At 49.2% G+C, this 283,522-nt stretch overlaps 7 protein-coding genes, 4 long non-coding RNA genes and 2 pseudogenes across 22 annotated transcripts in view; 4 read left to right on the top strand and 9 right to left on the bottom strand.

Annotated features, from left to right (window-relative positions):
• LOC116999816 overlaps positions 1 to 5,496 on the top strand; it is a 16,324-nt gene extending 10,828 nt beyond the window's left edge. Inside the window, exons 3-4 of one of the 2 annotated variants that reach the window (XR_004418619.1) lie at positions 1 to 75; positions 5,474 to 5,496. The exon at positions 1 to 75 is cut by the window's left edge and continues 27 nt beyond it. This is a non-coding gene — a long non-coding RNA (uncharacterized LOC116999816). Of the gene's footprint in view, positions 76 to 1,545; positions 1,708 to 5,473 lie in introns of those variants that run through there. The other variant, XR_004418618.1, reaches the window with a different exon arrangement.
• A 13,338-nt stretch (positions 5,497 to 18,834) lies between these two features.
• LOC116999758 lies at positions 18,835 to 30,273 on the bottom strand. Of its 2 annotated transcripts, XM_033066729.1 has the most exons (10): positions 30,209 to 30,273; positions 29,506 to 29,597; positions 28,807 to 28,949; positions 27,890 to 27,994; positions 23,328 to 23,414; positions 22,671 to 22,946; positions 22,010 to 22,134; positions 21,480 to 21,548; positions 20,954 to 21,138; positions 18,835 to 19,804 (listed from the first exon to the last, which is right to left on the bottom strand). In XM_033066729.1, exons 1-9 carry the CDS (start codon positions 30,256 to 30,258, stop codon positions 20,955 to 20,957), a joined length of 1,131 nt encoding a protein of 376 aa, XP_032922620.1. In that variant the 5' UTR covers positions 30,259 to 30,273; the 3' UTR covers positions 18,835 to 19,804; position 20,954. The 2 variants fall into 2 exon arrangements, with proteins under 2 accessions (XP_032922620.1, XP_032922621.1); XM_033066730.1 differs by lacking the exons at positions 18,835 to 19,804; positions 21,480 to 21,548 and having other exon boundaries at positions 20,918 to 21,138.
• Positions 30,274 to 30,636: 363 nt separating this feature from the next.
• On the bottom strand, positions 30,637 to 35,246 carry LOC116999495 (zinc finger protein 239-like). Its single transcript, XM_033066257.1, is given in 3 exon segments — positions 30,637 to 34,632; positions 34,818 to 34,899; positions 35,155 to 35,246. Coding segments are annotated over 2 exon segments (1,122 nt in total). The 5' UTR covers positions 34,873 to 34,899; positions 35,155 to 35,246; the 3' UTR covers positions 30,637 to 33,565.
• Positions 35,247 to 36,222: 976 nt separating this feature from the next.
• Positions 36,223 to 39,922, top strand: LOC116999492 (zinc finger protein 135-like). Its single transcript, XM_033066254.1, has 2 exons — positions 36,223 to 36,259; positions 36,431 to 39,922. Exons 1-2 carry the CDS (start codon positions 36,238 to 36,240, stop codon positions 37,687 to 37,689), a joined length of 1,281 nt encoding a protein of 426 aa, XP_032922145.1. The 5' UTR covers positions 36,223 to 36,237; the 3' UTR covers positions 37,690 to 39,922.
• Positions 39,923 to 66,796: 26,874 nt separating this feature from the next.
• On the bottom strand, positions 66,797 to 75,067 carry LOC116999491 (zinc finger protein 664-like). The gene is given in 5 exon segments (XM_033066253.2): positions 66,797 to 67,595; positions 67,598 to 68,680; positions 68,867 to 68,948; positions 74,203 to 74,280; positions 75,043 to 75,067. Coding segments are annotated over 4 exon segments (1,503 nt in total). The 5' UTR covers positions 74,269 to 74,280; positions 75,043 to 75,067; the 3' UTR covers positions 66,797 to 67,323.
• A 185-nt stretch (positions 75,068 to 75,252) lies between these two features.
• Positions 75,253 to 79,092, top strand: LOC116999498. The gene is made up of 2 exons (XR_004418575.1): positions 75,253 to 75,396; positions 77,811 to 79,092. It is a non-coding gene; the product is annotated as an uncharacterized LOC116999498 (long non-coding RNA).
• A 15,700-nt stretch (positions 79,093 to 94,792) lies between these two features.
• LOC116999497 lies at positions 94,793 to 98,380 on the bottom strand. The gene is made up of 3 exons (XR_004418574.1): positions 98,308 to 98,380; positions 96,024 to 96,143; positions 94,793 to 95,296 (listed from the first exon to the last, which is right to left on the bottom strand). It is a non-coding gene; the product is annotated as an uncharacterized LOC116999497 (long non-coding RNA).
• Positions 98,381 to 101,812: 3,432 nt separating this feature from the next.
• Positions 101,813 to 126,516, bottom strand: LOC116999489 (IgGFc-binding protein-like). 6 transcript variants are annotated; one of them, XM_033066248.1, is made up of 22 exons: positions 124,657 to 125,293; positions 124,062 to 124,125; positions 122,511 to 122,555; positions 118,440 to 119,648; positions 118,020 to 118,354; positions 117,229 to 117,799; positions 116,288 to 116,892; positions 115,354 to 115,924; positions 114,148 to 114,728; positions 113,199 to 113,766; positions 112,792 to 112,985; positions 111,952 to 112,093; positions 111,183 to 111,514; positions 109,949 to 110,528; positions 108,793 to 109,391; positions 107,861 to 108,425; positions 106,769 to 107,361; positions 105,628 to 106,120; positions 104,980 to 105,179; positions 103,642 to 104,016; positions 102,863 to 103,144; positions 101,813 to 102,111 (listed from the first exon to the last, which is right to left on the bottom strand). In XM_033066248.1, the coding sequence occupies exons 1-22, from the start codon at positions 124,720 to 124,722 to the stop codon at positions 102,067 to 102,069; spliced, it is 9,015 nt and encodes a 3,004-aa protein (XP_032922139.1). In that variant the 5' UTR covers positions 124,723 to 125,293; the 3' UTR covers positions 101,813 to 102,066. The 6 variants fall into 6 exon arrangements, with proteins under 6 accessions (XP_032922139.1, XP_032922141.1, XP_032922137.1 ...); XM_033066250.1 differs by lacking the exons at positions 124,062 to 124,125; positions 124,657 to 125,293 and adding an exon at positions 126,445 to 126,516; XM_033066246.2 differs by lacking the exons at positions 124,062 to 124,125; positions 124,657 to 125,293 and adding an exon at positions 125,833 to 126,067.
• Positions 126,517 to 137,795: 11,279 nt separating this feature from the next.
• LOC116999490 lies at positions 137,796 to 146,175 on the bottom strand (annotated as a pseudogene).
• A 2,134-nt stretch (positions 146,176 to 148,309) lies between these two features.
• Positions 148,310 to 164,649, bottom strand: LOC116999499. The gene is made up of 3 exons (XR_004418576.1): positions 163,277 to 164,649; positions 161,494 to 161,571; positions 148,310 to 149,332 (listed from the first exon to the last, which is right to left on the bottom strand). It is a non-coding gene; the product is annotated as an uncharacterized LOC116999499 (long non-coding RNA).
• Positions 164,650 to 166,185: 1,536 nt separating this feature from the next.
• Positions 166,186 to 174,578, bottom strand: LOC116999496. Of its 4 annotated transcripts, XM_033066261.1 has the most exons (8): positions 174,533 to 174,578; positions 174,378 to 174,421; positions 173,217 to 174,010; positions 172,849 to 172,915; positions 171,846 to 172,755; positions 170,223 to 170,373; positions 167,778 to 167,821; positions 166,186 to 166,581 (listed from the first exon to the last, which is right to left on the bottom strand). In XM_033066261.1, the coding sequence occupies exons 1-5, from the start codon at positions 174,539 to 174,541 to the stop codon at positions 172,686 to 172,688; spliced, it is 984 nt and encodes a 327-aa protein (XP_032922152.1). In that variant the 5' UTR covers positions 174,542 to 174,578; the 3' UTR covers positions 166,186 to 166,581; positions 167,778 to 167,821; positions 170,223 to 170,373; positions 171,846 to 172,685. The 4 variants fall into 4 exon arrangements, with proteins under 4 accessions (XP_032922152.1, XP_032922151.1, XP_032922153.1 ...); XM_033066260.1 differs by having other exon boundaries at positions 166,186 to 167,821; XM_033066262.1 differs by lacking the exon at positions 170,223 to 170,373.
• On the top strand, positions 173,478 to 230,261 carry LOC116999493 (zinc finger protein 282-like). 2 transcript variants are annotated; one of them, XM_033066255.1, is made up of 16 exons: positions 173,478 to 173,555; positions 177,444 to 177,488; positions 180,352 to 181,557; positions 181,643 to 181,976; positions 183,579 to 184,043; positions 184,314 to 184,469; positions 188,202 to 188,362; positions 189,394 to 191,822; positions 199,357 to 199,409; positions 202,583 to 202,641; positions 203,549 to 203,617; positions 204,621 to 205,520; positions 208,833 to 208,897; positions 215,211 to 216,072; positions 226,852 to 226,957; positions 229,856 to 230,261. In XM_033066255.1, the coding sequence occupies exons 13-16, from the start codon at positions 208,889 to 208,891 to the stop codon at positions 230,040 to 230,042; spliced, it is 1,164 nt and encodes a 387-aa protein (XP_032922146.1). In that variant the 5' UTR covers positions 173,478 to 173,555; positions 177,444 to 177,488; positions 180,352 to 181,557; positions 181,643 to 181,976; positions 183,579 to 184,043; positions 184,314 to 184,469; positions 188,202 to 188,362; positions 189,394 to 191,822; positions 199,357 to 199,409; positions 202,583 to 202,641; positions 203,549 to 203,617; positions 204,621 to 205,520; positions 208,833 to 208,888; the 3' UTR covers positions 230,043 to 230,261. The 2 variants fall into 2 exon arrangements, with proteins under 2 accessions (XP_032922146.1, XP_032922147.1); XM_033066256.1 differs by lacking the exons at positions 173,478 to 173,555; positions 177,444 to 177,488; positions 180,352 to 181,557; ... (7 more) ...; positions 203,549 to 203,617; positions 204,621 to 205,520 and having other exon boundaries at positions 208,544 to 208,897.
• A 5,205-nt stretch (positions 230,262 to 235,466) lies between these two features.
• LOC116999775 lies at positions 235,467 to 236,444 on the bottom strand (annotated as a pseudogene).
• Positions 236,445 to 283,522: the final 47,078 nt, after the last annotated feature.

Raw genomic sequence — 283,522 nt, 5'->3', positions numbered from 1 at the left:
TCTGGAAGAAGAGACCTGCAAGCAACAGGGAGCAGCAGAAGAGATGACAGCCCTGCCAAAATTCATGCCATATTGGTAAGGCCAGAGAAATGCACACAGATGCTGTTAACCATCAGGGTTTGTATATTTGAATGTGCACAATTCCCTCACACGAGGGACAGCAACTGCTGCAAATCCAGAGCTTTAAGTTGGCATGTGTCTCTAGGCTGCATCTCCACTGAGTTTGGTGGGATTTTAACAGGTCTTGGGCATGTGAATGAGAACAGGGTGTGACCTGCACTTAAACAAACAAAGTTATATATTCATAGTGGAAAGGATGATCTTGACTCAGCTTGGGACGTTGCACGGGTCTGTTCTGTGACTGCTGTTGGGAAGACGCCGGCTTTAGGCAGCTCCCAGCTGACCTGAGGCGCTGTGAGCATCGCAGCCTTGGCCCAGCGCGCTGGCTCAGAGGTGGCTCGGTCCGCACGGCTGTTCCCGAGCCTGTCCCTTGGCTTTTGCTGCTCGTGGGAATCCCGCAGCGGGGCTTGGGGCTGGCGTGTTCAACGCACGGCTCGGTCGGTTCAAAGCACAGCTGCATCCCACCAGACCCCACACTTGTTTATGGCTTGCTGCAGTGGGAGGGTTTTGGGGGGTTTGTAAAGATCTCACTCGTGTGTGGCCGACAGGCAGCGTCACCGCTGCAACACTGTGATGTTTCAGCCGCCGCAGGACAGGGTTCAAATGTGAACCAAACCCTGCTTTTGTTTAAAAAAGGGAGGGAAAAAAAGCCGGAAATAGGTTGACATTTTTGCACAATCCTTTGAAATGGCTTGACTGCTTCAGTGTTTAAAATATACTGTCCTTTTTACAAGGTCAAAATTAGTAAAATAGATGTAAAATTTGAAGGCTGCCCCTCTGCTTTTGGCGCTAGTTTTCCATTGTGGTGGTTGCTGCTATTCCGTATTGCTGGTAGCTGGAAAACCTTTTCTTTTTTTATTTCCCTAAGAAGAAATCCTGTTTATTAAGTATTGAGAGAGAAATTTCTTTAAGCTAGAAGACAGGAGGATGAAATGTAGCTATGTTCACTGAGAAGGTGGGCAGGCCCTAGCACAGGGTGCCCAGAGCAGCTGTGGCTGAATCCCTGGAAGTGTCCGAGGCCAGGCTGGATGGGGCTTGGAGCAGCCTGGGATAGTGGAAGGTGTCCCTGCCCATGGCAGGGAGTGGAACTGGATGAATTTTAAGGTCACTTCCAACACAAACCAGTCTGGGATTCTGTAAAATTCTAGTTGTCTCAAAGAAGCTTGTCAATAGAATCCTTATTTTGATAGGTGTTTATCTGGGTAGTTCTGGTTTTGAGACACTCTTAAGTCATCTTTAGGTAATCCCTATATTTGTTTGACAGACATAAACTAAGTCTCATGAGGTAGAAAGAGGGAGCAGGGGGATTTGTTTGTTTTTGTTGAACGTGTAAATTCCCTAGGAAAGGACGTGGGTCACAGCTGCTTTGCAGGAGGTGTCTGGAAGCACAGGGAGGTTTCCCTAACATCATCTTGTGCTGGACAGGGCTGCCTGCGTTTGAGGCAAAATGGCTTTCAGTGAAGGATGCTGTGTCTGTCACAAGCTGGAGCCGCCCTTCAGCGTGGTGGTGCAAAGCAGGAACAGAGAAGAATGCCTCATGTTTGAGTCTGGAGCTGTGGCTGTCCTCTGTAAGTCGATCTGTTTTGATAACTACTGTGTTAGAAAGGTGCCAGGCTTGTCACAGACATTGTGTGAGCCATTTCTTTGTGGAATGTAAAGGAGCAACGCTTCTGGTTTTCTGTCTGCTGTTGGAGAGGCTTCTGATTTAAATGAGAAAAGAGACATTTACTTATCTTCATCGGTTGAGAGAGAATTTTATGCATTTTATTACATTTGTGCATCTATATTTTCATGTCCACTCAATTTTCTTATAAATGCTTGCGACATCATCTTGTTTCTTGGGTTCTATTTCGAACACTTGAGAACTCATTGATGAGCTAATGCTCTGTGCTCTGTGTTGCATTTCATAGCAATAGATTCTATATTCTTACATGTTTTATCATCATTTATTTTTATATAATTTTGAGTCTTTTTTTGGTAGGTTTTTGATTTCTAGCTTTATTTTGTCCCTGTATTTTTAACCTATCTCGAGACTCTGTATTGATTTGTCTTGTGATAAAGTGAGTAATAGTTGCAGCAAGGTGTCTTGTATTGCAAAGTAATTTTTGCATGTTTTAAGTGAAAAATGCATGAGAGATTTCCCTAAATTTTTGCACCCTTCCCCTTTATTTTTTGGTGGAGGACACTAAACTGAGAAGTGCAGAAGAGAACCCTAAGGCCTATACATAGGGTTTTACAATGTGTAAAATTATAAAATATGTTTGTGTTCTTTGGGAAGTCAAAGCACCTGGTTGTACAGCATTTCTGAGCTTGTTTTTAGCACTTTTATAGAAAACTTTCCTTCCAATGAAGTAGTTTTCTCCGTAGCCAGCACCTGCTAGAGGCCTGGCAGTGACTGACTTGGCTGCTGCAGCTGTATGATGGTCCAGGTGAACAGTGGGAGCTTTTCTGCTATTTTTGAAATTCTTTCTTTTTCTGGTGCAGTTTCTTGTTACTCTGCATTTAAGTAATCTCCTTGACTTTGGTAGCAGTATCCATAAGGCTCTGTAGTGTGGATTGGGAATAACTGTCCAGTCGTAAAGGTAGCGACCAGGTTTGGTGCAAGCCATAAAATGTTCTGAAGGTTTGTGGAACAGGTTGTTTGAGCCTGTGCTTAGTAATTATGGGGCATGCCTGAGCTACTTAAGGGCCAGCAGATGAAAAGTTATTTATTCCTGAAGGTTGTGCTCAGAAAGGGCAGTGAGTCACTTCTCATGCTAGGATACACTGCAGGCACCTGGATAAATGTCCTGCCCTAAAAGTTAAAACCCATGTTTAAGTTCTTGCCCACTTCCCTTCCTTGTTGTTGCCAAGCAGAGGAAGCCAGACCTGAAGGAAGCTTGAAAGCCTCTCTCCTCTTGGATTCTCTACTTAGTGATAGCTCATTTTAATCTGCAAAGCACCGTCCTTGGAATTCTAATTGATAGGTTACATCATAGCAAATGTTCGTACTCAGCTGGGAGTAGTCACTGAGTGTTGTTCCCAGTAACCTGAATCAGGAAACTGCTGCTTCTTTCTCTGTCTGCTACACGGGCATAGCTTTCCATTGAATATTTAGCAGTGGCATTTTTCTTAAATTCCCTCTATTTTATTCCCATGTAATTCCCTAAATTCTTTAGGGACTGATACTTTGCGATCTCCCAACCTTTAAGAAATCTTAAACTGACAGCAGAAAAAGCCCAGGAGTCCCCTAGGTCAGGTTTGTTTCTTCTCTTTTCCTGTTTGCTGTTCCCACCTGGTATCTGTTCTTTTTAATGCATGTTTAAAGGAGTACAATTGTTGGTGCTCAGGGAGGATTTGTGAGGTGCTACTTCTCCATCTCATGTCACAGAATCCAGCCAGAAGATTCCAGTCTGTAGCTGTACGAACTTACAAGTATTTGTACAAATCATACACAAAGCTAATGAAGTACTACTGTCCCTTGGGGAAGATGTCCCATGTTTATAAAATCTGTGTGAATAGATAGAAAAATGGTCAGAACAAGTGTACATCGTATATGCAAGTGTATACTAAATCCAGAACAGCATCACTTTAAACTGTCAAAAACTTCTGGGTTTTGATGACAGTGCTGCCACTTTTTAGATGACAAAAGCTGACAATACTGACCTCAAAACTTAGAGATTGTTCCAAATATTTTAATAAATACTGGAGATTAAGTGACATGTTTAGCCTTGTACCTGATCATAGTTCTTACCTGTATGTAGAGTGGATAGTAGATGCACAGCCTAGTGAAATACATTTTAGCATTATAACTCATTGATGTGGTTCAGTTCTGAAAGCCTCCGTGAACTGCACCTCCTGGAATATCAATGTGTAGAAATTTGGGGTTGAAATGGGTTAAGAGAAAGGAATGGAAGCTTCCTGATCCTTTCAGTGTCACCTCAAAGGAAGCACGTGTGTCATTTTGTTGAGGGCGGGATAACTGCGTTAACCTTCCTGCCCGTGCCCTGGTGAGGCACCACCAGCCGATCCAGAGGCTTCAGTTCAGCCTGGCCAGGAAATGCTGCACAGTTCAGGTGCTGGGTGATGTTCAGTGTGTGCCATGCCCTGTTCCAGGCAGCCAAGGCAGAGAGGAGCAAGGAACAGGGTCGAAGGGATAGTTCAGAGGTGGTGGTGGTTGTGGAGCTGTTCAGTCAGAACGTGGGAGCAGCCAGGCCAGGCTTCTGCTGGAGGTGCTGGGTGTGAATGAAGTCATGTTGCTGTGACTGAAGCACCTGAGCAATACTTTGCTTTCCTTGGAGCATTTAACACCTCTTTGGTCAGCACGGTCCTGGTATTGGGTTAACTCCAGACACTGATTTGTTTAGAATTTAGTGGTTTAAAATTTAGGTGATACATTTGGATGATTCTGTGTCATCTTTCATACAGATTCGAGGATCTGTTCATTATTTTGGGGGCAGCCAGAACTGCAGGTAAGCAGGAGATAGATTGAATGATACAGATAATTCTTATTCCTGTCCTTTTAAACATCATCTACTGGTCTTTGGGCTCTGATTCACAGTTGCCAGTGAGGATGAGGTGATGCTTTGGGAGCACGTTGGTGCTGCTGTGACTCACCAAGCCTGCTCCTCTCAAGTATAGAACTTGCTTTGCACACAACTTGAGCGTCCATTCTTTTTCCATGTCTTCTCTTTGAAGTTCTGACTTTTTCCTCTTTTAAATGGGTTGTCTAAGGGCATCCAAACAGACTGTTTTCTTCTGAATTGTTCTTGAGGAGAAGTCTTTTCAAGAAGTCAGTAAGAACCAAGAGTTACTGTAATAGAATTTCATCACCACTGTCTTGAAAGAGGGATTGATTCAGCACCTACTACTGTGATGCATTTTTTACAGGAAAAGTTAAGAAAAGGTTGTGCTTTACAGGGACTCTAGTTTCTTTAGTCATACCAGCATTTTGCAGTATAACTGCTGAAACGTTCACATGCCTTTTACTCAAAGCAAGACAATTTAATGTAACCTTGGTGTCACAGGTGGAATCTCATCGTGTCAGGATGTCAAGGGGTTTTGAGGCAAATGCAGCAGCTTTTGACAGGTAAAAATCATCTAAAGTTATTGCTAATGCACTGAAAACCTCTGATAACTTCTGTTGCATCACAGAGTTGGGATGCATTATTCCCAATGGGAGGCTTTGTCTGTGCAAATGTGGGATTCAGCAATGCTGGCAACTCCCTTGGGATTGCTTATACCTTTCAACGCTTTGTTGGAAAGTGTGAATAACATTTGCATGGAATACTCTGCATCTTCTCAGTGTTGCAGGTGCTGCTGTTAATTTTCTGTGTGCCAGAAGATGACTGTGGAATTTTTCTTCTGTTAACAGGTGCTTCCAAGCTCTTAAAAATTCACGGTAATTTCATGACCATAAGGCGCACCGGACTATAAGGCGCACTTTTTTTTTGCAGCGAGGCTCCGCCCCCAGCTCACCCCATGCAGTTGCTGGCCAAGTCCCCGCCTCAACCCGGCAGCCATTGGCCCCCAGGCCCGTCTCCACCCGGCAGGGGTGGTGCCGCAAGCCACCGGGCCCCTCTGGACCCGACAGCCATGGGCCCCCGGGACTGCCTGGACCCGGGAAGGCGGGTGCTGTGGGCCCCCTGGGTGGCATTCACCCGGCAGCCATGGGCCCCCGGGACTGCCTGGACCTGGGAAGGCGGGTGCCGTGGGCCCCCTAGCCTGCCTCCACCTGGCAGGGGTGGTGCTGCAGGCCTCTGGGCCCGCCCCCAGCTGGCTGCCATGGCACTTCCAGCTCCCCTCACAGCTCACAGTTCCGGTTTGGCAAATTTCGCAACTTTGTACATCAGATAAGGCGCACCGGACTATAAGGCGCACTTCTGGGTTCGAGGGAAAATTTTAGTGAAAAGGGTGCGCCTTATAGTCATGAAATTACTGTATATGGCAAACAAATGATTGTAAATTCACTTGGGGCAAAAGGAGAACACATGCTCAGCAAAGATTTCCAGGTGAGTATGGCAGTTCTTTCACTGTGCATATCCTTGGAGTTTGCTTGTTTGCTTTCACATAGCCTTTGACAACCAAGCCCCCAGCTATGCTGTGCTCTGGGAGCTAAAATTGGATTTATCATAACAGCACTGCTTAAGATGCATGATGTGAAATGAATTGTTAAAAGCTCTCCACGTAATTAATGTTTGATTCTGTTCAGATTGGTTACGGTACTGGAAAGTCATAACAGCAGTGTAGAAAACATTGAGGATTTTAAGTGGTTTTCCTATTTCATGCTTAGTAGTGTCTTATTGAAAACATAAGTCTTTTTTACACTCTAAAATTGATGAATAAATACATGACAATTTACTGTATTTAATGCTGCAATGTTTCCTTTAAGGCTATTTCTTTTGCAATTAATGGATAAATCCTTTCTGTTTAAAGTACAGTTTATCAAATGTGGAGCTGCTTCATGATGAACAGATTGTTATAGATAATAACCAAATTAAGCCGAATTAAATAGTAAAACAGCAATTTTTATTTTTGCGACTGGAAATACGATCTTGGGAAACCACAAATAAAACAGGACAGCACCGAGCCCAGGAGCGGTGCCGGGTGGACACACACGCTGATCTGACCTCTATCCCATCAGTTTCCCCTGTGTTCACACACTGCCATTTCGGAGAGCCCAGCTTTTATACAGTTTTTGTGGCCTGAGGCGAGAGTTTTCTTTGTTTTTGCTACGGATTCTCATGTTCAGATTAAACCTTTTCTCGGTGCTGCTCTGGACAAAGGGCCTTCCTGCGCATCAGTGAATCCTGATGAGGGCTGTGTCTGCTCCGTCTTGATGTGTAATTTTCCTTGGGAGTGCCGTTTCTCGCTTACAGGAACCGAAGCTTTGGAATGTAATTTTTCCCGGTGGAGGTGATTTGATTTATGGGAACTGGCATTGGTATGGGGGAACTCCCAGGAACCTCCCAGTTGTCTGATATGTGGTACTTGACATGTTCTTTATCGATGATCTTTCCTGTTAGGTTATCGAGGGGTTTCAGGATCGTTGGGCTAGGTTTGTTGATGTGCTAATTAAGGCTTTTGTCTATGGCTCCAGGTGCTGGTGGCAGTGGCTGAAAAGTTCTCTTATTTTATTTTTTTATTTTATACAGCCTTCTTATATCGTATAAACACGAATTATAATAACATATATCACAATCCCTCCCTTTCTATATAACCAAATTAATATGTGTTCTCTTCTTAATTTTCTTCAGATTTATCACTGCTATCCCATCCCTCCATTGGGATCTATGTAAGGGACATTATTTTTCCCCATTTGTTATTCAAATTTTGCAAGTGCCTTTACTGCACTGGTATCCACCTCCCCTTCTCCCAATTTCGGTCATTTGGATGCCTTACCATTCACTCTCCCAGATGCAAGTTCTGGGTCCATGGGCATAGTGGCCATTTGCATGCCCTGCACTGAGTGTATTAATCTGATGAAACAAGGTATCAAGCATGGTAGGAAGATGACTCCAGCTACTGAGCACAGGATAAAGAATACAATCTTTTCCACCATGCTCTCCAGAATAACTGTTCCCACCAAGATGCCTGGAGAATGGAATTCCACTTTTGGACTGGGACATGTGCCATCCTTTTTATTTCTGTAACAAGATCTCTTATAGTTTCTCCATAATTAATTTCAACACAACATTCTGTTCTAAGGCTATTTGTTCTATTTTGCTTTCGGGATCCATGCCTTCCTTGTTTCTGGAGAAACAAAAAGTGTTATCGAATTGGGCACAAACCCGTTCATCATTTTCTTCAAGTAGGTCGATGATGATTGGTTTACCGTCCGAGATCAATCCATTCTCAAACTTAAGATTTTTGCCCACCAAATATGTTTTCCCTTCCATGACACACATACCTAATTGGGTATTGTCATAGCATAACTCATTCACCTGAAAATAAGCCACAAATACCGACTTTTGTTTTCCCCTTACTCACACCGAGCGATTGCATTGTCCACAAGTGGGAAGAGGTGTTTGATTGGCATTTCTCTTCTGGATATTGTGAACAAATGTCTCTGACTGCTCTTTCCCATATCTTGCCTTGAGATCATAGCATATAATTTTCTTTCCCCGTTTACACTTCACATACTGAGTGCTGTTAAAGGTACACTACTCCTCCTTTCCTTTACGGGTGCAGTTGGCCAGGACAGAGTGAGTCAGGGTGCTAATTAGTGGGCATCCCCCACACTCATTGTTACGGCTTTGTGCCACAGGGCTTGCAGAATTCCTTGGGTATGCATTAATCGGTGGGAACATGACTAGGCTCAGGCTCACCAGGATTCCCCACAGGCGTACCTCTCTGCCTCTGCTTGTGCCCACTAGTTTGCTGCTAGCGGCGAGGGAAACCATCTTCTTGGCAGCAGAGGTATTCTTCAGGGGACCAACACAAAGTCCGAGCTGCATATTGCCTCTTAAAGACATCCCACCTTGATAATTTTATCATGTCTGTCCAACAAGGTATTTTATTTGTTCTCTGGCACTCTACTCTTAAAATTTCAGCCCTGCTATTTAGTTTCCCACTAACCCTGTGTTGATATAAGAGAAACCACTCTACAGAATCTAATTCAGCGATATTTAATTCAGTGGCAAGTACTAGAATTCAGTCAGTCAGAGACAGCTCTTTTTCAAAACACTTAGTACAGAGCCCTCTAGGTTGGATCCCCGTACACAATGTGTAACCCAAACCCCACGACAGATCTGGCACCTGAAATGAACAAAAGGAAAACACCTGCACCTGGAAGCTATATCCGATCTAGGTTGCTTATCGGCTTGTTCGGTGCAATTTTATCTTGAGGTCTCCAGGGGAGGAAGCCACTTTCCACTTGGGTGTTTCTGGTTTTCACTCTGGAGGCGTGTGTCCAGCCTTTCTCTGCTGTCCGGACTGCTGTGTCTCTGGTTAGAAGGACAAGAAAAGGACCTTCCCAGTGAAGAGAGAGAGAAACCTCTTTCCAGGTTTTAATGAGGACCCGATCTCCTGGCTGTATTTTGTGTATGGCAAATCCCAAAGGAGCATTTTGTGTGATAATTTCCTGTTTTTGCAATTTCTGTAATTTTTAATTTATTGTTATCAAGTAGGGTTGTATTTGTCCATCTTCTATTTTTGGATGTCCCACTGGCATCCCATGGTCATAAGCATCCCATATAACATTTCAAAAGGAGATAGCCCTGTCTGAGTGAGGCATTGTTCAATATTTAATAATGCTAAGGGGAGGCATTTTGGCCAGGACATTTTTGTTTCTATCATTAATTTTGATAGTTGAGCCTTTAAGGTCTGATTAATTCTCTCAACTTGTCCAGAACTCTGGGGATGCCATGGTGTATGATATTCCCACCAAATTACTAGGGCTTCAGCCAGTTGTTTAATAACCTTTGAGGTGAAATGTGTTCCTTGGTCTGAGTCTATATAGTTGATTATACCATACCAGGGGATGATTTCTTCCAGAAGAAATTTAGATACTGTCTGGGCTGTAGCCCTTGAGCTTGGGTAAGCTTCTAACCAATGAGTTAATTTGTCTACTAGTACTAGCAAGAATTTATACCTCCCAACCTTTGGTAACTCAGTGAAATCCACTTAGATTCTTTCAAATGGACGATACGCTATAGGGCGACTACCCCAAATTACCTGTCGCGTCCTGGCTTTGTTAACCTTTTTGCATATCAGGCACCCCTGCACTTCCTGTTTAGCTAATTCATAGATCCCTTTACACCTGAAGAATCTCAGAAATTGTTCTGCCAGAGCCTGTGATCTCCACTGTGTTTGCAAATGTAGTCTCTTTAGAATTTTCCTGGTATAATCCTTAGATATTAATTCCTTCTCATCTGGTAATTTCCATTTACCTTCTTCTAATGTACCTCCTATCTTTTTTTTATTCTTCAGTCTCTTTTTGGGAGGGACAAGGGGGATATCCCTGAGTCCCGCCTTCCCTGAATTCTGGGGTACTTACCGTTAGTAGTGCTGCACTTTTGGCTTCATTATCTGCTAAATTATTTCCTCTAATCTGAACTTGTATTCCTGTTTGATGTCTTTTCACATGCACGACTGAGATTGCTTCTGGCTCTCAGACAGCCTTAGGATTTGCTTTATTATTTTCCATGGACCAGTCCCCATCCCCGAGTATTTATTAGTCTTTTTTCTTCTCTAATTTTCTCAAAAGTATGAACCACCCCAAAGGCATATTTTGAATCTGTAAATATCGTTTCTCTCTTTCCTTTTAAACTTTTTTAATGTCTGTAAAACTGCATACAATTCACATGCCTGAGCTGACCAACCCGCATTGAGGAGCCTTGATTTAAATACTTCCCCTGTTTTCGCATCTATGATTGCATATCTGATTTTTTCTTCACAAAACTTCTCCTCTACCTCTACACAGACACTCTCTGCTCCCACAGGGACACTCTGCTGCAGCCAGAGTGATCCAAAGGACGCTACATCCTCTTCCAGGCCCAAACATCTCATTTCTGACCTCTGCCCCCCAGATCCTCCTCTGGGCCATTTTCTCTTACCCTACCAAAATGTACATCTCTTCTCAACTTGAACAGGTTAAAGAAAAGGAAAAACCAAAGCACAGGCTTTTGAGGAGGGAAAATCCACACACCAACAGTTCCTGCAAAACCTTCAGCTCTACAACCTGCTTTGCACCTGCCACACATCACATCCAGACAGTTCTGGATTTAAGATGAAATTTCCTTCAGGATGGTGGGAAGAAGGCAGACACACAGCAGGATGCTTTTTTCTACACCCTTTTCACACATATTAAAAACAACTGCAACTTCATTGGTTTAGGGATAGCTACACATGTTAAACACCCCCAAGACCATCCTAATTCAGCTTTTGCCAATGAACAGGGTTAATTCAACTAAACCATATTAGAAATCCAAGTGTTCTACTGGCCCTGACAGTCCTGGGGAGTACAGGGACACTAGTGTCACTACCAGCATTGCACACACAGCTCCAGAGGGCTGGGAAGAGCCATTGGAGCTGGGTCCCTGCACTCACACAGCACCTGGGAATGAGGTTTCATCTCTATACTTGGACATAGTGGAGCAGCACTATCAGTTTTCACTTTAAATACCAGGACATCTCCCAGCAATATCTGTGAGGAAGCCCCTCTCCTCAAAAGGGGCTGAGTTTTTCTGAGAGGAGCAAAATAAAACAGTAACACCCTTTCCAGCTGCTCTGCTCACAACTTTAAATCACTTCAGCGCTGTCCCTGCACATCTTCTAGCAACAGCTAAAGCACCAGCATACATTCCCTGGGAAAGGCCAGGTCTCTCCCTTTTCCCCCAGGCATTTTTCTCTATCGTGCCGGGCAGCAGGATTGATTTACAGAGAACAGCACACATGAGGAGTGTGCATTCCGCATCATCTCCCCAGATTGCCCCGACTGCTCTTTCAAGCACTCAAAATCCCAACTTGGAATAGAGGAAGGGGGCTGTCCAAGCCCTGAATCCTTCTTCCTTAAGGCTTAAACAAGCAGTAACTGCTGCTAAAAAGAAAGAAGCAAAATCTAAAGCAGCTCGTGCTGGTAAGTGGAAGCTTTAATTCACAAACCATTTTTCTCTTTCTTTTTTCTTTTACCTTTTTACTATATTCTTCAATGTACTGTTAAATATCTTCCCAGTAAATTAACAAACACAATCAGAAACTCATGCTTTTCAAACTCATTTCACACATTCAGCAAATCTTCACGGCCTTGTCTGTATTACTTTTATTTTCTAGCAGAATTCGCAAGAAAACAGAAGCTTAATTTTTCTACATACAATTTGCATTTCCCAGATCTTCCTCTATCCTTGTTCTCCCCCTCTCTATCAGACACTGTATCTTAGGGTCAGTCCCTGTCCTGTTACAGTTTAAACGCCGCTCCTTCCCCACCGGTGCTCCCAGCGGCACGGCCGGCAGCAGCACAGGGCCGGGGCATCCCGCAGCCTCACAGAGACCAGCGGCCATGCCGCTCCTGCTCGGACGCTGAGTCTCCACGGTCCTTCAGCCCCCCCCCAGCCCCCACAGGCCACGCTCCCGGACCCGCACCTGCACTCGGTCCGGCTGCTCATTGCCTCACTCATATCTTTGCACACTCTCCCTTTTACTAACTCTGCCGCAACACACAGACACCCCCCTGCCGCCGTCGATACTCCCTCCCTATCGCCTTTACTGCCCTCACCCCTCTCCTCGCTCTGGAAGTGGAGGACACAGGGGACCCACAGCTGGCCCCCTCCTCCCAAATCTTTATGCAATAATGGATCAATTTTTTCTTAGATTTGTTTCTCCTATCGGGACTCCCCTCCTAGTGTTCTGTTATCCAACCCAGCGGGCTGTCCTTTTGGGATCTCAAGCAACTTACCCTTTTTTTCTTTGTTAGTTTCTCCAGGGTCTTTCCCTGGGGTTTGCTCTTTTTCTGTCCCATTTCTTTTTTAAAAATAAAAAATTTCAAGTTACCTTAGTATATCTTCTTACCATGTTTCGCGCCAGGACCTTCCGAATTTGAGAAGTGCTGAACTGCAGTTTAAACTTTATTTATTTCAATTTTTCCAATTATGATATATGTTATAATTCGTGTTTATATAAAAGGATTGTATGAAATAAAATAAAGTAAAAAGAACCTTAAAACACCAAGCACCCGGGGCCACAGACAACGGCCGTAATTAGCATATCAACAGACCTAGCCCGGCGATCTCCACAACGGACTGGAAAAGAACCTGTTAAGTACCACATATCAGACAGCCGATCACCTCCGCTCCTTCCCTTAAGCACTCCCAAAGAAAATTACACATCAATGCAGAGCAGAAACAGCCTTCATCAACATGCAGGAAAGACCTTTGTCCAGGGCAGCACCAGAAAAAAAATCTAATCTAAATATGAGAATCTGCAGCAGAAACAAAAGAAATTCTTGCCTCAGGCCAGGAAAAACTGTATAAAGCTGGACTCTCTGCAATGGCAAAATGTGAACACAGGGGGATCTGATGCGGTAGAGATCAGATCAGCGTGTGTGTCCACCCAGCGCCGACCCCGGGCTCGGCGCTGTCGTGTTTTCACTTGTGGCTTCCCAGGACCGTATTTTCGGTCGCAAAAATAAAAATTGCTGTTTTGCTATTTAATTCGACTTGATTTGGTTATTTTCTATAACAATTTGGTGACCTCGACGTGATCCTGATTTGGGGTTCGGGGGGGACCTGCTTTCTGTCCAGGAGGCGCCTCGCTGAGTTCAGCGACCTGGCGGGAGCGGGAAACTCCCCAGCACCATTCAGGAACCCGAACTAAAACCAGAAGCCACAAACGAAAAGGGGGGAAAGGGCCCAGAGCTCTCGGATAACCACGGCAACTTTTCACTCATAAAACTCGACGTGCACGAAGAATCCACGCAGGAAAAGGAACCGTAAGTATTGCGTGGTTGAGTGAGGTGTGACTGAGCGCATAGGTGAGACGTGATTTATCACGAAGCGAGTGCGGACCCCAAAATCGCAGTTCCACAGTCCCGCGAGGGACGTGGTCGGTTGAGGGGGAAGCGAACGTTACGTGTAAAAACCCTTTCTCGTGTGTCAAGCCTAAAACTAAGGGTGTTTTGGGGGTCGGTCACGGGGGGATCAGGAGGGAGGTACGTTTCCTAGGATTTGGAAAACTGGTAAACCTCTCGATCGGGGGCTAGTTCAAGCCCAGAAAAAGAGAGCTCGTCTCCTTTCGAAAAGCTCCACGAAATGGTTCTCTGTGTGAGGTGAGTAGATTGGAAAAATTGAAATAAATAAAGTTTAAACTGCAGTTCAATACTTCTCAGATTCGGAAGGTCCCAGCGTGAAACACGGTAAGAAGATATACTAAGGTAGCTTGGGATTTTTTTATTTGTAAAAGAAATGGGACAGAAAAAGAGCAAACCCCAGAGAAAAGCCCCGGAGAAACTGAAAAAGAAAAAAAGGTAAGTTGCCCGAAATAACAAGGGACAGCCCACTGGGTTGGATGATAGAACACTGGGAGGGGAATCCCGATAAGAAAAAGTAAGTCTAAAAAAAAAAAATTAATCTATTATTGCATAAAGATTTAGGGAACGGAGAGAGCAGCTGCGGGTCCCCTGTGTCTTCCACTTCCAGAGCGGGAGGGGGGTTGGGGGGCCGGGCAGTAAAGGCGATCGGGAACGTGTATCGACAGCGGCGGTGGGGGGCGAGTGGTGTCTGTGTGTTAAGCAGCCAGACCGAGCACGGAGGTGCGGGTCTGGGAGCGTGGCCTGTGGGGGCTGGGGGGGGGCTGAAAGGCCCCGGGGACTCAGCGTCCGAGCAGGAGCGGCCTGGCCGCTGGTCCCTGCGAGGCTGCGGGATGCCCTGGCCCTGTGCTGCTGCCCGTGCTGCTGCGAGCACCGGTGGGGAAGGAGCGGTGTTTAAACTGTAACAGGACAGACTGGCCCTCGGATACAGTGTCTGATAGAGAGAAAACAAGGGTAGAGAAATATCTGGGAAATGCAAATTGTAAGCTTCTGTTTTCTTGTGAATTCTGCTAGAAAATGAGAGTAATACAGAAAAAGCCGCGAAAGTTTACTGAATGTATGAAATGAGTTTGAAAAGCATGAGTTTCTGATTGTGTTTGTAATTTACCGGGAAAGTATTTACCGGAACATTGAAGAGTGTGGTGAGGAGGTGAAAGAAAGGGGGAAGAGAAAGATTCCTTTGTTCCATGTTGGAATTTTGAGTGCTTGGGAGAGCGGTTGACGCAATCTCGGGAGATGATGTGGAGTTCGCGCTTCTCATGTGTACTGTTCTCTGTGAATCAATCCTGCTCCCCGGCACGCGTAAAGAGAAATACCTGAAAGAACAGAGAGAGACCTGGCCCTTCCCAGGAATGTGTGCTGGTGCTTTATGCTCAGGGAGAGCGCTGAAGTAATTTAAGGTTGTGATCAGAGTAGCTGGAAAAGGTGTTACTGTTTTATTTTGCTCCTCTCAGAAAAACTCAGCCCCTTTTGAGGAGAGGGGCGTCCTCACGGATGGTGCTCGGAAATGTCCTGGTATTTAAAATGAAAACCGATGGTGCTGCTCCACTGTGGCCAAGTGTGGGGATGAAACCTCATTCCCAGGTGCTGTGTGAGTGCAGGGACCCAGCTCCAATGGCTCTTCCCAGCCCTCTGGAGCTGTGTGTGCAATGCTGGTAGTGACACTAGTGTCCCTGTACTCCCCAGGACTGTCAGAGCCAGTGGGACACTTGAATTTCTAATATAGTCTAGTTGAATTAACTTTGTTCATTAACAAAAGCTGAATTAAAATGTTCTTAGGAGTGTTTCACATGTGTAGCTATTCCTAAACCAATGAAGTTGCAGTTGTTTTTAATATGTGTGAAAAGGATGTAGAAAAGAGCATTCTGCTCTGTGTCTACTTCCTCCCACCATCCTGAAAGAATTTCATCTTAAATCCAGAACTGTCTGGATGTGATGTGTGGCAGGTGCAAAGCAAGTTGTAGAGCTAAAGTTTTTACAGGAGCTGTTGGTGTGTGAATTTTCCCTTCTCAAAAGCCTGTGCTTTGGTTTTTCCTTTTCTTTAACCTGTTTAAGTTAAGAAGAGATGTATGTTTTAGTAAAGTAAGATGGCCCAGGAAAAGATCTGGTGGGGCAAAAGTCAGAAATAAGATGTTTGGACCTGAGAGAGAATGTAGTGTCTGTGTAAAAGTAGAGAAGTTTCATCGAAATATGAAGTTTTTATCTCTCTTCTCTGGGAAGATCTTTTCTTGTCCATTTAACCACAGACACAGCAGTCCGGACAGCAGAAAAAGCTGGACACACGCCTCCAGAATGAAGAAGATAGAGACAACTGAGGAAACACCCAAGTGGAAAGTGGCTTCCTCCCCTGGAAACCTCAAGATGAAATTGCGCCGAACAAGCCGATAAGCAATCTAGATCAAATATGGTGTATAGCTTCCGGGTGCAAATGTTTTCCTTTTGTTCATTTCAGGTGCCAGATCTGTCGTGGGGTTTGGGTTACACATTGTGTACGGGGGGGGGGGTCCAACCTGGAGGGCTCTGTACTAAGTGTTTTGAAAAGAGCTGTCTCTGACTGACCGAATTCTAGTACTTGCCACTGAATTGAATATTGTTGAACTAAATTCTGTAGAGCGATTTCTCTTACACCAACACGAGATTAGTAGGAAACTAAATTGCAAAACTGAAATTTTAAGAGTGCCAGAGAACAAATAAAATACCTTGTTGGACAGACACGATAAAATTATTAAAGTGGTATGTTTTTAAGAGGCAACATGCAGCTCAGACTTTGCGTTGGTCCCCTGAAGAATACCTCTGCTGCCAAGAAGATGGTTTCCCTCGCCACTAGCCGCAAACTAGTGGGTGTAGGCAGAGGCAGAGAAGTACACCTGTGGGGAATCCTGGTGAGCCTGAGCCTAGTCATGTTCCCACCGATTAACGCATAGCCAAAGAATTCTGCGAACTCTGCGGCACAAAGCCGTAACAATGAGTGTGGGGGATGCCCACTAATTAGCACCCCGACTCGCTCTGTCCTGGCCAACTGCACCCAAAAAGGAAAGGAGGAGTACTGTACCTTTAACAGCACTCAGTATGTGAAGTGTACATGGGGAAAGAAAATGGTATGCTATGATCTCAAGGCAAGACATGGGAAAGGGCAGTCAGAGACATTTGCTCACAATATCCAGAAAAGAAATGCCAATCAAACACCTCTTCCCACTTGTGGACAATGTAATCGCTCGGTGTGGATAAAGGGAAAACAGGAGTCTGTATTTGTGGCTTATTTTCGGGTAAATAAGTTATGCTATGACAATACCCGATTAGGTATGTGTGTCATGGAAGGGAAAACATATTGGGTGGGCAAAAATCTTAAATTTGAGAATAGATTGATCTCAGATGGTAAACCAATCATCATCGACCTACTTGAAAAAAGATGATAAATGAGTTTGTGCCCAATTCAATAACACTTTTTGTTTCTCCAGAAACAAGGAAAACATAGAGCCTAAAAGCAAAATAGATCAAATAACCTTAGAACAAAATGTTGTATTAAAATTGATTATGGAGAAACTATAAGACATCTTGCTACAAAAATAAAAAGGGTGGCACATGTCCCTGCCCAGAAGTGAAATTTCATTCTCCAGACATATTAGTAGGAACAATTATTCTTGGGAGCATGGTGATCAGTAGCTAGAGTCATCTTCCTACCATGCTTGATACCTTGTTTCATCAGATTAATACACTCAGTGGTGCAGGGCATGCAAATAGCTACTATGCCCATGGACCCAGAAATTGCATCTGGGAGAGCGAATGGCAAGGCATCCAAATTGCTGAAATTGGAAGAACGAGAGGTAGATACTAGTGCAGTAGAGGCACTTGCAAAATTTAAAGAGCAAATAGGGAAAAATAAACGCCCTTACATAGATTATCGAGAAGAGTCAATAGAAGAATGGGATAGCAGTGATGAGTCTGAAGAAAACTGAGAGGGGAACACGAATTAATTTAGTTATATAGAAGGGGAGGGATGGTGATATATGTTATAATTCGTGTTTATATAAAAGGATTGTATGAAATAAAATAAAGTAAAAAGAACCTTAAAACACCAAGCACCCGGGGCCATAGACAATGGCCGTAATTAGCATATCAACAGACCTAGCCCGGCGATCTCCACAACGGACTGGAAAAGAACTTGTTAAGTACCACATATCAGACAGCCAATCACCTCCGCTCCTTCCCTTAAGCACTCCCAAAGAAAATTACACATCAATGCAGAGCAGAAACAGCCTTCATCAACATGCAGGAAAGACCTTTGTCCAGGGCAGCACCAGAAAAAAAATCTAATCTAAATATGAGAATCTGCAGCAGAAACAAAAGAAATTCTTGCCTCAGGCCAGGAAAAACTGTATAAAGCTGGACTCTCTGCGATGGCAAAGTGTGAACACAGGGGGATCTGATGCGGTAGAGATCAGATCAGCGTGTGTGTCCACCCAGCGCCGACCCCGGGCTCGGCGCTGTCGTGTTTTCGCTTGTGGCTTCCCAGGACCGTATTTTCGGTCGCAAAAATAAAAATTGCTGTTTTGCTATTTAATTCGACTTGATTTGGTTATTTTCTATAACACAATCTACTCACCTCACACAGAGAACCATTCCGTGGAGCTTTTCAAAAGGAGATGAGCTCTCTTCTTTTCCTGGGCTTAAACTAGCCCCTGGACCGAGAGGTTTACCAGTTCCCAAATCCTAGGAAACGTACCTCCCTCCCGATCCCCCCGTGACTGACCCCCAAAACACCCTTAGTTTTAGGCTTGACACGCGAGAAAGAGTTTTTACACGTAACGTTCGCTTCCCCCGTGATTGACCACGTCCCTCGCGGGATGGTGGAACTGCGATCTTGGGGTCCAGACTCGCTCTGTGATCAAATCACGTCTCACTCATGCGCTCAGTCACACCTCACTCAACCACACAATACTTATGGTTCCTTTTCCTGTGTGGATTCTTCGTGCACGTCGAGTTTTATGAGTGAAAAGTTGCCGCGGTTATCCAAGAGCTCTGGGCCCATCTTCCCCCTTTTCGATTGTGGCTTCTGGTTTTAGTTCGTATTCCTAAATGGTGCTGGGGAGTTTCCCGATCCCGCCAGGTCGCTGAACTCAGCGAGGCGCCTCCCGGACAGAAAAGGGGGACCCCAAATCAGGATCACGTCAGGGTCACCAGATTGTTATAGATAATAAATGAATTAAGCCGGATTAAAATAGTAAAAGAATAATTTTTATTTTTGTGACTGAAAATACGGTCCTGGGAAGCCACAAATGAAACAGGACAGCACCGAGCCCAGGATTGGTGCCAGATGAACACACATGCTGATCTGACCTGTATCGCATCAGATCCCCCTGCGTTCACGACTGCCATCCTGGAGAGTCCGTTTTTTATATAGTTTTTGTGGGCTGAGGCGAGAGTCTCTTTTGTTTCTGCTGCGGATTCTCATATTTAGATTGAATCCTTTTCTTGGTGCTGCTCTGGACAAAGGTCCTTCCTGTGTGTCGATGAATCCTGATGAAGGTTGTGTCTGCTCCGTATTGATGTGTAATTTTCCTTGGGATGGTTGATTTTTGCTTGCGGGAACCGAGGCTTTGGAATGTAACTTTTCCCGGTGGAGATGACTGGATTTACAGGAACTGGCCTTGATATGTGATGGCCCCCAGGAACCTCCCAGCTGTCTTCAGGTGTGGTACTTGACATGTTTTTATTGATGATCTTCTGTTGAGTGGTTTCTGGATTGCCGAGCTAGGTCTGTTGATATGCTAATGAAGGCCTTTGGCAGTGGCTCCGGGTGCTGGAGTCTGATGAAAACACCCTTTTCCTGGTAGTGGCTAAAAGGTTCTCTTCTTTTATCTCTTTATTTTATACAACCTACTTATACCACATAAACATGAATTATAACAACATATATCACACTTGCAAGGATTTGAGGATCCCCGAGGGGATTTTAGGGATCCCTGAAGGGTTTTTGTAGGAATCTCTGTGGGTTTTTACGGATCCCGCCGGATGTTTGGGCTCTCCCGAAGACACGAGGGGGATTTCGGGGACGATTTTTGGAGGTTCCCAAGTGGGATTTTTCGGGGTTTTTTTGGGTTTTGGGGGAGTGCCGCTCTCACCCCTGCCTGGCCAGGGCCCCCAGCACTCCCGTCACCTCCGGGAGGCAGCTCAGGTCTCGTCCTGAGGAGACACGGGTAGCACCCACTGGTCCTGGCCCTGCTGCCATCGCTGCGCTTCTGTTCCCGCCCCCTCAGTGAGGCAGCAACCAATCAGCACGGAGCCTGCCTCCAGTGTAGCCAATGGAACAAGGTGACAGCACTGTCAACCAAAGTGCCCGCCCACGGGTAGCATGAAGCCAATAGGCGAGCGCTCAGAGATGTCAATCATAGAGGAGACGGGAAAAAAGCCAATGAGAGTGCAGAGCTGGCTGTCAATCAGAGCATTGGCGGGAAGGGTAAACTTGCCCCGCATAGGAGCGTGAACTAATAAGAACGCACTCTCTGGCTGTCAATCAACGCAGAAGTGGCTGGGCACGCCCACACAAGGCTATGAGCTAATCAGAGCGCTGCACGAGCCGTCAGTCACAGCGCAGGGGGCGTGCTCTGCCCATCTACCACACCCCGTGAGCCAATAGGCAAGTAGTTTTTGCTGTCAATTGTCTTTGGCCCTGCCCACAGCTCCATCAAATTTTTTTGGCCCTTTTTGGGTGGTTTTGAGGGGAATTTGGGGGAAAAGTTTTTGGGAGTACCAGGTGAGGTTTGGGGGGAATTTGGGGGAAAAGATGGGGATTTTGGGCGTTCTAGGTGGACTTTGGGATGAATTTGGGGAAATTTGGGGTCCTACCTTGGTGGGGGTGGGGCATTGGAGCCCAGGTGAGCTCCTGCTCCAGGGAAAGGAGCAGCTGGAAAAGGCACTTCTGGGGGAAATTTGAAGGATTTTGCAGAAATTTTGAGAGAGTTTTGGGGTGATTTGGGGGATATTTTTTGTGGGAATTTTTGTGGAATTTTTAAAATTTGAATTTTGGGGTGCTTTTCAGTGAATTTTTGTGGGAATTTTGTGGGAATTTTTGTGGGCAATTTCGGAAAAATTTGAGGGAGTTTCTGAGGGAATTTTGTAGGAATTTTGTGGGGAATTTCAGGATAATTTGAGGGAATTTCTGCGGGAATTTTAGGGGATTTTTTTGTCTTTTCAGGTAGATTTCAGCAAGAATTTGGGATGGATTTTATCACAAACCAGCTCCCCCCACAACCTGTCAATCATCCCCCTCCCCACACCCATATAAGGAGAGAAGTGGGCAGTGCTGGTGGTATTTTAATGAGCTGTGGTTACATCAAGGGGATGGAGGGCAGAGCTCGCTGAAGGCCTGGCGTTTCCGTGCTGATTCCTGGCGGATTTGGCCCAATTCCAGCGCCAGATCCCGGAATTCTGGGCCCAGGGCCCTGTAAGCCTCAAGCTTCGCCCTCAACTCCGTGAGTTTGGCCTCAGCGGTGTGGTGGGACTCGGTGAGCAATGCCCTAAAAGGGAAAAAGGGGCAGAGCTTACAGAAAGGGGCAGGGTTATGGTAATGAAGTGACATCACTGGTGGGGCAGAGTTATGCTAATGAGGGGTGGGGCTCAGGTAACGAGATTACATTATCATTATGAGAGGAATAATTCTGCTCATGAGGGGCTGGGGTACTTTAATGAGGGGTATGACTACGCTAATGATGATTATGCTAATGAGCACAACTGCAGTAATGGGGTGATGTCATGGTAATGAGGGGCTAGGCTATGTTAATGAGGATTATGCTAACGAGGAACAGGACTCTGGCAATGAGGGGCCAAGTTATGCAAATGAGGGGGCATGGTCTCACACCTGATTTGCCGGTGGGCCTCGATGGTGGGGGCGGGGTAAGTGTCCAATAGGAGGTGCAGCTCTTCCAGCCTGATGAATATTAATGAGCATTAATGAGTGGGTGGGGCCTGGGGAGGAACTCCTTGGGGTTACTGGGATGGACTAGGATCAAACTGGGAGAGGATTTGGGGTTTCTGGGATAGACTGGGACAGGATTATGGGTTACTGGGATGGGATTTGGGGTTACTGGGATGGACTGGCATGGACTGGGAGAGGATTTGGGGTTACTGGGATAGACTGGGAGAGGATTTGGGGTTACGGGAATGGACTGGGAGGGGATTTGGGGTTACTGGGATGGACTGGGAGGGAGTTTGGGGTTACTGGGATGGGATTTGGCATTACTGGGATGGACTGGGAGGGGGTTTGGGGTTACTGGGATGAACTGGGACAAACTGGGAGAAGCACTGGGGTGCTCTGTTGGTTAACACCCGTGTGCTAATGAGATGCAAATGAGATGTAAAATGAGATCCTGAAGAGACGCCACCCCTCACCGACTCTTGAGCAGCAAGGCCTCGCCCTTGGCCTGCAGGTACTGGCCCTGCTCCAGGTCCAGGTCAGCCTGGACGTTCCGCAGGGAGCAGAGCTGGGTCAGGAGGGAGCAACAGCGGGACAGAACCTGCAAACAGTACAGACCAGTATGGACCAGTACAGACCAGTACGGACCGGTATGGACCAGTACAGATCAGTATAAACCAGTATGGACCAGTATAAACCAGTACGGATTGGTACGGACCAATACAAACCAGTATGGACCAGTATAAACCAGTAACCCCAAATCACATTTTTTCCCATTTTCCCCATTTTTAACCCTTTAATCCCCTTCCAGTGCATCCCAGTCCCTCTCAGTTTGTCCCAGTCCCTTCCAGTATAAACCAGTCCAAACCAGTAACCCCAAATCTACTTGTAACCCATTTTTAATCCTTTTTTATCCCTTCCTGCTCCATTTTTAACCCATTTTTTACAATTTTTTCACAATTTTTCCCCATTTTACCCCTTCCCAGTCCCTTCTCAGTACAAACCGGTACAAATCAGTCTAAACCAGTAACCCCAAATCCCATTTTAACCCTTTTTAACCCTTTCTCCTCCATTTTTTATGGTTTTTACACCATTTTTCCCCTTCCCAGTTCCCTCCTAATACAAACCAGTACAAACCTCGTGGTATTTCCAGCGCATCTTTTCCAGATTTTTACTCAGCAGCCGTTCCCGGAGCCTCTCTCGGTGCAGCCGGAGCCTCTCGGATCTCAGAAGCCCCGCCAGATTTGGGGCATTTTGGGGCTTTTTGGGTTGAATTTGGGGATTTTGAGGCAGATTTTGGGGGTGAGTTTCAGGGATTTTGGGGCCTCCCAGCAGGAAATTTTGGACCTCTTCTCGTTTTTCTCTCAAGCGTCGCTGGAGCTCCGGGACGAGCCTGGGGAGGATTTGGGGGTGCTGGGGGCGGGGAAATTTGGGGTGAATTTGGGGGGAATGTAAGAGGATTTGGGGGGATTTTGGCTGGGTAAATGAGAATTTTGAGGGGGATTTTGTGGAATTTTGGGGGTCCCAGGTGGATTTTTGGAGTGAGTTTGTGGAATTTTGGGGTTCCCAGGTGGATATTGGGGTTCCCAGCTGACTTTTTAGATGAATTTGGAGGATTTTGGGATGAATTTGGGGGATTTTGGGGTTCCCAGGTGAACTTTGGGGTTCCCAGGTGACTTTTTGGATGAATTTGGAGGATTTTGGGGTGAATTTGGGGGATTTTGGGGTTCTCAGGTGGATTTTGGGGTTCCCAGCTGACTTTTTGGGTGAATTTGGAGGATTTTGGGGTCTTACCTTTGGAGGGGGGACGAGCTCAGAGATTTCGCGGGGCCCCCGGCGCAGCTGAGCCCTGGTGAGCTCCTCCTCCAGGGAACGCAGCACCTGCAACAGGGAATATGAGGGATTTGGGGAAATTTGAGGTGACTTGGTGGGGATTTTGGTGGGAAATTTGGACAGATATTGTGGGAATTTTTGTGGGGATTTTGTGGGAGAATTTAAGAGAATTTTTGTGGAAATTTTGAGGGAATTGTGGGGTGATTTTGTGGGAATTTTGGTGGGAATTTCTGAAGAATTTGGGGGGATTTTTGGGGGAATTTTGAGGGAATTTTGGGGGATTTTGTGGAAATTCTGAGGGGACTTTGCAGTGATTTTGTGGGAATTGTGGGGGGATTTTGGGGAAGTTCTGCAGGGAATTTTCTGGGGATGCTGTGGAATTTCCGAGGGAAATTTGGGGAGATTTTGTGGACATTTTGAGGGAAGTTTGGGGTGATTTGGGGAGATTTTTTGTGGGAATTTCTGCAGAATTTGGGGGGATTTTTGTGTGGGTTTTCAAGGGAATTTTGGGGTGATTTTCTGGGAATTCTAGGGGAATTTTTTTGGGATTTTGTGGAAATTCTGAGGGGATTTGGCACAATTTTGCGGGAATATTGGGGTGATTTGGTGGAAATTCTAAGATAATTTTGGGACAATTTTGTGGGAGTTTTGAGGGAATTTTCACAGATTTTGTGGGAATTTTGGGGGATTTTGTGGGGAATTTGTAGGGATTTTGGGACAGTTCTGTGGGGAATTTTGTGGGGATATTGTGGAATCTCTGAGGGGATTTTGGGACGATTTAAAGGGAATTTTTGTGGGAATTTTGTGGGCACTTGGGGCAGTTCTATGGGGAATTTTGTGATGATTTTGTGGAATCTCTGAGAGGATTTTGGGGCGATTTAGTGGGAAGTTTGTGAGAGTTTTGGGGTGAATATTTGTGGGAATGTTGGGAGAATTGTGGGCATTTTGGGGCAGTTCTTTGGGGAATTTTGGTCTGAGTTTTGTGGGAATTTTGGTGGGAATTTTTGGGGAATTTGGGGCAGTTCTGAGGGGATTTTGGGGAAGTTCTGAGGGGATTTTGGGGTATATTGTGAGTGGATCTTTGGGTGATGTTGAGGGAATTTAGTGGGGAATTTCTGCAGAATTCGGGGGGGATTTTTGTGGCAATTTGGAAGGAATTTTGTGGTGATTTTGTGGGAATTTTTGTGGGAATTTTAGGGGATTTTGTGGAAATATTTGTGGGAATTTTTGTGGGGATTTTGTGGCAGCTCTGTAGGGAATTTTCTGGCGATTCTGAGGGCATTTTGGGGCGATTTAGTGGAAATTTGGAGGGAATTTTGGGGTGATTTTGTGGGATTTTGGGGGGATTCAGTGGCAGTTCTTGGGGAATTTTGTGGTGATTTTGTGGAAATTCTGAGGGAATTTTGGGGTGATTTTGTGGGAATTTTAGTAGGAACTTTTGGGTGATTTTGTGGAAATTTTAGGTTGATTTTGTGGGAATTTTTGGAGAATTTGTGGGGATTTTAGGGGAATTCTTTGGGGAATTTTGTGGGGATTTTGTGGAAATTCTGAGGGAATATTGGGGTGATTTTGTGGGAATTTTAGTGGGAACTTTTGGGTGATTTTGTGGAAATTTTAGGTTGATTTTGTGGGAATTTTTGGAGAATTTGTGGGGATTTTAGGGGAATTCTTTGGGGAATTTTGTGGGGATTTTGTGGAAATTCTGAGAGTTTTTGGGTAAATTTTGGTGGGAATGTTGGGGGCATTATTCTGGGAATTTTGAGGGGGTTTTGTGGGAATTTTTGAGGGAATTTTGGAGTGATTTTTGCAGAAATTTTGGTGGGAATTTTGGGGGATTTTGAGGGAGTTCAGTGGGAAATTTGGGGGGATTTTGGGGCAGTCCTTGGGGAATTTTGTGGTGATTTTGTGGAAATTCTGAGGGAATTTTGGGGTGATTTTGGGGGAATTTTTGTGGATTTTGTGGGATTTTTGAGAGAATTTTGGGGTGATTGTGTAGGAATATTTGTGGGAATGTTGGGAGAATTGTGGGCATTTTGGGCAGTTCTTTGGGGAATTTTGTGGGGGTTTTGTGGGAATTTTGGAGGGAGTTTTTTGGGAATTTGGCGCAGTTCTGAGCGGATTTTGGGCCAGTTCTGTGGGGATTTTGGGGCAGTTCTGAGTGGATCTTGGGGTGATGTTGGGGGAATTTTGTGGGGAATTTCTGCGGAATTTGGGGGGATTTTTGTGGGAATTTTTGTGGGAATTTTGGGGTGATTTTGTGGGATTTATGGTGGGAATCTTAGGGTGATTTTGTGGGGTTTTTGGTGGGAATCTTAGGGGATTTTGTGGAATTTCTGAGGGGATTTTGGGGCCATTTTGTGGGCATTTTAGGGTGATTTTGTGGGAATTTTTGTGGGGATTTTGGGGCAGTTCTTTGGGGAATTTTGTCGGGATATTGTGGAATCTCTGAGGGGATTTTTTGGTGATTTTGTGGAAATTTTGGGAGAATTTGTCGGGATTTTTAGACAGCTCTGTGGGGAATTTTATGGGGATTTTGTGGAAATTGTGAGGGAATTTTGGGGAGATTTTGTGGGACTTTTTGTGGATTTTGTGTGAGTTGCGAGAGAATTTTGGGGTGATTTTGTGGTTTTTTTTGGTGGGAATTTTAGGGAATTTTGGTCTGAGTTTTGTGGGAAATTTTGTGTGAATTTTTGGAGAATTTGTGGGGATTTCTGTGGGGAATTTTATGGGGATTTTGTGGAGATTTTGTGGAAATACTGAGGGGATTTTTGGGGTACTTTTGTGGGAATTTCCGTGATTTTCTGTGAGTTTTGAGGGGATTTCAGGGTGAGTTTGTGGGAATTTTTGGAGAATTTGTGGGATTTTGGGGCAGTTCTTGGGGAATTTTTTGGGGATTTTAGGGGAATCTCTGAGGTAATTTGGGAGTGATTTTGGGGAAATTTTGGTGGGAATGTAGGGGGCATTATTCTGGGAATTTTGATGGGATTTTGTGGAAATTTTTGAGGGAATTTTGGAGTGATTTTTGTGGGAATTTTGGTGGCAATTTTTTGGGAATTTGGGGCAGTTCTGAGTGGATCTTGGGGTGATGTTGGGGGAATTTTGTGGGGAATTTCTGTGGAATTTGGAAGGATTTTTGTGGGAATTTCGAGGGAATTTTGGGGTGATTTTGAGGGATTTTTTGGTGGGAATTTTAGGGGATTTTGTGGAAATTGTTGTGAGAATTTTTGTGGGGATTTTGGGAAAATTCAGTGGGGAATTTGGGGGGATTCTAGGGTAGTTCTGTGGGGAATTTTGTGGGGATTTTGTGGAAATTCTGAGAGAATTTTGGGGTCATTTTGTGGAAATTTTTGCGGAATTTCTGGGGATTTTTGTGGGAACTTTGGGTTGATTTTGTGGGACTTTTGTGGAAATTTTGAGGGAAGTTTGTGGGGATTTTGTAGTAATTTTTGTAGGAGCTTTTGGGTGATTTTGAGAGAATTTTAGGTTGATTTTGTGGGAATTTTTGGAGAATTTGTGGGGATTTTGGGGGAATTCTTTGGGGAATTTTGTGGGGATTTAATGGAAATTCTGAGGGGATTTTGCGGAGTTTTTGTGGGACTTTTTGTGGATTTTATGGGAGTTTTGAGAGAATTTTGGGGTGATTGTGTAGGAATATTTGCGGGAATGTTGGGAGAATTGCGGGCATTTTGGGGCTGTTCTTTGGGGAATTTTGGTCTGAGTTTTGTGGGAATTTTGGTGGGAATTTTTGGGGAATTTGGGGCAGTTCTGAGGGGATTTTGGGCCAGTTCTGAGTGGATCTTGGGGTTATGTTGGGGGAATTTTGTGGGGAATTTCTGCGGAATTTGGGGGGAATTTTGTGGGAATTTCAAGGGAATTTTGGGGTGATTTTGTGGGATTTTGGTGGGAATTTCAGGGGATTTTGTGGAATTTCAGAGGGGATTTTGTGGGAATTTTAGGGTGATTTTGTGGGAATTTTTGTGGGGATTTTGGGGCAGTTGTGTAGGGAATTTTGTGGGGATTCCGAGGAAATTTTGGGGGCCTTTTCTGGAAATTTTGGGGTACTTTGGGGCAATGCTGTGGGGAATTTTGTGGGGATTTTGTGGAAATTCTGAGGGAATTTTAGGGAGATTTTGTGGGACTTTTTGTGGATTTTGTGTGTGTTGTTAGAGAATTTTTGGGTGAGTTTGTGGGAATTTTTGTGAGAACTTTTGTAGAATTTGCGGGGATTTTGGGGCAGTTCTTTGAGGAATTTTGTGGGGGTTTTGTGGAAATTCTGAGGGGATTTTGGGGGGATTTTGTGGACATTCTGAGGGAATGTTGGGGGAATGTTTGTGTGAATTTGTGGTGATTTTGGGGCAGTTCTGAGGGGATTTTGGTTGGATTTGGGGGGAATTCTAAGGGTATTATGGGGCTGTTCTTTGGGGAATTTTGGGGGATTTTTGGAGAATTTGGGGGGATTTTTTTGAGAATTTTGGCAGATTTTTTTGCATTTTGGGGGCATTTTGCGGGGCTTTGGGACTCACGGATCGGTCCAGGTTTTGGGGGTCCCGGATCAGCTCTTCCAGAAGGCGCCAGAGCAGCTCCTGATGCAGCCACCGCTCCTTAGCCCTGGCCAGGGTCCCTTCGGCCTGAGGGGACCCCAAAACCACAGAAAACAAATCAAAACCCAAAAAAATACAAATAAATCAGGAGCCCAAAACCCCAAATAAAAAAAACCAAAAAACACATCAGGAACCCAAAACCACAAAAAACCCCCACAAACAAACAAAAAAACAAAACCAAAGCAGGAACCCAAAAAACAAATTAGGAACCCAAAAAACCCCAAAGTCAGGAATCCCAAAAACACACACACACACACACACAAAAAAAAAAATCAGGAACCCCAAAATACAAAACAAACCCAAAAAAACCAAAAAAAAAAGTCAGGAACCGCCAAAACACAAAAAAACTCATAAATCCCAAAACCCTCCTCAGGAACCCCAAAAAACCAAGTCAGAACCCAAAAAAATCCAACCCAGGACTCCCAAAAACCCCCAAAACAGGAAATTTTGAGGAATTTTCAGCAGAAATTTGGGAGAAACGGGGAAATATTGGGGGAATTTAGGAAGAATTTGGGGCTAAAATCCAGGAAAAACTGGGAATTTTGGAAGGATTTGGGGCTAAAATTCAGGAAAATGGGAGAAATTTGGGGAATTTTGGGGAATTCAGGGTTAAAAATCAAGAATTTGGGGCTAAAAATCAGGAAAATAGGAGAATTTTGGGGAATTTGGGGCTAAAATTCAGGAAAATGGGAGAATTTTGGGCAACTTTGCTTCAATTTTGGGGCAAAAAGAGGAACGTTTGCTAAGAATGGAGGATATAAAAAAGGAATTCCTGCAATGTCCCCAAAAACCCCCAAATTTGGGTAATTTCCCCCAGTTTTGGGGGGTTTCTGCCTCACCTGGTGCAGCTCCTGCTGCAGGGGGAGGCTGAGCCCATCTTCCCCCAGGAACCCCCCCAAACTTTGGAGCAGCTTAGCCAGGCCTGGATGGGCCTCCAACTCCTGGGGGGTGCTGGAATTTCGGGGTCCTGTGGAGTCTTGGTCTGTTTTTGGGGAGAAAAAAGGAAAAAAATAAATTTTAGGGATTTGGGGCAGGGATTGGGGCTTGGGATTTTTGAGAGGATTTTGGGGGTTTGGGGGAGGATTTTGCTGGTTTTGGGAGGATTTTGGAAAGAAATCTGGGGTTGAGGGGGGGATTTTGGGGGTTTTTGGGAGGATTTGAAGAGTTTTGGGAGGATTTGGGGGAAATTTGGGGGTCCCGGGGGGTTTTTGTCTGTTTTCTGGGGAGATAAAAGCAAAAAAAAATAAATTTAAGGGAATTCTGGATGTTTTTGGAGGATTTTGGGGGATTTGGGGCGATTGTGAGCGCATTTTGGGTTTTGGGGGGGGGTTTGGGGGGATTTTAGGGCTTTTGGGGGATTTCAGAGGGAACTGGGGGTTTTGGAAAAGATTTTTGGGATTTTGGGGGAGATTTGGGGGGGGATTCAGAGGAATTTGGGGTTTTGGGGGGAATTTGGGGGTTTTTCGGGGGATTTGGGGGGGGAATTTTTGGGAGGATTTTGGGGGATTTCGAGGGGATTTTGGGGGTGATTTTCTCACCTGGCAGCAGCAGCAGGTCCTGGGTTGGGAGCTCCTCCAAATCCATTTTGGGGGTTTTGAGGTGGGTACCCCCCAAAAAAAACCACCTGGGGCTGGTAAAATTCAGTCAGAAAAGGCAAAATTCCATCAGGGAACCCCAAAATTAAATCAGAGAAACCAAAATTAAATCAGGGAAGCCAAAAATTCAATCAGGAAACCCCAAAATTTAATCAAGGACCCCCAGATTTCAACAGGGAACCCCAAGTCTCTATCAGAGATACGCAAAATTAAATCATCCTAAACTCTCTCAGGGACCCCAAAACTTCAATCAGGAAATCGAAAATTAAATCAGGGAATCCCAAACCCACGCAAAGACCCCCACAATCTCCTCAGGACCCCCGAATTTCCCCCAAGAACCCCCTCGAAACCCCTCAGGGAACCCTAATAAATCCCTCAAGGGTGCTCCCAGACGCCACAGGACCCTCCAGGACCCCACAAAACCCCTCGAGGACCTCGCAAAACCCGTCAAGGATCCCCCTCAGGACCCTCCGAAACCCCTCAGAAACAGTGGGGGCCCCCACACCTCCCGGCCTTCCCTTAGAACCGCCCCCCAGAATCCGCCCGGAGCCCTCGGTCGCCTTTCTTGATTCCTTTCCGCCATTCCCAGCCCCGTTTTTGCCAAATTTTCCCCCAAAATTCCTCCCCCGCCGCCGCTTCTCCTCACGGGCTTCCCGCCGCGCCTCCCTGGCCACGCCTCCCCCGCCACCCAATCATAGCGCGGAGAGGCGGGGATAAGTTTGAGCGACAGCTCCACTGTCTAATAGGAGCTCGGGAATGCAAAACAACGGCCAATGGGAAGCAAGAGGCGGGGCAAAGCCAGCCCAGTGTTTCTCAGCGACCCTGACTTCCCTCCAGTCCCTCCCAGTATGGCACAGCGCCCTCCCCGTTGAAACCAGTGACTCCCAGTTTCCCCCAAAACGGCCCAGTAACTGCACCAGATCAAACCGGTGATGCCCGAGTAGAAATCAGGACAAGAAAAACCAAAACATGGGAGACAAAATCAAAAAGATGGGAGACAAGAAAAACAGTGGCTATAAACAAGTTCTTCAAAGAAAACACTGAAATTGTGTGTGAGAAAGTTTAGTAGAAATGTTAAGGCAGAGTGGACTGTGTTTATTTATGGCATTTAAGGTACTTACAAAGCAAGAGGAATTTCATATGAAAATCAAATGCCATGAGATTAATAAAATGAATATTGACCAGAGTTTCTGACAGCTCTTCAAGGTGCACTTCTTTGTCACATTTTACTTTATTCATCTCTTCTACAGCACATGTAATGTAAAATTAATGTAACATAAATAATTTTTCATATTTAGCAGGCAGTATAAAACATTTACCCTTTTGCAATACCCATTTCCCAAAACTTACTGGATTAAGTTAAGAAACTGTAAAGCTAATTTATGACTTAATCTAAATGTAGACTTGAAAAAATGATTAAGACATTAGCAAATCTATATCTGAAGAGATACTAATTATTTATCTTAAATAAAATTCAGAGCCTATTATGTTTTCCACAACTATGGCTTCAAATACACCATGGACAGTAAGACTAGAGTATTCTCCCAAGTATTGATGCATCTCCATTTTTCCAGGAAAAAAAAAAACGGAACTGCTGAAAGTATCGCAAAGGAAACCAGTTATTACTAACTTCCAAATGTTTTCTAGGTGCACATTCACAATACTGGTATTTTTTGCAAGTACCTGACACCAAGGTTATGTTTGGCATGGAATTCTCACAGGTCTCATCTTGCCTTGCCCTAGACAAGCATTAGCAGCTCACTTTTGAACACTTCTCCATAGATGCCCTCAATGCATACAGGGACATCCAATTCTATTTCTCATCTATCAGATGAGATCTAGCACCATGTGCTGCACAGCAGGGAAACAGTGCTGAAGGCAGATCTCTTACTCTGGGGGCTAAGGAGCACATCCCTAGAAACCACATGATAACAAGCATAATTTAAAGATAACCCACATCCAGCATGGAGAGGGTCTACAAAAACCTTAATTGGGAGGGTTTTATCCCTGCTACAAGCTACAGAAGTCCTGTCTGCTGGTCCTGATAGCTGCAGTGCTAGTGGCCTTAGCTGGAAACCAAAATTACTTTCTGAGAATTCATGCATGGATGGTCTTACCATTGGAGCTCTGCATAGCACTGCCCTCCACTGTTGCAATTACCAATGACCACCAAAGGAAAGGGAGTCAGATGAGTAAAAACAAATTTAGGAATTCCTGACACGTACAGGTACTGTAAAATCATTTCTCTGAGTACTAGAAGCTATCTATTTCCAGAAAACATTAGAAAATATTTTTATTACTGCCTAGCTCATTTTCTGCCTTTCTACAAGCCTTACCCAGTTCAGCAGACTTATTTTGGAGCTCCAAGGTACGCAGCACTAATTAATCTTCATATTTCTTTGATCTAAGAAAATGATAATTTCGATACCGCAAATGCATAGTACAAAGCACTGCATTCGAAACTTAAAGGACAACAGGACATTGTCTTACTACAAGCCCTTTAAGAACATTTACCTTTCAACAGGCAGATAACATACCAGCCTGCAACACATAGCAAATTTCACTTTTACAACTTTGGAACAGTAGGCATTAAAGTAAACAAATATATACTTACAGAAATTTGCATTTCTTAAAGACAGAATTATGGAAGTTGGAGGGGGCAAAAATTTACTTTTCATAGACCAGTATCAACCAGCACAAATAAAAAAATTACATTACATTATTTGCGTTTAGACCACTGTATCACAAATGCTCCAAATTTCAGCTTCATTTCCAATTGTTCTTGATTTTGTCATAGACTGCAACCTGTAAGATGACTCTGAATTGAAACTCTTTAATTAACCTATTTTGCTCATTTTGCAGCAGGCTTTTCAAATTGGCAGTAGAAATCTCAAACTCCTCTGTCATGGCTGCAAGCAAAGCCTTCACTTTTTTACATTCTTCCTCCTGTGCTTCCTTTTCTCTGGTGACCTCAATTAATGTTTTCACTGTAGTCTGGAATTCATTTTCTAAGTTCTTCTGAGTAGCCTTCAAAACATGATATAACTTCTAAACATGTCTTGGAACAAACAGCTACAGCTGTTTCATATCTAAAGTATCCACAATTATTTATGCAAATACTCATTTAGTCTATTTATACTGTAAAACCGTAAGCAAGGTGTACCTCTACCTTTTGCAATGAAATTTTAGCCTCTTCCAGCTCTGCCTTCAAATACCCTTGACTGACATGGGATTCCTTTAACATTTCTTCTTTATGTACTAAGCAAAAAAGACCAGTATCTGGCTGGAATCCATGGCTCTGCTGTCCATCGGGACCAGCGTCCATCCAGAGTGGGATTCATGACTCTGCTGTCCATCCAGACCAGTGTCCATCCAGAGTGGGATCCATGGCTCTGGTGTCCATCTGCACCAGTGTCCAACCTCTCCTGCACCTGTTCATCCCAGGCTCCCTGGCCAGGGCTGCTCCTCACTGCAGAGAGGACAAGACCCATGGTAAGTCCCAAGATGACCCCAAACCCACCTCTCACCAGGAACTGCATTGGTCAGCGCTTTGCCATGGCCAAGATGAAGCTGCTGGTGGCACTGTTGTGCACTGATGCCATCCCAGTTCATGTCCCCATCCATGTCCATGTCCCCCCATGTCTACATCCATATTCCCCATGTTGCTACTCATGTCCATGTCCCCTCATGTCCCGCCCCAGGGCTGTGTCCTTACATGTCTCCAGATGTCCTCACCCATGTCTGTGTTCTGCCACATCTCCATCCATGACTGTGTACCAATCCATGTCCATGTCCCCACCCATGTCATTGTCCACCACATGTGGTGCCTTAGTTGAATGACTTTGTCCTTCCAAAACACCCAAAACAGGGGTAAAGAGAAATTTAAAAAAATCTAGGTCATGGGGAGCCAAGAGGATGTGGAGCCCCCAGCCAGGTGTGTTCCCAACACGGATCAGCAGCACCAGGGCTCAGCGGGGCTCTGCCCACCGGGGCTCACTGGGGATCATCCAGCGCGGATCCTGCCATGGGGGATGGAGCTGGAGCAGCACACAAAGCTCTTCCTGCACTCGGGGCACTTGTGGGGCTACTCTTAGTGGAGACTCTGTTGGTGTCTGATCAAGTTAGAGCGCTGTGAGAAGCTCTTCCCACACTCCCAACACTCACAGGGTCTCTCCCTGGTGTGGATGCACCGATGCCTCATAAGGGTGCAGTTTTGCTTGAAGCTCATCCCACAGTCAGAGCAGCGGAAGGGCCTCTCCGTTACGTGAATGCAATAGTGCTTGAGGAGATCAGAGCTGCTCTGAAATCTCTTCCTGCACTTATCACACTCGTAGGGCCTCTCCCCAGTGTGGATGACTTGGTGTCTGACGAGGGTGCAGTTGCGCTTGAAGCCCTTCCCGCAGTCGGGGCAGGGGAAGGGCCTCTCATCTGTGTGAATCCGCTGGTGCAGGAGGAGAGAGGAGCTGGTCTGAAACCTCTTCCTGCAGTTATCACACTCATAGGGCCTCTCCCCTGTGTGGCTCCTTTGGTGGACAATCAATTCCGAGCTAATCCTGAAGCTCTTTCCACATTCCCCACACGTGTAGGGCCGTTCCCCTGTGTGGCTCCTCAGATGGGCAATCAGGTTAGACTTCTGGTTGAAGCTCTTCCCACACTCCCCACACTCATAGCACCTCTCCCCGGTGTGGCTCCTCAGGTGGCGGATAAGATTGCAGCTCTGGCTGAATCTCTTCCCACACTCCTCACATTCATAGGGCCGTTCCTCCGTGTGGATTCTCCAGTGGCAAAGCAGGTTGGATCTCTGGCTGAAGCTCTTCCCACATTTTGAGCACTTGTGGGGCTTCTCCCCATTGTGAAGTTGCTCCAAGCTCCATCCGCTTCTCCGGCCCGGGCTGGCTCTTTCCTGCTGGGATCCCCGGGCTGTGCCTTTGCAGCCCCTCCTGGTGCGGGATCTCCGCGGCTTTTCCTCCCCGTTGCGTTCCTGTGGCGTGGAACCGCTACAAACGGCCTCTTGCACGAGGTTCTGCTGCGGGGATTTGTCCTCGCTGCTGTCCGTGCTCAGCTCCTGCTCTGGGGCATGAAGGACAAGCACAGGATGGGATTTGCCTCCGGGCCAGAGGCAAGGGCAAGGAGATCCCCCCAGCGCGTCCCCGGCAGGAGGGCGACGACAACGGAGTTGTCCTGCAGCCGGGGCTGTGCTGGGCTGGGACATGGAGCAGGACACAGGGGGAAAGGGGCACTGACTTCCTCCTCACCTGCCTGCGCCTCCAGAGCCATCCTCCTCTTCCTCACGGCCTCCTCCCCCTCCATGAGGCCAAGGTTTGGGAACGGGATATCCTGGTTTGGGGGAAAACAAGGTGTGAGAGCGTTGGGTTTGGTGTTCCCGCTGGCCAAGGGCAGCTGGAGAAGTCAGCGCCCCTTTCAGCCTCGGGGGACCCGGAGCCCACCCATCACCAACCTCCCGCAGCCCTCCAGGCTGCCGGGGGTGCCCCAGCTCTGGGTCCTGCAAAATCCAAACACACCCCACCCGCATAAAAACCCTCCCGGAGACCCCCGCGATGGATTTGGGGCGAGCTCCCCCTCCCATGTCACCTGCGGGGTCCGAGGGTGGGCGATGCTGCCGCAACCGCGGGAGCTGCTGCCTGAGGGGAAAACTGCGTGGTTCTGCAGCTGCTACTCTCCCTCCCGCTCCTCCTCCGCTCCCAGCCGGGGCCGGCCCGATCCCGACACCCAAAAGCAGCCGCGCTCTGCCCTGGGGGTTTCAAAGAGGCTGCGGCCCGCGCGGCGCTGGGAGCGATCCTGAGAGCACCGGGAAGCAATTTGGAGCGCTTTCCCTCCCAGTACGGCACTTAGCGGGAGCACAGGGTTGCTGCTTCCGCCCACCAATCACAGGGCGCGATCGCTCCGTATTTATATAACCACGCCCTCGGCCCTGGCCCCGCCGACCGTAACCGCTTCCGGGCGCTCTTTGCTCCCAGTGCTCCCAGTAAGAGCGGCGCTGGGAGGGAAAGTGCTCCCAGTTTCACTCCTAGTGGCGCGTGGGTGCTTTTGGGTGTCGGCACCTGGCCGGGCCGGGCTGGGAGCGGAGGAAGAGCGGGAGGAAGAGGAGGAACACAGGAGCAAGAGGAGGCGGTGTCGCTTGGGAGCCAACAGCTTCCCCCATCCGCAGAGCGGCAGCTCTCCCCGGGAACCCTCAGGTGGGCGAGGAGGGGGAGCTCGTCCCAAATCCATCATGGGGGGCTCCGGGAGGGATTTTTTTTCTGGGCAGGGGATGTTTGGATCTGGCAGGAGCCCACAAGCGAGCCCGAAATGGCCCTGGAGGGATCTTGGCGGGTCCCGCGTAGCGATGGCCCGGGAGCGACGGGGAGGGGGCGATCTCGGCTCTGGGCGTCGCCGGCAGAGCCGGAGGGGAAGGCGGGAGCCCCGGACCGGGGAGAGCGCCCAGGGCCAATCCTGGAGCCGGGGCACCCCCGGCAGCCTGGAGGGCTACGGGAGCTTGGTGATGAGCGGGCTCCGAGCCCCCCGAGGCTGAAAGGGGCGCTGACTTCTCCAGCTGCCCTTGGGCAGTGGCACCATCAAACCCAGCGCGCTCAGCCCTTGTTTTCCTCACCAAAGCAGCATTTCCCAAACCTCGGCACTGAGGAGGAGGAGGAGGAGACCGTGAGGAAGAGGAGGATGGCTCTGGAGGCGCAGGCAGGTGAGGAGGAAGTCAGTGCCCCTTTCCCCATATGACCTGCTCTGTGTCCCAGCCCAGCGCGGCCCCCGGCTGAAGAACAACCCCACTGCTGGGAATGCGCTGCGGGGATCTCTTTCCCTTCTCTCTGGCATGGAGGCAAATCCCATCCTGTCCTTGTCCTTCCTCCCCCAGAGCAGCAGCTGAGGACAGAGACCAGGGAGGACAAATCCCCGCGGCAGAACCTCATGCAAGAGGCCGTTTGCAGTGGTTCCATGGGGCAGGAATCCAACGAGAAGGTAGAGCACCGGAGATCCCGCACCAGGAGGGGCTTCAGACACAGATCCCAGGGATCCCAGGAGGAACTACCCAGCCTGGGCCAGGGAGGCAGCTGGAGGTGCAGCCAGAGCTTGGAGCTGAGGGTTCATGAGCAGCTTCACGATGGAGAGAAGCGTCACAAGTGCTCAAAATGTGGAAAGAACTTTAGGTGGAGATCCAATCTGAGTGTTCACCAGAAAATCCACACAGGGGAACGGCCCTGCGAGTGTCAGGAGTGTGGGAAGAGCTTCAGGACAAGCTTTCACCTGATTGTCCACCAGAGGAGTCACACTGGGGAGAGACCCTATGAGTGTAATAAATGCAGGAAGAGGTTTAGAAGCAGCTCTGATCTTTTCAGACACTATCACATCCACACAGATGAAAGGCCCTTCCACTGCCCCGACTGTGGGAAGGACTTCAAGCAAAACTCCACCCTCATCAGGCACCGGCGCATCCACACTGGAGAGAAGCCCTACGAGTGTGATAAATGCAGGAAGAGGTTTCAGACCAGTTCCAGTCTCCTCAAGCACCAGCGCATCCACACTACAGAGAGGCCTTATGAGTGTGATAAATGCTGGAAGAGATTTCAGACGAGCTCCAGTCTCCTCCTGCACTATCGCACTCACACAGAGGAGAGGCCCTTCCGCTGCCCTGACTGTGGGAAAGACTTAAAGCAAAACTCCACCCTCATTAGGCACCAGCGCATCCACACTGGGGAGAGGCCCTACAAGTGTGATAAATGTGGTAAGACGTTTCACACCAGCTCCAATCTCCTCCTGCACTATCGCATTCACACAGATGAGAGGCCGTTCCGCTGCCCCAACTGTGGGAAGGGCTTCAGGCACAACTCCAGCCTCGTCATCCACCGGCGCATCCACACCAGGGAGAGGCCCTATGAGTGTGATAAATGCAGGAAGAGGTTTCAGACCAGCTCCAATCTCGTCACACACTATCGAATTCACACAAAGGAGAGGCCTTATGAGTGTTCTGACTGCGGGAAGGGCTTCAACCGCAACTTCACCCTCATCAGGCACCGGCGCATCCACACCGGGGAGAGACCCTACGAGTGCCCTGAGTGTGGGCAGAGCTTCTCACAGAGCTCTCACTTGACCCAACACCAACGGAGTCTCCACTGAGGCAATCCTTGCGGGTACCCCGAGTGCGGGAAGAGCTTTGTGCACTGCTCCAGCTCCATCCCACACGGCAGGATCCTCGCTGGATGATCCCCAGTGAGCTCCGGTGGGCAGAGCCCCGCTGAGCCCTGGTGCTGCTGATCTGTGTTGGGAACACACCTGACTGGGGGCTCCACATCCTCTTGGCTCCCTGTGGGCACTGAGACACATTCTCAGATCAACATCAGAAATCCATTGTGGAGAGTGGAGTTTTCAACTTCAGACCCCAGGAAACCTCACTTTGGTGGCATCAAGCAACACTGGATGGCCTATGAGGTCATCTCCAACATAGATCCATAGTCTTGAATTCTCTCTGGCCCATGGGCATCTTCCACAACCAATTGGGAATGGATTGGGGCAAAACCCAGAATTTTGGAGACAGTGGGGTGGAAACCCCACCAAAAGTTTCTTCCCACCCGCCTTTGGGGAGCACATGGATGCTCTGTTGGCAGGTACACGTAAATCCTTTTGTTTTGGCCTTGAACTGAAAAGGTTTTTGTTCATCCCTTTAAACCCCCTGAAACTGGGGTAAAAATTAAGACATTGAACTAAGGCATGGATGGGGACATGTGGGAGACAATGAAATGGATGGGGACATGGGGGGACACAACCCTGGGTGGGGATATGGGGAGCATGGATGGGGACATGAACTGGGACAGCATCAGTGCCACCACCTGTGCCACCACAGTGCCACCAGCACCTTTACCTCAGTCATGGCAAAGTGCTGCCCGGTGCAGTTCCTGCCACCACATCCCCACTGTCACCACCGCAGTATCCCAGCAGAATGTCACCACCCACCAGGATGGGACCAGCATGGGGAGCTTGTTCAGCTGGTGACAAGTGACCTGGAAGCAAGTGACAGCTACCAGGGTGTCCCAGGGCCATCACACTCAGGGGACCCCAACTGTCCCCTGAGGGGCAAGGGTCAGTGTCACCCAGGGAGTCACGTGGCCTGGTGGCAGCATCCCCTGACATGTCCTGGTGGCTTCATGTGCTGACATGTCCTGGTGGCAGTGTCCCCACAGGTGTTGTGACATTGTCCCCTGATGTGTGACATGATGTTCCTTCCCCATGTCTCCCTGTCCCCCGTCTCTGTGTCCCACTCGCCCCTGTGTGGCACTGTCCTTGTCTCCTCCTTGTGTCCCTGCCCCCCACCCGGGCGTGGCAAATTCTCCAAGGTCCTGGGTCCGGGTCCTGCAGGGTGTCCCTGTGTCCCTCACGGTGTCTTCTTGTCCCTCAGGATGTTCGTGTGGCTGCACCTGATGCTTGAGCATCTGTACCCGCCCCAGCATAGGTAGGGACACACCACAACACCCTGGGACACCCCATGACATCCCATGATACCCTTTGTCCTCTGATTTTGGGTCCTTTCCCCCTCTTTAGGGTCCCTTCTCTCTACAGTGTGTGTTTTCCTTCCTATTTTGGATCCTTTCACCCCTGATTTTGCATCCTTTCCCCCAGTTTTTGATCTTTCCCCCCTATTCTGGATCCCCTGTTTTGTGTCTTTTCCCCCTCTTGGGTCTTTCCCCATTTTTTTGGATTCTTTCCCCCTATTTTGTGTCGTTTCCCCCGTCTTTTGTATCCTTTCCCTCTTTTCAATCCTTTTCCCCAATTTTAAGTGTTCTCCCCTTGAATTTCGTATGTTTTTGGGTGCCTCCCCCTCCTTCAACCCACTTCCCACCCCTTAGTCCCCTCACCTCTCACTCCCTTTCCTGCAGGCGTGTCCCCAGCTGTGTCCCCAGCTGTCCCCCCCAAGCCACATGGACTTGGTGATCACCACCCCAAACATGAATTGTCACTGCTCAAATGGACATTGTCACCCCCTAAACAGTGGTTGTTACCTCCCAGACAGGGATTGTCACCCCCTGTGTCCCTGTAGAAACACAGCTGCAGAGCAGGGCTCAGAGCACTGCTCAACTCATGACTGCAGTGGATGTACTGAGTTTGGTAGGACACAAGCCCTGGCCAGCGAAGGCAGAGCCCTGAATGGAGAAGCAAAAGCTGTGCTCGGTGTGCTTTGTTTAGGATAAATCATGCTAGACTGTACGTGCCCATGCTGGTCTGTACATGTCTGTGCAGAGCTCTGATTAAGTAATGTTACTTAGAAACACCAATCAGGTGATTGTGCTATTTTTAGCTAGAGTTGAAAAGGTATATAAATTGTTGTGTGAAATCAATAAATCAGCTTCATGCTTGCATCAAATGGGGGTCCCGTCTCTTTGTTGGTAGCTGTCATGTCCCCACAAGGCCTCTATTGTGTCCCCGTCAAGCCCCATGTCCCCGCATGGCCTCTGCCATGTCCCCAATGGCTCAGGGGACAGAGCCAGCCCCTTGTACCCACGTGGACACCACCACATCCCCATGGAACCCCTTGTCCCCTGGTGGACTCTGCTGTTCCTCCTCAAGCCTCTTGTCCCCACGTGGCCTTTGCTGTGTCCCCAGGGACCTGTCAAGTCCCTCGTCCCCTAGTGGATTCTACCATGTCCCCAAGGAGCTCCTTGTCCCCATATGGCCTCTGCCATGTCCCTAAGGGCCCACAGAACCCCTTGTCCCCATGCAGACTCTACTGTGTCCCCATCAAGCCCTGTTGTCCTCATGTGCACTCTACCCTATCCCCAAAAACCCCATGTCCCCACAAGGCCTTTACTTTATCCCCAAGATCTCAGGTGACACCTCCACCCTCTTGTCCCCGGCCATCATGCCCTGCTGCCTGTGGGGTGCTTATCCCTGCCGGGACACTCCAGCCCCACTGTGGCCCCCACTGGGTTCAGTGTTCCTGCACCACACCCTGGAGCTGGCATGGCCCTGCTGGACCTTCGGCACCTGCGCCATGAGGGACATGAAGCTCTTCCACCAGTGCCATCAGCTACAGGTCACTGTCACGTCTCCAGCCACAGGCCCATGCACCCCCTGTGGGGTGGTCATTGTACCCCTGTGGGGACTGTCACCCCCAAAATCCTCCCCAAAGGAACCTCTTGCAATGCCCGCTTGCGGCTCCTCCGTGCCCCGAAGATCCCGGCAGCTGCCCTGCGCTCGCAGGAGGGGCTTTGGAGCAGGGAGGCTGTGCGGGCACCCCCAGGCTGTGCCCCCTCCCAGGCCGTGCCCATCCCGGTGCTGATGTTTTACCCGGGCTCTCTCGCTGTTCCCGGCTCCTGCAGAGTCCTGGCGTGCCCAGGCATCGACTGCCAGGCGCTGCAGGGCCCTGAGCCCCTGCTCCGCAAAGGGTCAGTGTCCATAGCCGGCAAGGCCATTCCCCATCCCCGGCACAACCTGCATCTCCCACTGCAGCTCCCTGGAGCCGGGCACTGCGGGATCTGCTACGAGGCACAATATTCATTTCATGCCATCTTTGTTCTCTCTGCTTAGATATGCAAAACCAGCTGCTGCTCAGACAATCCTACCTCACACTGAAGGGCTCCCACCCAAAATGCTGCATTCACTTCTGACACACCATTTAAAAATCCAAGAGCAAAACAGACAGATGATTACAGAATCTTGCAAAATCACATTGAAAAATATTTTTGGTGTGAAATCACAGTAATGAACAGAAGCTGACAATGACAACGTTAGAAAACAAACTTTGAGCACTGGGACTAGAAAAGCTCAGGCGATGCATTGGATTGGAATGAACCCTCTCTTTCTGGCATTAGAGCAATGCTATTGAATTTCCCAAACCATGGAAGTGGGGAGCCATGGCAGCAGCAGCTTCAGACAGAGCAATGATACACGGCAGGGCAAGAGGCTGCCAGAATTCTAACTTCTACTTGCAATTAGCAACTTCTGTTTTGAGTTCTACTAGAGGCACAAATATAGTGTCAAAAAGATAAAAATACTAGTAATAATAATGAATACAACTGCAATATTCATAGCAGTAACAAAAATAATAGCCAAAATAAGAATTAATAATGGTAATAAAATGCTATCATACTTAATACTAGGTTTGCATGGCCAGGTTTTGGTAAGGGGGCGCTCTAGGAGCACCTTCTGTGAGAGGCTGCTGAAAGCAGCTGCTCCTCTATGTCCTGCAGAGTCAGCGCCAGCCGGCTCCAGGATGGACTGGCCACTGGACAAGGCTGGGCCAGTTTGAAATGATGGTAACACCTTTGGGATAACAGATTTAGGAAAAAGAAAATCAATTACTGTGTAGTTGTAACTGTGGCCATGGAAGAGCAGGGTGAGAACATGAGAGAGGAACAACTGTGCACACAGCCAGGGCAGGGCAGCAGGAGGAGCAGGAGCTGCTCCAGGGGCTGGAGCTGATGGCCCTGAAATTCTGTGGTGCAGTTTGTGCTGAGGCAGCTGGGCCCCTGCAGCCCATGGAGAGCACGGAGTGCAGAGATGAACCTGCAGTGCCTGGAAGTGCCTGTGCCGGGGCAGGGGGATGCCTGAGTGGAGGATGTGACCCCATGAGAAACCTGTGCTGGAGCAGGGTCCTGGCAGGGACCTGCAAACCCGTGGAGAGAGGAGCCCACGCTGGAGCAGGGTCCTGGGAGGACTTGTGAGCCCATGCAAGTGTGACCCACTGTAAGGGTCGGTCCAAAGATTGCCTGATTCTGCCTCACAATCATTGTCAGAGACTGAGACCTTGAGACCCCTGGATCCCACCTCTCACTTTGGGCAGGAGTTCTGGTCTGGCCAAGGTGGATGCTTGCCAAGGGACTGTGTAGAGGTGTGTGTGCTGTACTGTCATGGTACAATGGACTCGGGCAGGTACAGGGCTAGAACAGCTGTACTTTCTGCACCTGATTCTTGAAGCCATGGTCCTCTGAACACAATAGTCCATAAATCTCCCCAGCTTTTGGCCAGCGGCCACTCGCCTTGGAAAGTGACTATAAAATTATTACTCTCCAAAGAGACCTTTGAGACTTCTTTCTCCCCACGGATGGAAGACATCGCCAGATGATCCAAGGATGTCCTATCTGTTGGTAGCTATTCCCCTATTCTCTCTCTCTTTCTGTCTCTCTCTCTGTCTCCCTGTCTCTTTCTCTCTCTCTCTCTCTCTCTCTCTCTCCCTCTCTCTCTCTCCCTCACCCTTTTATCTCTCTCCTTCTCACCATTACCCCAAAACTGAATTGTTGTCCCTCAGTAAACGGCTTTGCTGCTTGCTGCTGAACAAAACCTTAGTCTCTTGCTGTTGTCCTTTGCATCCGGCGGTCGAACGAACCATCACGACCCCTGCTCAGGTTGTGTGGACTGTGACACCTGCATTGCAGCAGTTTGTGAAGAACTGCTGTCTGTGAGATTAACTCACCTTGGAGAAGTTCATGGAGAAGTGTCTCCAAGAGGGACCCCATGGTGCAGCAGGGGAATGACTCCTGTCCCCGAGCAGCAGGAGAAAGAACACGTGAGGAACTGAGCAGAACCCCCATTCCCTGTCTGCCTGCACCCACTGGGACAGAGCTGGGAAGGAGGGGGGATGGGCAGAAGGTGTTTTTAAAGCTTTCTTTTACTTGTCACTATCCTGCTCTGATTTGGAGAGCAATAAATTCAATTAAGGTCTCTAATTTCAAACCTGTTTTTCCATGATGGCATTTGCTGAGTGATCTGACCCAGTCCTTATCTCAACCCATGAAGCTTTCATTCTGTTTTCTGTCTCCTGTCCATCTCTGGAGGGGAGTGAGAGCAGCTTTGGTGGGTGCCTGGCATCCAGCCAGGGTCAACTGACAACACTTCCTTTCTCTCCTTCTTTCTTCCTTTCCAGAGGTCACTGTGAGGAGGTTGAGTGGGGCTTTGATGGAGGGAGTGAAGGTGGTGGGGAGTAGCAGGGACAGGAGCCCCAGGGATGTGGGACAGGCACGAGAGGGGCCCAGGCAGCTGGCAGGGGACAAGGCCTGTCCCCCTGGGCCAGCAGCAGCCCCGTGCCCTGCCCAAGGCGCTCCCACCAGGGGCTGGGCCCAGAGGCAGGGGGAGAGCCCAGTCCCGGGGGCGGCGTTTCTGCCCCGACCCCCGTCCAGCCCAGCCTCCCCCGAGTGCGCAGTGACCGCTGGCACGGCTGCACTGGACAGCGGGACCTGCTGGGGACACTGAGAGCTGCCCCACTGTGACACTGCCCGTGGGATTTCACAGGCACCAAATGACAGCCAGCCCCGCTCCTTGGGATGTCTCAGGCCCCAGGAGTGTCCCAAGTGTGGGGGAGCTTCTCACAGAGCTCTCATTTGACCAGATACCAACGGAGGCACCACTGAGGGAAGCCCTGCGAGTGCCCCGAGTGCAGGAAGAGCTTTGTGCCTGTCTTAGGCTGCAATGCCAGATGTAACCAGAAGTATATATTCTATCCCCATCTGCTAAAACCAGGTGGAGCAGTGTTCCTTATCCCTTCCATGACCCATCCCTCATAACTCCAGGGGGGATATCCTCTGTGAATAGGCCAGCTGTTAAAGCCAGGAGGGGCAGTTTTCTTTATCTCTTCCAGGACCCATCCTTTGTCCAGGAAGATATTTTCTGTTAATAAGCCATAAAGTCTCACTGCATGACTGATCAAATCACATCATCCCATTGTGAGATGCCCCACTCAAAGGGAAGAGCCAATCATTTCCTACCTAATAAAAATCTGAAATTTGAAACATCAGAGAAGGCCTTTTTCCACTAAATTCCCAGAGGAAGAGCAAGCTCACCTTCATCACCAGCAGACCTTCAAAAAAACTACACCCTTTTCCAAAATCATTGCTTTAAGAAAAACACATCTGTCACTCCAAGAAAACTATAGCCAGACTAATAACAGACATAAAACTACTATCAGACTGCTACCAATGGGGTGTCAGATTGTATGCTGACTGTGTCAATGTTCTGGTTTTTATATTACTATATGTTTATACTATTTTTCCTAGTAAAACACTATTATTCCTATTCCCATAAGTTGAAGGAATGCAGTGGCCCAGCTGGTGGGAAACCCTCCCCCTGCCTCAAAGAGGGACAGTCTGATGGTGCAGCAGTGGAACCCACAGATGTTAAAACTCTCCAGGGTCCTGCTGAACCACATGGGCAGTCACACGCAGCAGCAATTGCCCCCTTGGAAACGAAAAAGTCTAAGATGAAATCAGAGCACCCAGTTAATTAAGATAAGAAAGGAGGGCCCTTACAACCGCAGGGGAGTCAGAGCTTGAGATGACCACCAACTCGCTGTCATATAAAAGTCTCTGTAATCTGCAAAAAGACATTGTATGAGGCATTGCATGAGGCTTACACAACCTGCTTACTTCAGGTCTGGAAGCTTATGGAGATAGGTGTGAAACTGGATAGTACTGAGGCAAGGAATTTGGGACCTTTGACCCAGGACTCCGGTTTGGATCAGGTATTCCTAAGGGAGCCAAGGACCCTTTCCCTCTGGGAGCAGCTTTTAATGAGTGTGAGAGAGAGGTTTGTCTACAGAGAGAGGATGCAGGAACACCATCATAGAATGCATTGAAAAACCCTTGAGGAAGGGATCCAACAGCTGAGGGAAGTGGCAGTACTGGAGGTACTCTTTGGGAGGGATGGACAGCATGACAATGACCCTGACAAGGTCAGGTGCACAGGGCAGATGCTGTGGAATCTGGCAAACCTGGGGCCATCTCGGTACACCACTTTCATTGTGATAATTAATGCTGATAACAACCCAGAGACAGTGGGTTCTGTCACCAAGCTTAGAAATTTTGGGAGCATGATCAATGGCCCGATGCAGGCTCATGTCTCTGCTGTGGTTAAGGAACTCAAAGAGGAGTTTAAGGAGGAGATGAGGGAGATAAGGGAAGAGGTGAGGAAGATCAGTGCAGCAACAGTGCGAGTCACAGGCCCCAAAATCAGAGCCCAACATCTCCCAGCTAGGGAGAGAGGGTACGCCCCATGAGCTGACCTGTGCTTCTTTTTCCACGACCATGGGGAAGACATGAAAAGGTGAGATGAGAAACTCACTTCTGTCCTGGCAGCACGGGTGCAGGGAGGGAAACACTAACAGAGAGAGCTCCACTAAAGTGAAGATAGCCTCAACCTTCCATGACCAAGCTGCCAGGTATTACAGAAAGGAGGATGACCTGTCTGATCCCCTTAAAAGAACCTCTAGTACATATGCCCAGCAATGAAATCATAATCAGGGCTTCAGGGGCACTGCCTCTAGCCAGGAAGAGGCATGGGAAAAACAGGTCTTTTGGATGGATTAGATCCGACAGCTGGCACATCAGAGCCACAGAAATATGAGGCATTAGTTGATACTGGTGCACAGTATCAATGCCATCAGGTCATGTGGGGGCAGAACCTGTTCCCATTGCTGGGGTGACAGGGGGTTGCAGGAATTGACTCTGCTGGAAGCTGAGGTGAGCCTGACTGGGAAGGTGTGGCAGAAACATCCAATTGTGACCAGGCCAGAGGCTCCGTGTACTCTAGGCATAGACTTCCTCAGGAATGGCTATTACAAAAACCCAAAAGGACTCAGGTGGGCTTTTGGAATAGCTCATGTAGGGGCAGAGGGCACTGAGAAACACCTTGCCTGGACTATCAGAAAACCCATCTACAGTAGGTCTCATGAAGGTGAAAGAGCAACAAATGCCAATTACCACCTCAACAGTGTCCTGCCAGCAGTATTGGATAAACTGAGATGCCGTGATCCACAACCATAAAATTTTGGTAAGAAAGCCAAAGGGTGCTCAGTAAAGCACACTCACACTTCAACAACCCCAATTAGCTTGTGAACAAGTCTGACAGAAAACAGAAATGGACTGTTGACTATTGTGCCTTGAATGAAATTACTCCCCTGTGGGAACTAAGACAGAGTACTGTGGATTTAATTAGAATAAGGAGTTTAATAACTATGCAAGATGTAACCAGAAGTATATATTCTATCACCATCTGTTAAAATCAGGTGGAGCAGTGTTCCTTATCTCTTCCATAACCCATCCCTCATAATTCACCCAAGGAGTTATGCCTTATGGGAGATGTCCCACACACGGAGAGTAGCCAAGCTTTTCCTACCTAAATAAAATCTGAAATTTGAAACATCAGAGCAATCTTTTCCCACTAAACTCCCAGAGGAAGACCAAGACCATCTTCATCACTAATAGACATTAAAAAAGAAACTACACCCTTGTCCAAAATAATTGCCTCAACAAAACCACATCTGTCACTCCAAGAAAATTATAGCCACCATTTAATCAGACTGCTACCAACACCCTGACCAACAGGGTGTCAGGTTGTATTCTGACTCTGTCAGTGTTCTGGTTTTTATATTACTATAATTTTATTTTAATTTTCCTCATAAAACACTGTTATTCCTATTCCCATATCTTTGCCTGAGAGCTCTTTAATTTCAAAGTTAGATTTATTTAGAGGAAGGGAGTTTACATTTTCCATTTCAAGAGAGGCTCCTGCCTTCCTTAGCAGACATCTGTTTTTCAAACCAAGACAGTGCACTGCTCCAGCTCCATCCCCCATGGCAGGATCCGCGCTGGATGATCCCCAGTGACCCCCAGTGAGCAGAGCCCTGCTGAGCCCTGGTGCTGCTGATCCGTGTTGGGAACACACCTGGCTGGGGGCTCCACGTCCTCCTGGCTCCCCGTGGCCTGGATTTTCTTTGCATTTCTCTTTGTCCTTCCTGAACAAGCAAATCCAGGTAAAAATAAACACGTTGAATTATGACATGGATGGGGACATAGGGGGATCTTCCAGGGAATGTGGGGGACGCTGGGTTCCAGGGACTTGAGGGTTTATGGGAGGGGCTTGGGAGTTACTCAGGGCTTTGGGTGCCCCAGACCCAGCACATCCAGCTGCACTGGAAAACCCTGGTGGAGGTTCTGGTGCAGCTGATCAAGGACCCCATGCCCTGACACTGTCCCCATGTCCCTCTGTCCCAGCTCCCGCTGTACCCTGTCCAGGATCCTCATCGTCTCGCTGTCACTCGCTTGCTTCTACCTGGTCCCGTGTCACCCTAATCTCACTCCTGTCCTGCTCCCATCCCCGTCCAGATCCCATTCCCAGTCTCATTCCCTGTCCCTGTCCTGTGTTCTCTGCCCAGTTGCAATTCCCTTATTCCCTGTCCCATATTCCCTGTCCTGTTTCCATTCTTGTACTCCCAGACTTACTCCCATACCCACTTCCATTTCTATATTCCTAGTCCTGTCCCCATATTCCCATTCCGAATCCTGTTCCCATATTCCCATTTATGATCCCAATCCCATCTTAATTCCCATTCCATACTCTCTCTCCAATTGCTATTTCCATATTCCCTGTCCTGTTCCCATATTCTCCCTCCCAGTCCCTGTTTCCATTCCTTGTCCCTGTCCCTGATCCCAGTCTCTGTTCCCATTCTCAGTCACTGTAACCTATTCCCACTCCCTTTCCCCATTCGCAGTCCCTGTCCCCATTCCCGGGCCCATTCCTGAGGGCCATGGGGGCCTGAGGGCTCCCCAGCTGGGGCTGCCTGTGCCACACGAAGCCTTGAGCCCTGCTGCTGCCCTTGGCCAGCTGCAGAGAGCACAAGGCTTTGGCCATTGCTCAGAGGCCCCCAGCTGGCCACAGCAACCCATGCTGCCAGCAGCCCTGGGCCTCAGAGCCCTCCCTCCTGCTGGGGCTGTGCAGGGGCCATGGGCCTGCACCAGGCTCCTGTTGTTGCCACAGGAGCAAGGCTGCAGCTCCAGCCTTTGGGCCCTGGGCCGCAGCAGCCCAGGGCAGGCCCAGATGCAGAGCTCCCAGCCCCGCTGGCTTTCACTGGAGCTCTGCTGAGCACTGATCCCCCATCCCATATTCTCTGTCCTGTTCCATTATTCCCATCCCCGGTCCCATTCTCAGTCCCTGTCCTGCATTCCCCAGTCCCTGTCTCCATTCCTGGTCTCAGTTCCGGTCCCTGTCCCCATTCCTGGTCCCTGTCCCATCTCACCAGATGCCACTGCCATCGCTGAACCCACCCCCTCTTGGCCCTCTAGTGACCTGGGAAACTCTGCACTGCAGATCCTCTGTGGTCTGCCACTGGAGAAGCTACACCAGGGAGCGACCATACAAGTGCGGGGAGTGTGGGAAGAGCTTCAGGGTAAGCTCCAACCTAACTGTCCATCAGAGGAGCCACACAGGTGAATGGCCCTACGAGTGTGTTAAATGCAGGAAGAGGTTTCAGACCAGCTTCACTCTTCTCACGCAGTATTGCATTCACACAGACGAGAGGCCGTTCCCGACTACGGGAAGGGCTTCAGGCGCAACTCCACCCTCGTCACCCACCAGTGCATCCACACCAGGGAGAGGCTTTACGAGTGTCCTGAGTGTGGGAAGAGCTTCTCACAGAGCTCTAACCTGACTCAACACCAATGGAGTCTCCACTGAGGGAAACCCTGCGAGTGCCCCAGGTGCGGGAAGAACTTTGTGCACTGCTTCAGCTCCATCCTCCATGGCAGGATCCGCGCTGGATGATCCCCAGTGAGCCCCGGTGGGCAGAGCCCTGCTGAGCCTTGGTGCTGCTGATCCATGTTGGGAACACACCTGTCTGGGGGCTCCACATCCTCTTGGCTCCCTGTGGGCACCGGGACGCATCCTCAGACCAACATCAGAAATCCATTGTGGAGAGTGGAGTTTTCAACTTCAGACCCCAAAAAACCTCACTTTGGTAGCATCAAGCAACACTGGATGTCCTTGGAGTTCTCCAACACAGATCCATTGTTTTTAATTCTCTCTGGCCCAGGGGCATATTCCACAGCCAAATGGGGACAGATTGGGGCAAACCCCACAATTTTGGAGACAGTGGGTTGGACACCCCTTCAAAAAAGGTTCTTCCCTACCACCCAAGCATGTGGATGCTCTGGCGGCAGGGACACGTAAATCCTTTTGTTTTGACCTTGAAAGGAAAAGATTTCTATTCATCCCTTGGAAAGCCCTGACACCAGGGTAAAAATAAAGACGTTTAACTGAGGTGCGGATGGGGATATGAGGGGACATAGACATGGGTGACATGGGGAACATGAATGGGGACATGGAGGGACACAGACTTGTAGAGTGAAATGAGGGGAAATGGATGGGGGCATGAACTGGAACAGCATCAATGCCACCAACTGTGCCACCACAGTGCCACCAGCACCTTCATCTCGGTCATGGTGAAGTGCTGCCTGATGCAGTTCCTGCTACCACATCTCCACTGTCACTACCGCAGTGTCCCAGACGAATGTCACCACCCACCAGTGGGAACATTGGGCACTTGTTCAACTGGTGACAAATGGCATGAAAGTGAGTGACAGTCATCAAGCTGTCCCAGGACCATTGAGCTCAGTGGACCCCAACCACCCCTGGGGACAGGCTGAGGTCAGGGCAAAGGTCAGTGCCACCCATGATATGGCTCCACACTGGGTGTCACCAGAGGTGTTCTGATGTCAGAGTCCCACAGCTGTGGTGACACTGTCCCCTGATGTGTGTCCTGATGACATCGTGTCTCCTCCCGTCATGTGTGTCCTGATGACATCGTGTCTCCTCCCGTCCATATGTCCTCATCCCCCACCGTGGCTCCCTGTCACCCCTTTGTGTGTTCCTGTCCTGCCCTGTGTGTGTCTGTCCCCCTTGAAAGTCCTCGTCCCCATCTCCCCTATGTGTCTTTGTCCCCTTCCATGTGTCCTTGTTCCTCCTCCTATGTCCCTGTCCCCTGACTCTGTGGGGGCCAAAGTCCCTGAGGTCCCAGGTCCATGTCCTGCAGGGTGTCCCTGTGTCCATCAAGGTCTTCCCCTGTCCCTCAAGTTGTCTCCTCATGCCTCATGATGTTCCCGTGGCTGCTCCTGGCACTGAGCGTCTGCGCTCACCCTGGCACAGCTAGGGACATGCCACGACACCCTGGGACACCCTGGGGCATCCCACAACACCCTCTGTCCTCTGATTTTGGGTCCTTCCCCCTCCCATTTTGGCTTCTTCCCCCCTCCCATTTAAAGTACACAATTTAAGTTTTAATTGGTTATTAAGAGTAGTCATTGCAGTTATATAATTCCATAAAGAAAAGGGAAAAAGTAATTTCACGATTATAAGCCGCACCTGATTATAAGCCACACATCCGGGTGTCAGCAGCTGTCTTGGGTTACAATACAGAGTGTGATAAAAGGTGTCTATTCTATCACCATCTGTTGAGGGTAAGGGCACTGATCCTTATCTCTGCGGGAGATATTCTGCTAATGGGCCACCTGTTGAAACCAGGCGGGGCATTGTTCTTTATCTTTTCACAGCCTATCCTTCCTCCAGCAAGTCATTTTCTGCTAATGGCCCATTGAGTCCCACTGTGTGACTGATAAAATTACTTCATCCCATTGGAAGTTGCTCCAGCCAGGGGGAAGAGCCCAACATTTCTTACCAAAATAAAAACAGAGGTTTTGGGACACTAAGGTAGTCCCTTTCCTCCAGAGGAAAACTGGATTTCTTCACATCACCACTGGACCTCTGGAGGGAAACTGCACCTTCCACAAGACCACTGCTTCAACTGAATCACATCTGTCACTGCAAGGGGACTGCAAACAGCATTTAATTGAACTACTACCAACACCCTACCTGACGGGTGTCAGGTTGTACTCTGACTTTGTCAGGGTTTGGAGTTTGTTTCTTTGCAATACTGTATTTCTATTTGAATTTCCCTAGTAAAGAACTGTTATTCCTATTCCCATATCTTTGCCTGAAAGCCCCTTGATTTCAAAATTATAAAAATTTGGAGGGAGGGGGTTTACATTCTCCATTTCAAAGAGAAGTTCCTGCCTTTCTCAGCAGACAGCTGTCCTCCAAACTAAAACAGCAACTTTTTGTTCTTTGTCTATATATAAGCCACACCTGATTATAAGCCGCACTTTCAGGTTCGGACCCTTCTTTTGGATCCCTTCTCCCAATTTTGTGTCTTTTCTTCTTCATTTTGGATGCTTTCCCCATATTTTGAGTTCTTTCCCCTTATTTGTAGTCCTTTCCTCTGTTTTGAGTCCTTTCTTCTGTATTTTGGGTTCCTTCTCCCTAGTTTGGATCCTTTCTCTCTTTTCCATCCTTTCCCCCAATTTTTGTCACCTTCCCCTTGACTTTGGCACAATTTTGGTTGAATCCCCCCTCCAGCCCTTAAGACCCCTCACCCTTACCCCCATCCACCAGACATGTCCTTGTGTCCCCAGCTGTCCCTAGTGCCACATGGACTCGGTGCTTGCCATCCTGGATGCCCTCGAGTCCCTGGCCCAGGACTGTGGATCTCCTCTTCCAATGGATGCCAGGGGACATCGATGGCCCCAGGGCTTGGAGTGGGTGGCCTGGTGAGATTGGTGGGAGGGGATTTGGGGTCATCTTGGGACTGACCATGGGTCTTGTCCACTCTGCAGTGAGGAGCAACCCTGGCCGGGGAGTCTGGGATGAACAGGGGCAGGAGAGGTTGGACACTGGTCTGGATGGACACCAGAGACATGGATCCCAGCTGGACACTGGTCTGGATGGACACCAGAGACATGGATGTCAGCTGGACACTCATCTGGACGGTTCCTAGTCCTGCAACCCCCAGTGTGGCCAGCTCCCAACCCTGATGACCACCAGCCTGGCCACACCCTGGCCCACCTCACTGGCCCACCAGCCCATTCCAGGAGTCCCAACCCCAAAAACCCCCCAAAATAAACCCAGTTCCAGAATGTCTCCAGGTGTTCTTTGCAGAGTGAGGAGGAAACTGAGGCACAGGCTGGGGGGATGACTTTGCGGTGATGGGAGGGGACTTCTGGACCCATCGTGGAGATTCCAAAACGAGAACTCAGACCCCAAATTGTCACTGCAGCATCTCTGCCCCCCCCAGCTGTCAGATCGGGGGGACTCTAGGAGCAAACAAGACCCCTCAGTCCCCTGGAGGGGTGACCCGCGGTGTTGTCACCGGTGCATCCCCAACGTGAGAGGAGATGTCACCTCCTCAGCGGGAGGAAGAGAAGCAGGAGGAGGTTAGAGTGTGACTGAAACTCCTGCCTGGTCACATGTGGAGGCCGTGACAGGAACCGGGGCTAAGTGTGGACGCAGCAGTGGAGGGGACAGGGGAAGGGGGACATGGGGACAGTCCCCGAAGTCCCTAAAGTCCCCCTGGGGGATGCTGCGGCAGGGGCAGTGTAGGGGATGTGGGGGGATGGAAGTGGCCGACGATGACCCCAAAAATGCTGTCACCACCCCCCCTCCTGTAGGATGTAGGCCACCCCCCACTTTGGGGCGCTGGTGACAAATTGGTGGGTGGCGATGACAAAAAGCGCAGGTGTCACCTCGGGGATTTCCCAGAGAAGCGGTCCTGCGGTGTCCAAGCCCCTTCCCTGACTGAGGGGAACCCTAGGGTGACACATGGGGGTGAGGAGTGTCCCCAAGGCTCAGACGGAGTAGTGGGGGGACGAGGGAGGGGAAACGCCTCCGGTCCTGCCTGTGCCTGGGGCACAGAGTGAGGGGGCCCCCGTCACCCTGTCACACTGTCCCTAGCAGGGGTGGGGGCTGCAGAAGGCCGGTGTGGGCACCCACGTGGTAGGGACTCCCTGGCTGGGAGTGCACCCCCACCACCCCCAAATCCACCCCTTGGACCTCCCCAGATTATTCTCCCCATCCCATCACTCCCAAATTCAGCCCCCAAAATGCCTCTCCCCATCACCCGCCACCCCCGGAGGGGATCCCAAAAGAGGGTAGGTGGTCTCTGGGGAGCCGGCACTGGGCATGGCTGCAGGCCTGGAAATGCTCCTAGAGCCACCCGACCCGACACCTTGGGGTGTCCCCAAGGCCAGCGTATGCCAATCCCTGTTCCAGAAGGTGTTTCTGCCCCTTCCAAAGCCCCCAAGGACCTGTGGGGACCGGAAGAGATGAGGCCACCCCTGCAGCGGTACCGTGGTACCTGCGCTCCATGAACAGGAGGAGGGGACATGGAGACAGCTGCGCCAGGGCAGAGCTGGGGGTGCAGGATGGGGCAGGTGAGGGAGTACGAGAGTGGGAGAGTGGGGGGAGTTTTGGGGTCCTGTAAGGGTTGGTCCAAAGATTGCCTGATTCTGCCTCACAATCACTGTCAGAGACTGAGACCCCCACCACTCACTCTGGGCAGGAGCCACCGAGTCTGGCCAAGGCAGATGCTCTAATGGACTGTGTTCAGGTGTGTGCTGAACTGTCACGGTGCACTGCACTCTAGCAGGTGCAGGCTGGACCGTACTTTCTGCAGCTGAACAACAGGCCTCACACACAATAGTCCATAAATCTCCCCACCTTTTGGCCAGCGGCCCCTCACCTTGAAATGGACTATAAAATTATCACTCTCAGAAGAGACTTTCGATACTTCTTTCTCCCCACGGACGGAAGACATCGACAGATGATCCGAGGATAGCTATTCCCCCTATTCTCTCTTTCTCTCTGTCTGTCTCTGCCTCTCTGTCTCTCTGTCTCTGTCTCTCTCTCTCTCTCCCTCTCTACTTCGTCATCATTTTATCTCTCTCCTTCTCATCGTTACCCCAAAACTGAATTGTTGGCCCTCAATAAACTGCTTTGCTGCTTGCTGCTGAACAAAACCTTAGTCTCTTGCTGTTGTCTTTTGCAACCTGCGGTCGAAGGAACCATCATGACCTCCACTCAGGTTGTGCGGATTGTGACAGGGTGATGGGTGGGGTGTTATGACTTTTGGGGTGATTATGGGTGGGGGGTGATGGGGATGATTGTGGGGGTGGTGGGTTATGGGGTGGTGATGATGGGTGGGGGATGATGAATTTAGAGGTGATGATGAATGGGGGGTGATGGGTGGAGGATGATGGTGATGGTGGGTGTGGGGTGATGAATTTCGGGGTGATAATGATGGGTGGAGGGTGGTGGGGATGGTTTGGGTGTCATGGTTTGAGAGGGTGAGGATGAAAAGTCGGGTTTAGGTGGGAAAAGCCGGGTTTAAGTGCTGCCTTGGAGTAGTGGGTGAAACATTGGGAATTTCGGTGCTGACAAGGGTTCTGCAGCTTCCCCGGAAATTAACTCTAGTTTAAGCTTCCAATAATCATTAACCTATCATTTGTTTATCTAACTTATGCCCTGATCAATATGGATTGTTTCTAATCTTTAGCTAAAATTGTAACTCTTTAAAATCATGGTTCAATAGGGACAGGGAACGGGGACAGGGAAGAGGGACAGAGACCAAGAATGGGATTGGGAATGGGGACCGGGAACGGTAATGGAACCAGGAATGGGGACAGGGAATTGGGACAGGGAGTAGGAATGGTGAAACGGGGAAAAACTCTTTATAAGCCACAAAATAAGTTCTAAGAGTAGGTAGGTATTTATTCAGCGCTGAGGTGCATGGGAGACAGCTTCTCCAAAAATGTGCACCCTCTCAGAGATTTGCACCTCTCTTTTTATTCTCTACAAACTAGCACTACACAATACACCTAATACATATTTATTTCCTACCCCTGCCTGTCCCTGCTTCATATTAAAATTAGCTCCATGCCTCTTAGCAACTGCACAGTGCTTGTTGTTGGTTGTCTGGTGGTCATCTGGGGATCTTTGGGATGAAGTAAATAGTCTTCCTCTCAGTCAAACTTTTCACCTTGTCTCCTTGTGCATGCTCTTTCTTAGTCCTTTGGCCATCTTCCAGACTTTGATACCACTTTTCCTGGCTTTGGGATCTGAAGAATCCCCCTTATCCTGTGGTGCCCTTGTCTTTGTATCCTATTTGCACATTCTAGATCTTTCTCTGATCTTGTAGCCTTGATCTCGATGTTCTTGTAAGCACAGTAAATGTTCAGGCATTCCATATGGTTCAGTCAGCCCCTTTTTAGTCAAAGCATTTCTTGGTGCTTTATTCTTAATTCTTAATTTCTCTGTTGCAGCAGGGACGGGGAATGAGGAAAGGGACTAGGGATGGGAACATGGGAACAGGACAGGGAATATGGAAATTGGAGAGAGAATAGGGGATTTGGCTTAAGAAGACTGGACAGGGATCAGAAATGGGAATATGGGAACAGGATTGAGAATGGGAATATGGGAACGTGACTGGGAATGTAGAAATGGAAAAAGGGTATGGGAATGGGATTGGGAATACAAAAAGGGGAACGGGACAGGGAATATGGGACTGGGAATATGGAAACAGCAAATGGCCAGAGAATACGGGACAGAGAATGAGACTGGGAATGGGATCTGGACTGGGATGGCAGAACAATGGAAGCAAGGGTGGGGTGACACGGGAATGGGCTGGGGACAAGGGGAGTGACAGTGTAGAGGTTGGGATCCTGGACAGAGGACGCTGGGACTGGAGACACAGGGACATGGAGACAGTTCCTGGGCAGGGGGTCCTTGATCAGTTGCCCCAGAACCTCCCCCAGGGTCTCCCAGCACAGCTGGAGCCACTGGGCCTGGGCTGCCCAAAGCCCTGAGCAACCCCCAAGTCCCTCCCAGGGGCCCAAGAAGTTCCTCGAACTCAGCAACCCCCACATTCCCTAGAAGATCCCCCCATGTCCCCATCATTGTGTTAATTCAATGTTTTTATTTTCACCCCAGTTTTGGGTGTTTGGGAAGCATAAAGAGAAATGCAAGGAAAATCCAGGCCATGGGGAGTCAAGAGGACATGGAGCCCCCAGCCAGGTCTCTTCCCAACACGGATCAGCAGCACCAGGGCTCAGCAGGGCTCTGCCCACCGGGGCTCACTGGGGATCATCCAGCGCGGATCCTGCCATGGGGGATGGAGCTGGAGCAGCGCACAAAGCTCTTCCTACACTGGGGGCACTCGCAGGGCCTCCCTCAGTGGAGACTCTGTTGGTGTCTGATCAGGTTAGAGCTCTGTGAGAAGCTCTTCCCACACTCAGGACAGTTGTAGGGCCTCTCCCCAGTGTGGATGTGCAGATGCCTAATGCGATTGCAGTTTTGCTTGAAGCCCTTCCCACAGTCCGGGCAGAAGAAGGGCCACTCTGTGTGACTGTGATAGTGCCTAAGGACACAGGAGCTTCTCTGAAACCTCTTCCTGCATTTATCACACTTATAGGGCCTCTCTCCACTGTGGCTCCTCTGGTGGACAATTAGGTGTGATCTCCACCAGAATCCCTTCCCACATTCTGAGCACTTGTGGGGCTTCTCCCCATCGTGAAACTGCTCCTGGAGCCCCAGCTCCGAGCTGCGGCTGCCTCCCTGGACCGGGCTGGCTCTTTCCTACTGGGATCCCTGGACTGTGCCTTTGCAGCTCCTCCTGGTGCGGGATCTGCGGGGCTTTTCCTCCCTGTTGCGTTCCTGTGGCGTGGAGCCGCTGTCAACGGCCTCTTGCACAAGATTCTGCCTCGGGGATTTGTCCTCGCTACTGTCCGTGCTCAGCTCCTGCTCTGGGGCATAAAGGACAAGCACAGGATGGGATTTGCCCCCGGGCCAGAGTCAAGGGCAAGGAGATCCCCCCAGCGCGTCCCTGGCAGGAGGGCGTCAGCAGTGGAGTTGTCCTGCAGCCGGGGCTGTGCTGGGCTGGGACATGGAGCAGGACACAGGGGGAGAGGGGCACTGACTTCCTCCTCACCTGCCTGCGCCTCCTGGGTCATCTTCCTCTTCCTTAGAGCCTCTTTCTCCACCTGGTCAAGGTTTGGGAATAAGAAATTATGGTTTGGAGGAAAACAAGGGATGAGCACATTCACTTCGAAGATCACTCTGCCTACGTCCATGTCTTGGTTTGAAAGACAGGTGTCTGCTAAGAAAGGCAGGAGCCAGTCTTTGAAGTGGAGAATGTGAACCCCCTCCCTCCAAATTATTATAATTTTGAAATCAAGGGGCTCTCAGGTGTTGGTAGCAGTCCAATTAAATGGTGACTGCAGTCCTCCTGGAGGGACAGATGTGGTTCAGTTGAAGCAGTGGTCCTGTAGAAGGGTGCAGTTTTTTGTCCGAAGATCCAATGATGATGTGGAAAGGTCCAGTTTTCCTCTGCAATCCAGTAGAAAAAAGGCTCCTGTTTGGTTTCTCCCAAAGCCTGGCCAGGGCTCAAGGAGGAGGCAAGTGAGTTGACTTTGATTTAACAGCCCCAAACAAAGCCAGATGGAACCTTGTTTGGTTTCTAAACACAGAAAGGTAAATCCATGTTTCACCAATGCAGAGATACAGAGATCATATTGCTAAAAATGCCTCATTAACAAGCAGATAAAAATATAACATATGGTTGGAAGGTTCATCTAGAGATCAGCTTTGGCTCATGACCTGGTATTCGGGCCTTGTTACTTCAATCGGTGCTTTGACCAAGAAATGAACTACAAACTTCATCACAATTCTTTCAATAACTCAATCTTGCATTTAGGTAGGAGGCATAAAGGCATCACCTCCTGTTCTTCAATTAAGTGCTGTTCAAGTTCCTTACGCAGAACTATAAGTCACATTCCTTTTAAAACATGCCTAATTAGTTGCTATTCTCTGTTGTTTATCAAATCCCCACTTTTTCCCGAGACTGTGTCTCTTTTTAGACAAGTATCAATCCTCCATTTCCCAGCACAAAGTGCCACAACAACTCTAACATGGAATCATAACACACCAAGTGCTCACACTGCAATGATTGCAGTGACTGCCACAAACGTATTTCACAGCAGCCTCCAATTTGGCAACCATGAAACCAATCTCACCAAGAAGAATTTTCTTCTTTCTGCCACTCTTATACTGCTCTTTCTATTGAGGTGATTCCTAATTGTTGGATTTCAAACGCATGACTGACAGAAGTGCAACATTCCTGTCCCACGATAGCCCAGGTTCCTTGGCCAGCAAGCAGATAATCCAAGGGCACGAGGTTCTGTGGAGCCCCATTTGTGTTTGTTGGGGTCATAGGATGTGCTATTGGATATTTTCACTGTATCATTTCCTACTTCTTCTAACAATCAGTGTAGCTCATGAATGTAAACTCCACAGGACGAGGCAGTGCACTTGGGGCACAGGGTGAACCAGAGTCTTTGGCTTCCTGAGACCAAAGGCACTCTTTGGGGGGAAAATGTTCTCTGGGCCCTAACTCTTCCTGATGGTTGTTGCTGAAGTGCCCTCAAGGGAGGCACCAACACTGCCTGGAGACAGGACCCAAACCATCCTTTAGGAAGCCATTTACAGGCATTGTCTCTGCACATCCAGCAGCTCCCATTCCCAGTACCAAAGGTTTGATTTCCCATTCCCACTGTGGGCTGCTGATGGATCCAGGGCTCCTCCCTGTGCTCCTGTAGTGTCCCTGGTGCCTTTGGGCCAGAGGAGTTTCCCAGTGGTCCTGCAACTGGGAGTGCTGTAACACTGACCCTGAGCAGCTCCAGCACCCTGAGTTCTACTGACACTGGGAGTGATGGTGAAGCACAGAAATCCTTTCACATTGGGGCCTTGAACTCTAACAGGGTTCTGTTTCTACTGAAGGGAAATCTTTGTGAATCCTGTCAAACTGATAATTGTATTCCTTTTTTGCACAGCACTGTTTTTTTTACCTGTCCCTACACTGACTCTGTAATGAGTCAGAGCCCATTGACAGAGCTCTGGCCACCCCACAGGGTGGGCCCTCCAGGGGAACCCCATTCCTCCCAGCATTAGTGGAGAACATCCCCAGCAATTAGTTACATTGAGTATTTTGTCTACTTTGAGCTTTAAGTTTTCATCATAATTTCATGACTAATCCTTGGTGAAACTCTCGAGATGTTTCTGGCAAACAAAGATTCTGGCTGACTCTCAAGACACAACTTACAGACATGAGCAGTACTTTAGTGACAAGGTTAATCATTCTTTTTTCTCAATGTCATCCAGGTTAGGAACAATAATTCTATTGTCCATGGAGCTGGCACCTTTTTAATTGCAGAATAATGTCCCCCAGGTCCTTTGCTGTTCAGCTTTACCGCGCTGTCTGTGGCTGACAAGGCTTGGTGGGGTCCTTTCCCCTCTGGCTGGAGAGATGCCTGGTCCCTGTCTCTGAGGGGGTCCCAGGCTCCTGGTTGGAATTCCTGAGGAAGCCCCTCAGTGTCACATCAGCGTTCACATGGAGCCCCGTGGATCAGAGCATTTTCCAAAGGGGGCCTTGGGGCAAACAGGGAGATTTGGTCTGGCAGGATCTGTAAAACAACATCCCATAACATCTACTTGTTCTCACACAGAGCACTTGGCTGCAGGGACATATTCCCATCGCTCCTGCCCATCTCTCAGGATTCAAACAGTGCTGTCTTTCCCCAAGATTGCCTGATTCTGCCTCACAATCATCGTCAGAGACTGAGACCCTGAGACCCTGAGACCCTGAGATCCCCACCACTCACTCTGGGCAGGAGCCATCGAGTCTGGCCAATGCGGATGCTCTAATGGACTGTGTCAGATGTGTGCTGAACTGTCACGGTGCACTGCGCTCTAGTAGGTGCAGGCTGAACTGTACTTTCTGCAGCTGAACAACAGGTCTCACACACAATAGCCCATAAATCTCCCCACCTTTTGGCCAGTGGCCTCTCGCCTTGAAATGGACTGTAAAACTATTACTCTCAGATGCGACCTTTGAGACTTCTTTCTCCCCATGGACAGAAGACATTGCCGGATGATCCGAGGACATCCCATCTGTTAGTAGTTGTTCCCTCTATTCTCTCTCTCTCTCTCTCTCTCTACTTCATCATCTTTGTCTCTCTCCCTCTCACCCTTACCCCAAAACTGAGTGGTTGGCCCTCAATAAACTGCTTTTCAGCTTGCTGCTGAATAAAACCTTAGTCTCTTGCTGTTGTCTTTTGCACCCTGTGGTCAAACGAACCATCACGACCCCCGCTCAGGTTGTGCGCACCGTGACATTAAATGGCGTAGTTGGACAGGTTTTCTGACAGACAGAAGGGATGCTGGTTGTGTGTAGTCTGTAACACACGCCTAGGTGAAAAAGCATCCGTACACTCGTTTGATGGTTCTGTCTTCAGAAATTCATAAAAGACCTCTTGGTGCAAAAGGCACGATTGTGTTGTTCTCATTCTTTACTCTTGTTTGTGTGTTATATTGATCTTCCTTGAAGTCAGGAAGGCGCTGTGCAGTCATGGTATTCCCCTCAGAGCGAGGGGTGACTGTGCAAGTTTTGTTGTTATTGTTGTTGTTTGACTGCTTGGGGCCGTGAAGAGACACACTGCTGTTGTAACTAAGGTGGTACCTCCCAAGCAGGGTGGTCTCTTCACCCACTCAGGGAAGAGAGCGGGCTGAACACAGCGAAGGTTGTGTGTGTAACTAAGTGTTAGCCTCCCTGGGTGGTTTTACATTCCTCCTCGTAAAATGACTGAAAGTCATAGTACAAAAGATAAAGCTGCATTTTACACTCTGTTATCTAAATATATTGCCTGACCCCCCAAGGGGACGAAGAGTGGGCACACAATAACTGGTTTAATCTAGATAATTTGATTGATAGAATATGTTCTTTGCAACGTGAAAGAGAATTCAAATCTGGCCGAAATAAGACCACTCTCTGCTCAGTTTTAGGAGCCTGCCTTACAGCAGCTATAGAAACTCGCTCTAGGTGAAGAAGTGAGGAAAAAACAATTATTGACTCTCTACAAAATTTAGTGGAAATTTTGTAAAAACAATTAGATGAAGAAAGGAATAAGATTCATGTTTTAAGGGATGAAAATATTTTTTTTAAAGCCTCCCTAAGACTAGAACATACCCAAACATTAAAACACACTAACTCACTAATAGAAACAGAGGAGAAGGAAATTAATCAAATAAATCCTCAAAAAGAACTAATTCTGATGAGAAATCGTGGGGAACATTGCTGCCCTAGCTTGAAACCCGTAATTAAACCAGAATTCAATTGTATCAATGATGAAGATTTTGACCCAAAAGTAACCACTGCTACTGAATTGTCAGAACAAGTAACTAGTGGGTACTGGGGACATGGGGTTTTCATAACAGCAGGAGACAAACATATCTCATGCTCTGCTTTGGTCCTGGGGCTCTTGTGGCTTCCCCAAGGACACAAGCAGTGGATCAAGCTCCCCCTCAGCATGTCCCCTCAGCCGGGGCCATGCACAGGGCAAACCTGAGAAGTGGCACCACGAGAACCTCATGAGGTCCCACAAGGCCAAGTGCCAGATGCTGCACCTGGCCCAGGGCAATTCCTGAGTCCTGGATTCATCCAGGCTGGAAGAGGCCTTAAGACCTGCCCGTTTGGTGCCACCTGCCTGGTTGCTGCCACACCTCCAGAACAGCATTTGGCTGGGTCTTGGGCCTTTCCTGTGCCCGTGCCCATGCAAAGCGCTGGGACATGCCCCCTCCACCCCGCCTTCCCTTCTGGAACTGTTTTCTGCATTATCAGAAAGATTTGGGGAGGAAGAAAAAGTGTTTCAAGGCAGAGGTTGATGCCTAAATCTGCAGGGATTTGGGGTGTCTCATGTGGATTTCAAAGCCTCCTCAGAGGGGAAGGGGGAGCAGGACAGGGCTCAGGCAGGACTGAAGGATGTCCTAGCTTGGCTCCGGAGGATGGCTCGTTCCATTCTCACTTCCAGGAAGGTTTCTTGGCTGCTGAGGAGCGGGGAAAAGTAGGATGTGTTTCCAAGACAGAGGTGTTTCAAGTGCAAATTCAGAGTGTCTCTCTGGCACAGCACTGTGCTGTAGCTGTAGGAACCCATTGGGAGATGGAAGGAAAATTTGGAATTGCCTTTGGCACTGGACACAGCTGGGCTGTTGTTCCTGGGCACATTGTGGGGAGGGATGCTGTGGGGTTGGATCACAGCCATAGGAGCATGGCTTGCTGTAGCTGGGGGCCTGGGACTGCCAGGCTCAGGGAGGTGACAGCCCCACGCTAACGTGGCTCTGCTGACACCAGTGCCACGACCCAGAGGTGGGCAGGAACACTGTGTCTTCCAGCAAGGACCTGACTGATGTGAAAGGGCCCATCTGTTGAGACCAGGTGGGGCAGTGATCCTTATCTCCGTGGGAGATATTCTGCTAATGGGCAATCCAGATGGGGCATTGCTCTTTATCTTCTTTATCTTTTCACAACCCATCCTTCCTCCAGCAAGTCATTTTCTGCTAATGGCCCATTGAGTCCCACTGTGTGACTGATAAAATTACTGCATCCCATTGGGAGATACTCCAGCCAGGGGAGGAGCCAAGTCTTTCCTACCAAGATAAAAACTGAGATTTGGGACGCTAAGGGAGCCTTTTTTCTGCTGGATTCCAGAGGAAAATCGGACCTTTCCACATCACCACTGGACCTTCAGAAGAAAACTGCACCCTTCTACAGGAGCACTGCTGCAACTGAACCACATCTGTCACTGCAAGAGGACTGCAGCCACCATTTAATTGGACTGCTACCAACACCTGAGAGCCCCTTGATTTCAAAATTCTAACTATTTGGAAGGAGGGGGTTTGCATTCTCCATTTCAAAGAGAGGCTCCTGCCTATCTTAGCAGACACCTGTCCTCCAAACCAGGACACCTGTCAATTCCTTTCCATGCCCAAGTCCCCAAAACCATTGCTGGAGAGGGACTTGCTAGAAAAATTGGAAGCTTATAACCAGACTGTGTTTAGTGTGTCAAATACATGTATTTGCAACATAGCTATAATTAAAGGATGTTATTTTGTGTATAAAGCACCTGTGTTTGCTAGTCAGTTGCTAATCAGAAACCATACGTTGTATTGTAGTGTAACCTCAACCTCTATCGATATGGATTTATCACTTGTAAAAGGAATGTTAGAGCATGTGAATTTGCAGCAGCTGCTAGAAAAATGCCATGGTTGAAGCTAAGAAGATCCTCATAACGATTCACTATGATGGTAAAGTTATGAAACAGGTAATGGAACAAATTAAGAGGGCGGGAGAACACCAGTGGTGAGAAGTTTTTTGGTTGGTCCCCCACGGTCACTGGCATTTTCAGCACCTGGCTGCACCCCGTTGTAGTTGTGCTGCCAGTGCAGATCTGTGTGTGCTTTGTTATGGTAGCCACTTGTTGTCAGATGGGGCAGGTGAAACTGTGCTTTGGTGGCCAGGTGAAGGGAGCGGGGCTGGCCAAGACCCTCATGAGGTAGTCAAGGGCAGGACTGGGCTGGCCTCTGTGTTTGCCACCAAGATCTTTTGGCTCCGCTGTTGGGTGCCCCTCAGCAGGTGTTGAGCGGTGGGGGCACGCGCCATGGCAGACCTTGATGAGGGATGGTCTTCTCTGTTCCCAGAGGCCAGCCAGGAGGGGGGACAGGCCGGGCAGCCTACGGATGGCATGGGCCACACAGTGGGTGGGGCTGGAAGGGACCTCCTGAGAGGTTTCCTTTGGTCTGAACCCACCTGCTCAAGCTGGGTCACTGAGGGCAGATTTCCCAGGACTGCGTTCAGTTGGGCTTTGACCATCCCCACAGATGGAGACTCCACAACCTCTCTGGGCAAACCTGTTTCATTGTTTGATCATGCTCATGGTAAAGAAGCAAAAGTTCGCCTGCAACCCAGATGAAGGGGAAATATGATTTGCAGTATTATTATTTAATGGCTTTATGCAAATGCTAATATATGTTAAGTGGTTCCTCTTCTGTGTTTAAGTACTATTCTTCTTTATATAATATTTGATTGTGTAAGATACTATTCTTATTAGATGTTTATTGTTATTAGGTTTATGTTTATTATTAAGATTGTATTTAATATTAGATATTTATCTAATGTTAGATATTTATTATTATTAGACACTTATCTATCATTAAATACTTGTTGTCTGTAAAATTTAGAATAGAGACTCAACAAGGTAGAGGCCTTGTTGAGCCTCTGAAGGGGGGAAATTGATGCCTTAAGTTCTAAGTTTTTCTGTTCTGCTTGGGTGTGCTTTTCCGTTGTGCCTGGGCGATGAAGACAAAACAGTCCTCTTCCAGCTGGGGACTCAAGGACAGTTTCTTCAAACTTCAGGCCCTAAGCATAAACAACGTGACAAGAGGAGGGTGGGCCAGCAAGCAAGCCACAAGGATGAAACTTCACCATTTGAGACTATGAATTGGACAGTTGATGCTGGCATGCAAATGGACTAAAATGTATAAAGATGTGAGATCTTGTGACCAAGCCCTCTTTTGCTTCCATCCTGGAGCCATCCAGGCAGGGGCCACGACTGTGGCACTGGTGCTGCCAAGGTGTGGCCTTTGAAGGCCTCTCGAGAAATACCCGTTTTATTCCCCTGAACTCTATGTAGCCTCTGCTCCAGCTCCTCTAGGAATCACCGGAACCAGCACCAAGACTGGCACTGGCACCAGAACTGAGACTGGCCCTGAACCGAGACTGAGATCGGCACTGGGAGCACTTCAAGACCATCACCGGCACTGGGAGCACTTCAAGACCATCACCAGCACTGGAACCAGCACTGGGACTGGGATCACTCCAAAACCAAGTCCAAGACCGACACTGAGTCCAAGACTGAAAATGGAACCAGCACCGGCACTGAGAGTGGCACTGCTATCGGACCCAGACTGAGACCAACACTGTGGAAGGTGAGACAGAGAGTGCTGTGGATTTAATTAACATTTGCAGTTTGACAACCAGGACGCCTTGGCAAGAACAGAGCTTTGAAGATTCCAAGAAGATTGGATCAAGATGGGTGACAGGAAAGAAGATTGAACTAAATTAGTAGAAATGGAAAGTTTGTCTGGATGATGTTTAACCCAATGAATGCAGTAAAAAATTACTGCCTTCCTAAAAATGGTGAATAAGCAAATGTAGCTCCCAATAAATTTGGATTCTTATCACGAGTCAGTAGTCCCTGTCTCTTTCTCAATTGTTTATAAAATCCCTTGGGACCAGCACCAAGACCTGCATCAGAACCAGGATCGAGACCAAGACTGGGAACAGAACCAACAGCAGAACCAAGAGTGGCACTTCTTCAATATCGGCACTGGGATTCGGACCGAGACCGAAACCGGCTGCAGAACTGGCACTGGTACCAAGACTGAGACCAAGACAGACACTGGGACTGGCACTTGGAGCCCTTCAGAAATCCTCTGGGACCAGGACTAACCCTGGCACCAGGAGAAATCCAGGATTGAGACTGAGAGTGGCACCAGAACCAGCACAAAGGCTGGTACCGGCACCAGAACTGAGACTGGCACCACTCCAGGATCAGGTCTGAGTCTGAGATTGGCACTGGGAGCACTCCAGGATCAACACCAGCACTAGTACCATCACTGGGACCAGAACCACTCCGAGGTTGAGACCAAGACCAAAATTGAGGCCAAGACTGAGACTGAAACCAGAACCAGCACTGGCACCAGAACCGAGACTGGCACTGCTATAGCACTGAGAACGAGACTGAGACCAGAACGGCTCCAGGATCGAGATTCAGACAGGACAGGAATCAGCACCAGTTTGCACATTCCCAGTCTGCATGGCCCTGATCCATCTGCTCCCAGTCTGTGCAGTCCCAGTCTGGAGGATCCCAGTCCAGGTGATCCCAGCCCCCACGATCCCAGTCTGGATGGTCCTGCAGGGCTCACACTGCCAGGCTCTGGAATTCCAGTTCCCAGCCAGGAAAAGATGTTCCTGCCCTTGAAGGCAAAGCTCTTCAGAAGGGGGCAAAAGCCAAGTGCAGCAAGATCTTACAGGGACATTTCACTGCCAGCCTTTGGAACTTCTCCCATGGCTGCTGGAGCTCCTGCATTGGGAATTAAATCAGAGCAGGGTCTTGGGTGGGAGCTGCCCTGGGTCAAGGGAGACCCTGAGAGAGAAACAGAGCAGGCAGACAGAGGCAGGAGAGAAAGGAAGACACCAACACAATCAGCTGAGAAGGTGTCACTGAAAACACAATGGGAGCTGACTGAAAGTGAATGGGACAGAAAGCAGGAATTGTCAAAGTTTTATTTACTAGCAAATCCATCCCAGCCAGCCAGCCCCACACAATCCCGATCCCACTGCTCCAAATTTGGATCCCACTTCTCCCAATCTCCTTCCAACCCCTTCTCACCCTGGTGGCTCTGGAGTCCTGTAAGGTTTGTGTGGGATTGAATTGTTTTGAGGAGGGAACAAGGCACTTTGAGGTTTGATTGACCCCTTCTGAGTTAAAATTGAGGTGTTTTCAGTGGGATTTGAGAGGTTTGAGATGACAGATCGATCCCTCTTGGCTTTGGTGCACAAGGAGATGGAGAAGAGACAGAAACTAAGGCTTTGGGGCAAATTTGGGAGAAAACCTCTGAATGGGGGCCCTCTAGGAAACAGATTCAAGCAGTCCCTCCTCCAGCTGGTTCAGGGAAAAATTTCCTCAGACAGAAGTGGAAAAAACCATGTTTATTTAACAGGGAAATGCCTACCTAGGACAAAATGAATAATCCTACACTGCAAAACCTCTCGCTGCTCTGAGGAGATGACAAATTCAGAAGAGTCCCTTCCGTGGGTCGCAGCCCAGCTCACCCAGGCTGTTCTCAGTCCCTCTGGCGCTGGGAAATGCCGCGGCCCAGGCCAGGTTCCAGTGGGCTCTGGCTGTGAGTTCCCGCTGCTCCTCTGGCTTTTCAGTCCAGAGTGGAACAGTTCAGAGCAAGAACAAAGGAAAAAACCACAATCCAGGGAGCTTCTGTGCCTCAGCTAGCCAGGAACTAACCAAGAGCAAAGGAGAGCTCTCTCCTGCTGCCCAGTGCAGACAGCACCGTCTGTGTGCAGGATGTGGGGGAGCAAACGCAGTCTCTGACAACAAACTGTGCACCTCTTCTTTCCCCATTCACTCCTGCAACCAGTCTTAAACCTGCAGAACTCAATATTCAACATGAACAGAACAGACAGCTGGGGATACAAGCATCATAAAGTCACCCCAAGACAGGGCCGTACCCGGTGTGGAGGCGCCGGTGTTTGATGAGGTTGGAGTTTTTCCTGAAGCCCTTCCTGTAGTCGGGGCAGAGGAAGGGCCTCTCCTCTGTGTGCATGCAATGGTGCAGGAGAGAGAAGCTGGTGGGAAACCTCTTCCCACACTTAGAACACCCTGAGGGCCTCTGCCCAGTGTGGATCCTTTGGTGGCAGATCAGGTTGGCACGGTGCTTGGAGCACTGCCCACACTCCCCCGACTCATAGGGCCGTTTTCAGCGTGGATCTGCTGGTGGTGGATCAGGTGTGAGCTCTGGCTGAAGCTCTTCCCACACTCCCCACATTCATGGGGTCTCTCCCCAGTGTGGGTTCTCTGGTGTCTGTTCAGGTGGGAGCTGCAGGTGAAGCTCTTCCCACACTCCTCACACTCGTAGGGTCTCTCCCCGGTGTGGATGCGCTGGTGTTTGGTGAGTTCAGAGTTTCGCCTGAAGCCCTTCCCGCAGTTAGGACACTCATAGGGCCTCTCCTCCGTGTGTGTCTGGTAGTGCTGGATGAGTAAAGAGCTGGTAGGAAACCTCTTCCCACACTTAGAACACTCATAGGGCCTCTCCCCAGTGTGGATCCTTTGGTGGCGGATTAGGTTGGAATGGTACCTGAAGCCCTTCCCACAGTTCCCACACTCGTATGGCCTTTCCCCAGTGTGGATGTTCTGGTGGTGGATCAGTGTGGAGCGCTCAATGAAGCTCTTTCCACATTGCTCACACCTGTAGGGCCTCTCCCCAGTGTGGGTCCTCTGGTGGCAGATCAGGTGGGAGCGATGCCTGAAACTCTTCCCACACTCCTCACACTCGTGGGGCTTTTCCCCAGTGTGGATTCGCCGGTGTTTGATGAGGTCAGAGTTTCGCCTGAAGCCCTTATTGCAGTCAGGGCAGCGGAAGGGCCTCTCATCTGTGTGCGTGCGCTGGTGCAGGAGGAGAGAGGAGCTGGTCTGAAACCTCTTACCACACTCCCCACACTCATAGGGCCTCTCCCCAGTGTGGATCCTTTGGTGGTAGATCAGGCTGGATCTCCATCTGAAGCTCATCCCACACTCCGAGCACTTGTGGGGCTTCTCCTCATCACGAAGCTGCTCATGACCCAGGTCTGAGCTCTGGCTCCATCTCCGGCTTCCTGCCTGGCCCAGGCTGGGTCTTTCCTCCTCAGATCCCTGTGATCTGCGTTTGCAGCCCCTCCTCGTGCGGGATCTCAACGGCTTTTCCTCCCCATTAGATTCCTGCCCCGTGGAGCCACTGCAAACGGCCTCTTCCATGAGGTTCTGCCACGGGGATTTGTCCTCCCTGGTCTCCGTGCTCAGCTTCATGTCTGGGGGAGGAAGGACAAGGAGAGGATGGAATTTGCCTCTGGGCCAGAGGCAAGGGCAAGGAGATCCCCCCAGCGCATCCTCGGCAGGATGGGTTCGGCAGCGGAGTTGTCCTTCAGCCGGGGGCCGTGCTGGGCTGGGACATGGAGCAGGACAGAGGGGGAAAGGGGCAGGGACTTCCTCCTCACCTGTCTGTAGCTCCCAGGCCATCTTCCTCTTCCTCACGGCCTCCTCCTCCTCCATCAGGCCAAGGCTTGGCAATGGGAAATCCTGGTTTGGGGAAAAACAAGGGATGAGCGCCTTGTGTCGGGGGTTCCTCCTGCCCAAGTCCCTCTCTAGAAGTCCCTGGGCATCTGGGGTCCATCCAAACCTCCCAAACACCAACATTCAGCCCTGAAAATGCCTCCCAGCAGTTCCTGGGAATGGTCCCTCCCCTATGGTGTTCAGGGGAGTCCCCCCTGCCCCTCTCCAGGCTGTCGAGGGTCCTGCCAATGGCAGTGCTCCCCCATCTCTGGGCTCCCCACTTTGGGGTCCTGGGGGACACAGGGCTCTGCTCCTCCAGGCTGCCTCTGCCGGCAGCCGCCACCGGGATCCTCCAGTGTCCCCCCAAGGGCCATTTTCTGCTCAGCTTTGGAATTCTGCATTCTCCAAACATTCCCCTCCCCACCCAAAAAAACCCAAAACAATGCTGAGAGGCACTGGGACTGTTGTAGGCACAACTGAGATAAAACTGGGGGCAAGGGAACCATGCTGAGGCAAATGGGATTGCCTGGGAATGATTACGAGATTGTTCAGGGCACCTGGGATATACTGGGAGTGTCTGGGACCATAGGGGTGGTGACTGGGACCTAACTGGGAGAGACTGGGAATGAACTGAGGGGAAAACCAGGATCATACTGGGGGACACTGGGAATCAGTGGGAGTGACTGGGTCTACACTGGAGGCAACTGGGCATAACTTGGACCATGCTAGGAGGGACTGGGATCATCTATGGACTGACTGGGACTATGCTGGGGGCAACTGGGATCACACTGGGAGGAACAGGGAGCAACTGGAACCATGCTCAGAAGGACTGGCATCACACTGGATCATACTGGTAGCAACTGGGACTGCACTGAGGGTGACTGGGAGAGGCTGTGAGCAGCTGAGATCAGTCTGGAAGCAGCTGAGGACAACTGGGAATGACTGGGAACATGCTGGTGGCAACTGGGATACACTGGGAGAGACTAAAACCACAGTGAGGAGAAATGGGAGCAACTGGAACCACACTGGATGATAATGGGATCAGCTGTGCCCATGTCAGAGTCATACTGGGATCCTACTGGAACTAGCTGGGATTGTACTGGGAGTGACTGGAATAGTACTGGGAATATATGAGAATGACTGGGATCATACTGCAATCAGACTGGGAGCGATGCAAAAAGTGCTGGCCATGACTAGGACCATACTGGGAGTGACTGGGAGTAACTGGGCCCACACTGGGAGTGACAGGGATTCACTCTGGACACAACTGGAACAATACTGGGAGGATCTGGGAGTGACTGGGGTCATACTGGAGATGACTAGAACCATACTGGGGGTGACTGGGTACAAGGGATCACACTGGGAGGAACTGGAACCACACAGGGAGTGACTACAGGTCCTACTGCGATCATCCTGGGAGCCACTGGGATTACAGGGAGTGGGAATGGAACCTGACTGGGGGTTACTGGGAAATACTGAGCCCCATGTTGGGAGAAAAATGTGGACACACTGGGAACAACTGGGATCAACTGGAAGGTACTGGAACCACTCAGGCTATAACAGGGATCATACTGGGAGCAACTGGGAGTATGGACAACTGACAGAAACTGGGATCAGGCTGGAGACAACTGGGAGTAACTGGTTTGGCATAAAAACTGCCAAAGAGGCCTCAAATCTGTACAAAGGGGTCTAAAATCATCCCAATGGCCCTAAGATTGTCCAAAGGGGCCTAAAATCCACCCTAATACCAATTTGGTTTTGCCTAACATCAGTCAAAGACCCTAAAATCTACTCTCTACCCACAGGGTTTGGTCAAAAACCAGCCAAATGTGGTTAAAATCCAATTAAAGCTTCTAAAATTGCCCAAAATGTTTTAAACACCCGCACAAAATGGTCCAAAATGACCCATTAATCTCCCAAATTGCTGTAAAATCCACCCTGAAAGATCCTGGTTTTGCGTAAAATCACCCAAAGGGACCTAAAACACACCCAAATGACCCTGGAACCCATCCAAAGTGACCTAAAATCACCCTAGAAGGGCTTGGTTAGACCTACAATTACCCAAATGGGCCTAAATCACCAAAAAAAAAAGAGGCCTAAAATCACCAAGGCAGGCTTAAGGTCCTCCCATATGGACATAAAATCATCCAAGGGGACCTAAAATCCAGCCTAAAAGTGCCCAGTTTGGCCTGAAATCACCCAAACGAGCCTAAAGTCTTTTGCATCGAGACTGAGACCAAAACCAGCACCAGAACCAGCAACAGCACCGAGACTGAGACGGAAATCAGAATGGAGACTGAGACCAAGACTGGGAACAGAACCAACATCAGAACTGAGACCTGAACCGCTCCAGAACTGAACTAGGACTGGGACCGAGACCAAAAGCAGCCCCAGAACTGGCACTGGGACCAAGACTGACACCAGCACCAACACTGGGACCAGCACCAGAAGAGCTCCAGGACTGCTTTGGGACCGGGACCAGCACCGGGAGGACTGAGACTGAGAGTGGCACCGGAACCTGCACCAAGACTGGCACCAGCACCAGAACTGAGACTGAGATTGGCACTGGGAGCACTCCAGGACCAACACCAGCACTGGTACCAGCACTGGGACTGGAACTGCTCTGAGACTGAGACCCAAGACCAAGACTGAGACGGAAACCAGAACCAGCACTGGCATCGAGACTGGCACCGCTATAGGACCAAGAATGAGAGCGAGACCAGAACCGCTCTGGGATTGAGATTCAGACCGGGACAGGAATCAGCACCAGGAGTGCTCCAGGACTGCTCCAAGACTGAGACTGAGACTGAGACTGGGACGGAGACTGAGACTGGGACCAGGACAGAGACCGACACCGGGAGCACTCTGGGACCTTCACGTTCACTCCAGGGAGTTTTGGCTGCACCCCCACACGGGACTGGGCAGGACTGGGAGGGATCCCTGGGTGGGGTGGGACGCCCTCGGTTTGCATCGTTCTGGTGCAGCTATCCCGGCCCATGTGATCCCAGTTTGTACAATCCAGTCTGCATGGCCCTGATCCATCTGGTCCCAGTCTGTGTAGTCCCAGCCCCCATGATCCCAAATCCTGGGGTATCAAAGTTCCCCAAATCCCAAATCCTGGGGTCAAAAACCCCCTAATCCCAAATTCTCTGGTCAAAACCCCCAAATCCCAAACTCTGGGATGTCAACCACTCCCCAAATCCCATATTCTGGGGTCAAAAACCCCCAAATGCCCAACTTTAAAATCAAACCTCCCCCATCCCAAAACTCTGGGGTCAAACCCACCAGACCCAAATTCCCCCCAAAACCACTCCAGCTCTGGGGGGCACAGCAGGTTTCATCTGGGATTTATTTGGGGTGGGAGCAGCTCCATGTGCAATGTCTGCAGAGAGACCCTGGGTACAACGCTGGGAAAAACCCCAAAAACCCCTGGGGAACCCCAAAAACCCCTGGGGACTGTCACTGTAAGAGCAGGAATGGCAGATCAGCAGCAGCACCGCCTTCCTCTGGGGCAGAAGCAGCACATTATTATGTTCATCTTTATCATTAATTCTTTCTCTTCTTGTTTATCTTTGAGAAAGCTTCCAGCCTGGGAAAGTCCGAGTTGGAACTTCCCCTGAGCTTTCAACAGTGCCCACACATTTTGGGTTTTTTCCCAAAATTTGGGGATTTTTTTCCACCAAAATTTGGGGTATTTTTCCCCAAAATTCCATTTTTTTCCTCATAATCCCAGTATTTTCCCCCAAATTTGTGTCCCACCATGGGCTTGTTGTAAAGGTGAAGCTTTGGGGTTATTCCCAGTTTAATTTGGGAGTGATCCCAGGTGATTTTGGGTGGATTTCCAGCCGGATTTTGGGTTTTTTCCTCAGGAATTCGGGTTTTTTCCCCAAAATTTGGGGATTTTTTCCCAAGATCCCAGTATTTTCCCCCAGAATTTCTCACTCATCATGAGCTCGTCACAGAAGGGGAACCTTTGGGATGTTCCTGGCTGAATTTTCGGGATATTTGAGGCTGCATTTTGGTTTTTCCCAAGATTTGGTTTTTTTCCCACAATTTCAGGGCTTTTTCCCCAAATTTCAACTTTTTTCCCAAAACTCTGATATTTTACCTCAGATCTATGTCTCACCATGGGCTTGTCATAAAAGGGAAACCTTTGGGATGTTCCTGGTTGAATTTTGGGGATATTTGAGACTGTATTTGGTTTTTCTCAAGAATTCAGGATTTTCCTCAGAATTTCAGGATTTTTCTACAAAATGTCAGATTTTTCCCCCAAATTCTGGTATTTTTCCCAAAATTTGTGTCTCACCATGGCTTGCTGAAGAAGGGGAAGCTTTGGGGTTATTCCCAGCTTGATTTGAGAGTGATCCCAGGAGATTTTGGGCTTTTTTCTCAGGAATTCAGGGGCTTTTCCCCAATTTTCAGGTTATTTTCTCCAAAACTTTTTTCCCCAATCCCTGGTATTTTGCCCCAGATTCTGTCTCAGAGGGACTTCTTCAGCTCTGGGGGCACAGGGACAGCATGGTGACACTGGGGACACAGAGGGACAGCACGGTGACATTGGGGACAGCACAGGGACAGCACGGTGACACTGCGGACAGCCAGGGACAGCATGGTGACACTGGGGACACAGAGGGACTTCTTCCACTCTGGGGGACAGGGACAGCACAGTAACAGTGGGGGACAGTGGAGGACAGCACGGTGACATTGGGGACAGCACAGGGACAGTGGAGACAGGTGACACTGGGGACAAAGACGGACCTCTTCAGCTCTGGGGACAGCTCAGTGACATTGGGGACAGCACAGAGACAATGGGAACACACAAGGACAGCACGGTGACAGTGGGGACACAGAGGGATTTCTTCAGCTCTGGGGGACACACAGGGACAGCACGGTGACACTGAAGACATGGGGACATTGGAGACAGCACAGGGACAATGGGGACAGGTGACATTGGGGACACAGAAGGACCTCTTCAGCTCTGGTGGCAGCTTGGTGACACTGGGAACAGCACAGAGACAATGGGGACATTGGAGAGAGCACAGGGACATTGGGGACAGGTGACAATGGGGACAAGGTGGGAATGGCCACAGGGACTGCTTTGGCTCTGGGGACACACGGGACAATGACAGGGACAAGGAAACGATGGGAACAAGGTGAGGGCACAGGGACAGCTCTGGGGACAGGGACAAGGACAGGTGACAGTGGGGACAGGGACAGTTCTAGCTCTGGGGACACACAGACAGGTGACAGTGGGGACAGAACCCCAGCCTCCCTCACCGACCTTGATTTTCTCGTTGGGGTTGTTGATGTCGATGCTGTGCCGGGGGGGAGGGTCCTGCACTGCCATGGCCGGGACCCTCTGTGGGGACAGGGGGGTTTAGGGGGGGCTGGGACCCCTTTACCCCCTGGGACCTCCAAATCCACCCCAGACCCACCTGAGACCCCCCTATACCCCAAATCCCCCATACCCACCTCAGAACACTCCAGAGCCCCCCAGTTCCTCTCACAACCCCCCAAAATCTCAGATCCTCCCTAAAAACTCTCCAGACCCCAAAGTCCACCTCAGACCCCCCATTTCCCCTCAATCCCCCCAAAACCCCCAAATCCCCCATGTCTCGTCAGACCCACCTCAAAGCCCCCTTTTCCATTTCCTATTTACCCCCAGTTCCCTCCAAAGCCCCCCGAACCCCCCAAAATGTTCCCAAGCCCCCCCCCCCCCGTCCCCACAATTCCCCTCAGACCCTCCTCAGACCTATTTCCCCCAAAATCCACCTCAGACACCGCAAAAACTCCTGAACCCCCCCCAGCTCCGCACAAATCTGCCCCGGACCCACCTCAGATCACTCAATTCCCCTCATACCCACCTCAAACCCTCCCAATTCCTCCTCAAACATCACTCAACGCCCCCAAATCCATCCCACACCCACCTCAGACCCCTCAATCCCCCTCAGATCTCTCCCTAAACCCCCCCATTTCCCCTCGGACTCACCAGAGCTCCCTCTTCAGCCGCCCCAAATGCCCCTCAGACCCCTCAATTCCCCTCAGACCCCTCAATTCCCCTCAGATTCCCCCCCAGATTCCCCCCTCTCCCTCCGGCCCTGCCTCAGCGGCTCTCACTCACGATCTTCCGCCGCCGCGTGCGCGAGGGCAGGCACCGCCTCCCAGCCAATAGCAGCCCGCCGCTCCCCGAATCAACCAATCACCGCGCTGCACATTCCCAAACCAACTAATCAGCGTGCGTCTCCCCTGAGTAACACCCGCCTCCCGCACGCCGCTGCAGCCAATCAGAGGCCAGGCGGAAGTAGCGCCCTCTGACCCCGGGGCCGGGCATGGAAAGGGCGCCCCCTTCCCCACCACCCGCACCCCCTCCCCCGCCGCCCCCCGGGACCCCCGGGAACCTCCCGGGCTCGGGCGGGTGCTGAGGGAGGCGCTGCAGAGAGCGGGGCAGGCGCTGCGAGAGGCCGTGCAGGGACAGGTGGGGGAGGGGCGGGGTCTTCGGGGAGGGGCAGGTTGGGGTGGGGTCTTAAGGGGTGCCGAGGGGATTGGGGGAGGGGTCTTGGGTGATCCTGGGGATTTTGGGAGGCCTGGGGGTCCTAAGAGGGGTTTGGGGGAGGGGTCCTGGGGGAGTTTTTGGGGGGATCTGGAGGGGCTTTGGGGAGGGGTCTGGGGGACTCTGGGTGTCTTAAAAGGGGTCTTGGGAGGGGGTCCAGGGTGGGGTCCTGGGGGTGTCTGGGGTGGGCTTTGAGGAGGGGTCCTGGGGGGTTTTGGAATTTTGGGAGGGGTTTGGGGGGGCTTTGGGGAAGGGTCGTGGCGGGTTTTGGGAGGAGCCGGGAACTGGGGGTCTTAAGGAGAGTCCTGGAGGGGATCTGGGGGTTTTGGGAGGGGGCTGGGAGTCCTAAGAGGGATCTGGTTTTGCGGGGGGATCCTGGGTGGGTTCGTGGGGGGTTTTGGGGGATCCTAAAGGGGTTTTGTGGGGTCCTGGAGGGGTTTTGGGGTTCCTGGGGGGGGGGTCCCAGGGGAGATTTGGGGTTCCTGGAGGGGTCCCAGCCCCACCCTAAATAGTCGGGGGGTTTGCGGGGGGGGGAGGGGTCACAGCAGGGGGTCCCCCCTCATTTTTGGGTGGGAGGGTCTCCCATCCCTGGAAGTGACTCCTGTTCCACCAGCCGGTGCCGCCCCTGATCCAGGATGGGCCCCAGTGACTCTGGGGGGATTTGGGGTTCTGAGGGAATTTTTGGGGAACTTTATTGCGTTTGGAGGGGATTTTGGTGGGGGAGGGGGTTAGGGAGATTCTGGGATTTTGAGGGAATTTTTGTGAGGTTTTACTGGGTTTGGGGGGATTTTTGGGGGAATTTGTGGAGATTTTGGGGGGATTTTTGGGAGATTTGGGGATTTTCAGGGAATTTTTGGGGTACTTTTTTGTTTTTGGGGGGTGTTTTGGGGTGATTTTGGGGAGAATTTGGGGTTCTGAGCGAATTTGGGGGGAGTGGGGCGATTTTGGGTTTTTGAGGGAATTTTGAGGGGATTTTATTTGGTTTGGGGGGATTTTGGGGGGATTTTTGGGTTTTGTGGGATTTTGGGGTGGTTTTGAGGATGATTTTGGGGTTTTGTTGGAATTTTTTGGGGGTTTTTTTGAAGATTTTGGGATTTTGGGGGGGTTTGGGGGGACTTTTTTGGATTTTAGGGGGATTTGGTTTGTTTTTTTGGGTTTTTTTGGGTTTGTTTTTTTTTTTTGGTTCTTTTTGGGGATTTTGTTCTCCTAATCCAGGGTGGCCCCCTGTGAGTTTGGGGGGATTTTGGGGGGGTCTGGGGGGGCTCCAGGGGTATCCCCAGGAGTGGGGAAAGGCTCAGAGGCACCAGAATTGGTTTAAAACCCCCAAAAATCGCAATAAAACTATACAAAACCCTAATGGAACCATGCAAAATCCCAATTAAACCACACAAAATCCTAATTTAACGATAAAAATCCCAATAAAACCATGCAAAATCTCAATTAAAATGCCCTAAAAATCCCATAAAACCATACAAAATCTAAATTAAACTGCACGAAATCCCAATTAAACCACATGAAACCGCAATAAAACCATACAAAATCCCAATTAAATCATACGAAATCCCGATTAAACCATATAAAATCCCAATAAAATAGTGCAAAATCCCAATAAAACCATGCAAAGTCTCAATTAAAATGCCCTAAAAACCCCATAAAACCATGCAAAATCCAAATTAAACTGCACAAAATCCCAATAAAACCATATAAAGTCCCAATTAAACCATATAAAATCCCAGTTAAACTGTACAACATCTCAATCTCCCTAAAATCCCCCTCAAGAACTCCCTGAAAACCCCAAAATCCCCCCAAAATCTCCGCAAACCCCCAAAACTCCCCCAAATCCCCCCAAACTCCAAATCCCCCCCCGCCGCTGGTGTGGGCTGCTGGCTGTGTCCATGACCGGGGCTCTGCTGGGACCCCCCCGGCCCCAGTTGGGTCTGGGGGCTCTGCTGGACACAGCCCGGGCCAGGGGCTACACCTGGCACAGGGAGATGTGCTCAGGTGGGTCTGGGGGGGGTCAGATGTGACAGCTCCAATTCAAGAAGATGGTGGGTCTTTTGTTAGACAGTTGGCTCAACGAATTGAGCTTTGCACCTTGGGAAACTTTCTAACATAGGTTTTTGGGTGTTGGTCTTTTTAACGGTAATACTAATAGTCATACCCTGCATACTTTGCTGTGAGGGATGAATGATGGACAAAACTATAAAAGAAGTTTTTATTATATCAGAGAGAGAGAGGTGGGGAACGGATGCATAATAGTAAGTCTTTTAACCCGGTTTTTGAAACTTTACAAGAGATGGATTCTATCAGATCTTTAAGGTTTTTATAAATATCTCCAGGTATTTTGGACATCTTGTGTCCATGTTCCCCAAGGCTCTTACCTGATGTTCCACAGCAGGCAATATGGTCGGATCTCCGTCCTGATCGAGCCAGCGACGAGGGTAGAAATCCAATATCCAAATTCCAAATGCAAATTCCTACAAGAGCTAGAGTCCCAGGATCCCGCTTCTTTCAGCAGTGCTTAAAAAATTACCTCGGGGCTTTCCGACAAGTCACACAGTTATCTGGCGAGTTATCTGCCTCACATTACGGGCACCCATTTGTCGGGTTTTGCCCTTTTCCAACCCAGAGATGGGGAAACTGAGAGGCGTTTTAAAAAACTTTTATTCTATTTTCAGTCTCATATGAAGGGTGAGACAATACAGATATTATAATTCACGCCATCACAATCAGAAGCAACAATTTCCTGATTACAATCCATTATAAGGATTTCTTGCCCTATCAGTGTTTGTCACATCATGCCGTAAAATGCTTTAAAGCCAATCATCTAAAATCACCCCTCATGGGTTCTACTACAATGCATCTCTCATAGTTCTATTTCTCCAGACTATTTAGTCTAATTTACGAGGCCATCTTATAAAACATTTTTCTAACTCCATTTCTCTTGCAACAACATCTATCCTATTCCATGGCATTTCTAAGTCAGCATTTCTTATCTCCAGGTTTGCATACTGATGCACACTGTGTGAGCCTTCTGTCAGGCCCTGAGAACTCCCTACAAATCCATTTCCCACAAATATGGAAGCAGCAAGCGCAGGGAGAATCTGGGCTGGGGATCAGTGCTCAGCAGAGCTCCAGTGAAAGCCAGCGGGGCTGGGAGCTCTGCAGCTGGGCCTGCCCTGGGCTGCTGCGGCCCAGGGCCCAAAGGCTGGAGCTGCAGCCTTGCTCCTGTGGCAACAACAGGAGCCTGGTGCAGGCCCACGGCCCCTGCACGGCCCCAGCAGGAGGGAGGGCTCTGAGGCCCAGGGCTGCTGGCAGCATGGGTTGCTGTGGCCAGCTGGGGGCCTCTGAACAATGGCCAAAGCCTTGTGCTCTCTGCAGCTGGCCAAGGGCAGCAGCAGGGCTCAAGGCTTCGTGTGGCACAGGCAGCCCCAGCTGGGGAGCCCTCAGGCCCCCGTGGCACAGGCGGCCTCAGCACCGGCTCCGGCAATTGGGATAAGGATTGGGAATATATGAATGGGACAGGAAATATGGAAATAGCAATAGTTGAGAGAATATGGGATGGGGATTAAGAAGATGGCACTGGGATTGGAAATAGGAATATGGGAATGGGACAGGGAATGTGGAACTGCAAACATGGGCTTGGAAGAAGGTCCAAGAACGAGAACAGGAAGAGGAATATGGGACTGGGAATATGGGAACGGCAAGTCACACTCCTTCAAATGTCTTCCCCCAATCTCTATGGTCTCTCTACCTCCCTTCCACTATCCCCTTTTTTCATCCACAAAATAAGTCAAACTTCTTTCAAAATTTCCCCGAATCGTATTACCCTTTTTTCATGTTCCCTCCAATTCCTAGCCCCCTTTCCCCTCCATGGTCTCCCTCCCACAGCCATGCTTCTCCCTACCTTTGCTACGCAGCTGCCAATCCCTTTTCCCAAAGTTCCTTTTTAATACAAAGCGGGGGATGACACGAGGTGAGAAAGAAAGGAAAGTTTTCTAAGGTAACAACCTTTTTTCTTCAAAATTAATGATTTTTATTTGGAGTTCCAACAGGTACACCATCCGCATTCTACCTGGTACAGGCTCAATCACAGTTAACCATATTGTTAACAGCCACCAGAGTGGCCAGTCCATTCTGCAGAATCCCTCTCCTGACTCAGTTTGCTGACAAGCTATGCCAAGAAAACCTCATCTCCTTTCCTGCCAGCTCCAAGATGCTTCAAAAAATCTCTTCAGACACTGGGGACTCAGGAGATGGCTTGCATTTTGAAAATTGTTTTATCAATGCTTTTGATTGTTTTTGTCATTTTGTGTTCATTTAGTTGTGTTGTGGGCTGGGGGAGGTTTAGAAATTTTTCCCATTATTATGTTAAGCTAGCCGGGGTGGCTCCCCTTTTAGCCGTTTAAAGTGCTCAAGACAAAAGGATGGTTGGGCGGGCCCTGATTTCCTTGATTGCCGAAAGTGGAGTGCTGCTTTTGTCCTTCTGCGGGTGGGGGCATACTCGCAGCTCGCTGGCCGAACTCGAGGAGAGAGGTTGTTATTCTCCATGGTGGGATCAGGCTCCTTTGGACTCGGACTGCTAAAGCTTCCTGCTTCCTCTGAACAACTGAGAACTGAGATGCCCACGGTGAGCAGAGTGTTTTCCTCACCCTTCTCCCACCTGGGACGGCGCTGCCTCCTTGTTCCCCTGCTCCTGCAGCAGCTGCAACTGAGAGGCTGCCCTGCCCTGCTCCATCGGGACTGTGCGGACGAGTAGGGGCATTTGTCGCTGGAAAAAGGGACTGAGGCTGAGTTTCATTCCATTCTGTCACTGTTTTTTTTCTTTCATATAGATGATGCTGGTTTTGTTTGTCTAATGAATATATCAGTAAAGAACTGTTATTCCAAACCCATACCTTTTTGCCTGAGAGTTCCTGAATTTCCTTTTCCTGGCAATACTGTCCCTTTAAACCAGGACAGTTGCCTCATTTAATTTTAAAATCCTTAAAAGAAACCTTCTTAATTAATAAACAAATGGGGAGTTGTGGAAACTCTGAAAGACATTCCCAATTAGGAGAAAATGAGAGGCCCCTCTCTCTCTGCCTTCTCTTGATAACAATCCTGTTCTATCCAGCCAAAGCAACTCCTGTTCTGTTCCCTGGGTTGGTCCAGAGCCCCTCTCCCTGTCCCTCAGTCTCTGGTCACTCCCACCGTTTCCCTGTTGGCCTCTACCTAAATCCACCTTTGTAACACCCCCATGTCCCCTGGTGATTTGTCTCTGATGCTTCTTCCCCGCCCTGCTCATCCCCTGTACTTAATCTGGACCCTCACAAAATACCTTGCCTTTGTTCTCTGAACCATGGACGATGCTCACGCGTGGCTGAAATAAACACCTCTGTGAAACCCCAGCAAAGGCCCTTCCTGCTCTTTACTTGCTATCACCCCAAGCAACAAAGAGATGCAACAATTTACCTCCAGAATAACCTCCCCATTTTAAATTTAATGGTTACTTGTAATTGTTTCACAAGTCTGTCCTAGTTTGGAGGACAGGTGTCTGCTAAGAAAGACAGAAGCCTCTCTTTGAAATGGCGAATGTAAACCCCCTCCCTCCAAATTATTATAAATTTGAGATCAAGGGGCTCTCAGACAAAGATACGGGAATTAGGAATAACAGTTCTTTACTAAGGAAATTAAAATAGAAATACAGTACTACAAAGAAATAAACACCAAGCCCTGACAAAGTCAGAGTACAACCTGCTACCCTGTCAGGCAGGGTGTTGGTAGCAGTCCCATTCCATGGTGGCTGCATCCTCCTGCAGTGACAGATGTGGTTCAGTTGGAGCAGTGCTCCTGTAGAAGGTGCGTTTCCTTCTGGTGGTCTAGTGGTGATGTAGAGAAATCCAGTTTTCCTCTGGAGTCCAGTGGACAAGGGGCTGCCTTAGTGTCCCAAAACCTCTGTTTTATCTTGGTAAGAGATGTTGGGCTCTTCCCCCTGACTGGAGCAACTTCCAATGGGATGCAGTAATTTTATCAGTCACACAGTGGGACTTAATGGGCCATTAGCAGAAAATGACTTGCTGGAGGAAGGATGGGTTGTGAAAAGATAAAGAACAATGCCCACCCTGGTTTCAATGGATGGTCCATTAGCAGAACATCTCCCACCGAGATAAGGATCAGTGCCCATACCCTCAACAGATGGTAATAGAATAGATACCTTTTATCACACCCTGTATTGTAACCCGAGACATTATCCACTCCTTATTCTATTACCATCTGCATAATGACACCTTACACACAGTTCTCACTTAAGATTAGGTTTCCCTGCAATACACAATGGGTTTATCCATCTTTCTGCATTACCCACCAAGTGTAACCAGGTCCTTGAGCACAGACAATCCCACGGATGGGTTTGTCCTTGCCCGAGGTGGGACTAATCCAAACAGTCTTTCCTAAAATACCTTTCATGCATACTCCATTCACTGTGTGCAAGGGTTCAGACTGGCCAGGACCAGCTGGATTGATGGACCCTCGGGTGTTGACCATCCTCGTGGCCTTTGCTAAGTTCGTTTCCCAATTCTTGAAGGTTCCCCTGGCAAGTGCTTTTAGTGTGGTTTTAAGTAGTGCATTGCATCGTTCAACTTTCCTGGCAGCTGGTGGATGGTAAGGGATTTTATATATCCATTCAGTGCCATGTTCTTTGGTCCAGGTGTTGATAAGGCCGTTCTTTACAAGAGTCCTGTTGTCTGACTCAATTCTCTCAGGGGTACCATGCCTCCAAAGAACCTGTTTCTCAAGGCCCAGGATGGTGTTCCGAGCAGTGGCATGAGGCATAGGGTAGGTCTCCAACTATCCGGTGGTGGCTTCTACCATGGTCAGCACGTAGCGCTTCCCTTGGCGGGTTTGAGGCAGTGTGATGTAGTCAATCTGCCAGGCCTCCCCGTACTTATATTTAGACCAACACCCACCATACCAGAGAGGCTTGACTCGCTTGGCCTGTTTGATGGCAGTGCACGTATTACAGTCACGGATAACCTGAGAGATACTGTCCATGGTTAGATCCACCCCTTGGTCTTGTGCCCACTTATACGCGGCGTCTCTGCCCTGATGACCTGAGGCATCATGGGCCCATCCAGCCAGGAACAACTCTCCCTTGTGTTGCCAATCTCAATCTATCTGTGACACCTCTATCTTTGAGGCCTGATCTACCTGCTCATTGTGTCGGTGTTCCTCATTAGCCCAACTCTTGGGGACATGGGCATCCATGTGACGAACTTTCACAGGTAGCTTCTCTACCCAATGGCAATGTCTTTCCACTCATCAGCAGCCCAGATTGGTTTTCCCCTGCATTTCCAGTTTGCCTTTTTCTACCTTTCCAGCCAACTCCACAGAGCATTGGCTACCATCCACGAGTCAGTATAAAGGCAGAGCTTTGGCCACTTCTCTCTTTCAGCAATGTCCAGGGCCAACTGAACAGCTTTAAGTTCAGCAAGTTGACTTGATCCACATTCTCCTTCGGTAGCTTGTGAAACCTGTCGTGTGGGGCTCCATACAGCTGCTTTCCACTTCCAGTTCATCCCCATGATGCGGCAGGAGCCGTCAGTGAAAAGAGGATAGCTTGTTTCATCTGCTGGCAGTTGGTTATACGGTGGGGCTTCCTCAGCACGGCTCACTTGTTCTTGCTCCTCTTTGTCAGTGAGACCAAAATTTTTACTTTCTGGCCAGTTTGTAATTATCTCCAAAATCCCAGGGCAATTCGGGTTTCCGATGCAGGCGCGTTGCGTGATGAGGGCAATCCACTTGCTCCATGTGGCGTCCGTGGCGTGGAGGGTAGAGAGAACCTTTCCCTTGAACATCCACCCCAGCACTGGTAGTCGGGGTGCCAGGAGGGGTTGTGCTTCCGTCCCAATCACCTTTGAGGCAGCATGGACTCCCTCATAGGCAGCCAAGATCTCCTTCTCTGTGGGAGTGTAATTGGCTTCAGACCCTCTGTAGCTTCGGCTCCAGAATCCCAGAGGTCGGCCTCAAGTCTCCCCAGGCACCTTCTGCCAAAGGCTCCAGGACAGACCATGGTTCTCGGCTGCAGAATAAAGCACATTCTTCATGTCTGGTCCTCTCCTGACTGGGCCAAGGGCTACTGCATGAGCGATCTCCTGCTTGATCTGGGCAAAGGCTTGCCGCTGCTCAGCACCCCAGTGGAAATAATTCTTCTTACAGATGACCGGGTAGAGAGGGCTCACAATCTGACTGTACTCAGGAATGTGCATTCTCCAAAAGCCTATGGCACCTGGGAAAGCTTGTGTTTCCTTCTTGCTGGTTGGTGGAGACATTGCGGTGATCTTATTAATGACCTCAGTGGGCATCTGGTGCTGTCCATCTTGCCACTTTACTCCCAGGAACGGGATCTCTTGGGCAGATCCTTTGACTTCGCTCTTTTTAATGGCAAAGCCGGCTCTCAGCAGAATCTGTATGATCTTTTCTCCTTTCTCAAATACCTCCACTGCCATGTTCTCCCACACAATGATGTCATCGATGTATTGCAGGTGTTCTGGAGCCTCACCCTTTTCCAGTGCAGCCTGAATCAGTCCATGACAGATGGTGGGGCTGTGTTTCCACCCCTGGGGCAGACGATTCCAGGTGTACTGCACGCCCCTCCAGGTGAAGGCAAACTGAGGCCTGCACTCTGCTGCCAGAGGAATGGAGAAAAATGCATTGGCAATGTCAATGGTGGCACACCACCTTGCTGCCTTGGACTCCAACTCCTACTGGAGCTCCAGCATGTCTGGCACGGCAGCGCTCAGCATGGAGTCACTTCATTCAACGCACAATAGTACACAGTCAATCTCCATTCTCCATCAGACTTGCGCACGGGCCAGATGGGGCTGTTGAAGGGTGAGTGGGTTTTGCTGACCACCCCTTGGCTCTCCAGCTCATGGATCATCTTGTGGATGGGAATCACAGCATCTCGATTCATCCGGTACTGTCGGTGGTGAACTGTTGAGGTGGCAATTGGCACTAGTTGCTCTTCCACCTTCAGGAGTCCCACTGCAGATGGGTTTTCTGACAGTCCAGGCAGGGTGTTCAACTGCTTAATGCCCACTACTGCTACAGCAGCTATTTCAAAAGCCCACCTTAATCCCTTTGGGTCTTTATAATAGCCACTCCTGAGAAAGTCTATGCCTAGAATGGGTAGTGCCTCTGGGCCAGTTACAATCGGATGTTTCTGCCACCCCTCCCCTGTCAGGCTCACCTCAGCTTCCAGCAAAAATTCCTGTGATCCCCCCGTCACCCCAACAATGAAAACACACTCTTCCCCCACATGTTCTGATGGTATAAAGGTGCATTGTGAACCAGTATCAACTAATACCCTATATTCCTGTGGCTCTGATGTGCCAGGCCATCGGATCCACACCATCCAATAGACTCTGTTGTCCTGTACCTCTCCCTGGCTAGAGGCAGGGCCTGTCCAGCCCTGGCTATTATTCCTTTCCTGGACATACCTAGTGGAGGTTCCTTCACGTGGGTCTGACAGATTATCCTCCCTTCTGCAATGCCCAGCACCTTGGTCATGGGAGGTTGAGGCTACCTTCACTTTAGTGTAGCTCCCTCGGTTAGCATTTCCCTCTCTGAGTTGATGCACCCGTGCTGCCAGGACAGAAGTGGGTTTCCCATCCCATTTTTCCATGTCTTCCCCATGATCACACAGAAAAAACCATAGGTCAGCTCGTGGGGCGTACCCTCTTTCACTAGCTGGGGGGCATTGGGCTATAACCTTGGTGTATGAGGCTCGCACAGGTGCTGCCTTGATCTTCCTTACCTCCTCCCTCATCGCACTTCTGTCACCTCTCATCCCCCTCACCTCCTTCATCTCCTGCCTTATCCCTGCCTGTATGCAATCCTTGCTCACAGAAGAAACCTGGGCCTGCACTGCGCCATTCATCATACTGTAACAATCCCTAAGCTCGTTAGCAACAGAGCTCACTGTTTCTCGGAGTTCATCAGCATTAATCATTGCAATGAAGGTGGTGTATTGAGATGGCTCTCTGTCTTAGTTTAGGGCAAATTTAGGGAAAAACCTCCTGGAGGAGCCCCCAGGAGAGGGAAAAAAAACCCAAACAAACCCCCCAAGACTCCTCCCCCACCACATATTCAGGAAGAATTTCCTCAGAGGAAAAAGTGGAAAAAACCTGTTTATTAATTAAACAAAACACTCCCAACACAAGAGAAGAAAATTAACAACCCCGGATGACAAAAAAACTCTTTCACCGGTGTGAGAGGGTGACAAACACAGGAAAATCTCTCCTGTGGGTAGTGTCAGTCTCCGGCGCTGAGAGTGGCTGTTGCAGGTCGCAATTGCAGGATCCCGGTGTTCCTCAGTGAATCAAGTCCGGTCCAAACAGTTTCAGAAGGTATACAGAAAGGAAAGGGGGGAAAGAACAAAGAACAGTCCACAGAAAGAGATTGGACTGCGTAACTAATAAGCAAAAGCAAAACTAAAGCTAGCAAAAGCAAGCAAAAGCAAGCAAAAGCAGCTAGCAGTAAGCAGCAAACCTGAGCCAGCAGAGCTAGCCTCCCAAGCACAGACATGGGGGAGGGGAGCCAACTGATAAGTAGACAAAACAAACTTTTGCTTAAACAGAACACACGACTGGGGATACAAGCCACCATAACATCACCCCAGGACACCCTCGGTTTGCCAGATTCCACAGCATGTGCCCTGTGCACCTGACCTTGTCAGGGTCACTGTCATGCTGTCCATCCCTCCCAAAGAGTACCTCCAGCACTGCCACTTCTCTCAGCTGTTGAATTCCTTCCTTGTTGAAAGACGACGGCGGGAGACAAGTCTCATGCTATCATGATCAACAAGTCTCAACTTTATTATAATGCTGTTGTCCTTTTATACAGTAAATAATTAAGCTCATGCATATTGCAAAACTATAGCTCATGATTGGTACAAGTATTTATCAGCTCTTTGACGCATGTAGGAAGCCTTGCAGTTACAGTTGTATCTTTTCATATGCTTTTCCCATACCATGCTGTTATACTCCCTTGATATCATTCCTCTTCTATCCCTGCTAGGGCATTCTGTCCTTGCTGCAACCCTTGCTCACACTTTAACCAGTCTGCTATTATCCCATATGTCCTTTGTCTCTCAACCACTGCTCAGAGAGACTATCCACACTTCCTCAATGGTTTTCCAATGCATTCTATGATGGTGCTCCTGCATTCTTTCTCTGTTGACCAACCTCTCTCTTACACTCATTAAAGCTGCACCCAGAGAGGAAGGGGGCCTGGCTCCCTTATGAATATCTGGTCCACACCCAAGTCCTGGGACAAGGATCCCAAATTCCTTGCCTCTGTACCATCCAAGTGCACACCTGTACCCATGAGGTCCCAGACCCGAAGTAACCAAGTTGTCAAAGCCTCCCAGCCCCGTCGTGTAATATCTTTCCGCAGATTGTGGAGATTTTCATAAGACAGGGACTCAGTGATGATTTCAACCTCTGGCTCCCCTGCTGATTGTGAGGGCCCTCCTCTCTGGTCCTCTTTGTCTAGGTGCCTTGTTTTCATTTTAGACTTTCTAGTTTCCACAAGGGCAACTGCTGCTGGCTGCGAGTGCCCTTGCAATTCAGCTGGAACCTGGCCAGATGTAATATCTATGGGTTCTACTACAGCATCACTGGATTCTCCCCCTTTATGGCAGGGCTTCTCACCAGCTGGGGAGAGGTATTCCTTCACCATCTGCGCCATCTCACATATCTCCTTCACTAGAACCCCCACTCACTCTGGGTGGTTCCTTTCTGAGGTGGGCTGTGGGGCAGGGTCAGGCTCTGGGACAGCACCAACTCTGTTTCCTGGACTAGGTATCAGGGTTGTTATCCAGTTCAATCCCCCCTTATCTCTAAATGTTAAGTAAGACAAGCCTATCAGTAACACCAGCCACTGTATGATATCATTAGCATTTAGAGGAGATTTAAACCCTTCAAAAACTGGTGGGGTAGCCCCAAAAATCTGGGTGAAGGGTTGGGAGAAAATTTCCCCTGGTGTTATTCCCTCTCAGTAGGTGCCATTATTAATGTAACCCCAAAAACATGCAGTTAGTGTGTGGTATCCCTGAATCCATGTACCTGCCTTCCAAAGGAAGTTAAAAATCCATTAATTCCTCACTTTATCAAGCCATAAAGCAAGTTGGATAACAGTCACAGTAGCCATAGTTATAGGGCCCAGGTGTACGTAACGGTTTGCAAATGGGAGAGATACATGTATGAACACGTGCAGCCCAAACCAGATTAAACTGGACCACATTTTGCTAGCACACAAAAAGACAATTTTAGGCAACTGAAGAATTGTTATTCCTTTTTTCTCTGCCCCACGTTCGGGCGCCAAGATCTGTCCTGGTTTAGGGGACAGTATTGCCAGAAAGAAAAAGGCAAGAGCTTTTTTTCCCCAAAATGAATAGTGAAAAATTCCCTCCCTCCCAGTTTACTATAATTTGGAAATTAAGGAGCTCTCAGGCAAAAGGTATGGGTTTAGGAATATCAGTTCTTTACTGATATATCTACAAGACAAACAAGAACAACATCAGCTATGAAAGATCAGTGACAAAACAGAACGAAACTCAGTCTCAGTCCTTTTGTCCAGTCAGACGCTCCTCCACACGGTTCCGGTGGAGCGGGGGCAGAGTGGCCTTCTCTCTTCTCTCAGTCGCAGGAACTGCAGGAGCAGGCAGGCAGCAGCGGCAGGGGAGTCCCAGGTGGCAGAAGAGTGAAGGAAAAGAAACCTCCGCTCACCGTTTGTGTCCCTGTCCTCAGCGCTGTTCTCAGAAGCAGGAAGTTGTAGCAGTATCAGAGAGCAGGGCCTGGTCGCATCACGGAGAAAAAAGGAGTTCTCTCCTGTGCATTTGGGCCGGCGAGCATGAGTGGCTCCTCACCAGGACAAAGCAACTTACAGCTGTTCATCCTCACCCCCTCTTTTGTCATGAGTAATCAGAAACTGGGGAGTTGCCCAGGTCAGGTTCCTTTGACATGCTAATGGGAAAAATTTTCTCCACTGAGGGAAAGCGTAAAAACTCCCCCAACCCCCAACATTATCCACCCCAAAATTTTTCCCATGCTAACGTACTACATCAAATCGGAACCTTTAAATTATATACATACATGAAGTTACAGACACAGTATCATAGATAGTTCACCCTAGAACAAGGTCTCCTTGGGGTATGCATCGGGTTTCTCCATCCTTTTGCATCACCCACCAGGTACAACCTGGTCCTTGAGCAAAAACCACCCCACGGACAGGACTGTCTTTGCTGGAGGCAGAGTTCACCCAAGCAGTTTTCCCTAGCATACCTCTCATGTGTACCACTGGAACCTTATCCCCATCTGGTGTTCCCAAGAGCTCACATTGGGCAGGGCCTGTTCGGTTAGTGGAACTTCGGGTATTCACTAACCATGTGGCCTTTGGTAGATTACAGTAAATTCACGAATACAAGCCGCACTGAGTATAAGCCGCATCTCTGGGTGTTGGCAAACATTTCGGTTTTTGTCCATAAATAAGCCGCACCCGAGTATAAGCCGCTCTGTCGTTTGCAGGGAGGACCCGTGTGCAACAAAGTTGCCAATTAGTAACAGAACCACGGGACGGTGGAGTTTACTGGCTGAAGTAAGGCTGTGCAGGCTCAGGCCGCTCGGGGCTGCCGACGGGGCCAGGGCTCGGTCACCCCGGCCCGGCGCTGCCCCGCGGTGGCAGGCAGGGACAGAGCTTCCCCCGCTCCTACGGCAGCGGCGGCAGGTGGGGACGGAGCTTTCCCGCTCCTGCTGCGGCGGCGGCGGGTCAGGATGGAGCCTGCCTGCTCCTGCTGTGGTGGACGGGGATGGAGCACCCCGCCTCCTCCCCGAGCTGCGGCAATGGCGGCACGGGGCCCCCCCGTCTCTCCCCCGGGCTGCGGCAGAGGAGGGAAGGAGGGAGTTCTCCCGCCTCTCTCCCTGCCCCCTGTGCTGCCCACAGGGATCCAGGCTCCACCTGCGGCACAACAGAGTAGCAATTTGTAACAATCGTGAATTGCCAGCTTTGCAGCTGCTCAGCTCGGCTCGGCACTCTGCCTGGCATTTCTGAGGTTGTAAATGTCAGAAAATTATTCACATATTAGCCGCTCCTGAATATTAGCCGCATTTCCGGTTTGGGAGCCAAATGTTAGTCAAAATGGTGCGGCTTGTATTCGTGAAATTACTGTACTCTCCCAGTTCTTGAAAGTCCCCCCACCAAGTGCCTTCAAGGTGGTTTTAAGCAGGCCATTGCACCGTTCGACTTTCCCAGCCGCTGGTGCATGGTAGGGGATATGGTACACCCACTGAGTGCCGTGTTCCCTAGCCCAGCTGTTTATGAGGCTGTTCTTGAAATGAGTCCCGCTGTCTGACTCAATTCTCTCAGGGGTACCATGCCTCCAAAGTATTGGGGGATATGGTGGGGGCTTTGGTGGATTCTATGAAGGGACAGGCCACAAGATACTCTACAGGGCCTAGCTGCCTAACGTTGTTGTGGGAACCGACTATGAAGACATGGACATGGGATACGTGACCAGAGACACAGCCAATGACGAATGTAGCTGTAATTGTAGCTGTGATTAAGGAAACCAGCTGGGAGGTAGTGTCCCTCGGACCATTGATAAGAAGACAGATCAAAAGAAGGGAGTATAGGCAGCTTGGACGTCAACATCCAGGGGTCCGGGAAGTGGCTTTGACTATAGGCCAGGGTCCCACGCCAGTTTACGTTATCATGTATTCACGTGATCAGTAAACACAAACCAATTGCTGCTAGCATATAGACTCGTGGACAATAGCCACAAGCCAATCATATGTAAGCACAAAGCGCGTGAACCCTTGCTTTGCACTGTAAATGTACCCCTCAGATGCCCAATAAACTGAGCGCTGACCATACCTCTAAGAGGCTTCGTCTTTGATCCCGAAGCGCCCTCTTGCGACAGAGATCTGCTCAAAACAATCTTGGAATGATCCCAAAGGCCTTCACACCTCAGAGATCCGGTCAAAACAATCTTGTAATGATCTCAAAGGCCTTCACACCTCAGAGATCTGCTCAAAACAATCTTGGAATAATCCCAAAGGCCTTCATCTCACAAGGATCCATTCACTGTAAGACCAAGGTGATCCCAAAAGCCTGAAACCCCACAAAAATCTGCTCAGTGTAACACTGGAATGATCCCAAAGGCCTTAAACTCCACAGGAGAAATTTTGGGATGATCCTAAAGCCCTTACCCCACAGAAGCCATGTTGGAATGATCCCAAAAGCCTTTAACCCCCAGGGATCTACTCAGTGCAAGACCAGTGTGATCCCAAAGTCCTTCACCCCACAGAGATCTGCTCAAAAATCCTGGAATTATCTCAAATCCTTCATCCCACAGGAGTAATTTTGGGATGATCCGTAAGCTCTTCACCCCACAGAGATCTGTTCAGCACAACCCTGGAAGGATCCCAAAGTCCTTCACTCTCCAAGGATCTGTTCAGCACAACCGTGGCATGATCCCATTCCATTGCTGACCCCAAACTCCTCCATTCCCTAAAAATCTGCTCCATGCAACACCAGCACCATCCCTATGGATCCCAAACTACTTCATACCAAATAATCTGCTCAAAAACCAACAGGATCACCTCCTCTCCACCCTCATGGGTCCCAAACCCCAAAATCAAACTCAAAAACCACTGGGATCACCTCTCTCTACCCCTGTGGATCCCAAACCCTAAAAAAATCTGCTCAAAAAGCACTGAGATGACCTCGCTCCATCCTCATGGTTCCCAAAACTCGAAATCTGCTCCAGGAGACACCAGCACCAATCCCACTCCATCCCTGTGGATCCCAAACCCCCAAAATCTGCTCCAAAACCCTCGGGATGGCTGCACTTCACTCCTGTGGATCCCAAACTCCCTCATCCCCCAAAATCTGCTCCATAAGACACTGGCACCAATTCCTTCCACTCCATTCCTGTTGATCCCAAACTCCTTCAATCCCAAATAATCTGCTCAACAGGACACTGACACCATCCCTGTGGATCCCAAACCCCAAAATGTGCTCCAAAGCAACTGGGATCACCCTGCTCCATCCCTGTGGATCCCAAACTATTTCATCCCAAACCATCTGCTCAAAAAGTAGGAGGATCACCCCCTCTCCATCCTCATGGATCCCAAACCCCAAAAATCTGCTCCAACAACACTGGGATGACCCCGCTCCATCCCCATGGATCCCAAACTCCTTCATCCCATATAATCTGCTCAACAAGACACTGACACCATCCCTGTGGATCCCAAACTCTTTTATCCCCAAAAATCTGCTCCAGGAGACACCAGTACCATCCCTGTGGACCCCAAACCCCAAAAATGTGCTCCAGGAGACATCAGCACCATCCCCATGGATCCCAAACCCCAAAAATGTGCTCCAGGAGATACCAGCCAACAGTGAATGATCCAGGTTTTCACCTGAACCAAATTCCGGGTGCGGAAGAGCTTCTGCTGCCAAGCTAAAATCCGGAATTCTGACCTGGCAGCAACCACGGCAGCACCAAATGGGATGAGAAACAACATAAACACATGGTTGTTTAATTGATGTAATTAGTGTCACCTCCGCAGCTCCCACAATGGGCAGGGTGTGGGTGGCTGAGAGGCTGGACATGACCCCAGAGGTGCCCTGGGCTGACCCCCAGCCTGGGCAGCAGCTCCAAGGGGATTCTGCAGAGCTGGGACCTCACCTGGAGGATGTGGAGCTGCTGGGGCCACTCTGGAGCCAGGCTGGGGGAGCTGGGAATGTTCACCTGGGGAAGGAAGGGATCCAGGGGGAGCTCAGAGCCCCTTCCAGGGCCTGGAGGGACTCCAGGAGAACTGGGGAGGGACTGGGAGCACCTGGAGCTGCCCCCAAAACCGCGGTGACCCGACCGCTTCCCCACCCTCTCACACACCCGGCCCCTCCTCCTCCCTGCTCTCACACCTGGCCCCTCCCCCACCCCACCCTCACGCCTGGCCCCCCCCCCTTCTCTCACACCTAGCCACTCCCCCACCCATCCCTCACACCTGGCCCCTCCTCCAACCCGGGCCCGAGCCACACCCATTTTGGGACATTCCTCCTGACCAATCAGATCACTCCGGCCACGCCTCCTCCCTATGAGCTCACAATGTGCCCCAGCTTGATTCTCGACTCCTATTGGCTGTGGCAAAAGGGGAGGGGCTTAGCCAGGGTATATAAAGAGGCCGGTGAGCTGCTGTGCCTCAGTTCGAGATCTGGAGCGGCAGTGGTGGTTACAGGAGGAGCCTACTCTGCGGAGACCACCCTGGCTCACACCAAGGTAAGTATGAACAGAGACCACCTGTGACCTGACCCCTTTATCTCCACACAGGATGAGGATGGACATGACAGAGACACCCCCGTGGGGCACCGAGGGACACGGACGAAGCAACCCCCCCCGGGTGAGGACAACACAAACACTGAGCCCCACCAGGCCCCCAGTGCTGCCCCGGAACAAGGAGGCACCCTGACCTACCAAACCTCGCCACCGGGTGAGGTAGATGGGAGACCACTTGGACCGTCTCCATAGGGAAGGTGCGGAAACCCCACCAGAGACTCCTCCGCTCCATGGAGACCATGCCAGCTCACACCAAGGTAAGCACAAACAGAGACCACCCATGACCTGACCACCCTTTATCTCAACACAGGATGAGAATGGACACAATGGAGACACCCCTGTGGGGCACCGAGGGACATGGACAGAACCACCACCCCGTGGAGCACCGAGGGACACGGACGAAGCAACCCCCCCCGGGTGAGGACAACACAAACACTGAGCCCCACCAGGCCCCCAGTGCTGCCCCGGAACAAGGAGGCACCCTGACCTACCAAACCTCGCCACCGGGTGAGGTAGATGGGAGACCACTTGGACCGTCTCCATAGGGAAGGTGCGGAAACCCCACCAGAGACTCCTCCGCTCCACGGAGACCATGCCAGCTCACACCAAGGTAAGCACAAACAGAGACCACCCATGACCTGACCACCCTTTATCTCAACACAGGATGAGAATGGACACAATGGAGACACCCCTGTGGGGCACCGAGGGACATGGACAGAACCACCACCCCGTGGAGCACCGAGGGACACGGACAGAACAACCCCGTGGGGAGCGGGGATACGGGCTGAGCATCTCCCTGAAGGTGATGACGACGATGAAGACACCACGGCCTGCCAAAGGTGAGGTAGATGGAGACCACACCAACGCCCCACAAACTCAAAGGAGTTTGGCTATAACCCCGGCCTGCCAAAGGTAAGGACAAAATAATAAAGTTGGCAAAAATCACATCAAGTGCTGTGCCCGATCTTTGCTTTCCCACCGAGTCACTCACCACCCAAACCAACCACAAAGCGCTGCCCACCCCGTGCAGAGGAGGACAGAGACCCTCGGCCCTTGGCCAGGCAGGGAGCTCGGGTGGCCCAGGGGTGTCTCTGTCCCCTCCACCCTGGGCAGTCCTGGGGGGTCTGCAGTCCTCTCCTGGCAGGAAATTATGGGGCTGGGGGGGTCTCTGGCCAGATCACACTGGGGGATGCTTGGGGTGGTCACCCCAGGGCTGAGAGGGACAGAGACCCCTGCGGTGTCCCCTGGTAGAGGGGGATGGAGACCCCACCCCTAAAGGAGACGGTCAGAGACCCCCTGGTCTCCACGAGCATTTCCCACACCCAGAGGGATGGAGATCCCTTGAGCATCCCTGGGGCATTGGCCCAGATAAAACTGGCCCAAATCAAACTTTTAACTGCACAGAAAATTCTTTGGCAGTGAGATTTGCTTTCCCAAGCCCCTGCTGTGTCATGACAGCAACCTGGGACAGTGGAAGGTGTCCCTGCCACGGCAGGGGTGGATTGGGTGGGCTTTGAGGTCCCTTCCAACCCCAAACCGTTCCAGGATCCTGATCCTAAGAAACCCCCAGCTGCAGGGAATCTGCCTGGCCCATCCAGAGGTCTCCCAGTGACAAGGACCATGGCACACACAGCCCTCAGCGTTTATTCAAAAAAAACCAAAAAAAAAAAAGGCAAAACACCAGGAAAACTCTCCTCAGGTACCACAGCCCGCCTTGGGCACTTGAAAACAGTTCCCACCGCACCAGTTCCAGAATGGAAAATTCCCCCTAGTCCTCCCAGGGGCCACTGAGATTTTTGGGGGGATTTGTTTTGGGTGGGAATATCTTGCAAAGCCACAGGACTGGACTCTGTTCTCCTGGATCCTGGCGAGCAGGATGCTGCCATCTCAAACTCTGAGTCTCCAGAGCAGCCCTACTCCAACTCTCCCCCTCTGAGGAGAGGCGTGCAGGGGCAGCCACATGCTGGGAAAAGGGGAGTGGGAACCTGCAAAGTGAGGAGGGGGCAGCACCTGGCTCATGCAGCCGGGAAAATTCATCCCTCTGGGAGATCCAGCAGCACCCAGCTCCTCCCAGCCCGCAGGGGCTTGTCCATGGGGGGCTCTGGTGGCCACACAAAAGGACATGCTGGGAATTCTCTCTCTCTCCAGCGAGGGAATCCAGCAGAGAAGGCGAGGGATCCCCACCCAGATCCAGAGTCCCACAGGGATTTGGGGGGTCCCTGCCACGAGGGCTGGTCCCTCATACCCTGGGAGTCAGGATGTGGCCAGCAAAAGGCCGGGATGGGCCAGGCCAGGAATCTCCGAGTCAATAGAAGTGTTTGCAGCTCTGCTCCTGCCACTTGTAGATGATGATGCCGATGGTGATGGCAAAGACGATGGCCACCAGCGAGAAGACGACGATCAGGAAGAGGGCGAGGCCACTCATAGGCTCCAGGGGTGCCTCCACTGCGGGACAGAGTGAGGGAGACCTCCCTGAGCCCCCCTGGGATCCTGGAGGATTTCCTGCCTTGGGATCCTGGATCCAAATACCAAAAACCTGTTCCAAAAATACTGGGATGACCCCATGCCATCCCTACAGATCCCAAACCCCAAAAATCTGCTCCAAAACCACTGGGCTGATCCCCCACTCCATCCCCGTGGATCCCAAACTCCTTCATCCCCCAAAATCTACTCCAGGAGACACTGGCACTGATCTCACTCCATCCCTGTGGATCCCAAACCCCAAGTATCTGCTCCAAAAACAGTGAGATAACCCAGTTTCATACCTATGGATCCCAAACTCCTTCATCCCAAACAATCTGCCCAACAAGACACCAGCATCATCCCTGTGGATCCCTACTCTGGGATCCTGGGGGATTCCCCACCCCCAGCTGGGCTTTGGGATGGGATTTTGGGAGTTGGGGTTTTTGGGGTGGGAAATAGGGAGTTTGGGATGGGAGTATGGGATTTTGAGATGGCAGTTTGGGAAAGGAGTTTGGGATGAGTGTGTGGTATTTTGGGATGGCACAGAACCCATCTCCCACACTCCAACCCCACCCACCCCACCCCGGAACCCACACCCTCACTGTGTCCATCTCTGCCTGACCCCAAACGTGGGGCTTGTTCTCCCTCCACAGCTCCACACCCCACCCCAAATACCTAGTACTCCCACCATTCCTAAATTCCCACTCACTTCCTGGCAGTTTCAGGTTGTCCACAACGGGCAGGAACACTTTTCAGTCCTGCTTCTCCTCCTCTGGCGTGTGCTCCACTGTCAGCTGGTACAGCTTCAGCGAGATGATGTCATGGTTGTCTGCAAAAGGCAGCAAAAAACCATCCCTGGAATTCTCTGGGATGGCAGGAGGTGGTCCAGGGCCAGCAAGAAATTTTTTTTAAGCTGCTGAAAAATCCCCCTCAAATCCAGCCCCAGAAGACTGGGAGGTTATCAGAGTTAGAAGTTGGAAAGCCAAAGGAATGTGCTGGGTCTGGAAAATGCAGCAAAAACCTCTCCTGGAATTCTGGAATTCTCTAGGATGGCAGCAGGTGCTCCATAGACAGCAGGAATTCTAAAAAAAAAAAAACCTCTCAAACCCAGCCCCAAAAATCTGGGAGGTTATTCGAGTTGGAAGTGCTTGGAAAGCCAAAGGAATTTTCCTGGGTCTGGGATCTGGGAGGGAAAAGGAGTTTTTGTTGGAAGACAGGAATGAGTTTTTGTGGGAGCAGAACTAGAATGGGGTTGAAAACCTATGGAAGAGGGGGGGAAAAAAAGGATTTGTGTGGATGATACAATTCCTCCAAAGCCTTCCTCTCCTGGCCCGTGGAACTTGCTATAATAGATAAGGTATCCTAGATACCAAGGTTGAGCCGAATTCCTTAAGAATTTGGTCACTCTCCTAACACTTCGGAAGATAATTGGTTAGAAATTGGGATGTTTAATTGGTCAGTTTACCTTTAGAACTTCTCACTTAGATTAGATGCTGTTCTTTGTATAAACTTTTATTGGTTGTAGTTTGAATCCTCCCTGAACCTATAAATATAGCTGCCTGCCCTTTGTTCGCTGAGAGAATCCATGTTTGACTACCCTTTCATATGAAAATAAAGATTCTTGTGGAAATCGTCAAGTAGGCCTCTGGTCTTTCTCGGCTGATGAAATGTTGGTTTTCTGAGAGTTAGCTACCTGTTAGCACTCTCTGGTCCTGGCAAATCCATCAGGGACCAAAAGAGAAAATCAGCATTTGTGGCGCCTCAAACAGTGCCCGAAAACTGGGTTTTCACACTGATGAACGGCAGTTCTCGGAACTGATCCGTCTTCCAGCCGTCACACCCTTCAGAATCTGCTTTTTGTTGTAAAAATAGCAGTATCTCCTGAAGGAACATTGGACAACCTCAGAAATCCAGAGCTGAGACCTGACAACGTCAGCACAAACCAGCAGCACCTCGACCCTGTTAACTGAAGAATTTGTGAGTATTCTCAGTCTGCCCTTTCTAACACTTGCACAGGAAACTCTGGGTCACTTTGAGGGATTTTTGTTTTGTTTGATTTTTTTTCTCTTTTTTCTGCTGGTTTGCAAAAATATGGGAAACAAACTCACAAAACCCAAGCTTTCCCATATTGAGAAAGATCTCTTCCTAAAAAATCTCCAATCTGCTTTCTTCTAACAATTTCACTTTCTCAAAAGGGCACATTTCTAAATCTAACCTAAAACATTTCATTGGATGGCTTTCTGCTGAACTTCCTTACTGTAACTTTGAAACTATCACTTCACCCTCCTTCCTAAATTCTATAGGTACTCACATCTACTTCTTACAAACTCAAAGCAACTTTTGTGTTTCTTCTTTTATTCCTTTATTCCAACATATAGTACATGCAGTTAAAAATCAATTTCCTCCCACCCAAAATGATCCCACTCTGTCCCAGTCCGTCTCTCCCTCCCGCGTCCCTTCCCCACCATGTCCTGACCATGAAAACCCCCGTTCCCCCTCCCCTGCCATCCCTGAAACCATCCCTCCTCCAGTACAGCCAGCTCCAACAGCCCTCTCTGCCCCTCCACCTCTCCCCCCCTCTCCTAGCAGCTGCACAGCCATGCTCTACTCCCCCGAACTCCACACAGCTTCCCACCCCCTTCTCAGTACCTGCTCCCCCTCCTCCTCCTCTCCCCGCCCCCACCCAGCCCTCTGCACCCTTCTCAGTGCCTGCACTCCCACACGCCCACTCCCCCTGTACTCCCTGCGCCGTTCCTCTCTGCCCTGCCAGTCCCAGCCCCACCCCCAGTCCCGTACCCTTCCCCCCGCACCCAGCGCAGCTCCCGTCCCTGCCCCCACCCCCTCGGCAACCCCCCTCGCATCCGTCCCCCTCGCCGCCGCTGCGCCGGTGCCTGAAGCGCCCCTCCTTGCTTCCGCCATGCCGCCCTCGCGTCCCCCCGCGCCAGCCGCGATCGCGTCCCCTCCCGTAACCCCCGCTGCTCTGCCGTCGCTACCTGTGTTCCCCCAACCCACCGCAGCCATTGCTGAGACACACGCATGCGCAGTTCCACCCGCACAGCTCGTGACGTCATCCCCCCTCACACAGCCCACCCAACCCTACCCTCTCGCGCCCCCCCAGCCATTTGCGACAGCCGCTCATCCCCATCCCCAACCCACAAGTGCCTTTTAACCTCCTCACCAAGCCCCTCTATGCCCCCTGAACCATATCATGAGCCCCCCCCCGTCTCTCCCCGTCTGCATCGCACAGCGTTGTCACCGCTCCCCCGCACATGCGCAGTGAATCCCTCCAAGCCTGCCCGGGGAGTCCGCTGGGTCCTAGCTTCCCTCCCCAGGCAGCGCCACCTACAGCTCAGACCCTGTCACATCACCAACCTTACCCACCAACCACACACCCCACTGCCCCCGCCCTCAACCAAATAACAGAATCCTCTATGAGCCATGAACATTGCTGCCAACAAACCATTTCCTATTCAGAACACACCGATTTTGAAACAAATGCCTTAAATGCAAATAAACCTGACCCATGGACTGCTGTCCAACTTCAAGCTACAAATTCAGATCAGTGGAAAATGGCCCAAAAAATTTCTGCTTTTCCAGTTACTTTTAAGAAAAGCAGGAATCCTGGGGCTCAACGAGAAGCAGACTGGCACAGTTTCAACCCAAAATATATTAATGATTTGCCTAAATTGGCTTCAGAACACGGAGGTCATCCCAAATTTTTAAAAATTCTTTAGATGCCACCTTTTCTGGACACACCCTAATTCCACATGATCTGAAAAACCTATCCAGATGTCTCCTCACTTCAGCTGAATTCATGTTATGGGAAAGACACTGGAAAAAACATTTACTACTATTAATTGATAAATACGACAAAATTCCAAATGGCAAAAAATACACCATTCAACAGCTTGCTGGTGAAGGCGAATTTGAGAAACCTTCAGAACAAATTGACACACTCCCTGAAGAGGTTCTGCAAGAAATAGCTAATGCAGCAAAGACCTCATTCCTTCTAACCCCTGATGACTCAAAACCTACTTTGCATTTCTCTACTATAAAACAAGGTGTGGATGAGAGTTTCATAAAATTCGTAGACAGACTTAAGGATGCCCCGGAAAAACAGATTGATAGTTCCGAGGCACAAAAAGAATTACTCAGAAAACTTGCCTTGTCCAATGCAAATGAAAGATGCAAATCTATTTTAAGAGCTCTGCCCATAGACACAGAACCAACCATTGAACAAATGGTGGAAAGCTGCACAAGACACACGTCCACCGAAAACACAGTAACCCTGGTAGTTTCTAACGGGATTTCACAGATGGGCTGCATCTTTGGTCACGGGAATTTTGTGGATTTTAATCAGAGTTGTTATTGTGTTAGTTATGTTTGCATGCTTTGTTCAATACTTCAAGAAGGTTGCAAAAAGCATCTTTTTAGTAAATACAGAGAGAGGACTTGTGGATGATACAATTCCTCCAAAGCCATCTTCCCCTGGACCCTGGAACTTGCTATAATAGATAAGGTATCCTAGATATCAAGGTTGAGCCAAATTCCTTAAGAATTTGGTCACTCTCCTAACACTTTGGAAGATAATTGGTTAGAAATTAGTTTGTGTAATTGGTCAGTTCACCTTTAGAACTTCTCACTTAGATTGGATGCTGTTCTTGGTATAAACTTATTATTGGCTGTAGTTTGAATCCTCCCTAAACCTATTAATATGACTGTCTACCCTTTGTTCTGAGAGAACCTGCTTGACCACCCTTTGCATGAAATAAAGATTATTGTGGAACTTGTAAGGCCTCCGGTCTTTCTCTGCTGGCTAAATGTAAACTTCTGAGAGATGGCTGATCGATATTAGCACCCTCAGGTCCTGGTAAAACTACCATCAGGGACCAAAAGGAAAGTTTACACTCATATATGGGAAAAGCTTCCTGGTCTGATAGACAGACAGGCCTTCAGGGAACAGGGATAGGACAAGTTTCAGAACCAGAGAGGGATTTGACCCAATGGGTTCCTGCCTGGCTGCAGAGGTTATTGGCCAGAGACCTGAGAAGCCTGAACTTTGAACCAATCGCAAGTGCTTGTCGAGGAACATTAAGGAGGGTATTTAATGTGCAGTGAAGAACAATAAAGGGCTTTTTGCTGCACAAATCACAGAGTGCCCGTGTCTCTGTCTCAGAAGAAGCACCGTCCACCTTACAGTCCCTCATATTCCCCGGTGTCCATCATGTCCCGCATGTGCCTGCATGTCCCATATACCCCATGCCCCCCATGCACTCCCATGGTCCCAGTCTGTCCCAGTGCTCTGACTGGAGCCACTTTATCCCCAGTGAGAAGAAGGGCTGGGAGAGATTTGGGAACACCATGGAGAATAATGGGGGAGGACTGGAATGCACTGGGAGGGACTGAGGACAGTGAGGGTATACTGGGTCCAGCTGAGGGATGCTGGAAGAGACTGGTGGGGTAGCGGGGTGTTGTAGTGGGAGAGACTGGGGATATCAGGAGGCACACTGGAGGGGTGGGTACTGGCATGTACTGGGAGGAAGTGGGGATACTGGTGAGGGGTCCCCTCCAGGTGGGCTGTAGCACACACCTCCCCTGGTGGACTCGAATGTTCGGGAACCCCCCTCACCTTCCCCTCCCCGGTACCAAACATCTGGGGCCCCCCCATCCTTTCCCCCCGTGGGGACTCAGGCACTGGGAAATATTGACCAACGGGGAGGACACGGAACCACCTGCCGCAGGACAGGGTGGGAACAGCCCTCCCAGCCCCCCAGCTGCCCCCAGCACATTCCCACTCTCCTGTTTTCTCTGGATTCCCAGCTTTTTATCCCCAGATCCCCCGCAAATGGCATTTTCTCAGGGTTCTATTTCAGGGATGAAAGCACAGTTTTGGGGCTTATAAAAATCCAGGTTTTCTGGATCTGAGGCAGTTTGAGGATGACGGCAGCAATGGAGTGCAGCAACCCAGGTGAAATGTCAGTATTCCACATCACTGGGTTGGAAGAAAGACAAAATCAAGGAGGATTTTGTGACAGTTTCCCCCAACTCAGGGTCTTTTCCCCATTTTCTGGACTTGTTATGCCCATTCTTTAGCTCTTTCCCCTCTGCTACTGGTCTCTTTCATCCTTTTTTATTCACTTTTCCCCTGGTTTGGGCTCTTTTTCCCCTTTTTCTTGTGCTTCTCTCCCACTGCCCTTCCCCCCTTTGGGGGGGTGGTTCTTTCCCCTGTTTCTGCTGTCTCTCTTTTTTGGCCTCTTTCCCCCTATTTTTTGTGCTCTTGTTCCCACCTTAAAATTCCTTTCCCTCATTTTTGGATCCTTGTCTTAGTTTGGAGGGCAGGTGTCTGCTAAGAAAGGCAGGAGCCTCTTTTTGAAATGGAGAATATAAACCCCCTCCCTCCAAATTATTATCATTTTGAAATGAAGGGGCTTTCAGGCAAAGATATGGGAATTAGGAATACCAGTTTTTTACTAAGAAAATTAAAATAGAAATACGGAACTACAAAGAAACAAACCCCAAACCCTGACAAAGTCAGAATACAACCTGACACTCTGTTAGTCAGGGTATTGGCAGCAGTCTGAATAAAGGGTGGCTATAGTCCTCTTGCAGTGACAGATGTGGTTCAGTTGAAGCAGTGGTCCTGTAGAAGGGTGAAGTTTTCCTCTGAAGGTCTACTGATGATGTGGAGAAGTCCGATTTTCTTATGAAGTTCAGTGGAAAAAGGGCTCCCTGGTGTCCCAAAATCTCAGTTTTTATCTTGATAGGAAAGGTTTGGCTCTTCCCCCTGGCTGGAGCATCTGCCAATGGGATGATGGAATTTTATCAGTCACACAGTGGGACTCAATGGGCCATTAGCAGAAAATAACTCCCTGGAGGGAAGGATGGGTTGTGAAAAGATAAAGAACAATGCCCCACTTGGTTTCAATGGATGGCCCATTAGTAGAATATCTCCCACGGAGATAAGGATTACTATTCTACCTGCTCTTAACAGATGGTGATAGAATAGATACTTTCGGTTACATTCTGTATTGCAACCCGACAGTCCTTCACTCATTTTTGGTGCCCTTTACCATCTCTTTGAGCTTTTATTGTCATTTGAGAGGGTTCTTTCCACCTTTTCTTCCCCCTCTTTTCTCCTTTTTTGATCTCTTTCCACTTCTTTCAGTTATTTTCTTCTTTTGGCTCCTTTCCTCATTTATGGGTTCTTTTTCCCATCTTTTGGGGCTATTTCCCCCCCCTCTGTATTCTTGCTCCTTTTTTGGTCTCTTTTCCTGCATTTTGGGGTCCTTTCCCCAGTTTTCACTCTGTCCCCTCTTTTTGGTCTCCTTTCCCATCCTTTTGGAGCTCTTTTCTCCCTTTTGGGGAACTCTTTTTCCCTTTTTGGTCTCTTCCATCTTCTGGAGTTTCTTTCCCCTTTTGGGGGGATTCTTTTCCTCTTTTTTAGGTAACTCTTCCCCCCTTTTTTGGCACTGTTTCCCCTAGTGCCACCCCTCAGACACCCAAATCCCCCCAACCCCCCTGCTCCAGTATCCCCCTGGTGTCACCCACCTGGGTGAAATCGGGCGCCCGCCAGGCCTCGGCCAGTGCCTTCGCGTCACTTGTCACTGTCCCATCAGGTCCTCGCAGGTCATTGTTGGTGGCACCGTCGTAGTCACCGCAGAGGCCGCAGAGCATCGCCCGTGCTTCTCTGGGCACCTCCACTGTCACCCCCGTGGTGCCCAGTTCCACCAGAAATCCTGGGATTCGGCTGATCCGGAGGGTCGTGTGAGTCTCTGTGATGGTCAACGGTCCTGGGAGCTCCACAGGCAGTGAGGTGGGGACCCCATTGATCTGGAAAACACCCAATTAGGAGAAAAAAGGGGATTTGGAGCTACAAAGACTGAAGGGCACTTGGAGGAATCTGGGTAGAAAATAAGCATTTTGTGGAAAAATGAAGGGATGTGTCAAGGCATGGTGGGGGTAGGATGAGGGAACACCCACGTAGATGCTTCTCTGACATTAAACTGGGGGGGAAAAGAGCAGTTTTGGTCAAAATTACGGGGTGCGTCAATCTATGGATGTCTCTTAGTGGCCATCACTCACACAGGTGCTTCACTGGTAAGGAAATCAGGGAGGAAAAAAGAGCAATTTGGGGCAAAATTAAGGTCCATCTTGTGATGCTGATGGAATTGGACAACCCCATGTTGACTCTAACCTGGTGAAATTAGGGAGAAGATATTGATTTTTTTTTTTTTTTTTACTAAAATGAACACCAGGAGGATGTTTAGGGCGACAACATACAGTGGTGACAACACTTCTGGGTGCCATCCAGGGTGGTGATAACTTACCCAGACCCTCCTGTCTCTCCGCACGGTAATGAAGCTGTGGGGGGTGAAGAGGTGAAGTGCCATCACTGCCGGCTGCTCCCCAGTGTCCCCGATGTCCCCCAGCAGCCGGAACCATGAGGGGTCCCGGGGGTCACACATGCTGGCCACCACATAGATGCCGGTGGCCAGGGTGGCCCCAGTAACACCGTCAAAGGTGACGAAGCGGGTGGCAGGGGACAGGATGCAGCGCCCTCGGTGTGCAATGCAGGTGCGGGTGCCATCACGGAGGCCACAGGTGTGGCCAAAGGGACAAGTGAAGGGGCGGCACTGGAGGCCCCCAGGCCCCCGGCAGGTGCAGGACTGGGAGCAGTCAGGCGTCAGCATGGTCTCAGCGATCTGTTTTCCATGGATAAAATGTGGAAAGTGGGGAAAAGTGGCCAAAAATGGCCCAAAAAATGGGGATGATGATGCTGTGAGATGGTGGGGGGGGGAAGGAGGAGGGGGGGGCCCATGTCTCCCATATCCCCTATGTGTCTTCATATCCCCAATGAGTGTCCATAGGGACCACCAGCATGTCCCCAGTGTGTGCCCATGTCCTGAAACATCCCCATGTCCCACATGGGGGCACACTGAGGGGACTGGGACCTGCTGGGGGAAAATGGGAACACTGGTGGAGACACAGGGAGACACTGGGACATGCTGGGAGACACTGGGAAGGACATTGTCCCCTCACTAAGGAACTGGGATGCATTGGGAGGCACCATGGGGGGAACAGAGACAAACTGGTAGGGATTGGGAAAAGTGTGGGGGAAAGTAGGGGAGGACTTGAATACCCTGGGATTGACTGTGGACAATACAGGGAATACCAGGGGAGACTGGAGGGGACTGGAGAGATGTTGGGTAAAGAAGGAACCACTTGGGAATGTGTTTGGGAGAAGTGGGACACACTGGGGAGAAATGGCGACATGGAGGATGCTGGGGTGTACCAGGAGGGACTGGGGACACTGTGGGAGGCACATTGAAGGGGCCTGGGATCAACTGGGACAGACTGGAAGGGATGAAGAGGAACTGTGTTCACTTGGAAGGACTGAGGATACTGCGAGGCATACTAGAGGGGACTGGGGTGACTGGGAACACTGGGGAGGGCACACTGGAACTGGGATGTACTGGGAGGGATTGAAGACACTGGGGGGCACTCAGGAGGCAACTAGAAAGGACCGGTGGAGAACTGGGGTGTACTGGGAGGGAGTGGGAACTCTGTGGGAGGCACACTGAATGGAGTCAGGATCAACATGGGGAGCCTGGAAGGAGCTAGGGCTGCAACTGGGCTGTACTGGAAGGCACTGGGGCCACACCCACCTGGAAGTAGCGGCCCTGGTGGAAGCAGCCGCAGGTCCCTGGGAGGACGCAGCGCGCCCCATCAAACAGCAGTCCCTCGGCACACTGACACCCCTCAAAGCAGCGCTCACTGCACGGGGGTGGGGCTGACACACCTGCGCAGGTGTGCTCACAGGTGCGAGCACACAGCTGGTAGTGGCTCTTAGCAGGGCAGGTGAGAGCTGGGACAGGGAGGGAAGAAACAGAGGGGGTCAATGGGGGGCAGTGGGGCTACTGGGGGTAGTCCCATGGGGCTCCCATTTGGGGACATCGGGGGCACTCCACCAGTTGCACAGGATTCCACCAGGGGACACAGGCTTCCCATTTTGGGGGAGGACACCCTTTGGGGCTGTGAGTTTGGCATGCCCCAGAAGAGGGATTAGCAATGTGGACATATACCCCTTTTTCCATACAAGAATGAGACCCTGCTCCATTCCACTCCCCCAGACCTCCAAATTCCCACCCCCACCAAAATTTCCACTCCGTGCAGAATTTCTGCCCCCACAAAAATCCTGACCCCCCAGATTCCCATCCCCCTAAAATTTCACCACCCCAAATTCCCAACTCCAAACTTCCTGTCACCTCAGATTCCCGACCCCCTGAAAATTCTCAACTCTGCCATGTACTCACGGCAACCCGTGGCCTCCCGCCACTCCCGGAGCATGCCTCCGGCTGCCTGGCATGCGGCTGCGTAGCCCTGAAAGCTGGGGCAGGGGTCGCCCATGCCCCCGCACACCTGGCGCTTGCAGGTCACCAAGTACGTGCGGGGCGGCACCACCTCATGACACCCCGCAAAAGGACCCTCAGGGTCTTCCATCACTGTGCAACGCTGCTCCTGAGCCGGGGAGCAGCTGGGGGTGGGGGCCAGGTAGGTGCAGTTTGAGGGGAGGCTGCCCAGAGCCTCCCCGTTGGGGTCGTCGTCACTGGGGTCTCCGTTGAAGTTACCGCAGAGGCCCCGGGGGCGGCGGGATACAGGGGGCAGCGTCAGCACCACATATGTGTTTCCATCGTAGAGGATTTTGGGGCCCCCCTGGACCTGCAGCAGCCGGTGGGACCCCACCTGCGCCACCCCCACTGCACCTCCATGCAGCCACAGTGGCAGCAAGTGGCGTTCACCATCCACCTGGGGGAGACAGGAGTGAGGATCCCAAAAGGGAAATTAGACTACCAAAGGTGGGGTTAACCCCTCAAAATTGGGTTTGCATCCCCAAAAACAGAGTTTGCATCCCCAAAACCAGGATCTGGACTTCCTTCTGCCCACCTCAAACCCTTGGTTTACATCCCAAAACGGGATGGTGACTACACTCCAAAAAGAGTTTTCAACCCCAAAATCATGATTTGTGCCCCAAACCTAGGGTTAACACACCAGAAAGGGTCTGTACACCCCAGAGTGCACACCAAATTGGGGTGTGTACCCCAAAAGCATCTCTTGAACCCACAAATAGCCCCTTCCCCACTGTTATGTCCCTCAAAAGCCCTTTTTCACCCCTTTCTTTTTCACCGAACCCCTTTTTACTCCCCAAACCGGATTTGTACCTGCCATACCAGGCTTGCACCCCCAAAAGCATTGCCTCCAAAACATGGCTTGCACCCACAAAACAAGGTACTTTTGGGCATGCACCCCAAAGTCAGAGCTTTCACCCTAAATCGGGTGTTTTCTCACTGCTGCACCTCCCATAACCCCATTTCCATCCCCTTTTTTGCCCCCCAAATATCTTTTTGCCCCAAAAACCAGGGCTTACACTCCCAAGCCCCCAGGTCCTCCACTCACCGTCACCTCCCACTGCTGTCCCCTGTCCATCACCACAGTCACCCCGTGTGCCATCACCATCACCTGCTGCACCTCCGTGTCCTTCTGCTCCAAAGCCACTGTGATAAGCTCCAGCTCTTCTTCAGGCTCACCCCTCTCCAACTCCAGCAGCAGGAAGGAGCAGGACCCCCCAAAATTCCCCAGGTGCCCATCGAAGGTGCTGTAAGCCCCTGTCCCCAAAACCTGGCACTGTCTGCAGGTGCGAGGGTGGCACCCCAGCACCCCATCCTGCACTATGCATTCCTCATCACTGGAGCAGCCTGGAGTGGGGTGACACTCCAGCCTCCCATTTTCGAAGCAGATGCAGCGACGAGTGCAGGGGGGCTCAGGGTAAAACTGCACCCCCCGGGGGTAGTAGCGGCCCTCCAAAAGACAGCCACACTGAGGGAGAGGCACGCAGTGATCTCCGCTCCGGAAAAATCCAGGATCGCAGAAACAGCCTTCAGAGCATGTGGAGACATCAGAGCAGTCCTGAGGTCCGGCTTCGCCTTGGCAGGTGGCGGGGCAGGTGGGGCCGCAGAGCTCATAGTGCTGGTTTGGGGGGCACACGAAGCCTGTCAGGAAGGAAGAAGAGTTGGGAAAACCAAAACACCCACGGACACAAAAAGTCTCCCTGCAAGCCCTCAAAACTCTCATCGGTACCCCAGATTCCCATGGATGCCCCAAAACTCCCCATGCAGGCCCCAAATTCCCAAACCTTGCCTTGCACATCCCAAAACTCCCTTGTCTGAACCCCAGAACCCCTCATCCAGGCCTCCCCTTTTGCAGATCCCAAATCCCCCACAGACACCCCAAAACTCCCTGGATAGACCCCAAAACCCCCACTGACATTGTAAAGCTCCCCATGGAGACCCAAAACCCCTAGTAACACCTCAAACCTGCCATGAACACCTCAAAGCTCCCACAGACAGCCGAACCCCCCTTGCCTTCCCCTGCCAGGCACCATAAACTCCTCCTTGGACAGCCCAAAACCCCTTGCCTAAGCCCTGTGTCCCTCTCTGCCCTCCAAAACACCCCTGCACTCTCCCAAGCCCCCCAAGGTTCCCCCCATACTGCAGAAGGCAGCCGTGCGCCACGGCCGCACGGCAACGCCCTGGCTCTGGCACGCAGCAACATAGGCGCCAATGGCCTGGCACACGGTGTCCTGGTGTCCCTCGTATAGGCAGGCATCAAAGAGACAGTCATCCAAGTAAGGGGCAGGGTCGATGACAGTGTGGCAGGCAGCAAAGGGCCCTCTTTTCTTTCCCAGCAGCCCGCAGTGCTTGTCCCCACGGTAGGCACGTTTCTGGGTGTCGCTGCACACCTGGCAGCCCTCACTGCACCCAGGTGAACACCCAGGGACATCTCCGACCTTCCAGCTGTCCCCCAGCTGGGTCTCATTGTCAGCATGATGGCCATCACGGGTGACAAAGTCATCGTGGGGATCACCATTGGCGTTGCCGCAGAGGCCACAGACAGCACCAGCGTAGGTGTTGGGGATGATGACACGGGCGTAGCTGTACCAGTCAAATGTGACAGTGACACCCATGTCAGTGGTGATGAAGCCATGGACACCACGGAGGGACACCTGGAGCTGCTGGTTGTGAGTGAAGGGAAGGTCCAACAGGACACCATTAACCTGGAAAGAGAGTCGCAGGTGGAATGAGGTCACGGTGGCATGAGTTGAAACCTACCCAGGTGCCACCTGGATGCCCCATGATGACCTTGAAACCCACCTGAAGACCATACAATGACCTAGAAACCTAACCAATGCCATCGAATTACAATGAAACCCACCCAGATGCCACACAAGGGCTTTGTAGCCCTCCAAGACACCAGGCAATGACTTTGAGACCCACCTAAACATCTTACAAGGACCTTGAAACTTCACCCAGGTGTCACCTGATGACCTTGAAGTGCACCTGAAGACCATACCATGACCTTGAGCGCTCCCCAGACACCATGCAATGACTCTGAACCACCCCCATCACCTCCTTTGTCCCTACCTTGACCTTCTGGGGATGTTCCTGACTGAGGCTGAGTGTCATGTTGTACACCTCCATGGTGACCACCTTGGTGAAGGAGACCAGGCGGCTGCCACGGTGATTGTTCTCCACAGTGACAGCAAAGGGGATGAGGGTGGGGTCAGTGGAGCAGAGCCCAGCCAAGAGGTAAACACAGGTACCCATGAAGTCGTAACGGCGCCCATCGAAGGTGGTATAATGGGGGTCACCAGTGGCCACGCAGATGGAGCGGCTGTTGGCCACACACTGCCGCACGCCCTTCACCACCGAGCACACCTCACCCGGCTTACACCTGGAATCCTCGCACACCACCATTCCCAGCTCCGTGTCACACCTGCATCTGGAGTGACAGGTGTCATCACCCCAAAACTCCTCACCAGGGCGGTAGTAGCGGCCATCACGGGTGCAGCCACACTGGGACACTGGCACACACTGCTCACCACTGAGCACATAGCCAGGGTTACAGGCACAGGTCTCCACACAGGGCTGGTCACAAGTGGCTGGATTGTCCCAGTTGGAGCAGGTGGCTGGACAGGCGTTGCCACAGGGCTCATAGTGGCTGTTTTCAGGGCAAGGTAAGGCTGCAGAGGGAGGAAACTGGGGTGAGGGAGGGACTAGGGGAGTGGACAGCATTCAACAGAGTGGGTAAGGATTGGGAAAGGGTCTCAAACATGGGGAAGGGTCTGGAAAACAAGAAGGGTCTGGATTGCAAGGAGGAAGGTCTGGGAAATGTGGGAAGAGACTGGGACAAGTGGGATGAGATCTGAGCCGTGTGGCAAGAGTCTGGGCCATGTGGGATGGGGTCTGAAATGCACAGGATGAGGTCTGGGACATGAGGATAAAGGCCTTAAACATGTGGCAAGGATGGGGTCTGGGAGATGTCTCAAAAATGCAAGATGGAGTCTGAGAGATGTCTGGGACACAAGGATAAAGGTCTGGCTTGTGTGGGATGGATTCTTGGAAAGATGGGGTGAATTCCGATACACATGAAACAGCTGGAACACCAGGAGAAAATTCTGGTGAACTTCCAAGGATCACCTAAGGGATTTGAGGGCTTCAACCCAGGATGGATCCCACTCCATGCCCCTTCTCTCCCACTCTGGCTCCTTCCCTTCCCAAAGAAAACCCCAGCCCTTACGGCATCCTGATGGTGTCCTCCAGTCATGGACCATGGCCCCACGTTTCTGACACGTTGCCGCATATGTTTCCAGCACCTGGCAGAGGATTGACCTCGCCCCATTGCTCAGGCACAGGTCGGAAAGGCAGCTGCGATAGAAGTCATGAGGCTTCACTATGTCGTGACATGCTCTGAAGGGCCCCTGGAAGGATTTTTTGATAATCCCACAGTAGTGGTTCCCACCATAAAGCTCCTTCTTCTCCTCATCACACACTGGGCATGCTCCATCACAATAATCCCAACAAATTGGGTCATCGACCTCTGAGTCAGCGCTTTTCCAGCTTTTGGCCCATGTGATGATGGCAGTGATGTTGTCACCAGCCTCAGGGATATCATCAAGGGGCTTGAGGTTGAAATTCCCACAGAGGCCACGGACATGGCGGAAGTAGCTGCTGGGGAGGTCAATCAGGAGGTGCCAGTTCCAGTCGTAGGAAACCCGGAGACCAAAATCTGTCTCCAGAGCAACACGGAGCCCACTAGGATGGACCCGCACCTTCCCATCTGCCAGGAGCACCGGGAGCAGCGTAACCTCGCCATTCACCTGCCAATGGCCCAACATTCCCAGTTATCTCAATGTTTCATTCTCAACATACACCGATATTTTAGTCCAAACGTATCCCAATATTCTATTCCCCACGTATCCCAATTCTTTATTCCCAGTCTATTCCAACCCTAAATCCCATCATATCCCAACATTTTACATCCCACAATGACCCAGGATTTTATTCCCAAAATATTCAAACACCCCACAGAACTTTATTCCTGCTGCATCCCAAAATTTAATTCCTGAAATATCCTAATATTTTATTCCCTAGACAAACCAACATTTTATCCCAGTTTATCCCAACATCTTATTCCTGGCACATCCTGTTTTATTGCTCACATATCCTAACATTTTATTCCCTACACATCCCAATATCTTAATCCAATCTTATCACAACATTCTGTTCTGGACATATTCAAAAAGTCTATTCCCCGTATTTTGTTCCCACCATTTCTCAACTTTTGATTTCTGACATATCCCAACATTTTATTCCCAAAATATCCCAACATTTAAACAACTGGCCTCCCACATCTGACTGATTTATTCCAAAATAACATTGGCTCTGGCTGGATGAAGAAGCAGGTAGGGAAGAGGTGGATGCAGCAAAATGTTGGGAAAAGGCCCAAATTCTCACATTTCCACCCAACTCACCCGGACTCTTCCGTCTTCATTCCGGTGGAAAGAGATGCGTTGTCCATAGACGTCAACATGGACCAAGGAGACATAGGACACAGATTGGATCCCGCCACGGATGTCATTCTTGGCCTCAACCCTGAAGGGCACCAGCCCAGGGTCATTCCCATGGGATTCGGCCATGGTGTAGGTGCAGGTTCCTTGGAAGTCAAAGTCAAGGCCATCGAAGGTGCGGAAGTGTGGGTCACCCCATGCCCAGCACGTGGCGACCAGGGTCGGGATGCAGCGGGACTGGGCACCGCGGGGCCGGCAGCGCTCCTTGGGGCGACAGTGCAGGGACTTGCAGGGGTCTGGGAGGGGAGGGAGAGCAGGATGAGCCATGGGCTGGGTGAAATAGGAGATAAAAATTGGGGGAACCATGGATTGGGGAAAAGGATGGGAAAAAAGTGGGGGGAAGTCACATGAGAGAGAAAACCATGAGATGGAAGAAACAATGGGAAAGAACACGGGAAAAACAATGAGAAACACCATGGGAAAGACCATGGAAGAAGCCATGGGATGGTAGAAATCATGGAAGGAACCCCGGGAAAAATCATGGAATGTGGACAAAACGTGAGAGAAACACTGGGAGAAACCATGGGAAGAATTGCCCCATCCCTGACCCTTAGTGACTGAAACCAGATTCTGTTCCCTCAACCTTGACTTTGCTTTTTTTGCCAATCAACCCCTCAATCACCCCCAGATCCACTTAGCATCTAAAATACCCTTTTCCCTCATTTCTCCTCACTTTTATTGATGCATCCCAAGACCCCTTCCCGGATTTCGCAGGATTCATCCTCAGTGCAAGTGTGCTCATGGCATGTAAGGCCTTGGCCAGGGACACAGGTGCAACGGTGCTGGCAGTGATTCTGGAAAAGCAACTCATGGGGCTGCGAGGAGGGAAAAGGGAGAAAGGGAAATCCATATAAATAGGGGATAAAAAGAAAAAAAATGCAGAAAAAAGGACATAAGTGCAGAAGAATAGGGAAAACTGAACAAATGGCAAGGCAAAGGGATGTACATGCATACCTTCCCTATAAATAGAGAAAAAGGGGGAAATGCAGGAAGAAAAGACATAAATATATAAAAATAGGGGGGAAATGGTGGAGAAAAGCATAAATATAGGAAAAATGGAAAAAATGCAGAAAAAGAAATGCAAATGCATAACACAGGGAGAAACACAGGCAAGAAAAAAGATTTTAAAAAAGAAAGGAAATGCAGGGAAATATGTCATAAAAATAGGGCAATACAAAGGGGGAAAATGCTGGCAAATCAAGACAGAAAAACAGGGCAAAATGCAAGAAATAAAGCTGTACATGCATAAAAATAGGGGAAATGGGGGGAAATTAATTTTTAAAATTTAAATACATTAAGCCAGGAAAACCAAACAACACCATGAAAACAGGGGTAAATATACAAAAATACGAGGTAAAGGAAAACAAATGTAGGAAAAATATAGGTAGGGACATAAAAGTAAAAGAAAGAAGAAAGAGAAGGGAAAAAGAAGCAAATGTATAAAAATAGGGAAAAATTAAGGGAAAAAGACATAAATTTTCCTAAAACCAGGAAAAAAGGCCAGAAAAACTACCTTATAGTATTCCCCATCCCTAAAACATGTGCAGTACTCCTCGGGAACACAGCTGTGTCCATCAAAGACAGAGCCCTGGTGGCACTGGCAGCCCTCAGTGCATGTTTGGGGACAGGTGGTGGCATTTCCGGCACAGGTGTTGGCGCAGGTGTTGGTACAAAGGGAGTAGGTGCTGTTGGCTGGGCAGGTGAGTGCTGGAATTTTCAGGGAATCATTGACTGAGTTGTATTGGAAGGAACCTTAAAACTCATCCCATCACGATCATCCCAAATCCTGTGTGTCTCCACTGTCACCCACACCCAAACAGGGAACATTCCCCACCTCTGCCCCCCCAAACTCCAGTATCACCTGGAGATCTTCCCAACCCCAAACAGGGGGCATTTGCCATTGTGCCCTCCCAAACTCACGGCAGAAGGATGGTGTCCTCCAAGCCCCCACGGTGACTCCAGCATCTTGGCATGCTGTGACATAGCTCTGGATACTCTGGCACAGGACATGCATGTCCCCTCCCATCATACAGAGATCATGGATGCAGGATTGGGAATATGGGATGGGGTCAATGATGGGATGGCAGGAGCCAAAGGGACCTTCAGGGGCTGTGAGGAGGCCACAATAGTTGGGTTTTTGGAGGATTGCCACTTTCTCCTCTGTGCAGGTGGGACACTCATCCTTGGGACAGGTGTCATTGCAAGGTGCAGCTGCTGTTTTCCATGCAGATCCAAAGGCTGTTGCATCTGGAGCCAGTTGGCCACTGGAGAGCTGGAAATCATCATTACGTTGGCCATTGTAGTTGCCACAGAGGCCACACAGGTGCCCCTTGTAGGTCTGGGGGACTGTGACCATCACATGCTGGACGAGGTCATAGTAAACAATGAGGCCAAAGTCAGTGCGGAGCAGGACACCTGTCCCGTGTGGGTAGACCTGGACCTGCCCCTCACTCACGAAGGTGGGGAGGTGGTGGGAGATGGAATCCACCTGGGATAGAGAAGGAAGAGTGTTCCAGTGAGGAGGTGGGGACCAAAACTTCGGGGAAAACACCTTCCAAACAATATTCTGACAGGTTTGTGGATCCCACTTGGAAAGAAAAGATTGGATGAGAATGGATTAGCCTTGGAGATGTGGTGAGGGCTCCCCTCATCAAGGAAACACAGTTTTGGGGTTGACTGAGGTAGAACAAAAAATTTAGGGAAAACACCTTCTGACCAAAGTTTTTATGCATTTACAGACCTTGGTTAGAAAGAAAAGTTGGGGGGAGTATGGACTGGGCTTGGAGATAGGCTGAGATGTGTCTTCCATCAAGGAAACCCAGCCTGGGAGGGGATCCTATGAGATTGGGAACATCAAGTACTACCTTACCATGATATCTGCCCCTTTTCCTTGTTTCAAGGTCAAAGTGACCCCATAGACTTCCACAGACAACGCTTGGATCCTGGAGACCTTCCTCTTCTGCCGTGCCTCCTTCTGGATTGTGACAATAAATGATGTCACGTTGCCACCTGTGCAGGTCTGGGTGAGGACATAGGAGCAAGTACCAGTCATGTTGAAGGCCATCCCATCAAAGGTGACATAGGTGCGGTCACCTGTGGCCACACAGGTGCTAGACACCTCTGAGGGACACTGGAAGACACCATCAATGACCTTCCCTGGGCCACCATCAGGACAGGAAGTATTCTGGCACTCCACAGTGCCACCAGAAAGACACTGGCACATCTCCTGCTCTGTGGGGTAGAACGTCTCCCCCTCTTTGTAGTAGATTCCATGGTGACTGCAGCCACAGTGGGACATGGGGACACACTCATCACCGCTGAGCATGAAGCCATCCTGACACATGCAGCCCTCGCGGCACCGCCTTGGGCATGTGACAGAGTCAGCACCACAGGTGTGCTGGCAGGTGTGGGAGCAGATCTCATAGGAGCTGTTGGAAGGACAGGGAATATCTGCCAAGAGACAATGGGATTCATGAAGAATTAGGAAATTCCAAGCCAAATCCTGGACGTTTCCTGGAATTACAGTGCAAACTTCACCAACTACAGAGGTTTTAGCCCAGTTTCATGGCAAACCCTCAATTTTCCTCCCTGTGGACATGATGAGGAGCATCATCAAATGATGATCCAGTGTTTATCCATAAGGAATATCCCAGCCCTTTACAATAGGAATTCTTGCTGCTAAACCAGCAAATTTCCCACATTTTCACCGAGAAAAGTGTAACACTCCCTCAAAGAATGGGATCACTCCTCATTGAGTCCTCAACTGACCCCCAGGCTGGACCCCTTTAACCCAATTCCACTACTTTTGGTTCATTTTTTTGGTGGTTCTCCCTCTAAATTATCCATTTTGTAGTCAACACCAGGAAATTTTGAGGGGGTAAATTATTCCAGATGAGACAACTTCTTCCCTAGGAAGTGTTTATGCTGGGTAGATTATGGAATCAAACTAAGACTTTGGGTGGAATTCCCACTGGATTCCCACTCACCTCTGGGTTATTCATACATGGATTTGGAACAGACTTGAGGATCTTTTGGATGCTGCTGAAGGAAAAACCCTCCCATTATCACAACTTACAGCAGAAATTATCTGTCCTCCACCTTCCGATGGACACACCAGCAGCCTGGCATGTGGTGGCATAGAAGGCAATGATTGGACACATCCCTTCTTCTTGATCAGCGAACAGGCAGGAGTCATGGATGCAGCTCTGGAAGTACTGGTGGGCATCAACATGACCGTGACATGCTCTAAAGGGTCCATCGGCTTCCAAAATAATTTCACATCCCATCCCAGATACTTCCTGCTGCAGCCGGGAAGGTGCGACAGGGCTGAAACATTCCACTGTTGACTTCTCACCACATCCTGGGACATCCATGACTTTCCAGCTGCTCCCAAAGGCGTCTGGGTCTGATGTCACATGGTTGTACCTCATCATCATGTCGTCGCTGGCGGCACCATTGTAGTTCCCGCAGAGCCCACACAGGGCATTGGCGAAGTCATTGGGCACCATGGCAGTGACGCGGCTGTGCCAGTCATAGGTGACAGTGAGGCCAAAGTTGGTCTCTACCACTGCGTCCTGCCCATTACGATAGACAACAATCTTTCTTTCACTGTAGTGATATGGGAGATTGACCAACTGCTCATCAATCTGGGGAGAAAACCATAAAAATTGATCAAATTTGTGGTCTGATGTTAAACATTTTCAAAAGCTAGAGCAAATAAAAAGCATAGATTTAATTCTATTTTGAATAGAATTAAATTTCAGATTTAAGAGGATGAGAAGGTCCAAGTCCCAAGAGAAGGCTGATCAACCACTCATTGATCTGGGGAGAAAACCATAAATTGATAAAATTTGGGTCTGATGACAAATTCCAATTCTGCTTTTAACAGCTGGAACATCCAAATGACATCGATTTAATTACATGTCAGTTTTAATCACTTGTTAATGGGATGAGGTTCGGGATGAGCTGCAGAACGTGGTGAAAAGATAAGGATCATTTCCTAAACTCACCATGATTTTTCCAGGGTGCTCCCTACTGATGCTGATGGTTTTGTTGTAGACTTTGACTATCACCATGGCAATGGATGATATGAGGTTGTCACTCCAGTGGCCATTCTGCACCAACACCTGGAATCCCACCAAACTTTGTACGTCTTCACACAACCCAACCAAGAGGTAGACACACGTTCCCTGGAAGATGAACCTCTTGCCATCAAAGGTCTGGTAGTGAGTGGCTCCAACAGCAGTGCAGACTCCCAAAACCTTGGGGTAACAATCCTGGATCCCCTTCTCCACCCTGCATTCCTCTTCAGTGCCACAACCAGAATCACGGCACACCGCCTGCCGCTGCTCAGCATCACACACACAGCGTTGGGTGCAGGTGAGATCGCCCCAAAATTCCTCACCAAGGCCATGGAACAGACCCCGAAAGACACAGCCACATTCAGAGGGGGGGATGCAGGTGTTGGCATCAAGGACAAGGCCCTCATGACACATGCAGGTGTCCACGCAGGTGGGGAAAGCAGCACAGCTTAATGACACAGCGGGGATGTTGCAGGTGGCAGGGCAGGCAAGACCACAGGTGCTGTAGGTGCTGTTGGGCGGGCAGGTGAGAGCTGGACAGGGAGGGAGACAGCGGTCAAGGTGGGGTGGGACATGGTGGGACAGACTTCTTGGACTATCTACACAGATATCTTGGGAGTCTCCACGGACTTCCTAGACCTTTTACCAGGAATTTCTGGAGTCTCTGTGGACTTCCTGCTCAGACTTTCTAGAGACTCCATGGACTTTCTACATGGACTTTCTGGAATCTCCCTGGACTTCCATGGACTTCCTGCTTGGATCTGTGACCATAACCTTTCCCAACCTATGATCCCATGGATCTTCAGTCCCATATTAATTAGGAACCACCCACCCCAAGGAGTATTTTTGCCCAACCATCCTCTACTCACGACATCCCACTGCTGTCCTCCAATCTGAAATGTTGATCCCTTCCTCTTGGCAGTCATCGGCATAAATCTGGAGGGCATGGCACAGCACGTCGTGACGCCCCTCATTGGCACACAGGTCATAGATACAGTTTTTCACGTAGATATTGGGACTGAGAGTGTCATGACACAATCGGAATGGCCCAGAATGTTGGGACAACTTCCCACACCAGGTCTCTGTCTTGAATGTAACAACCTGGTCCCATCTGCAGCGCCCACAGTCACCATCACAGGTGTCCTGGCACTGGCCACTCTCGCTGGTCACCTTCCAGCTCCGCCCCAGCTCCACAATATCCCACACCTGCTTTCCATCAGGAGAGAGAGCATCATCTTGGGGGTCCCCATTGTTGTTCCCACACATTCCGCAGACTTTTCCAGAAAGAGCAGTCGGAAGTTTGATCACTACATGATCATCCCAGTTGTAGAGGACCTTCAGGTTGAACTTTGATTGGATCAACATGGATTTACCCTTCTGATGAATGCGGAGTTTCCCATGGGAGAGGGAGATGGGGAGGTGCGAGCGGTGGTTGTTCACCTGCAGGGCAAAAACTACCATCAAAATTCCCAAAACCCATCAAAATTGGGCAATACAATTTTAAGAAGACTTGAAGTGCTTTCATACAAGGGCTGCCTGCACACCAGCAAATCCCAGAATTACTTAGGAAAAGACCCTCTAAATCATTGCTAAATACATAATTTCAGTGAAATTCCATAAAATTACTTGAAACTTGGAAATGATGATGGTTTTTACTTACCCTCACCATCCCATTCTCTGATTGGACAGCAGTGACAGTGATGTTGTCAACATGGATGGTGATGGAGCTGATAGAGGAAACTTTGGAGTTCTCCTTTTCCTTCTTTTTGACCTCAACAGAGAAGGAAGGAAGGGTGGGATCAGGACTGCAGATAGTAGTCAAAGTGTAGGCACACGTTCCCATGAAATCAAAGGTTTTTCCATCAAAACTGCGGTAGTGTGGCCCACCAGTGAGCCAACAGGTGGAGAAAGTCTCCTGGACACACTCTGGCTGTCCATCCACCATTTCGCACCTCTCCTCACACACCAAATCCTCACAGGAGAGTGGTGTAGGGGCTGAAAAAAAGGAGAAAACCCATGAATGGTCAACCAGACAACACCAGCCATTGGAGTGACACAACAATGGACTGACTGTACTCACTGTTGGCACAGAGCCCGGGGAAACCATATCCAGTGTGACTCTGGAACCCAAACACCAGGAGCCCAATGGGCACCTGCGAGTTCTCAGTGCTCCGCATTGATGCACTCACGGTGATGCTCGCCCAGGAGAAATCTGTGCCAGGAATGGCCTGCCACACCATGGTGTTGTCTGGACGATGGTTGAGGGTGGTGGTGGCAGTGGCACTGGTGGGTGCAATGAGGATGGCATGGTTATACTGGTTGGGCACGCTGCTGAAGCGGAACGCAGTGCAGTGGGCAGTGACAGGTGGGACAACAAGGAGGAAGGGATCTTGTGAAGATGACCCACTAAAGAAAAACACCACCTGCACTGCCACCACCGCACTAATGTATAGGTGGGAGTTACGGTTCACCACAAACACCTGCACCTCCCCTGCCGCCATGGCCACAGTGGCATTTCCGCTGCCGGTGTTGTAGCTGATGGTGTTGTCTTCACCTGTCACCACATAAACAAAGTCAATGTCTGGTTGCATAGGGTTGGGTGGCACCATGTAGCTCCTCCCCCATGCTGTCATTGGGAAGAGCTGTTCCACCACAAAGTCAAAGCCAGCAGACACCTTGACACAGGTGTGGCCACTGAGGACGGCCACAGGGGTGTCAGCCACCACAACTGTGCCAGTGAAGTCCTGGCTGCTCTGGAGCTGCAAGCTGTGGTAGGGCTGCAGGAACAGGCGGAGTACGGCGCCAGGGATATAGCTGGCCCCAGCATAGTGGAAAGTGGCAGTGGTGGTGATGCTGATAGCAGTGGTGGCGGCACCAGCGGCCACCACAAACTCGGTCAGGCCATAAGAGTAGTTCCCAACAGGCGTCACCACATAGTACCTGGTGCCCAGGCTCTCCATAGGCAGGAGGGCAGTGGCACCCACCGTGTAGCCCTTGGTGCTGACAGCCACCACGGAGATGTCAGCGTTGGCCTGAACCACCAAGGTTTTATGGGAAGTGCAGCTTCCAGTGAGTTCCAGGCTAGCGGGGAGGAGCAGGGGCATAGTGACATCTGGCCTCAGGGTGACATTCTGGGTGATGGAGCCGCCATGGAGCGTCACAGACACCTGGGTGTCGGCAGGGCCATAGGAGGTGAGCAGCAGCTGCAGGTACGCGTTGGGGGACTCGTCGTCATTCTGGGGGAACACGGCCAGGAACTCCCGGCCCCGGTAGCTGGCACTGGAGAGCACTGGGAAAATGGGGGAAAAAGGGGGCCTTGGTTAATTTTTAAATTAACCAAGGGGGTTATATAAAGGGGACCTTTATATTTCTGTATTGACATTTTTATATCAATTTTATATGTGGTTATATATCAATTTTCCTATTTTATAGTAGGAATTGTACTGAAATTACATTAAATATATGACTGCAGTATCCAATTTATAGAGCCTGTTTTTATATATAATCATAATAGAAATTATATTTACAGTTTATTAGGTTGATAAACATTTGAATAAAACTATAAATAATAATGTATAAATAATAAACTCTTATTTGTATCTTCTAGTAACAAATCATTAAAATATATAAATGTGCTAATAATATGAAATAACAGTGTATTAATAACTAATACTATCTTTATAAAATACTATCCTTAATACAACAATATTACTAGATATTTACATTTCATCCTGTGTAATTGATATATTAATAGTATTAAGTAATACACTTTAATATATTACTACTTATTAGCACGTTGATAAAATATGAATACTATAGGACTCATATATCAGTAAAAACATGTCAATTACTTTTTAGCCTGTTATTGTATTATTATACTTGTTATCCAGTATATAACTCAGTTGTATCGTTTTCTATGTTATTACTATACAGATTTACTACTTATAACACTGTAATATAGAATACTTATATTTAAATATGTAGTAGTGTATTTTCTAGCATTTTGTACTTAATTTTAATAGAAATATCAGCAAAGATTTATCCAAATCCATAAATATTAAAAATAATTAAAGTGATATAATAATGACTGCTGTGGTTATTGAGTTTATTTCAGAACTAATCATAGTAGAAAATAAATCTACATGTTATTTTTATAATTATAGACAACACTAGATAATTTATATTTTTGCTATAAAATCATACAGATAATGATTTAAAATAATTTTCTTTCTAGTTTTCCTAGAAACGGTTTGGGGAAAATAATTGTAAAAATCAAGCAAAAAGAATCAATAAGTAGCAAATTGCAATGGTAGAGAATATATTAAAGACCAGAATAGAATTATTATACCACATTATTACACCACACATATACCATTATATTATACTATATTGCAATATAATCTATCTTTATATGTAGTTAATATAACAATTCAAATAGTGGATGTTACCTTATAACACTAAATATAATCATATATAATTCTGTTATTAAGTAAAATATTCCTAATTGCATACATTTATAGCACATTATAATACAATAACATAGTGTCATTCATATAATGCAATTCTATGTCATATTACCTTGTAAAATACTCCAGAATTGTATGTAATTATATTTAGACATTATAGCAATTTATATCTATTGTAGCTTTTATAGTTACCTCCCAATAACTAGATATAGTTATATATAAAAGCAACATATAGTGTGCTATATTAATAAATACACAAATATATTATATGAATATAAAATATATGACATGTTTTTATATGATTACGTGTTTCATATATTTTACACACCCATATAAAATTTAAAATAATTTTATACTGAATTTTCACAGAAATTTTTACTAAAAATGCCAATCAAACATAATGCTAATAGCAACATAATTAGAGGAGAACAGGTCATGTTTTTGTATTGTATTTTTTATATAATTACAGTAGAGATTATATTAAACATATACATAACTATTGTAGTGTATGTATATTATTAATTAGGAGTTGATATCTTCTCCTAACTTTAAAAAAAAAAAGGGAATTTTTGGGGTTGTCAGGGGAAAAAACCCATGAAAATTAGATAAAAATTAATTCATATTCGGTCTATAAATAAAAGTCTGTGATAAGGAGTTTAAAAAAAAATTAAAATTAGGGAATTGAGGATGTTGGGTAAAAAAAGTTAATTCTGCTGATTTTTTCTTTAAAAAATGAAATTTGTGTGTTTTGGTAGAAAAATAGGGAAGAATGAGGTTTGACTGTGAATAAAAAAATACAATTAAAGGTAGCATTCTGAAATTAAAAAACACCAAAAAACAAAACTCTTTTTATGTATTAAATAGGGGGATTTTGAAGAAAAATAAACAGGGAAGTGAGCAATTGGCATTTAAAAAACCAAAAGAACCCCAATAACATAAACCAACCAAACAACCAAACACACAAAACCACAAAAAAAACCCCAAAAAATCAAAAACAAACAAAAAGCCAAAAATCAAAAGGTAAATAAAAGGCTTTTTCTTTAAAACACTATGAAAAATTTGGTTGAAAAGCGGTTTTAATGAAAATTAGCAAACAGCCAGGAAAATAAAGAATAAAAGAGGGTTTTTTCCCTTAAGAACCAGTTGATTTAATTAAAAAAAACCAAGGAAATAAAAGGACTTTTTTCATTAAAAATTATTTAAAAATACATCTTTATTCCCCAGAAAAAAATACAATTCCATTATAGAGCTCTTGGGGTTTTATCCTGGAAAAAAGACTAAAACTCATAATTAGATCATAATTTAAGTTAAAAAAAACCCAAACCCCACAACCAAAAAGTAAACTGAAATAATCAGGACAAACGACTCATTTTTTTCCCCATGTATTAAGTGAGCTAAAAGGGGAATTTTCTATGCAAATAAATGAGGTGCTCATGAAAAAAAATATTTTAAAGGCTTTTGGATTAAAAAAAATATATATATTTTTAAGGTGTATTCTGGTTACAAATAATAAATCTGCAGTTGAGAGGTTGCTGGAGAATATGCAAAAGGAGGGAACAGGGGAATTTTCAGGCAAAACAAACCCAAGGATTCAGGATTTCATTTTCTGTGCTTAAAAGTCTGGAAATAAGTACAATATCCAGGAAATTTGGGGATTTTGTGTGGAAAACAGGCGGTTTGCTTACTGCAAAAGGGAAGGAGGAGCCACCAGATCCCATCTCGTGCCATCCCTGTGAAAAACACCCAAAATCACTAAAAATTGTTATTTTATACAAAAAAAATCCATGTGAGCTCTGAAGTGTCTCCAGAACCCTCAAATAAGCCCCAAATTTCCCCAGAATGCCTTTTTTTCACCCCATGGAAACCTCTTGCGGCTTATTTTGCCCCCTACTGCCCCCAAATCCACCCCAAACATTCCAAACACTAAGAATTTTGCCAAAAATTCCACAGATTTGTATCAAAATGGTTTTTCTTCCCCAAATCCTCCATTTGGTGTCAAAATACCTTTTCCCCCAAACCCCCCTCCCTTGGATCACAATTGGAATTAAAATGCTGAGGCAACCATCCCTCCCCCCACCCTATCCCCCCTAGCTTGAGGCCACATCTGTCTCCACTCTATCAGATTCACTCCAAACCCAGACGAATTTTAACCAAAATCACCCAGATTCATGTCAAAATGGGGTTAAAATGCTGACACAGCCCTCCCACCAACCTTCCCCTTCATGCCACCTCCATAACCCACTTCCACTAAATGCACACTAAAACTTTATGGAAAGGAATCATTTTTTCCAACCCCCCCCGCCCCAGTTTTCATCAAAATGGGTATTTTTCTACTCAAAATTCCCCAAAGTTGGATCAAGATGGGGCTTAACATGCAAGAAACCCATTCACTCAGCTTGCCCCACACAAACCCTCCCAAATGCTCTATTTGGACCCAAAATAGGAGGGTGGGGGGGAAACACCAAATTCTAGCCATGATGAGGACAAAAATAGGAAATTTGTAGGAACTGTGCACAAAAAGGGCAAACCTCTGAGATTTGGGGGGAAATGGGCAAAAATTGAGGGGAAAAAATGTTTACAATGTAACCTTTTGGGAAAAAGTGTTAAAATTATTAAACTTGTGGGAAGAAGTGGGCAAAAGCCATAAAATTGGGCAAATGCATGGGTAAAAAAGTCTGACACTTGGGCAGAAAATTTCTCAATTTCTCAAAATAAATTTCTCAATTTCTGTCCATCCCCAAACAATAAGGAAAAGCAGGAATAAACAAAGAATGAAGCCTCCCCACTCTTCCCCACTCACCAGCCCCTTGCCTCTTGAATTCCCAGAACTCTGCAGACACAGACTGTTTGTCCCAAATTGCTCTATTTATACCCAAATAATAATATCAAAGCCAGAGCCAAACCATGCTGATTTGGGCAGATTCAGCAGAATTTCAGGATGGGAGAAGGGGAGGGGCCAGGGGACACGACCTCCAGTTCCAGAGAATTTGGGAACTGGCAGCTGGATCCTGTCACAGATGGGATGTGACAGGAGTGGAACCCACAGGGACATCGTGATAAATGTGAGAGCCACAGGGATGTCGCGACAGCTGTGGACCCCACAGAGATGTCACAATAGGTGTGGGACCCAAAGCAATCATCCCAAATTCCATGAACTCCCAAAATCACTGGCCTCGTGGTACCCTCTGGCCCCATGACCCCAGGGGAAAGACAGACCAAATCCAGATGGTTTTTACCCAAAATTAATGGCCTGAGTCCCAGCGGGGAATTCCAGGGAATGGGAAATTCTGGCCCAAATGACTGAAAAAAACTGAAGAAAATCAGCTGGAGGCAGGAGAGACGATGGCAAACAGGGAATTATAGGGCTTTTGCCTTAAAATGAAGACATAAACCTGGGGAATCCCTGAACCCCACAGAGATCCTCAAAACTGTCCAGAGACAGGGACTCCCCCCAAATCCATGGACATCCAAAGCCACATGGAGATGCCCCAAAACTACCTAGGGATCCCCTCAGCCCTCTGAATCCCACAAACCACAAGATCCCTGTGGGGAGATGGGGGTTCCTTGGGGGCATTGGGGGTCGCTGGAAGGGTTTTGGGGTTCCTGGTAAATGACACTTAGAAATTTTCAGTTGCCCTGAAGGTGCTGGATGGAGCTCAAAAGACAAACTGGCAAAAAGCAGGAAAGGATGCATAGGTATGCACAGAGGATCACAAGCACAGCTGAAGCCAGTGGAGAAAGTGGTAATGAGGAATATAGCGGGGGTTTTGTCAAGTTATGCAACAAGAAGCAACAGCACATGCCCAAGGAAAATGCTCAAGGAAAGGTCACCTGTAATATGGAAGCATTCAGTGAATATGACCACCAGAGACCCGCTCGTGGCCCTTCCAGGACCATACCCTGTTATAAAGTTTCACCACACACACCAGATTATAGGAGAAATCCTTCAGTGTGTCCTGCACAGATAAAGAATGCCTGCTTTCTAATGCTTCAAATTGTGTTAGAAAGCTTATTTTCCAGCCAATTTTGGTATCATTCTCTTGGACGGGCTTATGGATCTACGGGCTGCTAAGAGAGTCCTGTCGGGGTTCGGGAGTCCCTGGGAGAGTTGGGAGTTTCTAGGGGGGGGCCAGTGGGGGACATTGGGGGTCTCTGTCAGCGGGATCCAAGCTCTCTGCCACCTTAACCATCCGAAGAACCTCCCAAACCACATGGAGACCCCCTCGACCGTCTTGGACCTCCAAACCCCCTCTAGGACTCCCAGAACCACACCAACCTCCCCAAACCTTTCCCTGGGGATCCCAAACAACATATCTGGGACCCGCAAAACCATCCAAGCTACCCCCACAACTCCCTGGGCGTCTCTCGGCACCCCTAGATCCGCAAGCCACTCCAGGGATTCCCACATGTACTGCAGCGACTCCCTCAGTGCCTCCAGAGCCCCAAAACCCTTCCCACAATCCCCACAACCCCGCCAGGGACCCCACCCCTCCCCCGCCGCGCTGGGCGCCGCCGCTTCCCGCCTTCCCCCTCCCCCGCCTCCCATTGGCCGCAGCGCCCGTCCGTCCCCGCCCTTAACCAATCAGCGCCCGAGATCGGAGCGCACGGGCGAAACCAAACGAGAGCGCGGGCGATGGAGAGGGTGAGGCCTGAGGGGTCCGGAGGAGACCGACGGGGGGATTTGGGGGATCCCGGAGGGGAATTTGGGGGGGTTCGAGGGGACCTCGCGTCACTGCCCGCATCTCCCCCGCAGAGGCTCAGCCTGGAGCAGCGAACGGAGCGTCTGGTGCAAAGGAGGTGGGTGGGCAGCCCGCCCTCAAGTGCCCCTCGGTATCTCCAAGCGCCCCCTGGGGACCCGAGTCTGCTCCCCCGTTCCCTCAGTGTTGTCCCGGACTCCAAGTGCTCCCCAGACTTCCAAATGTCGCCCCACACTCCTAAGTGCCTCTCAGTTCCCTCCCTTGCCCCGGTGTTCCCCAAGAGCACCTCGGGAACCCCCAAATACCCCACCCCATCGCAGGTGATGCCTGGACCCCCATTCTGCCCATAAGTGCGTTCCGCAACCCCTCAGATTCCTCTCGAGAGCACCAATCCCGCGGGGGGCAGTGCAGGATCGGCATGTCGGGGGTCCTCGGCTCCCCTCCCCGACACCCTCTCTCCCCCGCAGCCAGGCCCTACTCAAGCCCCGCCCCTGCGGGCCAGAGAGGGCGGAACCTCTGCTTGGCTCCGCCCCCTGCAGTTCCATCCACGATGACCCCCTCGTCCAATGGCGCTCGAGGCGGTGCCGAGGGGAGGAGCCAGCGCTGGACACGCCCCTGGCGGGCAGCGCCCTGCTGGGCTTTGCTGCTCCCCAGAGTGCCCTGCAGAGTGCGCCACGGGGCAGGTCACGTGATTCCCCCAGGGCCCTGCATGGTGCAGCACCCTGGGAGTCACGTGAGCCCTCTGAGGCCCCATGGCCAATCAGGAAACGCTTCTGCAAGCATCAGGGGGTGTCTTCACCCCAGGCCTTCTCCCAGGAACCCTTGTGGCAGGAGCCATATTGGAGGTCATATGACTCCCTCAAGGCCCTCTGGCCAGTGAGAAGCAGCTCACTGGATGCCCTGCAGGGGGCAGGATACTCACAGTCACGTGACTCCCACGAGGCCCTGTGGCGAATCAGCAGAAGATGCTGTGCATCTGCACACCAGAGGATGCCACCCTGTGGGAAGCAAGAGTCCCATGAGCCTTTGCGGCACGAGCCATTTAGAGGGTCACATGACTGCCTCGGAGTGCTACAGTGTGCACCATATCAGAAGTCACGTGACTCCCAGGATGCTCTGCAGCCTGCAAGGAAGGTGCATCCTGAGCCTCTGCACTGGGGAGCAGCGGCCTTGAGGTCACATGACGCCTGCAAGGCCCCACAGCCAATCGGGAGCGGTGCTCATGATGCCCTACAGGGGGCGCCATTGCAACAGCCACTGGGTAGGGAACCAGAGGAACCCTTGTGGGACATGGTGTCACTTGTGGGTCAGAGGGGTCACTGATGGGCCTGGAGGTGCCCTTGTGGGCCAGGGGGGTCGCTGATGGGCTAGGGGGATGCCCTTGGGGGCCAGCAGTGGTCACTTGTGGGTGGGGGTGAGGGCCAGTTGTGGGTCAGGGATCACTCCAGGGGCTGAAGGGGCGCTTGTGGGTTTGGGAGGCACTTCTGGCTCTGGAAGTCCCTTGTGGGGCTGGGAGACCACTTGTGGGAGTGGCGCTCCCTTTGACATGCACGCCCCCCCAGGGCCTCTGGGGGACCCCCTCCTCTGGATGCTGCGATGTCACCGCCGGGCCATAATGGGACGCCTTCGGTACGACACTCCCACCCTCAATTTTCAGGAGTCTGCCACTGCACCTCCCCCAGGTCCCTCTAATCCCTCCTTTGATCTCCCTTCTTCCCCCAGGGCCATCGAGACCCTCCTGGAATGCCCACCTGGGTGTCCCCAACCCAGGGTGGGGCCAATAAAGCAGTGACACCCCAAAATTGCAACAGGGAGGTGGGGAAATGCCCAGAGTCTCCTCCTTTACTTCCCCTACCTTTGGGATTGCCCCCAATCCCCTCTCCCCCCATATGTCCCCAAGAGCATTTGGGGGGTTCTGGGAGCTCGAAAGAGGGTGTTGCTGGGGTGCCGGGTGTCTCTAGGGGTCCGTGAGGGTCTGTGGGGTGTTTGGAGGGGCTCTGAGGCTGCAGACGGGTTTGGGAGTGTATGGGGAGCGCTGGAAATCAGGAGTGGGTTGGGGGGGGTTGGGTACCTATAGGGGGTCTGGAAGAAATCTGTGCGATTTGGGAGGGCACTCTAGGGGTGTTGGGGGAGGTCTGTGGAAGATGTGGAGGGTCCAGGAAGGGGTTTGCAGGGACCCTTGGGTTTTGGAGGGTTTTTAACCGTCTAGGGGTCTATGGGATGTTTGGGGGAGCCCAGGACAGGGCTGGGGGTTGGGTCTGTGGGGACTAGGAAGTCTATATGGCTATCTGGGTGGGTTATTGGGCGTATTGGGGCGGGGAACCCCCAAACCCGTGGGGCCAGGGCTCAACTGTCTTCTTCAACTTCACGGCCGACGTGGCGCCGGGGTGTTCTGGTGTCCCCCCGCCCCTGAGAGCGCTGCGGGGGATCGTGGGGGGCCTCAGAAACTCCTCCTGAGTCCCCAGAAATCCGTCGGGCCCTCCCGCCTCCAGTTGACCGCGGCTCGCGCCAGTTTACTCACTTCCTGGACTACAACTCCCAAAATGCCCCGTAGAACGCCCTTAGGGCCAGGACTGCAGTTCCTATCATGCCCCGCGGCCGCTGAGAGCGCGGCTGGAGCCGGAGCTACTCGGTAAGTACCGTCCTGGCTGCTCCCCAAGGGCTTCCCAAAACCGTAAGTGCCCCCCGGGTCCCCATAAGTACTCCCAATTTCCTTCTCCTGACCCTCAGGAGCCCTTCAGGATCTTTAGGTCTGTCCGCCCCCGTCCCCTACTTGCCCCAAAAAGCCCCCCTATGTGTCCCGTGCAACCCCCAAATGCTCTCCAATGCCTCCCCGACCCCTAAGTGCCCCTCCAGACCTTTTCGTAATCCCGCGAATACCCCCTGACTGCTTCCCTGAAGTGTCTTCTGGGAACTGGCGAAATGACGACGGTGTAGAGAAAGACCCTGACCCTATCGCAGTATCAGCAATAGTTCAGCCTTTAATTAAAATTTAAATCTGCAATTGCTGATGTGGGGGATGGACAAGCCTCCCCACTTCTTCCTGCCGCTCCCCTGGTCCCTCTTGGAGCCAGGGAAACGGCAGGAAAAACATTCCTGCGTGTTGCACACATCAAAAATTTCGCTGGAATTGGGACCAGAGTCTGTAGTGAGCTTCCCTGACGGGTGGAGATCGATTGCTGTCGGGTGAAGAAGAGGTTGAGAGGACTTTGGGGACCACGAGTATAGACTCCTGTAGTCCTCTCAAAACCCCAGAGACCCCCACAGGCTCCCCTGTAGATCCCAAATACCCTTAGAGTCCCCTCAAAACGCTCCATAGCCCCTGTCCCTCCATGCCACCTATAAACCCTCAGGACCCTCCCAAACATCCTTCTAAAACCTCCTGAGGCCCTCTAAAATAACTCGTAGGTCTGCCGAAATCCCCAGCACTCCCCCACACCCCCCAAAAGGGCTACCCCAGGTGGCCACAACTACTCATGGACTGCCTGAGCCACTTTTTGGGCTGAGATGTATGTAGGTATAAATATAATGGAGATATAAAATATGCTATAGAAAGGGGCTCCAGGAGAGCTGGGGAGGGCCTTTCTCAGGGGACAGGATGGATGGTGAGGGTTTTCACCTGTCAGAGAGCAGGGTTAGATGGGATATTGGGAAGAAATTCCTCCCAGGGAGGGTGGTGAGACCCTGGCACATGTTGTCCAGAGAAGCTGCAGCTGCTCCATCCCTGGAAGTGTCCATGGCCAGGTTGGACAGGGCTTGGAGAAACCTGGGATAGTGGAAGGTGTCCCTGCCCATGGTAGGGGGTGGATTGAGATGACCTTTGAAGTCCCTTCCAAGCCAAACCAGCCTGGGATTCTGAATGTGGGGGAGGTTGGGGGTGGGTGACCTTGGCTGACCCCAGGTGCCCCCCCAGACTGCTCCATCACTCAGGATTCAGGGAGAGACAGGAAGAGAAAACCTGATGGAAAAGCTCCTGGGGGAGATGGGTTGGGGGGGTATGAGTGCCTCAGGAACTGTTCCAGCTTCCTTTCCATGGGGTGAGTCCCTCAGGTGGAGGCACTTGGGCCACAGAGGCAACACCTGCCTCACTCTGGTCTTCTCCAGGGCTGCAGGGGAATCTCTGCTCTGGCACCTGCAGCACCTCCTCACCTGGGGAGCTGCTCACAGAGGAGGGACAACAGCAGTGAAAGGGACTTGGGACCAAAGGAGGCATCAGCAGAGCAAGAAACATCTCCCGAGCTCTAGCTGGTGTCAGGTGAACTCAAATGGGACATTGGGTGCGTTTGGTTTGAACCAGAAAGAATTTAAGAGTAAATTGTGGATTTACTCCCGTGTCAGGAACACAGAATTCCCTGGAACATGGATTTGCTGCTTTAAGATGTTGTTTTACTTTCCATATTTTGTCTGGTGCAAGAGGTCAGTGTCACCTTTTATAAATAAAGAGATGATGATCATGATGCTACTTATTTAGGCTCCCTTGCAGCACGGCAAGCATTTGCAAGGCAGGTACTTTGCTCCCAAGACTTCAACATGTGCAGATTCTACTTTTCCCTTGTTCATAATTTTCCTTTGCTGGGCTACTCCCATCTGCTGACCATCCCACAAGACCAGAGTCTTGATTGCACCAAAATGAAATGAATCTGTGAATGTTATTTTTCTCAAGGATTTTAAGGCTTATGAATCCCCTGTTCTGAAGTGATACGGGGTGTGGCAGGCAAGACTTGGAGGGTTTAGAGATAAAAGCAGCATTTCCCGTATTTATGAAAAATGAAGTATTTTCACTCAGACATGGCAGCTTCTCTCTCCTGGAAGCTCCTGCAGGGTTTAGGGAGGGAATCTGGGGACATCCAGCAGATCCTGATACCTCCTTTTTCCTTAAGTGAGGATTCTGAAATGGCAAAGGAAAAGGATCAGGAAACTTTAGAAGCTGAGGAAAACGACCCAAAATGTGGTTGCTGAGGCCCTTGCCCGTGTTTTGGGCAGTAAAAGAATAGTTGGGGTTGGAAGGCCGTCTGGAGATTAACCAAGAAAATGTCCTCATCTGCCACAATCTCTTCACCTCGCAATGTTTGGGGTTTTGGAGATGAAACTTAATTTGTATCCCTGAAGGGATGAATGGAGTTTTCTCCAGGTTTGAGTTTGAAGGAAACAGAACTATGAGTGTTGCATTGCTCTCACCTGGCTTTTGTGTCTCCCAGCCCTGTGTCACGTGGCAGGACAGGTCAGGCTCCTCCCTGCCCACCTCTTCCACCTGCTGAGTCCTTCCAAAGGGCTGCACAAGGAGCCTGGACCCACTTCATTCCCCTCATCCATCCAGGAACTGTCCCATCATAGAAGGCGTAATTTTATGGAGTTCAGTGGGGAACCTTCTCCCTGCCATCGCTCCCTGATTATCTCATGCTCCTCTTCCTGTTTTATTCTGTTGCTATGTCCTGCTCCCTGTGCCATCGCTCCTCTCTGTATCCCCTGTCCTGCTCCCTGTGCCATTGTTCCCCCCTGTAACTGGCACGATTTTCTTTCCCCCAATTGTCCGTATTCCATCATCAAGCGAGCTGCTCCTGCTTTCACAGAATCACAGAATTAGTTCGATTGGAAGGGACCAGTGAGTCATCTGGTCCAACCTCCCTGCTCAGGCAGGATCATCCCAAGGACATGGCACAGGGTTGTGTCCAGACCTACAGTCCCCTGTAGATCCAGATGAGGTTCAGTGTACACAAACCGTGTGGTGGAAGTTCCTACTGCAGTGCCGTCACCATATACCAACTTATTGGCAGTGATGTCATGCAAAGAGTGGATAATTTGGTTACCAAACTCTGGCAATATGAGTAAAGTCTCTTTTTCACCCTATGGGCCTGCATCTTGTCTGTGGAAAGGACCTTCAGCAATTTAAAGGAGACTACCAGCAATTTAAACGAGTGCTCCATGCCCCACCAATACAGACCAGAGTCTATAGGGAGGAAGTGCCCCCTGCTCAAGAGAGTGGGGGCACACCATGAGGTAACCTGTGCTTTTACCTGCCTGGCCATGGTGAAAACATGAGGAAGTGGGATGGAAAACCCACCCCTGCCTTGGCTGCATGGGTGTGTGAGTTGAGAGGGAAAATTAACCATCACAGAAAACTCTTCAAAGAAAAATGCCACTCAGTTTCCATTGGGCATCAGGCAGAAATGAAGGACTGATCTTACTTCTGACCCTCTGGAAGGGACCTCCATGTAATTTTTACAAGAAGTGAGCAACGTGTGCCGTGATCAGAGCTAGTGGGGCACTGGCTCCAGCCAGGTGTGGGAAAAGGACAGAGGGGTCTGTTGGACTGTGTGGATCCATGGCTGGCACAGCAGAGCCACAGTAGCACAAGGCTTTAGTTGACATGGGTGCACAATGTACCCTGATGCTATCATGCAGTGGCAGAATCCATCTCTGGTTTTGGGATGACGGGGGATCCCAACAGGGACTATGCTGAAAGCTGCAGTGCTCCTGACTGGGCATGAATGGCAGAAAAACTGCATTTTGAGTGGCAAGGCCCTAGGTGCTGATTTCTGATATACCCTGGGTTATTCAGCTCTGAGAGAAACAGATGTGGAGTTTTAGTCCTTCCTTCTAAACTGAGCTAAGAATTTCTCTGTTCTGTTGTCCACGAAGACTGAAAGAACCGGGTCTTTACCTTTCCCTGAATCCCTCACTTGCTGTACTTCTTGGCGTGTTCTTTGGGATCTGCCATGGGTTGATCCGGTCTGGAAGAAGTCTTGATGATTCCTGCAGCGGCCCCCGGGCAACAGGTGGAGCCTTCCCTGTCCTATCAGGTGATGCTCCTTTGACAAGTCTTCCCCAGTGCTGGGAGCAGCTCCCTGGGCCAGCTGAGAGCTGTCCCTCATGGGCAGTAGAGTCCCTGTCCCAGCACAGCACAATGAGCTGCAGGACCCTTCTCTGCAGGACCGTCCTGGGCACACCTGGCTGCAGTCGCCACCTGCACAGCTACTCCAAACTGACCCCCAACAGCCCCCCCTCACAGATCCCATCACTGGGGATATACCAACTTTAACAGATGCCTCCAGGACCTGCCCCTGCATTGCCCTGCACCCACAAATTCACTGTGTACAGCACTGCCAAGATTTCTCCTGCACTGAGCTCTCACTCATCCCCCCAGTGCTGAGCACCTTTGAGCTCTGTCTGTGCCCTGCTTGTGTCCCTGAGATGCCCTGGCAGTGCCCCAGCCCTGCTGGGCTGTGCACAAGAGCTGCTCCTGGGCAGAGCTGTCTCTCTGCAGCACTGCCATGGACAGGAGCCTGGCCCAGCTCAGCAGCACAGACACAGCACAAGGACTTTAATGACCCTCTTGGGGGTTTGGTGCTGAGTCCTTTGTTGTGGATTTGACATTGCCAAACACCAGTGGACTCAAGAAAAATCACTCATTTTCCTCTGCTATAGTTGAGCAGAGGAGGGGGAAAGAGCAATTAAAAAAGGGCGCTTCATAAGTTGAGGCAAGGATTGGGAAGAAAACACTTTAAGGGCAAAACAGGCTCAAAACTTAAAAGGTATAAAGAAAAAGTTATTAACAGAATTTAAAGATCATAATGAGAACTATAACAAATTTTTAGAACACCTTTCACCCCCCAGCCCTTCTTTGCCTCCCACGAACAGTGCAGGGAGACAAAATATGGGTTTTTTAGTCACTTTGTCACTTCTAAAAAAATCTTTCTTCAGTTCACTTAGGGCGAGGAGTCTCTTTTGCTATGCTGTGGGTTCCTTCCCACAGGAGACAATTCTTTGTGAACTTCTCCAACATGGTTCTAATTTTCATGAGTAGCAATCCCACCCAAACTGCTGCAGTGTGAGACCCTCCCACGGGGAAAACAGTCTTCCCACAACTGTTTTTTTGTGGGCCAGTTGGTTCATGTGGTGTGGGTTTCGTTCTAGTACAAAAGCAAGGGTTTTCTCACTGTCTGTTCGAGCCTCTCACCAGATCACAGCTTCTCAGCGTGCACACGCTCCAGCGTGAGCACCTTTTTTATCATGGCTGCGAGTGAATTCTGCATGCCTACATGCACTTCATGACTTATAAGGAAACAATTTGTTGTATTATAGTCCTCATCACGGTTTGCAGAAAAATCTCAGCTCTGACAGCCAGAGCACCTCTTTCACCCCTTCCTTCCTCTGCACTGACTTTGCTGCTCTCCTCACGTGTATTCACCTTTTCCTTTTCTCTGACTCAGGAGAGAATTGGTGTACATAAGTTCATTTGTTCTCAGGTTTTATCACTTAAAAAGAAGTTTTATAGAATTCTGCAACACTGAAAAGTTGATCCTGTCCGGGCTCCGCATCAGGGAATTGCTCGCCTTGCCTCTCACCACTGGTCATGTGGTCCCCACTGGCATCGTGCAAGCTGCACCAGCCACTGGCTCCACTCAGTGCCTCTCTTCATGCAGGATGCTGAAAAGGTAAAAACTGCTGCCACCACTGCTGCCCTTCTGTTCTCAGCATGACTGGCTAAAAGCGGGTAAGCAAGTAAAGTTCATTGTGAACCATGCCGAGATGGCAGCAGCCATATGGTCCTGCCCCAGCCACGCCACCTGGCTGCATGGGTGCTCCTGGCGCTGGCCTGGCTGGGCAGGGGCCGGTGGCCTCATGGTCTCGGCCATGTGGCTGCTCATGGCTTCAGAATGGTCCCCCAGCACCATGACCCCCGACAGCCGTGCAGGGAAGGGGCCCAGCGGCTCCCTCACCACCCTTTGGAGGTGGAGAAGAAAGAGAAATTGCGCACCTTTTTTCCTTCTTGAATATGTCATCACAGAGGTGTTGCTTACTTCCCTAATTGGGCCAGCCAAGTGTCAATTGTCAGAATCTTTAGGGATTGGCTCTGCTGGACATGGTAGAAGCTTCGAGGGGCTACTCTCTCAGAAGTAGCCTCTGTGGCTTCCTCCACCCCCACTTAAAGCCAAATTGAGTTAACCTAAGGTATCCTTGCACCTTAGACCCTGGGGAAAGTTGGAGAAATCTCTTGAGAAGCTAATGTTGGATTCAAACTGTGAAGTTTCTTGTAGTGCTCATGGCTCCCACTGAGGGAGCATCCCCAGAGCATGAAGCTTGAGGCAGTGGTAGCAGGTCACACAATCACAGAATCACTGAATCATTATGGTTGGAAAAGACCTTCAAGATAATCTAGTCCAACAGTCAATGCAACACCACCATAATCACCACTAAACCATAACCCCAAGTGCCACATTCAGGCACCCCTTGAACTCCACTGCCTCCTTGGACAAATTTTTCCAATGACTGAACACTCTGACAGTAAAATTGTTTTCTAATATCTGATCTGAACCTCCCCTGGCCCCAACTTAAAGCCATTTCCTCTCGTTCTATCACTTAAGACAAGGCAGAAGAGGCTGAACACCACCTGACTAAAACTTCTTTTTGGGCAGTTGTACAGAGCAGTGAGGTTCCCCTTGAGCCTTCTCCAAACTAAAGAACCCCAGTTCCCTTAGCTGCTCCTGGCAAGAAGTGTTTCCGTGACCCTTCCCCAGCTCCAATGCCTTCTCTGGACTCGCTCCAGCTCCTCAATGTCTCTCTTGCAGAATTTCTTGCCAGAACTGGACACAGGACTTGAGGTGGCACCTCAGTAGTGCCCAGTTCAGAGGGACGATCACTGCCCTGGTCCTGCTGGCCATACTGTGGCTGATCCAGGCCAGGTGCCACTGTCTTTCTTGCCCACTTGGCAAAAAAAATCCAGCTGGCTCAAATCCAATGGCTGCCAACCAGAACTCCGAAGTTTCTTCCTGCTGAGCAGCTCTCAAGCCACTCCTTCTGCAGCCTGGACCATTCCATGGGGTTGTTGTGACCCAAGGGCAGGACTCGGCCTTGTTGACCCTCACACCAATGTCCTCAGCCCATCAATCCAGCTCATCCTGATCCCTTTGCAGAACCTTTCTGCCCTCCAGCAGATCCACCCTCCCACACAAGTTGGTTTCATTTGTGAACTTAGTGTGACTTCCGCTTGATCCCCTCATCCAGATCATCAATAAAGATGTTAAACAGGACTGGCTCCAACACTGATCCCTGGGGTTACCCACAAGCTGTTGTGGATAGAGTGGGAGCTTCAGACAAGCCCTGTCTTAGGCTAAGATACTTGAATACAGCTTGAATTAAGTGGTCTGCACTTAAACCACTCTGGCTCGCTAGTTCTAAGAGTGGCGCATCAAGTCTATTATAAAATGAGTTATTTATTGAAGGGACGGGAGATAACAGACAAAAGGTCTTGAACAGAGTTACTTACTAAACAGTATAAAACAACGGAACTACTAGTACATCACTTAAGACAGTGCTCGACATTAAGGTATCCATATTAAAGCCGGGAAAAAAATAGTATAGATTAGGAGTCAATGTAACTTACCACCAAACTGACAAGAGTGTGCACAGAGTCCTTTCATTCAATCCTTGAGAGAGTAACCACAAAACCAGCATCCCAACTTTTGGGGAAAAGCCCAACGCATTTCCAGGGAATGTGCAGAAGACTTTTACTTTGTGAAAGTTTGGTGTAGCTTAAGTAGATTGTGAAGTAAAGTGTCTGTCAGAAATTCCATCTTTGCACAATTTTGCTTCCACAGCAAGATATTTATTGTCAGCTAGAAGTGTCATTTCCATGGCACCTGAATAACCATGAGATAAGCAATGTCTAATGATTTATTTCACCAATTAGCAAGTTCTTGTGGTGGGGAACATGTCTTGCTACACCAGCCCCAACTGGATTTAGTTCCATTTTCCACTACTCTCTGGGCTTGGGCATCAGCTAGTTTTTCATCCAGCAAACACTTTCCCTGTCCAATCCATGAGCAGCCAGCTTCTCCAGTGTCAAAGGCTTTACTGATATCTAGAAATACACATTCACAGCCTTTCCCTCATCTACTGAATGGGTCATTCTGTCACAGAAGGACCTGCCTTTCCCAAACGTGCAGTCAGGGCCTGATGCCCTGGTTGTCTTTCACATGCTGTAGGATAGCACTCAGGATCGGCTCCATGGCCTTCCCCAGTACAGAGGTTAGGCTGACAGGCCTGGAGTTCCCTGAATCCTCCTTCCAATCCTTCTCATAGATGGGCATCACATTTGCTTTCCAGTCAACAGAAACTCCTTCAGTTTACCAGAGCTGCTGAGAAATGAATGAAATAGGCTTGGCCAGCTCATTCTCCAGCTCCCTCAGGTGCATCTCATTTGTGTCCAGGGACTTGTGTGTGTATCTCATTGGTGGAGTGGGTCACTGACTGTTTTCTCCTGGATTTGAGGGCCTTCACTGTCACCAACCTCCAGCCCTGGGACTAAGCATTCTCAGGACAAATCCTCCTCCCTGACACAGCACTGCCCTCTGCACCCAGCAAAGGATGGAGACTTTCCTGAGCCCTCCTTTTACTGCCAAGGGATTTATAGAATCTTTTTCTTGTTAATTTTAATCACACTGGCCAAATTAAGTCCCTCTTTGGGTTTGGTTCTACTTTTCTTGCTTTATCACCTCATAACTTCCTTGTAATCCCCGAGGTTTTCTGCCTCTCCTTCCAGAGGTGACATGTGCTCTTTTTTGCCCTGAGTTCCTGCCTCAGTTCTCTCTTTAACCAGGCCAGTCGTTTTCCCACACCAACTTGTTTTATGGCACATGGACACATATGTGCCCACAGAGGAAAACTGTCATTTTGTGGTTGTTCTGCCCAAGACACTCCCAATTATCACATCACACACCAGTCGTAGAATCATAGAATCATACAATTACAGAACGGTTTGGCTTGGAATGGGCCTTAAAGAGTCTCTACTTCCAACCCTCCTGCCAGGGACACATTTCACTAGAAAAGGTTGCCACAAGCCTTGTCCAAAATGGCCTTGGACACTTCCAGCATTTGGGCAGCCACACTTGTGCCAGGGCCTCACTACCCTCACAGTGAAGATTTTTTTCCTAGATGCTGGTCTAAACCTGCCTCATCTTCCAGTGTGATCCACTGACCCATTCCATGGGAGACACGGAGCCCTGGTCCCGCTGTTGCTACTTGTTCCAATCAGCCTCCCCAGGAGCATGTAGAGCTGTAGCTTCAGCCTTCGCTGTCCTCACAGATCCAGGTGAAGCAGCAGGACCGACGTCGGTGTTGGTTTTGCTGGGAATCTGTATGTGGCCAAGGTGAGCCTGACTAACCCAGCGGGCTTGGAGTGAGCCTGGGTCACCAAGGACTGGGGAGAGGAGCATCAATCGCTCCGTGCTGGCCCTCGACAGCATCATGGGCCTGCTGGCCAGAGGTAAAGAAGGGAAGGCTGTTCCTAACCTGGCACTGCTGGGCTCTGGCTGTCCAGGGATGGGCTCGGGAGGGTTATCCCCAAGAACCTCAGGGTCAAGAGCTGAGTGGTGCTTCAGTGTCTTGGGACAGAGCAGGCAGAGCCACGTCCCACCCCAGGACAACAGCTGATGCGCTTGAGGAATGACTTCCCTGGGCGGCACCTGCCACAGACATGTGACTGTGGGCCTGAGCCTAGACAGCTGCAGCACACCCAAGTTTGTCAGCCAAGCCAGGTACATCCTACTGCCGCCAAAGATCAGGAGGGAGCAAGGCAGGGACCTGCCCAGGGCTCAGGAGCTGCTGAGCTGGGGGAGGCAGGACGGTGCCTGCTGTGGCAGGATGGATTGGTGGGAGCCTCTGGATTGGTGGATGCCACCGGAATTTCCTAGCCCTGAGGGTGCCACTATGGGCAGAAGCTGCCGACTGAGGTGCAGCAGCGTGTGCCCAGGAAGAGCCAGATGTGCAAGAGCTGCAGTTCCCATATGCTGGGAAAAGGAACTGAGTGATGAAGCATTTGATGCATCTAATACTGGGGTCCATCTTTCCCTGCTCTTTTCCTCCTTCTCCTTCCCCTTTTCCTCATTACCGTCATCCCAACTGCACATTTCTCAGAGGATAACCGGGGATTTTGGGACAAAACCACATTTTTTTGATTGGGAATATCCCCAGGGATCCCCATTACACCAGGGTGAGGGCACTCTAGAGCAGCTGCTCTCTATCCCCACAACCTTCCTCCTCCACCTTCTCTTCCTCTTCCTCCTCCTCTTCCTCCTCCTCCTCCTGGTTACCTTCATCCCCACTGTGCAGAGCATATTCCCAAGAGAAGAGCTGATAATTTTGGAGCAGAAAACTGCTTTTCCGAGGGGGAACCTTCACAGGGCAGTCCTGTCAGGGCAGCCTCCCTCCCTGCCACCCCGCCTCCTCTCCTCCTCTTCCTCATTGCTGCCATCATCCCCACTCCACAGGACACATTCACCAGATAAAAAATGGTAATTTTGGGGCAGAAAGTTGCTTTCCTGAGGGAGAACTTCCCCGTGGATCCCAGATGTGCCAGGGCACCCTTCCTCCCTGCCCCCCTCTCCCTGTCCTCCTCCTTCCCCCCCCCACTCAGGGCACACCTAAGCTTTGCCCAGAAGAGGGGCCACGCAGGGGGCTCGGGGGGGCCAGCACAGGTGTGTGGGATGCAGCAGCACATGGTACATGCGGTGGAAGGCTGAGAGCTCGGCCTCAGGAATGTTCTCAAGGAAGATGAGGATAAGGACATCACGCAGCTCATCAAAGAAGCAATAGCTGGCCATCTGGGATCTCCAGTGAGCACCACTCGCTCCGCAGGTACCCACGGCTTACCACACACACTGTGTGCCGGCTGTTGTACACAGCGTCCATGATGTTGTTCACTATGGCATGGCCAGGGCAAAATTCACAGTGGTGCAGGCAGAGTCACGGGGCTCCGTGCTCCAGCTCAAGCACCAGTTCTTCCAGCACCCACCGCTCATCCCCAGAGTTGTAGGACACGAAAGTGTCATAGGTGTAGCACTGCTGCTCCTGCTGCCAGCACCCATGCACCCGTGCATGCAGCAGGAAGAGCTGGTAGTGCAGCCGCCAGTGCTCACGGTAGTGCAGCAGGGGCAGGGGCAGCAGCAGCAGCACAGCCGGTGTCGTCCCTGCAAACAGGTACCGCCCCATGTCCAGGTAGTACACATGTATGTCAAAGCAGTGCAGGTATGTGGAGGCCCCACCCATCTCACCACAGGTGTAGTTATACAGGTAGACCACCTGTACAGGCCCACATGCCAGGCAGCCAGGCATTGGCACAGCTGCTGCTGCAGGGGGCACTTGCGCAGATCCAGATAGCGCAGGGCAGGGAGACTTGTGGCCAGAGTGACATCCAGTGCACGCAGCTCATTCTTGGCCAGGTGCAGCTCCTTCAGTTGCGTCAAGTTGCGGAAGACCTCAGGGCTAAGGCTGCGCAGTCCTGCACTCTCCAGGTTCAGGCTGCGAGTTGGCTCAGGTTCTTGAAGATGCTGACAGGCAGGTGGCCCGTCGCGCCATTGCTGTCAGCTAGCATCAAGTACTGCAGCTGTGTCAGGTCATCAAAGGCATCGGCGGGGATAGCTGAGAGTGAGTTCTGTAACAGGTAGAGTGAGCGCAAGGAAGTGAGGCCCTGGAAGAAGCACTGTGGGACCACACGCATCCCATATGGCTGCTGTGCCTGCAGCTTCAGGTCATAGAGGTTATGCAGGTAGCGGAAAGGCAGCGGCTGCTGCAGGTGTCGGCTCAGGTAGCGCAGCGCATTGGCATGCAGGTCCAGCACACCCAGTGTCCCCTGCACCAGCTGGAATGTGTATGCTCTCACCTCCAGCAGCTGGTTGCAGTCCAGGTAGAACCGGCTCAGCTGCAGGAGACCCTGGAATGCCTTGGGTGCCAAATACCGCAGGTTGTTCCTGCCCAGGTCAAGGGTCTTCAGGTGGTCAAGCCCCTTGAAGGCACCAGGGAAGAACATGGCCACACGGTTGTTGCGCAGGTTGAGGTCTTCCAGCTGCTGCAGGTTGGCAAAGGAGCCACACAGGAGGTCAGTGAGCAGGTTGTTGTCGAGGCGCAGGTGCTGCAGGTCATGGAGTCCACACAGTGCTGCACAGTGCAGCCGTGCCAGCCCATTCACATCCAGCCGCAGCTGCTGCAGTGCTGGTGCGTTGTCAAAGGCACCCACACCAGCTACTAGGATGCAGTTGAAGTGTAGGGACACATTGTGCAGCTGGTGCAGAACCGGGGTCCCTTTGCATGATGGCAGCTGCTGTAGCAAGTTGCACTCAGCCACTAGTTCGCCCAGTGTTGCACGCTGTGCCTGGTTCAGCAGCTGCCCTATGCAGCCCAAGTACTGCAACCGGTTGCCAGACATGTCCAGGGCACCCAGCTCTGGACAGCTGGCCAGAGACCCATTGGGCATTGCTTTGAGTTCCAAATGCTGCAGCTGCAGCTTCTGCAGCGGTGGCCCTGTCAGCTGCTGACACAGGTATTCCAAGTCTTCTACGCCCACCTGCAGCCCTGACACATCCACATTACATGGGGAGACTCCAGCCATGCGCAGCAGCTGCACCACTTTCAGCAGGTTGCCACCAGGTGCAGGTATGTGAGGTTGTGCAGGCACAGGCGAGTGAGCAGCGCAGGGTCTGAGATGTTGTTGTAGGACAGGTCGAGCACACGCAGCCCTGGGGGCATCACCCCAGGGGTGGCCCCTGAAAGAGTTTGCAGGGAGTTGTTGCAGAGGCGCAGGACCCTCAGTGTGGGCGGCAGCCCTGGGCCGAGTGTAGACAGCATGTTGCCACACAGGTCAAGAAGGTCCAAGTGTGTCAGATTCTTCACAGCCACAGGCTCCAGCGTGCTGAGCTGGCCACCCCGCAGCCAGAGTGTCCGGAAAGCCCCAGGTGCCACAGTGTGCTCCAGCACACTTGTGGTCCAGCCGCAGTGTGCTCAGGTTGCCCAGCTGGGTGAACACACCTGCAGCCAGCACTGACTTTTTTGTGGGCCCGGTCTAGGTGGGCTAGTGCTGACAGCCCCCAGAAAGCCCTCGGAGACAGCAGTTCCAGCTGGTTGTGGCTCAGATCGAGGGTGGAGAGACGTGGCAGGTGGGCAAAGGCATGGGGGGGGGCACCTGGCGCAAGGTGTTGACGGAGAGGTTGAGGGATATGGCAGTGGAAGGGAGGTCACCCACTGCAGCCCCCACATTGCTCAGGAAGCACTGGATGCAGCGGAACAGCCCAGGGTCCCATGGCACCTGGATGCATTTACAGAAGCCAGAGAGACGCTTGCCAGCACCAACACGTGTCACCAAGGTCACCATCAGTGGGGTGCACATCCTGACATACCCTGGGGAGATCCTAGATGCAATGGGGGAGAGAGTGAGATGAGGCATCTCCTCGGTACTGCAGAGACCCCCCCTCAACACCCAGGGACCACACTTGGGGCTCAGGGATCCCCACCACCTAGGGATCCCCCTCACAACCCAGGGACCCCACCACCATTCCAGAGACCTCATGTAGGGCCCAGGGACCCCTCATCCACACACCAGAGACCACCAGAACCCCAGGATCCCCACTCAGGGTCCAAGAACTCCTCGTCCATACCCTAGGGACCCACACACACACAACAGAGATTCCCTTCAGGGCCCAGAGAACCCCCCATCCACAACCCAGGAGACATACCCCAGGGACTCCCATCAGGGCCCAGGGACCTCCCTCAGGGCCAAAGAACCTCCGCACACCCCAAGGACCCTTCATCCCCCAGTCCTCAGGGATTTTGGGGACCCCCACACTCCCTATCAAGTTCCCACCATGCCACTGCCCTTCACTTTGGGTGATTTTGGGGTTAGAAAAGCAAAGTTTCAGTTACTGCTTTTTGTCACCACTGCCCCATCCACCTGCCTGTGAGGTGGGTGGGGAAGGCCCCTGACCTGATGGATTTAGGGGTTCCCGGGGGGTGACAGGGGTATGAGGCCACACAGCTGGGTCACCCCACCCCAGTGTGTCCCCCTGGAGTCTGGGGGTCCCTAGGACACCGAAGACTCTTCCCCTCCCACCCCCCCCATCCCCCTGCTGCCACGTGCTGCTCTTTGTTCTTCTTCCCCTTCCTCAGACTGAACCACCTGGTCTTGGTTCCTTTGCGGGAAATACTGGGCTGTACCAGGTTATACTCTCTTATACTGGGCTATACTGGACTATATTGGTCTATACTGGGCTCTGATGGGTTGTATTGAGTTACATTAGACTGTACTGGGTGCTAGAGGACTTTACTGGGTGCTAGAGGGCTGCACTGGACTGCACTGGGTTGTACTGGGCTGGACTGGGTTGCACTGGGCTGTACTGGGTTGCACATGGCTGCACTGGGCTGCACTGGGCTGCACTGGGGCACTTTGAAGTCATGAGAAGTGCTGAGGGTCTTGGGGGTGTTACAAGTGCATGACATTATTGACTTTTCACAACTCTTGGGATAAATGTAAATGCTATATGCACAATGTTAAAATAGCTTTTCTGTATTAATATAGTTCTTCTAATAGCAAAAGTTAGACAAAAGTTTTTTAGAGATAGTCTGTCGTTACGAGTGTGTGTGTGTCTGAGACACGGGCTGGTTACCCCAGACCTGCAAAACGAGTGTGGAGTTTCCAAGTGCTGCAGTTCTGACGTGTCGCGAGGCACTCAGTTGGCGAGGAGATGAAGCAAGAGGAAAAAAGTGCAAGAATCCCCCCCGGGGTAATCAGGACTGGGTCCCGGGTGAGGGGTTGAGGACCGCTTGGAGGGAGCTGAGGGTTTCCTGGCACAATCCACTGGGAAACGGGAAGTGACGGCCCCACAAAAAAGCTGCCAAGTTGAGGGGAAATCCAAGGTCATTTGGGCTTTAAAAAGCTACCAGGTTGAGGACCCCAAGAAACTTGGGCTTTAGAGGTTTTATACCCATGGGTAAATATTAACAACTGACCTAAATAGTAAGAGGTACCTTATTTTTGGGTTTGTGTCTTGTTGTGAGTGGGGGAGGAAAGTGAGAAAAAGGAAATAAAGAAATAAAAACAAGTGAGTGTGAATGAATGAAGGTGAATGTAGTATAGATTGTTGATCTTTATTTTTTTGAAGTGAGGTGAAATAATACTGTTATGTGGGGAGAGAAGAGTAATATTCCAGTGTTGGAGAAGTGGGAAAAAGGCCAGGGGTGAATAGGTAAAATCCTGAAAAATGGGGAAAAAAACAGTAAAATAGACTCAGGAAAAAAAGGGGTAAAAGAGTGCCAGCAGAGATACCTGAAGATAGCCCTCTGGGAGTTACATTAGCTAATTGGGATGCTGACCCTTCTACAAGAGAAAAGGAAAAAGTAAAGATGATCCAGTTTTGTATGATAGAATGGGCAAAAACGGAAATAAGATCTGACCATGTTCACTGGCTCAGATATGGCTCTTTTGAAACTTGGATTTGCCAGGCTTTAAACAAATTTGTAAATTCAAAAGAACCAGTTAACCCGGAAGAAGGAGAATATGCTGCATGCTGGATAAGGGAAAAAGAGCCACTGGGAGTAGAAGTTTATAAAATATATGGAAAAAGGAAAAAAAAAGCAAAACAAACAAGGACCCTCTAGATATGTTGCCCCCTCCGTTCCCGCTTGCTCCTGCACCATTCAGGGCTGTGCCGCTCGCCCCAGCCCCAGAGTACCCCCTTGCTCCAGCCCTGGAATTCCCAGCAGCACCGGCTGCTCCTCCTGCTATGGCCCCTGAAATAAATGGGCCAGGAGACTCGCTCCCTTGAAAGGCCTTTATTAGTGAGATCAGCTTGGGTGGGGAACTCAAGGGGCTGCGCATGCCACCGCTGCTCCCTATGGACGCCCGGAGAAGGAGGAGTGCAGCTCTGTCACTTCACAGGCAGAGCTGGGGAAGTCCTGGGAAGACAACTTTTGCGCATGGTCTAGGGGTGTCATGTTGGTGGGGTGCTGTCTACATCATGGTGGTAAAATCCGAGCAGCTCTTGGTGTTCTACATCATTTTCCCAGCCTGGGGACACTGGTCTCAGCTCCAGGTGTCATTTGAGCTCGTTGTCCTGAGGGGTATTAAGTCCGAAAAATGTCCCAGTGTCCCTTGCACTCCCCTCATTTGCATGCGAGTCCTTGATGTCATCCTCCTCCCAGGCGCCATTTTCAGGGAAGCAGCAGCAGCACACCCGATGAAGGGAAAAGGGGATACACAGGTGAGACAGAATGAGGGCTGGGGGCAGAATGGGGCCAATAATTTAACATTAACAATCAACAATTAACCAGAACAGGGCAAAGCTTGACATGAAAAACTAAAACTTACGAACTTGTTCATAGTAGTCCCCATCCCAGCCACCACGCTAGCAGCGCCAGCAGCTCCACTCCCACCTCCCTGTCCCACAGCCACCCCAGCTGCCCCGTTCCCAGCTGTCCCCGGCCCGGCTGCTCTGTCCGTTCTGGACCCCACCGCTCCAAACCATGCAGCTGCCCATGCCCGGTCTGGTTTCCGCTGGAAGGCTCTGCCCCCTCGGCAGTTCCGGTAGCAGTCCCCCACTACACCCCCTCCGCATCCTCGGAGGACTCAGGCTCGCCTGTCGTTATCACTGTTCCTTTAGCAACGATTGCCTCAGCTGCCCAAGACACCTCTTCTCTTAAAGGGGAAGCGCCATACCATCTAAAGCCTGTGATAACTTTAAAAGTGGGTCCCCAGGGGGAGGAATTCAAATTTGTGGTTGACTCGGGGGCAGAAAGAAGCTGCCTATTAAAAACCTCAAAAGGCTGCAGTATAAGTAAAGATTCTGCACAAGTACCAGGGGGAAAAAAAAAATAAAAATTCACAGTGTCTATCATTAAAGATGTAATAATTGAGGGGGAAACAAAAATTTGAGATGTCTTACTGTTTCTGGGGCAGGCAGCAACATACTAGGGAGGGATTTACAGACAAAGCTAGGAATAGGGGTGACACCAGAAGAAGGAAATGGGGGGGAGGTGGGTATTCACCTCATAAGGGTCACAATTAAGAGAGAAGAATGTCCCAGATGTGTACGTCAGTACCCTATGTCCTTAGAAGGGCGAGAAGGCTTAAAGCCGGTGATAAAGGGACTAATAAAGGATGGGACATTGGAACCTTGTATGTCTCCTCATAATGCTCCTATTCTGCCCATAAAAAAAGCCTGATGGGAAATATAGATTAGTACAAGACTTACGGGAGGTTAACAAGAGAACTCAGACCCATTATCCTGTGGTACCCAACCCTTATATCCTTCTGAGTAAAGTCCCACCCCAGCATCAGTGGTTTAGTGTGGTGGACCTCAAAGATGCTTTCTGGGCATGCCCATTGGCAGAAGAAAGCCAGGATATTTTTGCCATTGAATGGGAAGATCCAGAAACTGGGAGAAGGCAGTAACTAAGGTGGACAAAATTACCACAGGGTTTTACAGAATCTTCAAACTTATTTGGACAAGCTTTAGAAACAATATTACAAACCTTCCCCACTCCTCCTGTAATACAAATTATCCAATATGTAGATGATCTTTTATTATCTGGTGAAGCTGAAGTTAAAGTTAGGGAGGCTACTATGAAACTTCTGAATTTTCTCGGGGAAAAGGGATTAAGGGTATCAAAGTGAAAACTACAATTTGTGGAATCAGAAGTAAAGTATCTTTTGGCATTTAATAAGCAAGGGTAGCAGAAAGCTAAACCCCAAAAGGATTGCAGGAATTTTGTCTCTTCCTCTTCCCTCTTCAAAAAGGGATATTAGAAAGCTACTTGGATGTCCTGGTTTAGGGGACAGTATTGCCAGAAAAGAAAAAGGCGAGAGTTTTTTTCCCAAAATGGAGAGTGAAAAATTCCCTCTCTCCCAGTTTACTATAATTTGGAAATTAAGGAACTCTCAGGCAAAAGGTATGGATTTAGGGATAACAGTTCTTTACTGATATATCTACAAGACAAACAAGAACAACATCAGCTATGAACAGATCAGTGACAAAAAGAACGAAACTCAGTCTCAGACCTTTTGTCCAGTCAGGCGCCCTCCTCCTCCACATGGTCGCGGTGGAGCGGGGGCGGAGTGGCTTTTTTTCTCAGTCGCGGGAACTGTAGGAGCAGGCAGGCGGCAGCAGCAGGGGGGTCCCAGGTGGGAGAAGGGTGAAGGAAAAGAAACCTCTGCTCACCGTTTGCGTCCCAGTTCCCAGCACTGTTCTCAGAAGCAAGAAGCTGTAGCAGTGTTGGAGTGCAGGGCCTGGTCACACCACGAAGGAAAAAAAGTTCTCTCCTCCATGTTTGGGCCGGTGAGCCCGAGTGGCTCCTCGCAAGGACAAAGCAACTTACAGCTATTCATCCTCACCCCCTCTTTTGTCTTGAGCAACTAGAAACCAGGGATTTGCCCAGCCAGGTTACTTTGACATGCTAATGGGAAAAATTTTCTCCACTGAGGGAAAGAGTAAAAAACTCCCCTAACCGCCAACATTGGATTATTTGGCTATTGTAGAATATGCATTGAAGGGTACACATAGGCAGTAAAGTTTTTGTATGGAAAATTGACTGAGGGAAATAATGTGACGTGGACCGGAGAGGATGATGGTAGATTGGGGGAACTGGGGTTGAAATTAGCCTCAGTGCCAGCTTTGGGCTTACCCTCATTGGAAAGACCCTTTCATTTGTGTGTGAGTGTGGGGAATCGGGTGGCTCATGGAGTGGGGAGTAGTGGGGAGATCAGTTGTCTATTTGTCGAGGGTGTTGGATCCGGTGGGCCATGGCTGGCCGGTGTGTATCCGGGCTGTGGCGACTGCTGCTGTTCTGGTTGAGGAGAGCCGTGGGCTTGTTTTTGAAGGTGGGCTGGTTGTGTGTGCACTCCATGCAGTCTGGGGTGTGTTGAATGGAGGGCTGGGGAGTAGTTGACAGATTCTGGAGTGTGGGAATGTGAAGCAATTTTGGTGGATGGTGACGATTTAACATTGGAGAGAGCTGGAGGTTTTGGCCCAGCTCAGTTTCTGCGTGGAGAACTGGGGGGTGATTTGACACATGATTGTTTTGGAGGTTGCCTGGTGCTGGGCGGGGATTCGGGGAGGGCAGGGGGGAGGAGTCAGGATATGCTTTGATTGATGGAGACAGTGTGCGGGCTGTTGAGGCAGGGGGACTACCTTCCAATTGGTCAGCTCAAACCTGTGAATTATATGCTCTAAAAAGAGCATTGGAATATTTAAAACATAAAAAGGGAACCATATATACTGACTCAAGATATGCTTTTGGGGTAGTACACACTTTCAGAAATTTTGGGAAGAAAGGGGGTTACTCAATTCAAAAGGAAAAAGATTACAGTAATTTCACGAATACAAGCCGCACTGAGTATAAGCCACATCGCCAGGTGTTGGCAAACGTTTCATTCTTTGTCCATAAATAAGCCACACCTGAGTATAAGCCGCTCTGTCCTTCGCAGGGAGGACCCGCGTGCAACAGAGTTGCCAAATAGTAACAGAATCGTGGCAGGGAGGGGTTTACTGGCTCGGCTCGGGCCATGAGGGCTCGGGGCTGCCGACAGGGCTGGGTGGCCCAGCTCGGTGCTGCCGCTCAGTGGGGCCGCTTGGGGCCGGCTGCTGCTGCCTCTGGGCTCGCTCGCCCCGGCCCAGTGCTGTCCTGTGGCGGCAGGGGGGGCACAGAGCCCGCCAGCACCCGCGGCGGTGGTGGGAGGCGGGGATGGAGCCAACCCGCTCCTGCGGCGGCGGCATGTGGGGACAGGAGCCCCCCGAGCCGTGGGGCCAGCAGGAGGGAGCTGCCCTGCCTTCCCCACCCCCTGTGCTGCCTGCACGGAGCAGCTCCACCCACCACGCAACAGAGTAACCAATTTGTAACAACCACATAAATGCCGGGTTTTACTGGCAGGTGCTCGACTTTGCAGTTTGCACTGACTCGGTTTGCACTCCCGAGGTTGAAAATGTCAGAAAATTATTCACATATTGGCCGCACCTGAATATAAGCCACATTTCCAGTGTGGGAGCAAAGTTTTGGTCAAAACGGTGCGGCTTGTATTCATGAAATTACTGTAATACATGAGGGCCTCATTTTGGAAGTTTTAGAGGCATTAAAATTGCCTGAGGAAATAGGTGTGGTACATATCAAGGGACATCAGAAGGAAATTACTTCAGAAATAAGGAGAAATAACTTGGCAGATCAAGAAGCTAAAGATGCAGCAGAAAATGGGGTCGAGAAGGTTATCTTTAACCCCACAGTGGGAAGGCCCTTTTCAGGTACTGCTGACAACTGAAGCTGCTATCTGGACCAGGGAATGCGGGTGGATCCACGCCAGCAGAATCAAAGGACCTGTGGAGAAACCTAAGGAGTGGACTATAACTATAACCTGGTGACACCAAATTGGCTCTTAAGCGAGGACCAGTTTATAACGAATTGTGAGAACCCAAATAACAACTTCCATCAATGCCACACATTCTGACTCATTCTAAATAATGGACATATTCACTGGATTAAGTGTAACTGTCTAAATTGTAGAAAAACTGATGTTGTAATACGTACAATTAACAGTCTCATTATAGGAAGTTCTGAATACTTGTTCCTATCCAGATAAAAACTAAGTACCACTGAAATAACAACTTTATTTTGTGGATGGGAGTTACTAATGCCTGTTGACTGGGGAATACCTGAGCTGAGGAAATAGTAGCAATCTACAGCTAAGGAGTGTCAAAAACAGCAAGTGACAAGGAAACAGAGGGTAAGACTGGACTGGCCTCTGTATCTGCCACTGAGAAGAATATAAAACCTGCTGTGGGCAGCAACCCCATAGGCATGGTAGGTGGAGGTACAAGCCATACCAGACCTCTATTATTCCTTTTTCTGTCACTCAGTTTCTGCCTTTTCCCTGTCGGGAGGTCGGCAAGGCCATGTTACAGATGCTACCGGAAGCTGTACATGGAAAGACACCGAGGTTCTTTCCTTATTACACATACCCATGTCAACAGCCACTGTTATGACCCATCCAAATTAAGTACCTGTGAACAAAATGGGAAAAAAAAAATTGATTGCAGAAAACCTCAGAATAAGCAATAACCAATTGGGAAGTAAATGTCCAAAAGGAGAAAAATGGATTTGTTTAACATATATCATTAGTAAGGCCCAAGATGTGGTGAAAGAACAATTAGTAAATATAAAAGGAATATTGCTGAAAGCCAAATGATATATAAAAAGAAAGACGGGGGGTGTTGTTATAAGTGCATGACATATTATTGACTTTTCACAACTATTGGGATAAATGTAAATGCTGTATGTATAATGTTAAAATAGCTTTTCTGTATGAATATAGGTTCTTTTATTTCCTTCTAATACCAAAAGTTAGACATAAGTTTTTTAGAGATAGTCTGCTTAAACTACACGCCTAGTTGAGATAACAGCCCGTGAAAATGTGATGGGGGCCCTGCAGCTGACACGACAATTATCAACACTCATCACCACCCAAATTAAAAGATGGTAAGAAGAGGATTAACACCACAAGCCAAGAAACAGGCATGCTCTAAAAAGGTGGACCCAAGGAGTGGCTATGCTAAACAGTTCCCAGAAATTTTTTACTATACATGAGGGACTATGAATATGCAACAGGTTGATGTACTGTAAAGTGTATTTAAAGGGCGTTCCCGAAGCAACCATGTGCTCTTGGCAGCTTGCCCTTTGCTTTATGTGTGTCTCCTATTGTCTTTTTATTAAACCTTTTAAATTTTACCAGGACAGTGAAACGTGTTTTTCACAGGGGAGTACAGGAGTTTGGGGGTGCACAGACTCTCCTGTGGGAGTATGATGAAGGGGGGTGCCCAGCATCCCCCCCGCCTCCCCCCTCAGCTTCCTCATTTTCCTCCTCATGCTCTTCCTGCTGCACAAGTGCTTTTCCATCACAGGTACCACGGGGGGTATGGGGAGGTGGCTGGGAGGCACAGGGGCAGCTCTGGGGCAGTCAGAGGTTCTATAGAGTGACGCAATGGCCAGAGCTGTACTCTACCACTACGGTCCCGTGCTCTGACAGAGTTCCACCCTGAGAACAGCAGGCCTTAGATGTGGCTAGAGCTATGGCTCCATGGCCTTTTTGTCTGTCAGGTTTTGTTTCAAGGAGCCAAGGAGGAGGGGGAAGTCTTTTGCATAGGATAAAAATGATTTATTATTCTGGGGAACCCGAGGGGCAAAAGACAAAAATGGAAGGGTACAACAACTTAAATATGGGAGAGGTTCAAGGGGAAGGTACAAATTCTTAGCAAATCAGAGAAATTCTGGGGAGGGGTAAAGGATAGAGTACACAAAAACATGGTCCAATGAGGGAGGTAGGGGGGAAAACTGGGTCACATGGACTAATGAGACCTTGAGTTTTAGGGGATTTCCAAAGGGGAATTCCAAGCAGGGGACTGGCACAAAGCAGGATTGACAGGTGATTCAGGATAGATTGACAAAGTGGATGGGAGGGTATAATTTTGGACTAAACCATTAGCTTGGGCAATAATAGAACATAGCATTAACAAGAAACACACTACAACAATAGAGCCTTTGAGGGGGTCTGTGGGGTAGGTTTGGATGTCTCTATGGGGCACCCACAGAGTTGGTGCTCTCAGGGGCCACATCAGACTGGGTAGCTCCATCAAGCTCAATGTGTACATGACCCTGTATAGGATTGCCCACATCACCATGCTCACCTACAAGTCCCAGGTGAGACCCCCACACCCACATGTATTTGTGCAATTTAGGAAAGGTATGTGGATATTTGGGATGCAGGGGCAGTTATTTGACCACAGGGAGTTACTTTCTTTGGGGGGGTCAGTTCTTTGACTCCTCATCAGGTGCTTTATAACTGTGAGGTCCAGGTGAGATCCCTGTGCCTAGCTGTATTTGGGGATTTAGGGCATTTGGAGGGGTATGGGGTATTTGGATGGTGTTTGGGTTTGTGGGTTTATCTTTGGGGGGAGAGGCAGGGTTTTGACCCAGTTTGGTGGTATACCCCTACAAGTCACCTGCTGGGCATGGGCTCACTGTGTTGCAGTTCAGGGCCTTTGGCTGGTTCTGCAATGCCATCACCGTCACTGTCACCATTGTCCTTGAGTACCACTACTTCTACCTGCCCTCCCAGGGGTCTTATGCCCTCTGCTGAGTCTTGCAGGGTAGCTGGAAGGCACCTGAGGTTTCTCACAAAAGGGTCTCTCATGGGGGTCTCACAAGGGTCTTTCAAGGGTGTCCCAGGCAGAAAACTCTTCAAAGAAAAATGCCACTCAGTTTCTACTGGGCAAGTCCTCAGGCAGAGTTGAAAGGCTGATCTTACTTCTGACCCTCTGGAAGGGATCTCCAGGTAATTTTTACAAGAAGTGAGCAACAAGTGTGATGATCAGAGCTAGAAGAGCACTGGCTCCAGCCAGGTGTGGGAAAAGGATACTGGGTTCTGTTGGACTGTGTGGATCCATGGCTGGCACAGCAGAGCCACAGTAGTACAAGGCTTTAGTTGACATGGGTGCACAATGTACCCTGATGCCATCATGCAGGGGCAGAATCCATCTCTGGTTTTGGGATGACGGGGGATCCCAACAGGGACTATACTGGAAGCTGAAGTGCTTCTGACCGGGCATGAGTGGCAGAAAAATTCCATTGTCGCTGCCCTAGAGGCTCCGTGTATCCTTGGCATAGATCACTTCAGGGAGGTATTTCAAGGACCGAAAAGGACATCATTGGGCTTTGAGAGAGCTGCTGTGGAAACAGAAGAAACTAAGACAGCTGAATCTCTTGCTTCATCTTTCAGAGGACCCTTCTGCTGTGGGACTGCTGAGGGTTGAAGAACAGCAGGTACTGATGGCTGGCACAACAGTGCAACATGGCACCGACTGTGACTTTAGGACCCCATCCATGAGATGATCCATGAACTAGAGAGCTGGCATGCTCAGCAAGACATGCAGACCACTCAATAATCCCACATGGCCCCTACCTGAATCCTGTGGAGAGTGGATGTAGGATAATATTTACAGGAAAATGGAAATGTACTAAATGAACCAGCCTAACCTTCTGAATGAACTCATCTCTGTGGATAAAAAAATTGATGTTGCAAAAGGAAAGAAGTAGCAGAAAGTTGCTGGATGTCAACCCCAGTAAAATGATGCCTATGGTATCAACCAATTAGATTAAGAAAAAGATACGTCCTTGCCTTGTGGACAACATAGAGCCACCAATCAAAAGATGTGTGGACAAAGCAGAGCTATGAATTAAATAATGTGTGACCATGTAATCCAAGATAAAAAGTAACTATAAACAATGCAATGTCTGGAGACACAACAAATGGCTTTTGCTTGATTCACATTGAATCATGCAGAGTCCTTTGTCTTCTCAAGTGGACCCGGACAGTGAACTGTCATGGGCTGAATGAAGTCACACCATCACTGAATGCTGCCATGCTGGATATGTTGGAACTTCAGTATGAGCTGGAGTCCAAGGCAGCAAAATGGTGCCACAGCAGAGGAAGCTTTTGAGAAAAGGGAGAAGATAATCCAGATTCTCCTGAAGGCTGGTTTTGCCATAAAACAGAGTAAAGTCAAGAGACCTGCCCAAGAAATTCAGTTTTTAGAAGTAAAATTGCAAGATGGACATTGTCAGGTTCCAGTGGATGTGGTCAACAAAATAGCAGCCATGTCCCCACTGACCAACAGGAAGGGAACACAGGCTTTCCTTGCACTGTGGTATTTTGGAGAATGCATATTCAAGGTTACAGTCAGATTGTAAACCCTCTCTGTCATGTGCTATGCAAGAAGATTGATTTCAAGTAGGGTCCTTAACAGCAACACAGTTTTGAACAAATTAAAGAGGAGATTGTTCCTACAGTAGCCATGTGAGTAGTCAGGACAGGACAAGACATGGAAAATGTGCTCCACACCACAGCCAGGGACAGTGGTCCATCCTGGAGCCTCTTGCAGAAGGGACATGGGGAAGTTTGAGGACCGTATGGCTCTTGAGTCTGGGATACAAAGGATCTGAGGCCAGCTATAACCCTATACCACACTGCAGGTACTGGCAGCTTATGAGGACGTTCCATCTGTTCCAGAAGTGACTGGCACCAAAGGACAGCTTCCACTGGCACCTGACTGCCAGTGCTGGACTGGATGTTCAAAGGGAAAGGAATCTTGGAAGTTATTATGAACTGGCCCAGAGGCAAAAATTTCTGATCATCATCAGAAGAGGAGGAGGTGAAGGTGGCAAAGGTGGCACGTGCTAAGAAGGCCCTGACTACCAGAAAATGAAAAGCACTCTCACTCTCTCTTTGCTGATGGTTCCTGCCATATTGTAGGGATGCATCAAAAATGGAAAGCTGCTATATGGAGTCCTACATGACAAATTGCAGAGGCCACTGAAGGGGAGGGTGGAGCCAGTCAGATCTACAGATACACAGTTATACAGATCTACAGAGCTTAAAGCCATCTAGCTGTTTTTGGATTTGGCTGAATGAGAAAAGTGGCCAATACTCTGCCTCTGCACTGACTCGGGGATGGTGGCCAAATGCTCTGTGAGGGTGGCTGGAACTATGGAAAGAGGACAATGGGCAGCACAGAGGGAAACCCATCTGGGCTGCTGGACTGGGACAAGACATCAGTGCCCGGGTAGAGGTTGGCTGTGAAAGCCTCTCCTGTGGATGCCCATGTACCCAAGAGTCAGGCACTAAAGATCAACCCAACAATGGACAGGGGGATGGGGATGCCAGGATTAAAGTGTCTGAGGTAGGTCTGGACTGGACACACAAGGGTAAGTTATTTCTGGCTCAGTGGGCCCATGATAACCAGTGTTTCAGGGGCAGATGAGAGGCTGCCCGGGGGAGGTAAAGACCTTTCTGTCCTGGAAGATTTTGTGTGGGAGCAATCCTTGGATGGATTCAAATTTTGAGCTTGGTAGCAAATTTAGGAAGTTGGGCTCAGAAAGTGAAGTGGGCTCACATTTCCTTGGGAGGAGAAACACTTAGCCCTACTGCGGGTGCTGCAGATGATTGTCTGCCCAGGAAAGAAAAAGGTAAGCAAGACCTATCTCTCCAGACACCTATTCTGTTGGAGCAATCCTTGGACGTGGTCATTAGTGTTATAAGTGAGAAACAAAAGTCTCAATATTCAGCAAAATTTAGATTGCTTTATTTTATATAGACAGAGCAAAGCAGCACTGGGGAGATGTGAGAGGTCACTGCCCACTCCACTCTCTGTCAAACCTTGGTTTGCAGCTTCTTCTTATAGCATGGTCCATCGCTTGTAATCAATAATTTTTGGTTTTTTGCTGTCATAATTTTGCCAGGCAAGCAGTGGTGGCTGAAATAAACATCCGTGTAAAAGTCTCTAGGAGTCAGTCTCATAGATAACCATCTGGTCTTGGTAGATAAAACCACCAGAAATCTGGAAGTTTTGGTCTTTGTAGATAGGCATTCATTGATAAAACAAAGGCAGGAAGTCTGATTTTGCAAAATCTATCAGGCTATTGGAAAGTCTGATTTTACAAACTGGTAGTAGATACAAATTATTTAGAAACATAATATTCATAACAGGGGGATTTAAAACAGAATGATTTAATTGCATTTTTTTCTCTATTAAGTGTCTGTGCTTCACTTAAGACCTTAGTATTCTGGTTTATACAAACCCAATACTTTTATGATTAACACAAATCTTTTATCAATTATCACATTAGTAGAGGTGGTTTCCAAATTTCTCACATGTGCTCCTGAAAGGGAAGGACACTGCTTTTCTTTGGAAGATAAATCACTAGTCACAGTGTTTTAGGACAAAAACATTTTGCTCGCCTTCACCTCCACCTGGTAGATGATCATCTGCAGCCCCATCAGTCAGACAAGGTGTTTCCCTTCACAAGAATAGGTACTGTCATTCACATTGAAGAACTTAGTTCCAGCATTTGGAGCCAAGTTCCAGTATTGAATACATCTAAGGATTTCTCTCACACCAGACTAGGGCAGAAAAGTTGCTGGCATTTTCATCCCCTCTCCACTTTATCATCTATGGCTAGCTGCTTTCCTTCCCATGTAAAAGCATTGACATTCCATTTCAAGATTCAAACAATTTTGTATACTACCTCCAATACTGACTATGTCCAAGGATTGCTCCCAAACAAAGGTTCCAGGCCTGAAAGGTCTGGCTGGTATGTCTCTCTACTGGGCAGATGATCATCTGTAGCACCAACATTAGGACTTGGAGTTTCACTTTTCTAGGAAAGGTAGTGTTGTTCACTTTCAGGGCCAGAGTTCTGACATTTGGATCCAAGCTCCAATATTGAATGTCCAAGGATTGCTCCCACACAAAAAATGTGAAAACAGAAAGCTGTTGCTGTCTTGTACCTTCACTTTGCAGCCATCTGAACACCACCAGCAGGATTATGTTTTTGCCATTCCAAGGACAGGTAATGTCATTCACATTCAGGAGCACAGTTGCAGCATTTGGAGCCATGCTCCAATATGGAATACTTCCAATGATTATCTAACACAAAATGATCCACAACAGAAACATCTTTGTGGCCTTTACCTCCCCTGGGAAGCATATCTGCACAAGAAACAGTGGGTTATGTCCTTCCCTTCCCATGGAAAAGCACTTTAATCATCTTCAGGAATCCACCACCTTACTTTGGATACAACATTCCAATATTAAATATATCCAAGGATTGCTCCCACATAGTATGTGTCATGTCAGAAAACTGTTGCTGGATTCTACCTCCCCAGGGCAGCATGTAATCTGCACTTTGAACCTGGGTCTAGGTGTTTTCCTTCCCCTTTAAAAAGGCTTCAATCATTTTTAAGGAGTTCACCACTAAATTTTGGATACCACCTCCAGTGCTGAATACATCCAAGGATTGCTTCCATACAAAATGTGGACAGACAGATCTTGCTGGCCTTACCTCCAATGCACAGAGCTTCTGAAAGAAAATGATAGTGCTTTACCATGGGAAGGAAATCATGTAGCCCCAGTGGTTTAGGTGTAGATTACAGGCTGCCTTAGAGGGGTAAAGATCAGCAAAAGCATTCTGACCTGGCAGCTTTTGTATGAGAGTAATCCTTGGGCATATATAATATCGGAGGTGGTATCCACATTTGAATTATGGACTCCAATCAAGACCTCTCTATCATGGCACCTTTTTGGTGGGAGCAGTCCTTGGACATAATATTGGAAGTGTTATCTAATTTGGGTAATGGGTAAAATCCCTGGACATATTCAATAAATTGCACTTAAACTGAAAAGCATGTGTGATGTGGAATGCATGCACTAAATTACCATACTTATTAGCATAGATAAAAGCAGTGACTCCACCCTGTGGGTTTAACATGTTAATGTGTGAACCAAATTTGCTTCCTGCTGGTAGTGATTGCTCCTGCAAGAAGGACAAACTGTCTGTTGATGGTTGGTGGGTGTGCTGGAATCATTACTGATATAATTTCTGCAAAGAATGAGTCTCAGCAGTGTTAGCCTGTACATGTTATCTCTTAGTAGCTCAAGCTGTTTAATTACTCTGACTAACGAATCTCTCAGAATCAACTCAGAATCTCTCTGTTCCATATCTTAAATGAGGTTGAGTTGAATAGTGAAATTTTTTTTGGTTTTTAATGATGTTAGGCCTTGACATTACTCAGGAGGAATCTCAACTTCTACTTTATTAAGTGCTTGCCCACTGCTATTGCTGTTTCCCATGTTTTCAGGGGGGTCTCCTGCACTTGGAGTTGTCCTCCATAGGTAGGGTGCTCTCCTAATTTGAGTTATCAGTTCCATAAAGTTTAGTACAGCAGTGATTGTAGATGTGGTATTGGCATTCAACTGCCTGTAATAAACCGTAAGCCACAACTGTTTTTCATAAGCCAAAACCCGAGATTGGCTCAGTTGGTCTGAGCATCATGCTCATTTTGGAACAATCTCTATATGGCTCATTCACTTAACAGCTGGACTTGATGATCCTTGTGGGTCTCTTTCAGAATACTCTGTGATCTGTCACAATGGCAATGCCATAGCAAACATTAGCTAAACACTGGCAACCTCTATGAGACTGGAGTATGTTAAAATGATCACTGGCCACTATCTCAGACAGGAGTGTGACTGAGTGATAGTACCTTTTTTCTCTAAATCTGTCACCACCACCCCATCAATGCCCAAGCACGTGAGTGCTTATATTGTGGCTGTTAGGTTTGCAGTATTGGGTAATTCAACTCTCAGTGGGGCCAAATTGGCCAGAACTTAAGAAATTCCACTTCCCCTGCAGCAAAAATCCAGAACTGAGACATACTAGCAGTCCTCAGATCAGGGAGTGCAGGTGTCACATGGAGTCAGCAGAATCTCTGAACTCCTTTTAGGGTTCGGGCTAATGTTCATACATTAGCATTGACTCACTGCCATCAGGCGGACAACAGATTTGATCATTCAGAACATCAAAACCCGAAAATTTTTCATTGTGATCTTTGACTGCAAAGCAAGTAGCCAATATCCACTTCTCATCCAGGAGCCATAAATTAGCCTTAGCAGCTTGGCAGATAACATTTTTTTATGTTTACTTCAGTGATTTTTAACTCTTGGTGGGTCATACACCCAGCTTCTTGGCACCCTGCTTCATTAGTACTGAGAGTTGTGCTCCTGTATCTATTAGAAATGTAATTAATTAATGACAAGAACTAACTGGAATCTGGATGTATGGGTCATTAGTATGTATGTATTGATAAGGTTCCACTTGTTGGATTTCAGTCTCATTTGACTTGTGCCTGGAATGCTTTTGCAAATCAGCCACCTAAATAAACTCTGTACAATACAGGGTGAATTGGTAACTTGCTTCATCTTTGCCTCTTCCTTCAGCCTTTTCTCATTTTCTTCCTGGAACTGTTTCTGCAACTGTTCAATTCTCAGTAACAGAGAGAATTCAGCTGCTTTCTTCCTATTTCCTCTCTCAGATCTTGTTTCTCTCTTCTATAACTTTCCCTATTCAAATCCTCCAGTAACTGTCTTTCCTTACACTCTGCTGAAGCAAGGAGGGGCCTAAGACGATCTATCTCAGCCAAGTTTATCAACTTGGATTCTCAGTTTTTCTCCTGTCTCCATCTCAGAAGCCAGTGGTAACTTTGATACCTCATTTTCTGTGTCAGTCTTATTTTTGGTGAGCCTCCTTAAATATGTACAGCCACCAGCACCCAGCTCAGTTACTAAGGATGGTGAAAGTTGTTTTTAAAACTCCAATTAATAATATTAGCCTGTGGGGCTATAGCAATGATAGGTTTCTCAGGAGTTCCAACTCCCACATCGACATCTTTATCCTGCCTGTGGCAAGGGAGCGCAACTTTCCTTTTCCCCAGGCACTACATTCTCCAGAACATCAGTGGATAATTTATCACTTCCCAAGAAATTCTTGCTGCAAGCCTTTCGCTCACACTGCATTCCATTGAGCACTGGGACCCTGCTGCTCCCTTTTGGGCAGTTCTTCCTTGCTGCCATTTCAATCTCCTAATTGTTGTTCTGGTTACTAATTGTTCAGTGAAACCTATCCTTTTGCCATAGCTAATTAGCCCCTAAGATCTCTCTCCCCACATTAAGGGTCTTTTCCCTTGTCTTTCTGTCTGTGGAGTTAACACTTGCCTCAAGTGATCCTGTAATTCTGCCGCATTGTTTCATCATGTCCAGCAAAACTCTAACCATGGGAGCCACATACTTGGATAACCGGTGATGTAGGTGAGGGCTGTCCTGGAATATCTGTCATTCATCAGTTGCAAACATACTGCCTTCTGTCACTCACACTCTCAGTCCCATGATCTACGGTTGGGTTCTCGATCCTAAGCAAATCGCTCCTCTCTAATTGATCCAGCTTCCTGCCCAATAGGTGGCACTCTGAGTTGAAGACCACAGTTTTCTCTGGTCACCCACCATTAAACATACTTTTGGCCCCAGAAGCTTTAGGCCTCTCAGACAAATGATTCAATCACCGCCTGCCAGAGGCACTCTCCAAACATATCCAATTTCTGATTCCCATGTAAGTCTGCTGTACTTTTCCTGGAAGTTCGCTATCTTGGCTGCTGTGTACTGCATTGTTTTAATAAGACTTTCCAGACCCTGACTACCAATGAAGGTTTCATTTTTAATTAGGGGTTGTAATGTGATTTCCTCATCATTAGATGTACTACTGTTTATAGGATCATTACAGAGTGGGCTTTAGTCAAAGCAATTTTCCATCCCGTCCACAATTTGAGTTGTTAACTATCTTTGAAGGTTCAGTAACAAAAATATTTCCCACCAAGCTTAGCACCAGCATGTCTGGGGAAAAAAGAGGGCTGAGGGGACCCCAAAACTGGGGGTATCCCAAACCAGGTGGGGGCTGGGCTGGGCTGGGATTTTAGGGGGGATATTTGGGGTCCCTGAGGTTTGGACTGGGCTCAGAGGGTACCCCAAGCATGGCAGGGATGGGCAGGTTGGAGGGGACTGGGGGTCGCAGGGCAGGGTTGGGGTTGTCCGCGCCGTTCTGGGCTCCCTCCCGTGCCCTCAGGCGCAGCACCCCGAACGGCAGCAGCAGGAATAGCAGCCTGGGAGTGCCCAGAACCCCCGCCAGCCCCAGCCCTCCAAGTGTCCCCCGAGTACCACCCCATAGAGGGGACCCTGTTGAAACCCCAGCCCCAGAGCTGCGCCCATGGATGGGAGCACCGCCCCCCACGGGCTGCACCGCTGTTCATGGAGGGCTTCTAGGCCCCGCCCCCATAGGCAGCCATACCCACGTTCAAACCACCTGTAAGCACCACCCCTAAAGCCCTGAGCCCGCTCAGAAAGTGAACTCCCTATGTGCTGCCCCCCAGGTGGCTGCCCACCACCACTGTAAATGGAACCTCTAAGGCCCCAGACCTGGGGCCTTCCATCCCAGGTGCCCTCACCCAAAATATGCCCCCTTCCTGTGGGTTCTCTTCCCCTCCAGAGTTCCCTCCTCAACCCCAAATCCCCTCCATCCTCCCCAGCAACAGCACCTAGGGGGTCACAAACATTTATTAATTATTAGGGTGCAGCAGAACTGGGAGGGTCCCCAGTAGGTTGGAGGTCCTGGTAGGTTCCCCTGGGACTGGCATTCTGGTGAGTATCCCAGGAGTCATGGGTAGGGGTCCTCAGCACCGAGGGGTGCTGGACCCTGGGATGGGTCCCTGAAGGGGTTGTTGGGGATCCTGAGGTGGGGATCCAATAGGGAGGAATCTGTGGAGTGGGTCCACGTGGGGGGTCTTGGGGAAGTGGATTCCAAATCAAATTAGGCATGTCAGGAGAGGGCTCAACCTTGAGGGACCCCATGGAGGGGGTCACAGCATGATGGTCCCAAAGGAGGTCCCAGTAAGATTAGGGGTGTGAGATTGTCAGGAGAGAGCCCCAGGGTGGGAGTCCTGGCACAAGAGTCTCTCTTCAGAGGCTAAGGGGGGTCCCCATTCAGATACTCCCCACCTCAAGTCCCCGCAAGCGCTGGGCCAGCTGCAGATCCTTGGGGAACAGGGTGACTCAGCGGGTGTGCAGCGAGCACAGGTATGCATCTTCCAGCAGCCACACGGCAAAGGCCTCTGCTGCCTGTGTCCCAAAAACTGAGGGGCTGATCCCCAAGGGCCCCAACATGCCCCAACCCCCACAGTTCCCCCTGGTAGCAGAGAGCTCCCCTCCAAAAACACAGCCCCAGGGGCCAGGGTCCCTCCAAACCCACGCATGGGAGACTGGAGGAACTGAAACACCCTGCCCCTGTAAATGTGTGAGGGGGGACCAACGCCCAGTGACCCATCCCCATTCCCTGACAGACCCCGGCAATATGGGACCCACTCCAGCACCCGGAGGTCTCCCAGACACCCTCTCAACATCCATGGAACCCTGTCCCAGAACTCATAGACTCCCCACCAGCCCATGGCGACCCTCCTAGACTACCCCTCAGCTCCCATCAGACACCTTCAACAAAACTCACAGCACCCAAAGAGACCTTCCTGAACCTCCCCAACCCCCCAGAGACATCCCCAGCACCCACAGAACCCCTTCCCCCAACTCCCATGGAAATCTTCCCAGCAGCCATGAGATCCCTCTTAAGTCCCCTCCCCATCCCCCCTAAGCCCCCTGGACACCTCTGCAGTACCTGTAGGACCCCTCCAGCCCCTCTGAGGCCCCCCTCCACCATGCCCGGGCCCCCTGACCCCTACCTCCTGCAGTGCCAGCAGGGCCATGTGCTGCCAGTGGTAATCCACCCCCCGGGTGAAGAGTAGGCAGAGCTCCCGCACCTGTGGCAGGGATGGGGGCACATGCGGGCACTGGGGTCACAGGGAGCGGGGGGACATTGGGACAACATGGAGGCAATATGGGAGTACTGGGGACACCCCAAGATGGGGCGACCACCCTGGCAACACCCTGGAGACATGGAGACACTGCCCTGGGGACATCCCAGAGACCTGGGAGCACCCGTGTTGTCACCCTGGACACTTTGGGGACACCGCAGGGACAGGAACACTGGTGACAGGATGGGGATACACTGGGGAGTGGGGAAAGTGGGAACACCGTGATGGGGATACCCTGTGGAGACCCCAGGTGGAAGGCAGAGGGGAAGCACCATTCTGGGAACATCTTGGGAACACCCTCAGGCATGGGAACACAGGGACACTCTCCTGGCGACACCCCAAAGGGAAGGGGGGACAGTGCCAGCCCAGGGGGAGGGGCAGAGAAGAGGGAACACCTAATCTATGCAGCCTCTGAAGGTGGTGGGACACAAGGATGTCTGGAACCACAGAGGTACATTGGGGGATATGCAAGGATGCTGGGGGAGGACAGGCTCACCATGTCATGAGGATGGGGAGGACAAGGACATGGGGAGGGCTGGAACAGGGTTGAGGGGGGGCCCAGGGGAAGGGGGTCATCCTGAGGAGTTCCAGGGGGTGATTTGGGGTTCTGGGGTTAACTTGGTGGGTCTGGAGGGGGTTGGAGGTCCCAATGGGAGTTTGGGATGGGGTCCAAGGGGAGGTTGGAGGGCTTCAGGTTGGATTTCAGGGGTCCCAGGTTGGATTTGGGGGTTGAATTTGAAAGGGTCCTAGGGATTGTTTGAAGGGTCCCAGTGGGTATTTGGGGGAGTCCTGTGGGGAGCTGAAGGGTCCCAGGGTGGATTTGAAGGCTCTAGGGGAGATTGCAGGGTCCGAGAGGGTTGATCTGGGGTGTCTTGGGAAGGGTTTGGGGATCCCAGGAGAGGGGATCCAGAGTGGTTCAGGAGATCCCAGAGAATGTTGGAGGTCTTGGAGTGGATTTGGGGGGATCTTGGAGGGATTTAGGGGTTCCAAAGTTGATTTTATGGGAATCTGAGATGATCTGTGTGGTCCTAGGGGAGTTTGGGAGTCCATAGGGAATGTTGGAGAGGTTGTGTAGGGGAAATCGGGGTGTCTGGGGATTTTAGGGTGTGTTCATTTAGGAGTGTTAATTTTGGGATGCAAGGATTCTCAGCAGGCGGACGAAGGGGCTGGGGCGTAGCAGCAGGCGGGTGCTGCTCTAGTACTTGCAGATCTCCTGCAATACCCGCTGACCTGGGCGGCGTCCTGGGAGTGCATTGAATGAGGGTCTGTGGGGACTTTAGAGAATCTATTTGGCCTGGGGGACACAGAGAGCTATAGGGGATCTGTGAGGGTCTGTTGGGGTCGGGGGAGCAGGGGGAAGCTGTGGGGGTTATAAGGGATCTGTAGGAAGCTACAGTGATGGCCGATATAGGGGAGCTATAGGGGACAGGGACTATGGGGAGTTATACGGAACAGGGTATAGGGTAGAGGGAGTGTGGGGTGACCATAGGTGATGGAAACGTATATAGGGCACAGGTTGGCGCGGGGAAGAACAAGGGAGGGAGGGTCCATAAGGGGAGCTCTATAGTGGGGTCCATAGGAGTGCTCTGGAGTCCGACAAGGGGAGGCATGTGGGAGGTCCACAGAGGGGAGTCCCCCGCCCCTCTCTTACTGCGTGCCTATGCCCGTGGCTGGGGGTTGGCCGCTTCAGGCGGGGCATGCTCCGGCTGAGTCCTCCGCGGGGTCAGGGCGAGTCCAGGCATCCGGCGGTCGGGGAAAGATGGATCAGAGCAGATCCGGGTGTCCAGGCCCCCCACGCCACTCCCGGGGCCCCTCCAGCACCCCTCTCCCACTCCTCGCCCGTGAGGTCATGCCCGTGACCCGCAGACACCGCCGCGCTGTTCAAGCCTCCCGCTGCGCCGCTTGTGACGTCACTTCCGCCCGTCCGACAATCGGGGAGCGTGACCGTTCAGCGTCGCCGGACTCTGCGACTCGATGGTGCCGCGGAGGCCGCCGGCTCATTAGCATAAATCTGCATGGCCCCTCCCCCGGCACCCCGCGCCTCGGTGCTCCCAGGGTAGTAGTGTCCGTCATCGTTCTACTGTGATCCCAGTCACTCCCAGTGTGGTTCCCGTTGCTCCCGATCATCTGCATGGTTCCAGTCACTCCCAGAATGATCCCAGTATGATTCCTGTCTCCTGCCATGACTCTAGTGCTTTCCAGTCACTTGCAGTGTGAGTCCAGTGTGATCATGATGACTCCCAGTATGATCTCTTTTACACCCCTAATTGTCCCAGTTAATTCCTGTCCCTACTAGAATGATCCCACTACGATCCCAGTCACTCCCAGTATGATACCAATTGCCCTCAGTGTGGTTTCAGACACTCCCAGTACAAACCCAGCCTGGTTCCAGTTGTCCCCTGTATGATCCTAGTTGCCCCAGTTGTGGTCCCAGTACCCCCAACATGGTTCCATCATCTTCCATTTGCTCCCAGTGTGTCTTCAGTTGGTCCCAAAATGGTCCCAGTAGCTCCCTGTGCCTCCCATACCCAGCGGGGGTCACTCAAGGGTTACAACTGTCCATGAAATCCACTGGGAGAAGCAGACTGGGGTGTTAGTGAACCCATGGTGACCCAGGTGGGCTCTGGCTCTTGAGGGCATTGCCTCACAGACCTCCCAGTTTACCCCAGTTTTCCTAGTGGGCCACCACACCCCTCATTTGACCCCATCAAACCTCACAGTTTCTAACACTAGACATCCCAGTTGTCCTCCTAGATCTTCCAGTTCCTGCCAGTCCTCCCAGTGGGCCACCACACACCCATTTAACAGAATCACTGAGGCTGAAAAGTCCCTCCAAGACTGAGTCCAACCTCTGACCAACTTCCCTTATGATTCGACCATCATACTAAGTGCCATATCTAGTTGTTCCTTGAACACCTCCAGGAATGGGGACTCCAAATCTCCCTGGGTAGCCCCTTCCAAGTCCTGACAACCTTTTCCTTGAAGAAATTGCTCCTGAACTCCTTTGGTTCTAACCTGAACCTCCCCTGGCACAGCTTCAGGCCATTTCCTCTTGTCCTGTCCCTGTTCCCTCGAGCAGAGCCTGGCCCTTCTGCCTGCCTCCTCCTGTAAGGGAGTTGTGCAGAGCCAGAAGGTCCTCCCTGAGCCTCCTTTTCTCCAGGCTGAGCCCTCACAGCTCCCTCAGCTGCTCTTGGTGCTCCAGCCCTTTCCCCAGCTCTGTTCCCTTTCCTGGACATGCTCCAGCCCCTCAATGTCTCTCCTGCAGTGAGGGGTCAGAACTGGGCACAGGACTCAAGGTGGGGCCTCCAATCACTGCCCTGGTCCTGCTGGCCACACTATGGCTGATCCATACTTTCTTGTCTACCTGGGCACACACTGGCTCAAATCCAGCTGGCTGCCAACCAGCAGCCCCAAATTCCTTCCTGTGGAGCAGCTCTTAAGCCATTCCTTTCTCAGCCTGGAGCATTCCATGAGTTTGTTGTGACCCAGCACTTGGCTTTTTTGACCTTCACACCATTGTCATTGGCACATCAATCCAGCCTGCAAAGCTTCCTGCCCTTCAGCAGATCCACACTTCCTCCCAAATTAGTGTGATCTCTGAACCTCCTGAGGGTGCCCTCAATCCCCTTGTCCAAGCCACAGATGGAGATGTTGAACAGGATCGACCCCAACATTGAGCTCTGGGAAACCCCAGTAGTGCCCAGTCCCAACCCCACTCCTCCTTGGCCTGGTTAGCAGCCAGGTCTCTCCCACTGAGATGCACTTGTCCCTGTTGGGAGCTGCAGGTGCTCCAGGAGAGGCAGGGAGATGGAGGCAGCGCCAAAGGCTTTGCTGAGCTTCTGGCAGACACACCCACACACATCCAACACCCACAGGGGCCACCCAGGCACAGCAGATCAGGTGAGTCAGGCAGGACCTGCCTTTCCCAAGCCCTGGCTGTTCCCAATGGCCTGGTTTCCCTGTCCATACCATGGGTTCCCCCCAGGAAATCTGTTCCAGGGCTGTCCCAGCACCAAGGCCTGAAGTTTGCTGGATCCTTCTGGCCCTGGTCTCAGTGGCTCCCAATCACCTCCAGTATGGTTCAAGTCATTCCCTGTATCATCCTAGGCACTCCCACTATGATACAGTATGATTCCAGCATGGTCCCAGTTGCTCCCATTCACCCCTGGTATGATTTCCCTTACTCCCTGTCACTCTCCAGCATGGTTCCAGTTGTTTCCTGCCTGATCCTAGTTATACCAGTTGTGATCCCAGTACCTCCACCATGGTTCCAGTATGTTCCAGTTGCTCCCAGCAGCTCTCACTGCCTCCCCGTGCCAGTGGGGGTCAGCTGAGGGTTGCAGCTGTCCGTAAGATCCATCTGAGGCAAAAGCACACACAGGTGATGTGGGGGAAATGGAGTGACATGAAGGTACTGTCCTGCTGTCACCAAAACTGTGGGAAAAAAAATACATCTCCAACAACAATTTTAGTGTTAGAGAATTAAGGCATTATATTATTCTGGCCAGGATGTTGTTCTGGCCAGAACGTACAACAGAAATAATGTCATCCACACACTGCTTGGATTGTGCAGAGAAACCATTCTATGCATGGGTCTTTACTAGATTTTTTACATACTTACACAGTCAAAACCCAGAAAAATTCATTGGTTCAATGTTCATTGTCCACAAGTTACACAGTTCTTTGTATCTGATTTCCTATTTCCTTTGCCTTCAATGCTGATTAGGTCCTCATTCTTCATTCTTTTATTGATCTTTTATTGATTCCTAGACCAGGTGTCTCTGACACACCAGGAAGTTTGTTTAGGTGTTGATGGTCACTTATTTCTTGTGCATCCTGTGGCAGTTCCCAGTCCATTGAGATGCCAAGCTCATCAGGCCTTGTCTGGGGAACAGAGCCACTTGAAAAGAAACTTCCAGTCCCTTCCTCCCGGGTGAAGACGAACAAAACCCCTGACTAAAGTTAGTTTAAAATGTTAGAAGGTGCATCATTTCCAACACTGCCCCTCCCCATGGACACAGTACCCTCACTGCTACTCTGTGTCCCCATGTTCCCTATCTCCCTCAGGCACGCAGGGTCCTTCAAGTGTCCCTCATGTCCCACCTGTCCCCTCACATGTCCCACAATGTCCTCATGTCTCCCATGTGTCCCCAGTGTGTCCATGTTCCCACCGTATCCCCCACCCTGCTATGACTGTGCCCTGTGGCAGGAGGTGCCTGGACTCCTCCTGGCCAGCTGGGACATCTTTCTAGTGGCCCTGTGTTTCTCTGGGAGACAAAAAATGGAGGAGGAAAAGACCCTGAATACAGGGGGTACCCCAACAGTGTGACAAACAGGACAGGGTAAGAACATCCTGCCTCCACTTCATTTTTGGAACCCTGCTGATGGGACAGGGGATACTATACCCTTTCATGGAATGAGTCCCCACCAAGGGATCTGGGCCCCTCTGCCTGGGACTGGAACTCCCTCCCAATTAATGAGAGAGAGACTCCCATACGTAACTGATTAACCTTCCTGGAACTGAGACCTTTACCATGGGATTGGAACACACACCCCCTCCTCCCATGGGATTGGGGGACCCATCACTGGACTGGACACGCCCCTCCCCAAAAGACTGAGGCACCCCTGAAACCTGGACATCCCCAACGTGTGACTGGGCACAAGAGCTCCATCATCAGCCACAGCATCCCCCTCACCAGGCATCCCCAGGAGCCCCGTGGAGCACTCAGCATGGTGGCCAAGCCCACCTGTGTGGGCAGGGTGCCACAGGGAGGCCAAGGCCCACCATGGGGCAGCCTCAAAGAAGGACCCCAGGTCTGGAAATCTGCTGACAGAGTAATGGAGAAGAATGCATTGGCAATATCTATGGGGCAAAATATTGCTGCCTTGGATTTCAGCTCAAACTGAAGTTCCAAAATGTCCAGAATGGCAGCATTCAGTGATGGTGTGACTTCATTCAGGCCATGACAATCCACTGTCAGTATCCACTTTCCACAGGATTCAGGTAGGGGCCATGTGGGCTTATTGAGGGATGAGCATGTCTTGCTAAGCACGCCAGCTCTCCAGTTCATGGATCATCTCATGGATGGGGTCCTAAAGTCTCAGTTGGTGCCATGCTGCCAAAGGGACACTGTTGTGCCAGCCATCAGTACCTGCTGTTCTTCAACCCTCAGCAGTCCCACAGCAGAAGGGTCCTCTGAAAGATGAAGCAAGAGATTCAGCTGTCATAATTTCTTCTATTCCCACAGCAGCGCTCCCAAAGCCCAGTGATGTCCTTTTGGGTCCTTGAAATACCTCCCTGAAGTGATCTATGCCAAGGATACATGGAGCCTCTAGGGCAGCGACAATGGAATTTTTCTGCCACTCATGCCTGGACAGGAGCACTGCAGCTTCCAGTATAGTCCCTGTTGGGATCCCTCGTTATCCCAAAACCAGAGATGGATTCTGCCCCTGCATGATAGCATCAGGGCACATTGTGCACCCATGTCAACTAAAGCCTTGTGCTACTGTGGCTCTGCTGTGCCAGCCATGGATCCACACAGTCCAACAGACCCCTCTGTCCTTTTCCCACACCTGGCTGGAGCCAGTGCCCCACTAGCTCTGATCACGGCACACGTTGCTCACTTCTTGTAAAAATTACATGGAGGTCCCTTCCAGAGGGTCAGAAGTAAGATCAGTCCTTCATTTCTGCCTGATGCCCAATGGAAACTGAGTGGCATTTTTCTTTGAAGAGTTTTCTGTGATGGTTAATTTTCCCTCTCAACTCACACACCCATGCAGCCAAGGCAGGGGTGGGTTTTCCATCCCACTTCCTCATGTTTTCACCATGGCCAGGCAGGTAAAAGCACAGGTTACCTCATGGTGTGCCCCCACTCTCTTGAGCAGGGGGCACTTCCTCCCTATAGACTCTGGTCTGTATTGGTGGGGCATGGAGCACTCGTTTAAATTGCTGGTAGTCTCCTTTAAATTGCTGAAGGTCCTTTCCACAGACAAGATGCAGGCCCATAGGGTGAAAAAGAGACTTTACTCATATTGCCAGAGTTTGGTAACCAAATTATCCACTCTTTGCATGACATCACTGCCAATAAGTTGGTATATGGTGACGGCACTGCAGTAGGAACTTCCACCACACGGTTTGTGTACACTGAACCTCATCTGGATCTACAGGGGACTGTAGGTCTGGACACAACCCTGTGCCATGTCCTTGGGATGATCCTGCCTGAGCAGGGAGGTTGGACCAGATGACTCACTGGTCCCTTCCAATCGAACTAATTCTGTGATTCTGTGAAAGCAGGAGCAGCTCGCTTGATGATGGAATACGGACAATTGGGGGAAAGAAAATCGTGCCAGTTACAGGGGGGAACAATGGCACAGGGAGCAGGACAGGGGATACAGAGAGGAGCGATGGCACAGGGAGCAGGACATAGCAACAGAATAAAACAGGAAGAGGAGCATGAGATAATCAGGGAGCGATGGCAGGGAGAAGGTTCCCCACTGAACTCCATAAAATTACGCCTTCTATGATGGGACAGTTCCTGGATGGATGAGGGGAATGAAGTGGGTCCAGGCTCCTTGTGCAGCCCTTTGGAAGGACTCAGCAGGTGGAAGAGGTGGGCAGGGAGGAGCCTGACCTGTCCTGCCACGTGACACAGGGCTGGGAGACACAAAAGCCAGGTGAGAGCAATGCAACACTCATAGTTCTGTTTCCTTCAAACTCAAACCTGGAGAAAACTCCATTCATCCCTTCAGGGATACAAATTAAGTTTCATCTCCAAAACCCCAAACATTGCGAGGTGAAGAGATTGTGGCAGATGAGGACATTTTCTTGGTTAATCTCCAGACGGCCTTCCAACCCCAACTATTCTTTTACTGCCCAAAACACGGGCAAGGGCCTCAGCAACCACATTTTGGGTCGTTTTCCTCAGCTTCTAAAGTTTCCTGATCCTTTTCCTTTGCCATTTCAGAATCCTCACTTAAGGAAAAAGGAGGTATCAGGATCTGCTGGATGTCCCCAGATTCCCTCCCTAAACCCTGCAGGAGCTTCCAGGAGAGAGAAGCTGCCATGTCTGAGTGAAAATACTTCATTTTTCATAAATACGGGAAATGCTGCTTTTATCTCTAAACCCTCCAAGTCTTGCCTGCCACACCCCGTATCACTTCAGAACAGGGGATTCATAAGCCTTAAAATCCTTGAGAAAAATAACATTCACAGATTCATTTCATTTTGGTGCAATCAAGACTCTGGTCTTGTGGGATGGTCAGCAGATGGGAGTAGCCCAGCAAAGGAAAATTATGAACAAGGGAAAAGTAGAATCTGCACATGTTGAAGTCTTGGGAGCAAAGTACCTGCCTTGCAAATGCTTGCCGTGCTGCAAGGGAGCCTAAATAAGTAGCATCATGATCATCATCTCTTTATTTATAAAAGGTGACACTGACCTCTTGCACCAGACAAAATATGGAAAGTAAAACAACATCTTAAAGCAGCAAATCCATGTTCCAGGGAATTCTGTGTTCCTGACACGGGAGTAAATCCACAATTTACTCTTAAATTCTTTCTGGTTCAAACCAAACGCACCCAATGTCCCATTTGAGTTCACCTGACACCAGCTAGAGCTCGGGAGATGTTTCTTGCTCTGCTGATGCCTCCTTTGGTCCCAAGTCCCTTTCACTGCTGTTGTCCCTCCTCTGTGAGCAGCTCCCCAGGTGAGGAGGTGCTGCAGGTGCCAGAGCAGAGATTCCCCTGCAGCCCTGGAGAAGACCAGAGTGAGGCAGGTGTTGCCTCTGTGGCCCAAGTGCCTCCACCTGAGGGACTCACCCCATGGAAAGGAAGCTGGAACAGTTCCTGAGGCACTCATACCCCCCCAACCCATCTCCCCCAGGAGCTTTTCCATCAGGTTTTCTCTTCCTGTCTCTCCCTGAATCCTGAGTGATGGAGCAGTCTGGGGGGGCACCTGGGGTCAGCCAAGGTCACCCACCCCCAACCTCCCCCACATTCAGAATCCCAGGCTGGTTTGGCTTGGAAGGGACTTCAAAGGTCATCTCAATCCACCCCCTACCATGGGCAGGGACACCTTCCACTATCCCAGGTTTCTCCAAGCCCTGTCCAACCTGGCCATGGACACTTCCAGGGATGGAGCAGCTGCAGCTTCTCTGGACAACATGTGCCAGGGTCTCACCACCCTCCCTGGGAGGAATTTCTTCCCAATATCCCATCTAACCCTGCTCTCTGACAGGTGAAAACCCTCACCATCCATCCTGTCCCCTGAGAAAGGCCCTCCCCAGCTCTCCTGGAGCCCCTTTCTATAGCATATTTTATATCTCCATTATATTTATACCTACATACATCTCAGCCCAAAAAGTGGCTCAGGCAGTCCATGAGTAGTTGTGGCCACCTGGGGTAGCCCTTTTGGGGGGTGTGGGGGAGTGCTGGGGATTTCGGCAGACCTACGAGTTATTTTAGAGGGCCTCAGGAGGTTTTAGAAGGATGTTTGGGAGGGTCCTGAGGGTTTATAGGTGGCATGGAGGGACAGGGGCTATGGAGCGTTTTGAGGGGACTCTAAGGGTATTTGGGATCTACAGGGGAGCCTGTGGGGGTCTCTGGGGTTTTGAGAGGACTACAGGAGTCTATACTCGTGGTCCCCAAAGTCCTCTCAACCTCTTCTTCACCCGACAGCAATCGATCTCCACCCGTCAGGGAAGCTCACTACAGACTCTGGTCCCAATTCCAGCGAAATTTTTGATGTGTGCAACACGCAGGAATGTTTTTCCTGCCGTTTCCCTGGCTCCAAGAGGGACCAGGGGAGCGGCAGGAAGAAGTGGGGAGGCTTGTCCATCCCCCACATCAGCAATTGCAGATTTAAATTTTAATTAAAGGCTGAACTATTGCTGATACTGCGATAGGGTCAGGGTCTTTCTCTACACCGTCGTCATTTCGCCAGTTCCCAGAAGACACTTCAGGGAAGCAGTCAGGGGGTATTCGCGGGATTACGAAAAGGTCTGGAGGGGCACTTAGGGGTCGGGGAGGCATTGGAGAGCATTTGGGGGTTGCACGGGACACATAGGGGGGCTTTTTGGGGCAAGTAGGGGACGGGGGCGGACAGACCTAAAGATCCTGAAGGGCTCCTGAGGGTCAGGAGAAGGAAATTGGGAGTACTTATGGGGACCCGGGGGGCACTTACGGTTTTGGGAAGCCCTTGGGGAGCAGCCAGGACGGTACTTACCGAGTAGCTCCGGCTCCAGCCGCGCTCTCAGCGGCCGCGGGGCATGATAGGAACTGCAGTCCTGGCCCTAAGGGCGTTCTACGGGGCATTTTGGGAGTTGTAGTCCAGGAAGTGAGTAAACTGGCGCGAGCCGCGGTCAACTGGAGGCGGGAGGGCCCGACGGATTTCTGGGGACTCAGGAGGAGTTTCTGAGGCCCCCCACGATCCCCCGCAGCGCTCTCAGGGGCGGGGGGACACCAGAACACCCCGGCGCCACGTCGGCCGTGAAGTTGAAGAAGACAGTTGAGCCCTGGCCCCACGGGTTTGGGGGTTCCCCGCCCCAATACGCCCAATAACCCACCCAGATAGCCATATAGACTTCCTAGTCCCCACAGACCCAACCCCCAGCCCTGTCCTGGGCTCCCCCAAACATCCCATAGACCCCTAGACGGTTAAAAACCCTCCAAAACCCAAGGGTCCCTGCAAACCCCTTCCTGGACCCTCCACATCTTCCACAGACCTCCCCCAACACCCCTAGAGTGCCCTCCCAAATCGCACAGATTTCTTCCAGACCCCCTATAGGTACCCAACCCCCCCCCACCCACTCCTGATTTCCAGCGCTCCCCATACACTCCCAAACCCGTCTGCAGCCTCAGAGCCCCTCCAAACACCCCACAGACCCTCACGGACCCCTAGAGACACCCGGCACCCCAGCAACACCCTCTTTCGAGCTCCCAGAACCCCCCAAATGCTCTTGGGGACATATGGGGGGAGAGGGGATTGGGGGCAATCCCAAAGGTAGGGGAAGTAAAGGAGGAGACTCTGGGCATTTCCCCACCTCCCTGTTGCAATTTTGGGGTGTCACTGCTTTATTGGCCCCACCCTGGGTTGGGGACACCCAGGTGGGCATTCCAGGAGGGTCTCGATGGCCCTGGGGGAAGAAGGGAGATCAAAGGAGGGATTAGAGGGACCTGGGGGAGGTGCAGTGGCAGACTCCTGAAAATTGAGGGTGGGAGTGTCGTACCGAAGGCGTCCCATTATGGCCCGGCGGTGACATCGCAGCATCCAGAGGAGGGGGTCCCCCAGAGGCCCTGGGGGGGCGTGCATGTCAAAGGGAGCGCCACTCCCACAAGTGGTCTCCCAGCCCCACAAGGGACTTCCAGAGCCAGAAGTGCCTCCCAAACCCACAAGCGCCCCTTCAGCCCCTGGAGTGATCCCTGACCCACAACTGGCCCTCACCCCCACCCACAAGTGACCACTGCTGGCCCCCAAGGGCATCCCCCTAGCCCATCAGCGACCCCCCTGGCCCACAAGGGCACCTCCAGGCCCATCAGTGACCCCTCTGACCCACAAGTGACACCATGTCCCACAAGGGTTCCTCTGGTTCCCTACCCAGTGGCTGTTGCAATGGCGCCCCCTGTAGGGCATCATGAGCACCGCTCCCGATTGGCTGTGGGGCCTTGCAGGCGTCATGTGACCTCAAGGCCGCTGCTCCCCAGTGCAGAGGCTCAGGATGCACCTTCCTTGCAGGCTGCAGAGCATCCTGGGAGTCACGTGACTTCTGATATGGTGCACACTGTAGCACTCCGAGGCAGTCATGTGACCCTCTAAATGGCTCGTGCCGCAAAGGCTCATGGGACTCTTGCTTCCCACAGGGTGGCATCCTCTGGTGTGCAGATGCACAGCATCTTCTGCTGATTCGCCACAGGGCCTCGTGGGAGTCACGTGACTGTGAGTATCCTGCCCCCTGCAGGGCATCCAGTGAGCTGCTTCTCACTGGCCAGAGGGCCTTGAGGGAGTCATATGACCTCCAATATGGCTCCTGCCACAAGGGTTCCTGGGAGAAGGCCTGGGGTGAAGACACCCCCTGATGCTTGCAGAAGCGTTTCCTGATTGGCCATGGGGCCTCAGAGGGCTCACGTGACTCCCAGGGTGCTGCACCATGCAGGGCCCTGGGGGAATCACGTGACCTGCCCCGTGGCGCACTCTGCAGGGCACTCTGGGGAGCAGCAAAGCCCAGCAGGGCGCTGCCCGCCAGGGGCGTGTCCAGCGCTGGCTCCTCCCCTCGGCACCGCCTCGAGCGCCATTGGACGAGGGGGTCATCGTGGATGGAACTGCAGGGGGCGGAGCCAAGCAGAGGTTCCGCCCTCTCTGGCCCGCAGGGGCGGGGCTTGAGTAGGGCCTGGCTGCGGGGGAGAGAGGGTGTCGGGGAGGGGAGCCGAGGACCCCCGACATGCCGATCCTGCACTGCCCCCCGCGGGATTGGTGCTCTCGAGAGGAATCTGAGGGGTTGCGGAACGCACTTATGGGCAGAATGGGGGTCCAGGCATCACCTGCGATGGGGTGGGGTATTTGGGGGTTCCCGAGGTGCTCTTGGGGAACACCGGGGCAAGGGAGGGAACTGAGAGGCACTTAGGAGTGTGGGGCGACATTTGGAAGTCTGGGGAGCACTTGGAGTCCGGGACAACACTGAGGGAACGGGGGAGCAGACTCGGGTCCCCAGGGGGCGCTTGGAGATACCGAGGGGCACTTGAGGGCGGGCTGCCCACCCACCTCCTTTGCACCAGACGCTCCGTTCGCTGCTCCAGGCTGAGCCTCTGCGGGGGAGATGCGGGCAGTGACGCGAGGTCCCCTCGAACCCCCCCAAATTCCCCTCCGGGATCCCCCAAATCCCCCCGTCGGTCTCCTCCGGACCCCTCAGGCCTCACCCTCTCCATCGCCCGCGCTCTCGTTTGGTTTCGCCCGTGCGCTCCGATCTCGAGCGCTGATTGGTTAAGGGCGGGGACGGACGGGCGCTGCGGCCAATGGGAGGCGGGGGAGGGGGAAGGCGGGAAGCGGCGGCGCCCAGCGCGGCGGGGGAGGGGTGGGGTCCCTGGCGGGGTTGTGGGGATTGTGGGAAGGGTTTTGGGGCTCTGGAGGCACTGAGGGAGTCGCTGCAGTACATGTGGGAATCCCTGGAGTGGCTTGCGGATCTAGGGGTGCCGAGAGACGCCCAGGGAGTTGTGGGGGTAGCTTGGATGGTTTTGCGGGTCCCAGATATGTTGTTTGGGATCCCCAGGGAAAGGTTTGGGGAGGTTGGTGTGGTTCTGGGAGTCCTAGAGGGGGTTTGGAGGTCCAAGACGGTCGAGGGGGTCTCCATGTGGTTTGGGAGGTTCTTCGGATGGTTAAGGTGGCAGAGAGCTTGGATCCCGCTGACAGAGACCCCCAATGTCCCCCACTGGCCCCCCCCTAGAAACTCCCAACTCTCCCAGGGACTCCCGAACCCCGACAGGACTCTCTTAGCAGCCCGTAGATCCATAAGCCCGTCCAAGAGAATGATACCAAAATTGGCTGGAAAATAAGCTTTCTAACACAATTTGAAGCATTAGAAAGCAGGCATTCTTTATCTGTGCAGGACGCACTGAAGGATTTCTCCTATAATCTGGTGTGTGTGGTGAAACTTTATAACAGGGTATGGTCCTGGAAGGGCCACGAGCGGGTCTCTGGTGGTCATATTCACTGAATGCTTCCATATTACAGGTGACCTTTCCTTGAGCATTTTCCTTGGGCATGTGCTGTTGCTTCTTGTTGCATAACTTGACAAAACCCCCGCTATATTCCTCATTACTACTTTCTCCACTGGCTTCAGCTGTGCTTGTGATCCTCTGTGCATACCTATGCATCCTTTCCTGCTTTTTGCCAGTTTGTCTTTTGAGCTCCATCCAGCACCTTCAGGGCAACTGAAAATTTCTAAGTGTCATTTACCAGGAACCCCAAAACCCTTCCAGCGACCCCCAATGCCCCCAAGGAACCCCCATCTCCCCACAGGGATCTTGTGGTTTGTGGGATTCAGAGGGCTGAGGGGATCCCTAGGTAGTTTTGGGGCATCTCCATGTGGCTTTGGATGTCCATGGATTTGGGGGGAGTCCCTGTCTCTGGACAGTTTTGAGGATCTCTGTGGGGTTCAGGGATTCCCCAGGTTTATGTCTTCATTTTAAGGCAAAAGCCCTATAATTCCCTGTTTGCCATCGTCTCTCCTGCCTCCAGCTGATTTTCTTCAGTTTTTTTCAGTCATTTGGGCCAGAATTTCCCATTCCCTGGAATTCCCCGCTGGGACTCAGGCCATTAATTTTGGGTAAAAACCATCTGGATTTGGTCTGTCTTTCCCCTGGGGTCATGGGGCCAGAGGGTACCACGAGGCCAGTGATTTTGGGAGTTCATGGAATTTGGGATGATTGCTTTGGGTCCCACACCTATTGTGACATCTCTGTGGGGTCCACAGCTGTCGCGACATCCCTGTGGCTCTCACATTTATCACGATGTCCCTGTGGGTTCCACTCCTGTCACATCCCATCTGTGACAGGATCCAGCTGCCAGTTCCCAAATTCTCTGGAACTGGAGGTCGTGTCCCCTGGCCCCTCCCCTTCTCCCATCCTGAAATTCTGCTGAATCTGCCCAAATCAGCATGGTTTGGCTCTGGCTTTGATATTATTATTTGGGTATAAATAGAGCAATTTGGGACAAACAGTCTGTGTCTGCAGAGTTCTGGGAATTCAAGAGGCAAGGGGCTGGTGAGTGGGGAAGAGTGGGGAGGCTTCATTCTTTGTTTATTCCTGCTTTTCCTTATTGTTTGGGGATGGACAGAAATTGAGAAATTTATTTTGAGAAATTGAGAAATTTTCTGCCCAAGTGTCAGACTTTTTTACCCATGCATTTGCCCAATTTTATGGCTTTTGCCCACTTCTTCCCACAAGTTTAATAATTTTAACACTTTTTCCCAAAAGGTTACATTGTAAACATTTTTTCCCCTCAATTTTTGCCCATTTCCCCCCAAATCTCAGAGGTTTGCCCTTTTTGTGCACAGTTCCTACAAATTTCCTATTTTTGTCCTCATCATGGCTAGAATTTGGTGTTTCCCCCCCACCCTCCTATTTTGGGTCCAAATAGAGCATTTGGGAGGGTTTGTGTGGGGCAAGCTGAGTGAATGGGTTTCTTGCATGTTAAGCCCCATCTTGATCCAACTTTGGGGAATTTTGAGTAGAAAAATACCCATTTTGATGAAAACTGGGGCGGGGGGGTTGGAAAAAATGATTCCTTTCCATAAAGTTTTAGTGTGCATTTAGTGGAAGTGGGTTATGGAGGTGGCATGAAGGGGAAGGTTGGTGGGAGGGCTGTGTCAGCATTTTAACCCCATTTTGACATGAATCTGGGTGATTTTGGTTAAAATTCGTCTGGGTTTGGAGTGAATCTGATAGAGTGGAGACAGATGTGGCCTCAAGCTAGGGGGGATAGGGTGGGGGGAGGGATGGTTGCCTCAGCATTTTAATTCCAATTGTGATCCAAGGGAGGGGGGTTTGGGGGAAAAGGTATTTTGACACCAAATGGAGGATTTGGGGAAGAAAAACCATTTTGATACAAATCTGTGGAATTTTTGGCAAAATTCTTAGTGTTTGGAATGTTTGGGGTGGATTTGGGGGCAGTAGGGGGCAAAATAAGCCGCAAGAGGTTTCCATGGGGTGAAAAAAAGGCATTCTGGGGAAATTTGGGGCTTATTTGAGGGTTCTGGAGACACTTCAGAGCTCACATGGATTTTTTTTGTATAAAATAACAATTTTTAGTGATTTTGGGTGTTTTTCACAGGGATGGCACGAGATGGGATCTGGTGGCTCCTCCTTCCCTTTTGCAGTAAGCAAACCGCCTGTTTTCCACACAAAATCCCCAAATTTCCTGGATATTGTACTTATTTCCAGACTTTTAAGCACAGAAAATGAAATCCTGAATCCTTGGGTTTGTTTTGCCTGAAAATTCCCCTGTTCCCTCCTTTTGCATATTCTCCAGCAACCTCTCAGCTGCAGATTTATTATTTGTAACCAAAATATACCTTAAAAATATTTTTTTAAATGCAAAAGCCTTTAGAATATTTTTTTTTCATGAATGCATCATTTATTTTAATGGAAAATTCCCCTTTCTCCTCACTATACAGGGAACTAAAAAAAGAGTAGTTTGTCCTGATTATTTCAGTTTACTTTTTGGTTGTGGCGTGTGTTTTTTTTTTTTGAGCTTAATCATGATCTAATGATCAGTTTTAGTGTTTTTGTGTTTTTTCCAGGAAAAAAACACCAATGAACTTAATGTCAGAATTGTATTTTTTTCCAGAGAAAAAAGATTTATGTTTAAAAGATTTTTTTAAACGAAAAAAGTATTTTTATTTGCTCCTTCTAAATAAAAGCAGTTGGTTCTTAAGAGAAAAAAACCTCTTCTATTCCTTATTTTCCTGGTTGTTTTCTAAGTTTCATTAAAGATTTTTTCAATCAAAGTTTTAGATAATGTTTTAAAGACAAAGACTTTTTGTTACTTTTTTTAAATTTTATTTTTAGAATTTAATCATTAAGAGTAAAAAAACCCCTCTTGAACTCTATTATAGGTTTCAGGTATTTTTCTATAAATTAAAAAACTTCATTCACTCTGTTCCACTTTTTAAAATTCCAATTGCTCATTTCCCTGGTGATTTTTCTTCAAAATCCCTTCTTTAAAAAAAACCCCTACAACCCTTTTTATGTATTATTTCAGAAAGCTACTTTTAATTGTATTGTTGTATTCACAGTCAAACCTCATTATTCCCTATTTTTCTGCCAAAACAAACAAATTCCATTTTTTAAGAAAAAAACCACTAGAATTATCTTTTTTTACTCAACATCCCCAATTCCATATTTTTTTAATTAAAAAATAAATCCTCCTCACAGGCTTTTATATATAGACTGAATTATATACACTGAATTTTAATTAATTTTGACCTCATTTTCCTGGATTTTTCCCCCCGACAATATCAAAAATTCCCCCCCCTTTTTTTTTTTTACATAGGAGAAAATACCCACTTCTAATTAATAACATACATACAATGCCATAGTTATATATGAATGTTTAATATAATGTCTAGTTTAATTATATAAAAAATACAATCCAAAAACATGATATATTCTTCTCTAATTATGTTGCTATTATCATTATTTTTGATTGGCAATTTTAGTAAAACTTTCTGTGAAAATTCAGTATACAATTATTTAAAATTTTATGTGGATGTATAAAAGATGTGAAACATATAGACATATAAAAACATGTCCTATATTTTTTATTCATATATTTGTGTATTTATTAATATAGCACACTATATATTGCTTTTATATATAACTGTATCTAGTTATTGGGGGGTAATTATAAAAGAATAGATACAAATTGCTATAATGTGTAAATATAATTGCATACAATTCTGGATTATTTTACAAGGTAATATGACATAGAATTGCATTATATTACATGAATGACGTTATGTTATTGTGTTACAATGTTTTATAACTGTATGCAATTATGAGTATGTATTTTATAACAGAGTTCTATATTGTTGTATTTGGTGTTATAATGTAATATCCACTGTTAGAACTGTTATATTAACTACATATAAAGATAGATATCATGCAATATAGTATAATATACTGGTATAACAGTTGTATTCTGGTCTTTAATATATTCTCTACCATTGTAATGTTACTCCTAATTGATTATTTTTGCTTGATTTTTACAATTATTTCCCCCAAACCATTTCTAGGAAAACAAGAAAGGAAATTATTTTAAATCATTATCTCTATGGTTTTATAGAGAAAATATAAATTATCTACTGTTGTCTATAATTATAAAAATAACGTGTGGATTTATTTTCTAGTATGATTAATACTGAAATAAACTCAATAACCACAGCAGTTATTATATAACCTTAATTATTTTTAATATTTATGGATTTGGATAAATCTTTGCTGATATTTCTATTAAAACTAGGTACAAAATGATAGAAAATACACTACTACATATTTAGATATAAGTATTCTGTATTACAGTGTTATAAGTAGTAAATCTGTACAGTAATAACATAGAAAATGATACAACTGAGTTATATACTGGATAACAAATATAATAATAACAGACTAAAAAGTAATTGACATGTTTTTACTGATATGTGAGTCCTATAGTATTCATATTTTATCAGCGTGCTAATAAGTAGTAATATATTAAAGTATATTACTTAATACTATTAATATATCAATTTTACATGATATAATAATGTAAATATCTAGTAATATTGTTGTATTAAGGGTAGTATTTTATAAAGATAGAATTAGTTAATAATACAATATTATTTCATATTATTAACACATTTATATATTTTAATAATTTGTTACTAGAAGATATAAATAAGAGTTTATTTATATATTATTATTTATAGTTTTTTTCAAATGTTGTTTAGCAACCTAATAAACTGTAAATTTAATTTCTATTACGATTATATATAATAACAGACTCTATAAATTGGATACTGAAGTCATATATTTAATGTAATTTCAGTACAATTCCTACTATAAAATAGGAAAATTGATATATAAGCACATATAAAATTGATATAAAAATGCCAATATAGAAATATAAAGGTCCCCTTTATATAACCCCCTTGGTTAATTTAAAAATTAACCAAGACCCCCTTTTGCCCCCATTTTCCCAGAGCTCTCCAGTGCCAGCTACCCGGGGCCAGGAGTTTCTGACCGTGTTCCCCCAGAACGACAACAAGTCCCCCAGCACGTACCTGTAGCTACTGCTCACCTCCTATGGCCCTGCCGACACCCAGGTGTCTGTGACGCTCCGTGGCGGCTCCATCACCCAGAATGTCACCCTGAGGCCAGATGTCACTATGCCCCTGCTTCTCCCCACTAGCCTGGAACTCACTGGAAGCTGCACTTCCCATAAAACCTTGGTGGTTCAGGCCAACGCTGACATCTCCGTGGTGGCTGTCAGCACCAAGGGCTACACGGTGGGTGCCACTGCCCTCCTGCCTATGGAGAGCCTGGGCACCAGGTACTATGTGGTGACGCCTGTTGGGAACTACTCTCATGGCCTGCCCGAGTTTGTGGTGGCTGCTGGTACTGCCACCACTGCTATCAGCATCACTACCACTGCCACTTTCCGCTATGCTGGGGCCACCTACATCCCTGGCGCCGTGCTCCGCCTGTTCCTGCAGCCCTACCACAGCTTGCAGCTCCAGAGCAGCCAGGACTTCACTGGCACAGTTGTGGTGGCTGACACCCCTGTGGCCGTCCTCAGTGGCCACACCTGTGTCAAGGTGTCTGCTGGCTTTGACTTTGTGGTGGAACAGCTCTTCCCAATGACAGCGTGGGGGAGTGGCTACATTGTGCCACCCAACACTCTGCAGTCAGATGTTGACTTTATGTTGTGACAGGTGAAGACAACACCATCACCTACAACACCGGCAGCGAGAATGCCACTGTGGCCATGGCGGCAGGGGAGGTGCAGGTGTTTGTGGTGAACCGTAACTCCCACCTGTACATTAGTGCGGTGGTGGCAGTGCAGGTGGTGGTTTTTTTCAGTGGGTCATCTTCGCAAGATCCCTTCCTCCTTGTTGTCCCACCTGTCACTGCCCACTGCACTGCGTTCCGCTTCAGCAGCGTGCCCAACCAGTATAACCATGCCATCCTCATTGCACCCACCAGTGCCACTGCCACCACCACCCTCAACCATCGTCCAGACAACACCATGGCGTGGCAGGCCATTCCTGGCACAGATTTCTCCTGGGGCAGCATCACCGTGAGTGCATCAATGCGGAGCACTGAGAACTCACAGGTGCCCATTGGGCTCCTGGTGTTTGGGTTGCAGAGTCACACTGGATATGGTTTCCCCGGGCTCTGTGCCAACAGTGAGTACAGTCAGTCCATTGTTGTGTCACTCCAATGGCTGGTGTTGTCTGGTTGACCATTCATGGGTTTTCTCCTTTTTTTCAGCCCCTACACCACTCTCCTGTGAGGATTTGGTGTGTGAGGAGAGGTGCGAAATGGTGGATGGACAACCAGAGTGTGTCCAGGAGACTTTCTCCACCTGTTGGCTCACTGGTGGGCCACACTACCGCAGTTTTGATGGAAAATCTTTGATTTCGTGGGAACGTGTGCCTACACTTTGACCACTATCTGCAGTCCTGATCCCACTCTTCCTTCCTTCTCTGTTGAGGTCAAAAAGAAGGAAAAGGAGAACTCCAAAGTTTCCTCTATCAGCTCCATCACCATCCATGTTGACAACATCACTGTCACTGCTGTCCAATCAGAGAATGGGATGGTGAGGGTAAGTAAAAACCATCATCATTTCCAAGTTTCAAGTAATTTTATGGAATTTCACTGAAATTATGTATTTAGCAATGATTTTGAGGGTCTTTTCCTAAATACAGTAATTTCACGACTATGAGGCACACCCTTTTGACTAAAATTTTCCCCCTGAACCTGGAAGTGCGCCTTATTGTCCGGTGCGCCTTATATAATGGACAAAGTTGCAAAATTTGCCAACGCGGAAGTGTGAGCTGCAATGGGGGGAGGGTGGTGCTGCGGGAGCGCTGAGTCGTGAGGGAACGTGGGAGCGGGCAGCCGCAGCCGGCAGGAGCCGTGCGGGGGGGAGGGAGGGAGCCAGGGCCGACCCCGACCTCGGCTGCCGCACAGGGAGGGAGGGAGCTGCTGCCAGCCTCGACCTGGGCACGGGGGGAAGTAGAAGGTGGGTGGTGCCGGCTTCGCCCCGGGCGCAGTGGGAAGAAGAAGCCTGCGGCCACAGCCCGGGCATGGTGGGATGGAGCTGCCGGTGGCCGTAGCGGCCGAGCCGCAAGCCGAGCTGTGCCAGTCAGTGCTGGGCAGGAGTGCCTGGGCCCGTGGCAGCTGCGGCCACCGGGCAGGGGAAGCCGGGATCCGCGGCCGAGCGGTGCTAGCCAGGAGCTGTTAGCTGCACCAGCCGGTGCTGGGGGTGGGTGGGAGTGCCAGGGCCCATGGCACGGGGAGGGCACCTGGGGCTGCATTTAAAGGCTACGCCAATCTGTGAAAAATGTTTGCAAGTTGAGCACCTGCCAGTAATCCGTTACTTTGTTGCACGCGGCGCAGCTCCTTGCTGCAAAAAAAGAAGTGCGAGCCGTGAGCCGAGCTGCAAGGGGGGACGGCGCCATGGGAGTGCCAAGCCGTGAGGGGGGGACGGGAGCGGGCAGCCCCTGGCCAGCAGCAGCTGTGCGGGCTGGGTGGCGCCGGCCAGCCCCTGGCCAGCAGCAACTGCACAGGGAAAGAGGGAGTGGGCAGTGCCGCCCCAAGCTGTGGGTGCCCCGAGCCGCCTTGAATTGCAGCAACCCTGAGGTGTCAGCAGTGGCCCCTCAAGCCCCGCCTCGCTAGCCGGGGGCAGGCAGGAGTTCCGGGCTCCGTGCATGTGGAGGGCGCTTGGGGCTGCGTTTAAAGGCTACACCAATCTGTGAAAAATGTTTGCAAATTGAGCACCTGCCAGTAAATTCCACGATCGCGGGATTCCATTACTAATTAGTTACTTTGTTGCGCGTAGCACAAATCTACGTGGCAAAAAAAAGGTGCGCTTTATAGTCCGGTGCGCCTTATATAACGTACAAAGTCGCGAAATTTGCCGACTCCCGGAGATGCGCCTTATTGTCTGGTGCGCCTTGTGGTCGTGAAATTACTGTAATTCTGGGATTTGCTGGTGTGCAGGCAACCGTTGCATGAAAACGCTTCAAGTCTTCTTAAATTCCATGTATTGCCCATTTTGGTTTGGTTTTGGGAGTTTTGATGGTAGTTGTTGCACTGCAGGTGAGCAATCACCTCTTGCACTTCCCCATCTCCTTCTCCCATGGGAAACTGCATCCATCAGAAGGCTAAATCCTTGTTGATCCAATCAAATTTCAACCTAAAGGTCCTCTACAACTGGGATGATCATGTAGTGATCAAACTCCCAGCTGCTTTTTCTGGAAAAGTCTGCGGAATGTGTGGGAACAACAACGGGGACCCCCAAGATGATGCTGTCTCTCCTGATGGAAAGCAGGTGTGGGATATTGTGGAGCTGGGGCGGAGCTGGAAGGTGACCAGCGAGTGTTGCTACTGCCAGGATGTTGTGATGGTGACTGTGGGCGCTGCAGATGGGATCAGGTCATGACATTCAAGGCAGAGATCTGGTGTGGGAAGTTGTCCCAATATTCTGGGCCATTCTGGTTGTGTCATGACACTCTCAGTTCCAATATCTACATGGAGAACTGTATCTATGACCTGTGTGCCAATGAGGGGCGTCACGACGTGCTGTGCCATGCCCTCCAGATTTATGCCGATGACTGCCAAGAGGAAGGGATCAACATTTCAGATTGGAGGACAGCAGTGGGATGTCGTGAGTAGAGGATGGTTGGGCAAAAATACTTCTTGGGGTGGGTGGTTCCTAATTAATGTGGGACTGAAGATCCATGGGATCATGGGTTGGGAAAGGTTATGCGCCTTATAGTCATGAAATTACTGTATTTACTAGTCTTACTTAAAAGCAGATAGATAGATAGGCCTTTATGAAAATAATTAAAAGTTAGAAGTTAGTTAGAAGAAACCAGGCTTGAGAGTTATCTCAGATTTAAATAGTTAATTGCCTGTCATTTTTCTGTTTACTTAGCTGTGCTTGCAATGGGAAAAGAAGAAATTAGTAAATAGCTCCAAAGAAACACAAACAATTGCAACCAGAAACTTATTCCAAGTCATGAAGAGAGGAAATTGGAGTCCTCCCAGAAGTCATTTGTATTCTTATTGATAGGAAGGTCAAGAGTTCAGGGTAAGGAAGACTTGTTTTACTTCCTCTTTTTTAGAACCCTCCACACAAAAACAACCCCAGACTTAATTCAAGAAGCCAACCACGCATGCTTAATATCCATTCAAGCTAATTACCATAGGTAGCAGGGAATGAGAGGTGCTGGTATTATGAATATGTAATAATTCAAAACTTTTGTCAATAAATAGACTTTGTGATCGCCTGTGATTTGTGCAGTGTGTATTAGGGGGTTACCCTAGGCAGCTGCCCGGTGCTGAATGAACAGACACTTTCTAACTTTAAATTGTTAGAGAGTCTTTTGTCTGTCACAGTTGGTTATCGGTAATAGACCAATACTCATATTGTAGTAAATCATTTGACGACTGTGGCAGGACCTTGATCTCTCTGGCTGAGGGGCCAGCAGCGTTCAGGACCCTTCTAGGGCGCCCACCTGGGATTTTTTTAGGTAGAGGGCTCCTAGTCCCCACTGACACCCTGGGAGAAGAACGAGCTCTGCTAGAGATACAGACAAAGAAAGTATGTTTAAAATTAAAAATAGGTACCTTTGGGGAAAGGCAAACTGGTAAGACACTGTAAGACATCAAGCGCACAGTGAAAAAGCCTAAAGTAGATTTGTTTGTAAGTCTCCGTGGAATTTGGTAGTGGTTTGTGTTCTAGGTGAGGCTGGTAACAGCACCAGGAATTTTTGCCCTGAAACAGGGGAGCAGTGGTGGGCTGATAGCGGCCACCAGGAGTTGAGCTTGTTCAGCGGTAATAGCAGCATTACCAGTATTGTGGTACGGGAGCAGTGGTGGTGGTGGTTTCCACTTTGGGGCATCATCCGCTGGTGTTGATGTGTGGACAACCCCATTTTGAGTCCCAGAATACGGTGATCACAGTTTGTGCAAGCCAGATGTGCATGTGTGCCTGAGTGTGCAGATGGATCTTGTTTTGTGGGTTTTGTGTGCCTAAACTGTAGGTTAGCGGTGCACTGTATGTACTTTGGTTTGTTTAGCGGCACACTGTGCTTTGGTTTGTGTGTTTTTGGGAGCATGTTAGCCAAGTATTGTATGTATAGGTTGTGAAAGAATTTTGAGCTTTGCACCTGATTAGGAAAAGGGATATTTATACCCGGGAGGGTGGAGGAATCCAAATGCTTGCATTACACTTGAATTGCATGAGCTAGGCTGTGTGTGTGAAGTTTGACTGTTTGTGTGTAAGCAGGGAAATTGTGGATGGTGTATTACCAGGTGTGTTTAAGCTGTTTGTTTTGTGTTTAAAAGGAGTGAGTGGTGCGGGGTGGTCTAAAGCCATGTCCAGCATAGTCCAGCATAACCCCAGCAACCAGCACCGGTGGGGTGATCCAGGCTTTGCAGCTTTAGGCAATGTCTCAGTTTCTGCTCAACTCTGAAAGGTTTTAATTGTGACTGTTTGTTTTAACTGTGAGAAAATATAGTTAGTTGTTTGCAAGGCTTTAGAATTGCTAGCTTCTGGGGAGGTATTCTGACAAAGCATTGTTAGTTTCTAGGTGCTGAGGAGTGAGGCAGTGATGTGAGTCCAGAGCTACCCCTCCCCCACCGCAGAGAAATTGTGCCTCGGCCAAAGTCTACCACATTTTTGGCATGGCTTTGTGAATATTCAACCCAAGGTACAACAAGAGAGGCTTGGTTTGCTAGCAATCTGTGATTAGCAATTTAAAGGAGGAAAAATGAAATTTTTTGTTTTGCTATTTTGTGTAAGTGTTGTGAGTAAAGTGTTTGAGAGTGTTTGGTTGTGATACGTGAGTTCCTTTAGAGGTGAATAAAAAGGAGCTTTTCCTCAGTTGTGCAGTGTGTGTGGTGAGCATTTTAAAAAAAGTATTGCCAATCTGTGCTGAAAAGTGTTGACCTGTTTTAGTCACTGATTTAAGCTTTACATTCCATGTCTTAGGCAGTACTGCTATCTTGTGTCAACAGTTATAATTGCAGAGCTTAAGTGATTTTCACTGCTTTTCCTGTTACTCTTTTTCCTTCAGCTACTTTTATCTTTTTCCCTTTTCCCTTTGTTGGTAAAATTATATGCCTAGAAATAGAAGGTTCTGGGAGGGGGTACCCAGGCCAAAGGAACGTGACTGTAACCCATGGGTTGTGTTTCATTGTGTAGTTTGTCAAGAATTGTGGGTCTGACAAGTATACAAGTGGAGGATACCTAGAAGTGGAATTTGTAATCTTTGTCATAGAAAATAAGAAAAGGCTACCCAGATAGTTATATGGGTCTTGATATCAAGTGATCAGGAGGACCCTGGTAGTAATAGAATATTTGAGCTGTTAGAAAACAGAGTTTCAGGAACCCTACGGAAGCCAATAGAGGTCCTTGGGGTTGAGTGTGCTCAGAATACCTTTCTACCAAATTACTACCAGGTGAAGCTCTGGAGTTGGGATAAGGTTAAAAAACATTGGGAAAAAAGGAATTTTCAGCATGGGGGCAAGTGAAAGCAAAGAGATTCCTAGAGGTATTCCTTTAGAATGTATTTTGACAGATTGGAAAGAGCTGCTGGGCCATGGTGGTACAGAAACAGAAAAGAGATCTTGTTAAGTTGTGCACACAGTGGTGCCACTCTATAGACTTGAGCGGGCGAAGTGGCCCCCAGCAGGGACGCTGGACTATGATACTTTGATACAGCTGATGCTTTTTCTGAGGTGTGAGCAGAAATGGCATGAGGTTACTTATGCTGATATGTTTTTCACCCTTTGGAATCACCCCGAGTGGCAAAGGGACTGTGTAATTAGACCACCCTCAGACCCTTTGGTGTTGGCTTTCGAGAAAGATAGTAAAGCTAATAAGGGAAAACCCAAGAGATGTTGCAGCACATGCTCAATAAACCAAAGGTGTATGCATCCTGACAAGATACATTTTGTGGAGGCTCAGGAAAAGGAAACAGGAATTGCTTAGACCATTTCCTAAGAGGGAGAGTGGTAGAGGAAGTAGATTCAGAATTGCCATTGACTTCAGTTTTTATCCCTGCTTCATCCCTTCCTTCATCCTCACTCGAGAGAACAGTAATTAAGAGTGGAGTTTCCCCACCAACTCCCGAACCACGAGAGCCAACCCGACTGTATCCATCCTTACCCTCTCGTAATAGTGAGGAGGAAAAACTCTCCCCACAGGGTCCTATAGCATCAAGGACCCAAAGACAAATGAGAGGGGCCATACCAGCCCCTCTAAGGGAAACAGCCACCTCTGAGGGGGCGACAGTGTTAGTCAGAGTCCCCTTTTCTGCCTGGGATTTAGATTCCTAGGAAAAATTGCTAAAAATTACCGGGTTGACCCACTAAGTGTGTTAAAAGGATGTAATTTATGGTTAAACAACATAGGCCTGATTGGACTGACATTCAGCTACTGCTTGATTCTTTAACAGACTCAGAGAGGCAGTTGGTTTTAAAGGTGGCTAAGGATCTGGCCAAAGATAATTGTAAAATAACACAGGAGGACGTTAAGGATGTATTTTCCCTTCAGGATCCAGGCTGGAATGCTAATAGGCCAGAGGGATTAGCGTGGTTAACGAAATACCAGGAACTGATAGTGAAGGGACTGGAAAAAGCAATTCCTAGAACCATAGACTGGTCAACCCTGGTCATACTGATCATGTTATTAAACACAGTCCCTCTCAAACACCCTCTGAATTTATAGACCAGTTGCAAGAGGCAATGCATTGACACACCACCCTGGATCCTGAATCCACTGATGGAATACAACAGTTGGTAAACTTGTTTCTAGGGCAATCTACAAGTGACATCAGGTGAAAGCTCCAGAAGATGTGAGGCCCAGCAAGTCGGGACTTAGAGACTTTACTGGACGAGGCATGGAGAGTTTTCAGCAATCAAGAAGAGGGGTGTAAACCAGGGACGAAGAAATTAGTAGCAGTACTACAGGAAGAGGTAAAAGGAAAATGTGAGCAAGGTCCCCCAAAACAAGGACCATCCTGACTAGGAAAAAAACAATGTGCATTTTGCAAGAAATTTGAGCACTGGAAAAAACAGTGTCCAGAACTAAGAAGGGGTGATGAACAGAGAAAAGGTGACCGAAAAGGGGATGGGGTGGTGCCTCAAGTAAAGGAGGATTGAAGGTGACCGGAGGGCCCTACACTAGAGGGACCCTCTGTCTATGGTTAAACTCAGGAACAATGAGAAAAAAGTGGAATTTTTAGTAGACACAGGGGCAACATATTTGGTGTTAAATAAAGACCCTGATACCTAAAATAAATGATTACGTGATAGTAAGGGGGGTGACTGGCCAATCTGAAAGCATACTTTTGCAAATCACTGAAGTGTAAATTGGGAAAACAGTGAGGAATTAATCAATTTTTGTACATGCCTAAAGCTCCATCTGCAGTTTTGCGCAGGGATCTGCGAGAGCAGTTGGAAGCAAAAGTAATATTTAAAGATGAGGAAATCAGTTTGGAGGTAAAAGATCAACAATATGTGCAATTGTTAAGCCTAATGCTAATAACCAAAGAAATTGAAGCTGAAAATGAAGAGGAAATTATTAAGAAAATAATGGATCAGGTGTTCGCGGGAATGTGGGTCTCTAATATACTGGGGAGAGCAAAGAATGCTCTACCAGTACAAATCAGGCTCAGAAAAGAAAAACACTCAGTAAGGGTCAAACAATATCCCTTGACAAGGAAAGACAGAGAAGGGATCAGCGCAATCATTGAGAACTTTTTGCAAATAGGACTATTAATAGAGTGTCAATCTGATTTTAATACTCCTATTTTGCCCGTGAAAAAGCTGGATGGATCATACAGGTTAGTACAAGATCTAGGAGCTGTTAATAAGATAACTGAAGATATGTACCCAGTGGTTGCCAACCATTACAACTTGTTAACTTGTTTAACATCTTAACTAACCTGGTTTACTGTTATAGATTTGAAGGATGCTTTATTTTGCCTCCCTCTCCATGAAACCAGCCAGAAAATTTTTGCATTTGAATGTGAGAATCCCAAAACTGGACGTAAAACTCAGCTCACGTGGTGTGTACTACCCAAGAGGTTCAGGAGCTCCCCCACCATATTTGGAGAACAGCTGGCAAAGGATTTGGAGTCCTGGGAACTCCCATAGGAGAAGGACAACTGCTCCAGTATGTGGATGACCTCTTAATAGCCACCCGGACCCAGGAGGCATGTGTGGATTGGACGGTAAGCCTCCTAAACTTTTTGGGCCTGCAGGGGTATCCAGTATCCCAAAAGAAAGCCCAGATGGTGAAACAAACAGTTATATACCTGAACTATAAAGTGAGTGCTGGACAAAGGACCTTGGGGCAAGGCCACAAAGAAGCAATATGCCAAACCCCAAAACCCTGAGAGTAAGAGAACTGAGAACATTTCTAGGCATGATGGGGTGGTGCAGACTATAGATTTATAACTATGGATTGTTCGTTAACCCCTGTATGCCTTAATCACGGAAGGGAGCAGGGATCTTCAGTGGACAACAGAAGCAACACAAGCCTTCGACTAACTAAAGAAGGCTCTTATGTCAGCTCCAGCCCTGGGACTTCCAGATGTGAGTAAACAATTCTTCTGTTTTCTTGCGAAAAACAAGGGATTGCTCTGGGAGTACTAGCACGAGACTTGGGGCCATACTGGAGGGCAGTTACCAACCTCTCCAAACAGCTGGATACGGCAGCCAAGGGGTGGCCAAGGTGCCTCAGAGCTGTTGCAGCAGTGGCAGTGAACATCCAAGAGGCGTGCAAGTTCACCCTAGGCCAGAAGATGACCGTGCTAGTAGTCCACACAGTGTCTGCAGTCCTGGAGGCAAAAGGGGGACATTGGCTTTCCCCACAAAGATTTCTAAAGTACCAGACCATACTGGTAGAACAAGATGATGTTCAAATTGTGGTAACTAAAATTGGGAACCCAGCTTCTTTCCTCAGCAGGAGTATGGGAGAACCAGTGATTCACGACTGCCTGGAGACCATTGAAGCTACCTAATCCAGTCGCCTGGATCTGAAGGACACCCCTCTCGAGGATGCTGAGAGCTGGTTCACTGATGGAAGCAACTATATAATCAGTGTAAAAAGGCAAACTGGGTATGTGGTTACCACCAGCAGAGAGGTAATAGAGTCTGGGCTGTTGCCAACAAACACCTCTACACAAAAAGCTGAAATAATTGCCTTAACCCGGGCCTTAGAGCTGACAAAAGGAAAAGAAATTAACATTTATACAGACTCAAGGGGTGGTTCATGCACACGGAGCCATTTGGAAAGAAAGAGGACTGCTGAAGAGGACACTTACTAAGGTAGAAGAATCAACTTATAACCAGGGGGAGTGGGCTGTAACAAAAGAAAGAAAAATTGCAGTAACTTCCTACTTGTTGTGGTCATTAGTGCTAAAAGAACATGAGAAAACACACTGGGGAATAGATGCCCTGTACAATTATTTAAAAGAGAATTCTGGCTAGAAAATTTCAAGTCACAGTTACACAAGTAACCCGTTGGTGTGGTATTTGCCTCCGAACTAATCCTAAAAACTTTCCAAAGCCTTCAATTAGACAAATTGGGAAAGGTTGTGGACCTGGGTAGCAATGGCATATTGATTTTACGGAATTGGCCAGGAAAGGGGGTATCGCTGCATATTAGTGTTAACAGATACCTTTTCAGGATGGCCAGAAGCCTTCCCTACTAGGACAGCTAAGCACAGGAAGTCACAGAGGCATTGTTATAAGAAATAATACCACGTTTTGGAGTCCCAGCCACTATCTTCCAATAGACAGCCACATTTTATCTCGAAAATTGTACAGCAAGTTAGTCACCACCTCAGGATAGATCGGGAATTGCATACCCCATATCACCCTTAATCCAGTGGCCAAGTGGAGAAGATGAACTATTTGATCAAACAATAAATTGTTAGGCTGGGGCAAGAGGCAAATTTGCCTTGGTCCCAGGCTCTTCCACTGGCATTAGTACGGATTAAAACAAAACCAAGAACAAAAGGGAAACTAAGCCCTTTTGAAATATTGTATAGTAGACCATATGTAGTCCAAGAAGGAATAACACCCATTCAAGTAGAAGAAGAAACTCTACACAAATACATGGTGACCCTAAATAAACAAGTTAGAGAAACTGGAAAATATGTGGCTGGGGGCCAAAGCAAAGAATTAAATGAACCAATACATGATATATAACCTGGGATTAAGTGTATGTTAAGTCTTTTGCAGAGAAAACTTTGGAACCACAGTGGGAAGGACTATTCTAGGTACGCCTCATCACTTCCATGGCAGTCAAGATCAAAGAGCAGAAGACCTGGATCCATCACTCCCTAGTGAAGAAGGCTCCTGAAGAAACCTGGAGGATCACACCAGGTGACAGAGACCTGAAGCTGAAATTCACCAAGAACAGCAAGTAATGGACTTATAATTATCATGGACATAATGTGAACAGTTGTGACCCTTGTGGTCATTGCTACAACTATAAGACCTAAAGCAACACCATACCAGTACAATCCCTACTCTCGTAGGGCTTTGAGCAAAATGTTAAGGGTCACAAATGCAAGTATGTGGGAAGGGAGAAATGTTTGGAAATGTGAATACGCATTTGTACAAGATGGGTACCATGAGGCTCACCATCCACCTATGGAACTCATCCAGGTTGATCCTGGATGCTGTGGTGAATGCTTGACCATGTGTACTGAATTTAGACTTAAAATTGAAGGGTATGCAGCAAAAGGGTTTAATCTTGATTGATCGGGCAATCTTCAGACTGACCCTTACAGGAAGGCATTGAAAACAGTCAAGTGCCCGAGAGAGGAGGCTGCTCTGTGCCCTTGGTGGCATGCACAGAGCAGGGAGGGGGCCCAGGACATTTGTCACTGCCAGCCTCTATCCCCAGCCATTGACAGCCCAGGCTGCTCAGCCCAGGTTTGCCCTAGAAAGAGTTTTGCTGTGGCCCAGCTCCATCCTCCTGTGGGGCTCAGGGCCTGTTCCCAGCCATGGCCAGCCCTGCCCGGCCTCTCTGCTGGCCCGGGGCCGGGCTGTCAGTGCAGGCCCACAGGTGCAAGGGGGCTGTGCAAGAGCTGTCAGAGGCTGCCCAGCAGGGAGGCCATGGGGCACAGGGCCCCAGGGCTGCTGTGAGCACCACGGGTGCCCCTCCAGCTCCAGAGATGTGACAGATGGGAGCAAAGACAAATAATTCCTGCTGGATTCTTTAGTGTGTTTGCGTGTACATGTCATCTGCATCCATATATAGAGGAACTGTTTTGTGTTAGATAACACTGACAGAGTGATAAAAATAATATTATTTAGCTGAAAATATTATTTAATGCAATAATACACGAGTTTTGCAGATTATGAGAGATTCATTAATGTTCGAGTAGTCAAACTGATTCAAGTACTTTCCTCGAGGCTTCCTTAATATAAGAGGTGACCACCAGAGACCAAGGGCAGCAAGAGCTCTCTGTCCTTGCAGCTTTTGTCTGGGAGAACCCTTGCATATAGGGAATTTTTCAGGGGAAGTATCAGTCTTGGCTGTGGGCACCTGGAAAGACAGATGGTTCTTTTCCATAGGAAGGAAAGCCTCAGTGCTCCAGGGTCTGATAAGTGGCAACCCTCGCCATTTCAAGGTCAGCTGGACATGTCAGGTGGTCCCTGGGAAGAGAAACCAGCCAGATCTGTTCCATGTTGACTAGGTTCCATGGGGCTCCACAGTGCCACAATGTTCTCCTTGTTTCTGCAGTGTCACAATGGGCCCCTGCTTCCCTGAGGCCCTGCAGTGTCACAGTGGACCTTTGGTTGCATGAGGCCCCACAGTGTCACAATGGTCTCCATAATTCCATGGGGCCTTGCAATGCCACAATGGTCTCCATGGATCCATGGTGCCCTGCAGGATCACCACAGCCCTTTGGCTGCACGAGGCCCTGTAATGCAACAATGGCCTCTTGGTTCCACAAAGCCCTGCTGCTTCACACTGGCCCCTTGGGACCATGCAGCCCAGCAGTGCCACAATGATGTCCTTGGTGCCATGAGGTCCCACAGTGTCACAATGGTCCCTTCATTTCACCTGGCCTCAAAGTGTCACCATGATCTTCATGGGTCCATGAGGCCGCCACAGTTACACCATGGCCTCCACAAGAAGGAAAGCATGGATCCCCAGTATCTCAGGGACAGATGAGTGGCAACCACCAGAGGCCAAGGCCAGACAGACCTGTCTGTCCTGGCAGCTTTTGTCTGGGAGAAACCCTTGCATATAGGGAATTTTGGAGGAGAAATATCAATTTTTGCCATACTTGTCTACGCAGGAGGGATGGTTATTTTCCATAGGAAGTAGTACACTGTGCCCCAGAGTTTGAAGGCAGGTGAGAACCAGCCATCAAGAAGACAAGGACAGCTAGGCTTGTTGGTTATGAGAGCTTTTGTCTGGGAGGAATCCCTGGATATATGGAATTTTGGAAGCAGAATCTTGTTTCGGCCATGGAATCCTATATAAGAAGGGCAGTTCTTTTCCATTTGAAGGAAATCCCAGTGCCCCAGTGATTCAGGGGTACATGAGAATAGACCCTCAACGTGCCAAGAGCAGTTGGAGCAGTGAGGCCAAGCTAACCAGACCTGTTACCTGTTTCCTTGTTTCCATGGGACTCTGCAGTGTCACAATGGCAGTGTCATATTGGGTCCTTGGTTCCATGAGGCCCAGATGTGTCACACTGGCTTCTTGTTTCCATGACGCTCCACGGTGTCACAATGGTCCCTTACTTCCACAAGGCCTTGCAGTGTCACAGGGGTCTCCTTGGTGCTGCAGTATCACAATGGACCCTTGCTTCCATGGAGACTCACAATGGCAGAAGGGTCTCCTTGGTTTCATGAGGCCCTGCAGAGGCCATTGATTCAACGAGGCCTCAAAGTGTCACCATGGCCTCCAGGATTCTGTGATGCCCCGCAGTGACTCAATGGACCCTTGGTTCCATGGGGTCCTGAACTGTTCCATGAATCCTTAGTTCCATGGGGCCCTGTAGTGTCACAATGAACCTTTGGTTCAATGAGGCCTGTGATGCCTTAAGATTTTAGCCTTTATACTTTTCAAATCCTGTACTGCATTAGTGCATAACTCTAAACTCCATTTAAAGTGTTAGTTAACCGTCTTCATATTTTGGTCAGAGAAAACAATTCAACTAGGCCTGAAACTAAATAACACCCGACAGCCTCAGGCCCCGAAAAGTATAAACAAAAGTGAATTGAGTGGGGAGCGAACTGGGGGAATATGACTTCATAACCTGAATCTATAATTGGAGGATTAACTCTGATATGTAAATGGACCAAACATAGATCTGTCTGAAAAACTCGTCACCACCGTCCATGTTGGGTGTAGCCTCTGAGAGGCTTTTGACTCCCCAAGGTGTATCTAATGAAGGTCTGTAATAAATCCCCACTTTATTCTCCTAACTTTGTCTAGCCTCTGTTCTAGGTAGCCACTTCAAGGTATCCCCTGTAGTGTCACAATAGTCTCCATGATTCCATAAGGCCCTGAAGTGTCAAAACAGACCATTGATTCCATGACACCCTACCGTGTCACAATGGCCCCTTGGTTCCATCTGAGCCCCACAGTGTCACTAGGGTCCCTTTGGTTACAAAATGCCCTGATATGCCACAACAGACCCTCAAATTGTATAAATGGCCTCCATGGTTTCATGAGGCTGTGCTGTGTCACAATGGACCCTTGGTTCCATGATGCCCCATAGTATCACACTGGTCTCCTTGATTTTCAGTGTAAGAATGCCCCCTTGGTCCCTTGGGGCTCACAATGTCGCCATCATGCTCCTGGCTTTATGAGACCCTGCAGTGCCACAATGATCCTTTGGTGCCACTCTGAGGCCTCAATGTGTCATTATTGTCTCCTTGGTTGTATGAGACCTTGCTGTGCTAGAATGGCCCCTTGGTTCTATGAGGCCTTGCTGTGTCACAATGGACTTCTGGATCCATGAGCTTTCATACTGTCAACAATGTTCTCCTGGGATCCGCAGTGTCACAATGACCCCTTGGCTCCATGTGGCCCCTCATGGTGTCAGAATGGCTCCAGTTTGCCAGAGCCAAGGGGGACAAGCTGAGAGCTTCAGCTCACTTCCAGAATATTTTCAAGATAAAGAATTTTATATACACATGGAAATTTCTTGAGATTTTTTTCCAGCTTTTTTCTCCTGTGCAATGGAATTGATGAAACATTATCTAATTGTTAATTTTGACAAATGTCTGAGAGACCTGAATTTTAGCTTTGGGTGTTCTGTAAGTCTACAGGAGTTTCCTAAAGTGCTTTCAGCCACTCCTCTGCCCATGGACAGCACCAGCATCCCTTTGCTGGACCCATCAGGCTCAGTCTGACCTGTCCTTTCTCCCACGTGCAAACAGAACCTGCACCCAGCCAGTGCTCTGTAAACAGGCAGGGATCTGTAGGGGCAAGGAGAGTGCACGGAGGTTTGGGGCCTGTGAGTGCTGACAGGGAGAGTTCAGGTACAAGCAAACACCTGCAGGACTAAAAGCTCCAGTACACAGAGAGAAGCTCTGGCAATGAGAGAAAACAAAACCCAGAAATGTTGTGGCAGGGAGTTTAGAGATCTCCATAGGATTTCCTGCAGTGCGGCACCCCCTGTGAACAAGCCCCCTCCCTCCTGTCCCCCATAGCCAAGCCTCTGCCCTCAGGAGTGGGGGTCCAAGGTGTGAAGCCCCTCCTGTGCAGGCAGAGCTGCAGCAGAGCCATGGGGCAGCTCTGCAGCCCCAGGCCCAGTTCCCTCTGCAGAGCACAGGGCTGGGAGCAGTTGCCCAGCACTGGGGGCTCTGAGAGGGGTCACAGCTGGCTCAGGGTGATGCTGTCCCCAGTTCCCGGCTGTGGGCAATGCTGTCAGTGCAGCCAGGGAAGGAACTCCATCTCCCTTGCTCCAATGCCACCACTTGGAAGTTGCCCTGAGATTTCTTCCCAAGCTCCGTGATGCCAACCTGTCCTAGAACTTCTTTCTGTTACCTGAAAGACCCAAGGGGAAAGGCAGAGTTGTTATCACAGTGAAAAATGCTGTTGGTGTGGTGAAATGAGCCACGTCAGTCCTTGGCTACAAATGCAGTGCTGGACTGTGGTGGATCCATCTGTTCTCAGCAGTACCTGGTGGATTTTAAGGGAAACATGGGAGGGTGATCACCCTTGACCGGAGAAAGTTTAAAGCCCAGAGAAACTCTGAACAAGTCAGAACGACAGACCATCTTCCTTCCCTCTCCACTCATCTCTTTGCCTCACAGAACTCACTCACATGTCTTTATGGGTAGCTGAAATGATGAGGGTTTCTGATATCCAAAACTACCAGGAGAGATATAGGGGGGAATTTAAAACCAAAAAGTCCAGAATTCTTAAACAGAAAAGGCTATGTGTATGTGTGTGTGTGTGTGTGTGTGTGTGTATTACAGCAGAGGATGTGTGGGAAATCCCTTTCATTTTGCTTACAGGTATCTCCTCTAACACTTCACTGTCTCTTTCTCCATGACAAAATCCTATGGCAAGACGCAGCAAATGTCCAGCAGCAGCTCCATCAGCCACTTCCTCCTGCTGGCACTGGCAGACACGTGGCAGCTGCAACTCCTGCACTTCTCCTCTCCTGGGCATCTCCCTAACATGATTTTTTCTCAGCCTTGAACTCCCCAAACCAGGGTTTCTTAGCCCTGTGTGTCCCTAAATTAGTGTTTAAGCACCCCAGTGCTCCCTAAACCAGTATTTCTGAACCCAAATGCTGTTTCAGATCCCAAAAACTCCCCATATGGGTGTTTCTGAGCCCCAGTGCTCCTGAAACTTCTGCATTCCCAGCTGTGAAGTTCCCCAAATGGCTATTTTTGAGGCCAAAAGCACCTTGAAGTGGTATTGCTGAGCCCCAAAGTATCCTAAATTGCTGCTTTTGAGCCCAAAGTCTCTGGACATTGATTTTTCTGAGCCCTGAAGCTCATTAAATTGGTGTTTCTGAGCCCTGATGCTGCCGAAGTTGCTTTTCTTGACCCCCAAACCTTCCTGACATCTCCTTTTGAGTAATGCAGTTTGTTAAACATGTGCTTCTGGGGCCAAGAGCTCCCTAAATTGGAATTTTGAGCTGAAAAGCTGCCTAGATGGGACTTCCTGAGGCCAAAAGTTCCCCAAATCAGTGGTTTTGAGCCGAATACCTAAAGTTTGGGCTTGTTCAGAGCCCCCAGATCTCTCTAAATCAGTGTTTGGGACCCCAAAGCTCCCTAAATCACTATTTCTGAGTCCCAAAGATGCCAAACGTGCAGTTTCTTAGCCCAGATGCTCCTGAATGGAACAACCCCAAATTGCTTATTTTGAGCTCAGAAGCTGCCTACTTCATTTTTCTCTGAGCCAAAACCTACATTATTTGGAAGGCTGTGCTTGAGTGCTGGTGGAATGCAGGGGGAGGGGAGAAGCTTTGCCAGAGGGAATGTCAGGGAGGATGAGGATGGGAGGTGTGAAGAGCAGCTGGGATACTTGGAGATCCTCAACAAGGTGGGCAAAAGTTAAATTGGCTTGTGTGAGTGATCAGTGGAGGGGTCAGAATGAGAGGACACTGCCTTGGCAGTTTAGAAACGCCTTGATCATCAGGGAGAGTTGGCAGAAGAGCTTTGGGGGAAACCTGGAGGAGTCTCCAGGCCAGTGAGCAGGTTCCCATGGGGAATGGCAACTGCCCTGGCATTCAGGGTCAGACAAAGCAAAGGGTTCCAACAGCGTGGGGGATCTTGGAATGATGGCTCAGCAGAGCTGCCTCGGAGGGGAACAGGGGGACGCTCACAGGGACCTGGTCCTGGCCCGCAGGGAAGAGGTGGTCAGGAATGTGCTCATCAGTGCCAGCCTGGGCTGCCACAACAAGGAAATAATGGAGTCCCAGGCACTGAGGGGCAGGGACTGAGGCCAGCAGCAAAGCCCAGAGCTGGGGCTCCAGAGGAGAAGGCTTTGATGAACTCAGATTGCTGAACCAGGTGGCAGCAGGGGCAGCAGCTCTGAAGGGTGAAGGAGCCCAGAAAATTTGATAGGCCCTGGAGGGTGGCCTCTTCCAAGGGCAGGAATGTTCTTTCCAAGAAATCACGAGTAAAGCACCCATCTCCTGAGGCTCTTGGCTGAGCTGGCCCAGCTCCAAGGTGAAAAGGCAGCACATGGGAGGTGAGCACACGAGGCAGCAGCAAAGCAAGCCAACAGCACCCTGGGCTGTGTGAGCAGGAGCACAGGCAGGGGAAGGGTTTGACCCCCCTGCCCAGTACATTTACACCACACCTGCCCAGGGACAGGGGGGCTGTGCCAGGCAGGAACCACTGCACTGGTGGGTAACTGCGGTGGGAATCCCCCAGCTGTCCTTCAAGTGCTGATGGGATTTCCCTAAAAATATCAGTGTCTGCAACAACAAAACCAACAACAAAAGTGTGACTGCCCAAACAGAAATATCTGCACCTCTCTGGGCAAGGCCAAGGAATTACTACTGGCAATATCCAGCAGTGACAGCCCCTCCTCACAAGACTTCAGGGCAGTGAGCACTCCCTGGGCTGGGCACTGCTGAGGCCCCTCAAGTGCTGTGTGCAATTCTGCCAGAGAGAATGGAATGGGAAAAGGACACTCCTCCCTGGACCTTCCTGGGGCCTTCACTGGGCTTTGGTGAGGCTTGAAGGAGCCCAGCTGCCCTCCAGAGCCCCCAGGGCTTTCAGTGTCTTTGCCTCATCAAGGCCTAATTGTGCTGCGGAGGGTGGGGGCCAGTCAAGAACAGTTGGAGGGAGATCACAAAGTTAGTATTTCACAGAATTCCCATTCAAAGTCCATTGTCCCTTCCCACCCACAGTCTACAGATACTAATCCAGTTCTTAATTAATTCCTACAAAGAGGAAAAAATGTCAATTCAGGCCTTACTTATTTCTTTATTTTTTTTTTCTTTTTAATTGGATAGCAAAAATTGTTGCTGTGACTCTTGCTACACATTAACTGGAAGAAAAGTAAAAAGTAAGTAGCATATTGATTAGGCACAGCCTGAATACCATAATTGCATTGTGGCCAATTGTTCGCTTCTTTGATCTTGGCTGATTAGATAAATGTTTAGTCTGAATATTTAATGAATAATTAATTCATAGAGTGAGTGTATCTTAATAATATAAAATATAAAAATTAAAACAATATCTCACTTTAGGACCCCAGACAAAGCATGAGATTTCACCACTACTCACACAATCCTCCTGGATTTAGCTCAAATACTGGTATTAATGTTGTACTAGACTCAATGCATAATTCAGATTGTCTGAGTTAATGAGGCTCTGTTGTCAGACCAGACTCTATTGGTCTGTGCCCAGCAGAGACAACACTGACAATGCAGAAGAGTTTCTTCTTGTTTTCTTTTTTCTTTTTTTTTTTTTCCTGGCTGTACTTTTTCTTTCTTCTCTTTTCCCACCCTTCCTTCATTTTCTTTTTCCTTCTGCTCCCCTCTCCTCTCTTTCCACCTTCCTTTTCTTTTTTCCCCTGAAAGCTTCAGCTTTGGCTCAGGATTGCAGATTCTGCCCTGCATAAATTAACTTTCCTGTCTAAACCTGTTGTCAGGGCTCCTTCAAAATATGAAAGAGGGACAAAAAGAGACAGGGAGAACAATTTGTCTCTGACTGTGAGAAGTGGGGTGCCCCATTCCTGGAAGCACAACCATTTTTCCATGAGTGGTGATCTGAGGTAAATGTCTGTGTTCATAACAGCAGAGACACATTCAGGACAGCTCCACGTGCACATCATCTATTCTGTTTCTGTTCAAGAAGCCATCACTCTATTGCTCTGCTTTCAGGAGAAAACCCCTCAAATATTGAGTGTTTTCTGCAATTACAGTAATTTTCACGACCATAAGGCGCACTGGATTATAAGGCGCACCTCCGGGAGTCAGCAAATTTTGCAGCTTTGTACGTTATATAAGGCACACCGGACTATAAGGCGCACTGGACTATAAGGCGCAATTTTTTTTTGCAGCGAGGAGCTGCGCCGCGTGCAACAAAGTAAGGAAGTAGTAATGCCTCCCTGCCTGCGCTGCTCCCGGCACCTGGGGCTGCCCAGGGCTGCCCCCCGCCTCCCTACCCGCGCTGCTCTTGGTGCCTGGGGCTGCCCCCTGCCTCCCTGCCAGCGCTGCTCCGGGTGCCTGGGCCGACCCCGCCTCCCTGCCAGCGCTGCTCCCGGTGCTTGGGGCCACCCTTGCCTCCCTGCCAGCGCTGCTCCTGGTGCTTGGGACTGCCCCCTGCCTCCCTGCCCGCACTGCTCCCGGTGCCTTGGGCTGCCTGGGGCCGCCCCCCGTCTCCCTGCCAGCGCTGCTCTCGGTGCCTGGGGCTGCCCGTGGCTGACCCCACATCGCTACTCGGCGTGCCTGCGGCGCCGCCCCCCCTCGCGGCTCTCACTTCCAGGCTGGCAAATTTCGCAACTTTGTACATTATATAAGGCGCACCGGACTATAAGGCGTACTTCCAGCTTTGGGCCAAAATTTGAGTCAAAAGGGTGCGCCTTATAGTCGTGAAATTACTGTATATTCTTTCCTTCCTTTCAGACCAGAGCAAAAAAAGAAAAGGTAGTGGGAGGAAATAGAACAGGCTTCAATCCTGGGGCTGAACCTGTGGGACAGCCATGGGCCTGGGTCTGTGACTTCTCTTGGGTCCCTGCTGGCATTTCCCTATTTACAGTCTTCAATGGAGCCGTTTTCCTTACCTGGGCCTATACTCCCCTTGAATACCAGAAAAGCTTTCTTGACATGCAGCAGCTTTTGGCAGGGGGTTCCTTAATTCAGTCCAGATCTTCCTCCTTCTCTGGAGCATAGTCCTGGGCAGAGAAAACAAAAAGTCACAAGAAGCAGACAGCTCAGGGAAATGGAGTGCAAGAAAGAGAGGGAGAGCAGAGCATAGCAACAAGCTGTGCCCTGAGCAGACCTTTCCTCACTCTTGAGCAGTCCCTGCTTCTGCCTTCACCCCATCATTGCTGCTCTGATGGATGTGGTCAGAAGGGACAGGTGGCTTTGCTGGAAGGGTCAATGAGGCCATCCTTTCTGCAGCCAGCTCTACAGGCCGGGATGTTAAGGAAACTTCCCAGTTTGGCCATTCCCGGGGCACTCTGGCCATCACACTCCAGCCACCAGAGGTGTTTTGTGCTGGGACCAGAGGCCCTCCACTGCAGTGGCTCCAGTGCCCCAATGGGCCCTGCTGGACTCCCCACAGCCCCCAGTCCCACCCTCAGCCCTTGTGCCCTCCCTGCTTCCAGCCCAGGTTTCCCATAGCAATCTCAGATGTCTGATTCCACAAAACCATTTATTCCTAGGGCAGTAACACAGGAACAGCCTGAGCTGTTCCTCCAACAAAGGAACCCCTCACTTTTATCCCATCACAGTCTGCATGCTCAAGGCTCAAGTCTGGCTCTTCCTCCCGAGCTCTCAGCTCCTGCTGGGTCTCACGGTGTCCCTTCCCCATCTGTGCCACTGCTCTTGGCGCCCTTTGTTGTGCTGTGTTGGCACACAGGCTCTTGTCTTTGGCTCCCACTTGGAGCTCAACTTGCATCTGGCACTGCAGCTGCCCCCAGCCACCTGCACCAGGTGTGTTCCCAGCCAGGAGGAGGGGAGGGTGGGGGTGAAGTGGTTTCAATTTTGTCTTTGTTACTTGGCTTGCTGCTTTCTTGGGAATTTCTGAGAAAACAAAGCAATCATCCTCAAGTTGAGTCTGGTTTGCCCATAATGGCACCAGGTGAGGGATGTCCCAGTCTTTATGTGAGCTCTCTCTTTAATCTCCTGTCCAGTTGAGGAGCGGGAGTGAGAGAAGTTTGATGGGTATTTGGCAGCCAGCCAAGGTCACTTGTCCTTTCTCCATAGATTTCTTCATAGCTGATCAGAATGACCTCCAGGATATGAGTCTGAAGGAATGGAAAATGGTCCCGTACCTCTGTGGAAAATTTTGACTGGGGTTGAACACCACGTTCTGCACTCTGCAAAAACAGGTCTTAATTTTGACCAAGGAAGGTTATGTGTGTGTCTGTAAAAATTCTCGTAGCTCCAGGGCAGACAGGATGGGTTAGGGACCAGCTGGAAGTACAGCAGAACACCTTATCAATTGTGTTATCTTCTCTAGTCCTGTGCCCACCACAGATATTTTCCCCCTCTTTCCCCTGCATTGCAGAGTGAACCTAGAGAAAAGGACACGGGAGACAAGAAACAAGGACATGATTCCATTTATTGGTAAGAGCTATATTGCTTCTATTTAGACAGTGATGGAATGGAAAATAAGTAAATTTTAAAACCCTGAGTAGATCAGAGGTTTGAGTAGTATAAGGGATATATATGTCCCAAATAAGCTCTTCAATGCATTTTTAAATGCTTAGGGAAATATCATAGTGAATATCATTCCTCTTTTTCATTTTTTGTCTCACGTGAGCCTGATGGCCACAAAAAAAGGACTTCATGGCATCATTGGCCTCCATGGAGGCCAATCTGAGTCCATAAGTAAGTGTGGACTCATGTATCCCATGGCTCTTGTCTGTGGCCATCCTTGGGAACCCTTGGGATGGAATGTGTTATCTCTGAGGGAAGTGAGGTCAGTGGAGGTCTCTCCCCTGAGCATGTTGCCTGCAGAACCCCTCCCAGCGCACAGCAGAAGGCCTGGCCTTTGGGGTGGGATCAGTTTGGTCAGAAGGGTGACCTTCTTTGGGCCAGAGAAACATCCTACTCTGGCAGGGGGTGTTGCTGAGCAAGGCTTTGAGAGTCAGACTGAAATGAATGTGCCAAGGGACAGTGAAGGGACCTGGGAGGTTCCTCTCCACTCCCAAAATGTGAGGCAGAAAAGTCTTACCCTCGTGAGGGTGGCTGTGCTCTTCTGGGACTGAGGCACCTGTGTGGTGCCTGAGTGCTGTGGCAGCTGAGGCAGCTTCCTGGCCTAGGAGAGCCTCAGTGGCCCCGAGGGTCAGGAACCTCCTAGCACTGCTGTGGAGCTCCTGATCCACAGGATCTCATGGCTCCTGGGCCAGCTGCGGGATGTGTTCTGCCCCTGAACCTGCTCAGTGCAGTCCTGGAGTTCCTTGGGGAAAGGCCCTTTTTAAATGTCCTGATTTTCTTTTTGATTTTATTTTCGTATGTACTTGATGTGCAGTAGGTGCAGTAGCTGCAGTTGTTGGCTATGTGGCTCAGAAAGGCGTAGAAAAGATGTACGATGCATATGGTAAGTGTTCTGGATCCCACTGCTCTTGTCTGTGGCCATCCTTGGGAATAATGGGATGGGATGGGATGGGATGGGATGGGATGGGATGGGATGGGATGGGATGGGATGGGATGGGATGGGATGGGATGGGATGGGATGGGATGGGATGGGATGGGATGGGATGGGGTGGGGTGGGATGGGATGGGGTGGGATGGGATGGGATGGGGTGGGATGGGATGGGATGGGATGGGATGGGATGGGATGGGATGGGATGGGATGGGATGGGATGGGATGGGATGGGATGGGATGGGATGGGATGGGATGGGATGGGGTGGGGTGGGATGGGATGGGATGGGATGGGATGGGATGTGTTATCCCTGAGAAAAGTGAGGCCAGTGGAGGTCTCTCCCCTGAGAGCACAGCAGAAGGTCTGGCCTTTGGGGGTGGAATAATTTTGGTCAGAGGGATGACCTTCTTTGACCAGAGACACATTTTACTCTAGGAGGAGATATTCCTCGCAATTGGTAATGATTTCAAAGGCATAGCTCATCCCTTCTGGGATTTCCTTTCCTTTCTTTGAGTACTAAAGGAGGACTCATCCTGGTCTTAGCTACAGGGGCAAAAGGCAGAAGCCTTTCTGTGCAGGTCAGTGCCAGTCCTTGCTCACACTACCTGGAAACTAAACGCTGCCAAGATGCAGTCAGATCAAAGAATCCCACTGTCCATAAATTCCCATTTCCAAAGGCATCCAGCCAGTCTTTTGCTATGCTGCCCATCCCCATGCAGATGCACAGGACCCCAGGATCCCAGGGTGCAGAGATGTTCCAGCAGTGGGCTTTTCCCAGCACAGACCAGGACAGCCTGGAGCAGAGTAAACCAAAAACCAACCTGTAGGAAGACCCAAGAAGAGATCCTCAAGAAGGGACTTTAAAACAGAGGATTTGATCCTCCTCATGCAGGATAAGTTGTCTCCCACTCCAGGGAGAAATGTCAGTTTCCAACTGACACAAATCTTTTTCTACAGGAAGGAGAAAGGAAGAGAAGACCAGAAAAGGCCTAGAAAGTAAGATAGATGAGGGGTTCCAGGAGCTCAAGAAAAAGATGAAAACCTTGCAGGAATATTTCAAAATACTGCAGGTATCCAGACAACGTGAACGTCAGCTCCTCAGAGCAGAGCTGGAGAAGAACCAAGCTGAGCAGGGCCATTGCCAAGCAGATTTTCATCCATCTGAAGGCAGAACCTGCTCTACAGGCCAACAATGCTGTGAACTCATCCCGCTCAGCTCCTCAGAGGGCATGGGGAGTGACAGTCCTTCTATGGGGAACAGCTTCTGGGGTCCATAGCACAGAAACACCTCCATGCTGAAGTGTTCTCTGCAGGTGCAGGTGGTCAGAGTCCCTCTTGTGTCCCTCATCTTTGGAGAGGGTCTGTGCTGGGAGTTCTCTCATTGTCTGATACTTGCTAAGGGTTCCCCCTTGAAGTCCTGTACCTGTCTCTCTCCCTTTCCCCATTGCCCTTTTTTGTGCTTCCCCACTGCTGGTCCCATGCTGGGGCATGTGTGAGATCAGCCTTGTTTGCCTATTGATGATCAGCAGGGAGAGGAGGTTCCCTGAGCAGAGCCTGGCCGTGTCTGTGAGTGCAGAGACCCTCTGTCAGGGACATTAATCTAGAGCCTTTGGGTATCCTTGTGTGAGATAGCTTGTCTCCCCCTCAAGCAGTAATCATTAGTGACCCAGTGGCACTGTTCTTTCTTCACAGGAAAGAAAGAGGAAGACATTTCAAGGGCCTTGAAATGAAGGGTGATTCAGAAATTCCAGCAGCTCTTCCGAGAAATTGAAAGTCTAGAAGAGTATTTGCAGAAATTGCTGAAGTCATCACAGGATGATTTTCAGCTTCTCAGAGCAGACCAGGAGAAGTAACAAGGTGAGCAGGGCTACTGCCAAGCAGACGTCCATCTCTCTGAAGGCAGAAGCTGCTCTACAGATCAGCCACCCTGTGAACTCATCCTGCACAGCTCCTTAGAGGGGATGGGGAGGGACAGTCCTTACATGGGTAGAGGCCCAAAGAAGCTGACTTTAGTAATGGGATTCACCAGCAGGATCTAAAGGCAGCTTGTCTGAGCCTCTCATCATTTGTGATCCTTGGCACTGATACTCCTGTATGTGAAGTGTTCTCTGCAGGTGCTCAAGGCGTCTTGTGGCTCTCTTGTATGACCTGACTTGTGGTAAAGATGTCCAAATCCTCCTGCCCACTCACCTTCCTCATGACAGAGTGTTGTCTGCCACAGCCCACAGATGCTGTCTGGAAAGATGGAGAGAGATGATCCCTGCTCTCCATCCTGCCCCCCATGCCTCTACCAAACCCTCAGGAATACCCACAGTGCCTGTGTCCTTTCCTCAGCCATCCTGCAGTCCATCCAAACCAATTTAAAGAACCTGGTAAGGAATAAACCCAGTCACCCATCCAGGCCAAGGGCTGACCTGCTGGAAAGTAGCTCTGCAGAGAAGGACCTGGGGATTCTGGTGGGCAAAGAGTTGTCCAATAGTCAGCAATGTGTCTTTGTAGCCAAGAAGGCCAATGGCTGCCCTGGGCTGCCTTAAGAAGAGCTTTGCCAACCTCCAAGGGAGGGGCAGCCCTAGCGGGTCAGTCTGGAGCTCTGTGTCCCATGGTGGATTCCTCAGTACAAGAGAAACCTGGAGCTCTTGGGACAGGCTCAGCTGAGGAGCTACAAAGATGATCAGAGGCCTGGAGCATCTCTCTGGTGAGGAGAGGCTGAGGGATCCAGGCCTGTTTGGTCTGGAGAAGAAAAGGCTAAGAGGAAATCTCATCAATGTACAGAAGTGTTTGAAGGATGGGTATCAGGAGGATGGAGCTCGGCTGTTCTTGGTGGTGCTTAGTAATGGGATGAGAGGCAATGGACAGATACAGAAACAAAGGAATTTTCACCTAAACACAAGCAAGATCTTAATTACTGTGAGGGTAACTCAGCAGAGGGACCAATTCTGAGAGAGGTTGTGGAGATACCTTCTTTGGAGAAATTCAAAAGCCAAATAGACATAAATCTGACTAATGGTCTGCGGGAGACCCTGTTTGAGTGGGAGTTTGGACTAGAAAACCTTAAGTGGTCTGTTCCAATCTTATCCATTTGGTGATTTGTGAGGGTTGGAGGAGCTTTTTATTCCTCTGTCCTCTCTTATCTCTCCTCTCTCATGACCACAGCTAAAGCTGTGCCAGGGCAGGGTTAGGCTGGATATCAGGAAAAGGCTCTTTTGCCTGAGGGTGCTGAGGCACTGAACAGGCACCCCAGGATTTGCTCATGGCCCCAAGGCTGCCAGAGCTCCAGGTGCGTTCAGACACTGCCCCCAGGCACAGGATGGGATTATTGGGGTGTCCTGGGTAGAGCCAGGAGCTGGAATCCATGATCCCTGTGTGTCCCTTGAAGCTTAGGATATTCTGTGATCCTGTGATTATTCCAGAGACCATGTGCTCTTGAACCTTGGGAGGTGGACACTTCAGGGAGAGAAAGACCATAGGATTGCAGAGCCCCAGAGGAAGAGTTTAAGAGAATCTTGGGCTCAGGCCTTGGGCAAGGCCTTGTCCCCATCCACTGGCTCGGGAGTGCCCCATGTGTCCTGGTGTGGCTTCTGTTCTGTCAACCCCAGGCTGCCATGAAGTGTACCTTTCCTGGAAACAGTAGCTCAGGACCTTGGTCACTCACTTCACTGCACTTTGGGGTTGGGCTCTCTTTGGCAGGGAAAGGAGATCAGAGACTTCTTGGTCTTTTCTAAGTGTAAAGGCCCAGTGTCATTACTGGGACAAGGTGTCCCCTCAGGGCAGGCAAGATCACTGTCCCAGTGATGCTGGTCCTTCCTCTCAGGAAGGACAGTGGAGCCTGCCAAGTGTCCCCATGGACAACTGGTGCAGGAAAGTGGCCTTTCTTCCCTGGAAGCTGCTTCTCTGTGAAAGCCTGTAACTTCGTCAGCGCCTGAGTCTGAGACAGAGATATGGGCGCTCTGTGATCCATGCGACAAAAACCTTTATTATTCTTAACAGCACCTTAAATACTCTTCTTAATGTCCCTCAACAAGCACTTGTGATTGGTTCAAAGTTCAGGCTGCCCAGCTGTCTGACCTATAGCCTTTGCAACCAGGCAGGAACCTATTGGGTCAAATCCCTGTCTGGTTCTGAATTTTTCCTATCCCTGTCACTGAGTGGGCTCTCTGTCCCACCAGGCTGCTTCTCCCACATATGGAGAATCAGTTTGCTCAGTAACAAGCAAGTTTGTACTGTGACAAAACCCTATCTCCTTTTTCATCCATTTAGTCTATTTCCCTGGCCTCTTTTTCCCATCTGAAAATGAGGGAGAGGCTGAGCTCATCTCTCAGCAGCTTTTAGTATTCCTTGGACCTCAGAGAAGTTTGAGACAGGAGCCCTAGGTCTGGGAAACAAAAATATCACACACCCTGATTTACTGTTTCCTTTTGGAGACATGAGAACAGAACTAATTAAGAGAACATAACTAATTAAGAGAACAGAGTGGGGAGGAGGGAAGTGTGAAGGTGGTCTCAGAGCAGATAAGTGGTGAACTCTGTTTGGATCCCCCTCCACTGTGTATTAGGGGACACATCCTGAAAAGAACCAAAACCTGGAAATTAATGTGGACAATGAGCAGATTTTAAGGCACTCTGAAAATATGGCAATGGGGAAGTTTCAGTTATCACCAGGAGCTAGTCAAGGAGCAGCTGGGCTGTGGTGGGGAAGGTGCATCCCTACAGCAGATGGGACCAGTGAAGAGCTCTGCAGCATCAGCCCTTCCCTTCGTGTTCCCTTGTTCCCTAGCCCTTCTCCCCTGCCACCAGCATGGCATCTTTCTTCTCAAGAATGCCTGCCTGGATTTCAGATCTGGTTGGAGTTGTTCTTGGTGAACACCCAAGCATCCCAGTGCCTCAGGCTTTGCTCCCTTTGGAGGATGGCATCTTTCTTCTCAAGAATGCCTGCCTGGATTTCAGATCTGGTTGGAGTTGTTCTTGGTGAACACCCAAGCATCCCAGTGCCTCAGGCTTTGCTCCCTTTGGAGGATGGCCCAGGGTCCCTGGGTGTTTCCCCGCTGTGAGAAGCATTTCACTCCAGGAGAACATAATCCTTTTGGGCAGAGGCTTGGGTTGTGTCTGAGCACACGGGGGCCCATAAAGCCTTAGAAAATCCATTTATTGCCTGCTTTTCTCTTTTTCTCAGATTTTAGAAATACAGTTCTGTGGCTCTACCCTATGCTATAAGGAAGCATAGGGAAGATGATGGAGGTAAGTCTTGAATGCTTGTCTAGAAAACACATTCCACTCCCTCAGAGAGTTGTTTGGAGAAGAAAAACACTCAGGAAAGGGTGATTTGATGCCATTTTTCACTGCCATGTGCTGCCCAAGGCCCTGCCTGTGTTTGTCAGGAGCCCTCACTGCTCCTTGCAGCAGAGGCAGCCAACTTGCACTGCCACTGCAGCCCCAACTCCCACTCCTGCTTTGGCCTCTTGGGCCTCTCAGGAAAAGTGTCTGGAGCTCATCTTGCTCCAACTGACCCCAGCAGCTGGTTCTTCTTTCTATCTGAGCTGGGCTAGAGGACCTCAGCTGATGCCATTTGTCAGGAAAATCCACAAATACCAGAGATTTATGTCCAAAAACGAGACAGAGGAGTCCTTCAACTTTATTTGAGTAAAGGGAGTGAGTCCACCAGGCCACAAGCCCACGGGATTTTCTCTCAAGGTTCCAGAGGCTGCAGCCTACTTTTATCCTAAACTCCTGGCCACACGTTGCCCTCTTTCTTTCCCCATTGGCCAAAGTACTAGAGAGGTACAGCCTTCCTGAAATGCCTGCCACATCTTCCCCAGTTGAACCTGTCATTTTACCCCAAGGTTTAGCCTTATGCAGACCCACTTGTCTGTTTCAGGAACCAGGCAGTCTGGGCCCTGTAAAAAACCTGCTGCCCAAAGTCAGTACAGACATTAAGACCCATTTCAAGGACGTTAACACCCATACCTTCACCCATCAAATTATTTGTAAAGACATTAGCAAACATCTTTCCTACCACATTGCACCTTTCTTGAGTCCTGCCTGAGGTTCATCTGTCATAAGCATGAAAATCTGAGGCAAGAAATCTTCCCTTGTGGTAGTGTGTATCACTCTTCCACTCTGATCTGTGTGGAAGCATTATCCTGGTCTAGTGCTATTCTGTTACTGAAGAGACAACTACAGTAATTTCACGAATACAAGCCACACCATTTTGACCAAAATTTTGCTCCCACACCGGAAATGCGGCTTATACTCAGGAGTGGCCAATATGTGAATACAGTAATTTCACGAATACAAGCCGCACCAATTTGACCAAAATTTTGGTGGAAACCCGGAAGTGCGGCTAATATTCCGGGGCGGCTAATCTATTAACAAAATTCTAAAAGCTACCAACACGGAAGTGAGAGCCCGCGGCAGCCCCAAGCCAAGTTGGAGCCCGGCCGGCCCCGGCAGAGGTGGGAAAGCCTGGCAGAGGCGGGGCCAGCAGTGTCGGGGGCGGGCGGCAGAGCCTGAGCCAGCAGGGCGGGGGAGCCCGGGAGAACTGGGGCTAGCAGCGCAGGGGAGCATGGCAGAAGCAGGAAGGCCGGCGGGTGGGGCTGCCTGGCAGCGGGGGAAGCCCAGCATAATCGGGGACAGCAGCGTGGGGGAGCCCGGCGGTGCGGGGGCCTGCAGTGCCGGCCAGGGCGAGGAAACGCGGCGGCGGTGCAGACGGGAGGGGGCGGCCGGCGAGCCTGGTGGCGGCGGCGGCAGCCCTGCCGGCGGGGCGAGCGAAAGCGGCGCTCGCGAAAGCGCCGCCGCGAGCCGCGAACCGCGAGCCGCGAAAGCGCCGCCGCGAGCCGCGAGCCGCGAGCCGCGAACCGCGAGCCGCGAACCGCGAGCCGCGAGCCGCGAGCCGCGAAAGCGCCGCCGCGAACCGCGAGCCGCGAACCGCGATCCGCGAGCCGCGAGCCGCGAAAGCGCCGCCGCGAACCGCGAGCCGCGAGCCGCGAGCCGCGAGCCGCGAGCCGCGAGCCGCGAGCCGCGAGCCGCGAGCCGCGAAAGCGCCGCCGCGAGCCGCGAGCCGCGAACCGCGAGCCGCGAGCCGCGAGCCGCGAACCGCGAGCCGCGAAAGCGCCGCCGCGAGCCGCGAAAGCGCCGCGGGGCGGGCGCGGCGCGGGGCGGGCGCGGCGCTCGCGAGGCGCGGCGCGGGGCGAGCGAAAGCGGCAGCGGGGCGGACGGCGAGCCCGGCGGCGGCAGCCCTGCCAGCCGGGCGAGCGAACGCGGCAGCGGGGCGGTGCTGACGGGAGAGGGGGGCCAGCGAGCCCGGCGGCGGCGGCAGCACCACCCGGCCAGCCCCGCCGAGCCGTGGCGCTGAGCTGGGCCACCCGGCCCCGTCGGCAACCATGAGCGGGCCGAGCCTGCCTGGCCCCGCCCCGAGCCAGTAAAGCCCGCTATTGGCCAATTTGTGAAAGCTGCGCACGGATTCTCGCGACGAACGAAAGTGCGGCTAATATTCGGGGTGCGGCTTATCTATTGACAAAGACAGCAACATTGTCGAGGCACCAGAAGTGCGGCTTATAATCCGTGCGGCTTGTATTCGTGAAACTACTGTAATTTTCTGACATTTTCAACCCTGGGAGTGCAAACTGAGTCAGTGCAAGCTGCAAAGTCGAGCACCTGCCAGTAAAACCCGGCATTTACGCGGTTGTTACAAATTGGTTACTCTGTTGCGCAGCAGGTGGAGCTGCTCTGTGCAGGCAGCACAGGGGGTGGGGAAGGCGGGGCAGCTCTCTCCTACTTGCCGCGCGGCTCGGGGGGAGGCGGAGGGCTCTCTCCTGCTGGCCCCACGGCCCGGGGGGAGGCAGGGGCTCTCTCCTGCTGGCCCTGCGGCCTGGGGGGAAGGTGGGGGGCTCCATGCTGCTGGCCCCGTGGCTCGGGGGGAGGCAGGGGGCTCCGTGCTGCTGGCCCCGCGGCCCGGGGGGAAGGTGGGGGGCTCCGTGCTGCTGACCCCGCGGCTCGGCGGGCTCCCGTCCCCATGTGGCGCCGCCACAGGAGCGGGGTGGCTCCATCCCTGCCTCCCACTGCCGCCGCGGATGCCGGTGGGCTCTGTGCCCCCCCTGCCACCACGGGGCAGCGCCAGGCTGGGCCGGGGCGAGTGAGCCCAGCGGCAGCAGTGGCCGGCCCCGAGCGGCCCCACTGAGCGGCAGCGCCGAGCTGGGCTACCCAGCCCTGTCAGCAGCCCCGAGCCCGCACGGCCAAGCCGAGCCAGTAAACCCCACCCTGCCGTGATTCTGTTACTATTTGGCAACTTTGTTGCACACGGGTCCTCCCTGCAAATGACAGAGCAGCTTATATTCAGGTGCGGCTTATTTATGGACAAAGAACAAAATGTTTACCAACACCTGGTGATGCGGCTTATATTCAGTGCGGCTTGTATTCATGAAATTACTGTACTTAAAGCATGAAAATCACCTTCAGACTTTGCAAGGAGTTGGTCCTGACAGCTGTTGTGGTTTGACACCATCCAGCAGTGAAGCCTCACATTTGGGGCCACTCACTGACTCCCCTACCAGCGGGATCGTGTGGCGAATTGAAAGGGTAAAAGTGACACAACTCGCAATTGAGGTAAAGAAAGTTTAGTAGGGAAAGCAAAAGTCGGGGTCTCAAGCAAAGCAAAGCAAAACATCCATTCCCATGTGCTGGCAGGTGCTCAGCACCTCCAGGAGAGCGGGGACCCATCCCATGGAATGGTAACTTGGGAAGACACACATCATCATTCCAAATGTCCCCCCCTTTCCCTGTTGAGCATAATGTCATAGTCTGGAACATCACTTGGGTCAGTTGGGAGTCATCTGTCCTGGCTCTGTCCCCTCCCGACCTCCCATGCACCTGCAGTTCCAATGTGCAGTGAAAAGGAAAAGGCCTTGTCTCTGTGTGGGCACTGCTCAGCAATAACAAAAACATCTCAATTATCATCTCTGTGTTCGGCAGAAATCCCCAAGACAGCCCCACATCAGACACTCTGAAGAATTGTAATCCAGACCAAATGAGCCCACAGGACATAAGCAGTCTTGGAACTGCCTCCTCCAAGGGATAGAGGAGGTAATGAGGAGTGTGCTGATCACAAAGGCCCTGCTGACACACAGAGAAAGACTCCCCAACCAGAAGAGGTTGTAGAGTAGGTATTTTTATTCAGCTCTGGGCACACAGAGGATCGCTCCACCACAAATGGGGGATTGCTCCACCACAAACATGTGCACCAAACAGAACAGACGCTCTGTTTATATACACCTAAGCTCATATATACAGTAATTTCACGAATACAAGCCGCACCATTTTGACTAAGATTTTGTTCCCAAACCGGAAATGCGGCTTATACTCAGGAGCGGCTAATATGTGAATAATTTTCTGACATTTACAACCTCAGAAGTGCCAACCAGGGTGCTGAGCTGAGCACCTGCTAGTAAAAGCCGGCATTTCGCGATTGTTACAAATTGTTACTCTGTTGTGCCGTGGGTGGAGCCTGGCTCCCTGCAGGCAGCACGGGAGGCGGGGAGAGAGGAGGGAGAGCTCTCGCCTTCCCTCCTCTGCCACAGCCCGGTGGAGAGACAGGGGGGCCCTGTGCCGCCATTGCCGCGGCTTGGGGAGGCGGCGGGGGCCCCATGCTACCATTGCTGCAGCTTGGGGAGGAAGCGGGGTGCCCCGTGCCGCCATTGCCGTGGCCGCAGGAGGAGGCGGGGGCCCCATGCCGCCATCGCCGCAGTTCGGGGAGGAGGCGGGGTGCTCCGTCCCCACCCGCCTCCGCTGCCACGGGAGCAGGGGGGGCTCCGTCCCTGCCTGCCACCACGGGGCAGCACCGGGCCAGGGCGAGCGAGCCCAGAGGCAGTGGCCGGCCCCAAGTGGCCCCGCCGAGTGCCAGCGCCAGGCTGGGCCACCTGGCCCCGTCAGGAGCCTCAAGCGGGCCGAGCCTTCACAACCTTAGCTGAGCCAGTAAACCCCACCCTGCCGCGGTTCTGTTACTATTTGGCAACTTTGTTGCACGCAGGTCCTCGCTGCGAACGACAGAGTGGCTTATACTCAGGTGCGGCTTATTTATGGACAAAGAACGAAATATTTGTCAACACCCAGAGATGCAGCTTATACTCAGTGCGGCTTGTATTCGTGAAATTACTGTATTTATGAAAGTTTCAACATTGCCTATACATATTCATAACCTATCCCCACCTACTCTCAGTTCATATGTTAATCAGTTTTTCATTGTTCTGTGCTTCTGCACTGTCTCCTGGTGGTCTTGGGCAGGGGTTGGTGCATGAAGCAAGCAGAAGTAAGCAGTCATCCTCATAGTGTCCTCTGGATGAACCTGGTCCTTGCACAGGCTCTCTTGGTATCTGACCATCCTCCAAGGCTTCTGGCCATAGTCCAAACCACATATCCAGTTTTTATCAGTTTTTAGAGCATTAGTTCCTGCTTATCAGTTCTAAATGACTAGGCAAAATCCTGTTGTTGTATAGCAAATGACTATCTGTTCTTGATTACACAGCAAACTATAGTCTGTTTTGAGTTTAGTTGTAAGTTCCCTATATCATTGCTGTTCTGCTGACCAAGGTGTCTGTACAAGGGGACATCACAACCAGCTGACTGTGCCCAGGGACCTGTGTTTGGCTGCAGCACAATGAGCCTGGCTTTTTTATGAGCAACACTTTGCTCCTCTGAGTCCCTCGCTACCCACTTGACATCTGCCAGGTGAAGGCAGGAGATTGGTGATTGAGAAGGAGGGAAAACTCTGTTGTGTCCCCTGTGCAGTGGTTCAGGGCACAAAGAGGAGACACGGCTTTGCTGCACAGCCTGGAGTTGCAGGTCATGCCCACATGTGTCACAGGTGGGACAGGAGAGTCCAGGGCTGCAGGACCACTTTGTACATTATATAAGGCACACCAGACTATCAGGCACACTTCTGGGTTTGGGCCAAAATTTTAGTCAAAAGGGTGTGCCTTATAGCCGTGAAATTACTGTATACTGGCCAGTGGGCGTGGTGGAGTTTATGGAAAGAGTGGTGGATATCGGCAGTGAGTGCGAGGGGCAGGTTGTGGTGGAGGGATTGTCCCCCCCAAAAAATTATGAGGCCAAGGCAAACATGGTGAGCTCAGCAGTCCAAGCCCTTTCTCACTTGCACAGGTTCTGGCCCCCCGCTCTCAGCTACCCCCACCCACAGGTGTTTTTGTCAGGCTGGCTGCCCCAGCCCCAGTCCTGGGCAGAGTGGCTGGCAAAGGTTACTAGCAGCGCTGGAAGCCAGCCCTCCTCCCCACCACCCCCTCCAGCTAAAAGGAAGCTTGACTGAAGGCTCAGTGCCATGACTGGCAGCAAAAGGGAAAATCCCCACTGCCACATCCAGGCTGGGCCCTGAGATGTTGGGCCAGGAGATGCCGGGACCGGGAGCACACCCCTGCGTGGGCTCACCTGCAAAGTGAGTGTAGGCTGTGTCCTGCAGACAGGTGCCACTGCCAAAGTCCATCAGTTTTGCCTGGCTGGTGGCCAGGTCACCCAGGATGTTCTCTGGTTTGATGTCCCTGTGCAGGACTCCACAGCTGGTGCAGTGTCACACGGCCTCCAGCACCTGGCGGAACAGCTCCCGCGCCACCTCCTCGGACAGGAACCCCTGTGCCCGAATGAAATGCTGCAGGTCCTGACACTGCTCCGGGTGCTCCAGCACCATCACGATGATGTTGGGGAACTGAAGCCACTCCAGCAGCTGGACGACACCAGGGAAGCCAGTGGACACCTTGTCCAGCAGCACCATCTCCAGTGGTGCGCTGGTGCCATCGGGCTGCGGGAGGACCACGATGCCGTCAGCAGGGCTGATGCCATGCCAGGGGTCGGGAAGCTCTCACCCAGCCCGGGATGCTCTGAGCCCTCCACTGGCTCCAGGCTGCTCTCCCTCGAGGCGTCCTGGTGGCTTCCACCCTGCTGGGCCTTGGCTCATCCCCGCCCGGCACGCCCTTGGCTTCTCCCTCTGGCCCTGCTCACTCCCCAGCTCGCCCCAGTGCCGGACGCAGTTCCGTGGCACCCTTTGGATGGGCACCTGCAAGCAAAGGGCAGCAGCGGGCTGAGCTCGCCACCTGCCCTGCCGAGCCCCGTCCTCCTTCTCCTCCGCCCTCCTCCTCCTCCTGCACCTGCCGCCGGCCCCGCCACTCACCGGGCACTGTCCCAGAGCCGCGTCACCGCCCAGACACTGCCAAAGCTGCCGCGGCCCAGCAGCGAACCCAGCTGGTCCCGCTCCTTCAGGCCCTGCTGCGCCTACCCTGCCGGCGAGACGCGGCTGTCAGTGCTCAGCCCGGGGCCGGGACAGCAAGAGCCAAAGGGAGGCGATGCCGGCCCAGCCCCAGGCACTGATGCCCGCCCAGCAGCGCCGCCGCCAGCACGGCCAGGGCTGGATGGAGGTGAGACCATGGCGGGATGGGCGGGGAGGGGACGGGGCAGCTCTGCCGGAGGCTGGGGTCTTGGTTGGAGGCTTGGCGGGGGAGAGGGAGACTGGAAGAGGAGGGGCTGGTAAAGCACGAAAGGCAGACGGGGAGTGGCTGTGGGACCACGGGAGAGGGAGCGGACAAGCAAGAGAGGGTCGATAGAGTCGCTTCTTTTGCTGCTTTCTCTGCTGCTTCTTTCACTGCTGCCGCTGCAGCTCAAGCACCGGGGCCGTTTGTCTGCGTGTCCGTGTGTCCGCTGCCCTCTCGCCCCCGCGCCGAGCCCCGCGCTCCCCGGGGGCAGCCCCTGAGCCGCTCCAAACACGGGAACTCTGCCGTGCTGAGCCCAGACCCAGAGTCTGGACTCCTGCACAGTGGCAGAGGAATCCCCTTGGCTGCTGCTGTGCATTGTCCCTGCTGAGGGTCAAACACTATCAGAGCACATTCCCTGAATGCAGAATCTGTACCTGACCCAAGCACTGCACTTGTTGTGTCCACCATTGCTTTTCTAGGAAAAACGGGGGAAGGCAAGCTGTGTGTAGATCATGGTGTTTTATAGTGTCTAAAACTTGCCAAGTCATGGATCTTAGAGGTGAGATCCATTTGGAATTAATAGGATGGAGAAGTAGTGCAACATGAAAAGGGGAGCATAAAAATAAATAGAGAAAATCATCTTGGATTGTTTCTTTCCATTTTCATTTCATTTCTTAAAAGCGGTTTGAGTTTTCCTAGAATCTTCTCCACAGTCCTGTTTGCTCTTTCTAAGAGTCTTTCCTGGAGAACGAGGTGCAGCTTCTGTCACAAGATGTGCCACCAACTGCAGCTTCTCTTGGCTTTCCACACTGTGTGTGCAGCACGACTCTTGCAGCAAAGCAGGACAAATGTTTGAAAAGCTTTCCAACTTGTCCTTTCTTTTCCTTGTGGGCTGGGGAGTTGTGCCGTGGGTAAGGTTTTCATTGTTACTATTCTATGCTAAGAAAACAGGAGGTGGTACCAGGAATTGTTAGGGAATACAACCCTGACTGAATGCAGAGAAAGAATCTCCAGAGCCTGCAGCCAGAAGTGGAGAGTTGTGTGATAATCATTCCAACACCCTCATGGACATCTTGAAGGTGATCTAGAACATGAAAATGAGCTGACAGAGGGAGATTGTTTCTGTGTTCAGTTTAGCTGATTCTACATCTCTTGCACTGGTATAAATCAAGAGTACAATCAGTTCATTATAAGCACCAGAACAAGCTGGACCTCTCTGAGTAGATGACAGAAAGAATCTGAAAAGGAAAAATGCAGGGAATGAACTTTGTCTGTAAGAACAGTAATTTTCCCCTAATAATTTCCAATTCATTCCCTCTGCTTTTGTCCTTTTGAGCAAGGCTATTTGCATCCCAGATTCCCCATGAAATGAGAACCCTGAGCTTGTGGAACTGCCTGAAGGATGCCCTGTTCCTCTGCAGGGACACTCAGGCTGAACCAGGAACCTGAGCCCTCTCTTGGGAAGCCTCCTCCGAGCTGGAATTTGTGCCGTGCAGGGAGAGGAGGAGCAGGAGCAGAAGGCTGGGCGCTGTGTGGCAGGAGCAGGAGGTTTGGGCCGCAGGACATTCCGCCTGCGCCGCTGCCCCGCAATGGGCGGCCGTGCCCGGGGCTCTGGGCCTGGCCCCGCGTGCGCTGAGCTCCCGACACTGCGGGAGCTCCCCGGGCTGGGCTCAGGATCCTGCTGGGGCTGGGCAGCAGGCTGGGCTCCCCCTGGGATCAGCAGCAGCTGGAAATACCTCTGGGCATCTCCATCTTCTGCTGCTGCTCGGAAGGAACAATGAAGCGAGGCAAGAAGTTCTGGTTTCTCTTTCTCCTGGTGGATTATTTAATTTTATTTGACACTCCAGAGGCAATTTCTGTAAGTTGATGTGGGAACCCAGGATATCTCCCTGGCTTCCCTGGAGTCTGGACAGGGGGCTCAGAAGCCTTGGCAAGGTGCCCAGAATTCCTGTGTGTTCAATCTAAGTCCCTGGGAGAAATTACCATCTTTATACACAGAATTACAGAGTCACAAAAATAAGTAGAGTGTAAATTGGTGTATTAAAAGGTAGAAAACTAAAGTTTTAAAGATTGTTTATATTAGGGGTCTGAACACAAGATGGAGGATTTGTGGCGTAGTAAGAATTTCTTTCATCTTCTTCATGGCATCCATCTTCTGGGTTAGGATGCCAATTTGGGATTGGTTAAGGGAAAACTGGACAGTGTAATGTAAGTGTCATGTATTGGGAATTAATTGTAAATAAAGTACAGTAGTTTCACGAATACAAGCCGCACGGATCATAAGCCGCACTTCTGGTGCCTCGACAATGTTGCTGTCTTTGTCAATAGATAAGCCGCACCCCGAATATTAGCCGCACTTTCGTTCGTCGCGAGAATCCGTGCACAGCTTTCACAAATTGGCCAATTAGTAACAGGATCGCGGCATAGCGGGCTTTACTGGCTCGGGGCGGGGCCAGGAAGGCTCGGCCCGCTCATGGTTGCCGACGGGGCCGGCCGGGTGGTGCTGCAGCCGCCGCCGGGCTCACTGGCCCCCCTCTCCCGTCAGCACCGCCTCGCTGCCGCGTTTGCTCGCCCTGCCGGCGGGCCAGCTGCTGCCGCCGCTGCCAGGCACGCCGGCGGCCCCGCCGCTGCGTTTACGTACTCGCCCTGACGGCGGGCCAGCCGCTGCCGCCGCTGGCAGGCATGCCGGCCGCCCCGCCGCTGCGTTTAGTCGCCCTGCCAGCGGGCCAGCCGCTGCCGCCGCTGGCAGGCATGCCGGCCGCCCCGCCGCTGCATTTAGTCGCCCTACCGGCGGGCCAGCCGCTGCCGCCGCTGGCAGGCGTGCCGGCCGCCCCGCCGCTGGCGTTTAGTTGCCCTGCCGGCGGGCCAGCCGCTGCCGCCGCTGTAAGGCACGCCGGCCGCCCCGCGCCATGTTTACTCGCCCTGCCGGCAGGGCTGCCGCCGCCGCCAGGCTCGCCGGCCGCCCCCTCCCATCTGCACCGCCGCCGCGTTTGCTCGCCCTGGCCGGCACTGCAGGCCCCCGCACCACCGGGCTCTCCCACGCTGCTGGCGCCGATTCTGCTGGGCTTCCCCCGCTGCCAGGCAGCCCCACCCGCCGGCCTTCCTGCTTCTGCCATGCTCCCCTGCACTGCTAGCCCCAGTTCTCCCAGGCTCCCCCGCCCTGCTGGCCCGGGCTCTGCCGCCCCCCCTGCCCCGCCCTGCTGGCTCAGGCTCTGCCGCCCGCCCCCCGCACTGCTGGCCCCGCCTCTGCCAGGCTTTCCCACCTCTGCCGGGGCCGGCCGGGCTCCAACTTGGCTTGGGGCTGCCGCGGGCTCTCACTTCCGTGTTGGCAGATTTTAGAATTTTGTTCATGTATTAGCCGCCCTCGAATATTAGCCGCACTTCCGGGTTTCCACCAAACTTTTGGTCAAATTGGTGTGGCTTGTATTTGTGAAATTACTGTATATGTAATTTGGAGTATAAAAGATAAGTCCTGCCCAGGAGGGCAGGAGAACGGCCTTGAACAAGTTGCAGAGTGGATCGCTGTAAGGTAGAGAAAAAATTCCTTAGATAAGAAAGAATAAACAACCTTGGAAACCTCAGAACATCAGCTTTTGAGTCTTCTTTCGTGCTCTACTGCGCCCTGGCTGCAAGACAAGAACTCTCAGACCACCTTTAATGTGCTGGTGAGTGATCTCTGACCATAAAAGAGGTTGCCGCCGGTCACAAGTTGATTTTATTTCAACAGCACCAGCAACAGGACTGTGTTTGTGTACTGCAGATGTGCCCTGTGTGGCTTTAATTCTCCTCAACTTTGTGCTCAGGGACTTGTGAGCATTACGAGATTAGCAAATCAGGATGCCTGCAACAAAAAGCCTGAGTTCCACTTCATGAAAGCACTGTGGGTAGCATTGATCAAAAAAGGCAATTGCAGTTTTACAGATAAAATTCAAGTGGCAGCGGAAGAGGGGCAAGAGGAACCATGATCTACAATTCCTAAGGCAAAGGCTACGAAGGCCTCCTGCTCTCACCTCAGGGTGAGTAAAATAGTGCGGAAGGCAGTGCTGGAACCCAAGCCTTTCGTTTTCTGAGGGCTGGGCCAGAGTAGCGCCAACACAGAGCTTCAGCTCGCAATTAAGCCTTAGGGAAACGCTGGGGAAAGGCTCAATTTCAGCCTTTCTTTACTCATTGCTGTGAAGGGACTGAAATAAAATGGGAACAAGTGGGGCCATATCCCTTCTCCTTCGGGAGGAGCCCCATGCCTGGGGCTGTGAGGGGTCATGAGGGGCTGTGAGGGGCCATAAGGGGTTGTAAGTGGCTGTGAGGGGCTGTGAGGTGCCATGAAGGGCTCTGAGGGGTGGTGACAGGCTGAAAAGAGTCTCTGAGAGGCTGTGGGAGGCCATGCACCTCATACAACTTATGATCAATTGTGACACTGCAGAGCCAAGGAAATCGTTGTTGACAGTACAGGACCTCATGGAACCAAGGGTACATGTGACACAGCAAGGTCTTGTGGAACAAAAGAGATCGTGGTGACATTACACAACCTCATGTAATCAAGGCATCCATGTTACACTACAGAACCTCATGGAACCAAGGTCCATTGTGACACTGCAGACCCAAGGAGACTGTGGTTGGCAGTAAAAAAAGCTCATGGAACCAAAAGTCATTGTGACATTGTGGACTCTCATGGAACCATGGAGACCATTATGACACTTCAGGACCCACTGGAAACAAGGGGCCATTGTGACACTGCAGGGCCTCATGGAATCAAGGGGATTGTAGTGCCACTGTGAAGCTCCATGAGGCCACGGGGACATTCTGTCCCTTGCTACACATTGTTACACAGTGTGACACCAAAGGGCCATTGTGGAACTGCAGGGCCTCCTGGAACCAATGAAACCATTGTGACATCGCAGGACCTCATGGAACCAAGGGGCCATTGTGACACTCTGGGGCCTTGTAGAGCCAAGGGGCCACTGTGACACTGTGTGGCACCATGGAACCAAGGAGACCATTGTGACACTGCAGGGCTCCATGGAAGTAAGAACTCATGTAATGGAGAGCAGCTCAATGGAATCAAGGCACCATTCTGTACTTCAGGGCTTCATGGAACCAAGGTGCCATTGTGTCACTGCGCTGTCTCATGGAATCAAAGAACCCATTTTGACACTGCAAGGCCTCATGGAAGCAAGGGACCATTGTGTCACTGCAGAGTCAAGGAGAATATTGTGATATTGCTGGACCTCATGGAAACAAAGATCGGTTGTGATGCTGTGGAGCCTCATGAGACCAAGGGGCAATTGTGATGCTACCAGGCCCCAAGAATCAAGGAACATGGAACAGACCTGGTTGACTTGGCCTCCTGGGGCCAGAACTGGTCCAGCTGACCTTGGCATATTGAGGGTTGATTCTCATCTGTTCCCGACCCTTGGGATTTCTGTGCTTTCCTTCCTGTGGGAAAGAACTGTCCTTCTCCAGGTGCCCATGGCAGAAATTTGGCTTCTACCTCCAAATTTGATTATATCCAAGGATTGTTCCTGTATGAAACCTACCAGAACAGACAGCTCTGGCTGGCCTTGGCCTTGGCCTCTTAAGGGCTGGCTTGCATCTGCCTTTAAAACACTGAGGGGGCATGTTTCCTTTTTATGAAAAAAACAATGTCTTTCAAGTACAGGCATCCATGACAATAATTGGGAATCTGCCTCCAGAATTCCTTATATTCCAGGATAGCTCCCAGACCAAAGCTGCCAGGAATGTCTAGGTTCCTTTGCCTTCCTGAGGACCAGGTCTAATCTCACTTTAAAACACTGGAACTCCCTACTTTCCTTCCTATGGGAAAGAACTGTCTTACTTGTCCAGACATGGACAAAAGTGAATTTGGCCTCCCAAATTCTGTCTATCCAAGGGTTGCACCCAGACAAAAGCTGCAAAGATAAACAGGTATGGTTTGTCCCTGGCATCATTCAGGTTGAATCTAATGATCCTTGGAATCACTGGTGCTCTGCCCTTTCCTTCCCATGGAGAAGAACTGTCATTCTGGTCCAGTCACCCACAGCTGAAATGGAATTCCACCTCCAGAACTCCACAAATATACAGGGGTTGCTTTCAGACAAAAGTTGCAAGGACAGACAGGTCTGGCTTGCCTTGGCCTCTGAAAGTGCCTCTGATCTGCCTTCAAAACCCTGGGGTTCTGTGGTTTCCTTCCTATAGTAAAGAACTTTTGTTCTTGTCCAGGTGCCCATATCCTCAAGCACATGACCACTGTATAGGGTCAAAGGAGTTCTGTGCTCAGTAGAGAGGAGAATGAGGACAGCAGAGGAGATCCCTGGGAGGGATTGAAGGGTGGATCTGTTTGACATAGTAGAGAACAGCTGGAGAAAGAATTAATGCCAAGTGCGGCTCTGGAGGACCAGACTGGACCTAAGACGAATTTCTGACCCAGGGCAGTGCTGTGGTGTGACACATTCCCCAGAAGGAGTCTGGAGCAGCCCAAGGCTTTGTGTGCCCAGGCAGAGGCAGGCAGGATGCAGAGCTGTCAGCAAAGGAAGGGGCCAGTGAGGTGGGGCAGCCGGAGGATGACAACAGCCTGTAGGGACAGAGGCGCAGGGTATGGACACTGTAGGACAACCTGGGCTGCACAGGGCACAGGGATGGGCAGCAACTGAAAGGCCCTGCCAGAGCCAACTCCTGCAGCACTTTGGCCATGGCTGCTGGCCCTGGGCCTGAGGTCAGCAGGGGACAAGTGATCCCTGCTGTGCTGGAGTCTCATTGCCTCCTTGTCCCTGCTTAGCAACCTGGCAGGAGCTGCCCATGGTGCTGCCCTTGGCATTGCACATCCCCAGAGCCCAGTGCCCCGGGAAGAGCCCTGAGCAATGAAGGAGGGACAGGATCTTCCTGGAGAGGGGTTGGGGCTCAGCCCTTGCCTTTTGCATTCCTGAAACACATCCAAGTTTGCTCAACCACCAGAGACATCTTTCCCTTGTTTGTCCTCAGCTGTGATCACTGCTCCAGTGTTCTGCTCCAACTGGAACTTGGGGACTCCTCAGTCTTGTCCCAGAGTGGTACCCATTAAAACTTGAAGAAACTTCAGTGTTTCAATTTAATTTTGAGTTCTTGAGGACTTTTTTGAACACCCTCTCAGGGACTGAGTTGGATGTAAACAACACCAAAGCTTCGAGAGGGTCATTAAAGTCCTTGTGCTGTGTCTGTGCTACTGAGCTGGGCCGAGCTCCTGGCAGAGAGGTAGCTCCTGGGAATCAAAAAGAGCTTCAAAAAGACTTTTCTCCTTAAGAGCAGTTCCTCTCCCAGCCAAGCAGGCCAGAGGGCAGTGTCTGCAGGTACCTGGGAGGTGAGAATCAGACAGGTTGAAAGGAGCTTATTAATGGAAAATCTTCACCACTTCTGACACAGTGAGTCTTTGGCTGCAGGGATCTCCTAAAGCTGACCCGTGACAGGACTGACATGACTGTAAGGAAGCCTCTTCTACTATTTCTGGTTTGGGGCAGGATGTGCTGCAAAGCGGGGCTGCCCTGGGCGCCGTCAGAGGGACAGGGCAGGAGGGCTCCTGCTGCCAGGGACGGCTGCAGGGGCTGAAACGTGGGCTGCAGCCAGGGCTGCCCAGGGCTGTCCTGCAGAGCAGCTCCTGCAGCCCTGAGGGCTCTTGGCCAGCCCAGGGGATGTACCACCTGCCAGGGCCAGCTCTCAGCCTGCCTGGCAGCTCCACATGGGCTGTGGGGAGAAGTTGGAGGTGGAAGGAACCACCCCCATCAGGGCAGATTCCTCCTGCTGTGGAGATGGTGCTGCATGGCCAGGGCTGCTCTCAGCTTTGTCGTCAAGGTAATGGAAAGGAGCTGTCAGGTGTGTCTGTGTCACTGAGAACTCCTGTATTGTCCCACTGGGCATCAGCAAATCATGCTAATATCTACTGGTTCTTCCCCTGAGACTTCAACGCAGCGTTGTCTCCCTTTCCTGACCAGATGTCCAATTACCTTCATCCTTTGCCAAATGCTTTTCGGGGCATTGTGAGGTGGGAAGAGCCATTCCAGTATCCAAACTCGAAGGGTTTCTCCTCCTTTTTCTTTTTGATGCAATGGCCATTGAAGGAGGAGGGCAAAGGGGTAGGATGTATGATTACAGACGAGGAGGCTAATCAGGAGATCATGCCGCCATCAGTGAGCAACAGATTGCAGGATTTGTGCACCTATTTTCTTCAGCTGATCTTGGTGCTCTGCATTCCAGGGGATTTGTGTTGTGGGATCTGTGCCTTGTAATAGGGCCATCAAGGGGTGGAGATCATGGTTGGTAAGTCCTACTAGGTTGTGCACCCACTGTAATTCACCTCTTAATTTTTGCAGGTCATTTAAGGTGCGGACTTGTGATGTTAGCTCAATCTTTTGTGGAGCAACAGACCTACCATACACAGGCCATCCTAGATATTTCCAAGGCACTTGCTTCTGGATCTTTTCTGGTGCTATGACCAGGTTCTGCAGCAAGTCATCCCTGAAGGTTCTGCCTGACATAGTAGGATGTCGTCCATGTAATGATAGATGATGGTTTGTGGCAGTTGTTCTCGCACTGGTTGTAAAGCTCATGCCGCATACAATTGGCACATTGTAGGTGAGTTCTTCATTACTTGGGGCAGGACTACTGTCCTGGTTTAGAGGACAGTATTGCCAGGAAAAGAGGAAAGAGTTTTTTTTAAAATGGAGAGTGAAAATCCCCTCCCCCCCAGTTTACTATAATTTGGAAATTAAGGGGTTCTCAGGCAAAAAAGTATGGGTTTATGAATAAAAGTTCTTTACCGATAAATCTACAAGACAAACAAGAACAACATCAGCTGTGAAAAATCAGTGACAAAACAGAATGAAACTCAGTCTCAGTCCTTTGTCCAGTCAGACGCCCTCCTCCTCTGTATGGTCCTGGTGGAGCGGGGCAGCCTCAGTCACAGCAGCTGCTGGAGCAGGCAGCTGCTGGAGCAGGCAGGTGAGGCGGCAGGGCGGTTCTAGGTGGGAGAAGGGTGAAAGAAAAAACTCCGCTTGCCGTTTGCATCCCAGTTCTCAGCACTGTTCTCAGAAGGAGGAAGCTGTAGCAGTGTCAGAGTGCAGGACAGGTCCCACCACAGAGAAAAAGAACCTCTCTCCTCTGCATTCGGGCCGGTGAGAGCGAGTGTCGCCTTGGAAGGACAAAGCAACTCACGGCCATCCACCCCCACCCTCTCTTTTGTCTTGAGCAATTAGAAGCCAAGGGAGTTGCCCCACCAGGTTTCTTTTAACATGATAATGGGAAAAATTTCTCTACCAAGGGAAAGAGTAAAAACTCCCCCGACCCCCAACAACTACCCACTCATTTCTGCTTGATGGTCAGTCTTTATTGATTGTTGGAAGGGTGAAAGCAAACTTGACTGCATCTTGAGGTTGCGATGGGATAGTAAAGAAACAGTCTTTTAAATCGATGACCAGAAGATGCCAATCTGATGGTAGCATTGTGGGTAGTTGTTGTAACCCAATACCCTACTGCTTTAAGAATGGTACATCCCTTTAACCCTGTAACCCCTGCAAGACCAATGGATTGACCCCTGCAATGGGATTGGCCTGAGGCCAAGGCTGACCCCTCCCCTTTCCTGACCCATAGAAAAACCTGAGCCCATGTGTGGACTTGCTCTCTTTATCCTCATCTCCCACTCTGACCACATGGAAGCCTAAGAATAAAACAGGATACCAACCCTGGGATAAAGAGCCTCCAATATCTTTCTGTTCTACATGAAACAGCATCCCAGGCCAGCTCTGCAGGATATTTGGAGAGCAGGCCAGGCCCACAGGGTGTTGTTTCAGGTAGTGGCATGCTGGGTTGAAGGGCTCCCATCACGTGCATTTGGTCATTCACTTTTCGTAGGTTGTGTAGCAATCACCACTTTCCTGATTTCTTTGGGATAACAAAAATTGGAATATTCCAGGAACTAATAGATGGTTTGAAATGTCCAGCTTTTAATTGTGCTTCTAGTTGATGTGCCACTTGCAGTCACTCTTTAGTTAATGGCCAATGCTCCACCCATACAGGAGTATCTGTTTTCCATTGAATCTTTGGGGTGGGTGGCTGCCTGGCAGTGGCCAATATCAAAAATCCTTGGGAATTATGAGAGAAGCACCCAGCTCAGCCATGGTGTCTTGACTGAGCAGGCCTTCCAGATCTCCTGGCAGATTCATGACATATGGTCGCACAGTGATGGTTTGCCCTTCTGGCAATACAAATTGAATGATGTCGACACTTTGCTTAGGTATAGATCCACCACCAACTCCTTGCACAGCATCAACTGCGGGCTTTAAGGGCCAGTTGGTTGGCTATACAGGTTCACTGACAATTGTTACATCTGCTCCAGTATCGACCATGGCATGTACGGTACATTGTTGTTGTTTGCATCTCAGCTGTACTTGGATGACAGGCCACTGTTGTAGCTTCTGAACCAGTGATACAACCATGTTTCCTGTTGACCCGAAACCTCTTGCTCCTCTCCTGGGGACGTGGCAAAAGATATCGTTATCAACTGGACATTTCTGATATAGAATTAATTGACCAACTCAAGTCCCTTTTGTGATAGTAAGAGGCGGATTAAGAGTAAAAGCACAAATCATAATTTCTTCTGCATAATCAGCATCAATGACTCTAGGTAAAACTATGAGATCTGCTAAACCAGATGATGATCAACCAAATAACAGTGCACCTAAGGCATTATTTTCTTCATGGTAGATATGTCCAGTGATGCCAGTGGGAATCAATTGCACAGAGGACTCAAGAAGCGTCATGTTTACTGCTGCTGCCAGATCGATCCCCAAGCTCCGTCTTGTGGCTGGGGGTAAGAGCTGCTTTAGAGTGTTGGGTCAACTACTTGTGTCGTTGCACGCGGACCCTTCGCGCTGTTTTTCCCGTTTTTTGCAAACCGGCAAATGACTCCTGCATGATTATCTTTTTGGCATTGTTCACACCACACTGATGCATGGCATGCTTTTTGAAAATGGCCTTTGGTACCACAGTGGTAGCTGGTTTCTGGCTTTGTTGCATTCTTGGACCCTACCTTTTGCACAGCTGCTGCAATCAGGTTAATTGTGGGCTTTATCGCTTCTGTGACAGCTTGCGCGACAACTCGGCTTTGAGCCAATTGATTAACTCGGTGGGCTAATTCTAGCATTCCACCTACTTCAGAACCTTGAGGCAAAGTGGTTAGCAGGCTCTTTGTTTTGCTATTCGCATTCTCAAACAAGAGTAGCTTCAGCATCAGTTGTTTGTTTTCCTCATCTAGGTCTCCTCAAGCCTGCAAAGCTTGTGCCAATCTATCAACAAAGTGAGAGTAGGGTTCTGTAAGATCTTGCCTGACATTAGTGAACTTAGGTAGAGGTTTTGCTTCAGGAACGGTGTAGAGGGCTTGTCGCGCCAGCAGGGCTGATAGGTTATACATTTCCCTTGGGTATTGCAGCTGTAGAACCATGTTAGTAAATGGACCAGAACCAGTAAGCATTTCCACAGTGACTCCATTTAATGGGTCACTGGGTTACCTGGGACTTCTAGGGAGGCCAGTCGTGTCCACTCACGGTTCCAGGAGATAAACCGTGACAGAGTGAGGAATAAGCGAGCTAGATTCTTACAATCAAGCGGTAAATTGATGTCTGCCGAGAAAATCCAATCCAGAGTTGCATGGCTGTCTTCTGAATTCACGCCGCATTCTCTAATTGCTTTCTTGGCTTGTTGCAAGACTTTCCAATCAGGTTGCTCATATTTAACTTCACCATTGCTTATAGTGATAGGACAGGCAAGGTTACTTGCCGGCACCCAGTCCCCTTCCAGAATAGCGTCCTGAATGATACCGGACCAGCGGTGAAACTGCATTGTGTTTGAGTTGGGATCTTGCATTCTCCCAGCTGGAATACAGGGCTGTGTTTGATAATTGGGAGGAGGAGGTGCAGTGGGTTCCACCGGCATGTGTTCTGCTAATGGCATAGGTTCATCTTCCTCTGGCATCGGCAGCAAAGGTGGATACAGTTGAGGGTGACACGTTGGTCCACCGGTCTCCATGGCATTGTTAGGGACCTGGGGTGCTTCCACAGCCTCTGGCATTTGTGCGGTGGGCAGTGGTGGAGATTGTTGTACTGTGGTGGAGTTTGTGGCCCAGGTGATGGTAGAGGCAAATCCTCTGGTGTGCTTCCCCTGTTCCTAGCTGAGCTTGTTTGAGCAACTCTTGAATATTTCTACAGGTTTTCCCCATCATACCCTTTATCAGACCACCAGACCCAAGCCCAAAAAGTGCTCCTGTCGCGGGCAGAGGAGTTGTCGGCAGGACAGCTCCAAGAGTGTGCATCGCGGCAGCAGTGACCTTAGATTCAGTTTTCATTTCACGCAAGATATTAATGATAGTGTGCCAAGCAGCCCCATGTCCCATTGCCTCTTTAGATTCTTTCCCGCTCAAGGAAATTGTGAGCTCCCACAGCTTATCTCCCACCTCCCTCCATTCTTCTGGGGAAAACAGCAAAGAGGGTGCTCGCAAGAAGCCCCTATTACGAGCCCATTGAATGAGCTTCTCCGTGGCTTTCTCTGTCGGCTCCTTCCCTCACTTTGCAAGGATACTGAGGAGCAGTTTCTTTGCTGCGGCAAACTCTGCTTCCATGCTCACAACTGGGCAGGGGGAAGGTAAGGACCCTTCCTACCTCACTCCCTGGACGCCATCTGGCTCTCAACCAGAGATGAGCTCCTCTGCCTGCACCTCTTGCCGACTCGAACTCTTGGTGTTCCACGTTAGACCACTACCAAAAGCAAAGAGTCAACTGCATCAAAGTGCTGAGTGTCCCTCTTTGAACGCCACTTGTTGCAAGAGGGTGTTTCGGAGTCAAAGACAAAGCCACATAGAGGTAGAGTCAATGCTCATATATTGTGATTCTGAGGGTTACATTTATAGTGCAAAGCAGAGTTCATGCACTTTGTGCTTACATATGATTGTCTTAAGGATACTGTCGACGTGTCTATATGCTAGCAGCAATTGGTCTATAGCTACTGTTCACACAAATAGATGCTAACGTAAGTTGGCATAGGTCTTTGACTTATACTCAGAACCACATCCTGAACATCTGCATGCTTATGTCTAACTTTGATCCTGTCTTCTTATCAGCTGTAGCAAGGACAATATCTTGCAGCTGGCTTCCTTAATTGCAGCTACCTTCTTCAGTAGTTGTGTCTCCTCTCATGTAGCCTATGTCCTCTTCTTCATAGGCTATGTTAGGCAACCAGGCCCTATAGAGAACCTCATAGCCTGTTCCTTCATAAAATCCACCAAATCCACCAACAGCGCTCCACAAGAAAACCCTTGGAGATCTCCTGGGCCGGCACCTTCCTCTGAGCAGGGCCTCTCTGAGCTGGGAACTCTCCCGATTTCTGCACTCGGGGCATCCCTGAACAACGACGGAACCTGGGCTGATCCCCACTCCTCAAGGCTCAACCCTTTGCCTACTGGGGAGATACCAAAGCACCTAGAGTGAGCATTTCACTGCTCTCCAGGGGAATTCCTCACAGGTCCCTGGCACAAACTCTGTCTGTGTGCACACACGAATGCCTGTGCCCTGGCAAATGTGGCAGAAATGCTGCTCTCTGAGGGGTTTGAGTGCCTTGGATATCTGAGTCAATCACGCCTGTAAGTAAGGTTAAGTCATCAGGTATAAGCTAAGTTAAATGTTGCTAAGTTGTTATTTTAACTGTTGTTACTTTTAAGGCCCTGTAAGTGTCCCAAGTGTGGGAAGAGGAGCTCCCATCTCCTCCTGCACCAGTGGATTCACACAGAGGAGAGGCCCTTCCACTGCCCTGACTGCGGGAAGGGCTTCAAGCAAAACTCCAACCTCGTCAGGCACCAGAGCATCCACACTGGGGAGAGGCCCTATGAGTGTGGGAATGTGGGATGAGCTTCAACCAGAACTCCAATCTGATCTGTCACCAGAGGATCCACACAAGGCAACAGCCCTATGAGTGTCTCCAGTGTGAGAAGAGCTTCACCCAGAGCTCTCACTTGACCAAACACCAATGGAGGCACCGGTAAGGGAAGCCTGAGAGTGCCCAGGTGTGAGAAGAGCTTCGTGTGCTGCTCCAACCTCATCCCCCATCAGAGGACCCACTGCTGGTTGGGCAGAGCCCTGGTGATCCACATTCCCAGTGATCCAGGTTGGGAACACACCTGATTGGTGGTATCCATGTCCTCCTGGATCCCCATAAGCACCTGGATGAATGCAGGGGCAGGAAGATCTATTGGACTCTGATCAACATTAGAAATTTATTTAGAAGAGCTGATATTTTTGACTTTACAGCCCAAAAAATCTAATCCGTTCTGTCCAGTTGTTTCTTCTGATGGCATCAAGCAATGCTAGATGATCTTGGAGATCTTTTCCTATCTGAATAATTTCCATGTTTATCCCATTAAAAGACTCAGAATTTGGGTAGAAATAAAGAAATTAAGCAAAGAGATCTAAAGCTGAATCATTTAAGCAGGATTTGAACATGAATTTGGGGTTCAGGTGAATATTCACGAGGATTTAGGTTTTCAGGGACCATCCAAGCCAAGGGATGTGGCCATGATCTCATAGTTGTTCCAGCAGAACGTCGTCCATCTGAGCCCAGTCCATTCTCCAGGAATTCCAGTTGTCTGTCCCAGTCCCTGGCCTAGGTCTCTCTATCTGGGAGTGTCCCCTCAAAGTGTCCAAATCGCTGATGAAGTGCCCCAGGGCTGCTCTGGGCTGTGGATACTCCTGTCCCCCAACCTCTTACTGGTCAGTGCTTGCAGGGCTGGGAGGGGTTTTAGGGATTCCTGGCGGGACTGAGAGAAGCTTTTGTGGCCTCTTGGGGGCATTTGTGGTTCTGGGAGAGGCTTTGGGAGGTCTTCTGGGGCATTGTGAGGAAGTTTTGGGGTCCTGGCAGGGATGTGTGGCTTGGAGAAAATTTGGGTGGAGTCCTTGGGGGAGATGGGGAAGAGGATTTTGTGGTTTTTTGTGGCATTTATGTTGCAGGGAGTGGTTGAGGGTTCATTGATGGCCAGGAGCTGTGTGTGGGTTTTTGGGGGTCAAGGAGTGGCTGTGGCACTGGGAGGGGATTTTGGGGCAGTTCTGACTCCCTCAGTACCCTGAACCTGCAAGTAGAGCCCACTCTAAAGATGCTGGCAGGGTTTAGGTTCTCCATGTTGGGGTTCATCCTCCTGGTGCTGTGCGAGGTGAGGGAGGTCGCCAGGGGCCATATGTGTCCCTCCAGAGCATGTGTGACCCCCCATCACGGTGTCACCTCCTTTTCCCTCCTCACAGGGCTCCTGACCCAGCTTCTGCTGCCCCCAGGATGGAATTTGGGGAGGGGGCAGAGGGGGTTCACAGCCCCTGTGGGGGGCAGCCCCTTTGTTCAGCACCAAGCTGGGCTTGGGAGCAAAGGAGGAAGAGGCTGAGGGGAAGCAGATCCTGCAGGTGGGACAATGCTTGGGCTCAGGGCAAGGTCCTGCCCTGCACACCTGGCTCAGGTGTGACCCTGCCCCAGGAAGGGAGCGGGACATTCCCATCCCCTCGGATCAGGCTGGGAGCAGCACTTGGAGCACAGACATGGAAATACTGGGAGTGACTGGGACCACACTGAGGGCTACTGGGAGCAATTGGGAGCAACTGGGAATGACAAGTGCATGCTGGAGGTAGCTGGAATATACTGGGAATGAGAGAGATCATCTTGGGGGCAATTGGAACCATACTGGGGTGACTGGGAGTAAGCATGCTGGATGCAGCTGGGATAAACTGAATGTTTCTGGAATGATACTGGAGGGGACAACACTGGGTACAACTGGGATCAGGCTGGGAGTGACTGGAGGCCACTGAGGTCATACTGGCAGCGTCTGGGACTAAACTAGGAGCAACTGGATGATGCTGGGATCATACTGGATAGAAGTGGGACAACACTGAGCGTTACTGGGATCCTACTGGAAGGGACCAGGAGCATGCTGAGGGCAGTTTGAACAACGTTGGGGGCAAATGGGATATACCGGGAGCAACTGGAGCTGCACTGAAGGCGACTTGGAGTGGCTGTGGGCAACTAGAATCATGCTGGAAGCAACTGGGAGGAAGTGGGAGCAAAGGAGACCATTGGGAGCCTTCAGGGCCTCATGGAATCAACAGGCCCCCATGACACAGAGGGGTCCAACTGAACCAAGGAGAACATTCTGACACTGGTGCCCCATGGAACCAAGGGAACACAGAACAGGTCTGGCTGGTTTGGTCTCCCAGGGGCCACCTGATTGATCCAGCTGGCCTTGGCATGTTGAGGTCATCATTTCAACTGCTACTGAAACACTGGGGCTCCCTGCTTTCCTTCTTCTGGAAAGGAATTGCCCTTCTCCTCCAGGTACCCATGGCCAGATTTGGGATTTCACCTTCAACATTGCCTATTGTGAGAGACTGGAGGAGATTGTTGGCTTGAAATATTTCAAGTGTGGGGGAGGAAGGGGCAGGAGCAGCCTTGCCCTGCCCTGTAACCCCAGCACTGCACTGTCCTGTAAACCCAATCCCCCCAGAGCCTCTATCCCAGCCCAGCAGTGTCTGCCAGTCCCTGGCACACCAAAGGCAATGCTCCACACCCACCCCTGGAGCCCCAGCCCAGCTCCTGAGTGACCAAATGACCTAAAGTCCCACCTGGGGGAAGTGCTCAGGAAGATCAAGGGGTATTTAAGGCTGCCCACAAGGCAAGCACACATCTTGACCCTACCTCCTCTTGGAATTTCTATCTGAACACTTCTGGAATCCAGGAGTTGGAAGCTGTGTGTGTGCATCTCTGTATTTTTTTTGTCTTTCTCTTTGTGTCTTCTATTTCTTCTGTTTCTGTCCTCTTCCATCTTGGAGGCTGCTGCTGAATTTTACTGTTCCTGGGGCTTGTTCAGCCTTCAGCTCTTCAGTTCAAGAATTCAGTCCCCAGGGCTCATTAGCATTCAGAATACCTTAACAAGCCAAGCCTCTGGAAATAATTTGATTTGAGTTTTCAAATCTTCTGTGGTTAAGTAGGCAGATTTCAGATGTATATTCAAGATGAATTTTTGTTTTGCATTTTTACTAAGACAGTGAGAAAAGATATTTTAGGTCCTGTTTGGTTTCATTTACTGTTAATAAATAAATACATGCAATCTCCAATTGACACTGAATCCAAGTACCTCCACATGCAGTTTTAAGATATGAAACTCAAGATCCTTTATGGCTGACAATCAATCAGACTCTCTCCCTACCCCCACCCCATCATTTCCACCATCCAAACCCCTGGCACTCAGAGCAGCCTTGTGCAAATCTGAGCTTCCTCTACTCCAGGCTGTGCCTGCAGCTTTCAGTTCCTTGGCACCAACTCCCACCTGCTTTCCTTGCAGAAGGAGCTGCCTGAGACACAGAAGGATGTTCATTTATTGTCACAAAACAAACCAAGGGAAGGCACAGCTCCATAAAAAGCCACAAAAGTCATTCCCCTGCTGGATATTAAATCCACTTTCCATAGCAAACAGTCTCAGACCAAAGGAAAACATGTTCTGTGCCCAGCACAGATCCTAAGATGCCCCAAACCCTCCTTGCCCTGATTCTGCCCAGATTTGCTCTTTGCACACACGAGTCACGCTGAAGTCACAAGCTCCCTCCATGCCCAGAGAGAGGAAAAGAGAGAAAGTGGCTGAAGAGCTCTCTTGTGCAGAGCCAAGGTCCAAGTGCCATGACTGCGTTGGGGATCACAACTCATCAGGTTTGTGTCCTTTGGGGCTCAGAGACTGGAGAGAGTCAGAGACACAAAAAGGTTTCTTGCCAACAAACAGAAATTGAACATGATACAGTTTAATAACCATCACAGCTCCTCCCTCAGCTCTCTGTGATGTCCCAGAACCATCTGACATGTCCACCTTCCCCAGGCGATTTCTGGGCAGGAACAGTTTTCAAAAAAGGTATAAGAAAAGGTGATTCTGTAATAGATATAAACACAATTAAGATGTTGGCAAATATGATATTTATTTGAATTTCTTAAAGATTGGGCAACTCCCTGAAGCTCAAAGTGTGAAACCAGTCAGCTGAGAGGCCCTTGAATGACCAGAGAGGATCTAGAGGAGGAAATCTGGGAGCAATGGGAAGGACATAGATCCAGTTGGTCTAGTGAAGAGGTGTCCTTTGACATGGCCCTTTAAAGAGGAGAGCTGAAAACACCTGAAGGAAGAGGGAGAGAAAATAATAGACTGAATACTGGGGACTCAAGTAGAAGGCAAGATTAGTATTTTTTCTACTGCCATCAGCATACTTCCAGGAAATTCCTGTTCCTGGTAGGGAAACTTGGCCATTTCTTAGAAGTACTCAAGTGACCTACATAATAAAATTGTGCTTGCATATCATGAAATGTACGAGTATTAAACCTGTGTCCCTTTGAAAGCAGACATCAGCTGTGTGCCCATGAACAGGGCCCCAGTGCCCTGCAGTGCCAAACTGGGATTGGATCTCTCAGACAGGAGTTGAGGAGAGCAGAGCACCTCGCAAGCTGCAGGTTCCTGACAGCCCTGGAGGGCTCCGATCTCATAAACATCTGCTCTGTTCCCATCTGAAATAGGGACCAGTATCATGCCAGGACCAGCAGAAAACTGAGGTGTCTGCTTGAATTAAATCCCATCCCCATCCCACAGCAGCCCTGCATTTCCGTCCTCCAGCCTTGGTCTCTGTCGCAGCCATGGAGGCTCTTTGTGCTCTTGGGTTTTCCTGCAGCCACCAAGGCCAGCAGAGCTCTGCTTTTGCCACATCTAGCCCTGCCCAGTGCAGGGAATGCACAGCAATTCCTTGTGTGTGCCTGGCCTTGCTGTCAGCTTGGAAGTGGCTCTGTGGCCCCTTTGTGCCCCTCTGGCCCAGCCATGGTGCCACAGCCCCTGTGCAGCCTGTGCAGGGCTCTGGGCCAGCAGAGAGGCCAGGCTGGGCTGTCCATGGCCGGGAACAGGCCCTGAGCCCTGCAGGAGGATGGAGCTGGGCCACAGTCAAACTCATCTCAGGGCAAATCTGGGCTGAGCAGCCAAGGCTGGCAGTGGCTGGGGACAGAGGCGGGGGGTGACAAACGTCCTGGGCCCCCTCCCTGCTCTGTGCATGCCACCAAGGGCACAGAGCAGCCTCCTCTCTTGGGCACATTTGTTGTCAGCTGAAGAACTGTTTGCAAACCTGGCAGGTCAATACAATCTGGTTGTGCAAAATCATTAGTCTCTGGAAACCATATATAGTAAACATTCACCAAGAAGGGGAACAGAAAACTACAGTTCATTGATCAAGGGTCTCCAAAATAAGGAAAACAAATTTCAGTAAGGAAAGACTAGGCCTTAATCATATGAACTGGAAGCCATTCACAGTAGGAAGAGGGCAGTCTCTGCCTTCTGGAGAGCATCGTTCACTCACCTTTTTCTTCAGGGCATCCTTGAGATCCTGATTCCTCAGGCTGTATATGAGAGTGTTGAGGCCTGGAGCTACTACTGAGTACAGAACTGAGAGTGGCAGATCCAGGGATGGGGAAGACATTGAAAGTGGCTTAAGACAGGTAAAAAATGAGGTGCTGATAAACAGGGAGACTACAGCCAGATGAGGGAGGCAGGTGGAAAAGGCTTTGTGCCGTCCCTGCTCAGAGGGAATCTTCAGCACAGTCCCGAAAATCTGCACATAGGAGAAAACAATGAACACAAAACAGCCAAATAACAGAAAAGCACTACCCATAAGAAGCCCAAGTTACCTAGTGTAGGAATTTGAGCAGGAGAGCTTGAGAATGTGTGGGATTTCACAAAAGAACTGGCCCAGGGCATTGCCCTGGCACAAGGGCAGGGAAAATGTATTGGCCGTGTGCAGCAGAGCATTGAGAAAGCCGCTGGCCCAGGCAGCTGCTGCCATGTGGGCACAAGCTCTGCTGCCCAGGAGGGTCCCGTAGTGCAGGGGTTTGCAGATGGACATGTAGCAGTCGTAGCACATGATGGTCAGGAGGGAAAGCTCTGACCCAAGGAAGAAGAAAATTAGGAAGACCTGAGCAGCACATCCTGAGTAAGAGATGTTCCTGGTGTCCCAGAGGGAATTATGGATGGCCTTGGGGACAGTGGTGCAGATGGAGCCCAGGTCAGTGAGGGCCAAGTTGAGCAGGAAGAAGAACATGGGGGTGTGCAGGTGGTGGCCGCAGGCTACGGCGCTGGTGATGAGGCCATTGCCCAGGAGGGCAGCCAGGGAGATGCCCAGGAAGAGGCAGAAGTGCAGGAGGTGCAGCTGCCGCGTGTCTGCCAATGGCAGCAGAAGAAAGTGGCTGATGGAGCTGCTGTTGGACATTTGCTCTGGCTGAACATGGGAACCTGTTCATGGATAAAAGACAGTGACAAGTAAGAGGAGGCTTCTTTGAGTCAAACCTGGGCTGTTCCCTATAGACTATCCCACTGTGACTCACCCACCCTTGTTCATGCTCTGGGAAAACCTTCACCCAGGTCCCTGAGTGAGCTGCAGCTGTGCTGTCTGAATGTGCCAGGAGCAGCCAGGCCTAAGGTGGGTGCTCTCGAGGAACCATCCCTGCCTTGCTGCCCTGGGTTTGTGGCTGTGCGGTTGAGGGACAATATATTCAGCATATTTAGGATTTGTCAGTAGAATCACTCCTAATGCAGAAAGGCGCTGTAACTTCTGCACTCCCAAGTCTAAAGGATGGGAGGATTTGGTTTTAGAAATTTTTTTCCTGACCACATGTCATTCCTGATTCTCTGAATACACAAATCCCCAGCATTTCTGCTGCACTCACAGTTTGTCACTGAGAGGCAAAGAATTCCCTGTGGCTCAGGGCAAGGTGAGGGGCTGGATGGGCTTGTTCCCAACTGCCCTGGGTTTGCACCTGTGGGAATACAACTTGAGAGCAGAACTGCTAGTACTGCTCAGCTTGTCACTACTGATGTGGATCTGTTAGCCGTAGTAGGCCGCAAACCTTGGCAGGAGTGAGTAGGCCCAAGTCTTGGCAGAAGAAAGCAGGATTTTGGAGAAGGAATGTAAGAGATAAGAAGGTGCTTGGTAAGAGATAAGAGGGCTTAGCCTGCAGTTTCTATGGGGATCTGCGGGAAATACTGTATCTACCTGGCTAGTTTAAACTAGGCCTAGATTGAGCAATGTTATCTAGTTACAATTAAGCAATATACCTTAGTTACATGAATATTATTGGTGCGCTATTTTTAGTAACAATAGAAAAAGTATATGAACTTTGCTTTGTGGATCAGTAAGCGGCTTCATGGCTCCTTGCAAATCATGAAGACCCCGTCCCTTCTTTTTCACTGCTGTCATGCACCTTTGGCTGGAATCAGAGCACAATCACACTCTAGTGTCACCCTGGGATAAACCAGATCCTGCCCAGAGTACAGGGATCCCTGAATGTCTCACCCTCTCTAAAGGTCTTTGAGCAAGGTCTCAGCACCCCCTTCTGCCAAGAACACTCATGGCTCCCTTGGCAAACCCTACAGCATTTCTTCAGCTGTGGCATCTCTGCACTTCCCCCTGGGACATTCAGGGAACTCTGAGAGGCTCTGGCACAGATTTGCACCCAAGAGGGCAGCTCGGAGCTTGGAAGGACACAGCAAGGAGACCCCTGGGTGTGCCCATGATGGGATCTCAGGCAGGGGGCTCAGCTCATTTCCCCCTCCCATGGACTGCTTTACCCACAGCCTCACAGGTCACAGGGAAGCCTGGACATCCCATTCCCATGGACACCCCTGCCTGGCAGGAATCCCAAGGGCAGTGCCTGACTCAGCTGCTGCAAACCCCAGAGCCTCCCTGAGAGCATCATATAACAGTGACAATATCAGAGAACTGCAGAAACAAGAGAAGATGTTGTGGTGCTGTGCCTGAGCGGGCAGGGCAGAGACAGCCAGGCACTCAGGGCAGTGTTCCCGTACCCAGCTGTGCACGGCACCTCCCACACACCAACAGTGCCCTCCTGCCCCAGCATTGCTCTGTTCAACCCCCTCTCCTTCCCTGAGCATCTCCCTGGGCCTGGATATTCCCTCTTGAGAACTACCTTGTCCCTGCCAGACTCACAGAGCCCATCCCACCCTCTGTGCACTCACCTGGCCCTACAAAAACCTGCCTGACTGCAGGGCTTTGCCTGGGGCAGGGTCTGTCTGCAGGTGGGCAAGGGCAGCTCAGGGCAAGGAGAGCCCTGCTGGGCCCTGCAAAGGTGATGCTGCTGCTGCCCAGGGCTGAGGAGTGGCTGAAGGCCCTTTGGGAGGCTCCCAGAACAGAGACTGACCAGTCAAAGTTACAGTAATTTCACAACTATAAGATGCACCAAATTATAAGGCGCACTTCTGGGTGTCGGCAAATTTCCGATTTTTGTCCATATGTAAGATGCACCGGACTATAAGGCACACTTTTTTTTTGCAGCGAGGATCTGCGCACAACAAAGTAACGAATTAGTAATGGAATTGGGGTTTACTGGCAGGTGCTCAATTTGCAAACATTTTTCACAGATTGACGTAGTCTTTAAACACAGCCCCAGGTGCCCTCCATGTGCACAGGCCCCGGCACTCCCGCCTGCCCCCGGCGCCGGCTGGCGTGGCTGGTGTGGCTCGACTTGCGCCGCAGCTCATGGCTCGGGGCTCCTGCAGCGCAGCTGCGGCTTGCAGCTTGGGGCTCCCGTGGCCCAGTCATGGCTCATGGCTCAGGGCTCCCATGGCGCGGCTGCAGGTCGCGGCTTGGGGCGGCTGTGGCTTGGGATTCGGAGCTCCCATGGTGTGGCCGCAGCTTGCGGCTTGGGGCGGCTGCAGCTCGCGGCTCGGGGGTCCCATGGTGTGGCTGCAGCTCACGGCTTGCACTTCCAGGTTGGCAAATTTCTGTACTTTGTCCATATATAAGGCACACTGGATTATAAGGCGTACTTCTGGGTTTCCATCAAAATTTTAGTCAAAAAGGTGTGCCTTATAGTCGTGAAATTACTGTACATTTCTGGCGTTTGTGTAAATGTTCAAATATTACTTTGAAGATCCTGTGTGTCCCTTTCAACTCAGAATGTTCTCTGATTCTGGGATTACAATTCCTGTTCTGCTTCTTTAATCCCCCTGTTGTCTATAATCAAAAGAGAAAATACCCAAACAAATAAACAAACAAAATCCCTTGCAGCAGTGTTAGAACAGTAAAGGAAAAACATACCTTTTTTGGAAGCTTCCAGATATACCAGTTGGGATGGGGCATGCCCAGCCCCCAATTCCAACAATGTATTAAGGTTGATAAATTAGTATGTTTAACAGGAACATCCTTTAGGAGAATCAGTTGCCCCTGTTACATACCCTTGAGTCAACCCATTGGAGAAGGTCCAAGGGCTTCTTTGCTCCAATTTTGTTATGACTGCTCAAATTCTGGTTAAAAAAAAAGTTCTTCTTGTAGGTCCTCTTCCTGATAATAAGACTATACAGTATTTCAGGAATGTATTTAGAAGGCCAGCTTATTGCTCAAAAATCTAAGAGAAAGGTTAGAAAATGTACTAGAGTTAATTAAGGATTATAGATATATAAGTATATAATAGTAGTTTAATAGAGTTACTTAAGATTTTAATAGAGTTAAATAAGGATTATAGTTCTATAACTATATATTCTATAACTATAAAATAATAGTTAACAGAACTATGAATATAGGAAAAATGTATAAAAAGCAAAAATCTTTTCGTCATCACCCCAACTTTCCCATCCTTCTCGAAGGAGGAAATTGAAAACACTCTCATGAAATCACCTGATCTTTACAGCAATCCCTAGCTTGCCTTCTTTTGGAGAGTGCTCTCCAGAGCTGTGCCCAGGCTGGTCTCCAAGTCAGAATCAAACCCCAAAGTTTCTGAAAGTTTTAATGGGTCCCAATGAGGAACACGAATGAGAGTGTCCCCAGTTCCTCCACGGAACTGAAGAGAGTGATGACAGGTAAGGACAAAGAGAAGACAAGTCTTGGTGCGCAGGGGCACAGCAGGGTCTGTGCCACCAAGGGCTCTGAGGAGACACCTTGTCCTGAGCCACTGGGGCCTCCTGGCACAGCCCCAGCAAGGCTGGACACTGTCACCCTTTGTCCTGCCCTCAGCATCCCCCCCCACGTCCCAGTGGCCTCAGGGATCTGCTGGGTGCAGTCCCTGGGGAGACTTGGTCAGGAATGGCCCTGGGGAACTCCTTCATTCTCCTAGGGACTGCAGGTTTTTTACAGGACTTTGGGTTTTGCTTTTGCTTTTGAGTCTCTGACAGTTTTGTGCAATCATGGGCTCCAATTATCTGCTTTAATTAGTCTCTTGAGAGGCTTTCTCATTAACAACACTCAGTAGGGATCATTAACACTTCAAGGTACTTCAGGTTTTTTTTCCTTTCTGAGGGTCTGAGAGATTTCTGGGCAATCATGGCCTCCAATTCTCCTATTCTCCCTCAGGGAGTCCAGGAGTAGCCTATGTTAGGGATGGACCTCAGTGGGACCCATTAATGCTCTGAGACACTTGTGGTTTTTCTTCTGACTTGGACTCCTGGAAAGGTTTGTGCAATCTGCTCTCAGGTCCTGAAGTTCAAGGGCTGAGTACTAAATGCACCACGGGACTCATTTTAAAAACACAAACCATGACAAACATGACAAACCATAGCTCTGCCTTGATTTCCCTCTGGTTGATAACATATGCTGCAGTTAGATAGATTGAATATTTTGACTGCTTTGCTCTTTACATTTTCATGTCCATTTTCATGACTAATCCTTGGTAATACTCTAAAGGTGTTTCTGGCAGACAAAGATTCTGGCTGACTATCAAGATACAATTTACAGGCATCATCAGTATTTAAAGACACAGTTCTACATTCTTTTTCCTCAATCTCATTTGAGTTAGAAACAATAATTCTGTTGTCCACAGAGCTGACACCTGTTGAATTCCAGAATGATGCCCCCAAGGTCCTGTGCTGTTCAGCTTTACTGTGCTGTCTGTGGCTGACAAGGCTTGGTGGGGTCCTTTCCCCTCCGGCTGGAGAGGGGCCGGGTCCCAGTCCCTGAGGGTACCCAGGCTCCTGGATGGAATTCCTGTGGAAGTCCCTCAGTGTCACATCAGCCTTTGCATGAAGCCCCATGGATCAGAGCATTTTCCAAAGAGCTGTTGGGACAAACAGGGAGATTTGGTCCTGCAGAATCTGTTAAACAATATCCTGTAACATCCACTTGTTCTCACACAGAACACTTGGCTGCAGGGACATATTCCCATCCTTCTCACCCAGGTTTCAGCATTCAAACAGTGTTGTCTTTCCCCAGAGCTGTTCCTTCAGCTGGCCTGGGAGGGCCATTTGGCCTCTGCACCCACACTCTGGTTCCATTATTAGAACTGGTGCATCCAAACCCTTCATCTAACAGCAGTGATTTAAGGTGAATGTCCTTTTTTCACAGTTGTTTTAAAAACAGCAATATCAATAATTGTGCTACCCTGCCATGGGGTTGAATAATCCAGTTGTTCACTATTGTTTAAGAGAATTCAATTTCTCCTTGATAATCTGCACCAATTACTCCTCCCAAGGCATGAACGCTTCAAGACCAAGCTCGAGAGAGTATTTATCAACCAAAGTGCCCTGGAGGAGTCTGAATTCCTGTTCTGATACTGATAACTCTCATTTGCTTCTGATTTATCCTAACTAATTCTAATGCATCCAGCCCTGCAGCCTCTGGGGTGGCCCTGTCCAGGGCCATCACACCCAGAATAATTTCCCAGAAGTCACAGTGTCACTGTCCATGGCTGTATTTACAAATTGGGTGCAGCCATGCAAATCCAGGGGGTTTCCGTTTCCCAGTGTTCCTGTTGTTAAGGGTATGGATAACATCTTTGAGATAGGATTTTCATTGTGACACGTTCCCATCTCCTATTTCTTTTCAACTGCTCTTTTAAAAACCCTTCCATGTGTTCAATCAATACTGCAGCTTGTGGGTGGTTTGGTATATGAAAAACCCAGCAGTTTTAGTCACTTTATTTTTCACAGGACCAGAAAAAGCATTCCACATCCTAGTGTCAGCAAACCCTGTAAAAACTGCAAATTTCATTCTTTCCTCCTTCATTCATTGTATACAGTCTCACAGAGTTCACCAGTGATGTTCAGGTCCTGGCCAATCATTTTCTGTAGAATATTTAGTGTTACATCCTTGAGTAGCCAAAGCTAAAAAAAGTAATATTAGGAGCATTATTTTACAATATCATTATATATATGTGAAAGTATATACATCAATTTTTTATTACATTATATATATATATAAAATTTTTGATTATATTATTACTCTTTCCTTTGGACCAATGAATCCATGTTCAAGATTAAAAACCTTTTCTGTTGCTCCATGTGGGAGCATTTTGACACAAATCATTCCCTCTGTTGGTGCTGTTTCCGAGATGCTGTTAACAAACTTCATCCTCATTTTCCCAAACACACAAGTTCTTTTCAATTTTCCGTATTTTAATACATCCAGTGGTTCAGCTTCTTTCAGCTGACTTCCCATTGCTCTCACAGTGCGCTGACCTCAGCCCACTCCAGAGCCAGCAATCTCTAGGGAATAATTTCCCTATACCTGGGAATTTCAGACAAGACTGATTCCTTACATTTACATGTTAAAAGCAACATTTTGTGGTGATCTAGCCAGACCACACCAGCTTTGTTTTACCCATGGGCAGGGTCAGCAGCAGAGACACAGACACCAAGCTCAGAAATCAGTGTCATTTACTGTAGTTAGAGCAGCAAAGGAGCACAAAAGGAGAAGCTCAGCAATGCACCCAACCATCACTACCAAAGATTGCCTGCAGTGATTAACAAAGAGACAGCAGCAGTTCCCCTCAGACTTTGCCATCAGCCAGGTGCTCGCATCAGCTGGGGGAAGCTGTCACAGCCAAGCACTGCAGAGCCACTCCCGGACACTGGGAATTCCTGCAGGTGCCTCCAGCCACAGGTGAGGCTTCCAACCCTGCTGTGAGAGGGCCCAGCTCTGACAGTGCTGAATAAACAAACTGACAGCACTTCTAGTGCAGGAACAGCTGGTTTCATTCTCTTCTTGGGTCACTCCCAAAGCCTGGCCAGGGCTCAGGGAGGAACCAAGGGGGCTGACTTTGGCCATATGCCCCCAAACAAGCCCATATGTCAGATTCCATGGCCTTGTTCAGCTTCCAATACAGAAAGGCTAATCCATGTTTTACTAATGAGTGGATACATCTATCACATCAAGTAATGACCATGCCTATTTCATTAATGACTAGAAACAAAGATAACCTTTGGTTGGAAGGTTCATCCAGAGGTCACCTTTGGCTCAGGACCCCTTATCCAGGCCTTGGCACTTCAGGGATGTGCTTTAGTGCTGGACTTGACTGTGCTTTGTGAATGGCTGGACTCCATGTGCTCAGAGGTCTTTTCCAAAAGAAAGTATTCTATAATTCCAGGATTTCATCTGCTGGATTCAGCTAGGTCCATGTTGGCAGCATTACTCTGGCCAAAAAGTTCCCTCTTGGTCAGCACTTGTGACCTAAGGCTTCAGCTCCTTTAGCTCCTGGTGCTGAGCTACTCATGCTGAACTAGATGACTCGGAGAGAAGAATACAGTTCATCCAATTCCTTCTGGGACACTGAGAGGGGACACTGTGAAAACAGGAGCATTGTTTGGTGTGACCTCCTTGCTCCCCTTCACACCTTTCAGCCCTTTGAACTGTGGAACTGGCACAGATCAAGGGCTCCAGCCCCTCCTTTCTGTGCCCTTGGAGTTGCCTGCTCACAGCAGCGTTTTCCATCTGGAAGCTCCACATAGACAGGGGAGTCCCCAGCTCTGTTCCCTGCACAACCTCCAGGAGCCCAGGGCTGCCATCTCCAGTCCCTGCTGGCACTGGGGGCTCCCAGGTGCCCCAGGCTGCTGTGACACCCCTGCACACAGGAGGGAACAGTGCCAGGGGCTGTGCTGAAAGTCAGGTCCATGTGCTGCTGCTGCTGCTGCTGTGGGGGTCATTTGTCCAGCCCTGCCCCAGAGTCAGAGATCAGATCCAGCCACTGCTGCTGCTCCCCTAGGGTCAGTGAGATGGAGGACACATAGGGTTTTGAAAATTCAGGATTTTAGAAGGCTATAATGTGCTTAAGCAGGTGGATACCAGAAACACACCCACCAGGAGGTGTGGCAGCTAATTATAATACAAAGCTGGAGAAGGTGGAAATGGGTGGGCAGGGAGGAGTGGGTTGTGGGATAAATGTGATTTATACCTGGAACCTGTCTTGACCAGGTATGCATGGTTTGGAGGGGATATCCCCCCATGTGTCCCAGCTAGCAACAAAACATGCTCTCTACAATTTTGGTGTCAATTCCTGATTCCCAAAATCAGTTGGTGAGCCAGCCAGGAGGTCTTTGTCTGGTTGCTGGAGCACAGGGGATGTGGACATCCCAGTGCATCCCTGGACTTTTTCTGGAGGGGGATGAACAACAACCTCCTGTATGGCCTAGAGGTGTGTTTTATTAAAATGTTTTTGGGGGTCCCAAGTTAAGGTGAGCCTGTAAGCCTGTAAGATGCTGGGTATGCCTGCATATGGCTAACAGTGTGTCAGAGATGTCCGACACACAGAGCTGACAGGTTTGGGGCAGGTGTTTGGAAGCTGGCAAAGGGGTTTCTGTTGACCATACGGGGTGGCTGCTGCCAAGTTTAGGGGTAACTGTAAGAGGAACCAAAGTATTATCAGTATTATTAACAGCATAACTGGCTGCTCTAACCCTAACTGAAATATTCTGTGTAAATTGTGCTAGTTGTTTGTTGTAGGGTGGTGGAAGTATTTTATATCGTGATTGGTGTTTTGTGTTTGTGTCATTTTAATTTCAGTGGCAAAAATTTTGGATTTTGGGTAATGTTTTCTGCAGTGGACTTTTGCAATATCTTTGTTGTAACACTGCCCTATTGTGTTATTAACTGTAGTTTCAGCGGGTTAGGATTTTATGGTTCTTTTTTGAGGCCTGAGGATCTGTTGTTTCTGAGGTAATTCTGCCCTCTTGTGTCTCTTACTGTAAATAACAGGGTAGTGATTTTTGGGGGGAACTGTACGAGTTAAAAAGGGCAAAAGATGGCAGAAACTAGCAAGAGATTGCAGCGAGCTCAACCAAGTGAGGAAGCCCTTTTTAGGTGGTTCCAGCTTGAACCCCTGGATTTCTTGAGAGATCGAGGGAAACTTGTATGGGTGGTATGGGAGGACAGGGGAATAGAGCAAGTATACTTGGGAGGAATATACTCAGATTGAATAGATGGCTCTTTGGCTTTTGATTGGGAGCAACCTAGAAGGGTTAGATCAATTCCTTGCTTTACGTGTGGACTAGCAATTTGGGCACCAAGGTGGCATCCAGCCTGGGTCCTCCTACGGTGTCACTGGTGTAAAAGGAAGTGGTACTGCATATCTAGGAGGCAGACACCTAGATGACCCAGGTGTACCCCAGACCCACAGAATCATATTCAGGAATTAATTCATGTGGAGTGTGAGACTGTGGAGTTGATCTGTAGAGTCATTTCATCCCTGGGGGTTGGCACATTTTTGAGGACCACTGGGAGGAAGTGAAAGAACTTTGCCAGCAGAGGTTTGGGAGAGGGAGATAAGAGAAATAAGGAGATAAATCATGGGGAGCCAGCAAAGTAAAGAGGTGCTTAAGAAGAGCCCTTTGGGATGTATACCCATTGGAAGGAAGTTGTAGGGAGAGGAGGAATGGAGAGTAAAAGGGTTTTAATTAAATATTCTAATCAATGTTGGCCTCTGTGTAAATTAGAAGATGGGGCAAAGTGTCCACTAAATGGAACCATGGATTATAACACCATGTTGTTATTTTTATTGTTAATGTTATTTTTAATTTTAATGCTATTATATTATTATTTAATGTTATTAATTAGCATTAATTTAATGTTATTTTAATGTTATTTTTAAGGCAGGAAGGCATGGGAAGATAAGTTGAAAGGACAGTGCAGGAGACAATCTTTCTTAATGAATTACAGTTGTAATGATTACCAAGGAGTGGAAGCAGCCTTGCCTGACCAATGAGGTTGAGTGTTACAAAAGTGTGGGCTTGCAGGCCGTCAGTTGCAGATGGAGTTGAAGCTTAAGAGTCAGAGTCTGCTGTAGTTTGGGATAGAGTCTGCTGGCTGTGCTGTGAGGAGAGGGGACATGCGGTCATGAAAGGGACAGATAAAGTCAGAAGATGTGTGAGGGACAGACAGGGTTAGGTAGCCGGGTAAGGGACAGGTTTGGGTTAGCCAGTCATGCAGAAGGAAGAAGGAAACTTGCAGAGAGGAGAGGAGTCTGTGCTGTTTGGAACTGCTAATGAGGAAAGGAGTCAGAGTTGCCTGAAAGAAGTCCACTGAAAGAAGGCATGTAAAATTTTTAATTAAAGGCTGGTGTTGGTGCGAGTTGTGTCCATCTCAACATAATTACTAAATAATGGTGACCCCAGTGTGCTTGGGATTTGAACTGTAGGGTGAGGTACAGCTGCAGACAGAGCCCATTGAAGCTGACATCTGCAGGGAGGCTGCCAGATCCAGACCAGACTGATTTTTGACGCCTGGAGGGATGGTTTTCCAGATGAGCCACTGGGAAAAGACTGTTTTATCTATATAAAAAAACTTGTGGGGATGGGGCAGGGAAGTATTAAGACTGATGAAAGTACTGCCTGTAGCATGTGAAAGAAGTTGAGGAAAAGCTATGGGATGTAGTATCCCGAGGAGACAAGGCAACTGCAACTCTGGCGACTGCTCTATGAGGTTGAGCTTGAGAATGTGACTGTCTCTGTCTTGGCTTACACTACAGAGTGTGATAAAAGGTATCTATTCTATCACCATCTGTTGAGGGTGGGGGCGATGATCCTTATCTCCGTGGGAGATATTCTGCTAATGGGCTGTTGCCTTCGTTGGGGGGAAACGAAGGCAAGTGGCGACCTGGTTAGAGCGGGCCACGGCAAACACACACACACACTTCCTATCCCAGTCGCCGGACAAATCACTCGCTACACTGATGCAGTCGACGGTGAAATGCATTTATTGCTCGGCAAACACGGGCTTAAGTAACTTCGATACAGCTGTGATTGGCTAACGCCATGGAGAGGGCGGGGCCTAACTCCTCGTGCATAACGATGTCTTCTGAACGAACTTTCTAGCTCACCACAATGGGCCATCCATTGAAACCAGGCAGGGCATTGTTCTTTATCTTTTCACAACCCATCCTTCCTCCAGCGAGTCATTTTCCGCTAATGGCCATTGAGTCCCACTGTGTGACTGATAAAATTACTTCATCCCATTGGAAGTTGCTCCAGCCAGGGGCAAGAGCCCAACATTTCTTACCAAGATAAAAACAGAGGTTTTGGGACACTAAGGTAGCCCCTTTCTCCACTGGACTCCAGAGGGAAATTGGATTTCTTCACATCACCACTGGACCTCTGGAAGGAAACTGCACCTTCTGCAGGAGCACTGCTTCAACTGAACCACATCTGTCACTGCAAGAGGACTGCAGCCACCATTTAATGGGGCTACTACCAACACCCTGCCTGACGGGGTGTACTCTGACTTTGTCAGGGTTTGGAGTTTGTTTCTTTGTAGTACTGTATTTCTATTTTAATTTCCCTAGTAAAGAACTGTTATTCCTAATTCCCATATCTTTGCCTGAGAGCCCCTTGATTTCAAAATTATAATAATTTGGAAGGAGGGGGTTTACATTCTCCATTTCAAAGAGAAGCTCCTGCCTTTCTCAGCAGACACCCGTCCTCCAAACTAGGACAGTCTCTGAAGTGGAGCCTGCTGGAGCTGCTTCTTGTCCCCAAAAAGCTGAATTAAGCACCAAATTAAAATATGTTACTCCTGCACAGCAGTTAGTTAAGAGAACCTTACAAAAGCAAGTAAGCTGAAGAAAGAACAGGTGAGGTAATTAAAGCAACGAGATACAGGAAAAGCTGGAGATGGTAGTTCTATTGTTCAGTGCAATGTGTCCATTTGATTTTGAAACATATATATTGCATTTATGAATTACAACTTTCTGGTACTTGAACTTTAATAGTATGCACTGTGTGAATCAGGGTATTGCATCAAGCTTAATTTACAAATGTATTTCAGAGACTAAGCGACCCTAAGAGAGACTCCTTCGGTTGATGCTTTATACTAATAAAAGATGTTCTATATTGATAAAAGCTAAACTAAACCAAAGCAAACAAAAAGAGGAAGTTAACAGTGAATGAAAAAAGAATGAAGAATAATCAATTGGAATAAATTGCATATGTAAACTTTCACTTTGAGTAATGAAACTGGAATTAATTGGTTATATGTGAGGAAAAAATTAAGTAATAAGACTCTTGGCTCCGAGGAAGGGTAAATATTGAATCAATTTAAAAGAACTCCAAGATAATCTGCTGCATGTCAACGATTATCTTTTTTAAGAACTTGCTAAAAAGAAACAATCATAAAGTAAAGCAAGCGAGGAAAAGTATTTGGAATATTTGAGAACTAGGATTTGAAGCATATGTCCTTATTTTGATGTGTTACCCAAATAATTGTCTAAGTGAAATATGTGAATGTGTTATAATGTCAATTTGCATTAATTACAGTAATTTCACGACTATAAGGCGCACCCTTTTGACTAAAATTTTCCCTGGAACCCGGAAGTGCGCCTTATAGTCCGGTGCGCCTTATCTGATGGACAAAGTTCAAAAAAATTGCCTACCCGGAAGTGCGAGCTGCGAGCCACGGGGGGAGCCGGCAGGGCCATGGCTGCCAGGAGGAGGTGGGGCGGAGCAGGGACGGGCACGCCCCGGCCCTGTGCAGGCGGAGCCACCCCTCCAGAGGCACGCCCGGGCCCCGTGCAGGTGGAGCCGCCCCTACACAGGCACGCCCCAGCCCCGTGCAGGCGGAGCCGTCCCTCCAGAGGCACACCCCGGCCCCGTGCAGGCGGGAGGGCCCCTCTAGAAGCACCCCCCGGCCCCGTGCAGGTGAAGCCGCCCATCCAGAGGCACCCCCCGGGCCCCGTGCAGGCGGAGCCGCCCCTCCACAGGCACCCCCCGGCCCTGTGGAGGTGGAGCCGCCCCTCCACAGGCACCCACCGGCCCCGTGGAGGCGGAGCCGCCCCTCCACAGGCACCCACCGGCCCCGTGGAGGTGGAGCCGTCCCTCCAGAGGCACGCCCGGGCCCTGTGCAGGCGGAGCCGCCCCTCCAGAGGCACGCCCCGGCCCCGTGCAGGCGGAGCCGCCCCTACACAGGCACGCCCCGGCGCCGTGCAGGCAGAGCCGCCCCTACACAGGCACGCCCCAGCCCCGTGCAGGCGGAGCCGTCCCTCCAGAGGCACCCCCCAGCCCCGTGCAAGCGGGACGGCCCCTCTAGAGGCACCCCCCGGCCCTGTGCAAGCGGGACGGCCCATCCAGAGGCACCCCCCGGGCCCCGTGCAGGCGGAGCCGTCCCTCCAGAGGCACGCCCGGGCCCCGTGCAGGAGAAGCCGCTCGTCCAGAGGCACCCCCCGGCCCCGTGCAGGCGGAGCCGCCCCTCCACAGGCACTCTCTGGCCCCGTGCAGGCGGAGCCGCCCCTCCACAGGCACCCCCTGGCCCCGTGGAGGCGGCACGGCCCCTACAGAGGCACGCCCGGGCCTCGTGGAGGCAGAACCACCCCTCCACAGGCACCCACCGGCCCCGTGGAGGCGGAGCCGCCCCTCCACAGGCATCCACCGGCCCCGTGCAGGCAGCACGGAGGGGCGGCGGCCATAGCCCGGCCCCGCAGAGGCAGCACGGAGGGGCGGCGGCCATAGCCCAGCCCCGGAGAGGCAGCACGGAGGGGTGGCGGCCATAGCCCGGCCCCGGAGAGGCAGCACGGAGGGGCGGCGGCCATAGCCCGGCCCCGGAGAGGCAGCACGGAGGGGTGGCGGCCATGCCCCGGCCCCGCCGGATGCAGGCGGGCCTGGGGCCCCGCGGCACCGCCCCTGCCAGGTACAGGCGGGCCCGGGGGCCAATGACTGCCCGCTTGAGGCGGGGCCACGGCCAGAAACCGCGTGGAGGGAGCTGGGGGCGGAGCCTCACTGCAAAAAAAATGTGCACCCTATAGTCCGGTGCGCCTTATCTGATCTACAAAGTTGCGAATTTTGCCAACTCCCGACGGGTGCGCCTTATAGTCCGGTGCGCCTTATGGTCATGAAATTACTGTAAATAAAAAATGGGGAATTTGTGGGGAGATGGTTTGTAGGGACAGTGCAGAAGGCAATTTTCCTCAATTACAGCTGTACTGGTCACTGAGAAGTGGAAACAGCCTTGCCTGCCCAGTGAGGATGGGTGTTAAAGAAGAGTGGGCTAGCTGGTTGAGAGCGAGTTGCAGTTCCACCTTGGGATGGAGACTGCCGTGGCTTGAGGGCTGGAGCCTACTGCAGCTCAGGTTGTGAGGAGGTAAGGGACATGTGGTTATGCAAGGTACAGATAATGTCAGAAGATGGGTGAGGGACTGACAGGATAGGCTTTGGGGCTTGTGTGGAGAAGCTGGGTTGCTGGGTCTTCTGAGGATCAGGGGCAGAGCTCATCCTGCAACTGCTCCAGGCATGCTTTCAGAGAATCAAAGAATCATCCAGGCTGGAGAAGACCTTAGAGATCATCAAGTGCAACCTGTGCTCTCATACCACCTTGTCTCCCTGAGCCTCCTCTTCTCCAGGATAAACAACCCCAGCTCCCACAGTTGCTCTTCCCTGGATGTGTGTTTCAGACCCCTCATCAGCCTTGTTGCCCTTCTCTGGACACACTCCAGCCCCTCCATGTCCTTTCTAAATTGGGGGCCCAGAACTGGACGCAGTACCTGAGGCGCTGTCTCACCAGGGTCGAGTACAGGGGAAGAATCACTGCCCTGCTCCTGTTGGCCACAGCATTCCTGATCCAGAGCAGGTGCCATTGGCCTTCTTGGCCACCTGGGCACACAAGTGGCTCATGTCCAGCCTGCTGTCCATCAGTGCCCTCAAGTCCCTTTCTGCCTGGCTGCTGTCCAGCCACTTTGTCCCCAGCCTGGAACACTGCAGGGGTTGTTGTGGCCAAAGGGCAGGACCCAGCACTTGGTCTTGTTAAACCTCACCTGGCTGGGTTTGGGCCCTGGATTCAGGCTGTACAGATCACTCTGCAGAGCCCTCCTACCCTCCAGCACATCCACACTCCCAGCCAGTTTGGTGTAACTGTTCCATTTGGCCCAAGAGTGTTACTATGGTCTCCATGATTCCATGAGACCTCCCAGTGTCACAATGTCCATTTGGTTCCAGATGACCTCTTGGTGTCACAAAGTCCTTTGGGTCCTTGGGCCCCGCAGTGTCACAATGGCCCTTGATCTCCTGAGACCCTGCAGTGTCACAATGGCTCCTTGGTTCCATGAGGTCTTGCAGTGCAACAATGCTCTCCTTGGTTCCAGTGTCACAACAGCCTCCTAGTCACAAGGGGCACCACGATGTGAAACATGTTTCCTTCATTCCATGAGTCCCTGAGGAACAACACTGGCCCCTTAGTTCCAGGGACCCTGCAGTGTCACAGTGTCCCCATCATTCTATGAGGTCCTACAGTGGCACAATGCTCTGCATGGTTCCGTGAGGCCCTGCAGTGTCACAGTGGCCTCTGTGGTTCCATGATGATCCAGACTGTCACAATGGGCTCCTTGCTTCCATGTAGCCCCACAGTGTCACAATGGCCCCTTGGCTCTGTGGTGCCATGTTGTACACAGTGTCACTATGGTCCTCTCAGTTCCATGAGGCCTCACAGTTTCACAGTGGCCCCTTGCTTCCCCAGGGCCCTGCAGTGTCACAATCATCACAGAATCACCCAGGGTGGAAAAGACCTTTGAGAGCATCAAGCCCAACCTGTGACCTAACACCACCTTGTCACCTAGACCATGGCACTCAGTTCCACATCCAGTCCTTTCTGAAGCAGTTCCAGGGATGGTGACTCACCCACCTCCCTGGGCAGCCCAATACAATGCCCAGTAACCCTTTCTGTGAAGAATATTTCCCAATGTCCAGCCTGAACATCTCCTAGGGAAGCTTAAGGCTGTGTTCTCTTATCCTGTCACTGTTGCCTGGGAAAACAGCCTGACCCCCCCACCCTGGCTGGACCCTCCTGTCAGGGAGTTGTAGAGAGTGATGAGGTCTCCCCTGAGCCTCCCCTTCTTCAGGATAAACATCCCCAGCTCCCTCAGCTGCTCCTCAAAGGACTTGTGTTCCAGACCCTCACCAGCCTTGTTGCCCCTTCTCTGGACACACTCCAACCCCTCCATATCCTTCCTCTAAGTGTGGCCCAACCAGTTCCGGTAATGGGAGAATCACTGTCCTGGTGTTGCTGGCCACAATGTTCCTGATCCATAGGAGTCTCAGGGGTTGGATGAAGGAAATGGTGGGGAGGGGGTGGGGACAAAATGTTAGTAATTGTCAGCCATGAAGAGTCTTGATCATCATATCTATTCAGACTGCATTAGAAGGTGCAGGGGTTCAATATCAATTGGACATTCCTGGTATCAATCTACAAATGTGAAAAGAAACCTTAACAGGACCAAACAGTTTGGTCTCCATTGTTTTCAATAAGTATATAGTTTATTCACTTTGAATACGCTTTTGAAATCTGTCTGATTAACCACAGAAGAATTGAAAATTTGAATTATACCAACAGGCTTTTCTTGTTCAGGTATTTTGAGCAAATATTTACGAGTTTTTCTCACTGAATTCTGGAACTGAAGAGCTCAAGAAAGAAGAGTACAATTATAAATTTGTCATGGATTTAGCATTGGCCAAATTGCCAGTGCACCCACTAGAATTATTTATTCAGTTCCTGCTGTGAGAAAGGAGTAGGATGAAGGCAAAACAGGCTCAAACTTTAATGGGTAAACAGAAAATACTACTAGAAACTAGAAAAAAAATACAACTGAGAATAAAATTTTCAGAACACTTATCTTGCCCTCACAACTTCTTTTTGTCCACACTGATAACATATAGAAACAAATCAGTCAATTTACCATCTCTTAAAATAGCCTTGCGACCAATTTACTTGGGTGATGTTATAGGTAATAAATGAATTGAGCTGAATTAAAAATATTAAAACAACAATTTTTATTTTTGTGACTGAAATACGGTCCTGGGAAGCCATAACCAAAAAACGACAGCACCGAGCCTGGGTTTAGTGCTGGGTGGACACACACGTTGATCTGACCTCTATTGCATCAGATCCCCCTATGTTCACAAGTGCTGTCCTGGGCACTCTGTTTTTTTACAGTTTTTCTGGCCTGGGGCAAAAGTCCCTTTGTTTCTGCTGTGAATTCCCATATTCATGTAGTTTCCTTTCTCCTCCATGGAGTGGACAAAAACAGTTTCGGCAGCAATGAATTTTGATGTGTGCAGATTTTAGTTTACTGGAACTGGGTATTGAAATGTAGGTTTTCCTGAGGACCGTGGTTATCTTGATAGGCAATTATCAACTCCTCATGGCTGGGGAGTTTCCTGGACTGTCCCATAATGAGTTACCTCCAGTTGGGGCTGGTGCTATTAACTTACTAATTGTGGCAGCGCTGGAATCCTGTAAAGCAATCTTTCTCCTCTCTGGGGCTCAGTGTACCTAAAATTCCTTTATTAAATTCTTTATTTTTACAAACATGATTTATCTTTCACAAAACACGAATTACTTTATAACATATATCACAATCCCTCTCCTTTTACATAAACATATTAATTTGTGTTCCCTTCATTTTTTTTTCTTTAATCTTTTTCTGATTCTTCACTACTATCCCATTCTTCTAGTGATTTTCTCAACAGTCTTCATAAGTGGACTTATCCCTTTTAATTTTCTTCTCAAAATTTGCTAGTTCTTCTGCTGCACTGTTTTTTACTTCTTTTTCTCCCAATTTCATTATTTTGGATGTTCTATTACCCCCTAGTCCTGTAGTGAGTTCTGGATCCATGGGCATGGCTGCTGTTTGCATACCTTGCACTACAGAGTGTATTAATCTAATAAAACATGATATCAGACAAGGTAAAAAGATGATTCCAGTTACTGAGCAGAGTACAAAAAACACTACCTTTTTCTACCACACTCCTTCGAATAACTGGTCCCACTAAGAGGCCTGAAGAATGGAGTTCCATTTCTGTACAGGCACATGTGCTATCTTTTTTTATTTCTGCAGCCAGTCCCCTGATAGTTCTCCATAATTGTTAATTTCTATACAGCATTCTGATTCATTGAACTTTCCACAGACTCCCTCTTCTTTGGCTAAGAAATAATCCAATGCTATTCTGTTCTGATACACAAAGGCCCTCATCTGGAAATGCTGTTTGGCCAATAACTCAAGGGCATCTGAAGTATGATTTGACACAATTTCTACTACTGCCTGCAGCCTTATTAATCTGTTTAACCGGTAAACTGGAGTTCTGTATCCCCAACTCCCATCCCGTGCCTATGCTGCAGCGCCATTATATTCTATTATCCTCTCAGCAGACCATTCCTCCCCACCCCAAGTTTGGCTACTGCCTACATCAGGAAGTTTCCTTTTTAATTCCCTTTTTTCTCTGTTCAAAGTCTTATAGAGACGTGCCCCTAACAACCCACTGTCAGACCTCAGCAGAGTAAAGAAAACAGACTGAATCATCCCCAGAGTGCATGATCATTTCCATTTTTGTGGTAACTCACTGTATGCTTTCTTTCCACATACCCAGTGTATTCCATCGGGGGCTCTCCATGGTATTTCTGTGTTCCCCGGTTCAGCTCAATAAGTACTTAGTTCTCCCAGTGATTGGTAAGGATTAGCTCCAGAGCCTTTGTTCCGCAAAGTCCAATCTTGTCACTCTACTCACAGTTGTTCCTTTTTTTTGAGACTCCAGTATCCGGCAGCGGGTTCTGGTTGCCATATCTTACTTCTGTTGTTTGAATTTACTGCTAGGGTGGATATACATGGGGTGTAGCCTACCACCTCTGTATATGCTCTTCCCTCCCAACTGATACAAATTGTTCCAATTACAGTAATTTCACGATTATAAGCCACACCATTTTGATTAAAATTTTGGTCCAAACTCAAAGTGCAGCTTATAATTAGGTGCGGCTTATATATGGACAAAGAACGAAAAGTTGCTGTTTTAGTTTGGAGGACAAGTGTCTGCTAAGAAAGGCAGGAGCTTCTTTTTGAAATGGAGAATATAAACCCCCTCCTTCCAAATTATTATAATTTTGAAATCAGTGGGCTCTCAGGCAAAGATATGGGAATTAGGAATAACAGTTCTTTACTAGGGAAATTAAAATAGAAACACAGTACTGCAAAGAAACAAACTCTAAACCCTGACAAAGTCAGAGTATAACCTGACACCCCATCAGGCAGGATGTTGGTAGTAGTCCGATTAAATGGTAGTTGCAGTCCTCTTGCAGTGATAGATGTGGTTCAGTTGAAGCAGTGCTCCTGCAGAAGGTGCAGTTTCCTTCCAGAGGTCCAGTGGTGATGTGGAGAAATCCAATTTCCCTCTGGAGTCCAGTGGAGAAAGGGGCTACCTTAGTGTCCCAAAACCTCTGTTTTTATCTTGGTAAGAAATGTTGGGCTCTTCCCCTGACTGGAGCAACTTCCAATGGGATGAAGTAATTTTATCAGTCACACAGTGGGACTCAATGGGCCATTAGCAGAAAATGACTCACTGGAGGAAGGATGGGTTGTGAAAAGATAAAGAACAATGCCCTACCTGTTTCAATGGATGGCCCATTAGCAGAATATCTCCTGCAGAGATAAGGATCACTGCCCCCGCCCTCAATAGATGGTGATAGAATAGATACCTTTTATCACACTCTGTATTGTAACCCAAGACAGTTGCTGACACCCAGAAGTGCAGCTTATAATCAGGTGCACCTTATATATGGACAAAGAACAAAAAGTTACCAACACCTGGAAGTGCGGTTTATAATCAGGTGTGGTTTATAATCGTGAAATTACTGTAATTTGAGTGAGTTTGGGGAAGGCACAGCTAAAAGGCAGAAAGGTGGATTTTCTTGTTGTGCTTATTAATATGGAACTATGACTTGAAGACTTTGTGCAAAAGCATTAAAATGCATAGACTTCTAATGGAACTGCAAGAGAAACCACTCCTAATCCCTATTACCAAGTACTCTTATCACTGAAACTTTATTTGACAATTGAACAGGCATGTAAACAACCCTTTGGCCTCCAGACCTCTTCCAGTGCTGTAGCCCACTTCTGGACACATCAAAGCAGGGCTAGAAAGGAGAAGGGTGACCCCTGGCTTTGGGGCAGCTGAGGGGAGATTTGGCTGGCTTTGAGAAAAGAGCCTGGTGATTTCTGCTTTTCTGTTAGTAATGTGGGTGAGGACTTCTCCCCAGCCTGAGTTTGAGACATGACCCTTTATATTACCCCACTGAGATGTAAGGATGGCTGTTTGCATTCAGGTAGTTTGTTAGTTGTTCATGTTAGCAACATTAAGATTTTCCATGTATGTTAATACACATGCATTGGTGTGTGTAGTAGATTAGATGGTTTTCATTTAGAGGGTTTTTCTCCGCTAAAAAACTCACAGAAAAACACTCTCCCCAGACAGCCACAATTTTTCTCCATTAATTTTAAAAATCCATCCAGGGAGCCTGTTTATCTAGTCTGGAATAAATTGCCTTGTATGGAAGGGATCTTCCTGTCTGCCCTCTGTCTTCTGCCTGAGCTGCTGGTCCCATCTTGTTGGGATGGCAGCCCTGCTGAGCTGGCAGCAGTGCCTCCCCTCTGCTCCAGAGGGGATGTGGCTGCCACCTTCATAAGCAGGCTGCAGTTATTTGGGGTTATAATTAATGAATCTTCTACAGTGTGGATTTGGTCTGCTTCGCACTATACCCTAATTGCAATAAATGCAGTGAAAAATTGTGAAAGGATTATGTGATGGAATGGGGAGAAAAATAAAAGTTTCAAAACATGCTTCAGCTTTGAGCTCTGGTTTACTGCTTTGAGAAGGAAAGCCCTGCTCTGCCTCACCCTGGTTTCTTCCCTGTTCCAGGTTTGTGGCTTTGTCTTTGGGTGATGTGTGTGACAGCTGGACTGGTGTTTTTAATCTTGCTTGTTTACAGCGTGCAGTCCCCTTTCCCTCCGGGAAACTGCTGCCTGGTTTGATCAAGCTTTGGTGCTGAGGTGTGTATGCTGGTTCTCTCTTCTGGGTGAGATCCTTGCTTTCTAGTTTCTGGGACTAGCTTAGTGGTACAGCAAGCTAAAGATCATGTTTGCCCAAAGCCCACTAGAACAGTGGAGGGAGAGGAAAAAGAAAGTATGGGAAAATGCAGGAAAACATTGAAGAAAATCCAGTGAAGCCACTTAACGGCTGAGGAAAGGGCTGAGTAGAAGATGAAAGAAAATTAATCAAGAACACAAAGTAAGTGACCATAAAATGGGTGTTTATGTGTGAATGTATTTGTGAAGACTTGCTCTCTGCTTTCAGTATATGGTTAATAAAAAACACCTTGAGAGGGATTTTGTTCAGCTGTGATTATAACAACTTGTTATACGAGAAATAATTCATTTTTGTTTCTTACCACCCAAATCTCATTTTATTGGTAAGAAGTAAGTTGAGTTTTCCCCAAGTTGTATCTGTTGTGCCTGAGATAGCAATTGGTGGGGGATCTCCCTGTCTGTATCAGTGTTTGTCTTCAGCCATCAATTTTTTCACCATATTTTTTTTTTTTCTGATTTTTTTGCTTTGCTGAGGACGGTGAGTTAGAGAGTGGGTGGGCAGGCATTTGGCAGCTAGCCATGGTCAACCTGCCACAGAGAAATACTTAAATGATCTGTAAAACATACCTGTGGGGGGAGTTAGTAGTAGGTCTAGTATTGACCACTGCTGGGATCTCTTGTGCTCTCCAGCACCAGGAGCTGCCCTGAGGCACTGCTCTCCAGGTGTGTCAGGGGCAACACTGGAAATTGTACCACACAGCAGCTCACATGCACACACTTAGATAATAAATTGCCTCTCCTGAAGCAACAAATGGGTTGCTTTACATGTTTATTAATTGGTACTTCCTTAAAAGTATTTATTCTCAATTGTTAAAATTTATGTATTTGTAACAGGTGGTTTTGGGCCAGTTTTGCTGCCTCTGGAAGAAGAGAACTGCAAGAAACAGGGGCAGAAGAGGAGATGACAGCCCTGCCAAAATTCATGCCAGATTGGTAAGACCAGAAAAATACACACAATGGTGTTAACCATCAGGGTTTGCATATTTGAATGTGCACAATTCACTCACACGAGGGACAGCAACTGCTACAAATCCAGGGCTTTAACCGGGCACATCTCTCTAGGCTGCATCTCCACTGAGTTTGGTGGTATTTTAATAGGTCTTAGGTGTTGAGAGCAGGATGTGACCTGCACTTAGACAGACATAAAGTTATATATTCGTATATACATGTGGAAGGGATGATATTTACTGTTGCCTGGTTTGAGATGTTTGGTACCCAGGTGCGTGCAGCAGCTTCTGTTTGGAAATGGGAGCACTAAATCAGGGAGTGCATTTTGTGCTAACTGAAGGTGGCAGTAGAGGCTAAGTTTTACAGAAAAAAATGTTTTCAACTGCTGTTCTCCACAGTAACGCGGCATATGGCAAAAACTGGAAACTCTGCAAGAGCCTTCTCTTAAAGGCAGAACTCCATGGTTTCAAGGACTTGTCAGTTCCTTTCACGTGCAGTGTTTTAAGTGAGTGTAATGACAATTCCGGCTCTCTTTGGAATGCCCTGCATTGCTTTACCCCAGCATGGAAGGGCTACTAGTGTTTATTTCACAGCACTTGCAGTACTCTATAGATGTTCATTGAACTATGCTTTGATTTACTGTGTTCCAACTGAGTTAACTAACTTATGTGGTGTATTACTTACATTTACCACAATCAAAATTGTCTATTTGAATTTAAACAGTGGGTCAATTGCTCTGAGTTAACTGTCGCACTTTGCAGTCATTTGTGTTACGGAGAAATATCTCTGAATATCTCTGAGTGAACTTAAATACAGGACATTTTAGCAGAGTCAGTTTGGTTTCTAGTCACTGAGAAGACTTTGTTTCAGCGATTAGCAAGGAAATAATGATCAAACTGTTTTCCCCCGGGCTCTATGCATTGATGTAGGAGTTAGTTACCTGTCAAGTGCTTTCTCCTTCAGGATGTGCATTTATTTGTCTGGTTCCATGAGAATTAAGACTGTGTAGGTTTATTGCACACCATGGGGAGCTTGAGAGACAGAGAACTGAAATAAAGGTGGGCTTGTGTGGTTCAGACAGCTCATTTGTGTGGACAGACACATGACAGTGTGCTCTGTGTATGCTGCTGTCAGCTGGTATGTTATGTGCATGAGTATATTTTAAGTAAAGTTATTCTGTCTTGATTAATATGGAAAAACTTTTAAAAAAGCTGCTATTTCTAAGTCCTAAGGTGAGGTGTAGTACAGACAAATCAGTGTTTAAAAAGAACTAATTGCTACTAGTGATAGAGTTTTAACATAATAAGCAAAATTCCCAGAGAGACTAATGCTGATGAGGCAGGGTCAGTTCAAAATTTGCACTAAATGTTCTTGGTAGCACGTTTCCCAATTAAAAAGCAATAGCAAAGTACTTAGATGTATTGCTGGGAATTAAATACTTCTCCAGAGCTAATTGCTTTTGTTGGTAGTTTTTCAGATGTACACTAGAAAGACAGCAGATAGTTTGGACTGTGAAGGCTCATCCATGTTTTGAGAGCCTTCCTTGGCACAAAGCACCCTTGTTTTCCCCCTTGTGCTTCTCCCTTGGTGCTGAGTGCTGATTACAGGCCATATATCTGCACACAGCACTCCTGGTCAGAGCAGGAGTGTCAGGGAATGCCTGCACGGGAGCCAGGGTTGTTGGAGAGCACATCCCAGCCTCCCAATGGAAATACCAGTGTACACTGTGATGTACAACTGTATTACCTATTAAAAAGTGATTATTTAGGGCATGTAGAAAGGAGAGTACCTTATAAATTAAGCAAAGAACAAGATGCCTTTTAATAACTGTTCCCATGTCATGGAAAGTCTCGGAGCGTGCATGTAGTGCTTTACTGTCAGTGTGCTCCTGTTGGGGAGGGGGCAAAGAAGGGAAAAAGGTGTTCTTTGCACATATTCATTTACAGTTTAAACATAATTAATCAAGCTGCGGACATGTCCTTCCTATTCCCTTTTCACAAACATTTGTCTGAATTTATTTGGCTGAATGTCTGCTGAGAGCAAATGTCAAGGTTGTATTGCCTGCCCTGAGTGCCAAACTTGTGTGCAGGAATGTGCCCATACTTTTCAAATCCAGGGAGAAGTAGCACGCCCTGTAATTTATCTTGACAATTATAATCAAAGTCACACAGTTCAAATAATGAATGTTTGATCTTAAGAGCTGTCCTAGTTTAGGGCAAATTTGGGGAAAACCTCCGGAAGGACCCCCCAGAAAACAAAACCCCCATGACTCCTCCCCCCACCACTGGGTTCGGGAAGAATTTCCTCAGAGGAAAAGTGGAAAAAACCTGTTTATTTAACAAACAAAACACTCCCCCAAAAAAGAAAAGAAAATTAACAGCCCCAGATGACAAAAAAACTCTTTCACGGCTCTGAGACTCAGAAAATCTCTCCTGCGAGTGGTCGGCCCCTGGGGATGACTGCTGCAGATCACAAATCGTAGACTCCCAGTGCTCCTTGGTGTTTCCCAGGTCCCGGTCCAGAGCAGGTTCAGATGGTATACAAAAAGGGAAAGAAAGAAAGAACAAAAAAACAGTCCAGGGAAAGAGATTGGACTGCCTAAGTAAACTAACTAATAAGCAAAAGCAAAAGCCAGCAAAGCCAAAGCCAGCAAGCCAAGCAAGAAAGCAAAAGCAAGCCCGAGCCAGCAAACCTCGCCTCCCCTAAGCACAGAGGATGGGGGAGGGGAGCCAAATGATAAGTAGACAAAACAAACCTTCACTTAAACAGAACACACGATTGGGGATACAAGCACCATAACGTCACCCTAGGACAAGAGTTCATAATAAACACAGAGAAGAAACACCCCAGAAACTATTTTATTGAATAAATTTAAATAATGCATTTATTTTAGAAAATAATTGCATGTGAGTAAATGGCTGATTAATCAAAGTGTTAATTTTTTCAGCTCTAAGGGATATGTAAAAACTTTAAAAATCTGTAAATATCATATTTGGTATGTGCAAATTTACCACAAAATATGAGTTGGAGGTAATGCACACACAGCTGAAGAGAGACTAAGCAAATATGTTTTAATGATGGTTGATGAGGATTGAGGGCTGGCACCAAGCTCTTGTGGCCTTTGCTGTGGTTTGGTCACCCCTCACAGACCATCAGGGTGTGCAGGATCACTGCAGCTGTACTGAGCAAACAGAATGGTGGTATCGTGCCTATACAAATGACAGCACAGAAAGTGGGTGTTTAAAGTTGAAGTTAATGCTCCTCTGGTCCTGCTGTGCCTGCTTTGTATATGTGATACATTCACGGGGAGAGGTAGTGTTTTTTTTCCTGGACTGACAGGAGATTTTAATTTCTTACAAAGTATCAGTCTTGATCGAATTTAGTTATTTCTATCCTGGCATGTGGCTCTGGTGTAGTATATTGATGGTCTCACAGCGGTCTTAAGTAGGCTCAATTAAATTAATGTATTAGCCAAATGCTGTCTGACAATTTTCTTAGGCTATACTCTGACCAGAGTTGTGGCTGGAAAATTATTATTAAATTTCGTCATTTCATTTCACTTAACATTGATGTGTGGGGCGATATATGTGGTGGTTATTTTTTACAGCAGATTCTTTATCCTGATGCAGTCAGAGACTGGAGTTTGATATTTGTATTAAATACTGTATCGAGTGATTTGCAGTAGCTGTGGGGTTTAGTGCAATGAGAGCGATTTGTTTTTGCTCAGAAACCTGTGGCTCCTTTAGTTAGGGCTTCGGATTGCTTTTATGCTCCATTGTCACAGGAGAAATGCAAATGCTGCTGAGAAGTTATATGTTGATTACAGACAAAGATACCAAAAAATGTTAACAGAGGAAGTTAGGTTTCCCTGCTTTTTGTCAGATTTATTATGAAGTATAGAAATTATGTTCCATTGCCCTCCTGTTGAATAAATAGCACACAGAAGCTTGGATGAGACATGAAACTATGCAACCACTATTGGCCTGGGCTTTGGTGGTCCAGTCTTGTAGGAGCTTACAGAGACACCCCAGGGACAGCAGGACCTAATGGAGGTTTTGGGTGGGATGTGGGAAAACCACAATCTGCATGTGCAGAATATGAAGAAGCCAGCAGATGAGTTTTGGATGTGGGCTGGCTGAGATGCTGGGCAGCTCATTCAGCTGAAGGGGGCTGTGTCTGAGCAGGTGAGGAGGGAGGTGGCCGAGAGTCTTGCTCCAAAAGCAGGAGCCAGCAGGCTCCAAACAAGCTCCCTATGGCTTCCTCTTCATTTTGGTGGTGGCTCTTACCTCTTGCCCAGCCTCACTGTGGTACTGGGGTAAACTGTCTGCAGCCTCACCACGCTTCCTGCACACAACCTTCTGTTCCTCCCTGGTTTATTTATTGTCGCTCATGAAAGTAAACTTATTTAGTGCTGTACCCCTCTGGTGGCGGGGGTGATCCTGTTCTTGGGCAAGGCTGTGCTCTCTGGTCCTTGTGACACTGTGTGGATGTGATGCTGGTCACTTCCTTGGCTTGCCAGGCTTTCTTCACCTATTAAAGCTTCTGCAATACACATTTTGGATTTCACTGTCACCAGGTAATCCGATCAATGTAATAGATGGCTGCTGAAATTCAAGTGGGCCCTTGAAGCTGACATAGGAGGTGTATTAAATTATGGACTGACCTGTTGCACCTTCGGTTATTTCCTTATTTATGCAGAACAGCTGTTTTATTCTGTCCTGTGTTTCCTGAAGAAGAACAAGAAGTTATCAGAGCATTTTGTGGAGGAAAAAAGTGGTCTCTTAGTCTATTGAAAGACATGCTGACTCCATTTCATCTTGTCTTACAAATCATCTCTGGAAAAGTTCTGTATTTCTGCCTTTTTTTTTAATCTGGTGCATTAGGAACAGAAAGCAGTGCATTTAATGTTATATACTTAAATGTATATATAAATACTTAATCTCTTTAGCCATGTATACTGGAGTAATTGCAAGTCGGATTAGGTGTGATACTTGGTAACCTTTAAAAAAGGGCCCAAAACAAAAGGCAAAACAACATTTAGAAATGTTAGTCTGGATAGACCTCAACTACTTGCTGTGATCTCAGTATTTATTCATACAAGGAAAGTAGGACTTAATGAAGACAAAAGATATTCTGATATGTCCTAGTAAAAATTTCGGCTAAAGTGACTTGGAAGGAAAAAAACCCAATGCAATTTTCTTCTGTGATAACTAAGGGGAAAAAAGCAATCCTCCAATTACGGTTTAGAAAATACAGAATAATCAGTGCTTGCAGCAAAATTAGGATTCCCCTGGTATTTTTCAATTGTGGCTTAACTGTTAAACCCTGATTAACTTACACACAAGTTTGTTACTTAAATATGAAAACAACTTACGGTAGCACAAGATAGAAATTGGAACTCAAAATATTCATATTGGCTATTTATCTACTGGTTGCCTCCCATGGAAGCAATTAATTTAAGCACCTGGATATTTTCATGCATTCAGCAGGATGGTTTTATATTATTTACCTAGAGAAAGTGTTTATTTCGAAGTTACACCTCATACACCGAAGAGTTTTCCCCCAGTGGCATTGAAGGCATTGCCTGTTGAAGTTCCATGGGAACCCTGCATTCCTACCCTGCCTAGTGGCTGCCCCATCCCCTTCCTGGCATGAGCAAAAATTCTCTTCCCATCACAGAACTGCAGCTGGGGGTCCCTTCAATCCCAGGTGGGGGCAGCTTGTGCCGGTTTGAATGTGAAACCTGGGCAATTTGGGTGGCTGGAGAAACCGCTGCTGCTTTTCATTTGAGCTGAGGCCAAGGTTTTGCTGCACTGGGGTGGCAGTGCTTCTCTGTGGATAGATATTGGCAAACTTTGGCAGCTGTGGGATGATTCTGTACCAGAATAGAAAAACTTGCCCAGGTGTCAGTATTGCCACAAGTGCTCCCCTGCATCTGTCCTTGTCAGCTGATTTGGTCATAGAGATTTGTTTGGTTTTACCTCCTCTGAGCATCCATACATATTAGCGAGAGGTCTTAGTAATTTTCCTCCATCAAGTGTCTTTTCAGCATGAATCCTGTGCATGTGTGTTCCCTTTGGAATACTTTAATACCATGGACACAAAAGCAAGCATTTTTGATTGGGCAGCAGATCTATCATACAGGTCTTAACTGTAATATTACTTTTAGGCTGTTTTCCCCACACCACCTGTAATTTCTTCTCCCCCTTTACTGGGAACACTGGAACTGCTTTGTCACTGGTGTCATTTCTGTCCCAAAGGACAAACTAAGGCTGATTCTCCTTTGGATGAGAGTCAACCTCTGTCCCAACCCTGCCTATGCAAAACTGTATTTGTTCACCACAGTATTTTGCAGACTCTGCTCTGTGATCAGTTGCATTTCGATGGTGCTGTCGAATATATTCTAGGTGCACTGCCTGTTCTGCTTTTGCAGGGGACTCACCCTGATGTTCTCATTGAGGCTTAGTCATGGAGGGACAGTGTGCTGTGGGACAGCAAGCTGACCAGCAGTAACCCAGTAACTGAGTTACAGGTCTCAGGGTCTCTTTTCTTGTCAGAAGGAGCCTCTCATTTCTCAAAAATACTTCATAATAAAAAATTACTTTGGATTGCTTGAGCATTACACTTTTTGAATTAACTGTTGGACAAAAAGTGGGTTCAGTGATGCCCATTGGTAGTAGTTGGCAGTAAGTTTTGAAAAATAGCTCTTGCTTGGCATTTCTATTTTGTCGTTTATTCTGGGTGCACTGTTTTGTCCAAACAACCCCAGCTGAAGATCATGGCATTGCAGTAGAAAAACCTAGCTATTATATCTCCTTTCCTGTGCCAGCCTGCAAGCTAATCCCTTTGTCCCATTGTTTCTCTTCTGTGTTCCCTGATAAAAAGGAAAATGCCCCTGGCCTGTCACCTTGGCTTTATATTTTAAAATAAGTTCTGCATGCTTTTCTAAAGATGGACAGAATTTTCCATGGGGAGTTGGCACCACATCACGTCTGCAGGACCTCTGTCCTGAGGCAGACACTGGATTAATGTCTTTCACACAATTTAGAGGCACATGTGGAGAGGGAGAGCAGATCAATGTTTAATTATGCAAAGTCTTCTAGGCTTTAATATTAAACTGGCATTGCCCTGTCATAACAGCTCTGCTGAGGACAGGCTGTGAGTGAGCTGCGGGTGCATTGTTGGAGGGGACACAGTGGATGTGAGTGCAGGGGTCAGGGTCTGGCTGGCAGCTCCTGGCATTGCTGGAGGGCTGTCCAGAAGGCTGAGCTGCCCCCAGCTCCCACTCAAAGAGGCAGAGATGAAGTTCCTGGGTGAAAGCCCAGTACACATCTGGCTATGCTATGGCTCTGTACCATGTTATTTAAAGCTCTCTCAGTGTTAGTTTAGGCTGTGCATGGCTCACCTGATGTGAGTATATGAAAACAGTTGTGTCTAGTGCTTTCCTGGCAACTGTGGCTGCAGTGACTTGCATGTTTAGGGCTATGAAGTGAGAGGTACTTCATTCTGTCAAGCCTGCGCTTGGTCAGCCTTTTGTCATGAGGAGCTCATTTAATTGTGCTGGTCATGATGAGCTTATGTGGGAATCCAGCTATGAAATTTCCTCTTGGTGAGTGCTTTGCCAGGAGAATGGAAGTCTACTCCCTTCCTTATAGGGTTTCCCTGCAGTTTGTGAGCACTGTCCATGGAAGAACTAGGCTTTCTGGAGGATGCAGATATGGATGCACAAGTGCTATGATCATGCAAGAAAACTGCACCCAGTTGCCAAACTTGACGTGCTTTAACATGTCGATTCTCTTAACTCTTTAATATTGTGCCTTTTCTGTTTTAATTCAAACCTTCATGGCACTATTCATACTTCTGCTCATTCTATCCCTCTGTTTCATTATCCCTATGTCTCAACAAATTGCTGCTAACCTCCAGGAATTGCATTACAAACCAGTTTTAAGGAAGCACGTGTGTATATTTTTCTACTTCATTTCTACTTTCTTCCATTAAAGAGTTTCCCCCAAGCTTTGGTGCTCTTGCCCAGTGCAGTGGCAAGGCACATAGTATGGTTGATGTGTTTTTCTTTCAAAAGGGTGGTGTTGAAGCTGTGTGGGTCTTCCTTTCCTGTGCTGATGTGTGGAACCTTTTCTGCTGTGGTTGTTTTCACTGTTTCATTTTTACAGCCTGCTGGATCCTCATCTGTGAGGTATTGCTCATCTGTGAGATCCTCTGGAAGACATGGCAGAGAGGGGGCATTTCTGATATCTTGTTTATTTGGTGGTTGTGTTCAGCATGATCGTGCCTTGTGTGACTCTTGCATTGTTAAGATAGTGGAGGAGGAAGAAGAATATTTCCTGCTGCTGTGTTAGATTAGGTAATGATTTTCTAGCTCTCACAAGCTCTATCAGGTCTGTCTCAGTGCCCGCACAGTGCCTTGTTTTGCTATTAAACAAAAGTCTTGAATTATGCAAAGAGTAAAGTATGAGCAGCAGAGCTACTGCTGAGCATGGTTTTACGTTACCTCTATTGAATATTCATTGTAATCAAAGATCACAGCTTTGTTTTCTGGAGTTAAAATATTTTTTGGTAGCTTCGACAATTCCAGGCTGCACAACGTGTATTGATACAAATAACCAACAGCTCTGTTACTCTAAAGCCATGGTTTTTTAGGCAGTAGGCAGAGGAAATGAAAACACAAGTTATGTGGTATTTTGGGTACAAAACCAGGCACTTCAAAATGTTCATTCTTGTTCTTTGCCAGTTCTTAGTTCAGAAGTCTTTGCTCTTAATGCAATTTTGTCCTGGTTTAGGGCAAATTTGGGAGGAAACCTCTGAATGGGGCCCTCAGCTAGTTCAGGGGAAAAAAATTGCTCATAGAGAGTGGAAAAAAAAACTGGTTATTTAACTGACAAAGCACTTCCTAGCACAAAATTGAACAATACCAAACAGCAAAACTTCTCACCACTCAGAAGAGATGACAAATTCAGAAGAGTTCCTTCCTTGGGTCACAGCCCAGCTCACTCAATCTGTTCTCAGTTCCTTCAGCCTGGGAAATGTCACAGCCCAGCCCAGGCCTGGCGGGCCACAGGTGTGAGCTCCCAGTTTTCAGTCCAGAGCAGGTTCAAACAGTTCCAAGAAAAAGTGAAAAAAACACAGTCCAGGGGACCCCTTTTTGCCTCAACTAGCCAGAAAAACTAACTAAAAGCAAGAGAAATTCTCTCCTGCCGTCCACTGCAGACAACATGGTCTGTGTGAAGAATGCAGGGGAGCAAGTGCAGCCTCTGATAACAACTCTGCATCTCTTCTCTCCCCCTTTGGACCTGGAAGCAATCTTAAAGTTGCAGAATTCAATATTCAGCACCAACAGATGATGTGGGGATACAAGCATCATAAACTCACCCCAGACAAGTTCAAAGCCAGAAGATGAGCAGAGGTGTTCCTATACGCAAACTGAGATAACTGAGTTTAGTTGCCATCCACCACATTTCTGAGGTGCCCATCTGAGGTATTGTGAGAACAGCTGTCATGAGGTGCTTGGTAGAAAATGAGAAATGTTGTCAGTGCAGGTTTGTAGAACTGTCTCATGTTTAAACACTTGCTGAGGAAGGGGAGGCTGGTTGTGTAATGAAAACACAGACAATGTGTCTGGTTTTGGAGGGGGATGGTTAGAAATGAAGTAGAGCCAAGATGTGCCTGTTTGGTTTTATGATCTACTAAGGTACCTGCTTTTCCTTTGGGGTCTGCATGTTTCATTGGGAGGGTTTTGTGGTAGAGAGGGAAGGCAGTTGAAAAACATTTTGGGCTGTGACAACGAGCTCTTCCCTCTAACAGAATCGTGTTCTGCTGTTTCCCCTCTTAGCTTGCTGACAAGATGATAAAAGGCACAAGATGTGTATGCCTTGGTAAATAGGGCCTTACTTCCAAAGGTAGGTAGATAGTTCAAACAATGTTCTGCTTGAGAAGGAGAGGACAGAGTGGTGATGCTTTAACATGCTGATACAGGGAGAGACGGATTGATGTTTAACCAAGAATGGTTCAGGGGGTAGACAGGATATGAAAGCTGGATTTCTGGGTGTCCCATTCTGTTTGACCTCAGGTGTGGGAGAGTTTGAGGGTTTTGAGGCTCTCAGTGAAGTCCGTGCTGAAACAGTGCTGCTGGCTGGGGTGCCAGCCCTATGGAGCAGCTGCTTGAAGGAGGCTCTGAGGATGGGAGGGAATGTTAGTTTAGGGGATTTTGATCTTTCTGGTGGTTTTGTGCAAAGTAGTGGTATCCCAGTGAAGCATTAAAGAGGCAGCACTGGTGGTTGGTTTCCTTGCTGCTGTTGAAGGAGAGTGAGATCTAAGGAAGGATTAGGGATTACATCTCTTTCTGATGCTTGGTGGTAGCTGAAAGGTTAGAGTGCAACTCTATCACATCAGCAGATGGACATATGTGAAGGTGAGGAAGACTATAGATATTAGCAGGGGAAGCATATGGAGAAAGCAGAGAGGGCAGGAGGGGGGCTAGGGATTAACAGATGGGAGGTAGAGGAATAGTGAGAGAGGTGGAAGGGGAGGAAAAGCCTTAGGGCCAGACACATCCCCTTTTCCATTCCCAGGAGAGGCTGTTACCCAGCGAGAACTTGGCTACCTGCAGATGGCAGCTGCAGCACAGGAGATAGAGTTTGCCAGGTTTCAGGCAGCAAAATAAAGATCAGTATGAATTCCCAGGGAAAAAAAGAGCCCCATTTCTCAGTCAGCAGTCTGTCTGTGCTGCTGGGTCCCTCCTGCAACAGGGAGCAGACCTGACCATCAGACCAGGGGCTGTGTGGTTGTGATTCCTCTCTGTCAGGGCCAGAAAGGAAGCACCACTACATCCTCATAATCCATTTAGTTAAAGCAGCTGAAAAAGCAGAGAGGTATCAGGCACTGCTTCCCACCCAGGTGGCTGATGGCTGTAGCATGGAGAATAAGTTAGAGAACTTCAAATGCTTAGAGGAAAGAGCCTGCAGGATTTCACTGTTGCAACCTAAATCCTTTCAGCTGGTCACTCGGTGTAGGGTAGCCCAGTCTGGCTGTAACTCTGGGCCCAGACAATGAAACATCCATTGCTTGCTTGGAAAAGCCCTTAGGGGAAAAAGAGGTTAAAAACATAAATACAACAGTGGCAAGAGCTGTTAACTGAAAAATCAACAAACGGTATGCTGAATGAGAAAGGGTTTGCCAGATCATCCTTTCTCTCATTTCAGCAGAATCTCTCTTTTCCTCTTTACTGCTCTGCTTTTATGATCATGCAGACAACAGGCAATCAGATAAGGATCTGCAGGGAGTATTAGGAATAAGTACTGTATTTTGTGGTTTGTGCTGTTTGTGGGATTTTTGGTAGCATCATAGAACAATGCATTTTTTTTCAAAACCACCTCAATCCTTGTTGCTCTTACTGTGGATTACAGAGCATAAAAGTGATCTGATAGCTACACGTTATATATAGTGCATTTGAATATGCTTAATTAACATTTTTGGTTTTGCAGGCTGTTCCCAGCTAAAGCAAGATGCCTGGTCAGCCATCCGAAATTGTCAAATTATATGATTGTCTGGCTCTTTGGTCTTAGTGGCCTGGACTGTGCATGGCTGATAGTGTGATGTGTGTGCTCAGCACCGCTGTCACAGGAAGGTTTTGAGTAACTCATGAGGTATCTGCACCAACCATAAACTCTGTCCATCCAGATTAGGTGTGAATTCAAGTGTACCTGTTAAGCCACTTTAAGGCCATTTCATGGCCTAGGTGGCGGTATAAGAGAATCTCCAGCAGATGATCAGATCCCTGTGCTGTCTGTACATCTTAGGACTGAGTGCTCTCAAGCTCTCCTGCTGTATTTGGTTGCTCACAAAACTTCATTTAGAGCACAGGTAAAGGGCACACATGGTTCTCCAGTCATCCCTTCTGTTTCAAACAGCAAGAAATCAGGCAACTGTTGGTTTTTAAACTTGCAATGATTAGGAAAATTATGTGCATTTCTGTGTCCTGAGGAAGTTAACAGTAAAATTTTCTTAGGTGCCTTATGTGTTCATCTATGGCTCTTAGAGTGAATGTCAGAGAGCAGCAGAGCTCAGGTTTGTTACTTGAAAGCTTTAAGTGTCTTAAAATAACCTCAATTTATTGCTATGTGGAAAGGATGCAGCAGAGCAGAGCAAGTTGGGGAACCCCTGCTGAAGACAGAAATTTGACTTCAAGTAGCAGGCACAAGCTCTTGCTGTGGCTGCTGGCAAGGAGCTCACAGCCTCTATTATTTGATAGCTGAAAGCATCTTACAGCTGTTTAAACTTATAACAGTCTGAGAAGAAAGCAGCAGAGTGGAAGACATTGTTTGTATGGTTGGTATGAGCCCAAGTGAACCTGGGCTGTGTGCCCCTGAGGGATTTGTCATCTCTAGGGCTGCCCACCAGCAGCTGGGCTCATCTTAGGAATCCTGAGCTGCAGGGTTGGGGTTGGTGCAGTGAGCAACATGAAAACAGAAACAATAGCTTTAAGCAGAGGACATTAGTGTTTGGAAAATGGGGAAGCAGAAATCCAACAAAAAATGCTTTTCCTCAGAATAAAGACATGCCAAGGAACTGTTTCTGCCTGAAATACCACCCCTGAGGAGCTCTTACCTCGGGCTGAAGATGTAGTTGTCAAGTTAAATGAGTGTGACTTGATCTGAGACAGTCTCTTTGCTGCAGGCGTGTGTGCGAGTCCCTTAGGAGTCAGGACATATCCATTGGGCACAACAGGTAGCAGCCAAGAGATTATCTAAGTGTGGAGTGGTGCCTAGGATGAACTTAGCTAGGGCATCTTGGAAGCAAAAGCATGCTGTAGGAACAGAATTGAGATTTTAATTCCCTGGACTGATTGACTTCGAAGGAAGGACATGGGGATTGGTTTGCAACAAAGTTCTCTGCCAGCACACTGACAAAAATGCTGGGTCTTAGCATTTCCTCCTGTTCTTTATACTGGTCTGGTGCTTCGGAATGAAATTGTGCTCCATACAGTACTTTGGCCTTAAACCTTTGCAAACACGCAGCAATTCTTGGAAAAGAACCACAAACAAGAAAAAAACTCCACAGTAATGCATAGTTTTTCTAGTATACTTTCTGAACTGGTTGGTGTGCATTCCCAGTGTTTCCAAGCTCCTTATGGACCAGAAATTTCAGAGCTATATCTAGCTTTAAATGAGGCTGAGATTGTCTTTTATGCATGTGGCCTAAAAAACCTGAATTTAAAGCAAGTACAGGACTACAGCAGCACAGTGAATTCATGAGACCTGGAAACACCTCCAGGGAGCATCATTCTCACACCACTCTCCTGTAAAACAGACTCCTGTGATTGAGAGAAGTGTGAAAGCTTCTACAGTAGCCTTGGTGCATCCTCTGCGTGGAAGGGAGTTCAGGGTGCTGGGAAAAGATTAAGGGACCTCCAGTGCTTACTGGTTTTGCTGATTCTTTACAGGCATTGCAGCATTTAGTTGATCATTAGCTGATACATCATTATGTATCATTAGCTGACACCACTGCTCCTGGGAAAATCTGATGAATCTGAGGATGGTGGAGTATGAGCATTTCTTAGGCTTGTGATCCTGTGGTAAAGGGGAAAATGAGGAAAGATTTAGCGGGAGGAAGAAAGAATAAATTTCCCAAAATTCATTTTTGAGGTTTAAGGACTTGGTAAGGACATTATTTTGATGACACACTTGCTTTTAAGTCCAAAATAATATTTCTTTGTTTTCATTGAGATTTTAATTTGAGTGCAGTTAGTGATATGCTGTGAGCTGTAAATTAATCCTGTCATCTGGTATATTATTCTATTTTGTCTCTGCTACTGAACTGATTTTCTTTTCTCAAATGTGGTATAAAATTTGTATCTGCTTCCTGGAAATTGAAAATGCTTTGTGGAGTGCTGTTCAGTCGATGTGTGCATGGCACAGAGATATTAAAGGGTAAAAGTTATTTTAGAGGTGCTGAGTGTTATGGTCCTGTTGAAAGATTAGTGAGAAATTAATCTCTACCTTTGTCAGAACTCACAAATCTTGCCAAGAGTGCAAGTATGTGATGTCTGGGGTTATGGTATTAATTAGGTACAGTGCAAATACAGGCAGGTATAAGAACTGGAAACAAGAGGTTAGGTATAAACCTTCTCTAAGCCAGAGCTCAAGATGATGGAAGAGAGAAAACTGTCCTCCCAAAAATACTTCTCTAATTGTCCACTGATAGAAAAAGAGCTTCCAGGAGAAATTGTTTTCCCAGCTACAGCTGTGAGAAGAAACAAGTTACAACTGAAATTATGCACATACTGTGGGCTTATGATAATGTATTAAGTATAAAATATACAAGGCATCAGAAGTGGTGCCTATTTCTTGTAGATTGTGGATTGTCTCTTTTCTAAAGTTACTGCATGTTTACTGCCAAGTACTAACAGCACTTAAGTATTTATTTGCAGTGTTTAAAGGGAGTATTTGAATTGAAGGTAAAGGCTCAGGATTATGAAATTCCAGCAAACTGCCTAGGTGCTGAAAGAGTCCACAGCTTGCTGGTCCTAGTAAAGATATTTGATTATCAGAGATGATCCAGACTGAGATGTTTCCTGGCTCTTGATTGCCTTGTCATTGTGCTAGACACCAGTAGCAGGCAGGGAAGGGGTTTCTTCTGTCTCTGAGATGCAAAATTGTGGCTTCTACTTTGTCCCAGGTGCATCCCTGTGCAGGTGGGTAGATGGGAGCATTCCCTCTGAAGGTATATGTGATTTGCAGGGCATAGTGTCTCCACAACCTTGTTTTTAACTTTTTGTAGGTCTGACTTAATTTTTCAAGGGAACCAAAAAAAGACTTTCCTGCTGGGAGGTTGGTGACACTGCTGTACTCACTGCTGTCCCAAAGTCATGAGGGTACCTCATAGTGCCTAAAAGACCCTCAGTGGCTTGGAGGTGTGCTGCTTTCTGCCCCTTCTGCCACTCCTCTGAAGAGCTGATGGAGGAAATGCCTTTGAGAAGGGGCTTTTGACCTGCTGCAATGCAGTAATGGATTTCTGAGAAGGATAGTACCAGGGAGCATGAATGCAATTTTCTCCTGCATGACATGGCTGAAGATCAGCAATGTGCTTCTGTGAATAGGAACATCGTTGATTAAAATGGTGTGGTTGTTGGGACCATATTACAGTGGTGTCTTGCAGTATTGGTAGCTCAAATCTATCTTTTCTTGTTAACTTGAAGTTTAAACTCTGAGAAGACTGCAGAAATTTAAAAAAACCTCCCCTTGCAACCTTTGTAGACCTTGAGCTGTGAGCAAGACTTGATAGATAAGCAAAGCAAATGCATATTTGCTTTTCATTCATGTTTTTGGTTTTTTTGTTTTTTTGGTTTTTTTTTTAAATCCAGCTGGAAGAGCTCTATACAACTTTAAATGCTGTTGCATCTCATATGTAGTTGAATATAAGTTGATGGTGATAGATTAGGTGTCAGATAGCTTATGAGGACAACTACCTGGCAATGACATATTATTAACAGTAGTTGAAATGATTGCACTCGTTCCAGAACAAAAGGTGGAGTTCCATCTATTTTTAACTTGCATTTCTGAACTATCTGATTGGAACTTAGTTCTGGGAGGCCGTAAAATAAATACAAGTTTTCTTTATGATACTGTCAAATCAGAGGAGTTGAAAGCTTACCCCTCAGCCAATTGTGGTTTTAAATACAGTAATTTCACGATTACAAGCCACACCGTTTTGACTAAAATTTTGCTTCCACCCTGGAAATGCGGCTTACACTCAGGGGCGGCTAATATGTGAATAATTTTCTGACATTTCCAACCCCAGAAATGCAAACCATGGTGCCGAATCGAGCACCTGCCAGTAAAACCCGGCTTTTCGGTGGGTGGAGCCAGCTCAGTGCTGGCAGCGCAGGGTGGGGGAAGGCGGGGGAAGGTGGGGGACTCCCTCCTGCTGGCCCCGTGGCCCGGGGGAGAGACAGGGGGCCCCGTGCTGCCATCCCCGCGGCCCAGGGGGAAGGGGTGGGGCTCCCTCCTGCTGGCCCTGTGGCCCGGGATGAGGCGGGGGCTCTGTGCTGCCATCCCCGCGGCCTGGGGGGAAGGCAGGGGGCTCCTGTCCTCGCCTGTCGCCGCCGCCGCAGGAGCAGGCAGGCTCCTGTCCCCGCCTGCCGCGGGAGTGGGGGTGCTCCTTCCCCTCCTGCCGCCGCAGGTGCCAGCAGGGTCCATCCCCTCCTACCGCCGCCGCCGCGGGTGCTGGTGGGCTCCATGCCCCCCTGACACCGTGGGGCAGCGCCGGGCCGGGGCGAGTGAGCCCAGTGGCGACGGCAGCCGGCCCCGAGCGGCACCTGGCCCCACAGGCAGTCCTGAGCCCTCACGACCCGAGCCGAGCCAGTAAACCCCGCCATGCCACGATTCTGTTACTATTTGGCAATTTTGTTGCACACGGGTCCTCGCTGCGAACAACAGAGCAGCTTATAATTGGGTGCGTCTTATTTATGGACAAAGAAAAAAATGTTGCCGACACCTGGAGATGTGGCTTATTGTCAGTGCGGCTTGTAATCGTGAAATTACTGTATTTTTTTGTTTAGTATTTGTCTAATTTCTTTTGGAAAGGCTGAAGTCTAAAACAGCTCTGTATGAGAATACCAGAATGAGCCCTGGCTTCTCCAGTGGCTTGGGGGGGATGTGCTTCCTTGGATGTCTCTGGTGTTTGCCTCATCAGGGGATTATCAGTGGGCCCACCTGAAGCACGTTATGGGAAATAAGAGCTCAGAATGATCAGACTGCTACAGGATGCTGTGAGATTTTTACAGTAGTGCTCATGCTGCAAGAATTCATGGGTCAGGAGGAAAATGGCAACTTCAATTAGTTACTGAGAAGGGAAATTACAGTAATTTCACGAATACAAGCCACACTGAGTATAAGCCGCATCTCTGGGTATTGGCAAATATTTCATTCTTTGTCCATAAATAAGCCGCACCTGATTATAAGCCGCTTTGTCGTTCGCAGCGAGGACCCGTGTGCAACAAAGTTGCCAAATAGTAACAGAACCGCGGCAGGGTGGGGTTTACTGGCTCGGCTCGGGCTGTGCAGGCTCGGCCCACTCGGGGCTGCCGACGGGACCAGGTGGCCGAGCCCGGTGCTGCCGCTCGGTGGGGCCGCTTGGGGCTGGCCACCGCCTCTGGGCTTGCTCGCCCTGGCCCGGCACTGCCCCATGGTGGCAGGCAGGGACGGAGACCCCCCCGCTCCCGTGGCGGCAGAGGCGGGCAGGGATGGAGCACCCCGCCTCCTTCCCGAGCCGCGGCAATGGCGGCACGGGGCCCCCGCCCCCTCCCCAAGCCGCGGCAATGGAGGCACGGGGCCCCTGCCTCCTCCCCGAGCCACGGCAATGGCGGCACGGGGTCCCCGCCTCCTCCCCGAGCCATGGCAATGGTGGCACGGGGTCCCCGCCGCCTCCCCAAGCTGCGGCGATGGTGGCACGGGGCCCCCCCGTCTCTGCCCCGGGCTGTGGCAGAGGAGGGAAGGAGGGAGCTCTCCCACCTCTCTCCTCGCCCCCCGTGCTGCCTGCAGGGAGCCAGGCTCCACCCACGGCACAACAGAGTAACAATTTGTAACAATCACGAAATGCCAGCTTTTATTGGCAGGTGCTCGACTCGGCACCCTGGCTGGCACTTCTGAGGTTGTAAATGTCAGAAAATTATTCACATATTAGCTGCTCCTGAGTATAAGCCGCATTTCCGGTTTGGGAGCAAAATCTTAGTCAAAATGGTGCGGCTTGTATTCGTGAAATTACTGTACTGTCATTTAGTGCCTGACTGTCCCATTAGAGAATACTCGTTCACTGTTGGGGGGGTTTGTTCTCTTTCTTTTGTTTTGCTTTTTTTTTTTTTTTTTTTTTAAGAGTAATTTAGGAGAATTGACTGTGGGAGACTGAGAAGATCTGGTGACTCAAGGGATCTTTTTCCAGCTGTTCCTGCTGGAAAGCTTTTGGGTTTTTTGTTTGCTTCTTCCCTACCCTACTCCTCACCTCTGGGAGCTATTACATTTTATGTGGATTATTGCCTTGGAAAACAGCAGGTGGTCCTGTGGCACTTGCTGCCAGCCAGCCCTGCAAGAGCTGGGGAGCCTGGCTGGGAGGAGGTCAAGGAAGGGTGTGGAGAGGTGCTGTGGAAATCCAGGTGGGCAGTTCAGGTATGTAGGAGGGATCAGGGGCATGGTTTAAAGGATCTGCAGAGGGATGAGCCTGACTGATGGCTCTTCCCTCACACTCCATTCCTGTTAAGGACATCTGTACTCAGGGCTTGTAGCAGGGGACAGTCATTCTCTTGTCATGCTGACCCCCTGTACACACACCCTTGCCCAATTAACTTTGCATTGTTTTCAACCTCTTCCCTGTCTTCAGGGGAATCCCAAATAGAACTGTGGTTTTGCGTGGTTCTTCCTTGTCTGTGTGGGGCCAACTGTGGCAGCACAATGTCTTTCCAGCGTCTCTTGGCAGGGAGAGCTAGGCTTGTCCTCTATGGGATGGCCATTCCTCTGCTGCCAGATGACTCCCTGGAGCTGCAGCAAGAAATGTGGTGTCCTGCTGGGGAGGAAGTGGCACAGCTACAGCTGGATGTCTCCCTCCCAGAAGCAAAAGAAGGGAATGAGGAAAGCGAGAGATGATTACAGACTGGTTTGTAGTTATGTCAGTGACTTTAAATTACCAGGTATGAAAGGAATGATGAGACAATGTTAATTGAACCTGACAATGGTGTCTTTTAAAGTCAAAATAGAAGAGTTTTTTCTTCAGAGTTTCTCAGGAAGCTTTTTGTGATGCTATACTCTCGTGTTGCAGAATGAAGTGAACATTGCTGCAGTGCCCTAATGATTGGACTTGTCCAAGCATGCAGCTTTAGAAGTAGTCTATGGAAAGATGACCGTGTCCTGGGCATCAGATTAAGGGTCTGAGATTTAAGGGTCAAGACCTTACTTCCCAGGGCAATAATTCTACATGGCACTTGAAGTCATGCTCAAGATACTGAATCTCTTCTTAAGTTTGAAAGATTGAAGAAAGCTTTGAAAATAAACACAGAAGAACATCTGGTTTGCAGGACACTTGTTACAGGAAAGAAGTTACCAGAAATAGCTTGGTGTTGCCTTTTTATTTTGCTGTTGCTGTTTGCATTAGAGGAACCAATTTGTAGGATTTTCTTTACAATGCTTTCATGTGCACAATTTAGGTCTTATAAATCAAAATTCAAATGGGACAATATTAAAGATAGAAATTTTTATTTGCTGCCATAACAAGTTTGGAACAATATCATCCAATTTAGGGATTGGCAGAGAAGAGTGAGACATCACTGGAGTCAGGGTGCTACTTATTTCCTATGAACATCTTGTTAGAACAATGTTCATTTTTATCTTACTTTTCCTACAGTAGTTTTGTACTGTACATTCATCTGCCTCTTGCAGTGTTTAATATTCACATACTGGAAGAGTAATTTAAATAGGTGAGAGATGGTGAGTGTAACCCTTAAATCTTGTTCATAGCGATGCAAACTATTGCATGGCAACAATTGCAAATATATACCTGGCTTTGCAGGATGGCAACTCATTGACTTGGGATAGAGAGCTCACCTTAAGTGATAACAAACATTTTATATTTAAATATTCATTGCTGAGCCAGGTGAACAAAAAGAGCTGCAGCATTTAATTTTATTTCTTTTTGTTTTATGGAGAGGTCTTATGCAGACTGGTGGCAGTCCTGGAGACAGACCCAGCCTTGCTGGAGTGGGATCCACATGGAGATTTTAATCAGGAATGACAGCTCCAAACCAGCCCTGTGTGCAGTACCTCTGAGACCTGTACCCAAACTGCTGCTCACACTGGTGTGGAGGGGGAGGTGAGCAGGATGTCAAGCAGTAACTGAATAGTAACATAAATGGAAGCATTTGTTTCTAAAACGTTATTTCTGCCTATGTTTTAATTAATTCTTGTCTTTTCTGCTCCTTCTGTATGTGTATGTTGTCAGAAGGACAAGCTGTGAAACAAGTTAAATGAGAAGACTTTTCTGTGAGGAGGAAAATTGGAAGTATGTACCCATATTTTGTGGTTAAATGGATTATACCTGTCAAGACGCTCTAGCTAGATGATGAGTAAGGCTGGGTTACAAATGGGAGGAACTGAAGGTGTGGAGGGTCTTTTGTTTGTTTGTGGTGTGACTGTTTTTAAAGTGCTTCTGAAGACCTGGATATCTTCAAGAATAATGTCATTCAACTCAGAAACACTGAGTTGCTGCAGAAGGGGTGTGTGGGGTTTGCTGTGTGTGAAAGAGCTTGTGGGCAGCCTGGGATGTGCAGCACTGCAGGCAGTGGAGTGGGGCAACCCCCAGACATGCAGTGTTGTGCATTTATTTCTCTAATTTAATTTTTATGTGGGTGAGATTTGTTAATAGTGTATCACAGACATTGCTGGCTTGCTGTAGAAATCTCCAAAAGAGTTAACAGCTACTTTTAAACAAGATCTTCCAGACTAGACATGCTGAAGAGTTGAGAATGACCTAGGAAGTGGTCATAGCCTCAGATGGAGTTACCATTGCAATCACAATAACTCAACTGGCTTATTATCAAATTCTCCAGCTTCCTGAATTGCTGACCTCACTCCTAAGCTTTCCTTAAGTGCAACTTCTGAGTCCCTGGTGCAAGAAAATCCTCAACAGCTTTTAGTTATTTTTCTGGCAACTTCTATCAGGATTTCTGACTAAACTTCACAGCTTCCAGCTGCCTTCTTGGCACTAGCTTTAGGGAGTTGAGCCAGCACTAATGCTAGCCCCATCAGGTTTGCACCTGCCCTCAGGCTGTGGCGGTTGCTGTGACGCTGACGGTTCTTCTGGTGCTGAAAAGGAGCCTCCTTAGAAACCAAAATTAAGAGTCAGCTGGCATGCTCAGTTCCTGCTGGTGCAAATAAGCTCAAGTTTTCTGAAGGCTGGCCCTGAAGTGGCAACCTTTCCACTGCCACAGGAACATGAGGGTCAATAGTAAAGACTAACAGAAGTCCATAGTAAAGATGTCATCCTTGTGAAGCCCCCAAACACCAACCCATGTGAGGAGTACCTGCTCTAGCCTGAAGTTACTGAAGAAAGAAAATCTTTAAGTTAGCATTTAAGGGGTAACAATTTTCTGATCTATATTGGTTTCATGAGCTAAAACCAGGAAGTTGAGCAGAAAATCAAAGGGGATTTGTTGTAGAAGAAGAAAGTTCAGTTCTATTGATGCAATTTTCTGAAAATAAATGTACCCACACTCCATAATCCTTAATCTTTTATGCTCTTTTTAATTTCCAGCAGTTGCAAAAACTGGAGAACAGAAAGTACAGTAATTTCACAAGTATAAGGTGCACTTCTGGGTGTCAGCAAATTTCTGAACTTTGTCCATATATAAGGCTCACCGGAATATAAGGCACACTTTTTTTTTTTGCAGCAAGGATCTGCGTGCAACAAAGTAACGAATTAGTAACAGAATTGCGTATTTGCGGGCTTTACTAGCCCCGCTCGGGGCTGCCGCCGGGGCCAGGTGGCCCTGCTCAGCGCTGCCACTGGGGCCAGGTGGTGCTGCTGCTCGGTGGGACCGGGCGGCGGTGCCACTTGAGGCTGGGTGGGCTCGGCTTGGGGCTGCTGCGGGCTCGCACTTCCAGGTTGGCAAATTTCCAAACTTTGTCCATATATAAGGCACTCTGGGGTATAAGGTGCACTTACGGGTTTGGACCAAAATTTTAGTCAAAAGGGCGTGCCTTATACATGAAATTACTGTAATTTGTTATCCTTGTTTAGCCAAAAGGACTTCCTAGAGTAAAATGTTAAGAAATGTCTATTGTGCAAGACTAGGTCTTCTTGCAAACTAGGACAGGGTTTATAAGACATAGTGTAGGCCTGGCTGTTTGACCATTGCTGGATTGAACAGAGGGCTGGAATTTACCTGAACTCAAAGCTGAATTTGGAGACCTGGATTTGTCTCTACCAAAAAGCATAATTTGTAGTTATCTCAGTAGAAACAGAGTGAAATAGTGAAGGGGAGATGGAAAGCACAAGCAGTGATTTGTGCTAATGTTATGTGGGAGGAAGAAGAAAAGTAAATGGAAAGACTATCAGATAATAGAAATACCCAGTCATGATCTCCCTGTCTGCAGTAGGGTAAACTGCAGCTCCTCAGAACAAACACAAATGTCAGAAACCCATGGGAGAGATGAGATTACCCGAAGTTTAGGTAAAAAAACAAAGCTTCAGTGTGTTGAAGTAAGTGGTCCTTGCTTGGAATGCTAAAACGTTTCCCTTCTGCCAGTTCAGTGCTAAACATAAACTGTAAAATCAAGTGAAAGTAAATCAGATGGAGCAACATGTGTTTGGCTGCTTATTGCTGACAACTGGCCCTGGTGAAGGCTGCAATGGTTTGATGGGTATCAGCAGGCTTCTGCATTCCTACAGTATTTGCAGTTAATGACACTATTGGATTGTTGTGTGATGTATTAAAAAAGCTAATACTGTATTTACAATACCAAGATACCAGCGATGTGGATAGATGAGATCAGAGTGAAGGTATGAGGCTTGTAAAAGGAGATGTATATTTCAGAGATTTTGTCCATTTATTCTGCTGCTTGCAGAGAAGAGAGATGATTTACTACAGAGTCCAAAATGCCATTAGTATGCTACATTTGAAATGCATACCCAAATCTTATTTACCATTGTTCTGTGCAAGGAATTTTAATTATCCTCTAAGGTTTAAAGGAAAAATACAGCTGGGGAAAAAAAGAGAATAGCACTACTACAGTAAACTGGCTTTCTCAGATGTCAGTTTCAGCAGTAACAGAAGGGAAAATGTGGAAATGTGTGAGCAGCATTCATTTTTTACTACAGTACCTTGTGGAAGCAGTATACAAGAACCATTAATATTTTATTACAGAGATCTGTAACTGCTTGCAGTTGACTGATCTGACTGTATGATAAGAATTAACTTGACAAAAGGGTATTTCTCAAGTACAGTCCTGGCTTTTTTCTTCCTTTGTTGTCATGGCCAGCTGTTAAGCTCTATCCACCCAGCCACTCTGTTATGTAGGGTTTTCCTTTTCACATCATGCATTTCTATGCTGCATGTAGTGAGGTACCTGGAACAGAGGGAAGCCTGCAGCCAGGTACAGGTGACCTTCTCCTCTGCTCCACCACTGGCACCGTTCTCAGAAGCCCTGCCATTTAATGCAGTCCTCTTACTGAAAGTGGCTCTGGGGAAGCCTGGGGACACAGGCACTCTGCTGTGGGACACTTGGGCTCTGATCTGATTCTGTGATCCTGCAGATCATGGCTGGGTTTCTGTGTTCACTTCTTTCTTTGCTTTTTATTCTAAATTTATATGAACTTAGGATAGATAAACAGATAAATTCATCTGAGTAGCCATGCTTGAGTCAGTGGGAAGGAAGAAGAACCCTCTTGGTGAGACTGGAGCTGATATGTGCTGGGAGCAGTCATGGCAGTGTAATTATAAATTTTATTGTTAACTGAGTGCACCATATATGCTCTCATTTTTATTATGTTAATAATTTTCAGTGGTTTGAGCGATCTTCTATGTACTCTGGTTGGAGAAATTTCCCCAAAAAAGTCTTTAATAATTTTCATTGTTGCTTTCTTGAATTCTATATAGGAAGAATCACATCACTTCATTACTTTTTCTTTTTTTGTGTCCAAGTCCAAGCCCTTGGGATACACTTGATTTCTCTGACACTCTATCTCTGCTTTTCCAAGAGTGAGTGTGCTAGATGGCTTATCTGAAAAACAGCAGCTGACAAGTGTGCTTAGTTTCATGTTAAACTATCATTCCTCATTTATTTGAGTCTGTCAAAGATGCATTTGATATGAAAGACCTAATTCTGTACAGTCCTTTCCTGGTAAGGTTTAGTCTTGTGCTGACACAGAAACTTAGTCACACACATAAGTTACTCAAATAATGATAGAAGAAAATTACTGTCAAAAATGCTATATATCTGTGCTTAGACATACTTGTATTAAATCGAGTCCAATTGTTACAAGCCTCAAATGCAAAAAAAAAGGAAAAAAACCCGCACAGCTTAGCAGAACTCAATATCATCAGCCGGATAAATTCTCTCTAACTGGTTCAGCTGAAGGGAAAGAAGGCCCCTTGCATGAATGCAGGTGTCAGAAGATCTCATATTTGCCTTAAAGTCCATTTCCTTGTCTTGTTTCCTTCTCACAGAGAGGGAGGGTCCAAGAACAGACAGCAGCAAACCATGGTGCCCATTGTGACTTTGTAAAGTAATTTAGGCCCAAATGTGCAAAGAATTTCAATGACAATGATGCACAAATAGATGCATGGGGGCTGCAGTAGCCCCCTCCCTCATTTTTCCATCACTACTATGAAGGAAGTGGTAGTTCCTTACCTGTATTTCCACCCTTTGTGGGTGCAAGCTGGTTACATGGGCTTTAAGCTATGGTGGGTGCAGTACTCTGATTTAATTTTTTTTTTTTGCATACTGCAGCAATATACTGTGCAAGTGAGTTACCAAAATAACCTGAGCCCACCCACAAATCCAGATGAGAATGGATTGTTTTCATCAATTCTCTTTTTTTTCTTTTTTCATCCCACTAAGTCTACTCCTCCACACTTTTGTGAAGCTGGGATGTACCTTCCTCCCCTGGCATAATGCACATGGCTCAGGAATAAATTTGTCTGTGTGACTATATGAAAACTTGATACCACTACAAAAATAGAATTTTTTTTCCCCATGCAAGTGTCTCTTGTACTCTTCTCATCTGGATGAATATGCACAGGTCACGTAAACGATCATTAACATAAAGTGAGAGTTGGTTCCTTTAGGCATGGGATTATTAATTTTTAACTTAGTACTGGTGCATCAAATGGCATGCAATTTAAGGGTAGATATGTTATTTGTATTTTTCCTTTAGACTGTAAATGGAACAGTTTTCAGACTGTATTAAGTCCTTTAACAAAACAATTCTTTCTGAATTTTGTGTTTTTGAAGCATGCCAGAAAATGTCTTCTCAAAACAGACCTCATGTAGTTCTTGCTTATGGAAATGGAATGACATATTGGGAAGCTATAATAACAACTGCCAACATGTGAGCCAGGACTTAATATTGTTCTAATCTCTCCTCACCTACCAGTGATGTTATCAACCTTTCCCCTTGGGGGCACAGTTCTTGCTGTCTCTGTGACACCCATCCTTTTTCAGGGCTGCCACAGACAAAG

The sequence above is a fragment of the Catharus ustulatus genome, chromosome 8, assembly GCF_009819885.2.
Source record: "Catharus ustulatus isolate bCatUst1 chromosome 8, bCatUst1.pri.v2, whole genome shotgun sequence".
NCBI lineage: Eukaryota > Metazoa > Chordata > Aves > Passeriformes > Turdidae > Catharus > Catharus ustulatus.
This window is presented reverse-complemented; position numbering and strand designations above follow the sequence as displayed.

Coding starts and splice junctions, on each gene's coding strand:
- LOC116999758 (XM_033066729.1), bottom strand. CDS start 30,258: ATGATTGGGTGGCGGGGGAGGCGTGGCCAGGGAGGCGCGGCGGGAAGC. Junction 22,947..23,327: donor AGCTCGTCCCCCCTCCAAAG/GTAAGACCCCAA, acceptor CCCCGCCCCCAG/CACCCCCAAATCCTCCCCAG. Junction 21,139..21,479: donor GAGGCCCACCGGCAAATCAG/GTGTGAGACCAT, acceptor TTTCCCTTTTAG/GGCATTGCTCACCGAGTCCC.
- LOC116999492 (XM_033066254.1), top strand. CDS start 36,238: ATGGCTCTGGAGGCGCAGGCAG. Junction 36,260..36,430: donor GGCTCTGGAGGCGCAGGCAG/GTGAGGAGGAAG, acceptor TTCCTCCCCCAG/AGCAGCAGCTGAGGACAGAG.
- LOC116999489 (XM_033066246.2), bottom strand. CDS start 126,067: ATGGAACTGCAGGGGGCGGAGCCAAGCAGAGGTTCCGCCCTCTCTGGC. Junction 122,556..125,832: donor CAGGCATCACCTGCGATGGG/GTGGGGTATTTG, acceptor TGTTTTTCACAG/GGATGGCACGAGATGGGATC. Junction 113,767..114,147: donor GAAAAGGGGCAGATATCATG/GTAAGGTAGTAC, acceptor TCTCTATCCCAG/GTGGATTCCATCTCCCACCA.
- LOC116999496 (XM_033066260.1), bottom strand. Junction 172,916..173,216: donor GCCATTGCAACAGCCACTGG/GTAGGGAACCAG, acceptor ACGCCCCCCCAG/GGCCTCTGGGGGACCCCCTC. Junction 172,756..172,848: donor GCCATAATGGGACGCCTTCG/GTACGACACTCC, acceptor TTCTTCCCCCAG/GGCCATCGAGACCCTCCTGG.
- LOC116999493 (XM_033066255.1), top strand. Junction 216,073..226,851: donor ACGGCCAGGGCTGGATGGAG/GTGAGACCATGG, acceptor TCTTCATGGTAG/ATATGTCCAGTGATGCCAGT. Junction 226,958..229,855: donor GCTCCGTCTTGTGGCTGGGG/GTAAGAGCTGCT, acceptor GTTACTTTTAAG/GCCCTGTAAGTGTCCCAAGT.